We start from the raw sequence: 288,358 nt of genomic DNA on the forward strand, positions 1-288,358 counted from the left end.
TTTTGCGCACGTGGAATATAATAGCATTAAAACCTACTGTGTTTAAAGTAAATTTAACTTGTAAAAAGAAAGTTCTTTATATGTGTGTTCGGCTTTAACCTCTATTTTCTTCAATTTTTCGGTCATAAAAACGATAGTGTCTACTTTTAGCAGTGAACACAGTTCTTTAAATGAAATAGTTAATGGTGAACAAAGTTTTAGTAAAAGAAAAAGAAAATACCGTCAATTCGATATCATTGTTTTATCACATGTCAACAAGTTAGTAGGCGAGTCCGAGAAACTTTGAAAGGCAAACTTTAACGAGCGTTTTTCTTCCTTTTTTTGTCACGAACCTTCTAACCTAGTATTGCAAGCTACTGTACATTTGATTTAATTCCTTTGTTATGCATTTTCGAGGTTAAAATACGCTTTTTGACTAATTCTAATCCAAAACTAAAAGAAGCGCAAGAAATTTACGTTTGTAAACAGAAATGAAGTTTTATAGACAAATTCCGGTTATGATTCATTATCCATAAATTTCTTAAAACCTCTTTTGAAGTAAGAAACAAACAAAAAGGAACAGAGCGCAGTTTTAAGGATTACTTCCCGTAATAGGCCTTAATTTCACCAAAAGCGTACAACAACTTGATAATGTAAGCTTTGAAAATGTCAAACGATAGAAATAAGGTGCATATTGACAAATTATATAGTGACAGAAGTTCTCAAAAAATTTCCTTTTCATTACCTCCCCTGATAATTTTGGTTTTTCATGAGTTATCTCCCTGGAAACTAGAAAATAATAATTTCCTTCTTTTCCCTACGGGGAATTTTAAATTTCTTTTTGATATTTTTATCAGAATCATATAATGCAGCTTTCTACCTCAAAATTTTCTCGAAACTCAAGTTCAGATTCTCATAATCAAAGAAATTATATATTTCCCATAGGCATCAATGTTAACTTCAATAACGATTATCTCCCCCAAAAAATGATAAAATTTGAAAAACCTCTCGGTGAAACGTTTTTAATTTTGAATGTCTTTAAAGTGACCAAATTTCATTTAAATATTACCATCCAGTTACAAGATATGAAATATGGCTATTACACCATGTTATCCTTAAGGGTACAATATCGTTATCCAAGGCGTTCCTGCATTTTTCTCAAATAAGAACTTTATAGCGTTTGGGTGAGCGAATTTCAAATAATATATATTCTTTAACCATTTGTACAAACATTTAGTTTCTAGGTTCCCTAGAAATGAAATTCCTTTCATATCACAGCATACTGATTATGTCACTGCAACTAATGATAAGCTTGTCCGTTATTAATTCATGCGCCATGGACAGAGTTTTAAAGCATTATGCTGGAGGAATATTTGTTAAATTGACTATAGTTCGCTAAATAAGTTTATTATTATTATTATTATTATTATTATTATTATTATTACTATTATGATTAATTTCTTACCGTTTTACATAAAAAAAAACAACAAAAAGAAAAAAAAAAAAAACGCTACGGAAACCTATCAGCCTATGGCAACTTGGACCATGTTTATCAGGCTAGTTTAGGCTAATAGCCTAAAATTGCATTAATAACTGCCATATTCATCTAAAATAAAAATAAAACAAGAGTTATATACATTTGATTACTGCTTAAATATTACGTACAACATTTAAATATGTTTTTGCCCCAGTTTTCAGAGCCGGAAGGACAAGGAAAACATGGAGACAACTAAAATATGCGTGATGTTGATGATATGTGTTTGCGGACTTCTTGCTTTATCTCAGCTTACTCAAGCAGACGGTATGTTCTTTGTTATTGTAAATATGACGGCAAACTTGAAATTTGTTGCGTATTGCGTTTTACAAAAATCTTTCGCGGAATACTGACTTTGCACAAAAGCATAGTATACCCGGACCTTTTTTCCTATATTTGACAAGACAGCAACGTCATTTTGGTTTTGTATGTTTATCACATCCTTACAGCGAAAAAAGCTCGTTTATAGATTCAAAATACCTATGCAATCTTAAGAATGGTATGGAAGCGTTAAGAAATAAACATTACATGACGGCATAATTTTGTTGAAATTTTGGTATTTATTACCGACAAAAGACAGTCTTAAAAGTGTCATATGTAAAGAGTATTTTTAAAAGAAATGACTAAGATAATATCCTTCTGGTATGTCATTGACAACAAAGTTATTGTTTAAAATGTGAGAAAATGTAAAAATTTAGTAAAATCAAGTGTTGCACTAAAAATGACATAGTATATTGTTTTTCCAAATAACAAATACCTTTACCAAAGATCAGCAGAAAATTGATCTAATGAAAATCCAATGCTAAATAAAGTCAAAACGTCAATTACCTTTTTTTTGAAATTGTGAAACAAATCATTGAACAAGGACTGCTTAAAAAGGCTTTTTAAAGCGATAATATGGCTATATTTTACTCCCCTACACACGTACCAATATTTTTTGTATACACGTCTATATTCCGTACAGATAGTCCTGCCTAAGACATGACTGGCATTTATTTTATTTGATCTGTGTCCGTTGCGCACCGTAGTTGCGCAATGTATGAATGTATTTATACAATGAAATATTTCCATCAAATTTCGTGAATAGGTGAATGTGAGTATAATGGAAAAACTTACAAAAATGGAAAAAGTTTCAAAGAAGGTGGCAAGTGCAGAAAGTGTAAATGTAAGGACGGAGCTATCAAATGCAAAACTGATAAGAAATGTAAGTACCTGTTATGACTATTTGAGCCGTGCCATAAGAAAACCAACATAGTGGCTTTGCGACCAGCATGGTTCCAGACCAGCCTGCGCATCCGCGCAGTCTGGTCAGGATCCATGCTGTTCGCTAACGGTTTCTCTAATTGCAGTAGGCTTTAAAAGCGAACAGCATGGATCCTGACCAGACTGCGCGGATGCGCAGGCTGGACTGGATCCATGCTGGTCGCAAACCCACTATGTTGGTTTTCTTATGGCACGGCTCGTTTCTATTTATGTGAGACGTTATACAATAAGGTTCTATCTAAAGTTGTACCAGTTGTGTACCTGATGTATATTGGGGAAGCTTCTTTAGTATCTTGACGACTGTTACCAACTTCTACTGTTTAAAATTTGGAAATGTCACCGGTCCGGTCTGTAATTGAAATGTTTTAACAGCGTCTCTCATCTTACTTAACGTTTATATAGTGAACACGAGGTCGTCTTAACGGAACACCGTAATCTCCCTTATTTCGCCCAAATATCAAAATTTTAAGAAAAGCCATTTTAACCTTTACCTTGTTAAATTTCTAAAATGGACTGGTCCGTCATTCAGTTTGGGCAGTACCACTCTTTATTCAAAGGGGTGTTTCTGAAACCTTTTCAGGTGAATAGCGAACAGTGCAGACCATGATCATCCTGCACGGTGCAGGCTGATGGTGGTCTGCACTGGTTGTAAAGGCAAAATCACTTGTCGCCAGCAGGCTAAAGGTTAATTAATGTCACATTAGACACATATATCATGTATATTTAGACGTGTTTTCCCCAGCATACACATATCTGTTCATAACGGTCTGTACTGCAGGATAAGAATAAGGTGTTGTAAAAGACTGTACATAGCATACTCTACTCCGTCTCATTTTTTACACTTGGCCATTATAGCTGCAAAACAGCCAAACCATTTACAGTTCTGTAGTCGTGCATGATGTCTTTAATTACTTTAGGCTGCCCCCAAAAAGGTGTGTATTTTGAGGACATACTTCCAGATGTATGTCATAAAAATATTAAAAAAAAAAAATTAGTGCCAATAAAATATTAAAAAGTTTTATTGATATTTGTGGAGTTTGACATCTCGTACATGTTGATTTGAATCATGCTTGTTTCATTCGTGCACATGTTTTCTGCGTGATTAACGCTAAAGCTAATTTTTCTATAATATTTTACGCACATCACGAGTTTAAAACCACTGTCTAGGATTCCCAGAATCACTTTAGTTTTTCTTTTACTTACAGTGATTTTGCAAATTAAAGGGTTTTTATTTTTAAATTTCATTAAAATGAACACAAATTTGGAGGCGTGTCCCATTTTTGTACCTGTTTGAAAATGTTCTTTTTAGTTGTTAGTTACATTTTAGTAAGTTTCCACCAAACCTTGTCCATTTACTTAATTTGCCTCTATGTTGACAATTGAATTAGAAAGTTAGTTATGATATGTTGTTAAGTGATTTATTATCTTTTTTGTTTTTAGGTAAAGATTTATGCGACAGTGTAACATGTAAGAAACCAAAATGTACAAAAACGGTAACCCAGAAGGATCTATGTTGCCCTTTGTGCACGCCAGGTAATTTCTCTGACCATTCTTTATTTGGACAACATATACCGACAGGCTTTTCAATATTATGCACGGTGTTTTCTTGAATTTATACAACTCATACCATGTATAGAGGTAGAGGTCTCACTGGATCTGAACGCCTAAAAAGTACATTTTGTTTGGTTGGGTTTAACTTCACGCCGACACAATTACACGTCATTATGGTGACTTTCCAGCTTTTGGTGTTGGTGGAAGACACAAGGTGCCAACCTCCTGGTATTATTTCAGACATGAACTGGGGCAGAACCAATGACCTTCATGGCTTCCTCACATAAAATTATTGTACAGCCCAAGCGTAGTTTCGAACCTGCAACGGTGAGAGGCAAGTGGTTGGAACATAATATTAACCCTTAGCCTACTAAATTTCTGAAATGGACTGGTCCATCATTCAGTTTGGGCAATACCAATTGTTATTCCAAGGGGTGTTCACTGAAAATTACTGACTGAATAGCGAACAGTATAGACCATGATCAGACTGCACGGATGTGCAGGCTGATCTTGGTCTGCACTGGTCGCAAAGGCAGAATCACTTGCCGCCAGCAGGCTAAAGGTTAAGAATTCGTTGTCAGCGCTTACGTAATGCACAAAAATAACTATTTGTACTTCTTTAATCGAAGAAATAAGTATTTCCTTATAATCACGGAAAATTATTGTTCTTCTCTTGAGAAGGAACACTTAGAATTGTTAAGTCACACTTGACTGAGCAACTGACCTCGAAAACTGTTGTCATTACAAGCTGGCCAATCAAACTCCGTGACCTTAGAAATAACTTCTGACGTTAAAATTATTCTTTCCTAATTGAGGCGACTCTCTGGGTGAACGCGCTCCGCGGATTATATATTATTTCCCGAGGATGGAAAAGTGGCGTTGTTGAAACATGTCAAACATCTTATTTGTCACAAAGGTTAACATACGTCGTTACCTTCGAATGCATGGTCAATATGTGAAAACAAACCCCATAGCTACCCTCTCATTATGCGCAACAAATTCACGCATCCATTAATTACTTGGTCAATGACCACTAAGTTTGTTGTGTACGGGGACGTAGACTGTTAGCGCATCAAATCACAATATTAGGATGATAAATACATTAGGATGTTAAATACATTAGGATGTTAAAGCGAATATATGTCAATATGGTAGTGGCAAGGGTTCCAGTAACCTAATATCTAGACAACCGCCTCAGTAACTCAAGAGGTAGAGTATCCGTTTTGAATGCGAAATTTTAACTTTTCAAACTGGTAGTTAAGTGTAGGTCCATTGCACAACTAGGTCACAGGAGCTAAAAATAGATTTTTTAACTGAAAACTTTAAAAATCTTCTTGTCTGAAACCACAAGGCCTAGGCCTTTGATATTTGGTATGTGGCATCACCTAGATGTCCTCTACCGAGTTTGTTCAAATTATGCCCCTGGGAAGAAAAGAGGCCCTGCCCGGGGGTCCCAAGTTTTACATAGACTTATATAGGAAAATACTTTAAAAGCACTCAGCAATGCTTGGGCATAGGACTCTCCAACTAATAGGGAGGTTGGACCTGAAGAGTAGATGACCTTTAAGTCAAAGTCACTGTAACCTTTAGTACCAAAAAAGCTTATAATTCTGCAATGCTGATGACTACGACCCTCAAACTTAGTAGGGATGTTGGTCCTGACCAGAAGATGACCCTGAAGGCAAAGGTCATGGTAAAGGGCACCATGACCTTTAGTACCAAAATGCTTGATAACTCGGCAATACTTGGGGCTAAGACCTTCAAACTTAGTAGAGAGGTTGGTCCTGACCAGTACATGACCCTGCGGGCAAAGGTCAAGGTCACCGTGGTGGCCTTTAGTACCAAAACCCCTATAACTCTGCATAGCTTGGGTCTAGGACCAGTACATGACCCTGCGGGCAAAGGTCAAGGTCACCGTGGTGACCTTTAGTACCAAAATCCCTATAACTCTGCATAGCTTGGGTCTAGGACTCTCAAACTTAGTAGGAAGGTTCTTCAAGTGAGTCTGATATTCATTGAGCTTTGCCATGACCTACTGACCTATTTCTGTATTTGAAGCTACAGCAATGGAATTTGAACCACTTACACTCTTTTTGCATGATAAGAAACAAATTCTAAAAATCTCCTTGGCCAGACCTGGATTTGAACCCTGGACCTTGAGTTCTCTAACGGACCACGTCACCATAAAAGCTAGCTGATAGGCAAGAGAGTAGAAGTGCCGTATTATACCTCTACTTCACATGGCCCTCTTGTTATCTACAGTACCTTGAAATCAGAGCAAAACTTATTTTGCCTTACAGACATATCTATTGCAGTCATTAAAATGTTTTCATAGTTTGTGTCCTGCATATTCTGGACATTACTTTTTGTTCCCCAACCACTCGGTATCAAATTTGGTCTTGTCCTTGCGTCCAATCCTTGGGGTTCACACACTGATGACCAATATTTTAAACAAGGCATTGCAACCAAAATTTTACAAGATGATCATTATATATTTATACAGCTGTGCCCTAGAAGGAACTTTTGCTGTGCTTTAACTTGTTTCATTATCAATTTAATTTAGAGTCTGGCGGGGAGTCATGTGATTACAATGGACTGACTTACTCTAATGGAGACACGTTCAAGAGTGACGACTTATGTAACATGTGTCGGTGTAGAGAAGGAAAAATTGACTGTACAGAGAAGGAATGTAAAGGTAAGACGATTAGACAATTTTGTAGACTGGAGGGATGAAAGATGTAACAAGTACCGCTGTAGCCAAGGAAAACTTGACTGTACCAAAGCAGCATGTTAAAAGAACGACAGTCAAAGGCATTTTTATACACTTTCGCAGACTGGTATGATGACGGATGTAAAAGGTGTCGGTGTGGTAAAGAACATGCTGATTATATACCAAAATAGCATGTCAAAGTTAGCCAGTCAAAGGCATTAATTGTTCACTATCGTAAACCGAAGTGACGACAAATTAAGGGTCGGTGTAACCAAGGAAGTGTTGACTGTGCCAAAATAGAATGTAAAGATAAGCCAGTCTAAAGGCATTAACTGGACAATATCTTTGACTAGTTGTAAAATTGTGACTTAACTTTGTTACAGATTCCTTCAAGATGTAAAAAAGTATACTTGATACATTATTGATAAATGCAACGTGTTTCCTGTAATATGGTTTGAAGCATGTGACATTCCTATTTAAACATTCAGCGGGAAGTTAACATATCATTGAGATAACATTAAAAGAGATGCATAAATTGAAGATGAAGACCCTGTTATACACAATAACAAGCTAAAAGAAACAAGACCATGCTAACTTAGTATAAATCCTTTTCTATAAAAATTATGTCTGTCTAAAAAAAATGAATTATATTGTTACGTTTCGGAATTGTCATACGCCGGAATATTATCAAATAATTTGGTCATTTCTAGGAGGTAGCACACGATACCGAGAAACTATTAATCCTAAACTTGAAATATTTACACTGTGGTAGCACGATGCAGATATATACGTATTACATTTGAAACTCGGTATCTCGAATTGCAAGTGATCGAGCATTTTACTTGGAGATAACCGAAATTCGAATTGAAAATAGCCGCGCCATGAGAAAATCAACATAGTGGGTTTGCGACCAGCATGGATCCAGACCAGCCTGCGCATCCGCACAGTCTGGTCAGGATCCATGCTGTTCGCTAACGGTTTCTCTAATTGCAGTAGGCTTTAAAAGCGAACAGCATGGATCCTGACTAGACTGCGCGGATGCGCAGGCTGGTCTTGATCCATGCTGGTCGCAAACCCATTATGTTGATTTTCTCATGGCACGGCTCAAATGATATTTTGTACGGAAAGGGGACTTGAAATTGACTTCGAGATAGCCAGAATTTTGAGATAAGCGAGTTTAAGATATCGAGTTTCAACTATATATTGTCATAATTAAATGTATCTGGATAGAGCTGTCCTGTAAGTTTACGTCCGGTCATTGTAGCCATATAACCGGAACGTTTTCGAGGAAGAAATGATTCAAATTGAAAATAATTGAAAAAAAAAGAAAAACCGCATTTTATTTCATTGCAGATTGTGTAAACAATGGCGTGAGGTATAAGAGTGGACAGTCTTCTCCTTTGGGGGATGGATGTAACAGATGTACATGCATGAACGGTCAATACAGGTGTTCATATAACAAGTGCAAATGTATGTTGATTCCGGACTTCTAACGAATTTATTTACTGAAAAGTGTAACATATGTTTAGAGATCACGATATCAAACAACACTATACTTTATCAGATAGACCAGTGTCCCGAGTAAATCTTCTTTGCAAGAACAAACGTCTGTACATATAAAACTGTTCTCCCAGCAACGTTGCTGTACACAGAGAAGTTGCATTGCACATTTTGCTATTTTTTCAAGTGTTTATTCGAAAGGTACAAGCGACTTTAAGTGCAGTAACATACTGTGCGGGTAGGGAATACAAGCGGCGTTAAGTGCAATACCATACTGTGCTTGAAGGGAAGTGTGCGGGTAGGTAATACAAGCGACGTTAGGTGCAATACCATACTGTGCTTGAAGGGAATTGTGCGGGTAGGTAATACAAGCGACGTTAGGTGCAATACCATACTGTGCGGGTAGGGAATACAAGCGACGTAGGTGCAATACCATACTGTACGTGAAGGGAAGTGTGTGGGTAGGGAATACAAGCGATGTTAGGTGCAATACCATACTGTGCGGGTAGGGAATACAAGCGACGTTAGGTGCAATACAATACTGTGCGGGTGGGGCACTGTGTGGGTAGGAAATACAAGCGACGTTAAGTGCAATAACGTACTGTGCGGGTAGGGCACTGTGCGGGTAGGGAATACAAGCGACGTTAGGTGCAATAACATACTGTGCGGATAGGGAATTGTGCAGGTAGGGAATACAATCGACGTTAGGTGTAATACCATACTGTGCAGTTAGGGAATACAAGCGACATTAGGTGCAATACCATACTGTGCGGTTAGGGAATACAAGGACATTGGGTGCAATACCATACTGTGCGGGTAGGGAATTGGCGGGTAGGGAATACAAGCGAGATTAGGTGCAAAACCACACTGTGCAGGTAGGGAATACAAGCGACGTAAGGTGCAATACCATACTGTGCGGGTAGGGAATATAAGCGACGTTAGGTGCAATACCATACTGTGCGGGTAGGGAATACAAGCGACGTTAGGTGCAATACCATACTGTGCGGTTAGGGAATACAAGGACGTTGGGTGCAATACCATACTGTGCGGGTAGGGAATTGGCGGGTAGGGAATACAAGTGAGATTAGGTGCAAAACCACACTGTGCAGGTAGGGAATACAAGCGACATTAGGTGCAATACCATACTGTGTGGTTAGGGAATACAAGGACGTTGGGTGCAATACCATACTGTGCGGGTAGGGAATACAAGCGAGATTAGGTGCAAAACCACACTGTGCAGGTAGGGAATACAAGCGACGTTAGGTGCAATACCATACTGTGCGGGTAGGGAATATAAGAGACGTTAGGTGCAATACCATACTGTGCGGGTAGGGAATACAAGCGACGTTAGGTGCAATACCATACTGTGCGGTTAGGGAATACAAGGACGTTGGGTGCAATATCATACTGTGCGGGTAGGGAATTGGCGGGTAGGGAATACAAGTGAGATTAGGTGCAAAACCACACTGTGCAGGTAGGGAATACAAGCGACGTTTGGTGCAATACCATACTGTGTGGTTAGAGAATACAAGGACGTTGGGTGCAATACCATACTGTGCGGGTAGGGAATTGGCGGGTAGGGAATACAAGCGAGCTTAGGTGCAAAACCATACTGTGCAGGTAGGGAATATAAGCGACGTTAGGTGCAATACCATACTGTGCGGGTAGGGAATATAAGCGACGTTAGGTGCAATACCATAATGTGCGGGTAGGGAATACAAGCGACATTAGGTGCAATACCATACTGTGCGGTTAGGGAATACAAGGACGTTGGGTGCAATACCATACTGTGCGGGTAGGGAATTGGCGGGTAGGGAATGCAAGCGAGATTAGGTTCAAAACCATACTGTGCAGGTAGGGAATACAAGCGACGTTAGGTACAATACCATACTGTGCGGGTAGGGAATATAAGCGACGTTAGGTGCAATACCATACTGTGCGGGTAGGGAATACAAGCGACATTAGGTGCAATACCATACTGTGCGGTTAGGGAATACAAGGACGTTGGGTGCAATACCATACTGTGCGGGTAGGGAATACAATTGACGTTAGGTGCAATACCATACTGTGCGGTTAGGGAATACAAGGACGTTGGGTGCAATACCATACTGTGCGGGTAGGGAATTGGCGGGTAGGGAATACAAGCGAGATTAGGTGCTAAACCATACTGTGCAGGTAGGGAATATAAGCGACGTTAGGTGCAATACCATACTGTGCGGGTAGGGAATATAAGCGACGTTAGGTGCAATACCATACTGTGCGGGTAGGGCACTGTGCAGGTAGGGAATACAAGAGACGTTAGGTACAATACCATACTGTGCGGTTAGGGAATACAAGGACGTTGGGTGCAATACCATACTGTGCGGGTAGGGAATTGGCGGGTAGGGAATACAAGCGAGATTAGGTGCTAAACCATACTGTGCAGGTAGGGAATATAAGCGACGTTAGGTGCAATACCATACTGTGCAGGTAGGGAATATAAGCGACGTTAGGTGCAATACCATACTGTGCGGGTAGGGAATACAAGCGACATTAGGTGCAATACCATACTGTGCGGTTAGGGAATATAAGCGACGTTAGGTGCAATACCATACTGTGCGGGTAGGGAAAACAAGCAACATTAGGTGCAATACCATACTGTGCGGTTAGGGAATACAAGGACGTTGGGTGCAATACCATACTGTGCAGGTAGGGAATTGGCGGGTAGGGAATACAAGCGACATTAGGTGCAAAACCACACTGTGCAGGTAGGGAATACAAGCGACGTTAGGTGCAATATCATACTGTGCAGGTAGGGAATACAAGCGACGTTAGGTGCAATACCATACTGTGTGGGTAGGAAATATAAGCGACATTAGGTGCAATACCATACTGTGCGGGTAAGGGCACTGTGCAGGTAGGGAATACAAGAGACGTTAGGTGCAATACCATACTGTGCGGGTAGGGCACTGTGCAGGTAGGGAATACAAGCGACGTTAGGTGAAATACGATACTGTGCGGGTAGGGAATACAAGCGACGTTAGGTGCAATACCATACTGTGCGGGTAGGGCACTGTGATGGTAGGGAATACAAGTGACGTTAGGTGCAATACCATACTGTGCGGTTAGGGAATACAAGGACGTTGGGTGCAATACCATACTGTGCAGGTAGGGAATTGGCGGGTAGGGAATACAAGCGACATTAGGTGCAAAACCACACTGTGCAGGTAGGGAATACAAGCGACGTTAGGTGCAATATCATACTGTGCATGTAGGGAATACAAGCGACGTTAGGTGCAATACCATACTGTGCGGGTAGGGAATATAAGCGACGTTAGGTGCAGTACCATATTGTGCGTGTAGGGCACTGTGCAGGTAGGGAATACAAGAGACGTTAGGTGCAATACCATACTGTGCGGGTAGGGCACTGTGCAGGTAGGGAATACAAGCGACGTTAGGTGAAATACCATACTGTGCGGGTAGGGAATACAAGCAACGTTAGGTGCAATACCATACTGTGCGGGTAGGGCACTGTGATAGTAGGGAATACAAGTGACGTTAGGTGCAATACCATACTGTGCGGTTAGGGAATACAAGAACGTTGGGTGCAATACCACACTGTGCGGGTAGGGATTTGGCGGGTAGGGTATACAAGCGAGATTAGGTGCAAAACCATACTGTGCAGGTAGGGAATACCAGCGACGTTAGGTGCAATACATACTGTGCGGGTAGGGAATACAAGCAATGTTAGGTGCAATACCATACTGTGCGGGTAGGGAATATAAGCGACGTTAGGTGCAATACCATACTGTGCGGGTAGGGCACTGTACGGGTAGGGAATACAAGCGACGTTAGGTGCAATAACATACTGTGCGGGTAGGGCACTGTGCGGGTAGTGTATACAAGCGACGGTAGGTGCAATACATATTGTGCGGGTAGGGAATACAACCGACGTTAGGTGCAATACCATACTGTGCGGGTAGGGAATACAAGCGACGTTAGGTGCAATACCTTACTGTGTCGGTTTGGCACTGTGCGGATAGGGAATACAAGCGACGTTAGGTGCAATACCATACTGTGCGGGTAGGGAATATAAGCGACATTAGGTGCAATACCATACTGTGCGGGTAGGACACTGTGCAGGTAGGGAAGACAAGCGACGTTAGGTGCAATACCATACTGTGCGGGTAGGGCACTGTGCGGGTAGGGAATACAAGCAACGTTAGGTGCAATACATATTGTGCGGGTAGGGAATACAAGCGACGTTAGGTGCAATACATACTGTGCGGGTAGGGAATACAAGCAACGTTAGGTGCAATACATACTGTGCGGGTAGGGAATACAAGCGACGTTAGGTGCAATACATACTGTGCGGGTAGGGAAGACAAGCGACGTTAGGTGCAATACATACTGGGCGGGTAGGGAAGACAAACAACGTTAGGTGCAATACATATTGTGCGGGTAGGGAAGACAAGCGACGTTAGCTGCAATACCATACTGTGCGGGTAGGGCACTGTATGGGTAGAGAATACAAGCGACGTTAGGTGCAATGACAGACTGTGCGGGTAGGAAAGGTGCAATTCGCCATTCATTCAGTATGTTTTTGGTAAGCACCCCTTTTAACAGTTAATTGAAAGATGAACAAGTTCATTATAGAAATTTAGCTGAGTAAATGTTAACTAATAAGAATTCTTATGTGTTTACAGCATGCCCAGTACGAGGAAGGTCCCCGTACTCGTCCGGATCTTTTTTTCCTGGTGACGAAAACTGCGAAGTCTGTGTTTGTATGGACGGGAGTATCGAATGCGTAGAAAGAAAATGTCGTAAGTTACAGTACAAGATCTTTAAATTATACACGACATAGAATATTATAGCCTAGGGGATAATATAACAGTGCTTTATTCTGCAATGTTGTATTCGACTCGAGTGGATTTTTTGCTTGGCCTAGATCCCACTAGGCGCTAGCGCCAATCGTAATCCGGTCTGGCAAAATCCACGAGAGGCGAATGAAACATTGAAGGTCAAGGTACTGCCTTAATGACTCTTTTTCCATATGTTTATACCTATTTCTAATGCTAAATCAGCCAAAATTGACTGTAATTCTAAACAAATATGGCTGAAAACGTGAACGTTTCAGATTAAACATATGTATTCCAAATAAAAGTACTCAAACTATAGTTATATAAGTATGTATTACATTTTTATGGATAGAATTTAAATGAAAGGTAACGTCTTGTAAAATTGAATTCTTCTCTTACATGTTTGTCTGATATATTTTGTATTATTTCGCTTGTACTTCCCTAAGGTTTCGAATTTTACGAATTATGAAACTTCTAGACGCATAGAACGTCGCAGCTAAAACAAGTAGTTCCACCATTGAATATTTTTCAAACACTCTTACGCTAGAATGAAGTCACGTTAACGTGCGGTGACGTCAAAGTTTTTGTTGCGACCAAGAAAGAGCGCTTGTATATTTTATCTAGTGTTTCAGATTAAGGGCATATTAGAATCGAAATAATTTATAGCACAAGCGTGCTTTAACACTGTTTATACACTCTGGTGGTAATACGTCGTTCAAATAATTTTACTCGGGCTGCGCCCTCGTGAAATTATTACGCCCGACGTAAAACCACCCATCGTGCATAAATAGTGTTAAAGCACTCTTTTGCTTATTTCTTAATTAAATTCATTAGTGAAATACGGGCTGTATTTCATTGAGACCGAAAATTCGTAGGTATAAAATAAAAAGTATATATTTCAGCCTATTACTTTCTATTTCGTTACGGTATAAACTGTATGTAAGTTTGAAATGCTCTGGTTATGCTTAAGATAAAGAAGTATAAGATATAGAAGTCACAGAATAGAATGTCAGAGGACAATGTTACTTTGAGGTTGGCATACGAGATCAAAGATTTACAAAATAAAACTCTTATTTCTTTTATAAGATATGTAAAAATTCTGTACTCGAGAAGCCGAGAGAGAACAAGATTGGTTCAGTCACAGATGATACATAAAAAAACTAAAAAAAAAAAAAAAAAAAAATAGTTTCTGTTATCAGTACGTTATATATAATGTATACATAGGTATTGACGAAAAGAAGTTTCCGGTTACTTAAACATTTTATACGTTACCTGTTTTTTGCAGCGAAGTGTATGGTCGATGGTGAGAAATACAAGCATGGAGAAATGTTTAAACACCGTGACGGCTGTAACAGGTGCGAGTGCTTGTATGGACAAGTGGAGTGTACACAGAACGACTGTCGTAAGTTTTGTTAGCCCAGCAAGCATTATATATTGGGCCGATATGGTTTTCAACCTTTAACCCGCTAAATTTCTAAAATGGACAAGTCCATCATTCATAAAGGTCAATATTGGTCGGACAGATATTGTTTCCAATAGATAGCGGGTTGTATCGGCTGAATGTCTAGCATGTATCATTGACAGCTATCGGTTTGCCGATATTTGCCCGATATATCAATGAATGCTGGGAATTAGCTTCTATCATTAATTAAGTAATTTATTGTTTTTACCTAGCTGTATCGAAATATCAACTCAAATTTAAAGTTAATGTAAACTAAAGTCAACTTAAAAAATATTTATTTAGGTGTGGTATGAAACATCTGTAATTTTAATGTCGTCGCACATTCAGTGAAACACAATAATATAACTTGAATTTATCCCGTTATACTCAAATTTATATTCATATAACAGTGACGGCAAGTTTGTGATAAAATCATTTTATCAATTTTTGTATGTATTGTATAAAGCTATAAAGATAAAATCACTGCGGTCATCTCTTTCACTAGTACAGCCTTTTCTTTATTTTGACGGTATTTTCAATATAACCAAATATCGAGTTTTCGCTCTAGAATACACAACAGGGTATGTACATATGCTTTGGAACTATTCTGTCAACAAGACATTAATATTCTAGAAAAATGTTTTTAGGAGGCGCTTTAACATGAGAGTAGACGTGTGTCAATAGAAAGATCCTCGCACTCATGCACTGTTTACAAAAAAAATACCTTTTACGTACGCACGTTTTATGCTAAAATAGCTCGGTGCATATTCATTTCGTATTGTAACATCTGCAGAATCCCTCGGGATACGTCGGTATCCTCTCCCTGTTGGACTCGGGCACCAACCAATCCACCGGGATTCATGATCAGCATATGTTGTAACACGATAAAAGATGCCTCTTCCTTCAGTAACAAGCGCATAACCGACTTTTCCGTAGCATTTGTTGAGTTTAAAACGCATCGCTAAGAATATTTGTTGAGACTTTTAAGACGTAAGAATTTCATTCCTAAATTAACAAAATGACATGAACTTACTTTCCAGTAGCTTTAGAAATATACCTTGCACTTTTTTAGCTGATGACTGCATGGTCAACGGTACTTTGATTAAGCATGGAGCCTCGTTCCCAAGTACAGATGGCTACAATAAATGCTGGTGCAAGGACGGAAATCTTGACTGCTCAGACTACAACTGCACTCTTCCGGGAAACAGTTCATGCGTCGTCAACGGAACAGTGTATCAGAATGGAGCAATGTTCCTGGATGAAAACAATGACAACTGTGTGTGCAAGTTTGGTGAGGTCAGTTGCATGGACTTAAGATGCGGTACGTTGTTAAATTCCGAATGCATTTATCAAACGATATCAATCATAGAAACTTATAGCGTAGATATTAAGGCAGAATCTTGAGATTACTGAGGTAAACCATTTTCCGATTTAACAAAGAAGACAGAAAACTCTGTGTTAGTATGATACAATTCACTGTTTGTACCTCGCACAAGTATTACATTACAGCCTAAAACGTCATAGCAGTGCGCTGGCAAGGAACCCCCACTCAAAAAGGCAAGTATTTGGTTGTCAAGGATATACATGATAATCCATGATATCATGTTAGTATTGAAATAATATATCTTCGTAATCAATATAAGTATTTCATTTTAAACATTTACAATATAATGCCTAAATACAATACAGTTAAGAGATCCAATGCTACTTTATACTTGTAGATGATAAAGATGGTGAACTAGGCGGAAAAGGAAAAGGTATGTAAACACTGAAATATCGCTGAATAAATAGGAACACGTAAACACACAAAGAACATTTGAGCCGCACCTCGAGAAAACCAACATAGTGCATTTGCGACCAGCATGGATCCAGACCAGCCTGTGCATCCGCGCAGTCTGGTCAGGATCCATGCTATTCGCTTTCAAAGCCTATTGCAATTAGAGAAACCATTAGCGAACAGCATGGATGCGCAGTCTGGTCTGGATCCATGCTGGTCGCAAATGCAGTATGTTGGTTTTCTCGTGGCGCGTCTCATTTATTCTTAATGTAACATGTATCATGATTTTTTTCTAGGAATGAAGTGAACAGAGTGTAAGACAACAGAGAATTTACTTTTATTTCTGCATGGAATAACAAATATGCTAGTGCTTATTGCTGAAATATTTGGATTGAAATATTGATTAATGACTATTACGTAAATATGTGAAGAACGTCTGACAGAAATCACAAATACCTGTCATATGTTTCATTTTCCTGTGGAAAAATGTTGAAAAGTAGTCAAATTGTCGTTTCTTCATTAACTGGGCTTATATATTTTAGGCAAGGTGTTTGCAGTACCTTCTTCCACGGGGACAAAAATCTGTCGGTGTGTGATGGGAAGTCTCGAGTGTCAAAATGTACCGGAGTGAGATTAGAAGTTACACACGGTATGTAGGTATGTATATATGTATGTATGTACGTACGTGCGTGCGTGCGTGTGTGTGTGACGACATATTAAGATATTCTCATTTACAGTTCAGTGAATACAATAAATACAGTGCTTACTTTAACACACACACACACGCACACACGCACGCACGCACACACAGATCGAGAGATCTGATATTGAAAAGTGGCCTCAATGGCATGACTGAGCGTTAAATTCTTCATGTGAGGAAGTCATCCAACTGGCTGACGGAAGGAAGGTGGTTCTACCTGGGTGCCTGCCCTGAAAATAATACACGGAGAGACACATGGGGTTTCTACTTTCATACTGAGTAATTTCAGAGGAAGAGAAATCCCTCAAACCGATATTGGTAGATCTAAATAACATATGCAAGTAAACTTATTTTAACAACCACTTTCACAAAAATCACCTTTAATATATTTTGAGAAAACTTCATACTTACATTAAAAAAGTACAATGCCTCAACTGTTTTTCAGATAAGATTTCTTTTTTAACCATTTAAAGACACTCAAGTACAAGATTGCAATGAAATCTGCAAGTTTATTCAAATGCTGTTGAAAGGTCACTTTGATGCCACATTTAATTAACAAGTGAAAGAATAGAAGTCCTTTATCACCCATGTGTTATAAACAGATATTATATGGAATATTTATATATCGATTTATTTTAGTCCTAACTGCTTTTTTTTCTTCTTCATTTCAGGAAATGAACATCCATCTTGACAGAAAGACCGAAACAACAGTTTGAATATTAATGTAAAGACATATATATTTAATAAAGCATTGAAAGCATTAATGGTTTTATAATCCTATCTACACATATCAAGTATTTCTTTGTCATCATAAACATTTCCAACAAAACCAATAATCAATTGGCATTTTTTCAAGTATGTGGACTCTGAGGATTCAAATATTGTATTTGTTTTGGGTTGACAGTATTTCAATTATGATACGGCGGGCATTACCCTAACCGGTGTTCCATACAAACCTGTTCTCCGCAAGTAACTGCCAACTCACCCACATGAATCAGAGGTGGAGTACGAATGATTTCAGACACATGTCTTTTATCAAATCGTCACGGAGAACATACGCCTGACCCGGGGATCAAAATTCCGACCCCGCGATCCGTAAATCTGTGCTGTCCCTAATATAATATAACACTTTAATGACTTGTGGTATGAAAAAATATGAACAAATTTATATCTGAACACTATCATGACAGATTTTCACCAGCATCATGTACTTTATTAATGGAAACCGTCAGATGGCGGTCCTTTTCTGTTTATTATTACTGTTATATCCTCTTTTTCCGTAGCACGGGTTTTCCTTGATGTGCCTTTAATTCATATTAAACATCACTCAAAGGAACTCTTAAGGTTGGTAATAGGAAATGTTTTCTAAATTTTAAAAATATCTTGATCTGATTTGAATATATTGCTTAAAAGAATTGATACGGTATTTCCATTGAGTAAATTTCTGTCATTTTGGACATGAATAAGTTTAAAATTTCCAAATTTTGGCAACTGTTGCTGGTGGATTGTAATAATACATTTAAGTCATTTTGGACACGAATAAGTTTAAGTTTCAATTTCAGGCAATTTCAGATGGTTGATTGTAATAAAACACTCGGAATACCTTAGAATAAAGCAACATTCCATTTTTCTCGAATTTTTACTGCCCAATCATTGATTAAATATGTTTGAAATTCAAACGTTTCCTTCAACAGTTCCTATGTGTCTTTTAGAATGGTACATAAGTCATACCTGATCTTGCAATTCACAAAAAAAATGAGAATGCAAAAATCAACAAGGAGAGAACATTCTGTTGACAACGACAAAGAGTGTCGATGATCGTCTATAATGAAGGTACAGTCAAACCTGAGCTAACCTCTGAACAAAGACCACTACTGTAAAACCTGCTTAAAACGGCAACAAAAATATGACAGGCTCATAATAACTTTTTTTTTATAATGTGACTGCCATATTTTTTGTTATGAACATAAGATATATTCATTTTTTGTTACATCCTGTTTAAATTTTCGATAATTGGTTTCTCTAATATTTGTCAAAAGTTTGAATATTGATTAACACAATAGGAAGTTTTATTGAACACATTGTTTTTAATTACCTCCCTTTATGATTCTAATGGTATAAGTTCATGTACAGTAATAAATGCAGTGTATTTCTGACCATGTAATTATGGATAACATTTATCTAGACAGCTGTTGCATCTGATTTTTTACATAAACATTAAAGCCTTATGAAACTTTAACTTTTTCTTGAAACAATATCAATAGATAGAAACTATGCTCATTTTGTTTTAACCGTTTTTCTATCTGTTCGTCAGTCAGTGTGTCCGTTTGCAAGTTCATATACAGGTGGAGTCTAACACAAAACATCTTCTTCTTGACAAGTATTCTACTGAAAACAACATCCTAGCAAAAAAAAAAAATGCTAGTTATTGACGTTAAAACAAAATTATGAAATTAAGGTATTAAATACGTTTATGCTAAAATGCTCATGACAAACTCTGCATTCAGCTTTAACATAATAATATGTTTCCTAATCAAATGAAAACTACATAACTACGCAGCATCAGATGCAATGTGCAATTATATTTCCCAAACGATCACATACAGAAAAGTGCAAGGACATGTGACAAACTCTGAGATAATGAAGAGTAGTCTGTGACGCTAAGCACGTGTTGCTGATCAGTTGCTAACGAATCAAGCTGCGCATTGGAACCAGAACCTACGTTGATTACAGTCACGGAGGATAAGAAAGCTTTTTGATGATCATGGTGTAAGTTAGAATCTAAATCAGTGTGGGTATGTTTCGTCGCATAATTGGTGATGATTAGAACAGCGTTCTCGTACGATGGCCTATCCCCACTGTGCCTTCCTGGATGCAGCTCATTATTCAAGAAATGTGTGACGTCATCGACATCTATATTGTTAGTGCGGTGGTTGAATTTGATTCTGTCCAAAGCTTGGAGAAGATCCGATCTAGTTGTATGAGAATCTAGATGGTTCTGTCTGTGAACTCCGGTATCTATCGATGCCAAGCCTACTAGATTGTCGGAAGCACCAATGTCAAGGTGTGAAACTAGGTCTTTTAGGAACTGGATGATGTATTGAGAGGCTGAAGAATCAGTGGAATCTTGAATCAGGATTTCAATGTCTCGTTTGCAGGCTGAATGAAGAGAAAAAAACACATGAACTTGACATTTAAAGACACAATTAATTTGTTAAGAGATTTAACACATTGTCTTGGCCTAATATATGTCACTATCAGTTTGTAACTAGATACTTGTATTTGTCAATATTTTATGCAAACCTTCTATAATTACCATCATGGACACAAAAAAGCATTAAAGTTATTCTATGGTGGGTCTTTAAGGTGAGAAATTTACACTAAATCTTCAAAAGTTTGTAGCTTTTGTGTTTTTAGTATAGGCCCATACAATTTTAGAAAGGTCTTTTAAATTTCTTATCTAATAAAACAAAACTGATGTTAGATTTAATACATAATGTAACTTCAAAAATATTCAAGTCATGCGAATAAAATTTCATAAAGTGTAACTAGTATATGCAACCTCAATGGAAGTTGTACATTCTTTGCTAGACAAAAACACCGAACGTGTGTGGTAAGCTAACGTCCTACATTAATTGACAACAATGGTTTTTGTACAAACTAAAGTCTAGCAAATGGAGTTTTATATTTTTTCTAAAAAGTATAACCTGGTGCTGGCGTTGGTACCGATGGGTGATTGCACATGTCGTCTGCACAACAATGTACGTTGATATCACGTGACTGGAGGCCGCGTCTTCCAAACGGCATCAAACCGGTGCCATCGCACATCTATTAGTATATGTACAAAAGAAATTGTACGAGCAAATATTTAAATATGAAATTATGTAAACTGAGTCGACGCTATTGTAAACGCGTACACAGATTAGTTCCACGTAAACTTATAAAATCAGCACAGAAAAAAAAGAGGAAAGGCGATTATATTTAATTATGTTCTCAGTGCGCCTGTGTTATATTTCCTCGGCAGAGCCTCGTTACCATCTAAACAGATACCCTCGAGTCAGATAATTCCTTCCGAGCCTCTAGCTTGTGATAGATTCTTATATTCTACTATGACGTCGCAGTCTTTTCTGACCTAAAGGCATATAATTGACATGTTCATAAATGAATAAAATTTCAAATTCTCAGTTTACTGACTATCTACGATTCAATTTACTTAAACAAAATGAGGTGTAATGCCTGCATGTCATACGGGTTCTTCTTAGAACAGTAGATTTATGAAATGTTAGGTACCTCTACACTAGCACAGCTCATTCTGTATTCATGGTGCCCATCTCCAGAAGAGGTCAGCTGATGGAGCATACATTGCTGAAGCAGGAAAAGTCACTGGTTTTGAAAACTGTTAATAAATGATAGATAATTAAAAAGAAATCATTTGTTGATATGAAAAACTTAGTGTATTATGAAAGTTTCATAAAAGGCAACCATGTATTCATACCCATGCAGAAGCTTATCAAACCAAAATTCATACCATATATTTACATTATACAGCAATTGTTTTAATAGCAGACGATATTAAGTTGAGGACTACGTCGGGCAGATGCACGTATACATCTCAAATCAGTACACAACTTCGTGACCAGTGAAGCGTTACTACCTCGTTTATGTCTCATCTGCACTAATGCGGGATGAATAAATTTATTAGGTACTCGAATGCAGCAATAGCTACATTTAGTTCGATTAAACGAAACGCACTTTGACTGTAAATATATACATATGTATTTATAAAGTGTCATTTGTTAACAATGATTAACCGCATCAGAAGAGATACACTCGGTAAATTCTATAATTATGAACTGTTCTAGTACTGAGTTTAGAACTCGGTATCTCGGATTCCTATGTATCGAACGTTTTACTTCCAGCTAAATGCGACTGAAAATATTTCGGGACGGGACTTGGAATTATTTTCGAGATAGCCTGAATTTTGTGATAAGCGAGTTCGAAATATTGAGTTTCAACTCTATACTGAGTACTGAATTTATTGTCTGGATGGCTGAAGAAGAACAATTACCTCTCCAATTTGGCAAGTACGTGTTGTGTTACAGTCTGTGAAATTCTGAACAGACGCGTCGCAATGGTGGCAAACTAGAGCTGAAAGAAAAATTCAAAACATATTTGTAGTCACATGATGACACTAGTGTTATGGTATTTTGACCTTAACGTCTTTTCCTGTATAGAAGGCGTTGGTCCATTCTAGTATGCCTATACTGGATTATGAACAGACGAAATTTCGATGTTTCAGCTGAAAAGGGATGCAGAGTCTAGCATTTCGTTCGGTATAAGAGTAAAACCATAAAACATACTATTGAATTTTGATATACCGAGAGAACAAAATATCAATAATGATTATTTTTAATTGTACAAAAGTTATCATTCACTGAATCAATTTAGTAGCATACATATATACCAAGTTTCTATTAGATATTTCAATACGCAGCTGGAATATAGAAAGGTACTCAGTACTGGGAAAATGGTATACGAATAATACTCTATGAATCATCTTCAGTTACTGTTAATAGAATTATGGCAAACAAATACCAGTAATTGAATTTTACGTATTATAAAACTACAGTTGAAACTTGGTATTTCGATTTCAAAGGGATTACTTCGAGATAACCGAAATTCGACTAAAAATGATGTTTTGTGCACGTGTTTTCGGGACGGGACTTGAAGATAAGCGAATTCAAGATATCAAATTTCAACTAAGAATCTAAAAATCGTGTCAATCTCTAATATTTAAAAAAATATCTTAAAGGACAAGGAAAGCTTGGCAATGACATTTCATATGAAAGCCATCCTCAAGACTTTCATAACGCTGAAGGAATTTTTTAAATCGGACCATTTTTGAAAAAGATATGGCAGTTTGAAATTTAAGAAAATTATTGCTGATCATAGAGGCAGCCATTTTGTATGTTTATGACGTCAATTACACACAGCTGAATTTTTTATTTAGCAAGTAACCTTTTAAACAGATTAATTTTATACGTTTCCTTTGTGTAAGATGTAAAACATGGTAATTTATTTCATTATAGCTGGTAAAAAATATTTTACAGAAATAAGTAAATACAATTCAAATATGTGTCTAGAAATTTAATAAATCCGCCATTTTTATCAAATATTTAAATTCTCACACTTACTCATTTTTAAGTCGATTTTGAAAATTATTTCACTTCTTTAAATGATTAAAGAAATCCAAGCAAATAGAATTTACTTCAAAACAACATTGCCTTTTCCTTTTGATGCCAGCTGGTCACCGTTTGCTGTACAAATATCTATTTTCGTGCCTTTTTCTATTCGCATTTTATTTATTGACGAAGTCTAAAATACAACGTTTCAGTCATGAACAGTAAATGTTCAGATCCAAATTTACTTACGGCATTTTTTACAGAATCTTGGACATGCAGTTGAAGACAGAGTAGGGTCATTGCAAAGGCCCTGATTCTGTTGCAACATCAATTCACATGCTTTAGTATCTATGTCTTGACAAAGGCCTGAACAATATGTCACTGATAACAACACTGGAAACAAGAATTAATAAATATGCTTTTTAGTGATGTCACAAAAAGGTCTGGGCAGTATGGCGCCAATAAAGTATTGTAAAAGAGCTATAAATCATATGTTCGTCTAGAATAACATGACGCACATCTGAGCAGTATATGACTGATAGCGTATAAAAATATTCACATGATTTTATCTCTATCTCATAACAAAAAAACAAAAAGAGAACATAACTACATGTATAACAGCACTGGAAAAAGGACGTTTGTATTGAAAGTTCTTATCAAACGTTTGCTAAAATTAACAACGATTTTCAAATTCGCCATTTTGTAACGGCATGCTAGGGGGCGTGGGCAGTGTTGCATTTTCCATTACAGCTCATGAACAGACTCGATCAAACCGAGTCTGCAATTTTCACTGTTTGCCTTGTTCTTGGTGCTTCCGAGGGATCTACTTTTCAGATTATATCTACTTTTCAGATTATATTAGACAAGCAAACGAATAAAAATAATCTTTTCTTTTTCAAATTACAGGAGCAAGCTACAGGAGACGCATATAATGTTTACTAGTATTTTGTTGATAGAACCATTTTATTTCGTTTTGGGAAATCGTCAGAGTATGCTATGAGTAATGTAACCTGCATTCTAATATGAAATCTCAGTGGTGCATATTTTTGTTAAAACATATTTGACGTCACTTGGATGTATTATTTGGCATCATACAGGCGTCGAGAAAAAGTGCTACCACATGTGATTTATTATTTTATATAAAAGACGTCTGAGAATCGAAATGATCATAACATTGCGTTGCACCTAATTCACTCGTACGGTATGTATTATTAGGTATGCAGAATCATGTCTACGCACTTCTACGTTATCCCAAAGGGACGTATCACTACGCGTATGTTAACACTGTTAAGTTTAAATTCAATACCTTGAAAAGTTCTGCTCCCGACACGAAACATGAAGAAAAAGTCAATTTATGACCCACCATCTATTTGCCAAGTTTGAAGTCAATGGACGGATCCAAAACTGACATTTGGGCTCTATTTTTTACCTTGAAACTTTGACCCACCCACCCGGTTTATACACTCTGCACATAATCGAATCACCACCTACATATATGCCAAAGTTTATGGCCATACCTTGAGTGGTTGTTAACATGTGCCCGAGCATGAGCTATGACGGACAGACGGACGGGCGTATGAAAATAAACAGTGTTGCATCTTTCAGTTGTGTTTGACAAACTACAATATATTAAATCCGGCTTAGATTCTATATATTAATTTATAGAATGTGTAAATATAAAAGTATGCTGTCGCTTTTCGTCAACATAAGTTTCGTTAGATTTTGCTGAAAAATAAAGGAAAACGTTTTATACAATGCAAGAATTGTAGGTAGTTGAAGAAATTATACTGTTAATATTGTAAAGAAGTCTCATTTACCTGCTAAAAGTTTCACCAAAAGCATGCTCTGCAAGTAGCTGCTCATAAACATTGTAATGGTATAGAGACATTTAAGAACAGAATAGATAATGATCCAAATAAAGACAATAAAGACATGAGAAAAATATCATAAACTTTATATGAACTGTTGATAACGTTGTCGTTCAGTGGATGTTAAAACTTGATATCACGCTTTGTCTTTTATATTTTGGTACCAAAGTTTAAGCGTACAAATCGTATATTACTGAAATATTCAGTTTGACCTTTCACATGCAAGTCCATTCCTGTCTTTACATTTGTAGTTGAACACGTTTATCTATTGTTTGTATACTTGTGAAGCTTTATGCACACTTTAGTCGACCATGAGTTCCATTCTTTTTTATTTATAACTAAACACTGCACCTTTAATACTCTTTAACTTGGCAGTAAGAGTGAGGAAAATTTTGTCTAAGTCTGAGAGCCCGGTTTGGCTCCATGTAGTGAAATCACGGGTACTGGAATATTAAGAATTACACTGCTTAAACAACTTGTTTATAACTAGGTACGCAGTTTTAAAAAACGGATTTTGAGGTTTTGAAAATTGTGCAAGCTATATATCATGCTCGGCATTTTCCTTAGGTAAGCGAAGTGATTACATTGATTTCATAAAAAATGCTATGTGAGTGTTCAATTCCAATAAGTTAAAACTAATAATTGACTTTATTTCAAAATATAAGTCAAGACGTCATGTTATGATTTTTGACCAAAAATGTTGGCAAATGTTTTATGTAAAAAGTGTTTGAATTTCACACTGTAATTGCTGAAAGACATGTTTTTTGACAAAATGTTTTATTGTCTAGGCACTAAAACAATAACTTTAAGTTACTTGCAAAAATATATTTCCAGCAAACAGAGGGATAAAAAAATAACAAATTTCCAAATATCATTTCTCTAAACTTATATCAGGATTAATTTTATGCATTGTCTAAAAATAGCTGTAGTTACACCATAATAATAAACAGACGTTTTAATATTAAAAGCTCCCCAGTGACCGTTTCCAAGGCGGTGTCCCACTCTGTTCCTTTACTTGTTTGTTTTTTCCTCTCATGTTTGTTTTGTGTATGTGTTGGTCGTGTGCACGTCCACGAGCTGCGTTTCGGTTTGTGGAGGCTGCGTTTTTAAAATCTGGCTTTCCCTGTTGAATATTCATCCTGATTATTTAGCGTTTTGAATTTGATTGTGCTGCAAGAAAATTGTCTTTGACTTCCTTTGAAAGCAATTGACATTGTCTACTAAAATAAACAGCGGCATTCTTAAACTATTCCTTTAATACTAAGAAGCAAGGCTATTTTTGCATATTTATAAACATACAGGATGGTTGAAAATATAGTATTTTGCGACAGTATCTGAAAAAAATGGTATGTTTAATATTTTATTCACGGGACCGTCAGATTCAGTCACCGCCACGGGAGCCTAGTGGTAGAGCGTCCGCTTCGAGTGCGGGAGGTCGTGGGTTCGATCCACGGCCGCGTCATACCAAAGTCGTAAAAAATGGTACTAGTAGCTTCCTCGCTTGGCGCTCCGCATTAAGAGGATAGTGCTAGGACTGGTCAGCCCGGTGTCAGTATAATGTGACTGGGTGGGGGTATCATGCCACGTGTCTACGGCATGATTTTCCAGTGAAGCAGCACTATAAAGTTGGGTATTGTGCTCACTGCTACAAGTAGACACCGTCGTTTATATGACTGAAAATTGTTGAAAAAGACGTTAAACCCGAAAACACTCACACACACACACACACACACGCACGGACGCACGCACGCACACACACATTCAGTCAGCCAGTATTTTGCTGCGTAGTAATTAATGCCAACTTTCTTTAGTTTCACTCGACAGAAAGGTGTTTTAAAGGAGACATGGCTACTAGGCGATGAGCATTTACAAAACTTTTTTTACAAACTGTGTATGAATTAAAGAACAAAACTTTATAGGTACGTATATATGATCTATAATATGGTATCAGTTAAGGACGTATGCTAGAATTTGGTGCGAAAATTTTCCCAATAACAGAATTTCTTCAAACATTGGATATTGAAGGACAATCATCTAAGAAACAAAAAAAAAAAAAAAAAAAAAAAAAAAAAAAAAAATCATAGGTCACCGCTATCGAAAAAGAGTTATCTGCCCTTGAAAACGGCATTTCCACCAAAAATGACGTTTTCAAGGGCAGATAACTCTTTTTCGATACCGGCGACCTATGATTTTTATTGCATATTTTTGTTTCTTAGATGATTGTCCTTCAATATCCAAAGTTTAAAGAAATTCTATTATTGGGAAAATTTTCGCCCATCTGATATACAGGGAATTCTAGCATACGCCTTTAATTGAGTACGTTTCCAATTCTAGCTATGTTTTATGTGATATAAGTCGGCATACAACAAACACTATTTGTTTTAACTGTAATGTTTGGAGATCCTGGATATAATAAGGCATCAAACATACCTGGAGCTTCCTTCAGATATAGATCACAGAGAGCTGGAGCTTCCATCAGATATAGATCACAGAGAGCTGGAGCTTCCTTCAGATATAGATCACAGAGAGCTGGAGCTTCCGTCAGATATAGATCACAGAGAGCTGGAGCTTCCTACAGATATAGATCACAGAGAGCTGGAGCTTCGTTCAGATATAGATCACAGAGAGCTGGAGCTTCCGTCAGATATAGATCACAGAGAGTTATTTTGGGAAAGAGTTCACAATGCTTTGATAAATTGAATATTTTCATTCGCCGTCTTCTAAAACCTCATTGAAACAATGGTAGCCAGATATTTTCTTTTTAAATAATCTGATTCATACTATATAGTGAATCAAATCTATAACTATGCGGTCAAGCAAAATAATAGCAATATCTGTGATGTGTGGGAGTAAGAGGTGTTAAACAGTTTGAAAATGTTTTGAATGGTTGCACCCTATGCTTCTAAACGTTCTTTTTAAAGATTTTGTTCATAGAGGCACTGGCATGTACAACAGTTCTCACGTCTCACAGAACTATATTATACAGAACAGTTAAATAGACTGCATACAAACAGTGAATGTTTTGTCACAAGGAAGGCATTGACTGGAAAAGTGGACTACATGCAATTGCTTATTCACATAATAACAGAGTTATTATAACTTCAGTGCTGCATTCGGCTCTGTTTAATTGATCGCTTGCGCCAGATGTGATCCGGCCTGGCAAAAAGAGAACCGAATGCACCCTTGCACATCAAAATACTGCTTTAATTAGCCTTTTGTTATATGCATATACCTATTTTTAAAAAAGTGTTTTATCAGTCACAATTGACAACACTTTTAGTTAGATAAAACTGAAAACTGGTTTAAAACGGTGAACTGTTTTAGCCATGGAAGGTTGAAACGTCATCATTACGTCATTTCTGACGTCATATTTGACATTGCAACTAAAGCAGTAGTGTCATATTTGAATAATTTCCTTGATTTGCCTTTAAATATAAGACTCATTCATATTAAACATACATTACACGAAGGAATTCTAAGGTTGGTAGTAGGAACTTTTTTTGAATTTTCAAGATATCTTGATCTGATTTGAATCTATCGCTTAGAGAATTGAAACGGTATTTTCCATTAAGTAAATTTCAGACATTTCGGACACGAAGGAATTTAAAAAATAAAAGGTAAGGGTAGATTTCATTTGTTGGCAATTGTTGGTGGTTGACTATAATAAAACATTTCAGTCATTTTGTCAAAGGTTTGAATATTGATTAACAAAATAGGAAGTTTTATTGATCTTATTGTTTTAATTACCTTTCTTTATGGTTCTAATGTAATACGTTCAGATGCAGTAATAAAAGTAGTGTATTTCTGACCATGTAATTATGCATAACATCTATTTGGACAGCTGTTGCATCTGATTTTACATAAAAATTAAAGCCTTAAGGAAGTTTAACTTTTTCATGAAAAAATATCCATAGATAGAAACCATGACCGTTATTTATCCGTTCGTCAGTCAGTATGTCCGTTTGCAAGGCCATATTCAAGTGGAGTCTGACAGAAGACCTCATGACATGTCTTCTATTGAAAACATCATCATGATCATAGCAAAAGTTGCTAGTTATTTACGTTATAACAAACTATGAAAGTAAGGTATTAATACGTTTGTGCTACAAATGCTTATGAAACCCTCTGCCTTCAGCTATAACATACTAATCTGTTTCTTAATCAAATGAAAACTACAAAACTACGCAGCATCAGATGCAATAGGCAGTTATATTTCAAAAACGATCACATACAGAAAAGTGCAAGAACATGTGACAAACTCTGAGATAATGAAGGGTAGTCGGTGACGCTAAGCACATGTTGCGGATCAGTTGCTAACGAGTCAAGCTGTGCGTTGGAACCAGAACCTACGTTGATTACAGTCATGGAGGATAAGATGGCATTTTGATCATCATGGTGTAAGTGAGAATGTGTATTTTTCGTCGCATGATTAGCGATGATTAGAACAGCGTTCGCGTAAGCTGGCCTATCCCCGTTGTGACTTCCTTGATGCAGCTCATTATTCAAGAAATGTGTTACGTCATTGACATCTACAAGGTTAGTGCGGTGGTTGAATTTGATTCTGTCCAAAGCTTGGAGAAGATCCGATTTAGTTGTATGAGAATTTAGATGGAACTGTCTGTTAACTAATACTTCTATCGATGCCAAGCCTACTAGATTGTCAGTGGGACCGATATCAAGGTGTGATACTAGGTCTTTTAGGAACTGGATGATGTGTTGAGAGGCTGAAGAATCAGTGGAATCTTGAATGAGGATTTCAATGTCTCGTTTGCAGGCTGAATAATTAGAAAAATATAAACTTGACATTTAAAGACCTACTTTGTCATAGTAACCTACTTCACCTCACAAATACTTCATAAAATTATTCCAATAATACAAGTATAATACAGCTATACTACAAGATGACAAGATGACAAATAGACAATTCAGACCCTTCCTGTATTGATGCGTGTTCACAACTACGTTTGCACACTTCTCAAGTCAACCTCTTTTCAATACAAATTTAGGCAAATAACTGTCTTACACTGTAGAAATAAAATGTTATCTACACTAAAATTAATACATCATGTACTGTGCATTGTGCTACACTAATTCAATTAATTTGTTAAGAGATTTAACACATTGTCTTGGCCTTACATAAGTCACTATCAGTTTGTAAGTAGATACTTGTATTTCTCATTTTTTTATGAAAAGCATGTATAATTAACTTCATGGACACACAAAAGCATTAAAGTTATTCTATTTTGGGTCTTTGAGGGAAGAATTTACACCAAATCTTCAAAGGTTTGTAACGTTTGTGCTTTTAGTATAAACCCACACATTTTTAGAAAGGTGTTAAAAATTTATAATTTAATAAAACAAAAGTAATGTTAATACATAATGTAACTTCAAAAATATTCAAGTCATGCGAATAAAATTCCATAAAGTGTTACTAGTATATGCAACCCAATGGAAGTTGAACATTCTTTGCCAGACACAAAACACTGAACTTGTGCGGTAAACTTACGTCTTATATTATTTGACAACAATGATTTTTGTACAAACTAAAGTCTATTAAAATGAGTTTTATGTATTTTCAAAAAGTATAACCTGGGTGATTGCACATGTCGTCTGTACAACAATGTACGTTGATATCACGTGACTGGAGACCACGTCTTCCAAACGGCATCAAACCGGTGCCATCGCACATCTATTAAAATATGTACAAAAGAAATTGTACGAGCAAATATTTAAATGTGAAATTTGCAATGAAGAAAATTTAAACTTTATCGACGCTATTGTAAATGCGTACATATATTAGTTCCCCAAAAACTCCTTATGAAATCAGCACTTCATCAAACGAAGTAAAAAGAGGAAAAGCGATTACATTTAATTCTGTTCTCAGTGCTTAGAACTGTGTTATTTTCTCGTTACCGCCTAAACAGATACCCTCGAGCCAGAAGATTCCATCCACGCCTCTAGCTTGAGATAAATTCTTGTATTCTACTATGACGCTGCAGTCTTTTCTGACTTAAAACATATAACTGGCATGTTCGTTTTGAAATGACAGCAATATGAATATACTGTCTCAGTTAACTGACTGTCAATGATTCATTTCACTTAAACAAACATAGATGTAAAGCCTGCATGTCAAATGGGTACTTCTTCGTAGAGTAATGACACGTTAGTTACCTCTACACTAGCACAGCTCATTCTGTATTCATGGTGTCCATCTCCAGAAGAGGTCAGCTGATGAAGCATACATTGCTGAAGCAGAAAAAGTCACTGGTTTTGAAAACTGTTAATATATGATAGGCACGAGGATCCTGCAAAAAAGTTCTGTCATTGGGTTCGGATTTCTTAAGTGCTACGTTTTAGCAAAATTTTTTTTATTAGAAAGCTTCGAAGTATTCCCCCTTTACCAAAACACATTTTTGTAACCTTTTTACCAAATCGCGAAAAGCAGATAAATGGTCTTCTTTTGGTATCTGTATGAGACACTGATAAATGGCGCTACCAAGAGAACTTCTGGACTTATATTTCTTTCCAGAAAACATTTCCTTAACTTTGGAAATAAAAAAAGTCACAGTGACTCAGGTCAGGTGAATAAAGCGGATGGTTTACAGCTTTTTTCCACCTTTTTAGAAGCCAGAAAAGACTTAACAACATCGCACTTGTGAGAGGAGGCGTTGTCGTGTGTAAGATGGACTCCTGACCGTCCTTTGCTTGGACGTTTCTTATTGTTTCATGTTTCACTTTCTTCAGTACATAGTTCTTGTAGAATCGTCCAGTTACTGTATGACCAGATGGACAAGGCTTTTGAAAGACTGGCCCACTAGAATTGAAGAAAATTGCGTACAACATCTTTTTCGAACTTATGGTTCTCTTAGCAATACAGGGGCGTTTTTTTTTCTTTTCGCTTCCATTGCTTACTATCAGCCCTTCTCTATGGCTCAAACATGTGCACCCAGGTTTTGCCACCTGTTACTAAGTTAGATTTAACTCGACTATCACAGTCTTTGTATGTTTTCAGAAGTTCCCGGTTGTTTCTTTTGCTCCTCAGTGAGCAAATGAGGTACACACCTAGCGCAAACCTTTCTCAGGTCCAAACGCTTTTGCACGAAATAAACGGATACCGTAAGCCATTGGATACACCATTCAAGTGCAATGAAGCATTTTAAAAAATACCTGGGATAAACCTACGGAAGTCCATTAGTAAAGTTTTTGCAGTCGTAATTAAAAAGAAATCACTTGCTGATATGAAAAATTTGGTGTGTCAAGGTATGTCGGAGATGGAAGTTTCCGTGCGCAATCAAAGGGCAACCATGTATTCATACCCAAATAGAGTCTCAAACCAAAATTTAATGCCATATATTTACAGTTACAGCAACTCTTTTAATAGCGAATGATATTAAGTTGAGTCGCATTTTTCATCGGCAATGTTCGGCAAGTGCACGTACCTCAGATTAACACACGACTTCGTGTTCAATGAAGCGTTATGAACTAGGATATGTCACATCTGCATTAATGCGGGTTGAACAAATTTCTTAGGTACTTGAATGCAATAGCTGCATTTAGTTCGATTAAACGAAACGCATTTGGACTGTAAGTATATACATTTGTATTTATTAAGTTTGTTGACAATGATTAACTACAAGAGATACATTCGACAAATTCTATTTGAATTGTTCTTTATAATAATTATTTAATTGAAACTCGGTATCTCGGATTACAAGATTACTTCAAGATAACCGAAGTTCGACTTGAAATGATATTATTTCGTGTTTTTCTGGACGGGACTTGAAATTGTCTTCGAGATAGCCGGCATTTTGAGATGAGCGAGTTCGCGATATCGAGTTTCAACTGTATTTTGTGTACTGACTTTATTATCTGGGTGGCTGATGAAAAAGAATCACCTCTCCAATTTGGCAGGTACGTGTTGTGTTACAGTCTGTGAAGTTCTGAACAGTCGCGTCGCAATGGTGGCAAACTAGAGCTGAAAGAAACGTTTAAACATATTTGTAGTACTACACTAATGTTATAATATTTTGACGGTGACTATTATACTTGATTATGAGCAGACGAGTGTTCGATGTTTCAGCAGAACAAAACATGTAGAGTCTAGCATTTTATTAATAAATTCAACTTGTATAATATAAACTCATTATAAAAAACGCATCCATCAATAATCCTCTATTGAATACACTGGAACTTCGTTCGGTATAAGAGTAAAATCGTAATACATACAATTGAATTTTGACAGACAGAGAGAACAAAATATCAATAATAATTACTTTTATTTGTACAAAAGTTGTCATTGACTGAAATCGATTTAGTGGCATACTAAGTTTCTATTAAATATTTAAATATGCAGCTGGAATATAGAAAGGTACTCAGTTCTGGGAAAATGGCATAAGAATAATGCTCCAGCAAATATCTTCAGATACTGTCAATAAAGTTAGGGCATACTTCTACCAGAAATTGCTTTATACCTATAATAGGAATACTGTTGCAACTCGGTATCTCAAATTTAAAGAGATCGAGCGCATTATTTCTAGATAACCGAAATTCGACTTAAAATGATATTTTGTGCACGTGTTTTCCGGATGTCTTCGAGAATTTTGAGATAAGCGAATTCAAGATATTGATTTTCAACTAAGAATCTAAATATCATATTAGTCTCTTGTATAAAAGAAATTATCTTAAATGCAACAACCTGCTGGAGATCGTTTGTTGTACAAATATCTATTTTCGTGCCTTTTTCTGTTCGCATTTTATTTACTGACGAACTTTAAAATACGACGTTCAAGCATGAACAGTAAATATTCAGATTTGAATTTACTTACGGCATTTTTTACAGAATCTTGGACATGCAGTGGAGGACAGACCAGGGTCATTGCAAAGTCCCGGATTCTGGTGCAACATCAATTCACATGCTTTAGTATCTATATCTTGACAAAGTCCTGAGCAATATGTCACTGATAACAGCACTGGAAACGAAAATTAATAAAAATGCTTTCTAGTGATGTCACAAAAAGGTCTGAGCAGTATGTCGCCAGTAAAGCATTGTAAAGGAGTTATAAATCACGTGTTCTTCTAGTATAACATGACACAGATCTGCGCAGTATATGACTGATAGCGTATCAAAAATTCCCACATGATTTTATCTGTATCTCGTGACCAAAGGAACCCGAACATAACTACATGTATAACAGCACTGGAAAGAAGAAGTCAAGCTGTTTGTATTGAAAGTTCTTATCAAACGTTTACTAAAATTAACAATGATTTTCAAATTCGCAATTTATTAACGAATAAAAATAATCTTTTTCTTTTCAAATTACAGGAGCGAGCTTCATGAGATGCATGTAATGTTATTTTTGTTCAACAGATCCATTTTTAGGTAGTTCTGCACGTTCGAAAATTTCTTACAATGTAGAATTTGATTAAACACTGATTTTTCAAAAAATCAGAATATATTTAGAAAATTCAGCAAATAAAGAAGATGCGGTCATGTGCTTGATTTTTTACTAGACTGATTTGAAAATTTGTACCTCACGCATTTTTTCATAGTTGCAGTGTATGGGAAAATCACAACTTTCATAATAGTTTTCGAGAATAGTAATTTGTCTACGATGTAGATTTTAATGAATCTTCACACAGTCGTAAATAAACATATGTTCTATATTGTGGTGAAATAAAATGTATAGGTCAGTGTGCTTATATTTGAGATATTTGATCATGATTAAAGTAAACCGCACATTTCAAGGTAATTTTAAGACATTAATTTGAATTAATTTACGTGTCAGATGTTTCAATATCATATTTAAACTGTAGAAAGATAGTATCAGTACCATTGTAATACATTTACTCACGGGTTGCCATTAATTCATAAAATGATTTTAATTTTCGTACCCCACATCCAGGTTTTATTCTACGTTTTCCGGATAAATGACGTTACGCCATCACAGAACTACCTCAAATCGTCAGTCATGACTAATTTTACTTGCATTCTAATATGAAAAGTCCGTGCATATATCTGTTAAAACACAGAAATTTGACGTGACGTAGATGTATTAATTGGCATCATACAGGCGCCGAGAAAAAGTGCAACCATATATGATTTTCTACTTTATATAAAAAGATATTTGAGAATCAAAATGATCATAATATTCCGGTGTTACACCTAATTCACTCATTCTTTATTAGGTATGTAGAATCACTTACTAGACGTCTACGCACAAGTTAATCAACGGGACGTGTTACTACGCGTATTTCAACATTTACAACACTGTTACGCGTTAACGTAACGTCGACTTACTATATTTTGCGCCATACATGCGCCATGAAATAGTACTTTCCTATTTCATCTACATGTAATTGTTTTCATAAGATACATCAAAGAATAAAAATGGTACATAGCAGAACCATCTTTCAACACAATTCAACAATACGAATCTGTTATAATTCATTCGGGCTGCAAGTCGTGCTTTAGTCAATTTGTGACTTTGATCTACTGACCCGGTTCATGTGTTTTGCACATCGTCTCACACCCGCTATCTATTTGCCAGGTTTGAAGTCAGTACCTAAAATTCTTATCAAATGATGCTATGGACAGGAAATATGACGGACAGACTTGATCTTTGACCTAAAATCTTGACCTTTACCTTTGCCGTATTGATGAGTTGAATTTTGACATTGACCGTTGACCTACTAACCAGGTTTATGTACTTTGCACATTGCCTAATTGCCGTCTACCTATATGCCAAGTTTTAAGTCAACACTTTGAATGGTTATTACGGTTGCTTTCCGTACACGAAATATGGGGGACTAATTTGGCATTTGAGCTCCATTTATGACCTTGAACTTTGACCCACCGACCCGGTTTATATGCTCGCATCACTACCTACCTATATGCCAAGTTTGATGTACATACCTTGAATGGTCGTTAACATATGCCCCCGGACATGATTTATGACGGACGGACGGGCGTATAAAAATAAACATTGTTGCATCTTTCAACAATGCAGTTGTGTGTGAAACTATGGGAAGCTAAAATATATAAAATATAGCTTAGACTGTATGCATTAATTGAAATAATGTGTAAATATAACAGTATGCAGTCGCTTTTTGTCAAAATTTTTGTCTTGCAAGTAAACATAAGTTTTGTTAGATCTTGTTGAAAAATAAAGCAAAACGTTTAATATAATACAAGAATTAAAGGTAGTTTAAGAAATGATATTGTTAGCATTGTTAAGAAGTCTCAAATTTACCTGCTAAAAGTTCCACCAAAAACGACATGCTTTGTAAGTAGCTGTTTATTATATTGTACATGACGGTAGAGAAACATTTTAGGTCAGAATAGATAATGTTCCAAATGTAGACGTACAGACACGAGAAAGATATTATAAACTTGATATGAACTTTCGATAACTTTGTCATTCCGTAGATGATAAAATTAGATATCTCGCCTTGTCTTTAATATTTTAATACCACAGTTCAAGCCTAGAAATGATATTACTATAAGATTCAAATTGACCTTTAACATGGATGTCAATTCCTGTCTTTATTTTATTTAATACTGCACCCTTAAATCTCATTCACTGTAAAATCAGTGCGGAATTCCGGAAAAAACAGGTTTAACTCAGTGATTACTTAGTACACATTTTCTAAAACGAATTTCTAAAATTAATTATGCAAGCTATATATGATGCTCTAATTTTAAATTCTTTGACCCCTGCTTAGTGTTAAATATGATATCCTTATCCAGAACAATATTAAAATGTAAAAACCTAGAATTCGCCATTCCTTATTTCGTAATCCGGTGCTGTTCCTTTGTCAAGGGGATTTGCTCTTATTATGAAGATATATTGGAGCCGCGCCATGAGAAAACCAACATAGTGGGTATGCGACCAGCATGGATCCAGACCAGCCTGCGCATCCGCGCAGTCTGGCCAGGCTCCATGCTGTTCGCTTTTAAAGCCTATTGGAATTGGAGAAACTATTAGCGAACAGCATGGATCCTGACCAGACTGCGCGGATGCGCAGGCTGGTCTGGATCCATGCTGGTCGCTTACCGACTATGTTGGTTTTCCCATGGCATGGCTCATTGGTATTTTCATAAGATTATAATACTACGCAATTACCTTGATTTTATAAGATGCCATGTGATAGTCAATTGTATTAACTAAAATGATAATTAATTGTTATGCAAAATAAATCAAAACACCATCTTATGATGTTTGCACATAAATATTGACATGTTTAAACAGTATGTGAGTTTAACACTGTTGTTACTGGAAGACATGTTTTTGACAAAATGTTTGTCTAGGCACTTAAGCAATATCTTCAAGTTACTTGCAAAAATATATTTTGAACAAACAGTGGGTTAAAAAACAACAAATATTCAAAACTTAACATATAATTATTTTTTCTCTAAACTTTTATCAGGATTTATACATTGTCGCAAAATTGCATTAGTTACCATAATAATAAACATGTTTTAAACATAAAGGATCGTCGAAAATGAAAGTATTTCCCGACAATATCTGGAGAGGTCGGTATACAACAAACATTAATTGTAATGAAAGGAAAAGTGAGTTTCTTGATTTACATGTTATCTGTTTTTCCACTGTTATGTTTTAACTTCCTTCTCGCCCTTCTTGACACAAGTCACTTGAAACAACCTGTTCACACATCTTTTAACGTTGTAAATGAATTAATTCTCATACATACTCTTCCATAAACACGTGTGCCATTTTTCCGCATCATGATTCTAATTTATGATTAATTTCCTTTACGTTTATGGGAAGATATTGAAACGTTTTACTCTGGATATTGTGTATATATTACGAGCTATTTAACTGAATCTTATGTCGACGAGTGATTTACTTGGTATCTCACAGAGAAAATGAGGAATTTATCGACTTTTGCATGCATATGGTTTATGATATGTTACTGTAGAAACGTATCTGTTGCAATGGATAAAATGCAACACTTTACTTCTGAACGAAAAGAAACTGTAAGTGATACAGATAATGCTGCAGATGTGTATGAACAATTTGAAAAATGCAAATGGTTCAAGGCATGCATATGTCGTGATGAGAGCTATTACACAAACTCCACATATATGTTAATGGTTAATTGCACCCAAGCTGGGCTGAAAGACGTACCACAGAATATTCCGAATACCACGACAGTACTGACATTAGACAACAACAACATAACAGACATTAAGCCAGGAGCTTTCAAGGAATTAACAGATCTAAAATATCTTGACATTTCCAATAACAACCTAAAACAGCTGAGACACGGTGTGTTTGAAGGACTTAAAAACCTGCATACCCTTGAATTAAGTGGAAATAAAATTCGTTACAACAGCAAAGCAATACCAGCGCACGTGTTCAAACCTCTAGAGAAACTCGGGCGTTTAAATCTCCACCAGAACTTAGATGGTATTTCTAGCGACGAGAAATACCCTGCCACTTCAATAGCAAACCTTAACCAATTACATCAACTTTTGATCGATGGATTACAAGCTGAAGATTTCGGATATACATTTGCTACTATGACCAATTTAACAACACTGGAACTGAGTAGCAGCTGTGGCAGATGCAATTTTAGCACAGTTAATGTAGACATGTTTAGAAATTTGAAAAGAATTACCAGTTTGAAATTAAGCAATTGCAACATAAAGCATGTTGAATCTGGCAGTTTTTCTGAACTCAAGAATTTGAAAAATCTTGACCTGTCTTACAACGAACAACTGCATTTTAGATATTTGCCTAATATAACAATCGGCTTGCAAACGCAACATCTGAAAGAGCTAAAACTGTCAAAAATACATGAAACATTTGGCGACTGTACACGGCTTGAAAAGGAACATTTGATATATCTGAAACACATGGACATTGATGACCTGTTTCTTGATGCAAACAGGCTTGCATACATCACCGAGGAGGCGGTTGATTTCATTCCTCGGAAAATACAGAAGTTGTCACTGACAAACAACATGCTACTTGCTGGTGAATACGTACATAGAGTATTTGACGGTGCTGTGTTTGAAAATTTAAATCACCTCACATTAGCTGAACAAACTATGAACTATGACCCAATGGCATTTTTCAACAACAAAACAAAAGAAATGTTGCAGTCGGTTTACAATAGAACCGCGGAAAATTACCTAGCTAAACAGCATTATCTAGAGCAAAATACAAGTATGAACATAAATGTTCACATACTACCAAACACGCTATGTGCAAATTGTCAGGGCAAAGGTTTAAACAACGATATCATATTGCATTTCCCACAGTCGCTTAAAGATGTAGATTTCAGCGGATTACGAATCAGAAATACATTAAAAAATATTTGCATATGTGAACCAAACTCACTCCTCAGAATGAATTTAGAAAGAAACATCTTTTGGAGCTGGCAGGGCCCTATTACTGGCCTATCTAAACTGTTAGACCTAAATCTTGCTTGGAATTCATGTGATACATTGTCATTTGATGTATTTGATGGATTCACAAGTTTAATAAAATTAAACTTGAGCAGAAATTTTATTGAACGGTTTTTACGAAAAGACACCGAAGGGCGAATTTTCCGAGAGTTAAAGAGTCTTCGATTTTTGGTATTAGCTGACATTAAACTTCGATATCTTCCACAAAAAATATTCAGTGGTCTGAGATCTATACAGCGAATAGATCTCTCTGACAATTTTCTAACTCAAATTGACTTAACATTTGACCACACAGTTCCGTTACAGGAACTAAATCTAAGCCATAATCTACTGAACAAGATCGGCAAAAATATCATGGATATATTAGATGCTGTTGCAAACCTAAAGCCTATATATTACTATAGTTATATTGACCTGTCGGGCAACAATCTTTCATGTACCTGCAAAGACAGAAATTTTGTTGATTGGGTTTCAGTCACAACGGTACGCTTCATACAGTTGGATGATTATATGTGTAAGTATGAAAATGGTATCTCAACGAAGTTAAAGTTTGCAGAAGAAATAAGCAAGCGGCTGAAGAAGGACTGTGCGGATTATACTGTGCTAACAATATGTGCAAGTTTGGGATTTGTATTATTCCTTGCTATCATTATTCTATGTATAATATACCGATATAGATGGGATCTGCGGTACTTTTACTATTCAATGAAATTACGGATGAACAGAAAAGGACTTCTTCTTCACCCGGATGACGACGACGGCGAATTCACGCATGACGTTTTTATTTCATACGCAAACGAAAATGGAACATTCATTAAAAATGATTTAATTCCCGAGCTCGAAGACAAACGACAATTACGGCTTTTAGTTCACGATCGAGATTTCGAGTTAGGAGAATTTGTAAGTGATAATATTGTTCGAGCAATAAGCACTTCCCGCAAGACGCTTATTACTATGAGTCGGCATTTCCTGGCAAGTGATTGGTGTATTTTTGAGATGAATATGGCGAGGATGGAAGCAATTAAAACTGGACGAAATGTCTTATGTCTAATCATGTTAGAAGAAGTTCCCATGGAAGGTCTTCCTTTGGAAATCCTGGATATAATAAGGCATCAAACGTACCTTGAGCTTCCGTCAGATATAGATCACAGAGAGTTATTTTGGGAAAGAGTTCACAATGCTTTGATGAATTGAATATTTTCATTCGCCGTCTTCTAAAACCTCATTGAAACAATCGTAGTCAGATATTTTCATTTACATAATCTTATTCATACTGTATAGTAAATCAAATCTATAAGAAAGCGGCCAAGCAAAATAGTAGAAACGTCGGTGATGATCGGGAGTGTTAAACATTTCATTACTAAACTGAGTTTTAAAAGGTTACATCATTATGCTTCTAAACGTTCTTTTTATAGATTTTATTCATTGGATATGTTTGTATGAGGCACTGGCTTGTACAATAGTTCTCACGTCTCGTTCACGTGGCACCGGCTGACAGAACTATATTATCCAAACAAATAAATGGACTCCATACAAACAGACAGTAAATGTTTAGTCACATGCCAGACAAAAAGTAGAAAAGTGGACTAATTCACATATAACAGAGGTATTATAACCGACTCTGGTGGAATGATCGCTTGCGCCAGGTGTGATCCGGCCTGGCAAAAGAGAACCGAATGTACCATTGCAGATCAATGTACTGTTTTGATGACGCTTTTATGTATGCATATACCTATTTTAATGTTTATCAGCCGCAATTGACAACAATTTTAGTAAGATAAGACTGAAAACTTGTTACAAACGGTGAACATTTTTACACATGGAACGTTGAAACGCCATCATTTCGTCATTTCTTACGTCATATATTAGACTTCGCAGCTAAAGCAATATCTCATATTTGAATATTTTCCATAACACAGGCTTTTGCGTTTGTTAGCAAGATGTATTCTGTATTTCAGACAGAAAATTCCTAGTTATGTAATAAATATTCAATTTGGTAATTGTGCTATACAGATGTTTGTAATGTAAAGATGTTTGTAGGTACAGATATTTGTGTTTTATAGATAATTATAGTGTTGTACAGATGATTGTGTTGTATTGATCCTTGCGCTATACAGATGTCTGTGCTGTTCAGATGTTTGAAGTCTTGTACAGATATGTGTGCCGTCCAGATGTTTGTGATGTTGTATTATTGAATTTGGAATTGTAGTTGTTTGTGGTATACAAACGTTTGTGGTGTACAGATGTTTGTGCTGTTGAACAAATATTTGTGCTGTTTTATAGATGTTTGTGCTGTTGTACAGACGTTTGTGTTGTATAGATGTTTGTGGTGTACAGATGTTTGTGATATACATATATTTGGGCCTATATAGATGTTTGTGTTTTACGTATGTTTGTGCTATATAGATGCTTGTGCTGTACAGATACATTTTCGAATTTAGCAAAAGCATGACGTTTGAGTCCATTTCCAAAAATTAGAACCCCCAAGATTCTCTGTCTTACGAGTTGGCCCATTCTTGAACAGTAGGTTGCATCATAATAATTATCAAACCTTACATTATGTCCCAATTAAATACCATTTAGAATAGTATAAGTAGTAATTTCCGGGCAAATACTTAAACAAGGTGATTAGAGACAATCGGTTAATTACTGGCTTGGCTTAGTAACAAAGAAGTCCCTCTTAATTCTCAAGTGTTATTATATTTATTAATTAGGAACCTCTTTACTTTGACGTATCATTGATCCTTATTCTACGTTTCGATTAAGAATATTTTAGGCATTATCGGCAACAATATGACATATTTTGCCACATTCCCGTAATAAAAATGAGAACTTAAGCATATAAGCAGCTGTTCAAACAGAAACCAAAGAATCAGTATCATTAATATGTATATAGAAATCTTCAGACAGCGCGAGTAATAGGAATACAAATTCAAACTGTCCTAATAATAAAAATCTTCATACTTTCCTAGTAATAGAAATAAAAACCTTCATCATATCTTAGTAATAGGAATAAAATCTTCAATATATCCTAGTATTAGGTTTTACCTTATATATCCCAGTAATAGGAATAAAAATACTTCAGTATATCCTAGTAATAAAAATAAAAATCTTCAATATGTCCTAGTAATAGGAATAAATATCCTCAATATATCCTAGTGATAGGAATAAAATCTTTTAACTGCGTTAGTTATAGAAATAAGATTCTTCGAACTAAGTATGAACATAACCGGAATAAAAGTCTTCAAACTATGTCGTACCCAGAAATAGGGATATAAATGTTTAAAAGTACGCCGGTATAAGAAATGAAAAGTTAAAATATGCCAATGATAGGTATAAAAAATCTAACTATGCCAATTAAAGGAATATAAATCTTCAAACTATACTGTTATATTAATAAGAATATTCCACCTATGTGCAATAAAATCTTCAACCTATATTATGACAGGGAAGAAAATCTTCAAACTATGCCGGAAAAAGGAATAAAATCTTGAACTATGTCAATATTAGGAAAACAAACTCAAACTACCGGTATGTCAGTAATAGAAATAAAAAACTTCAAACTATGCCAGTAATAGATATAAAAATCTTCAATATATCCTAGTAAGAATAAGAATTTTCAAACTACGCCAATATTAGGAATAAAAATCTTTAGACCACGCCAGTGACAGGAATAAAAATCTTTAGACCACGCCAGTGCAGAAATAAAACATTTCAAGCTATATTAGTAATTGGAATACAAATCTTCAATTTACCATAGTAATAGGAATAAAAAGAACATCAAACTACGCCATTAATAGGACGAAAGTCTTCAAACTATGCCAAGAATAGGAATAAAAATCTTCAAACTATGCCGAGAATTGGAATTAAAATCTTCAAATTACGCCAGTGATAGAAGTAACGCTAGTACTACGAATACAAATCTTCAAACTGTAATAACAATAGGTATGAATGTTCCAACTACACGATTTTAGAAATGAAAATCTTCAAACTTTGCAACTTATAGGAAAACAAATCTTTATTCTATCATAATAATAGGAATGAGAATCTTCACTCTCTCCTAGTAATAGGAATAAAATTCTTCAAACTATGCCAGTAAAACAAATAAAGATTTCAAGCTATGCCATTTATAGGAATAAAAAATCAAACTATGCCAGTAATAGGAATAAAAATTTTAAAACTATGCCAGTAATAGGGGAAAGTCGTACAAATATGTCTTAAACATGATTTGTCTCAAAGAATAATACGGGTTGTACAGAATGTGATGCGAGCGCAATTTAAACTCATAATAAATGCCCTTTATGCCGTGACTATGTAGTAAGGGTGTGTTTATACAACTCATTCGTATATTTGATTAGAAGCAGTTTTGTCGTAAATACTGTTAGTACATTTGATTTGACTGACAACTTAAAACAGGAAAGACTATCGTTTTAACAAAATCGTCACCTGTCCGGAAACTTGTTGTATCTGTATAACTGTATCTATCCCCGTGTACAGTTTCACTAGTTTTGCGCTAAGACGTCAAATTATAAAGAGAATAATGATGCTAAGGGTGTTGATATTCGCAATATTGTGTAACCATTTAAAACAAGGAAAAAATGAAGTGGTAAGACTCTTCATAAGATGCAAGAGCACTTGACTTATTTCAAAGTGTACTTATAAAACATTCTGAGTACTTCAAGTAATTCAAATGATCACTTAAGATGACTAGATAGCGACAAAAAAAAAAAAAAAAAAAAAAACGCGTGTTTCTGTAGGTTTACGAAGTGAGTGGTCATTTTTTGAAAATGTTCACACCTCGATGTTGCAACAAGAACTGGAGAGGCTGTGGTTTACTAAATTGATAAGCACTTATGGTAATTTTAACAGTGCCTCCATAGTACTCTGGGCAACTGATATCAGAAGATTATTGTACATGATTAGTAATGTTTACTCATATATTTGTTCAATATCAAATCGAAAGTTATCAAAACATGTTTGAAAGGAACAACTTCTTATGATTGTTCAGGTCTACGAATATTTTCGGCGGGAGTGTCTGATTGTGATTAATCAAGTACTTGTTGTTGTGTTTGTTCTTAGGATGTTCATCCCGGAAATCTTTACTTAAAATGTTTTAATGAAATTTCTTGAAATATTTAGACACATCAGCTGTGGCATTTCGTGGAACACATTCTTCGACATGTATGTTTTCAGAAAAAATCCACGCTACGTCTAAATTTAGAAGATTGTCCAAACCTTGAATCGGTCAATTTCAGTTCCAAAATATATTTCATTGTAGATTTAGTCTGGTTATACTGTTAGGCGTAAAAAAGCGTATGCACTTTAACTCCAATCTTATTCTCATATCACTTAAATGTATATTCATCAGGATGATTTCTGGGAATTTGAATGGAAACAAACTTCATTTTATATCTCGTTCCGACTCCAACGATGACCTAAGATGACCAAATGTTGTTCTCTATTTTGGATATACATAGCAACAGTATATATATACACACATGGTTCAATTCATCCTCAAGTTCTCCCGAACGCTATGGATAATAGTATTAATAAGGATTCGCGCTCCATTTCAGACACCTAAAATTTCTAAACATTTTAAACAGATTTCACCGTTCTTCCTTAGCATATAATGTATAATGCTAAAGATAATTTCATAATGAAACCTTCATTGCCATCGACATATCTTGAAAATTCATATTTATATGTTCTATTATATGGACATACATACCAGCAATATATCCACATGGTTCAATGCATCCTCAAGCTGACCTGAACGTTGTGAAGCCAAGCAGAAAACAAGGATTCGAGCCCATCACCATCACAGTGCGTACTGTCGCGCTTCGCCATCGTACAATCGTACCTTTACGCTTCGTGTTTGTACGGAGCAGGTGTTGGCACGAATGGAACACCGTAGTGCTGAAATGAAATTATTTGTAATTCAACATATCTATTATAGACATGAAATTGGAATTCTGCGACTCTACGGAAGTTCATATTTTACTTTAATCATCTAGTTATATAATACAGTTGAATCTCAATATCTCGAACTCACTTATCTCAAAATTCCTTCTATTTCGAAGACATATTCAAGTCAACACACAAAACTCGTGCGCAAAATATCATTTTAAGTCGAATTTCGGTTACCTCAAAGTAAAACGCTCTATGCCTTGGAATTCGAGATACCGAGTGTCTATTGTGTTTGATATGTTTACTCTAACATTGATGTGGGTTTCATATTTTGCATTTAATATGAACACAACCTTTATGTATGGCTTTTTGCAACAGATGTTTCTTACATATTGCTTCTAATTAGAAACTGCAATGGTTCTCCTTTGAAAGAAAATAAAACATATACGTAATGCCTTCGACTGTTGAACGGATCCACCAAGCGAAATTTTCAGATCATGGTCTGAATAATCTTCCAAAATGTTATTATATTTAAACAAAGAGCTATACAAATAAATATCATTTATGTGTATTTTATACTTCTTTGATTTAAACCAGTTTACTGTAACTGTTACAATTACTAAATTGATACGTTCTGTATGCTTTTGGTTGATTCTTTCATTCAACAAATAATGTTCATTTTAGTTGTCTATTTGTCTATTGCGACTACGTATACAATACAAGCCCTGACTTTTAACTCACAGTTCATTTTTAAATGCTCCCTTGGTGCATCGATAATTCCATTGTGTACTTCTGATGATGCATTAGTTCTTGTAACGTTGAATAATTACTTAATTATCCATCATGGGCAATTGAGCCTGGCGGCTACAACTAGATAGACATTTCATTTTAAGATCACAAACATTATTAACTTCTTCTCGGGGCTAAACACGTATATCTTCAGTATATTTTGTCTGTAGGAATATCAGTTTGACTCAAATACAGGCACCATAAATTATGTGAATCAAAATAAACAAGAATCAATAGTCTGCAATATTCCAAGGAGATATAAACAAACTTCTATTTTCTTGGTCAAAATATTAATCTCTTGGTAATTACAGTCTACTGTCAAGAATTGCTTTACTGACCTATCATGCGATTTCTGTTGCGGATCCGACCTGGCAAAATCTACTCGAACCGAATACAGCATCCAAGATCGAGCTACTATTGTAATAACCCTATTATATTTAACGACCGGTACGTACGTATTCCTTCGTAGTGTATTGGTCAAGACCGCAGGAAAATGTTTATTGCCGCGGCGACATCGGATAGATTCCCGAATTGGGGATGTTTTTGTTCTTGATTTCGCATTTTTAAGATAGTTTAGAAACAAAAACTCATGGTCTAATGTTCATAATATGACCAAAATTTAATTTTAGAGAAAGATAATTTTTTAGCCAAAATCTGGAGGTCAGTGCCTTTCAGAGAAATGTTTGTAATATTCTTTCAGGCAAAAAACATAAAACATTTCTGCTTATCTTAATTGCAAAATGTGCTGATAACACACTGGCTGAATGTATAATTAATTGTGTAAGTACCCGTTGTATACTAATGCAGATTAGACTACGTAATGGACTAAATGTAGTACATTACGTGTGCGATATCCAGAAGTGTTTAGATGTTGGGATTTTCTTCCTCGTTTGCGGCATCAACCGCGCACATTAATCTGTGCTTAATATTTGTGCTTTACAGGTTATGAGAGACGCGTTAAATGTACAATGTATTACTTCAAGCCCGATTCCATTAACGTATTAAATGTTTAAGGATTCCAACTGATACTTTTGTAACCTTAAACTGGACCATAGACTAATTCATAGTTAATGTTTTGAATAGTGTTTACGTTACAAGGAAGAATTACCCCCATTTTACAAACTTCACAAGATATTTACGTTTTAGGCTGAATGCATCAAAACATATATATTCTAAACGAATTAAAAGCATTAGAGAAATGTCTCATTTTTGTGGTATAATTCTGAAAACACACGGATCTGGATATGATAGACTCATATGATCAGATAATATCTTTTATAAGCAGGGACTATATTCTGATCGACAAGATACAGATAAAGTCCGTCTCAGGGGTATTCTACAAGACAATAATGTCTTGTTTCCTGAAATTTGACTGACAATGAACACAAATGAAATTGACATTATATAAATTATCTGAATTTCAGTTTCTGAATATTCTGCATTGAGACCTCCAATTATGTCTTTTGTTTTTAACTGAGGGCTGTTTGGAGTACCCTGTGTCAGTTACCGAGCGCATACCCAGAGAAACAAATTTTAGTAAAATCCCGAGCGCACTTTCCGACAAATAGAGGTATCAATGCATCTATTAATGGAAATGTACAAAAATAACGCGCTTTCTTTGAGGACTTAAAAGTTTGTACAGAGCAAAGACGTAAATCAACACTGGATTTCACAGGAACTGGAATCTGCTGTTTGTTTCCTGTTAATTTTATACAGAAAATCAGACGGATGCATGTGTCACCATTTGTCTTTAGGTACTTATATGCCAACTATTAGGACGATTAAAGAAATTATTAGTCGCTTTTATGCCATAATTTGTTTGATGAAATATACAGACTGTTTAAGTAGAAGTAGTAGTGCAGTAATACGAATTAATGTAAACATATCACCTCATTCTTTTACTATCTTTGCAACGGTGTTGAATACATGTAGATTATTTAAGAAATTATTTCGACTCGTAGATGTGTTGCTTATCAATACTTAATATTTTTTCTATTTACACTTTTCAAACATTTGATCAAGATTTTATACATTAGCATTTCTGCCATGGTTGAGATTCTTAAAAGCGACCCAGCAAGTTATGATGTCATAAAAAATGCCTATTTCTTTGTATATCTCTATCTCCACCTTACAGTTCTATCATCTATTGTTACTAAATGTCGTCCATACGCAGCCATCTGTAAGAAGTAATCAGCAACTAGTAATAAAGCTACGTACTTTATCAAATGTTCCATATTTAGATGGGACACACAACCATTAATTCTAAGAAACCTAATAGGATGACACATAATATTCTCTACGGTTTCAGAAACAGGCTTAAATGGAAATCATTGAACTGGAAAAAACATTACTTCTAGTTGTAACATCAGTTGAAGTAATCTTTTTTTTGTGGCATTTTCTACAGAAGATGCCTAATTTATTTATCAAAATGTAAATTGATTCAAAATAACTTTTCCTTTCTGTTCGCCACTTATTACATTACGACTCACGTCAAATTTAAAAGAGAAAGAGAAAGAGAAAACGAGATTGGTTGACAATTGGCCAAATTTATACAAAGGAAAAAGGAAAGTGAATCATGTTTCTATCATTAGTGCCTTAATTTATATTCATTTCACAATTTGATTTTAGATGTATAGGAGATATAACAAGCAAAACTGCCAGACATTTTTTTCTATTATGATTTTTATCCAATCGAAGAGAAAACCTATTTGACGGTCTGAAGTTTTTATTTAGTTCACTCTACAGACACCTTAACTGGCTACATGAACTAGAAGTCCGCCCACTTCTGCACTGGTTTACATACGTTATTGTGCTACTAGACAGCAGCCTACAACTGCAATAGATACCTTATTGAACAGGAAGTAGCATGTCTACAACTATTATACTAAAACACATACTTTGATGTATGACTTGAGACCTTTTAATCACTACACTAGGATACAAAAGTTGAGGTACGACTTGAGGCCTTTCATACACTACACTAGAATACGTACGTTATTGTACGTCAACAATGCTTCCAGTCCCTACACTAGTATACAAAAGCTGATGTACGATTAAAGGTTTTTCAAGCACTACACTTGAATACTTATGTTGATGTTCGGAAAGAGGCCATGCAATCACAACACTAGTATTCGACAAAAGGCCGTGCGTTCACTACACTAGAATACATATGATACATTTTACCTTAGTTTGCGATTTAATAAGTATGCCAAGAAGAAGCGTGTTATTGAGAAATGCATTAACAAACAAAATTACATACTTTAGATGATATTACAGGAGTGTCCTTTCATATCTTTTTATTGAAGGAGTTGAATAAAATATCCAAAAACATCTTATCAACTTTATTCAACGGGTTTATAAATTCAATGTGGAAAGACACAAAATTTAATATAACACTCTTTCTATCACATGTAATCTTTTCTTGCTGAAACATTAAACAAATCTTTTTCCACCTATTACAGACCAAGTCAATTCAACCAACGTCTCCTGTACTTAAATCGACGTCAATGTCAAAGCTTTATTGCACTAGTGTAATTTCAAAAATAGTGTAAAATTAAAAAAAATGGGATATTTTATAAAACGTACAATACCCCGCTTATTTTTATAGGGATGCATGTCTTACAGGTTACTATGAATGCAATGCAATGCAATATGAGTATTAGGTATGCTTAAATGTCAGAAACAAATCTTTTTCATTTTAATGTTGACATAATTACCACACCCACATTTTCAATGTCTAAAACGGATTTAAATCTACAAAAATAGTTTTGTTTTAAAAATTTTAAAAAATATTTTGCTGCTTCAATGACATAAAAAATGCTTCAAAACGGAAAGATAAAAGTAGAGTTCACCGTGCATCTAAGAGATATATCAAAAATAAAATTTTAAAAACTGGTGAATTTTGGTACTTTTAGCTATTTTTTTCAGTTTATACTTACTAGAAAATCTAGGGAGAACGTTTTATTTCAGTTGTAGCTTATTATTATATGTATCAGTCAGAAAAATATCAAATCCATTCCTGATCTACGTAAATAGATATTTAATGTTACCGACTCTTACCCCCGATGTGCACTTTATGTCAGATTAAGGCTGATACCGGCCAAAGGTAATTTTGATTTTTTTTCGCAACATGTAGAATCTGTTTGGTTTAATGATGCGTTATTAACCATATTAGGATGTTTTAGTACTTATTTTGGGCATAAAGTTTATTAGGAAGAAATATTCAAAGACATATTTTTCAAAAATTGCGGATATCCTGAAAAAAAAAACGCTCGTACATCTTTAATGACTTTATTTCATCCCCGCGACGTTAAAGATGTAATACATAGTAGTACGTTTAATGTGAATTACCTAGAGACATGACATACATAAGGGCTTTTAGGGCTTTGGTGCGCGGATTACAAATAACATTTATACTTTAACCACTTCTAAACACATTTAGCTTCTGATATTGCCTAGAAAGTAATTCGCTTCATACTACTACATGTTGTTTATGCCACTACACGATATGTTATTTTTATTCATGACTAACGTTACAAACTAAGAATAGAAGTTTCAAATCATTGAAATATGTTAGATGGCCATATATTACACTGTAGGGATTATACACGTTTTTTGTGTATTAACGTCTACAGAAGCCCGCGGGTTTGTTTGTGACCGACACCGAAGGTCGAGGTCACAAACATATCCCAAGGGCTTCTGCAGACGTTAATACACATGACAAACGTGTATTGTCGCTATTCTTGCATAAAAAAACACATTACATGAAGACTTTATTTATTGTTTTCATATGTGATGACTTGACGATTCCGGTACATTTTTTATTTACCATTCTCTGTTGCTCTTGAAAACGGTAAACATGTTTTAAATATCCGTATCCAGGGCCCAGAAATAAACAACACTGTCAAAAGCACATCCTGAAGGTTTTCAAACGATTTTTTTTTATCTCTCGTTATTACAAACATAAAATACCAATAATTGTTCATATCATTTCACAATTTGGTGCACTCGAGCACAATTTCAAGAATAATAACTTTACATTCGAGTTATATTGAGTACGGACACAGTTGGAGGACGGATGAGTACGAACGTAGTGTCAAGCTTCCAAGCTGTTTATATAAATTCTTCGAGAAATTAGATAAAAACATACCGACTGATAATTACCAAAATTATAAATATGATTCCTAAAAACAAAGAATCGCACAGGTTACACGCGATTCTTTAACATTCACGGTTGTCTACAAAATCTGAATCAACGCCGAGTTCTAAACGGGGAGTAAACAAGGGAAGAAACGAGTACGAACATTGTTGGCGTTAGTTACCGATACAGCAAAACATTCTATGATTTAGATTGCATCTTTTATGCCTTAAGAAGAGGTTTTTATGAAAGAATTAAGACGCAAATACCAGATGTCACTCTGCGCAGAAATACATAAATTTTACGTCCCTGGGAAAGCATTTCAAAAATAAAAATCGGTATTAACAGTACGTGAATTGCTTTGTTTACACACGATTTTTCTCCCGTTAATACATGGTCGGATCCAGTGAAAAAGTAGTTTTTATGCAAGAATGTCTGTTGTCATATATTTTTTCCTCGTTAATAAACGTTTTTAAGTTATTATCATTTGTAATTATAACATAATTATCATAAAAGTAAAATTTGAATTAATTTATGCAACCGAAGAACATATATTTCCTAAACCAAACTAGTGTATACTATTTGCTATGTTTAATCTAACGTTGAGATGTTTTTGATACTTTTCATGCAAAATAAATGCAACTTTTAAGCCAATGTATTAGATTTCTTCTTTCTACATCTGTTACATATTACTTTTCAGAAAATTCTGAAATACAATATATACGTAGAGACTTGAATTGTTCAACGGATTCAGGAAAATAGAATTTCAGAATACGATCTGAATTATCCGCCAATATTTTACTTGACTGTATGTAAACTTAATTCCTGGTTTTGTTGCAGTTACGTTGGTATTTCTTTCATTCCACATATATTCTTCAATATAATTCTTTGAATATACATAATGCATGTTAAATACCAAAACTTTAAGCGATAAAAATCCTGACTTGAACATACAGTTCCTTTTGAAATACACCATTGTGATTGTGTCAATATTTTCATTGTGTACTGCCGATGATGCATGAGTTCTTGTAACGTTGTATAATGATTTACTTGTCTACCGCGCGCAGTTTATTCTGAAAGTGCTTTTCAAGATCGCTAAAATTATTTCTTCTTCTTCAGGGTTTATTGTTGAATATATTGAACGTTAAGGAATATCCGTGTAACCAAAGTGCAATAAGCATTCATTATATTATCAAAATAGTCTACATTATTCAAAGAAGATGTAAAAAATGTAGATAGCTCCGGGTTTTTTTTTTGTTGTTATTTTTTTATGAATTGTTTAAACGAAGTTAATCGAACTGCTACAGTCTGTCCTGGTTACAAGTATACTTTATCCTTAAAAGTTTTGACATTTTGTAGTACTTCTATACAATAAGGATTAGATCTAGTCCAATATGATGCGGACATAATCCGTTAATACGGTAAGTGACTTGTTGGAAGTACATTATTTATAATCTGCCATCGTTTGATTCTAGCATTGGCAGATTCTACAACCCAACGTATTTTTGTCACAAGTCTACTTTCGTTAGGGTCTTCTGTTGTGTGTTGTGTTTTTCCTTTCTCTAAAAAAGAAGGCATTTTATCTTCAATTCCGATGACTTTAAGCACTCCTAAAGAATCTCTAAAACCTCTGTCAACGACGAAAACATCGCCACGCCTAACCCATGTTTTCATTTCTTCAACATTTTGCTCTAACATACTGTTCAAAATGTTCGCATCATTATTTTTACCATTCGCCAAATACGGACCAAGTACTGATACTATGTATCCAGATGTTGTTACTACCATCATTGGTTTGACAAGTGGTCTTTACTTGTGTGCACTGTATGTTTTGCGCTGGAATTTGAAATTAGAACTTTTGTGTATATACACGTACGTTCCGTCTAAAACAAGGATCGCCGGCGGGCTACATTCATTTTGACCTAATAAAGAAACTGCTAATGGTCGTGTGTGCTTTTCAATTACATCACTCCTGCTAATGTGTGAAAACCCGATGTACAAAGGGGCAAAGTTTTTAGCCAGTTGCTTCCGGATTGAGGTTACAGACCTACGTATTTGTGATTTTGGCAGGTTGTATAGAGTACTTATTATTCTGTTGGAAAGACCAGTCTTCATTTTGGTGAGAAAGATAGCAAGGGAGGTGCGAATACTTTTTCCCCAGAAACCTTACTTTTATTTACGTACTGGACCATTTCATAGAAATCAGATTTGATAAGACCTGTTAGATTGAGATATTCATCACTCGATAATGAGTCGTCATCAAAGCAGAGTCTTTTTTCTTTATTTTCCGTTGCGATTTTGCGTATATTTTCAATCAAATCAATCAGTTCTGTAAACAATTAAGATTAAATAAAAGCATATCAAATCAAATAAAGAATTGACATTCTTGGAAAGCTGTAGTGAAAAATAAGCTGAAACATATCTAGATTGTAATAATTGCCCAGTACGATTATAATCGTTTCCTAAACGACATCTACTTCTTGCTTATAAAGTTGTATACTAGTCCAGAACAGAATAATCATGTACACCTTCGAACAATTTCTGCACAATACTCACCATCCGCAAACGATAAACTTCAGAACTCCTCTGTCACGTGAAAGGTTACATTCTGTTCTTACTAACCATGTAAAAAATCTAAAGTTTATTACTTGCGGATATCATTTATTTTGAGCGTTTGTTGAAAAAAAAAAACACACGTTTTCGTTACTTTTATGATTTACGACGTCCGTATGACGTCATTTATGACGTCATCAGTGGTTGCGTAGGTGACGTAATGTTCGCGTTTACGTTCCTGGTAAAATTGGCTATAATCTGATATATTTTTTACATAAAATAAAAAACTTTTAATTTTTCATGATATTTTAGGCCATTTTGTATAGTAAAGCGAACCAAGCCCTTTGATTTTGAGTCTTAAGTGAAAAGGAAGAAGTATTCGTTCTTTTTTTTTCATAATATTCACGTTTATATGTTCGAATGTAAGTATAAGCAGAATCGCATCTAGGGACCTATCTATATTTGAAAGGGAAAGTCTCTGCATGAAAAACTTATGAAAATCAAGTATAAAATCGTAATGATATAAAACAAATTCTGATCGAAAAGATACATATAAAGTCTAAACACAGGAGTATTCGATAAGACAGTTATGCCACGTTTCCTAAAATCTGTCTGACAATCAACACAAATAAAAATGACATATCGTTATAAATACCAGTTCTATATTCTGCTTCAATATAACGTTATTTCTTATACTTGGAATTCCTAGGTCGCAAACTGAACGAATACAAGCATTTATTGACTACAAAATAGGCAGGTGCACTTTCAGCAATTTAATGCATCTGAAAACGCAAATGTAATGATCATTTTTTGGAACAGTGGATGTATGACTTCTATGTATTTGCGGGATAACATCGTGCATATAATATATGAGCCGCGCCATGAGAAAACCAACATAGTGGCTTTGCGACCAGAATGGATCCAGACCAGCCTGCGCTTCCACGCAGTCTGGTCAGGATCCATGCTGTTCGCTTTCAAAGCCTATTGCTATTAGAGAAACCGTTAGCGAACAGCATGGATCCTGACCAGACTGCGCGGATGCGTAGGCTGGTCAGGATCTATGCTTGTCGCAAAGCCACTATGTTGATTTTCTCATGGCGCGGTTCATATAATAGTTGGTATGTTTAATTTAAAGCTGGTGTGTCTTTATAGCTTGCATGCAACATAAATGTCACTTTTATTTAAATTTAATAGCTTCCTTGAATTACTTACTATTACAACACCAGTCTTTAAGTGCCGTGTGGCGTCTGTAAAAATATTCCACATATTGTTATTATTTCTGGTCCTTGATAATGGAGACATTCAATATCACTGTAATAGTATTCCGCTAAGGCTGTTGCTCTGGGTGTGAGTGGTGGTGCACATTTCATTACTTCTAATGAACAGACTTGATCAAATCGAGTCTGATGAAATGTAGTTTGGTTACGTTCTGTGCTTCCAAAGGATATTTTTACACATTTTATTTACACATTGCTTCTCAAGAAACTACAAGTTTGTTTTTCTTGAATAAGATGTTGAAATATATGTATATAAAATGACATCAAATATTGGACAATCCGCGGAGAGAAAAGATCACAGTCAAGATAATAAACGAATATTGTACCTTTTGAAACGTAATTTGTTCTTCAAACGTTAGTTCTGGCTTTAATTACTAAATGCAAACGTTAAAAATATTGGATCAGTTTTCCTTTAACAGTACGATGGTAGCGCATATCTTTTCGAAGTAAATTGCATTTCCAGCATTAATGGAAACATTAGTGATCTTGGATAATGCACTTTGATTGCGTCGATAATTGCGTTGTGAACTTCTGCTGATGCAGTATTTCTTATCACATTAAATAATAATCAAATTATCCATCATGAACAATTGAGTCGGGCGTCTACAACTAGATGGAAAGTGCATTTCAAGATGACAGACATTATTAATTTCTTCTAGGCATCAAGCATGTTTATTGTCCGTATATTTTATCTTTAAGAATATTGGATAATCCAAGTGCAGTCAGTTAGTGCAATGAGTTATGTGATCAAATTGATATCAATTCCAACATCCGTAGTATTCAGAAGCGATGTAAACAAACTTGCTGATTTTTTGTGTCGCAATGAAATCGATTGAAAGAAGATTCGAATTCTTTGTCTCACCATGAGGTTTAGGCAACTGTTTTTCTTCATATTCGCGTTCTAATATATATGTTACAGGACGGATTACACATATAAGCATCTAGCAGAAATCTATTGTTTTAAAGCACCACGAATGAGGGGAGCCAAAATGCGAAACAATGTCTCTGTTTTTATCATGTTTTTTTTTATCTCTTCACAGATTTTATTAGTTATTAAACGTTTTTGATGTTCCGTATTTTTAGAAAACAAATACTGCAGTAGGTCTTGTGTTATGCTGTGATTTTTATGTAAATTTCTTATATTTTATTTTTCATGTATTATTAGTAAAATACTTTGTTTTTGTACTTTGGTCTATATTACTTTTTGGCCACAAATAGTTTTTACATTTTTAATATTTCTTAATATTCCCACAGTTAGGAATATAAACTTTTAGATAAGCATTACTTTGTTAAATTCTTTCAATTCCCACTAAGTGGCCTCAAAATCCTGACATCTGTAGCTAGGTACGAAGCCATTTAACACTTTCCTTACTTTCAAAGGAAGTGATCAAATGTTTGCTGTTTTAGCAAATGTTAAGCTGTATTGTTCTAAAAACATAGGTGATAGTTTGTCTGGCTTGGCATGTACAACATGTTAAAGATTTTCACAGTTTTTTCTACAACTTAACTAGAAAATATAGCCTTATGTAAATTATCTGAAATTTTGCATTTGGATTGGTCAAGTTCCGATGACTAATGGCCAACGAGAGGAACCCTCAAAAGGTCCCTTTTCCAGCAGGCACACATCATTCTGCCAACTTTCTTATGAAGGAGAATAATAAAATAAAACTTGCTGGAAAAGAGGATTGATCTTTCTTCTATATATTTTCTTAGGTAAATGAGTTCTTATGTATTTCTTTCAGTTTTTGATATTTGAAATAATTAAGTTTAGAAGTCATCAAATTGTTATCTGACATTGCTCTGACCATATTTGTTAGAAGCAAAATCTTTGTAGGTGTAAACAAATTGTTTGTACATAAACTTAAAGTTCCTGATTGAACTTTAAATATCTTGAATTTGGTAAACATTTCATTTCATGGATAATGAATATATGTTTTTCTGGATATCATTTTGTGATTTCTTGAGATTTATGTTATAATGGTATGTTAACTTTAAAGTTCCTGAAAGAACTTTATATCTTGAATTTTGACAATATTTCAATATCTATAAGGTATGTTAAGTGAATGATTTGGTACAAAATTACAGTTCAAACATTTGTTAACTGAAGTCTTTTTCATTTTACAGAAGAAACTCCGAAAACTGGACCCTTTCTGGACCAAGTCGAGAGTCCGGTTTTCAGAGGATTCCGGTTTTCAGAGGATTTTGCACAAATTTCTGATAGAATTTATATATGTATATTCTTATTTATTTTATCTGACTGTATCATGTTCAATGTCTTTTATGTCTTTTTGGGATTTTATTTTCCCAAATCTGCATTGTATGTCTCTGTTATGTATTAACACTGAATTATTTCTTTACAGAAAAGCATCACTTTAAATGATACTTTATAATGAAGAGAATGTTTGCTTATCGTGGCGATATAAATAGTCTAGCTCCTATAAGTCATGGAACATGCATCATGTGAATATATTTATAGCCAATGATTAATACTAATACCAATAATAATTAGTAAGAATAAGAATCTTTTTCATACTCGCCCCCCCCCCACCCAAACAAAAACATAAATAAATAAATAAAATAAAAAATATATATATAATTTAATGAAAAATCACCTGTTCATCAAAAGATCAATACACTTTTCCCTACTAGATTAAAATGTTTTACACTTTATAAGCTTATCTTTCATAGCTAATATACAAAATACAAACATACAAATAAATGACTTTCAGACCTACTTAGGTAACATATGTTCTTGGTAGTTGGTAAACAAATATTGTCACCTGTTTGAGATTATGTTTTTAAAATCAATTCACATAAGTTTTGACACTTACTGTGAGGTTTACAGAGGATTTTTTTTTTAAATAATATTCCTATGTGACCATAAAAAACCGTCCGGTTTTCAGAATTCAGAGTTTCCGGTATTCAGAGTGCTTTTTATTGAACTTATAGGAGAAAAAGTTGGGACTTTGAAAATCGTCTGATTTTCATAGGATTCCGGTTTTTCGAGGGACCGGTTTTCATAGTTTCTACTGTATATTTTGGATATTTATAATTAGATCATGAAAAACAAATGTGATCTTAGTGACTTTGCTTATGCAAAATATCATGCAAATTTATTTCTAGAAATCCGCATTAATTTCTGTTGGATTATATGTATATTCAAAATATGTTTATGTTTATTATTAACCATACATTCATTTTAATATGTAAGATCATTCTGCCAACTTCATATGAAGGAGAATAATAAAATAAAACTTGCTGGAAAAGAGGATTGATCTTTCTTCTATATATTTTCTTAGATTCTCTATTCTACAAAAGTTCCGGAGGTAAGTTAACGGCGGAACACGCGGTGGGTACCGAAAGATCCTGAACCTTTCACTTAAGCCAAGCGTGATGAAATGGTGTTGACTTCAAGACCATCAAATTATAATCTGCGTAGAGGTGGAGACAGCTCACAAGAGGACCAGCAGCAGGCAGAAGCACCAGTAATGGAGCAAAATCAGCATCCAACACCACCTACCGAGCAAAATCAGCAGCCAACAGCTTCGCTTCTGTGACCACGCCAACAGGTATGTCTATTGGACACTTCAGACTTGAGAGTTTCGTCGGAGACGGCTCCCAAGACATTGTCACGTATTTGAAACGATTTGACCAATATCTTTCATGTTCAGGGATACCTGATGAATATACTCTAGGTACTCTAGCCTTTCACCTTGAAGGAAATGCTCGCATATGGTTTGGGAATTTAGAAACTGTGCCAACCACTCTTAATCAACTAAAGACTTTAGTGACAAACAAATACAAGAGAAGTCAGCCGATAGACTTAAATGTGTATAACACAAAACAAGGGACTTTAGAATCAGTTGATGCATTCTTAAATAGACTTGAAGCTCAGTGTATTCAGGGAAGAGTACCAGCTAATGTGCAGGTTCAAATAGCATCGAACTGGATGGAACGTTCCCTTGGAGTAGCCATTTCAACACATGCTCCGGCCAACCTGGATGAAGTGCGAAAACTTGTGTCGAGAATGGGCCAACTCAGACAGCCAGAAGTGAATGCCATAACCACCAATTCCAAACTTGAAAACTCCCTGGAGACTATTTTAATATGTAAGATAATTCTGCCAACTTTCTTATGAAGGAGAATAGTAAAATAAAACTTGCTGGAAAAGAGGATTGATCTTTCTTCTATAAATTTTCTTAGATTTCCCATTCTACAAAAGTTCCGGAGGTAAATTAATGGCGGAACACTTGGCCACGCATTATATACCGTCCTATATATTGCAATTCATTTATACAGTAAGTTGTGCCATTGAAAACTCTTATTATTAAACGGTTTTTAAATGTTCATAATAGATGGGTTATTATTTCTAACTTAAACATTGTAATTATTGTTAAATCTCTACAGGTATTGACTTCTCTAACGTTAGTTATGTGCAAATAAAACTTATAATTATAATATGAGGTGAGTACTTGATTGCCTTGTGCTATCATTGGATTATTGTCATAAAGAAGTGCAAAATGAGCCGAGGGAATTAGCGTTAATCAGATCCCATACATGCGCAGGGCAATCAATATGTAGCTACGCGTATATTATACACTGATACAAATTATGTAAAATATACAGCTTGTATTTCACAAGTAAATATAAACTGTCAGAAAAAGTACCTTCTGTATCGTATGTTGCTGGACTACTTTCATTTGATATGCATGACCTGACACAGTTCTATGAATAGCGCACACAAAAACTCCACTCATTTCTATTTTAACATCGACAAATATTTAAGATTTTGTTCGATAACAAAACAACAAGCAAAAAGGTGGAGATATATAATAAAAGGGTCATTACAACAGTAACTAAATCCTGGCTTTTATATTCGGCTCTCGTGGATCTTGCAGGGACCGATCACACTCGGCGCTTGCGCGCCTCGTGAGATCCGATCTGGCAACATACACCCGAGTCGAATACAGCATCCTAGATCGAGCTGCTGTTATAATAACTTTATTGTGCTGTTTGTATAGAATAGTTCTCTCTATGAGTTTTACAAATCGTTAAACATTATAAAGACGTTTTGGAAACCAGATGAAAGGTCTTAACTTTTAAGGGGACGCATACTTTGAAATTAGAAAAAAGTGGGTGGGGTATTATAAAATTTACCTGCAAAAAAGTACAAGGTTTTGGTAAATGAAATGAATACTGTTTCAACTGTTATAAGTACACAAAGGATTGCTCACTAAAATAAAAATGAGAAAAACTGAAACAAGAAAGTAATTGTTGAATTACATAAGACTTCTTGTGTACATTCAAAGTCAACAATTATGACTTTTTGGTGCGAAAATAATAGTGCTTCACTTTGTCCAAACATTTATCAATGTCCTACAGATTCTAATTTAAAGAAAGAATGTGAAATAAGTTCACTGTCTTGTTTTTCATTTGGCATATGTGAGCTAAAACACATTATTTAGTTTGTTTACAAAGTAGTGCATAAGAAAAGATACGGTGGTCAAGGAATGCCACATTACAAAACTAAAAGAGTATATTCCCCTTAATACATTAAACATTTATCATTACAGAAGTCTAGTGGCTTACAATAAAGGCCTAGAAATGTTGCCATTATTAATTTTTAACTTGGTATTCATGAACTGCAATGCACTTAAATATCAAAACACATTCAACAAACTTTTGAAAATGTACTGTCTTAAAAATCCCTAAAATAAGTTATGAAATTTGGTTGAGAGGTCCAATCAATGTGTATTTGTGCAAAAGCAACATTCTAATCTTGTTCACAAAAGTTACTAATACACAGCAGGAATGTCAATAATCAAAACTGGACGAATATACAGTTATCCTCACTTTAATGTCATTTATAATTTGGCCTTGAATTCTCCACCATACTTTTCATAACTCTGTTTGCACGAGTTGCACGAGAATGCTGTCATTCACGTAAAAAAATGGGGTCAAATAAGTTGTAAATGCAATATCATGTAAACGTAGTTAATGGATTATGCAGTTCAAGATAAACTTTATCTCATAACGTAACGAACATGTATAATGTTGTAACAACAACTTTACTTACACTGATTTAAGTAGCAGTCGGTTTATAAGTGACTTTATTCAAAGAAGTATAAAATACAATTTTTATAGCTCTTTGCTTTATTGATTCATTTTGTGTTTTGTTATTGTTGTCAAAAGTATAACGGAAGTGCCTCACAACTGAAGCGGAAACCAGTTTGATGCGCAAAGTAGTCCACTGTAAGTAATATTTTTTGACAAATGTCCACAGAAATTAATAATTTTCTAATATTAAAGACGAATATCTGAATAGGATTCATTATTTGATAAGAAATTATAATCATCGACATGTTTTTTTTAAAAATCATACACGTGCTGACACCTAAGTTGTCTCCCGTTGTTTATTAGAGTTACCTTTCGTCCGGCGCAGTAATACATTTGCATTGAATCGCCGAGAAGTCGTGGGAAAATTAAAAACCATGTAAACAAACTAAAATTAACCACCTTTTCAAGATGAATTTCAAGTGATCGACATAATGCATTTAACCTGCCTGACCTGTGTAGCATCTTAGATATCTGTTCTAAGGTTTTCATTGTGTAGAATGTCGTGTTGTTCCCTTGCAATGCTAATCCCACTCTGATTTTTTTGTTTACATTTTTTATCAATGAGAAATATGGCGTCCATCCCGAGATGAACTGACGTGGCGTTAAATTTTTACACGTTTAAGCACACTTGGTGTGTTAGAAAGAAAATCTCATCCCTTCAACATTATTTGGAACACTGTTATTGTAAAAAACCTGTTTTTTCCTTATACAAAAGCTTAATATTTTGTGTTGAATGTACTTTCACAAACACCTCTGTTTTCCTATTACATTCATGGTACCACATCCTTATCCACAAAATACTGAATATTACAGGTGTCCATCAGTATTATATCAGTTTAGGAATATGTTTTTTATTTTCCCACCATCGATTTCTTGAATATGCACCCCTTCCGCATTGCTGTATGAACTGTGAATGTAGCAATATGCGTCCCCTTAAATGGAAGCTGTGAAAATAAGCAGCTTGCGATCTGAACATGTATAAACGGAACACCTATTCAAATGACGGAAAGCTGAAACGCACGATAGAGGGATTTAAGATACAAGATTGTTTCATTGTTAATGAGTGTTATAACACTCAAGAAATGATTTAGAAATATAAATGTATGGCATTTAACATGGCGGCTATTATAAGTTATCCATAACACCTGGTTAAAAACTTTAGTGCGCCGTCATAACTAAACAATACCGGGCGCATGCAGGCAAAAAGTCCGTTGATATAGTTGCATAATTGCTGAACGGTACGTTATGCTGTCAAAATAGCACCAGTTTCGTTATTATATACAGTAACATAGGTATCAAAAAAGAGATATTCATTAAAGTATTTTATATTAAAAGTTTTTGGTAAAAAGCAGCACACGAAATCGAGGTCTAAATGCAAATTTCTAGACTGGACAGTTAGACGTATAATGAAATCGAATAATTCCTATCAATGAAATTGAATACGCAAATGTATAAAATTATGACGAACTAGAAGATACTTGAATGCTTTTGCAAGAAGGAAAGTAAAACAACATTCAGTTTCATCTGATATACTGATTTCGTATTATGCTTCCCTTTACCTCTGAGTAGTTATTGACGCAGTGTTGAAATGATAAATTTAATGCTTTCTACGCAACACATAAATGAGAACAAATTTTTATAGCAGTACACCGTCACCATTTCTGTTTCTTGTTTCTATCTAGGGGTGAAACATTAATAAAAAGACTATTAATGTCGAACATAAGAATCCATTTCTGATTAACCACTTGGCTACACTATTATCAATTATTACCCTAGGTCTTAAATACGGCTATGATCACCAACCATGTGTAAGAAGTAATCAGAAAACTGTATTAAAGCGACTAACCATTATTGCTAAGACTTTTGTAAATAGGATGATGATACGTAGTATCTTTTGAGATAATCCCTATCTGTGATTTTAGTTACGTCCCCTTACCGTCCAAAAAATTACAGGCAACCTGTGTGTATAACAGGCATAACTGAGGAACTTCAGTCTTCCGGACATAATTGTTAATACACTGAGGGCTTAGGGTTGAAATGAAAAACATTTCTAAATAACGTATTTTCTCTTGTTTATAATTATCTATAACATATGTTACGTCATCCTTTGACCATTTCGCAGTAAAAAAAAACGAAAGTCATCCACTGACTCGTACTACCGGTATGTGTGTCGACTTAGGTGACGTGGTGAACTGTTTGCGATTTTTATTCAGGTTTCATGCCAATTTTATGTGCAATAGCGCTATTAAATTTGTATATTTTTAAGGAAGAACCATAAACAAACAATTATTTTTCAGAGAAGTCTATCTCTGTTTTATCTATGTCTCCCGCATGAAGTGGGGTGACATATTGATTTAGTGCTGTCCGTCAGTCTGTCAGGCCCTTCGTCTTTCCGTCTGTCTGTCCTGCACAAAGTTTGTCCACGCAACTTCTCCAACACCACTGGAGGGATTTATAACGAATTTCAAAAGAATATTACTAATTATTGCCAAACCTAGTTTTGCATTTTGTCGGCATTTTCAATTTCGGTGATATCAGCGGAGTTGTGGCCCTTGATTTGTCAAATATTATGATATTTCGTCTTGTTCTATTATATTGTTGGGTGGATTTCCGCCAATATTACAGGAGTGATCATTGCCAAGCCCCATAAAGCATATTACTGGCATTTTCCGGTTCGATAATTTTCAGTGGAGTTATGACCCTTGATTCATCAAAGTTTATTATGTTTAGGCGACTTCTCTTATACTATTGGGCGGCTTTTTTCTAATATGAGTTATCAGTATAAAGCGTAGTTAAAAATATTCTCGGCATGTTCTGGTTCAATGATTTTCTGTGAGTTATGGCCTTTGATATGTCGTATTTAACTGGGAAACTGCTCAGATACCACCATGATGAAATACACCAAACTTCACAAAAGTGCTCATTGCCAAGCCTAATTGTGCATATTGTGGGCATGCTCCAGTTCATATTTCTATAGTAATGTTCATTGATTCATCAAATTCCTTTATGTGTTAGCCTATTGTCTTTTATAATAGGGCAGATTTACACCAAATTTCACAGGACTTACCACTACAAAAGCCTAGTTGTGTACATTGTTGAATGTTATAGTTCTTTGATTTTCCCTGGAGTCATGGCCCTCAATTTGTGGCGTTTTACAATTTCTGCATAGTAAGTAGTGGGAGACATACGTTTTTCGTGAAAAGAATCTCTAGTTTCCATTATCTTGGTCTATAATGAGCAATCGGAACAAGTTTTGTTTGACACTTCGAGCCGTCTTTATACCGTATTCAGTGCCGTACATACAATGATACACGCATTTATTTTTTATAATAGCTGTTTTTCTACATTTTGTACCTATCTTATACAGAACAGGCTTGTTAACATATCTCCATGCAATATAAATATATCAATTGTAACAACTTAATTTCCTCATTTTCTGAAGCTTATGACATCGTTTTGACAGTGAATCACTAAATATTGCGGCTGTTTTCGGATGTGGCTGAGTTTGACGGTATATCAGGCTGGAATTTAAGTAATATTTACGTCTAGAGTTGGATTACTTTTGCGACTGCTTTCAGTAGCAGGCTAATATAGAATTTATTGTATGTGCAGAGACCAATTTATCCGTATCTCATTACCTGATAGTGTATTCCAGTCGTTTTTGGTTGGCATTCTTTTTATAGGATATACCTATTTAAGTTATAAAAATATATGGTAATGTAGGCAAGTACAGCATAACCTCTTTGAAAACGTGGCAATAGAGGCATATAGTTTTTTTCCTTTTGTAAAATAAACAATCAAAGAGCAACTGCATATGTTCAATGAACACAGATCAGTTATCTCAGTGGTTTTGCTTAACATTTCACTTAAATGAGAAAAGATTTGTTTCTATTCCCTACTATATAATCGATTAGTGCTATTATATTCTCTTAATAATTGTTGCCTTGAACTACATTTCCGACTTATAAGTTTTAATTAGGAAACAGAGAATTGCTGTACAGTTGTCAAATTCATAATTGACTGGCCAGTCGCTTGAGTAAATATTTCTGTTAGACTGACTGGTCATCTTGTTCTTTTATTATATCAAATAAGAATTAAGTGCGCATTAGTTTTTCACAATTCAATCGAAGTTTTCTTGAAATTATCATTTGTTAACATCTACTTCACCACCGCAGTTGAACAAAAACATTGGCTGCTTTTCTCCCATAAGAAGAGCACATACTATTTACGTAAGAAAAAAACTTGAAATAAACAACAGCGAAACTCTAATATTCAGCAAAGTTCATAGCGCTAATGGTAATTTTATTCAATTAAGATATACAGTTACAAACAAATTATAGTCTATATTATTCTTGGAAATCACATAGAAACGTGACTTTTTTACATTTCAATCGCTTGAAATTAACTTTTTCTTAGAGATATGTGAAATTAATTCTGATGTAACATGTAAACGTTAAAGAGGAATACAAATTACTTTAAACATGCAACTGCAAAATAGTTGATATGTTTACCTCAAAGAAGAGATGTGACTTCTTATTAGATTAAAATATAAATGTCATTTTTGTGTAAATTTGATAGCTTTCATCAATAGATATTTCCTACACAATGCTTTTGAAGAAACGACAAACATGTTTCTGTTCTAAAAAGAAATAAAAATGTATATGCTGACTAAAAAGCTTAAACTCTAAATAATCGACTAATATAAAGTTACTTTTTTAAGCGTAATTTGTTTTTACATACTTTAGTTCTTGCTTTGATTACAAAATGGAAACTTAAAGAAGAAATGGTGAAGTTTCCTTCTACAAAAACAATGTTGTAAACTATCCTTTTAAAGTAATTACATTTTCGAGTATTTATTGAAACTTTTAATGATAGGAACACTTGAGTGAAACACACATTTCCTTTTAAATTGCACTCTGGTCGCGTCAATAATTGCGTTGTGTACTTCCGTTGATGCATCTCTTCTTGTAATGTTGAATAATAACTTAATTGTCCACCATGGACAATTGAGCATGGGTGCTACAACTTAACAGAGAGTTCATTTCAAGATCAAAGCGCTAGTTTCTTCTCTCTTGAGTGAACCCGTTCATTGTCTATATATATATATATATATATATTTTATCTTCAGGAATATTGGCAAATGGAAAGTGCAGTCGGTAGGAGCTTTGTGATTTAACACCAAAAGTCTGCTGTAATCGGAATAGATCTAAATACACTCACTGACAATTTTCGATTTTTGTCAAACTATTAATTTCATAAGACATGAAGTTCAAAGTCACACAGTGCGGTATATGATTAAGATAGAAGTTAGGCGCCGGTATCTAATGGTGGTTCTGCCACTGTCTGTCCGTCTTGTATTGGTGTAAAATGTGTGCTCAGTCTGTATGTACGCGTTTACCTACTGCCCTTCTAAAGTGTTGTATGTTTGGCAGTATTCTTTGACATTTTCTTTTTGACCCCTGTCTAAATTGTTATGTTACTGTTTGTATCGATGTTTTTAGAAACGTATACGTTTTTAAAGCACATACCTTAAATTGAAAAACCAATACATTCTATGAAAGAGGGAAGCCAAAAGCAAAACAACTCATCTGTTTTATTTCTGATTTTCATTAAACATTTTGATATTTCTTATGACAGAAAAACCCCGAAAATTCTTTCTTTGGTTATACGATTTATAGCAAGTTATTAACTTTACTTTGTTGTATTATCAATAGCGGTATTTGGATACAAACGTTATTTGTCATCACCCAGTTCTGAATAAATGATTAAATTTGAAAACATCAATAAAACCAATGCATTTATCGCAGTTTAAAGACAACAGCAACAATAGCAGACCATGTAGCGGTTCTAAATATCACTGTACTTAACACGGAGTGTCGTTTAAGTAAAAAGCGTGTTGATCATTTCATTACCTCTCACAAACAGACATATGTTACATTTAATTCCACTCTGTGACGTCTAATTAAACATTTGGGAACTTCTCAACAAAAGGATGATAACTTGGTAATCATTTAAGACAGAATTTTTATAAGCTTCTTAGTGTATCTTATTGTCAGACCAATTATATTAATTTACACTGAATTCTCTTCATTGGATTTGGAATTATTGTCTTCAGTGTTTAAAAGTGAAAACTGAAACAGGATTATTTCTATTCATAAGAGAATTAACGTTTTCTTTTTTGTGATCTTCATTTTATTTTATTTATGTCAATCACTATGTAAAGATACATTCAATTCCTTTGAGTGCTCACAACTTTGAAATTTACTCGCATTTACATATAGGAGAAATGGTTATTCTACCAATTGGGTAAATATACAATACTAAACAGTTTATTTTGTATTTCACTGACATTTCAAAACGTTTATTCAAATATAGGCATAACATAAATGAGACATTGTGCAACTGGGTATTTGTGATTTTTTTTTTGTGAAGTGCATCGCCTAGGATTCTCAAAGGTCCCTGTCAACTCAAAACACTTCATTGCTGAATAAATCTGCACGTTTAACAAAGCAATTAACCCACACATCGTGGTGTGAAATTTTATAAAATCAAACGTTTCCTATAAATATCCACCTTTATGTTGCATATTTGATGTTCTAACAATGTATTTTTCACCGAATTCTGTTGAAAATCGTTGTTTTCCTAATACATGTAAATCATTTCTGATAAGGGTTTCCCGGTTTATAAAAAAATGGAATTCCGTTTAGCGAGCACCATGCAAACATCACATGACAGTGAACATGATAATCAATCGAGCGCACACGTATATGTATCGCGTAGTATTATGGCGTTTCAAAATGTATCCAAACAAAACAATAACATAAAACTAAGTAAGTACACTACGTTTACGATGCAGTCAATGGTTCCTCGTTGGCCGAGCGGTTACGGTATTTGTAGTATACTTTTTCGTTGGATACTCGATTCCCAGACCCTTAAAAATTTTGTTTCTAAAACTGAATTTAATTTCATTTTCTTCAATACGATTCAACGAAAACAAAACGAGTTAGTTAATCTAGTTCTAACTTGTTCACTAACTTATATATGTCACTATTGACACGTAATTATGTCTGAATACACTCCGTCTTTAACATCAAGCTTTCCTGTGATATTGTTTTTTAAAAGCTGTACGGGTTAGTTTTATAAATTATATAAGAATCTTACACTTTCCTTTAATAAAAGCATTGCCCGGTCATAATTTCAGTATCGACTGAGTTAAAGATACTACCGATTTTATACGAAAATAAGAAACAAAACAATGAATTAGAAATCAGAGAAAAACAAACTTATACAAAGTATGTAAAGCAAAAAAAAACTGTTGGTCGAATGCAAGGTTCGAACCGTCAAACTATCACTTACAAAATGAATATGTATCCATTACGCAATCAGGCAAACGAAGAATGTTCCCGCAATTCTGGAAACTAGAAACTAATCAACCATTAAAGGTCATGTAAATATATGAAACAGTGGCGGCATTTTGCCTTTCGGTGATAAATTATTTTAAATATCACAAATCACAATATGTGTGTTAGTCACTTTAAGGTTTGAATTTGTACGTTTGAAAATTGTGAATGTACTGCATTTTGACAACTCAGACGCTAAATGAGACCACACATGTACGTTAAATCATCATGCAGGAATGAGCGCACATTGTCACGAATATACATGTATCACTTCCAACAATTTGTGCTATACCCAAAAACGTTTATTCCAAACAAAAATACATCCATTTCAAAGAGTGTTTACAATGTCAGCATATGTCTATAACTCACTGATGAAGTTACCTCCCTTGGTGTAAAATGTTGTTTGGTTTCATTTGTTAAGTCTAAAATCATCAGAATGGACACACACAAATTTCTGGTGTCAAAAGAAAAAAGAACAGGCACAAATAATTGTGTAGCAAAGAATTATTCAACATGAAAGATATTACTGCCCGAATATGTATAATCATGAAACGAGCATTGAATATTAATAAGAATAGTAAATATATATATACTGGATCATCGTTTTGTTTAAAATATATGTTGCCAAATAGAAACAAAGATTTCTATCTGTTATTTGCCTCTTTATTCTACCGCCAGGAACATTAAGAAAACTGAAAAAAGATGACATAAATATAAGAATTAAATCTGGCAATTCAGCATGAATATGTGAAACACCAGTGTACTCAAATTGTACCCTTACTAATTATAAATGTTTTCTCATAATATTACTGGAAATACTGACTGGCATTTGGATAAATACAATTATAAATATTATGGGCCTGCATGGAAATTTTTACATGTAAAATAATCTTATTATTGTGTCAGGTTGCTATATTCTAGCTATTGCAAGAAAACAGTGGTGGCCGTGATACTGCAATTCATATTAAATTTATGCTATTAAAATAGTTTATACACATCACTTAAGTTTCACACTGGTGGTGAAAAAAGTTCTTCAAGTTACAGTTACACACATGGTCATAAAAATGTACATTTAAGGAAGCGTGAATAATTAGGTCACATGTATACATTAAGTGAACAGTCATGACTTTTCAGTTGTTTTACAGGAATACTGAAGCGTGGTTGGAAGAGGTCCTTAAGGTTGTTCTGCACATTCGAAACAATTTTTTTCTACAATGTAGAATTTGTTTTAACCCCGATTTTTCGAACCCTGATTTTTCGAAACATCATAATATACTTAGAAAAATTCGGTAAATAAAAAAGTTAGGGTCGTGTGCTCGACTAATTTGAAAAAATATAACCTAACACAAGTTTTCATAATGGGAGTCTATGGGAACATCACAAATTTGATATCATTTTCGAAAATAGATTTTTTTCTACAATGTAGATTTTAATTAAACTTGTCGCCGTCATATATAAACATATGAGCTTTAATATGGTGAAATAAAATGTATAGGTCCGTGTGCTTGGTTTCGAGATATTTGCCCATAATTAAAGAGATCCGCGCATTTTGAGCTGATTTTAAGACATGTTTATGGAATAATTTATCGTGTCAGATGTTTCAATATCATATTTTAACTGTAGGAAAGCGTTGCTCTTGTAATAAATTTACTGTTGCCATTAATTAATTAAATGATTTCCGTTGCCGTACGCTGAATTCAGGCTTTATCCTACGTTTTCCGCATAAATGACGTTACGCCATTACTTCCGGTTTATCAAACGTGCAGAACTACCTTCGACAAAACATTTGCTATCATGGACTCTTTAAGACTGGATTACCCTACGCAATTCTTATTTCAGTCTGACCGAAATGTATTTGAAAATATGACACACTTGTCCTTGGACTGAAGCAAATACCTAAAAAATATTCGCAGTATTTCGCAGCATATAGTTTCTAATTTTTAGCTGTTATATAAAAAAGCAAACAAGTTCGCACAAAGTTTTGCGGGAAGCATTTATTCGTTAACGGTTCTCTATCATACTATTTATCGACATAAATAAGTTTCTTGACCTTTTTATATCAAAGCAAACTTCAGAATAATGAAATTTACGTTAAAAAATAAGTTAATGATATCACACATTTGCAACAAGAAATGGAAAGACAAATAAATAATGAGGATTAAAGTTGTGCCGACAATCTCCTAATCACTTTGAATATAAACTTCTAACTTGTAAAAGTTCATACAAAATCCATTCTAAATTTGATCATTTGCTATTATAAGACAATATTCCTTGGTTAGATGCTTTCATAATTGCTACAACTGCTTCAAGCAGACGAATCTGTTCTTTCCAGTAGGTTTCATCGAACGTCAATTAAACCGATTTTAACCGCTAACCACAGAAACTTTGCTCTCACATCCTCTTGCATAAGATTAAAACACATTGCCAATATAGACAAGCCAAACATAAGATAAGCGCAGCAAATGATCAATCGTTCTTTATTATCTGCTGAGTCCGCGCCACTAATTGACCCCGGAACATAATCACCAAACCCAATTGTACTTAATGTTATAAAACAAAAATAAGAGCCCTCTAGATAGTTCCAGTCTTCCCACATTGAAAACATTAAAGCCCCACCTAAGACGTATAGAGCAATGATCATCAGGCTAACAAATACTGGTACTCGGATGTCTTCTGTTTTGATCGTTTCTTTGGTCTTTGGTTTGTCAAAATCTTCAACAACAATATTTATCTCACTTCTAGAAGGACTAGTGCTACGGCTTCTCGATTGACTTCGTTTACCGGACTTTTTCTGTTTGCCAATTTTTGCAGGGACAACTTGTAGTGTATGTACTCCTCCCGGATCGTCAATTTTGCCTTGTAACGGATCGGTCTCTTGAGTTATCTTGTTTTTAGAGTTTGATAAAGACATACTTTTACTTTTTGTAAAGCTGTCCTCTGGCGGACAGCACATCCATGTTAATAAGCGACACAAATGCTTATAGAGAAGTCGGAAGCAGTTTCCAAGGAAAGAACCCATGTTGGCTAAACAGAGGAGTGTCAGAGGTATTCCGAAGAGCGCGTAGAATATTGTCACGAGTTGTCCGTTGAAAGTTTTCGGAGCTATGTGTCCGTAACCTGTAAAATAATAATATCAAAATCAGGATCTGGTATCTGACTTGAAAAACGTCAGTATGTAGTCGCAATATATAGCTATATATGAATAGTAATTTTAATGTCTGTAAAAATTATTTTGGTTTTTTAAATTGTTCTGCTTTGCTATATCGAAGAAGGGAAATTGTTAAACTTAAGGAAATTAATTAGAACCTTTTCCAGAAAAAAAAAACATTTGTCAGTTTGACCTGCAGGGACTTTGAAATTATCGTGTTACGAAGGACACCATCTGGTTGGGAAAGTCTACACGATTATCTCGCTGTAAACTTTAGTTAGATTAGAAAATGGTATCAAATAATTATATGACTTTCAATGCACACTTTAAGCTACGAAACGTGCATGCGCTCTGTACATTTACAAACGATGGGTATTTATAAAGCAATACAAGCTGTAGTTTTTAAAGTAAACTTTCCATGTTTTTTTTTATATAAAACATATTTAACAGAACACATAATTTACATCATAATTATATTAATCATAATTTAGGAATCTTTGACCAAAAAAAAAAAAAGACTAAAAAGGAGGGGCCGAAAAGAAGGGGACGAAATGACCATTACTGAAATCGTCAAGGGATACGAAATGACCAGAATGGGGACGAGTTGACTGTAAATCGTTTACGGGAGATCACTCCGTAGTTGGCAGGTTAGTAGTCGAACTCTGCCACTCAATGTTCACAGGAGTCTTGCAACGGATTATGCTGTCTAACAATACAGCCCAGAGCACCTGCACACCCCTTAAGAAAATATTATCTGTTCCATTCAAAAACAGTGGAACTTTTCAGCCATCAATTAAAATGTACAGTTTTAATCAGCTGTTAAATGACCTTCGCCCCAGATATGTACTGGAAGTAAAGGTTAAATCAATACCGGCCTGCGGCCGGAAAAAGAACTATGATTCAACTGAGAATGTAAAGTTAGTAACTATGTCTTTGACCTGGGTACTGTACATGTCTATGATACTGACTAGCAAAGGTTAACAATATTATGTAATGTATTATGTTTTCTTAAAAATGATTATTTTCAATGAATTCTATATTATCAAAAATGCATTTACTGAAAAGTATTTTTCTATTTTGTTTTAGTATTACGTCTTTAGTACATTTTTAATAATAGATATATTTTTATATTTTGTCAAAACAATTTACTTCTTTTATCATAGAAATAGCAATTATAAAAACACAAAATACATTATGTGAATTCTAGGAGAGGTGCCTGCCTATTGTTCTTTTGACGTTCACGGATTAAAATAACTTGACCTTTATTTCTTTACATTTTCTTATCATGCACTAAACCGCTGTAAAAACATGAAACTTTTTAACGTTCTGCCAAAATGTATTGTGTATATTTGGTGCAATATTTTGATAACAAAATGTTTTAACATGAAACTATTATCTATAAATTACAATATTTAGGTATGAAGTGAGTTAAAATGTTTTAGGGCTTATTCACGATTTACGGTCTGCGCTAAATTCAATGCAACATATGAGATCAGTAATTATGAAATACTCTTCTGGAATGACTTTCTGTCCTAAAACATTCGTTTAAAATATAGAAATGGGTTGTGTCGACCTTTTCCAATCTCTAGGCACATGTGTAGATAATTTTACAATACAAAGAGAGATTTTGAAGTCCAATGTTCTAAAGGGTTGATTTGAATTCATCTTGTGAAGAATGTCAGTGAACAATGTGCTTTTTTTTGGTAAAATGTTGTTGGGTTTTTTTAATTGATAACGACACGCCCTATATATGAGCTCTTTGGTTTACATCCGATATACATTGTTAAAAAGCACGACAACAGACTTTTTTGATCTTGAAAATGTTCATTAGGCAAGTAAAAATGAAAATAGTCTTACAGTCACTCTGGTACAAAAATGAAAAGGTAATGTGATCAGCATTTCAGGCGAAATCCGTATTTCAACGAGTTTGCATCATTTTGTAAAGATTGTGAAACACACAGCTGTGCGAATAAGCATTTTTTTTCAAAATCATTTTATTGCCAACTGTAAGTTACATATCACACAATGTTCATCGAAAACCATGCCTAAATTACTAGATTACTTTAGACCTATATCGGCGGCGCGTTTTTAAAGCAGTTCAGTGTCACATAAAGAAAACAAGAATTGAATTAAAGTAACATAAGAATTAAATTGTCTTATGTTTTTGTGTAGTACAAAGAAAATATGTAAAGGATTGTAATAAGGTACAAGACGCTTTTTATAGTAAATGTCTGATATTTGTCTTACCCTAAATTATATATATAATTTACGATATGAATTATATGGAAATTGATAACAACGCATGCTGGCAAAATATTGTTTTACATATTTTGGTACGCAATAAAATTGATATTTACCTATTGTTGTTATCACGGTAACGGCATACAGAAGAGAACCGGCGTAAGACCATTGTGGAGGTGCGTCGTCATCACCCTCGGCACCGTCCCAACCGTTCTTCTTCGCATCTAAAACAACCTTTTGATATTTGATTAAAATCATTTCAGCAGCTTGTGTAAAATTATCTTCAAAAAATACAATTTCGTCATCAACGAGTTCCCAAAGGTCTTTTGCAAAAGATTTTCTTTCACTTGTTACTTGGTGTCTCTTTAGTATTTCGTTAGGAGCTTCTAAGTTTTGAAATATAAAACCACCTAGTATTGAGTATGCTACTACAGCGGAACACAAGCCTATGTTAGAGAATAAAAATGTTGTGAATTTTTTGCAACATTTTACACACTTCTTTGCACATTTCTGTCTTCGGGCCGGAGTATCACTTTTTTCCTTGCCTGTAAGATCCTGCTGGAATGTTTTTATTTTAGGAATATTTTGCTCAGTTTCACTTGACGGCAACGTTTCTGAATACAGTGCCAAACGTATACCGTTTCTGTCTTCGTGCACGTCACGTGGTTCACGCCGGCAACAACAACAGCAAATAGATCTTGTTCGTGACGGACTATTTGTTAACATTTTTGATTCTATCTGCTCGGAAGCACCCATTTGACCGATCTATTTGTCACGGTAAAAATATCTATCCGTCACAAATATCCTGCATAAAATTTTGACATGTCTAACAAATGTTTAAAATCCATTCTGTCATTGTGTTATAAGGTTCAACGCAGCTAAGATACGCGCCTATAACAAAAACATCTTTTTATCGTTTATTTGCTTAAGTATTTCAGAGTTTCTTTTTCTATTGTAGCTTCATGGTGTTTGTTCTTTGTGTCCTTTCATCTTTGACCGCTTCTTGAGTTGTGCTCGTAGATTTCATTTTCATAACTCTGAAAAAGAAATAAATTGTAAGAAATTTATGAAAAAAAAATACGCCTCCATATAAATCAGGTCGCTTACGTGTTTTTATGAATTTTTTCATAATTTGACTGAGATAAGATACTGCACATAGATGAATGATATGTAGACCTACTCAAATATACGGCGATAAGTTGGTCTTCTAACGAATCATACCATAAGTATTTAGTTTTGCATTCAATTATTCCTGCTTTTGTACATTATATTATTTGGAATATACATATTTTTGTCTGAGAGTGCAGCATTTATGCATGCTTGTATCACGTTTATCTAACAATTAACATTTTTAACAATAATAAAATCATTATCGTTTATTATATTTTATCCATTTAAATCCCACTACGAGTTTCTTCTATCAAATTATTTTTTTAATTTTCACCTTCCAACAAATTCATGTTCCCTAGAATAATGTTAATTAAAGTTCTAAAATATTTCTTATTGTAAAGAAAACATACTTTAAATACTAATGTGGTTTAATTTTATCCTACGAGGCTTAATTTTATCCTCCAATAGATAACACACCATGAACTCACCATATTTTCTATCTCCGTAGTGCAAGATTGCAATTCATAACAGTACGAATGTCTCAGCGAGATTTCCAATAACTGTTCTACGTTAGCACAGATCAACAATAAAATGCTGTATTTACTTTATTTTGAGGCAGATGGGTAGCTGGTTAGGTATCTAGTAAATTAATTCATTAAGATGTATACGTGAAGATTCATCAAAATGCAAACGGAAAAGGGGTAACAAATTCATTGAACGTCTGGCAAACTTCAGACCTTATAATACATAGAATGAAGCCTAATCAGACAATGCATACATTTTTGTTGGTTTTATCATCATAGATTTTGATGGTGAAGGAAGAACCCATGTGCCCCTGCGTGAATTATTCTGTCACAGACGTGCAACTGGATAGAAAAATCGGCCTCCCGGAAGCCAGCTGGATGGCTTCCTCACATGAAAAGGTCAACGCCCCGAACGATGCTCGAACCCACATAGGTGAGGGGCAAGTGGTTCGAAGTCTGCAACTTTAACCACTCGGCCATTGAGGCCCCATATATTAATTAGTTCTAGACAATGTTTTTAAAGAAAATAATGCCCTATCTCTAATCATATCCAATGCATTTGATAAGATATTAATAATACTACAGAAATGTTAATATTGTTTGAAACACAACAGGAAAAACACATAATTATATTTTTAAATATAGCTCGAAAACAAATAAATGCAATAAATTAAGGAAGCTTAGTTATCCAATAGGAAAATGAGTTCGTAAATCTATTTAAAGGTAATAATACGATGTACATATATAATCAGACAAAATATAGACGTGTATGCAGAGCGGCAACCACAACATTTGACAAACACTAAGACATGCACAAACATGTTTTTTCATGTTTACTATATATCGATATTGTTAAGTCATATTTTGTACATGAATTTAAGACATTATATATCTTTTAAAGGGACAATGCATTTTACCGCACTCCCCAAAACCCATGACAAACTAACAATATTCTGTTGTACTTTTATTACTGACAGAAAGTCCATTTGATGTAGATTTAAACATTTGTTTCTCATACTTTATGGTAATGATGCTTTACACGAAAGCTTTTACAATAATATTTAGGAGGCTCAGACCTTGATACTAACTATCCTAAGGATTTATTGAATTGAGGAAGCATTAAGCACTTTACATGGTATTAAGCTTAAAAAATCACTAGAAAAACCACAGATGCCTTATTAAAATGCAGTGCATAGGAAATGGCCTTACAATGTTCATATGCAAATATTATCAGAATGATTTTCATGAAGATGAGAGAAAGAAAAGGTATTTCGTTCTTTGTCCTTCGCATTCTATAATATTGGACAAATTATAACAAATGGTATTCATCAACAATGTAACTATTGATTCCCGATGCCTTTTACATTACAGTTTATGACAATGTCAAGTGGCCTTTAATAAACGATTGATGAATTCAGATACAACGATTTCAATTAGCAATTAGCTGTATTTGTTTGCATGCGTTAACAAAAACAACAAAAAACATCAGTTTTAATGCCGTTAAAGATTATATAGCCACATCTTCATACCTCTAAGAAAGTATTTTTAAATTCTTGAAAGATGACCTGGCTTTACATTCAGCAGATACTTTTCTGTGTCAAACTTTGAAATACAATTGTAATAAATAACAGCAAAAATTACCGTTGAAAACGACGCTCATACTTTTTACAACCTTGTAAATATCCAATGTATTTCTTTTTTCATCTCCTTTGTAATTGATATTTGAAAATGAATCTGAAAATAATTCAGCACCCTTTCAGTCGCCAAAATGACGTTTGTTAAAGGGCGTCGAAGTAAGAACGCGCCGACGTTTCGGTTACCGGGGACGTTAAGATTACTTTGTATTATGGGTCCGTCAACGACGTTTAAACGTTTCCTTTTTGTACTACGAAGGTCATTCAAATAAAATAATAAGATTTAAGTTTATCAAGTTGCATCTCTGAATTAATTGTCATCTAGCAACAGAGAAATGTTACAGAAATCAAAATATCTATTTTTAAGCACGACTGCGTTGCTATGCGACAAAAAAGGAACAGTTTTGAATAATATAATATCTAATTTATTTTCAGCAGACATAATGCTATCAGACAAAACATAAAAAAACCCGTCATTTGCAATAACCTTTATCAAAAATTAAAAATGCCGTTCTAGTCTCTGCTAATTTTCCCCTTAAAGTGAGAACATCGAGTACGCGGACATGTAGTATGCGTTATACCAAATAGTCCTGCTGAAAAAGTAATGCATAGCTTTGTTCATGTTTGTTATTAGTAAGTAACATTCTGCAAGAGGACACGTTTCATTTATATCTATTTAATATAATTATTATATATAATATTATTTAGACAGTTGCATGACCTATGTGTGTGTGTGTGTGTGTGTGTGTGTGTGTGTGTGTGTGTTCGGGTTTAACGTCTTTTTCAACTATTTTTCAGTCATATAAACGACGGTGTCTACTTGTAGCAGTGAGCACAATGCCCAACTTTATAGTCCTGCCTCACTGGAATATCACGCCGTAGACACTTGGCATGATACCCCACCCAGTCACATTATACTGACACCGGGCTGACCAGTCCTAGCACTATCCTCTTAATGCTGAGCGCCAAGCAAGGAAGCTACTAGTACCATTTTTACGTCTTTGGTATGACGCGGCCGGGGATCGAACCCACGACCTCCCGCACTCAAAGAGGACACTCTACCACTAGGCTACCGAGGCGGTGACCTATGGTTTGTAGTAAGTAGGCATAATGAGTTTAATATATTAATTCCAAGTTGATATAGGACTTTCAACGTGTCAGAAGTAGTCGATAATAAAGGGTATTCAATAAGATAAGATATTAAACAGTCACATTACACCACTGTTTAGAACAAAGAAGATTTATATCTAAGGTTAAAAGCAACACGTCATTCAGATTTTTACTGAGTCCGAATAACAAATACAAGCAGCACATACTAAGCTCTTCCTGAAGACCAATGTTCTATCAAAGTTGGAAATAAAGCCAAAATAAAAAACAAGCAGTAAAACGCGAGGTAAGGAAACAACAAAAAGAGGAAAGATTGCAAAGACGGACAGACAAATACCTTACAAAATCACCATAAATTCCGTTAATTCAGTTTGATCACGTCTCATTTTTTCTTTGCTTTATAACCATAATACTCAGTCTAGTAGCTTTGAAAAAAACAAAACGGTATTATCATTTTTCTCTCTGTATTAAGTTTGAAATAAAACGAATCAGCATTATTTAGAGAAGCAAAGCGTTTAGAAAATGCCTTTGGTCGATCATTCTCCTTTGTTATCTGGATCCTTACTCAATGACTTGCTATTTGTTCAAATGAATCCAACACAAATAACCTGTCAAGAAGCAAGATGCTTTCATTCGTCATATTTTACATGTTTTGACATGTTAAAATCATTTTTATAATGTTATATTGGTAAATCCAATAGCCTGGAACCTGTTTTCATCGTCCCAATTATAAAAAGTAATGGACATTTGTTGTACACACTTACACTGTATTTACAGAAGGGAATATTATTGTTCTGCCTGAAAAGCGGGGTGAAAAACGCAAATAAACCAATATTTGAATTTAACAGATTCCAATAGATTTAATTGAAAAAGCCTCCCGCGATGAATGACCATATTTGGTTTGAAACGAATACATGCTTTTAGTTCATGATAAAACGTTTTATTAATAATGTTTGTTTTTTTGTCCTAGATTTGTCTTTTTTCTGGTTTAAAAGTATAAACAGAACTTAACTTACAAATGCCTAGTGTAACTGCAATCTAACTTGTACTTTTCTGGCACATGCGGCTACTCGGACCTAAGATCGTTCTAGATAGCGCAAAGCATCCCAATTCGAGGTTTATATGATTATAAAGGCTGTCTTCGCATCCTTTAACCCGTTAAAGAATTAAATATTACGATTTAAAATGTCGCATTTAAATTTCAATTTTCTGATACCGTGTTTCGAACTACTACGATATCATTCAACATTTGTTTTTTTTTCGGCGACGCCGTCTAAATTCGTTTTCGTTACCTATGCCACGTGACTTCAGTTTGCAAATCAAACTACTTGATAAAGCATTATAGATAATTTATCAAAATGGAAGATTTATGCAACACTCTGCCTGATTGGACGAGAGTGTCAATTTCTTTCACTCTGTTGATTGTGCTACGCTGAGTGAAATGTAGACAAAGCGTTTATCCTAAACGACGCTGTTCACAGTTTTAAAGCTAACTTTGGCTCAGTATATTTAGCAAGAATATTGATATATCTCAAAATGATACGTAAGTTTAATAAATATGATAAAAACCTGTTCAAATAACAACATATATCAAACTAAAGAAAGAGCTGAATACGGTCTGCGTATCACATGAATAAGGGTGTGATAAGAGTCTTTTATGTAGAGAGGTGCTTTTTAAAAGATTTTCCTTGTTAAAATGGTCGTCTGTATATGAAAAGGTTTCTTGCTTTTGTGACTTATTCAGATTGCATATTAAAATGACTTCTTGTTTGCTTTGATATATTTGTTATAAAGTATTTAACTGATTTATTATATATGAATATTTTTCTTTAGTATGGTATGCAAATATTGAACTCAGTTGAAATCTGTTTCATTATATATATATGCTATATAATGACTGAATCTCATTACACTGAAATGAAGGTACGCTGCATACAGTTTATCTATGTGATATGACTACGGTCAAACTTTGCTTATGAAACAGAAATATTGAAATAATTACAATTGTATGTTTTGCTTGACCTTCACTTTTTTATAGGTGTGACGTCGTTGTCCAAAGATTCATGAATAGTGAATATGCATTTGTTAAAGCGGGATCAGTTGGCCTATTTTAGAAATAAATAAAAATAATAAATAAAAAAATCCTTTAATTGATTTTTTCTCATGTATTCTAATCAAATATGATTTTTAGCATCTTTATAAGGCCCGCAGCCAACTTTGTTCAGCTGGGACATTTGACCCCTTTTAGGGGCTGCTAGAGCTAAAACTAGAAATGCCTTTATACAGCGTCTCATGAACAGCTTGATGGACCTTTGTCATACTTGGTCTGGAGCATCATTATAAGGTCCTCTTCCAAATTTATTTATATAGGAACTTGGACCATATTAGGGACCACTATAGCTTAAAGTAGATATGCCTTTCTTCGCATTAACCACTAAAATGTAATGGATTTTTATCAAACTAGATGTGTAACAATATCGTAAGGTCTCCTGCTATTTTGTTACAAATGGGGATAGGGACCAATTTAGCTAAAAAATATAAACACGTTTCATGAATCTTCGTCAAACTACTGCTGTAATTATTCGTCTAAGGATAAACGAAAGAAAATTGCAACCCTACGAAACCTTTGCGAAAAATTAAAAGAGAACCATTTAAATTGTTAAAGTGCGGTGTTTAGTTTTGCAATTTGAAAAATGTTAGATGAAAGATGAATGTTAGATGAAAAATTCATAAACTTCTTTCCTTATTACAATTCGCCGACCATCATTTTTAAAGATATTTCTTGTTTATACCTTTACCTTGAATAAACAAACTAGCAAAACTAACTGCAACAAGACTAGCGTATAATTGCATTTTTTCCAACAAAACATATTTAAATTCTAAAGGACAATTTTTCTTGAAAGAATACTAGAAGTTATCAAATATGGTTAATATATTACACCTGAAGTATCTGATCATATTTACCTTAAATGCATTTTTGGACTGTAAAAAATGTCATATCTGCTTTTTTAACAATCCATTTAAATGAAATTTGACACACTACCGTTATTATAAAAATGACTTACATTCTATGGCACCACTAATAAAAATCGACGGTAAAGGAAAAGCTCGATCCTGTGCTGTTAAAATGACAACTTTTGCCATAAAATGATAAAGAAAAGATGATGGTAATGATGGGAATAAAACTTCTGGCCAAGGAGTAATCATATAAATGTTTTCTGAAGGGGTATTAAAGGCAACCATTGCAATTACATTTGTATCATACATAGCATGGTCCGTTTGTTCATCAATCAGCTTTCTTTGCGAGACTGGTTTACTGATGAATAAATCAAATCAATGTAATACAAAAGTATATTGTTGCATTTACTCTCCACGTCAAAGTGTTCTATCAAGCAGAGATTTGGTATCTTACTGAAAAGTGACTACGTCAGCACATAGTTTAGGCTTCGACAAGATATCGTTATTACAACAACATCTAACAACTGCCAGTCCACAACGTCCATGCGTGCAATAGGTCATCTGTGTAATAACTTACTATGAAGGGACAAAATAGCCTCAAAATCATTGCAATAACATTGCAATAACTTGTGTATACTCTAACACCAGGTATTTAACATTTTTACTTTTTTAATGTTGCATTAGTTAAAATAGGACAAATACAAATAAGCTGTTCTAAGAATTTAAGTAGCTATGTAATGTGATTTAAATGTTTGTAAAAACTCATATATGCCTTAACTTTTCGCTAACACAGTTTTACACTTATAGGAAGATTTCTCATTCAAAAACAATACACAAAAATCACTATAGAGTAACCATTTTAGAACAGAATGATCTTCGTATACATAAAGCATCGTTCAATATAATCACCACCTTATATCAGAAGAACCAGCTAAAAACAAACAACTATTTAATTTGCTGTGTCCTTCCTTTTGCCAAAATTTCTCATTTAATTTCACTGTGGTTGCAAAATATGTTTATTTTGAATTACATTATAATGAAGTTTTGATTTGGATTTTTTATAGCATATAAATATACAGAACAATGTCCGTAATCTAAACATTGCTCAATGAACTTGCTTGTGTTGTATCTTCCAATAAGTGCCACATGCCAGATTCGTGCTTACAGAACGATAAATATAATACATACATCTTTCTGTTTGATAAAGCGGTGGATGTAGATCAAAAATTCTGTCCTACTTAAAAGATGCACACCATTTCTACAAAACGTTTCGTCCAGTTCCACTCACAAGGCACAAATATATAAACATGGATGAGAATTGTACATTATAATCATATTGTATCAATACATTAGTATCAATAATATTTGTATAACATGTAAGCAACTAATTAAATGATTGGCAAGATACTAGTCTGAACAGGAAAGTACCAGTGGCACGGCAAAGAAACAACAAAAATATCAGATAAATAGTTTATGAAATAAATAATACTGTTGGCTTATAATTATCATGATAGTATTTTCTTCATAGAATGGTTAGACTGAGAGTGCGAATTCCCTTTGGATCTCTCGCTGTAGCCGTTTGTGGTTTTGCATTTTTTTCTTTTAACTCAATGGTCAGAAAAAAAATTAAGGATAAATTATATTCCTATGTTTACACCCCGTCTCAGAAAATTCATCGGCTCATCGAATACCTGCACACAGAGCTAAAGTTTACCACCGCCATGGTCAGGTTGATATTACTGACAGTTGTTCTGTGCTTACACTCAAAGTATTCTTCTGACGGCAGGCAATAACGTAACTTATTCCTATGAATTTGATAAGAGACAGAAAATCTTTGATCCAGTCAGATTTCGTCAGTATTCAGAGCAAATATACATACTGTGGATGAAAGATTCAAGCAAACATCTCAAGGATTCTAGCCGTTATGTCTGCTTCAACATATCTCTTTACAAAAAAGTGTCCTGCAAAGAATGAACAGTTGAGGTATACTAGAACTAAATTTCATTTCTATATCTTTAAGTACACATTGTTTATGCTATCCAATAACATAAAATGTGCAAGTTTATATGTGTATTAACAGTGCTATGCATTAGGTTTAAAATACTAAAGATTGGGTAATATATGCGAAAGTTTTTTTTTCGTTAATAATCGCAAATTCTAAATATATTTATATTATATTATAAATGTGTACTGCAACTAAAAACTGGAAGTTTTCTTAGGAAACTTTATCACATGTTATCTACATATACAGCTGATTTTATATCATTAATACATTTGATGAGGATAAAACATTTTTAGTGAAGTGTTAGCATTTCGTATCTTTGGAGTATATCAATGGCAAGACAAAGTGCTTTGTACAGGATCGTAATACTTCCTATAATGTCTTCAATAACGAACGGGGCTGAATTTATGTTCTGTTTCTGTATCTTGAAAAAAAAGCTTGTAATTTAGAAAGTTTCTTTCGCTGAGTTTTTCTCTTGTCTTATCGGGATCTTTATAGTTGATACGCTCTGCTAAAGTAAATACAAAAAACAATAACCTGTCAATGAAACAGGACGTTATCATTGATTATATCTGATATGCTTTGATACCTTATATTATTTACATCTGTTTCTAGGAGATATTTGATAGACCGGCATATTTTCATTAAAAATTAATTAATTGACATTTGATATACCCATTCACGTCGTATGTTATGAACAAAATAGTACATAGTTTTACTTAAGTTACTAATGTTTGTTTCCAGTATTCCGACCTAACCTAAATTTTTGGCCCGATCCTAAATGTTTTACGGCTTTGGAGAATTTCTTTTTTCAACTTTTTTTGCAAAACTGCACCTTTGTGCTTTTAACATGGTCAGTGATGTAAGAAATCAACATACTGATGCTCTAAAGGCATAGTCCCCTTATTTGTATTCATTTTTCTGACAGAAAAATAATTTCCGAAAAGTTCCACTTAATAATAATAATAATAATAATAATAATAATAAAAAAAAAAAATCACCGACCTACCTACCCTAAATTTATGAGCATGTTACCGGAAAAAAAAACAATTCTTTTTTAGGCATAAGAAGTTGTAGATCGTTGTACAATACAAAAACCAGTATATAAATAATTAAATCAAGCAAGTCTTCCTTTACAAACAACGATCTTCAGAAATACCATTATTTTACTCAAAATGATAACGTTCTTTAAGTTAAAGAATCCAAAGATTACGACTCGTTCTTTGCGGTTTAATTGTCCAGGCTTTTTTGCTAAACAGAATCTATGAGTGGTTAGTAATCTTTTTACATCTAAAATTATTTTTCTTCGAGGACAGGATATAAAGACATTTTAAACATACGTGAGTTCTGAAGTTTTAACGTTTTGCACCATACTAAATTTTTTGTGTGTAATAGAATAAATATCGTTTCACGTATCAGTTTATTGAAAACGTCAGGTGATTTGCACTGTCTATTAAACATGAGGTTTCGAGCGCTGAAACACAGAACATAAACTTGTAAATAACATTGCTGTATACAAAAAAAATCATTAAACAAACCTTTAAGTACGACAAACCGAACAGTTTATAGAGGGTTATTGCTAAAATGACAAAACAGAGGAGAGAAAAAAGCTAAATGATGGCAAACATATAATAATGGTAATGGTGCATAGGGAATACGCCTTCTAGAGTAACCTTATTAGCACCCTCTAGAGGGATCGCATACACAATCATTGCAATTATATTCTATAGTAATTTTCTATCAATAGCTGAGTTTGTTTTTATAGAAAATTTTATCACCAAGACTATGGTACCAAAACTGGAAAATTGATGCAAGCATTAATCACTGTATGTAAGCGATGCATTTTTGTGGCACAGAAATATGTTCTTTTAAGTCAGACTGGTCCGATTCAAGTCATAAGACAACTTCCAGCTATACTGGAGAGGTATTACAAATTGCAAGAGCTCGTTTCGAAGCACAGAAAGTAACCAAGTTAACGATTAGCAGATTCGATTTGCACAGTTAGTGAAATGTGCGATACACATGTCACCCTCTTGCACTGGCCAAAGCGGAACTATTTGATTGATAAATATTGACTGGAATCCAAAGGAACACCTCCAAAACTTAAAAAATCTAAATCCATGTAAATCGCCCAGGTGCTTTTCGAAACATTATTTCTGTTACTATCGTTTTTAGCATTTAATTTCTGTGCCGTTGCAAGACGAATTCATTAATGGGCAATTTGGGGTGCACATTTTGAAAAAAAACACTACAATTTATGTGAATGTGATTATCAAGGTTAAACTAAAGAAAACGATTATTTCAGATAAGTTTTCCTTTACAAAAGCGATCCACAAATGTGCTTAATCACTGTTAAATGAGCCGCGCATTGAAACAACCAACATAGTGGGTTTGCGACCAGCATGTCTCCAGACCAGCCTGCGCATCCGCGCAGTCTTGTCAGGATCCATGCTGTTCGCTAACAGTTTCTCTAATTCCAATAGGCTTTGAAAGCGAATAGCATGGATCCTGACCAGACTGCGCGGATGCGCAGGCTGGTCTGGATCCATGCTGGTCGCAAACCCACTATGTTGGTTTTCCCATGACTCGGCTCATATCAACTACCAGCATGGAGCCAGACCAGCCTGCGCATCCGCGCACAAAAATCGAAATAAGAAATAAACGAGTTCCAGTTAATCAGAACAAACTTCTTAAATTAGATGAAATGAAATATGATAATTATTTAGCAGATTTTCTCGTAGACAATTAAACCCCGCCACATATTGATATCATCAGCTATAAAATGATATACTGCAAAGGATTGTTGGTCTTTTCCTCTGGAGATAAAAGCCGGTTATTAATTGAATTGTTATTGAAATAATATAGCACTACGACACAAACGCAAGCAATTCTAGTAGGGATAATTATGTATGCTAAATGGGAGATTCCATAAATCCGATATGCTTTATAAAACTATAACACTTGCTCAGGAGTACTCTTTATTTTTTCTGACTTGATGGCCTTTACAGAATCTAGCATTCAATGGATATACAGAAGTAACATGGGAATATATGCATTAGCATGATGCCAATAGTAAAGTGTATATTGTTTTACATGTTTTCTGATACGTACAGAACACTCTATCCGTAGAAAGGAAAATGATCAGAGAAGTCACAAGGTTAATTTAACCCAAGGTTAATTTAAACCCGTGCCCGAACAGTCATTTGATACACAACTGATTTGCAAATTTAAGCAAATTCAAAGTCAATCTGACTACGAAACAGGATTCTATCGCAAACTATATTTGACGTGTTCAGTGCAGCCTAATATTGATATGTGCGTCTACGAAATAAGATAATACTTTGCAAACTTTGTTCACTATAAAATAATAATGGACATTTGCTATACAATATCAATACTGTAATTTTTGAAGAAAGTCTAATTGTTTTAAATAAGTTCAAACGAAAAATGAAAATAATATTTATCGAAGTTTATTTGGAAAATACCAGTAGATTTCAATTTACAAGCGGTGTGCCATGTATGGTCTTCTTTTCGTTGTAAATAAAATCACTCTTTAAATGTCATTACTTTGTTTGAATTGACTGTTATCCCCCTAATTCGGCTTTGTAATGGAGAACATTTATTTTTTCTAAAATAAAATATTATAATAGAATTTCGCTTTAGCAGGTCTGTAGGGGGGAATAGGAGGGTGGGGGCGGAGTCTGCGTGACGATTGTTGCACATATCATTACCTCTCGCCAACATAATCAATCCGAGTGTTCCATTATATTACGTGGTTGCGTTCTGTGCTTCGTAAGGACTTTTTCATAGATTTTATCATTCATGTATATCTAGTTTGTTGCTAACACAGGAACAAACAAATCAAGAAAACCTAGTCTCTGTTTTATATGTAATTGTTTAGTGCTACTGATTCCAGTTACTCCTGTACTGTTTACAGTTGGATATAAATCCAAATTGTGAGTTTGTAAATCTATTATTCCAGTAACAAGAAAAAATATCTCCACAAACTTCTACAGTAAAATAACTTATATTTACCTGTCAATATTACATGGAATATCAAACAGGACTCCAATTCATCGTAAGTATGCTGTATGTGAGTGGTGTCCCACATATTTACTAATACATGTAGCTTACATGCTACAATTAACGTTACATGATTTTGTCTGAGTGTCTATCATACCAGATTTGAAACTGAATTTTAAATTGCTTAGGCAACAACAACATGATATGTTACACAGAAACAACCATAGTTATATAATACCGATATATACCTAATTGTAAAGTCAAAGCGACAACGTAATTCTTCTTATAAGCATCTCAACTATAGTCAAACTGTTTTTGTTTTTTTTGTGGTTGGATTTAACGTCGCACCGACACAATTTTAGGTCATATGGCAACTTTACAGCTTTGATGGTGGAGGAAGACCCCAGGTGTTCCTCCGTGCATTATTTCATCACGAGCGGGACCTGGGTAGAACCACTGACCTTCCGTAAGCCAGCTGGATGGCTTCCTCACATGAAGAATTCAACGCCTCGAGTGAGGCTCGAACCCACATCGATGAGGGGCAAGTGATTTGAGGTCAGCGACCTTAACCACTCGGCCACGGAGGCCCCCAAACTGTTTTTGATCTACCACCTTATCAAATATTGATCAAAATACCTAAATGAAAACATCAGATATAAACTCACGGGGAATGATTTTGATCTCATTATGATATTATCCAGAGCGATAATCCCTTAAATTGTGCATGACAATTCTCATTTTATCATTTTCATCTTTTGGCACAACATCTGCTTGTAGATATATTCCTTGATATATCTTGACTAATTTATAACACATTATCTTTTCGTGTATTTATTTGTTGAACCAACTATTTAATAACATAGAAAGGGGTTTCATGGATTTCTATTTGATAAATTGAGAAAATTACATGTGTCTTTTGCGTACTGAATTTATTAAATAAATTTTATAAAAAAAAACAACAATAAATTAGTCTCTGCAGAACATTTTATCAATTTTTATACAAAGAGTTGAATAAATTCAATGTGGCAACACACAAAATGTAATATTCTCTTTATGATATGTAACTATTATACTAAAAACGACGTCAACGTCAAAGCTTCATTTCACTTAATACGTAATACAAAAATTATGTAATGACTTTATTTCACTCAAACAATAAAGTATGGCAACAGTCATATATACATAATTCTTTTGGGGTGATGATCAAGGTAAATTTTCAAAGTATCTCGATTTGTTTTGGATTTATTATGATCACACGAAGATTTTGATACGGTATTTTCCAGTGTCAGCTATTTGAAAAATACGTAACTATCAGGATATCTTATATAGCATAACCGCAACATTTTACTGGTAAAACTGTGTAAATTTTCGATTTTTGGAAAGGTTTTATAGTAAATACAAGCTCTCCAGATAAGTAAAATCATCATAACTCAAGTCTGGGTCTTCAAAAATGAAGCTGAAATTTACAAACAATCCTGTTATTGATCAATAGCTGAAATGAAAATAAATGTATTGACCTCAAAATTGAAATAAAGTTTATTTTTCGTCTATATCAAATCATGGTACTCTAAAAACAAGTTCAGAACTTGATCTTTCCTTCGGGAAATGACAACTTGTTTATGAAATGATTAAGGAAATAAAATAATGAATTATAGCAAACGTACTATGAAAAAGTATACCTAATGCAAATCGTCAGGCTGATATTGGCTATTCATTAGTAGATGCTGTCATTAGAGCGTTGTATTTATTTAAATGCATTTCGAATTTGTACTTCAACTTCCATTATCTTATCGATGTCCTATACAATATATCATTTCCCGAAAAGTAGCTGCTATTAATTCGAAAAATTGTCATATAAGGAGCATGGAATATAATAATCCTTTAGCTACATTTCCACAGACAAATAATATCAGTCATCTAAAGGCAGACAAATTCGATACTGCAGTTATCAAATTTACAAAAGGTTTTAGAGGTTGATAACTATTTTATTAAATGGTAAATGAAGTATTGTAGCACTGCAACGTCTTAAATGATATTGGGGATCAAAATATAATGTAAAAATTACAGACTACTACGTTTATCTGTTATAGTCTTATACAATAATAACAATGTAAAAACGTGAATAACAAGTTTGACTAAAGCTGTTTTGTTATTTATAATTCAAGTAATAATAGTAAAAGAATTTAAGTTTGACAATACTTTATCTACCATTATAAACTGATTATCGTTGGATGTAAGTGCAGATGGAAATATCTAGCTACAGGGTAAGTGGTAGGTGGTGACAAAACTCTTTCTTGTTACAGCACAAACAACCAGTTGTAGAATCTTTTTCTTGCATTAGCAACAAATAATGCTAAAACTAAATATAAAATCAAATGAACAACTTTTCTTACAATAGCGTATTTAACTCTTACCCTGCTATTTTTCTAAAATGGACTGGTCCATTATTCAATTTAGGCAATACTATTTATTATTCAAAGGGGATTTCACTTAAAATTTACTGACTGAATAGCGAACAGAGCAGACCATGATCAGACTGCACGGATGTGCAGACTGATCATGGTCTGCACTGGTCGCAAAGGCAGAATCACTTGCCGCCAGCAGGCTAAAGGTTAAGCAAGGGATAGGGAACTGTCTTCCGTTCCGAAAATAGGAAATATATCGTGATCCTATAAAGGTAAGCAGCGACGTGAGGATTTCGGGTTTCGGTATTGCTAAATATCATCTGCAAAGTTACTTTATTTTAAATTGAGACATAAATCATAAGGAACAAAGCGTATTTTTCTTTAAGTTTTCTCTTAAATATTGTTACATGAACATGTTTTGTGCTTTACAAAAAGTGTTTTTGGCACTCAGTATGTAATTAACAGATTTAACTAGAGGTGAATACTTCTACCTACACTGTCATACTACTTTGCAACATGGTGGGGATAAAGAATTAGGTTTTGCAAGCAACTTACCGGTTTAAGTTCCCTAGTGGTGTTTTTGCCACTGAAAATTCCAAGGCGAGAATTTATCATTTTCGTTAATATGTTAGTTTTGTTTTTGTTGTCTATTTGTCTTACTTTGTCTAATTGCACATATGTACGTACGTCGTACGCCCCCCCCCCCCCCGTCACACACACACACACACACACACACACACACACACACACATACATGGATGCATACATACATACATTTGGTATTTTAGATATTTTATTTGCTATTTACCTTAAATACATCAATGAACAACATCGAAAATTGCACAACCTATACTTTTAGCACTCCATTCTCATAACTAGGGTATAACAAACGACATACTACGATCTATTACACTAGGTTTTTTCAGTACGAACGGAAAGAAAGAAATCGAACAGTTTATCTTAAGTTTTTGTCACTATGACTGGTATTGCTAGATTACACAAAAGCACAAATTTGATGACGGCGATGGTACGCAGGGAATAAACTTACTAGCGTTTCCATATTAGTGGGATCCATATAGATCAAATAGACAATCATTGCAATTCCTCGAACATGATATTTTTTGTACTATAAATTATATAGCACGCGAGGTTTGTTTTATTAGAATAGTGTTCATTACTCTTTATTGTTTATTAGACTTATTCATTAATCAAAATATCAAATCAATGTTATGTGGTATATTGAGGCATTTAACGTCAATGTAAAAATGATTTATAAAAACAAACTTTTGGAATTTTAAGTAAAGCGAAATTCAATTAGTTAGTACTTATAGATTGTATAAATGAAGGCAATAAGTATCGCTAGCAGATATTGCTCGCCAGAATAAATTATAATCAGACTATCAGGAAAATATGCACATTATACATATCTAAGAACAGCAAATATCACCAGCAGATATCCTTTGAATACGTTATAATCAGGCTCTGTCAGTATCAGAGCTCATTAGAACAGCAAAGTTTACAAGCAAATAACCTTGCTATAGATTAGAACATACACTTACCATAATTTCTTACTGCTTACATTAAAGATTCGATACTTATTCATTTTAAATGATACATTTTTCTCGGCTATAAATTCAGTGTTTATTATTTTTGATTGAGATACATTCGTATAGTTTGTAAGTTAAAATCACATTTGTTGTGCGTGTTATCGCCAGTTAAATTACAAATACGAAATATCATAACTGAAGTAAAATATAATATAAAGTTTCTAGTTTAATATCAGGAAAAGCAGTTATCAAAATGAAAAGCAAATAGTTCACTAAGACAATACAATGGCATTTTTGTGCGGCATTTTGAATTGCTAAATTTTCAGATTACCTCCCTTTGGTATAATAAGATCTATTGTTGTTTCCAACGGGAAATATATCGCTCACTATTTACCGTCTGAAAGCATGAATCATAAACCGGCTATTAACTTACCCTGGTATTTTGAAAGTTAATAGTGGCATATAGTTTAATTAATGACAGTTTACATAACTGCATAAGAATGCAAAATACTTTTTAATCAAATAAGCTTTATTTGAGGCGTTTCCATGTTTTGAGGGTGACTCATTTGTTGATATTTAAGGCTCATAATGCCTTGGTAATACTATGTTATATGGCTACCACAGTTTTATTATGAACATACAATAATTCTGTTTCTTAAAAGAATTCTGTTTTTGCTAATTGCTTCTCTCATGTGTATGCCAAAGGTCCGAATATTGATAAAATCAGTAGAGAATATTATTAAATCCATTGTTAATGACAGCATAAAACACATAATAGGATCTATTTGAGTAACAGCTTTTTCTGTTTTAACATACAATTAAAAGCCGTTGTTAAAGTTTAACATCTGTGCAGAGAGAGTGAACATATATAAATTACAAAGGTACGTATAAATGTGTTTCTTTGACGATTGAAACACCTATTAAATGTATTTGTAAATGTGAGGTCACGATTTAGAAATTACTAGTAATACACTTTTTTTTGTATATGTTTATCATATTTTGTAAACGGTACATCAAATCTCAAATATCAAATCTTAAATCGATGCATGAAACCCACGTATTGCAAGTATATATGCATATTTAAATGCAAGGTTAGGCCAGACATTTTTCATGTTTGATGTGTTTCTAAAAATATGAGCAGCCATGTACGTTATGTGGCGTAACACGTTGGCAGAATCCATTTATGGCTGTTCTGATACCGCATTTTCACTCACATCTTTTTTAATATTCTAAAACAATACCAATGTTTTTAAACGACTGACCTTCTGTATAACATTATTCTATTACTTAGTTCATGAAAGCAACATGCATATATATTTATATATACCTTCAAATGAATGGCAAATATTGTTTTAAATCATACAGAAACATAATATTGCTTTTGTCCTCGCTTTTGCACCTTTATCTAATTTCTTCATTTGCACTTTCGTTGCAAGTAGTAACGTGTTTATTTAGAACTGTACGTAATCGAGTTTAAATTAGAATTTTCTTGCAGCCTATAAATATACACAACAATATCCGTAATCTAAACAGGGCTTAATACACGTTCTTTTCTTTTACCTTCAAATGAGCGCCACATGCCAGATGAGTGTTTACAATATGATAAACAGATTCCATGCATCTCAATTTAATACAGGTTGAAAGAAAAGGTTCTGTTCGTCTCTGCTGGTATATACAAGCATTCCTTTCATAAAAAAGATACATGCATTACCTCCATGATTTTAAAAAATTGAATAAAAACAAACAATATGATTTATAGGAACAACACCAATAGTAACAGAACTGATCATTTAGTTTAAACATGTCTCCAAAAAGAACGGCTAGTTTTAACATGAAATGTCTTAGTTAGCTGGGGAAAAAAGAGGACTATTTTATTTCCATTCTGAAACAATCAATAGCCATGCTATTTCAAGAATAAATACACACTATCAAAATCAGAAATCATGTTCTTACCTAAAATTAAATAATAATGAGAGAAAGTATGATATTTCCAATAACTGACATGATTCTATTTTTAAGAGAAATTATTCACAAAAAATAAAACGAACAAACAGAAAATATAATAAAAACAATCAAATAAATAAATAAATATATAAGAAATAATAAAAAAAATGCGGCTGGATCTTTGACCTTGTTTTTGACATACTTATTGTACCACACAATTTTAGCTGAGATGCTTGCTTTCATTCGAAATTCAAACAATTGAATATTTCGCCTTATGGAAGATAGATCGTTCTTGCGGATAATAGAACAAGTAAATTCGATATTTTATATCTTGAGTATTTCTACAAACAACTAAAAATTGTAATGCATGATGACATCAGATACAATATTATACGATAATTTCCATAATGAAATGTTAGTGATATTTACAGATGTTTTACAGAAAATTGTTTGCTCGATTCAATATCCGTATAACATCAAATGAACAAAAGCTGAGACTATTCCCAACTTCTGCTTAGTATTTTCTATATCATTCCCCTGCTCCACACATAAAACACAATAAACGTGTGAGAAATGCACGTTATAATCATATGGAATCAGTACTATCGCATCAAGAAAGAAAATTTTTCATAATATTTGTATAAGATGTGAGCCATTGATTAACTGATTGGCAAGAAGATGTTCCGAAGCAGATAAATAGCAGATTTTAGGCAAAGCAAAGAGTAAAAGAATCCCACATCTTTACTGAAGTCCAAGAACGAACATGCTGATTCACATTTAACATCCGGAAAATATGTAACAATAACGAAATTAATATTTCTATAAAAGCGTGATCATTACGTGTAATTGTAATTTAAGAGAAAACATAATCATTTGAAGACGTAACACGTATACAAAGTCTAGACAAAATTTCAAAATGATAAGCATGTCTTATAAAATAGTTTATGTCCTTCCATCTTAAACAGTCATAATAATTCTTACCGAAGAATTAAGTGTAAGGCTGTTATAGAAGTTTTTCTTACAGTGAGAATTTCAGGGTTTCTCTCGCCTCATAAAGTCTGTTGAGATTGAAATTTATTTATTTCTTTATAATGACACTAACAATTTCTAAGAAAACCCTTGTCTCTCTATGCTCGTCTCAGCAACTTAAAGTCAGAGATGAGAGGTACTGTGAATTGTTTTCAGAAAGTGCTATTTGAGAGGATTTTATGAGATATTTATTTCAAAGGACTCTAACGACTAATGCAAGTCTAGGGTTTCTCCTGTTCTAGCCCAGTACTATTAAAAGAATTTCTTTGAACGAAAGAAAAAGATTTACTACTGACTATACTTGCTCCTTCAGAAAGTCATGGCTATTCTCTTCAGATAAGATCAATATTGCTGATTAATATTGGCTCTTCAATTAAAGTTTTCTTACAATTATAAATTGTAAAATAACTTGATACACGTGTTCTAATCGGAGGCCTCCATAGTCGAGTGGTTAAGGTCGCTGACTTCGAATCATTTGCCCCTCACCGATGTAGGTTCGAGCCAGCCTCAATCGGGGCGTTAAATTAGTCATGTGAGGAAGCAATTCTGCTGGCTTACGGAAGGTCGGTGGTTCTTCCAATGTACCCGCCCGTGAGAAAATAATGCACGGAGGGGCACCTTGGGTCTTCCTCCACCATCAAAGCTGGAAAGTCGCCATATGACCTAAAATTGTGTCGGTGCGACGTTAAACCCAACAAAAAACAAACAAAAAAAATAACATGTTCTAATAAATTAAATACTGATGTACAGAAATACTGGATCGAAGGTATTTTCAGTACTATCAATTGTTAGTATTATTAATTAATTAATTAATTAATTAATTAATTTATAATATATATTATCAGAATACATTCATTTCACTACTCCTTAAAAGAAAAAAAGTTCAATTTTGAAAATTGAATATCCTGAAATTGTCCTGATGATAAAAACGTATGCACCTAATCGCACAACTCAGTGCAATGCCTTTCAATAACAGAACTATCTTTTTATTTTCTCTCTCTGCAATCAGTTGTTAAGAAATTAACTATCTCTACAAACGCTGGGGAAAAAGTTGAAAATTCTTTGCGTTGAATTGTCCCTCTTGTCTTATCGGAATATTTATTGACTCGCTATTTGTTAAAGCAAATATAAAAAACAATAACCTGTCAATGGAACAGGATGCTATCATTGATTTTATCCGATATAATTTGATATATCCAATTCATGTATTATTTACATTTGATTTAGGAGATATTTTATACTTTGAAATGTTTATCAAGAAAATTTAATTAATTGACATTTGATATATACATTGTATGTATTGAAAGATATTATTACTTTTAGATGAGGTCGAATGAAAATATAGAATGCTTATGACAAGAAACCAATATTTCATTCAGCAAATGCCCTTACCTTATCTGAAATTCTTTGCTTTTAGAAAGCGATTCCATGAATAATGACATCTTTTCACAGCTTAATTGCATTTTTGCTGAAAATCAACTAACACATTAGGAAATGCTGTTTACCATGCCATGTTTTAAACTATTGGTCTTTGGGACACCATATCTAAATTCTAACTTTAGCTTACAAGTATCAACTCTAACAGGTTAATTGTATTTAAATACAGTTTTAAATGATAACTGTCTCCCTATGCATATATGCTTTTGAAAACTAATTTTTCATTAGCCATAATGTCACATGTTTTTGAATATATTCTTACAATGTAATGGAACACATATCATTAAATTGAAAACGTCAAGTGATAAAATTGAATATTTACCGGTATGTGGTTGAACTGTCTAAACAGAAGAGACAAACTTGCTAAATAATGGCAAACATTTAACAAAAGGAATGATGCATAGGGAGTACACTTACTAGACAAACCTTATTAGCGCCCTCTGCAGGGACCACAATTATAGCCTAACTATGCAGTATTATTGTACATTTGTATCAGTCGTAGCATGTTCCGTTTGTTTTCATTTTATTATATGTTATTATTGTTTTAAGTTCTAAGCTTACAGCTGAACGTTGAAACTAATTAAACATTAGAAAACATAATACGAAAATGGTTAGATATTTGCAATTTGTAAACTCGGATTAACAAATAAAACATCACTATTAACAGTATTGTATTTCAAAGGAGTACTCTCTAACGATGATACGTCTGATTCTCTCGAATGAAGATTGCCTTCACCCCAATTTACAATTTAACAGTCCTAAAAGCTATTTTTCCATTTTTATACTGATCTTTAATCTAAAACATAATTTCCCCAAAATAATATCCATTTATCAGTACAAATTTGGTATATGTGATGCTTGATATTACATACAATAAAAGATAATAATCATTTAGCAGATTTTCTCTCAGACAAACAATTTCAGTCTGGTAAAACCTGACACAGATTGATTTCTGCAGATACAAAATGATATACAGCACAAGATTGTCGTTTTTTATCTAGACATTTATAACAGGTTTATCAAATGGTTAAGAAATGATTTAGTACTGCATCGATACTATTGGGGAAAATTGAACACGATAAACGGACGATTCCATGAACTCGTAATATTTCACATCTGACATTAAAATGCAATGCAAATTTTATTTAAAGTCGTTATATATACAATCTATATCTAATTTTGCTACGTATATTTACTTTTATATAATACTCTTACCACGACAACAATAATCTATATTTTCTGACAATGCATAAGCATCACTTCAGAAAAAAATCATTATCTGAAAAGAAGGAAATGTTTTAACAAACTTGTGGACACTCTTCAATGAACACAAACAATTGTATCCACTCCATTCTTGCTTTGATCTGTACCTAGGCCATGCGAATCAACCAACCGTAACGACACTGGTTTACAATAGTTGACTTATAGGCCCACTGGACCGGGTGTTAGAATATGTATCATGATATTAATGTATTTTGATTATGCGAAACACAATTCACTTTAATAAACTATACTCTATTCTATTCTATTCTATTCTATTCTTGTTGGATTTCTTAGTTAAACTATTTGTAAGTTGAACACATTCAAAACCAACTACATTCCACAATCAATTGCAATCAATGACTGTGTCTGTATAATTTGACATGATCAATTATATTTTATAATCACAATGTATTGAGATGTATAATTTTATAATCAAATAACTTAGATATTTTTTTATATTATCTGACAAGTGCGTACATTTGTATTGCAAATTTAAATCTGTATCAACTGAAGGTTTTTTTTTTATTTGAAATGATGACACGATTTCAGTTTACAATAAAGTGTTTTAATGAGAACTTTTTTCAAGCTTTATATTTAGTATGTTACATATGTCTAACTAATTTAATATAAAAAAGTACTCGCTTGTGTATTGTTCTGTGCCACGGCTTCATATGAGCCGTGCCATGAGAAAACCAACATAGTGGGTATGCGACCAGAATGGATCCAGACCAGCCTGCGCATCCGCGCAGTCTGGTCAGGCTCCATGCTGTTCGCTTTTAAAGCCTATTGGAATTGGAGAAACTGTTAGCGAACAGCATGGATCCTGACCAGACTGCGCGGATGCGCAGGCTGGTCTGGATCCATGCTGGTCGCATACCCACTATGTTGGTTTTCCCATGGCACGGCTCATATTGTTCTCAAATAGTCATGTGTAATTAACCTTCGGATAAATAAAACTTCTTGACGTAACTCATTTTTACCGTTTACATGAAAACTTTAACACTTTTCAGTGAATACAACATTTAGAATGACATATTTTTTTTCAGTATTATGTGTTTCAATTAGGCATTATTTTACATCGGTCAACAATACTTACAGCAGCAAACTCGTACAAAATGTAGACTTCTGATTACCTTACTATCCATTTTTTCTTGTTTTTAATTCATTATTATATCTTCCAAACAGAACCTGAAGTTACTTTACATGGTTACATGCATTACTTTAAAAGGATCTTCTGATAGATTTCATTAAATATCTTTTAAGGCTAATTATATCCATAGATATATATATAGTTATTATTTATGATTCTGTTCGAAAAGATTAACTGGTTCATTAAATTGTTAATAAAATGATGTAATGCATTTATTTACTTTTTTTTAGAAAATTAAAACTAATAAAATTAATGAATTTGTGCAACATGTTGATTTTAATGGAATATTTTATGATACCAGAGCAATATTGGGTTGTATTTATCAAAAAACGGGTGTCCTAAATTTTTATTTGCCATTATCTTATCAGATATCCCGTTCAAAACATGATTCTCCACAAATCTTGTGCCATTAATACAATAAGGTTGTACAAGAATCAATGAAAGATAATAATCATATCAGATTAATTTTGATATCAACGGATAACAATTGTAAATTGCAAATGTATTGTGGGTATCAGTTCTTATATAACGTTACGACATACATGATATTGAGAAATGTATAGGAGTAAAATGTCTATAAACTTTAACAAAAAAAAATAATTTTGTAAAATCCTTACTATATTAATGTAACTGATATAACTGATCATATCTCATTACTATGCTTGTTGTTGACTGGGCAATACTTTCCATTCCCTCAAACCGATGATTAATTTAATAAGTTATAGATATTATTATATTATATTAACGTTCTACCATAGATGTTCTACCATAGATCTTCCCGTAACTTGATAATTGAAACCTTTTAACTAAAATTAAAGTTGTCATGATGCAACTTGTTCAGACAACGTCAGTTTAGTAAATGTTGCAAAGAATTATTTAAGCTGCAAATGCATTTAGTGGTAGAGATAGTATTAAAAGTGACCCATTGCTATTTTAACAAAGGTATTGTATTCGATTTGTTATTTATATATGCGTTAAAGTATCCTACTGATCATTCCATAATATAAATGCAAAATGTATTTGTCGTCGGGAAAGGTGGTACTTTTAGATTCTGAAGGACATTTCTATTTGAAAAGTAAAAAGTAAAATGCTAAAAAATATCTAACAACAAACAACAAACGTACTTTACCTGTTTTTATATCAATTAAATACTAGGAATGTCACATTCTGATAAATCCAAATAAATATATGAATAGATCTATTATATAATTGAGTCACGAACTATGGCTCTACCAGCTGGAACGAATGGTATAGGAAGAAAACGGAAAATTATATATTTATTAGGAGTTGTTAATGAAATGATTTATGTTTTCCTACGTGATGACGAAAATGTGATGATGTTAATGATACACACGCAATAAAACTACTATCGTGACCTTATTAACGCCTTCTATAGGGAACATAATATACAGTTATTGCAATTACATGATTAGATCTATTGTTCGTTTATATCACATATATTAGACTATTGTCCATTACTTGCTTTTGTTTCTGAAGTTGCTTCATGAATAAAAAGTTATTGTTTAACTTTCTTTCTGTCAATATAAGAATGTTCTTGCATTTTTGTAAAGTTGCTACATCAGCAAACGTTTATGACGCCAAAAATTTATTCCAAATAAAACAATAATTCAATAAAGACAGAAGGTAAACCTAAGATTAGTAAGTAAACAATGGGCCAATTCGTTTCTCTCAACCCGGGACATGCCGGTCATGTGAACGGCAAGAAAAAATGTGGCTGTTTATTAATAAACGAACGCTTAGGCGTATGCCGGCCACGTGAGCTGTAAATAAACAAGAAGTATCCATAAAAAAGATACACGGCCGCATTAGTCAATGCACACTAAATGCTACGAAACGTACATGCGCTTTGCACTTTTACATACGATCGGGTATTTATAAAGCAAAACAAAATGTAGTTTTTAAAGTAAAATTGTCACGTTGTTTATGTAGAACATATTTTACAGAACACATATTTTACATCATAATTATATTACTCATAAACTAGGAAAATTTGACAAAAAATAAGACTAAAAAGTAGAGACCGAAATGTGTAGGTGGGGGGAAAATTGATTAAGGGATGAGTTGAACTCTGTCGCAGGGGATTCAGGTTTATGACGTTGTACAAGCTATATTGCAACGGATTATACTGTCTAACAATTCAGATCAGAGCATCAGCATACCCCTTAAGAAAATATTATCTATTCCATTCATCAATCAAAATGTATAGTTTTAATCAGCTGTTAAATGACCTTCACCCCAGATATAAAAATTAAGTAAAGATGAAATCCATACCAAAAGTAACAATTTATTATTTTTTCTGTTGTAGCTTGTTCCAAATAAGATAGCTAAATATTTCTTGCAGTATGTTTCTTCCTTTACTGGTATTAACCTAAATTTCCAAATGTCTACCCTATTTCATTTCGCGAAAATGTATGATTTGTCGCTTTGCCTTTCTCGCAAGATCGGCGCATATCGGTGAACGCCAGGTAGACCCGGGTAGTGCCGGGAAGACAAACGAACGCCTAGCCGCAAAAAAGAAACGAATTGGCCCAAATGAACCTGAAGAAAAGTATAGTTTAGCAATTAAGCAATATGTTCATAACGCATACTTAAGACACTATCTATCGCCAGTAGACTACTTTAGAATATTTGATAGTCTTGCTACCGTGTTAAATGCTCATTATGTAGGTAATATGAATATTTGATATGTCTAACAGGTAGAATTCTTAAACACATATCTAAGGGTAATATTTATCGCCAGTAGACAACCGTTAATACGTAATAGCCTGACTACCAGGTAATATGTTCATTATGTACATCTGAGTTTAATATATGTCACAAGCAGATGACTGTAGTGTACATTACGGAACTAGATGTGACATCGGCATATTTCGCCAACTGATTGTGTACATTACGGAATTCCTAAATGTCAAATCAGCATATTTCGCCCAACGGTGTAGTGATGTAATGTACATTAAAGAACTAGATGTGACGTCATTATATTCCGTCAACTTGTGACATCTTCATATTTCGGTCGCTGGTTTGGTTGTTAAGGACCTCATAGGTCCCAAGGCCATTCTCTGCGGTGGTACACTGAATTCATCAGCAAATGTGTCGATTTCTCACCATCGACACATATTGTTTCGTATCAGTCTATTAAAAATAACAACAGCCGCTCATGTTTGTTTGCTGAGACTCTAAAATGTTTTGTAAGGTAATTTAACACAGTTCAATGGTATTAAAAACTGAATGCATGTCGAGTTAAACGAGGACTGTAACAAAGTTTTGGTCAGGAGGCTTTACGGTGTCATTCTGCACGTTCACCAATGGCGTCTCAGATGAGTGAAAACTACGATATCCAGACTGCATCCTCCCATTAAGGTTGTTTTCTTCTAGATGTCGCTCAAGACGGGTGTAAGCTATGCTCTCAAGAGGCTATAAATTAATGGGGCACGTATGTGTAGATCTTAGGAGTATTGGGCTCTTAACAATGTTTGTTCAAAAGGGGTCTTAATTGTGCATTCTTAAACCCCTTTAGTACGTACCCTGAATCAATGCATGTTCATGCATTTAATGATGTTTTGTAAAGACTGGCAATAGTTCGAGACATATCTGTAAAAGCAGTATTAGTATCAAATCAAATTACTGGATTTGTTTCGAAGATTTTTATACAATATTTATTACCTCTTCTTGCGTTAAAGGGTTCAAAGCACGAGTGTTCGTTATATCATGGATGTCTAAGAACAAGGCTCAATGCTATTGTCTTCTGGAAAATGTTTGTTTACCTTTACACAAGTGTTTATGGTTACCGCTACATGCATTTACCTTTATCAGAGTAAAAATCAGTTAAAGGCTTTACAATTCCAATTTTAATAAAACAAAATGATATTTAGTATCACGGTGTTTTTGTTTTTATGAAAAACAACCACAAAACAATCGGCACTTATCAAATTACACAAGAATAGCCGGTTTATTGAATGATATACAACAACTATAATAATAAAGAAACGCTGTTCTTTTCGTCAATCTTGTCTCACGCACTTCCGTTTGAGTTGAGGGCGTTTATTTTTAAAGTACATGCACGAATTTAAATTTGGCCTACAAATATACACAAACAATGCCCGTAATATAAACATTGTTCAATGAATTTTCCTTTCTTTTATCTTCAAATAAGCGCCACATGCCGGATGAGTGTTTACATTATGATAAACAGGTTCCACATAATTCTCAATTACAAGGGGTGGATATAGATCAAGAAAAAATATCTGTTACTGTTATGATATAGACAAGCATACCATTCATGAAAAAAGATAAATGTTATATTTGTTTTCAGTTAATTGAAGAGTACTTCGATTTAACAGAAAAATAGTTCTGAATCAAACCTATAATAAGAGCGTTTTGACGCATAGAATGCAATCAAGCATGTAAACAGCAGACTCAGTTTGACTGAATCAATTTCAATGAAATGTACAGCACTGCTTATGCCCACAGCACTGGCACAGAATACTGAATGGACTCAGTGATGCTACGAAGTAAAATTCTATTTCTAAGTTATTAGAAGAAAAGCAGAAAAAGGGATCTAGCTATAATTGTTGGGGGGGGGGGGGGGGGGGGGGGGGGGGTATATATATATTATCATTACTGGCTCTTTATCTTTTTTAAAGAGAAAATATCATGATAATTGTAAAGTGCCGTCTAAGAAATGTATAAAAATTCAGATACAAGTTAGACCAAAACGCTTCGATGAACTCTTGTTGACCGAGCAAAATCACCACAGTATTGTCGCGCATCAAACTAATTCTTAAATTTAAATGATTATAGTATTAAAATAGGATGATAAACTCTTCCCGTTGATGATGGAAAAGATGCACTCGGCAATATACTATTGCAGCTACGCGTATAAGTATTTTCATAAACAATACATAACACCATCAGATACACGACTGTTGCATAGTTTGACAAATAACTTTAAAAGGCAGAGCTCAATTTCAGACATTTATGGAAGCTGTGTTATGCAATGTTATATATCCTAAACATCAGCTTTACAACGAATGAGACAGGTGTCATCTTCATTCACTTAATAGTGACGAACAGAAAAAAAATATATGTGCTTGTAAATCCTTCTATCCCGTTTTTTGTTTTCTTTTATCTTTGTTGGGTTTAACATCGCACCGACACAATTACAGGTCATATGGCGACTTTTCCAGCTTCTTTTGTGTTTTCATTTTGAGTTATCGTATAAATTCAAAGCGATATATTCACATTCACTACATGTATATATTTTGTATGAAGAAAAAAGCGTTTATTTTCGTATAAACAACACTTATTTATTTCCATGAGATTGTACGCGCAAACGTCATTCCTACATAGAATGTTTCAAGTTTCCACGTACATCAGACTGGAATATAATATTCTAACTTAAATATCTTTGAAAATATTATGTGTAAACATGTTACATCAATTTATTCAATGACACCAAGAGATTCTTGAGTTATGTATGTAATATTGCCGTGTGTGTTTTCTTGTTAATTATACATTTTCTTTTAACTTAAGACAATCTTTGAACTAAATGAAAAGACACATTCCCATTACAATCGGTGATTTTAACTCCTCATAAGATATATTGTATCACTGTATATGCAGCATGCATGTCGAGACTCGGACGTGTGGGTAAACGTTGACATTCTCATGCAAACAATACTTCCACCTCTCGTAATAATTGTCAAAGAGGCTTTCAGAGTGTCCTAACGCCTGTAAAGAACAGACTCATTTGTGTTAAGAAAACAACTATTATCAAGAGCGCATTATTTGCCAAAGCAAATATGAAAACAATAGCTTGTCAATGTTATTGATTATGTCTAACATGATTTGTTATGTCCCAGCCCTATATTACCTACATCTGTTTCTAGTATTTGAAAACCTGAGCAGCTCCATTGTTTATTTCGATCTGTAACTCAACATCAATTATATTAATGAAAGTTTTGTGTACACATTTTACCATCTTTCTTATGCAAATCATTTGGTATAATTTCATTTTTAACTGCCACGAAAATGATGACAACTTAATGAAAAGAAACCAATATTTCAATTAACAATGTCAGTAGTTTTAATTGCACAAGTCCTTCTTTACAAACTAAGATCTGCAAATAAAGTTATTGTATTTGAAATGATAGCATCCGTTTAGTTATTGATTCCGAAATTATTGATTCGTTCACAATATTCAATTTCCATATCAATAAAGCAACGCTATGTGGTAATATTTTCATTTATTATATACTATATAAATTCTGTAAAATTTCGGCTTGTATTTTACAAGTAAATATGAACAGGTAGAAAACATTTCCGTATTGTACCTTTTGTTTTGTATGTTGCTGGACCACTCATTAATATGCATGACCTGACACAGTTCTATAAATAGCGCACATAAAAACATCACTAAGTTCCATTTTCACATCGATAAACATTGAAGATTTCATTCAATAACAAAACAACAAACTAAAAGGTGGAGGTATATAATAAAAGGGTCATCATAACAGTATCTAGATCTGGGATTTTATATTCGGCTCTCGTGGATTTTGCAAGGTCGGATCACACTCGGCGCTTGCGCGCCTCGTCAGATCCATTCTGGCAAAAATCCGCTCGAGCCGAATACAGCATTCCAGATCGAGCTATTGTTAGAATAAACCTATTATATTTCACTTTGGGAGAATATACAACAACAATTCATACATTTGCATTCATCTCATCATCAAATACCCACGACTGACTGCTTCCTTTATATTGCCCCCGTCAGCCGTTGGATATTTGGCTAGCTTTCTGTCAGTTTACAGAATTAAAGTGCTTTGACATTCACAGTTCTTATTAACATTTTTATGTCTTGGAAAAGTCATGAGGCCATCATGGAATGTGTTTCAGCTTGCTTTTTACATCTCGAGTGGTTTTATAGGAGTAACGTAGCATACTGTCTGGCAATGTTTTATACATACAGCAAGTTAGACTTATAACGTAAGCAAAACTCAGATCTTTATCAATAGTTATTGTTAATATGACTAAACAGAAGAGACGACATTGCAAAATGATGGCAAACAGTTAATAATTGTAATGGTGCACGGGGAATACACCTACTAGAGTAACCTTATTAGCGCCCTCTAGAGGGATCACATACACAATCATTGCAATTATATGGTACAGTATTTTTGTACCAATGGGTGCGTTCGTATTTTCTACCAGCGACTTTATGCTAACGAAAGTAGCCTTAAATCAATATATGTATAGTAATTAGCAGCATTTGTAGCATACACAACAGTAATGCACTTAATTTTGGACTAGGTTTTAAATAAGAAAGACACAGTAAATATCATATTATAATAGAGGAGGAAAGTCCATGTGACTTTCAATACATCATATTTCGGTAATTAGCGATTTATAATTTGTATTGTTGCTTTGTTTAATAGCGATCTAATTAATGGACGTTTTGTGCACCCTTTTTCGTAGATATAATGAACGAAGTTTAATAGTTTTACGTTCGTCGAGTAAAGATGAAGCTGGCTGAACTAAAGGATGAGCAAACAGCAATTGAACAAAGCGTTTTTTCATCAATTTACGATCCACAAATGCCCGTATTTATTTGCGATAACAAGCTTTTAGTTTAGATTCTATTAAGTAAACGTTTATTCATATTTTTTATGATTTATTGTATTGTTTGCTGAAAAATAAAACAACAGATGAGCATGTAGTTTGTCGTTATTTGTATTTTGACAATATGTAACTTCTAAGAGCAAACAGTTGAATTTATTACACGTTCGAAGATAATGTTGTTTTTTTTCAGGACGTTATTTGTCGCTGAAAAGTGTTTGCTATTATTTTACTTGACTGTGTGCTGTACTTCCATATGACCTAATTATAGACTTCTTCAATTGTACAACTGATGACGTCAACTAAGAAATGTGTCTCTTGTCTGTCTTACCATGTTTTATCTTTTGTTTTTCTTTTGGACATCACGTATCAACTATTTAGTCATTTGATTATATCTTTGAACATAAAAGTCGTAAAAAATGCATAAATGTTATTTTTAAGTGTCACATTACAATTTATTCCGAATTCATTGTTTTTCTTTTAACTGAACTATTCATTGACAAATATGTCAGATATTAACCGATATTGGAATAAATGTTTTATGCATACAGCAAAGCAAACTGAATACGTTATTTGAGGTGTATTTAAAGTGCCTAAACAAATATAATATAATTACTGAATGATGGCATACATTTAAACTGAAACTGTTTCATTTGATTAAACGCCTATTTTTACGCAAAACATATTCAATGGCGTTTTACAAATACATAAAAATACGACAAAAATTAAGATATTTAATGACATATAACATAAATGAGCATAAATACCATTGTGAATAAACTATTTAGTAAGCATTAAAAAAAAATAAAAAATGATCAGACATCAGATAAGATTAATAAAATATTAGAATATTAAGATACAGTAAGACAGCTGTTTGTTATTAAGTAAAAAAAAGTGGGTTATTGCGACATGTTCAGAAGTTATTACAAACAACTGTATTTTGTATTTGTTATAATATAGTTCATTTTCGAATGTATTTACACAATAAAATCATCCAGTTCACGTTACTTCAGTTTCTTAAAAATTACAGTCACAGCCTCTAAAAGAGTACAAAGTAATCTCCAAAATAATGAGTTTTCAACTTCTTTTTGAAAACATCTATTGAGTCCGAGTTCCTTATTTCGAGAGGCAATTCATTCCAGAGTTTAGGTCCAACAGTACCAAAACTTCTGTCGCTGAACGTTTTGCGCTTGTTGAAAGGAACAACGAAACACCCAGTAACGGAGTTTAAGAATGGTATTCTTGCCTGTAATAAAGGAAAAGGGCGTTAGTGCCCTTTGGATATTTTGCTTTTATTTCATTAGACTAAGTGTACGATTAATGTTTTGAAAATGGTCAATGTTTACAATTTACGCATGGATATATACACCATCTTTACATTTTAAAACAAATTAAGAGAACTACAAAGACGCATCCCCCACACCTCCCGCGATTTCATTACATTAGTTTTAATATAGTTTATGTTTATGTTTACAACTTACGCATGGAACTTTAAACCACCTTTACACTAAATAATATATTAAGAAATTTACAGAGAGTAGATGGTAATAAAAACAACCTCGAATAAGACACGAAGGGTAATATTCATTAAAGTAACTTAAATGGTCTTTTATAATAAGTAGTCTCACAAACAGTCATACAGCAGATTTTCACTTGAGAAAATCATATCATCGTTATTGCGGTCGCTTTTCTATCACAACAACTCGTACATGTATTTTTTCATTATCGTGTCAACGTCCTAACTAATACACAATTGACTCGAAAATGAGTCCCACTAATCAGAAATTCAATAAAACTGGTATATTTGATACTTTATATATTATATAAATTACATACAATGAAATATGATAATAATAATACAGTAGATTTCCTCTCAGACAAACAACAAACAACAATTTTCTCTGAAAGCACACCCAGGCAGGGTTCGATGTCCGCAGCTATAACAGGTATAAACTGATATGATATTGATTATTATTATTTATGTTGGATTCTATGGTAATTGACTAGCTTAACAAAATGTTTAATGTTATGATACAGTACTGTACTTCAACTACTGTTTTACAAGTTTGCATGTACTCATATTCATAATGTTAGCACAATTATTCGCCATAACAAGACGACTGACATGTCGCATTTAAGCTCCAATCCCTTACCTTAAAGGTCAAGGTCAAACTTAAGGGTCAAAGGATAAAGTCATTTTTGTCCACTCTGTAACATATTCATGCAGGCATAGATATTTAAAAAACTACGCATGAACATTAAGCATTACTAGATGACGTGTTATATGAAAGACCTAGACCCTAGCTCAAACCAATGTCACGGTCACACTTAAAGGTTAGAGGTATAACTTATTTCTGCTTGTTCAGTCATAAATTGTGATGTTTTTTTCATACATATAGATGGATATTCATATAACTTGCACAAACATTCACTATAATAATACGATGTGTCAGTACAAGATTAAGTTTCCATAATATCAAAGGTCAAGATCATTCTTAGAGGTCAAAGTTGCTTTGCATTTTTCGTGACCGGGCTAAGGTTTTAATATATTAATACCTTAGTACAAACTTTCACGATTACAAAAAAGATGTAATATTAGATTGTTTAAAGGTGAAGTAAATATGCCATAATTATTTCTTTTTCAGTCCTTAACTTCAGTATATATGTTTTGTAGTCAATGTGCTACGGCATCAATATCCTTAGAATACATTTCTTTTAACCAACTAGGGAAGGTAGCTATATGTCATTTAGATACCGAGGGACACCTGACGTTCTTTTAATTCAAATTGGGCGGTGAACTGCCGTATTTTAAAAAAAATGCCCCAATAATGCTTATAGTGTTTCATACATTCTTAAATGATGAAACTATGAAGATAACAAAAATGTTAAGGAAAGTAATCCAGCTGAAATATAAAGTTCATTTCTGTATATATCAATTGCATGTAATAACAACGTTAAAACATGATCGTACCTGTGTAACAAGTCATTATTCCGCACTGAGTGTTAAATAACTGTGTTCAATGCAAACATCAACATAAGGCCGATTTGATTTATCTGTAGTAATCATTCACGCGACCCAACAGAAAGAACAAAATCGCTTAAATGCTGGCAAACATTTTTATTTGATGATAATCATGTATGAATAGAAACCACCGAATGACTTGACTGACGCTGTCCAGAGGGACCATATAGACAATTATAGAAAATTACTATCCTGTCCTGTGTTTTTATACTGTAGTACGTAAGTAGCAAAAACTATCATTTTTTTGGTTATAAGTCATGCAATCAAAGGACATTTGTTTAAAAAAGAACTCATGCTACTTGACATGACCATATGATTTCAATTGAAATTATTCTCACCATTCAAAAATTTTGTAAGGTGAAGACAATTCTTGAGTAAATAAGTAGAAAATATGACATTTTGAATATTTCATATTTCACGAAGCAATAAATGTCTTGTCTCGATTAAAATTCAGTAAATGACCATAAACATTAAAGTAATTATCAGTGATTGGAACCTGTAATTAACATTTAATTGAGTGGCACGAAATGAGAAAATAAATATTCTTCCAACTGTATTGCTATTTAAATGATATGTAGTGTGCTATCTACTAATCAATTTCAGTCATAGAACATTATTGTAAAGTTTGTTAATAAAGCTGGCTAAACTGAAAAAAAAAATAAAACCTGCAAATAGCTGCAACGAATGCTAATGCAATTTTCTATTGTGTTCATGGAATATCAGCCTGACAGTAAATTAGTTTATATCTAACATACAACAAAACCGTTTACTAATTAGAAATACTTTTAAACCAGAAAAGCAACACGAGAAATCAATTAAGGCTGCATTACTATGAGGATATAATAACAAATGGTGTATATAGCCTGACTGGCTACGACATGAATTTATGAAATTGCTTAGTCTTCTCATACCGAAAGAATTTCTATTCTGCTACAGGCATACATATATTGCCAAATGGATTATGTGTTTCAGCTAGTTTTTAAATATTTATACCGACGAATTACGTATGTCTGTCTATCGCTTGCATCATGACGAGACAAATCTGCCATTCTACATAGCGAACAATTATAAAGTAACTTTAAGCCAAGATTCTATAAATTTCTACTTTTTATTATGGTTGATTATAATGTAGAAAACTTACATCGTTATTGCACGGGTAAATATCCTATAACATACACGAAAAAGGCAGTAATACAGTTAGCTACGATTCAAACCAAATGTTTTCTTTCGTTTATTTGCAAAATCAGAATGTCCATCGACAGAATACAATACTGCAACACCATTTTTTTTTTAAAATTAACTAAGTAAACCAACAATGGTATTTAACCGCATTATATATTACATCGAGTCCCTTCTTATAAACTTCATGTGTTCATACTATTTCTACGAAGCAATGTATGTTTCCGATACTCAGAAATGTTATGCTGTAATAATATCCATGCGTTTTCTAAAATAACAATTGATATTCAAATCAGAAATGTCGACTTTAATCTTTGATTGGTTCTCCTGCATATTGAAAACTATAAGAAAAATAGAACTATATAAAAGAGATTTGGTTCCATTAAATCAACTCTAAAATAGATAATAAATAAATCATACTAATGTGACAGTTATCTAAATAGACCAGGCACAATATATCCCATTATATTGAAGTTAATATTTTGGTTTAAAAATGTTCTATCCTTTTATTCGATAATTTCTATCCTTTTATTCAATTATTGATATTTTAACGTGTTTTTGTACGTTTGATGAACTGGACGTAATGATGTTACAGCATGTATCCAGAAAACGTACAATGAAGCCTAACTGAAGGCAATTTAATTAATTTACTAACACATAAATTAATATTACAACAACACTGACAATTGATGAACTTCCAAAAAGTGTCTAAAAGTCAGCTTTTGCACGGTTAATCGTAAGCATATATCTCAAAATTAAACTACACGGACCTATGTATTTCATTTGACGATATAACAGAAAATACGTTTAGTGACGACTTTGAGAAACTTCATAAATGTAAACACTAAAGAAAAAAAAATGTCATCAAAAATTTAACCTTCCCACCGACTTCAAGTATCAAAATTTGCATGAGGTCAAAATTCCATATCAATTAAGAACAAAATCAAGCAAATGACCTTATCTTTTTTATTTGTCGGTCCTTAAGTATAGAAAATAAGGGATTAATCAAGTTCTACATTAGCACCACCTTAACAATTTATATAAGTCAATTACAAAAGTAATTAAGCTAACAGTCCGTTAGACATAATAATCTAAGATGTCTCCCTATGTGAGTGATTCAGCAGCTAGTCTTGCCGGAAGTCGGCGGTTCTAGTCAGTGCCCATGTATGCTTCAAATAATGCCAAGAGAGGCACATTGGTCTTACAAATCATTTCACAATTCCAACAAAACAAACGAACAAACAAACCTGTTAAGCTGCATTACTCACATGTACACAATCATAAAAAGAACACATTTAAAATATCCTTCAGTTGAATCAGTTGTCCATCCATTCGATAACGTAAAACATATTTGGCAAAAAATAAACTGAATATATTTACATTACTAAAATGACTTTTCTTTAATCAAATGATATTGCTTATATGAAAAGGTAATTCCACATAATATACTATTTACTTGAATAGAAAGTACAATTATACCAACTGGCCACATGTTGCTTACTCCTTTCTAAACCGAGTTAATTGCTTTTTATTTCTTTGGTCCTAATGAAGTGTTATCTGTTTAAAGACATGAAAACAAGTATTGTTCCAACGTTTACTTTTATAATTAGCCTTTTGAAAGGTATTAACGTCATCGATATTTATCGCGCTGAATCGAGATACGAAACATATGGTTTTTTTTATAAACAGTAAGTTGAATGAATACATGTTACAGCATTTGAGCTAGAGAGGCTGAATATCTCCATAATGGCAAATAAGACAATAAGACACATACAAAATGTGAAACGCGTAACAGAAAGGGGCTAAAATGTGTTTGACACCATTCTGAGTGAAACCCGTTCTGCTCATTTTCAACTTGTTTATAGTTGGTACCGGATATCATAATTAATTTGCCATTGTCTTAGTTACCTCTTTAATGAATTTATTCATCAAGGTGTTCTAATATAAAAAGAAATCGGTTTTCCTGACATCAATTTTGTGAGCACTTTTGCAAAAGCTACTAAGCGTAAATGAGAATGATGAATGTTTAATAAAAAAATCTATATACAATCAAACCTGTCTATAAAGACCACCCTTGGGAAAGCAAAAATGTGGTCTTTTTTTGGGAGGTTTAAATACACTGTAAATGTTACAATGGGAAACAAAACATGTGGTCTTTAGAGCCAGGTGGTCTCTGTTCAGATGTTGTCTTTAACACAGGTTTGACTGTAACCCAAAAATGCACATAAAATCATAACGCCTTCGAATATTTGGCACTTTTATATGGCGCATTGCAAAAGGAAACCTGTCTAATCTTGTCCTGCTCGTGATTTCTAGACTCGGAACTTAAGTAAGGTAACCGGGTCTGCAAATACACATATTTGAGCCATTCAAAATATTATATTGTCATAGACAATAGCTGTTTCCTGTGCCATAAATTTGTTATTTCAAGTACGCATGTGTTGAGCAAATTTGCCGGGGAATCGGAAATTAGAGGGGCCCATCCATGTGGTTCATAATTAGGTAGTGCAGTATAAATAAATGACATATGTATAGGTTCGTTTATATGAGGTTTACAGGACTGAGAGTAATGCTTAAACATGATGTAATACTAAAACAATACTACGGAAAACGATAACGGACTAAACACAAAATACAACTACGGAGGTCAATACAGGACATACATAACACTCATTAAACAGCATGAAGAACAGGCATGCATACTTGACCATGCAACATGTATATTTACATTCCTTAAAACCCTGTGATGTTTTTGTAAAAATATATACCTAAAAAAACAGATGACGGAACGCAAATGTTTCATGAAGATGTTGAATTTGTCGACAAGTAAAGCTACAATTAACACGTGAAAATGTTCCGTGTGATAAATTTGAATACTGGTCTTAAGTCTATTTCTTACAGCAATTCTAACAAAATGGAAGCAAACTTTGAAAACCAATCATAACAGGTGTACAAAATAGTGTGTTGTGGAAGGAAATAGATTGTTTTAATCAATTGGCGTTTAAAGGCAAATATGGTGTTTTTTTCATGAATACCGTACATACTAAGTGGAAAAAGATAATGTATGCCTAGGTACAGTTTTTTTTATTTCTTTGGTTTCGTCGCCAGTTTGAATATATTCCACATTTTCCATTTTGTTTGAATTGCGCAAGATTTATTATCAGATACATTTTACTATAAACACTTTTATCATCGTTTTATTTCTCTACTTACATAAATAACATGTTTTTATGACGAGGTTTATTCGGAGCTTGAATGAAACGCAATACATCGCTTGAATACAACATTGTCAGGATTCAAAACGCATCGCTAGATTGAAACACTGTAGGGATAACGCATGTTTTTCCGTGTTATAACATCTGCAGAATCCCGATGGATTCTGCAGATGTTATAACACGAAATAAACTTGCGCTAACGCTATTCTAGCATAAAACGCGTAAAAACTGATAAATGAATACATTGTCACTCAACGTCATTAAATTTCCACGAAATGCGCGGGAATGTCTGAGTTGTTTTTTTACGTTGACGTCATTTCGTTTTGAATTATCCGCTTTGGGGCCGTAATACGTTTACGCTTTGCCACGGAACGCGCATATATAAAAAGGTGTTATAACAGCACGCGAGCGCGAGAATCTCTCTGTTAACACACGTTTTCTCTCCTGTTAAAACACCCCCGAAAAGTGACAAGAACAGCAGTTTTATGCTAGAATACAGTTTTCAAAATGCATCGCTTTCGTGAAACACCGTCTGTAATGATATTATTTGTGGTAAAGTATAATATTTGGAAACTGAGTATTTAAATATTTTCTTAAAATACACAAAAATCAAGATTAATCGTGGATAGCTTCAAAGAAATCAAAACAATTACAAGTTAAATGAAGAATATATGAACTTGTGCACACATATTTTAACCCTTTCGAAATGTGCACATATTTCTATTATACAAATATAACTAGTTTTGATCTCTTAAGTCTCAAATGTCACTACATTGCCTTCATCATGGTATATTTTCACGTATTTGTTATGTTGGAAATGCCTAGTACGTTTTCATCATTTTAATATGATTAGTATCATTTAGGGAGCTGACAAATGAAACCGCATGGCATATAAAATGAAATGATCGACCGTTTGTATCTTTTCACCAAGGGCTATTTACTTTTATCTTTCCCGGTCTTGTTCCTGTTGAAATACTCATCATTTATTTACCACTGTCTTTATTGAATTGGAAGTTTAATTATTGTTCACCTCATCAGGCTATGGCATATATGATTGTGCTTCATAAATAATAAATAGAAAGAGTATTTGCATGCTTTGTGAATATGGAAACGATACTCCATTGAATGAACAACAACGGAAAACAAGTACAATTTATAGGTTTTACCATGAATCTTTTAGCCACTAGACAAAAAACATCATTTCAGCAAGAAAATTTACGCGTGGCCGATAAACCATGTATACGTGCAATATCCGTTACATGCTCTTTCAGTAAATTTTAATAACTTAAAGAATAACTGTTTTCTTTTGTATTTCCATGATAGTAATTATACATGCATGAAAAATACCCATATATACTAGTATTTAGGCGTAAAAAATTGTTTGTTTCCGGTATCCCGACCTACCCTAAATTTTTGGCCCGACCCTAAATGTTTTTTATGGCCTTGGAGAATATGTTTTTCAACATTAAAAAAAAAAGTTGCAAAATAGCACTTTCTATGCTATAAACATGGTCAGTGATGTTAGAAATCAACTTACTGATGCTCTTAAGGCATTTGTATTCATTTTTTGACACAAAAGTCTCACTTAATAAAAAAAAATTCAAAAAAAAAAAAAAAAAAAAAATTCCGACCTACCTACCCTAATTTTTTGAGCTTGTAACCGGAAACAAAGATATTTTTAGGCCTAATATGATAAATTGTAAATAGATAGTATCTAACGACATATTTTAGGCCAAAGCAATGTGTTTAATGTCTTAACATTTTATTGAATGAAGGTAGCAGTATATACAGTATCTGATGTATTGAGTTCAGGCCTAACTTTTCTCCAGAAAAAGGTAGTTATGTCGCTCAGTTTAAAAACTATACTAAAAAGAGCTTGATTAAATAAATGTACAGGTGAAGTTGTGAAAACACGTTAAATCCGCCACGGCCAAAATTGTCTACCTTTTGTCTTGTAGTAAATCTTTATTATACCGGTAATATCAGTATACTTTTCAAGAAGTTCATGTGGGAGGGAAAATTTGGTCATTAGGTTATGGTTGGTCTTTTAGTATTGAAATGTTGCTGCTTAACAACTCTACCAACGTTATTGATTAATAAACGAGAAAATAGGTCGTAAATGCTAACAGCTGACCGGTTATTAAAATGCCAAAGCGCCAGACCACATATACAATATATCTAACAAGAAAATAATAGTCTATAATAGTCTTTAATTTATGCCAAATGTACTCAATATCAATATTTTTTATCTTCATGGAACCAAATTCACATGCCAGTGCAATGTTAATATTGTAAACAATTTACCTTTTTTTTCCCCAAACGCTATAGCGAATTATGTTAAATTTCTGGATTATTTGCCAAAACTCCAAAGACTATCAGATGCTACATATTCCTCTCATATCACGAAAAGATACTTTTTGCTAGGCATTTGAAAGTGTTATGCTTGAAATTATGATAAAAATGGTTTATTTTTATCATCTTTTGTACACCTATTCATAATTCATACTGTATATAAACTTCAAGAAGAGAGAAACGTATTAGTTTGAACAGGATTAAAGAGTGATATTTATTATGTGAAGCATTTTCAAAGGACGACATCATCTAATGGATCAAAATAACTAAATAAAAAGATTCAAACGTGCTCGAAAAACCACGTCTTTTGAGTAACCCCTTGCATTAAGAGATCACTTTTTCAACCTTTTTGTGCTGTTAGAACATATCATGCTGTATTAAGAGACCATTTGTGTTGAAAGACCATTTTCCATAATTGCACTTCCCTTAGATGGTCTCTTAATGCATGTAATTGTAATGAACGAGTGACGAATTATCTCCCCCATAATATGGCCTTGTCACAGAACTAATCCAATGTCAAAGCCGAACTTGCTTGATCTTTAACCTACTGACATCAAAATCAATAGGGGTTATCTGCTGGTCATGACCAACCACCCTACCAGTTTTCACGACCCTAGGCCAAAGCGTTCTCAAGTTATCATCCGGAAAACCGTTTAACTGTTCCGTGTCATTGTGACCTTGACTTCAAAGTCAAACTTGACCTGTATTTTATCATGTTACACCTGTGTACAAATATTTATTATCATAGGCCCAAGCGTTCTCAAGTTATCATCCGGAAACCGTTTTACTGTTCAGTTCAGGGTTACTGTGACCTTGACCTTTGACCTACTGACATCGAACTTGACCTGTATATTCTGATTTAACATCTGTGTACCAAAACATATTTAAATCAATCAAGCCTTTCATGGGTTATTGTCCGGAAACCATGAAAACCAAAGGACCGACAGACCGACCGACCGACAAGCTCACTCCTATCTACCCCCCCCCCCCCCCCCCCCCCCCCCCCCCCAAAAAAAAAACAACAAAAAACAAAACAAAAACTTTGTTTTTTTGGGTGTATAAAAACAGTAGTGATATAACAAGAGGGCCAAGATGGCCCTAGGTCGCTCACCTGAGAAACACACCGTAATACACCGTAACAGTGTAAACATAGACCTAGTGATTGCATGGAAAAAATATTCTGACTTAGTATCTTTAAAATTGGAGCAAACACAAGTATTTATTTTATTTGACCTAATGACCTAGTTTTTAACCCCAGACGACCCATATTCTAACTTGACCTAGATTTTATCAAGGCAATCATTCTGACCAAATTTCATGAAGATCAATTAAAAAATACAGCCTCTATCACACACACAAGGTTTTCCTTTGATTTGACCTAGTGACCTAGGTTTTGATCTCAGATGACCCATATTCAAATTTGACCTAGATATCATCAAGGCAATCATTCTGACCAAATTTCATGAAGATCAATTGAAAAATACAGCCTCTATTGCACACACAAGGTTTTTCTTTGATTTGACCTAGTGACCTAGTTTTTGACCACAGATGATCAATAACCAAACTCAACCTAGATTTTATCAAGGCAATAATTCTGACCAAATTTCATAAAGATCAATTGAAAAATACAGCCTCTATCAAGTACACAATGTTTTTCTTTGATTTGACCTAGTGACCTAATTTTTCACTCAAGATAATCCATATTCAAACTTGATTAAGATTTTATCAAGGCAATTATTCTGACTGAATTTCATGAAGATCAATTGAAAATTATAGCCTCTATCGCATACACAAGGTTTTTCTTTGATTTGACCTAGGGACCTAGTTTTTGATCCCAGATGACCCATTTTCAAACTCGGCCTAGATTTCATCAAGGTTATCATTCTGACCAAAATTCATGAAGATTAATTGAAAAATACAGCCTCTATCGCATACACAATGTTTTTCTTTGATTTGACATAGTGACCTAGTTTTTGATCCCAGATGACCCATTTTCAAAATCGGCCTAGATTTTATCAAGGTAATCATTCTGACAAACTTTCATGAAGATCAGTTGAGAAATACAGCCTCTCTCGCATACACAAGCTAAATGTTGACGGACAGACAGACGACAGACAGACGCCGGACATCGAGTGTTCAGAAAAACTCACCTGAGCATTGCTCAGGTGAGCTAATAAAACACAAAAACTGGCACAAGAAACATAACTCTTTAATGATAATATTAATGTGGTGTTTTGACTGTTATCTTAACTAATGTATGTCTTTTTGATGGCAATAAAACAATTCACATTGCAAATGTGACATTGAGACTCTAATTTATCTTGGTATAAACTCGGGTCACATGATCTCTTTCGACCAATTAAATTTCTCGTAACAAATGAAGTGAGACTTATAATTAAAATTCAAATAAACTTGATCTGCAATAATGTATTTGACTCTAGTGTATTTTCCCCGGCGTGGATACCACAAGGCGCTATTATATTCTGTCTAAATTGATAATTAAAATATGATTCGTGACGAACAACTTATATAAACCGTTTAAGATAAGCTGATGTTTATGTATTTAGTAGTAATATTTACATTTTTTCCATCAGCTGATCTGAAAGCAGTTACAGTATAAAGTGACTGGAGAGAAAACAAACAAAAAGCCAACTGAGAATAGATCAAAATGTTAACTCAGCCGATAACTCAATAAAACTTACCGAAACATTAGGAAATGCTTAGAAAAGCAATGTGTTTAATTAACAATGTATTAAAGATATCACCTTCGTTTTATATTTTTCGTTCGAGTATATTTGTTATTCTTGTTTAATAAATAATTTTGATAATACATACGAAAGGTGCCAAAAAATAGAAAGAAATATTAGTTGACCTATTATTCCACAAAGAAGACAGATTTGAATCGAAATAGTATCAAACAGAAGCGTTCTTTAATCAATTCAACACTCCGAATCGGTTTTACGACACACCGAACATTCACTAGTATTACATTATCGTGCAACTGTGCCACAGGACGTACATCCCGTCTTGAATTCAATCTTGACAAGTTTTCTGAAAGCGTCCAAAATGAGTCATTGAAGACGTCAAACATCATCACAAACCTATGACTCATTGCACACTTCAATCATGAATTATACGCCTTAACGGCGATGTTAACGCTTCTGTTTTATTTGCAGTTCGCTTGGTAAAAGCAAAAGTCACGACCGTAAGGGGTACAAACTTCATTTTACGATTTATGTCAGTCTTGATATTTATCACATACTTTACTTTGAGTAGTAACACATTTACCTTAAGATAAGACAAATACCATTTAACTTGCTCGAGTGATATTGCCACATGTTTGGCATACTTTTTGTCCCTAGTTGAATACAATCGCGTTCTGATGTCGGTGTCACATCGAATTGTATATTAATAGAAAGGTCAAGAAACGGCTAGGGTTTGCCTTTATAGTACATTGGATCTCCGGCCAAAATCCTCGGACCACTATTACACTAGATGTGTCATTATGGCAAGTAGACACGCCGTAAACGCATATTACAATCTAATTATACGATATATTATCTTATATATAAATAATACTATTATAGGAAAACGATGACAAAATTTACTCCTTGTAATAAATATCTCATTACTGCGGAAGAATATTTATTCAATGTATCCAAACATTTGTCTAAATCAAAGTGTTACGAATTTCCGAAAGAGAAATGATCTCTTATTAAAAAGATAAATGTAAAATTACAAGTGAACGCTAATGATATTCTATACTTGGTAATTGTCAGACATTTCATTTAGACCTAATCTATAGTATACGTAAAACCGTTGACTCTATGAAAATATTTTTCGAAACCAACTTTGTTATTTCTTAGCTATGTTGTATTCTATGTTTCCAAAGGATCATATATACATTTTCACTGTACATGTAACATCTTCCACATAAAACACACAGATAGTCAATTTTGTGCGAGGCCGAAAAAATAATATTAAACTATATTAGTTCTACATTATTATAAACATTTCTGTCGTAAATTTCACGTTAATACATAACATGGCTACAGAGTTCTACAATTAAGGTTGAAGAAACGTCTTTGAATTCAATATTACCACAGATTAATAATATAATTGTTCTCAAGACCAACAGAAATTACAAGTCAAGAGAAGCCATTTAAGACTGGTCTCCAAACGCACTTTTAAATCTTTGGGACATGCTGTTCCGATAATTAACAGACAGTTGGTATGATTTCATCCTTACAGTGTAAGAAACCGACTGTCAAATGAACGTTGACAGTTTCAGAAGGATGAAAATGTTGCAAGTCCTGTTCATGGACGGTAGTGAAAATGCATGCAGCCACCCACGCCCGCTAGCCCTGGGTTGAGCATAACTCCACATTTACACATGTTACAAATCCAAGTCACACTGTCCGGTATTAAGGGCCAGATATTTCTACATTCCCGTCCGTGCAGACTGCCAAATTTTCCTCATTATAGGGATATAAGGTATTACTTACGTTTCTAGTTACTCTCCAAAACGTTTTACTACGTGTTGCCCGGTCTGACAGACGGCAAGATGGTCAACAAAGCGATTTCCACGCTTCAAATAAAGACGAACACGTTTTAAAATATCCGCTACCATTCGTTTTATTTTACTTAGAGTCAGTACGTTTTGCTTGGGATTGCTAGGAAGTGTCAAAAACCAAAACCGTCGTCAAACGTAGCTACTCACAATGATACGTACAAATACGAAGCAATACCAATCAGTACCTATCAAACGTAGCAAGGCGTAGTAAAGACGTAGTTAAAATTATTTAATACGTTTTAGTTCGTAGATGACAGCCAGGTATCTGTACATTGTAATACGTTTCTCAAACATTTTGAGCACGTTTAAATACACCTCTCGTTTGTTTTGCTTGATGCAAAAGTGTCTGAAGAAATCATCGTCATGTGTAATAATCGCATTTGATACGTTTTTCTACGTATGTTACCACTTTAATACATTCTAAAAACGTAGTGCGACCAGACCCTTAACACCTGACGGGATCTCTTAATGTTTAAAGTTAACAACAATTACAATATATACACAATTCCATTTTATACCGATTTGTTTGTTAATTCATTCCTATCTTTTTTTTTGTATTTAAGCCTTGCCTGAACAATGAAAGACAACATCAAATATTATAGATATAAACTAAGAGGGACAATAGGTCATAACACTTATAGATGAGCACCGTTTTATCTATGCTCCAAAACAAGTGCACAATACATTTCAGAACAGGGTTATAATCTTGAAGTTATACGCCAAATGTTACCAATATCTTTTTATTATCTACCTCAATTCAAGTTAACATGCCAGTACAATGTTAACAGCACGATAAACAATTTACCAAAGTTCTTCCTCCAAGCACTATGGAAGATTACGTTAAATTTCTGGATTATCTGCCAGACCTTTGAAGACTATCACATGCTACATAGTTTACTTATATCCAGAAAAGATATAAAAATGTTTTGCTAGGCACTGGGAAAGTTTTGTCTGCTTCGCCATTCTGGTAATAAATGCAATAAATGCCATATTGTGTTATTTTTCTGTCAAAAATCTTATGATTAATGTCTGGAAATTTATCAGAGATTCCAAATTTATTTGTTTGAACTATACTTGACACGGGGTATAGTGGATATATACCATGTCGTCATTAAGTCTTCAAAATTCCACGATAGACACCTTCTTAATTATGTTCGTTATCATTATATCAAAGTTGTCTGAAGACACAATTATTTCAGAAATATCTATATGATGTGATACGATATGAACAAATGAATACAGTTCAGAAGTAAAAAAGTAATACTAGTATAAAATGAATCTTTTCCTTATGAATCGTGTTTAAGTTACAAATGTGTAATTTACACATTATTCATCTAGAAGTGACTTTATCTTGATTTCCTTTTCTAGAATGTCATTTACAGTAAATATGACACGGACATAGAATTTGACTTTTGACAAGACCTCAAAAATTCGACTGAGACTACGTGAATTAGTATCATAATATATCTATAGCTTTCATTTCTATACAAAAACTGAGTTTTTAAACTTTGATATTGTTGGCCGTTATCTAAAGAAAACGAAATGAATTTGTCAACAAAGATACAAAAATCGACTTAGCCTATTAAGTGTAAGTGATTAAATGCGCGAAATACAATATACATTCAAAAAGAACAATTTGTACTTTCCGTATTTTACAGAATAATATAACATATCTTTGAGCAACACATATCTTTAAGCACGTCTTTACATTAACATCAAGCTAAGACAATAATATGTTGTTCCAGGAAAACATTAGTAACACTTTTATCTTGTTATATTTGACACTTGTTCGCCAATTTCAGCAGGAGGTTAAATGTTCTAAAAATTATCTTACTTAGAGAATTATAAGCGAATACGCATTCACTATTTTTCTTATTCAATATCATTTATTTCTGCTAAGATTTGTTTCAACATGTTGAAAGTTCCATTCAATTACCTTAAGTTTGTCAACAGTATCCGTCCCTTTTAAAACTAATAAATATTTTTTTTGAAAGAGATATTCTGGTCTACGCATCACCGCTATCTGTTTATTTGAAAATATATGCATGATTTTTTTCCTGACAATTTCTTATATAAGCGCCATTCTGTGTGTATACAAACCTGTCTTATTTTTATATTTATTGTTATTTGTGATATTTCCGTTTCAAAATTAAAAATTGTACTGTCACATGATATACAACTGTGACTGTAGTTGTGCATTTATTGATTTTCTTTAATCTCTAACTTGCAGTAAATGATACCCTGAAAATGTCATAAAGTAGTTAGAGATAATCATGTATCTATCTTATCAAGTACTTTATAATTGCAATGGGTGAAAACAAGCAAAAGAACATCCCAAGCGTCTGAAAACATGTAAATCATATTATCACGATGTGGTAAAACTGTTAAACATCATTATGCCTTCAACGAAAATCTGAAATCTGAAATTATCAAAATTAGCTTCATTAACCTGCCATTAACAGCATGCCATTTTATTTATCAAATATTTTTAAAAAGAATTATGGTTTATAGAAATACATTCAGTGGCTGTTTAGTTTATGTTGGATAAAAAGTTCAAAGCATTTAGTTAATACGTTTGATGAAATGATACTGTTACTATAATTACCACGTTTATATTCATGATACGCTATTTATATGCAAATGTAATGATAAAATATTAAAATAAAACACATAATTATGTTCATCGTACAAGATAATTTTTGCTGTATAATGGTTTAAGCCCAAACGTTGGAAGACAAACATGCGCAGTGGACTGTTTACTGTAAATATTTGTATTCGCATTTTAGAAATGCCACATCTTACTTATTTGAGTTTGGAAGACAAACATGAGCAGCAACATGGAAAGTAGCCATATGACCTATAATTGTGTCAGCGTGATGTTAAACACTACAGAAACGTATTTTTGCTATGTATTAGCCACTGTTTGGAATCATGTCTCGAGCATACTCGACATATGGTATAATTTGAAATTATAATTAAAGTAACAATCCGCTATTCAGTAACTGGATCTATTACCAGCATGCATATTCTCCAGGCGATATAATAAGTTAGAACTACAAAGTCGGATTCATTCTGCTTACGTACTTATTCATTTTTATGAAATAGCTAGTACAATATTTTAACAAATTAGGGTTTCTTCTTTATTAGTTAAAGTTATTTAAAGCTCCCGATGCATCGGTCACGGGGACAAGAATAATCCGGGTTTCTGCAGTCGTTAAACACAACGTGCATTATTCCTACTAGTATTTTTACTGAAATTAGCAGTATGACAACAACTTACATTGTGAACAGTCTAAATGCAATAAAAAAAAATTCGCTTTGATCTTAACATTTTGTAATTGTAACAGGCTATCTAGTTTTCAGTTTGTCAATGACTGACTCCGCGTCACCTGAAAGCTTCGGTAGTTTTCATTGTTTTCAAACAAAACTTCTATCGTACTACCTACTTGCCGGAATAGTCAAATTAATCACTGGTTAATTTAACGTATTCGTATCTTTGACAAAATCACACTTGATTAGCATCAACAACCTGTAACGGCTACAAATAGAATGTATTATATTTGGCTGATCTAAATGTTGAAATATAAGGTGGTGTACATCTTAAAATAGCAAAATTATTGATTTGACGATGTTTCATAAATATTTAAAATGTATGGCATACAATTATAACGTTTTTGGTAAGAATGAACAGATATTAAATGGTCATCCATCGCATAATTAAAAACTATGACAAAAGTAATTATTGTGAACAATTATGATATTAATTAAAGCAGAATGTTCGTCTTGGATATAACATTTTACAAATAATTTTTGCGCATAAAGCAACACTGACACTATTGACATTTCAACCTTTATCAATCTGTGATTATAAAATATTTCCTGTGCAATGTCTAGAAATAGACAGAATCGCATTAGAACCAGTGCAGCCCATTTAAGATAATTGTTATATATTGTAAAACACATTATTTTTTAACATTAACGGAATAGTTATGCAGTGTTTCGCGACAATGGTGTGACATAAATACATTATACTCGATAATTCTGCGAAGCACAATATATGGCACCACGTTTTTTGTCAGTCAGTTTAGCTATTTAATGTACCTTATTCTGCGAAAATCAGTTGAACAACCAGTAAGAAATAATTCGTCATGACAATTTGACGAGAATATTGCGTTAAAACCTAGAGTTATCATTAAATATGATTAAAACACTGGCACTCGTATAATTTTATAGTATAGAAGGTAATGTACAGTTTGGGGGTAATCTGTTTTAAATTAACGGGCGGGAGATTGGAAAAGATAAAGAATAGTTCTTTTCTTTTAAAGTATTTTATCTGAATAAAATTACAGATGCAGACCAAATATGGTCCTTATTGGGACTTCGCAACTTTGATCTATTTCATTTTAGGCCAGGTTTCTGTAATAGAATATTAAAACTCTTCTCCTCTTTGTTTTATCTACCATATCACTAACTTTAAATATTCAACGTTAAATAACACTTTGGGATTGGATAGCCTGTTTGATATCTTTGCTTTTTTACTTCTGTTATAACGTTTAAATATTATTTCTTGTCCTTTCGGAGCATTGGGTCAATTCTGTATTATTGTTCAATACAGTGATGCTTGCTTAAGCCTGCGATACAAAGTATAGGTGATGCACGTTTAAATTTTATTCATAGACGAGTACGCTGTCATTATTTTGCTTGGTTGTGTTCTGTGATTCCATAATTTATTTTTGCGATAATGCAGTTAGACCTTTGTAAAGTTGATATACCGGTATGTATTGAATAATTTCATGATTGTTCTTTACCTGGTGGATTACCTTGAGCTTAACTAATATTCTCCTTACATATGTGTATAATATGAAATTTCAACCTCTTCGTTCAGTAAAATTTAAGTATCATGCGTACCATTCGTGACCGTCAGTAATCATTCGTTTCTCGCATGTCTTGGTTATTTTGAATCATAATCTGTAGAGAGTCGGGAGCAGAAGTCACACTGCCTAGAAATAAATGAAATATTTCACATTGGTAAATGTTAACTAACCAGCACACAAATATAGAAAAATATATGTAAGATGATCCTTGCAACCCAGCAAAATAATAGAAGTTTTACAAAACACCACAAAATGTTGACATCATGAACAAGAACCTTATGTTATAGAATATGCATGGTATATATCCATTTCTTAAGAAGAAAAACAAGGTGCATGATTCTGTATATTCGTATGTACATGTTTACTATTCAGTTAGACAATCAACAAATATTTACGAGTTTAAGTGAAGACTTGCTAGTAAGGCAAAGACCTCACTGACTGCGAAACAAAGCAATAATCTGTAAGTTATATGCCAGCTGTTATCATTGTATTTAGGTATATTTCTGTACCCAAGTGTAGTGCAATGCTATTAACTTTATAAACAAATTCCCAAACATTCTTCTCCCATGCGCAATGACTGATTGCTTTAAATACCTGTATTGTTTGCCAGATAAATGAAAGCTTTCATATGCTACATATATCTCCTATAATTCATAAGGGATAATTAAAATGTTTGCATGGCTTTAAACGTTTTCTGCTTGTAGCTCAGGTAAAGATCGTCGGTTCCAGAGATAGTATTTACTTCGTGAAATCTTTAAGATATTGAAAATAGTTTGATCTCAATTAACTTGACGGAGATATAGCCTTACTTAAATGTATTAACATTGAACTTTCAGAATTTTCTGTGAAAACAGAATTTTCTTTATGGTATATAGGTTTTGCTTTTGTTTCGTATCAAGCACGGATAAGCAATGTGTGGTTTTGATTAGATATTGCAGCACACGATCATCATTGAAATCAAGAATTCAGATATCATTTGATAAATACAAAAAAAAAAAAAAAAAAAAAAAATAGAAAAAAACAACAACACTAACAGATAAGCATCTTGTAAATATTTGTTTTAAATTAAGATAAAAAAAAAAAAAATAGAAAAAAACAACAACACTAACAGATAAGCATCTTGTAAATATTTGTTTTAAATTAAGATAAAACATTTGATTGCGGCTATTTGATCATACAGGAAATGTATATTGCCTTAATAATTCCGCATATATTCCAAAACTATAAATACTATTTGATAAAACATAATAATTTCGAAAATTAACTTACAAAGGCGAAATAATGTTTGAAAATTTCTACTGAAAACTTTTCAGTGTACTCGTGTTCAGCTTTTAATTGTCCAAAATATGTAGGGACACAACACCATGCTATGATTGTATGATGCCTTTCTAGAAAAAATATCAATATTGGCATTACAGATTCATCCACTTTTACGTAGTCACAGCAGAGAGCTAAAGGTGTTTCCGATGATTTATCATATATTTAATATACATCATAAGGTTTTCGTTGCTTTGTTTGAATTATTGTTCTACATCAGCTCAACAATCACTTTCATTTTTGTTTATAGCTTGTACTTATTACCCAAAACGACTGATATTGTTCCTTTGCCATAACTCTGAATTAGAAAACTAAACCTGAATATGGAGTGAGAAAGAAAACAATAACAAAAATGTGCGATATTGATATATATTTGGTAAACATTAGTTTGATACGCACAGCTTGACGCAGCTCGCTTTCAAAATATTTTGAATTACAGTTGCGCTTGTAAATATTGTCACAACGTACGGTATCTTCGAGTAAAATACACGCTTCTCATATGACGTCGTGACGTATGTAATCAAACGTACACAGCCGAGAGAAGTGACATCTTCAATGATCTGTCATAGCGGTTCAAAGATTTCGTGGTAATAAGAATGCAACAGCTGAATCAAAAGAAGAGCGTTCAAGATATAAAATTTTAATACAAAATTTGAAATAAGTAATTGTCGTATATGTGGGTATTACTATATATAATGAATGATGTCACATGCAAGTTAATCAAAATTTATAAGATAAACAAGTGCAACGGATTGCTCATCGCTATGCGAGATTAACTTTATATCTTGTGTATCCAATCCGTTAATCCTTACAAAAGACTATCAAATATGCATATGTATGTTAACAAATAGTGAAACATCTGTTCTGAGATTGGAATCAGCGCAAATTTCCCCAGCGAAAGGTCAAATAAGCCAAACATATATAAGCAAAAGCTTCTTTCATCGTGTCCCTTCAACTTCTGGAAGTAATAAGTACATTGATCAATCATGTTACACGTTATTGGAGTTTTGAACCTTGAATTGCTAGTTTTTTGCATTTATAGACTTAAAACTCTTTTGTCCCAAACACTGATTTTATCTCAAAATACAATACAAATGTATCGAAACGATCGTGTTAAGACCGTGTTATCATTTTGTTTTGTGAGATACATGTAGTTTCTGGTACAATCGCATCAAAAACATTTCAGTGACTAAAAAGATTACTTATAGGTAATAAATATAAATGACCATTTTGACGAGGTAAAATCGACCCTGCTATTTTTTCACGTGTTTGCATTCTATGCTTCTAAAGGATTTTCTTATATTACTATCACGACGGCAACCTGTGTATTGTCGTGTGGCGGCTGTAAAATGGACTCAATGTTGTATTTTTAAGATTTTTTGGGTCATGGTTCAATTTTATCATAAAAGAAATCCGCCTAAGCTGATACTGAGTGAGGGGTGGGGGATGGGCGTAGCGGGTTACCTCTTTATCTCTGATGGACATACGCTTTTAAACCGGGTCTTTTACTATTTTACTTGATTGCATTCTATGCTTCACGAGGATCTTTTTAATAGATTATATTGATATGTATTTATTTTTTTGTCTTTTCCAGGCAAGGTTTACAACAAATGGAACCTCTACCATCATCGAACGCACTTAAATTGAAATACTTTTTCGTTTGATACGTGCTTGTACGAAAAATAAAACTCCACTTGATAAGCAGCGAAGGTTAGAAATTTATTAAATATTTGACGATTTCTGATAAATATGAAAGGATTATAAAATGCATTAGCCATAGCGTATATCATGGCGATAATTTGGTAATGATATAAATATATAACTAGAACTATCATAAAAGGTGATTCATACTCCCAGTGGCAGTCTTATTTGAAGAGGTTTTAACGGTAATAAAGTATACTCATTATACCCTTTAAAGGTAGATCTACACGTCTGATTTACCGAAAGGCATGGCGTAGCGTGATTTATGCATAATGTTTAAACAAATTCAACAGTGTTCAAATGGCCAGAACTGTCTTAGTAACTATTTCTTGTGCCGTTAAGGGTTTTTTGTTTTTCTTTAACGTCACATCGATACAATTATAGGTCATATGGCGACTTTCCAACTTTTCGTGATGGAGTAAAACCCCAGGGGTACCTCCGGGCATCTGGGTAAAAGCAGCGACCTTTTAGATTTAATCTGTGCTATAATAACTATAATAATAACTACTAAAGAAAGTGCTTAACCTTTTATTCTTTTCACCTATCGTTGTATCAAATTGCGTTTAAATTCCAGTAGAGATGCCAGACTTTAGCAATATTGGAGAAAACACCATTGTTAGATACTTTCCATACGCAAAATTTGAAACACTTTTGTTCAAACAGAACTGAGGGTGATGATTGAATCTGCGATATGGACTAGTCGTATGAACATTAGAACAATTTTCAAACGTAATACCATCATTGGTGTCAGAGATATTCAAAGAGATTAACAACAAAACATTTTCTACCTGCAGAAAGAAAAAGGAAAAAATACAAAAATAAAAGACAAAGTAATGAATCATTTTTATCACATTTTGTAAACGTCCATGATGATTCGAAAGGTTTTTGTAAACATTCAGTTAAATGCAGGAATACGTTTCAGAAAAATTAAGGTAACTGTTAGTTTTACCTATCCCAAGTAAATAGGGGAAACATTTGTGTTAAAACAAAAGAAGGAGGTAAAAATCATGGTATATAATCTTGTCTTAAGTTTATGAGTTTTGATTGTGTTTTCAAGGGCACTGGAAACATTTTAGAACAATTTTGCACGGACGGGACAGGAAAGGGATAGAGGATCGGGACAAAACCTAGAAAGTATACGGTGTCTCAATACTTTTGGAAAAACATTGTAGACAATGTTCGTCTTGAGTCATTCTGTTTTCATCATTTCTGCAAGTAAAGTAACACTGATGCTATCAACGTTTCCAACTGTTTCAGGAAACAATATCAACTTAAACGTCAAACGTCAGGATAAAACTGCGCTGATGATCGGTGATTTAAATATATTTCCTGTACAGTGCTGAATTGTATCCATAAATAGACACCGTCACATTAGAACCATTGCAATCCTAAAAGATATATAACTGGAATGCAAATATTATTACAACAATGACGGAATAGAAATCAGTGATTTGCGACTATTGCGTGACAGAACTGCATCATGCTCGATGAATCTGCAAACCGGACATTTAGCATCATGTTGTAGTCAATCAGTTAGCTATTATTTGTAACAAAATCAGTGGTTAAGTCTTTTAATTACTATTCCGTCGTGACAATTTGACGAGAATATTGCGTTCTAAACTAGAGCTGTGTCACTTAATGTGATTTATATCTATGTGATACCGACTTGTTACTTTTATTCATTTATTACATAACCAAGTTTTTCCTTTGGATAACAGATAGACATCTCAATTTTTTTCTCGAAACAAACTGGATGAAACAGATAATTATGAAAACATTATGTGGTCCTTCCTAATGTGACTTTTTCAGATAAGGTCACATAACGTGACAACGGCTTAAGAATACAAATAACGTATTTACACCAACAAATTTAGACTCTTGGGCATGTTTCTGATATAAATTCTGAACAACAATTATTATAGGATTTAACAGCAGACCATTTTAACATGCTACAAGGTCAGAGCAAATTGGACTTATGTTAAGCGTCTCAATCATTTACCTTCAAGTCAAGAAAACAAAACAAAAAATGTTTTGATAAAAAAGAAACATTTAGTACGTAATAAAAGCATAAAAACGGGAAATACAAAATACTAAGTAAAAAACAACATAACTTTGCAAAGCAAATATCTAGATCTATACTAAGCATTTTCTTTATTTCATTTTTTATTTTCAAATTACATCTCTGGCTTGTGGCTTCTATACTTGAGTTAAAACAACATTTATGCAAAAATGAAACAATAATTGTTATAAACATGAAACAATTTAGATGAAAAGTATTATTCTAAATCTCCGGTTTTTCCGAAATGTTTTGTTTTTCATCATACAGTCAATCCCTACCGTCTCAATTATGCTAAACATAAATACTACTTATACATTATTGTGTTACTCCTTCGTTAAAGTTAAACGGATGTTATCAATTTGGTCCCATACTGGTTGTTGAAAACCGATTTCGGGGACTATAATAGCATAGCATTAACAAGCTCACAAAAATTTCGCAAACGAAACTGAATAACAGCAGCAGCGACACAACAACAACACACTATATAAGTATAAGGCATGTCTCAGTTCATCATATTTTGACGTGTATTTGAACAAACATTTCGAGTTTTTCTTTGTTTTATTTGAAATGCTTTCTCTAATTCTTCCATAGCTACTGGGTTGTTGTTCTGTATTTTTTTTTTATAGTTTTAAGGAATAGTTCAAGACTGTATAAGCGTTGCAAGCAATACGTATGATAAAACATAACGCGCTTTTTATTCATCTAACAATTTCTTCCTGTTTTTGGCAGATCCATAAAGATGTTTTAAAGTTATTGCATTTTAACATTTCTGCCTCCTTACTTTTACATTAATTGTTAGAAATTAATTTTGGATCTTAATATCTTCAAAAACTTCTATTAATTCATTTCAAATAATTCATAAATCATTCATTCCTGATGAATTTTGAAACGGGCGTCAAGCTATTTTTCCTCAAATATCAATGACCCTTGGATATAATTTCCTGTTAAGAATAACCCGAAGAAAAATATTTTCGGCATTACTTAAAATATTTGTTTGAAGGCTATCCTTAATCCACCCTTTAAGATATTCCATCGCTACTTTTGTTGGCAGCTGTCATCATGTATTTCCGTTGAAACGGTGCTGTTTAGATACAGGAGAGGCACATATTTCATATCAATATACCTGATATAATGCAACGTTTTCAAAACAACTCTACATTTGCAGTGTCAGAAATATGTATAACGACACCAAAGGGTAATAAAAATGCCTAAAATTAGACTGGCAATATTGGTACTGAAAATAAGACAATGACATTGTTACTTTCACTCATCGTGTACACTTGTAAAAAAATATGTTTCTCTGAGACATTCATTATCTGAAGAAAACACAATGTTCTCCTTTTGCTGCGACCGAACGAAAACACAAATGTATGTGTATGCATTAAAAGCTCAGTTTTCACCCAGAATGCTATACCTGCTATGCACTTTCTTGGTCTTCCTTTTTGCAAGTACCGTAGACATTTAAAGTTACCAACCTGGTGTTACAATACAAAATATCATACTTGATTATAATTCAAGTTATTTATTGGGTTCTTTCATGACAAACACTATATAAAATATCGTCAAGTAGTAGGTTATTACATCATAAACACTACATACAATTAAACACATAAAGTTATCTACAAGGTTAATACAATATAATTCTATACATAGTTAAAGCTTTCTACTAAGTGTTTGCACAATTAACATCATTTATAAATATTTCAAATTCTACGTACACTATAAATTATACAAAAAATAACAATGTTCTGTGCATATCCCTATGCAAGATATCGTAAAATTAATCTTATTTAGAGATATAAACAGTTTTGAAACATAAAGAGCATTTTTGTTTTCGCATTGCCTCAGAACAAAAATCACAATAACCTCATACCATCTAGCCATCAAAAGTGAAAGTGCTATAAAGTTATATAAATGATCTATAGTTATGTAGACAGTAAATGCCATCCTGTGTTTTATTCAATATGTTTGTGTTCATTGACCGTTCCTTTTATTGTGTACATTAATGTTATCTTAAATGACAACTCAAACAAATGGTGTTTGCCCATGAATATGAATGTCCTTGTTAATTCTTCTAATCGGTATTGTTGAGTGTTTACTTAAAATTTCGGTTCAGTTAGTGCATTCACTAAGTGCGTTTGCATCATCAGCTGAGCCAGAATGGAATGTTAACCTTATTTCAATACGTCATTTGGTTAGTTTAACCATTATTGTAATTAAGCCGTTTTTCTGAGATCCAATAGTAAAATTTCAAATGCGTTTTATAGCTACGTATTGTTGCTGTTAATGATGATAAGAAAATCTGTAAAAAGATCCTTTGGAAGCAAAGAATGCAACCAAAAAGAATAATAGCAGACTCGGTTTGATTGAGCCTGTTCATTAGAAGTAATGAAATGTGCAACACCTCTCACGCCCCCTAACACCGACTAAAGCGGAACTCTATTAACTCACATACGTTGGGTTTGATTCAGCCTGTTCATTAGAAGTAATGAAATGTGAAACACCTCTCACGCCCCCTAACACCGATTAAAGCGGAACTCTATTAACTCACATACGTTGGGTTTGATTGAGCCTGTTCATTAGAAGTAATGAAATGTGAAACACCTCTCACGCCCCCTAACACCGACTAAAGCGGAACTCTATTAACTCACATATGTTGGGTTTGATTGAGCCTGTTCATTAGAAGTAATGAAATGCGCAACACCTCTCACGCCCCCTAACATCGACTAAAGCGGAAATCTATTACACATATGTTGAATTAACTTACAGAACTGATGTACAAAGTTTATAATCAACAATTATCAATGAAATATATATGCAAGTAAACTTTTTTTTCTCCAAAAATTTAAATGCATCCGTTGATGAATACTAATTTCTACCAATGAATACCAATAATGAAATTACGACATATATAAATTTTATGATTGAAATAGAATAATGTGTTGTTATTTTAACTTGTCCTTTTTGCCTGAATTTATTAGCCCATATGAAAAAAGTCTTTTGTAACAGTTGAACATATAATATAAACAATGAAATGGTTCATTTTTTTTTATCCCATTTGTTCAACTGTTTCTAAAGAATTACCGTATGGAATGAAACATGAGACTGGATGCTAAAATATCAATCAATGATACATTTGAAAGTGAAGGCTTCATTACAATGAAATGCAGAGAGAGGGAATATCCAGCTGAAAATTGAGACACTACATTGAGACGGTCCGTTAACTTGGAAAAGGCAATTCGAGGAGAGGGTTTAACGGGCGAATGGCTAGACAATGTTTAACTTGCTGGAAAGGACGGTGTAAATGAAATAATTCTCCGCTGGGCAATATTTTTGAAATTGAAGTATGAACGTTAAGGTATTGGACCCCTAATAGTAATGTTTAAAAGTGGCATTTGCTTGGTATATTCTTAAAGTTGACCATGTTTGACACTGTGTTGCGAATTTTAAACAACTTTTACCGTGCCATTTTTTTATAAATTTTGTATAATTTATGGTATTTCCTCACGCTCAAGAAGAGACAAAATTCAGTGTGATGGCCACTATCTAAAACATTTTCAGAGAATTCATTACAGCATTAATTTTGATAAAAGAAACATCAAACTATTTTTAAACAATTATAAAACACAAAATAAAACTGTAAAAATCATTTTTTTCTAGGGTGCCTCAAGTAAACAGATTTAATGAGACAGAATTCTAACTCCAACATTGAAAAATTAAAGTCGAATCCTGTGGGTCTGTTTTGAATTTTGCTCACTTCATTCAAAAATAACCTTGGGGCAATAGTAAAACCTACCTGCATTTCTTCCACAATATGTAATCTAAAGAATGAAGGCAAAATAGAGGACTTTTACCGCACGTAACTCAGTATTTTGAAAAATGTCTAACTCTATCCCTCCCGATTCAGAGGTAAATTCACATTGAACAGCAAAAAATCGCTTATAAAACGAAAATTTTCCACTTTTGTACAATACATTCATAAATAGTCTTGAAAGAAGTAAACACTTACTAGAAAAAAAAGGAAAACATGGAAAACAATTTTTTGTCCCAGTGGGGTTTGAACCTACGCCCCCATCCCCCACCCTGAAAATTGCAGTCTAAGTAGGTTTATAGTAGGAATTGAATACTCTTCAAAAAGGAGATACTCTATTACGGGTCCAATACCTTAAATAAAGCTTTGAGGCTAGTCAATATTACACTTGTCCTAAATTAAACTAGTTGGATGGGGCAGTATAAATAAAATGTTTCTTAAATGAGAGTCAAAGGGGCCTCCGTGGCTGAGTGTTTAAGGTCGCTTGCCCCTCATCGATGTGGGTTGGAGCCTCACTCGTGGCGTTGAATTCTTCATGTGAGAAAGCCATCCAGCTGGCTTAAGGAAGGTCGTTGGTTCTACCCAGGGGCCCCGCTCGTGATGAAATAATGCACGGAGTGGCACCTGGGGTCTTCCTCCACCATCAAAGCTGGAATGTCGCCATATGACCTATAATTGTGTCGGTGCTGACGTTAACCACAACAAAATAAATAAATGAGTCAGGTCTAACCCTGTTGACTAAATGTTCAACATCCAACATATACTAATTAATAGGGTGAATCCAATGCATCAATGTATCCTAATTACTTATCTGAACTTAAAACAACAGACACGACTGTATGAAATGTGATGTTCATTTCATCTCCCTCCAATATCTAAGTGCATAATTTAGGAATATAGCACTGGGAATCTGTACGCTCCATAGAGAACTGTAAAGAATATGCAATGTGCTTAGTAAAAAGTTATCTTTTTATCTATTTTAATACAGTTTGTAAGAGTCTCATAAATATTTGATTTCAATGAATGAACTTTTGAATTTTCGTATTTTCATTTTACATGCACAGACCTTACACAGTTTGTTACAATCGGACAACTGCAGACATTCAACTAAATAGTTCAACATTTACGTATTTTGCTTCCGTTGCAAAATGTACAACTGTTTATAGACATTTGTAAATGATATATGCTTGACAGTGCACATTAGGCTAGCAAACATGAACATTGATCCTTGTGTTTGAAATCTCTACAGGCTCATTTCATAACAATTTAAAACTTTATAGTACTGCTGTTTTACAACACTGCTAATTTACAACGTTACAACCAGAAAAAATAATTAAGTGTGAAAATAAGACTTTTCCTTCGAATTCAGTCAAAATGTTCTTAGAAAACAAACTCGTAAAAAATGTAAATTATTCATTTTTTACATTACATATATTCCACAACTTTGTCATCGCTAGTAAATACAATGCTGGAACGATGAATCTATCGTGGAGCGTAATGTTACAACCTTCGTACTTGGCGTCTTTGTGTAAAATATACTTTCAGAAAAAGTTTACATGCTACTTGGCTAAAGTTTGAAGAATTCTGTCGAGTACAACAGGAATATCTTTTTCTAGTTAAAAAATTTCTAGTTAAGTAATTTTTAATACTTTTTTCAAGTTAACGAAACAATAAACAATAACAATAAAACAACGTTACCATTGTATCATTAGGAGGACGTGTAGATAATCAATAAACAATACTCATGTTTGTTTATATAACGAATGCTATGAAATGAAAGGAAATCAAATGAACACATATCTTTATTATTTCTAAACTTAATTGCAGTTGTCTATTTCAGCCTGTTGTAGGTCGGGTCATAATTATACTAATATCAGACATAATTTAGCTGTATACTTGCTAAGTCTATGGTACAGCCAGGATTTAAGCTATATATTCTACTGACATTAAGATCTTAGATAAAATAAGTTTTATCTTCTAGGAATATAAATTTGCCAGTAACATAATCACGTTTTCAGTTTTGATTTAAAACCGCTAAACATAAACATGGTCGAAGCTTTAAGGAATGTATGTCCGAATTTAAGACTTTAAGTTTAACGTGCCTGTTCATTGTGACTCGGGTGATTATCAAATACATGTACTTCTAAAAATTATAAGTAACACTTACATTTGATAAACATACTGGTCTTATTTCATTTCAGATCTTACCTACCTGGGCGGAATAATTTAATTATATTATTCGTTAATTTAACACATTCGTATCTTTGACAAAATCACACTTGATTAGCATCAACATGTAACGGCTACAAACAGAACTTGTTAATTTGGCTGTTCTTAATGTTGAAATGGTGATATGAATCTTAAAATAGATAATACGATGCTTTATAAATATTTTTAAAAAGTGCATGGCATACAACAGCATTTTGGTAAGAGTGGACATATATTTATGGGTCATCTTTCGCAGACTTCAAACTTATTACAAAAGTAATTATTGAAGACAAATATGACATTATTAAAGCAGAAGGTTCGTTTTGAATATTAAATTTTACATATAATTTCCGCATACGCTACTGACATTTTTAACCGGTTAGTGATCATGATGAAATCGAAGATATGTCCGTGATTAAGATATATTTCTTGTACAATGTCTAGAAATAGGCAAAGTCGCATTAGAAACATTGCTGCAGGTCTTTTAAGACAATTTTGATATATTGTAATACTCATTCCTTTCAACGGAATAGATATGCAGTGTTACGCGATAACTCGATACTTATGTGAAGAATAATATATGGCACCACGTTTTCGTCAGCGATGTTAGCTATTTAATATACCTTATTCTGTGAAAAAGAGTTGTACAAAACTCTTCACTTTCTTTATTCTAAAAATTATAAGTAACACTTTTATTTGATAAACATATTGGTCTTATTTCATTTCAGAAGAATTCTTAAAATACTATGCTTTTACTTTTATAAAATCGTATCTTCTAGGTTCTGACTATGGACATAGTAGATTATCAGTGACGTGTGTAACTGCACTATCACAACAACATAGGTTGTTAACAGTCTTACCTAACAACAGCGACATATAAAAACTAGTACGAAAGACCGGTAGTGATTTCACACTTCAAACTTCACACTTCATACTTCACACTTCAGACTTCACACTTCAAATTTCATACTTCATACTTCAAACTTCAGACTTCACACTTCATACTTCACACTTCAGACTTCACACTTCACACTTAATACTTCTCACTTCAAACTTCATTCTTCAGACTTCAGACTTCACACTTCACTGCACGCTTCGCACTTCGAAGATTAAACATCACGTGGCTTGACGTCATCTGCTTATTGTGTATTGGCATAGATGTGTACAGTTTCAAACCAAAATTTCTCTGCTTAAAAAATGACCTTTCTACTTTTTGATTATGTTTTGTTTTAGCTTGAGCTCACGTTTTCCTTATACAAGACACACTAAAATATGGAACCCTGAATTTAGCTTACAAAACGCAATATTTAATGTTTACAAACATGATGTTTACAAAAACGAACTGTATGCCATTTCTTATTTGAGTTTTAAGTATTATTGATTGTGTGTATTTTGAATGTTCTAGGAAAATAAACGACTTTTCGAATTTAGATTATATCACTTGTTGATATTCGAAAAATAAGGGGAATTCACTGCCTGTCGTCCGTCCGTTCAAAATCATCTGAGAAAAACTATTGGGATAATTTTTTAAACAATCTTACGGGAATGATACATTGGTGACGCACATACAAATTGCTAAAACAATTTATTCAATGCAGAAATGTGGTTGCTATAGTAAACGAAAGGAAAAGTATGTTTAAAAATATTCATGTGTGAAACAGAAAGGCATAGAAATTAGATATATGGTGTGTGGCATTACCTACCGGTCTTCTTGTATTAAAGGTATTCAAATTATGCCAGTGGATTCAAAATTATCCCATGTAGGGACAGTACTTTTAATCGGACTTATACATGAAAATCCTTTTAATATCTTCTTCTCGTACAGTATATTATTCTCTACGATATTCATTAAAATTACACCCCTGGTTTCAGAAGTAACTCAGCCATAATCATTATTCTACTTCATTATGTCCAATGTCGGTAATCCCAGGTTGTTTTAAAAATAGAAAAAAACGCCCGAAAAAGACTTCACACTTCAAACTTCACACTTCACACTTCAAACTTCAGACTTCAGACTTCATACTTCATACTTCACACTTCAAACTTCACACTTCAAATTTCAGACTTCACACTTCAAACTTCAGACTTCACACTTCATACTTCACACTTCAAACTTCAGACTTCACACTTCAAACTTCAGACTTTACACTTCATTCTTCACACTTCAGACTTCACACTTCAAACTTCACACTTCACATTTCACACTTCATACTTTCCTATTATTTGTATGTGTATTAAGAATTATATATATGAAGTGTGAAGTTTGAACTGTGAAGTATGAAGTTCGAAGTCTCCACCGGTGTGTTGTAAACTTCTACAATTGTGATTGATGAAAAGAATGTTGCCGGTACTGCCATTATAAACTTTATAAAGTGCAGAAAGTCACATGCACGTGATTTTTATTTACAATAATGTGTAAGGGTTTTATCTTGTTTCCCGCTCATCCAAACAGTTTTGCAACCAACAGAAAACAACGTCTAATTAAAATAAGTTTCATTCAGTTACTAATACATGTACTATTAAGTTTTACAAGCGTCCTTTTCTGTGTTTTTCATGGGCGGGTAAAAATCAATAGCTTATGTAACATTTTGACGTAAGCGAAGTTAACACTTAGAAATAATTTGAATTTGATCTTGACACGTTGTAATAATTACGATAGGTTAGCTAGTTCTTTGTTTGTCAATTGCTGACTCTATTTCAATTGAATGCTTCGATATTTTTCGTTGTTTTCAAACAAAAGTGCTATCGAATTACCTACCTGGGCGGAATCATCAAATTATATTATTCGTTTATTTAACGCATTCGTATCTTTGACAAAATCACACTTGATTAGCATCAACATGTAACGGCTACAAATAGAACTTGTTAAATTTGGCTGTTTTTAATGTAAAAATGGTGTTGTAAATCTAAAAATAGATAATAATAATATTCATTTGATGATGTTATATAAATGTTTTAAAGTGCATAGCATACAATTGCGTTTTGGTAAGAGTGGACAGATATTTATGGGCCATCTGTCGCAGACTTCAAACCTATGACAAAAGTAATCATTGAAGACAAAAATTACATTAAGGCAGAAGGTTCGTTTTGGTTTAAACATATTCTTATTTCCCAATATGTACATTTCAAATAATTATTTACATACATAAATTCTGGATTGGACTGGAAGCCAGGAGGCTTATTGAAGTCCTCTCCAAGGTTCGTTTTGAATATTACATTTTACATTAATATAAAATACACACATAAAGCAACACTGACACTACTGATATTTTCAATCGTTTAGTGATCATGATGAAACCGAAGATATGTCCTTGATTAAGATATATTTCCTGTACAATGTCTAGAATTAGGCAAAGTCGCATAAGAACCATTGCTGCAGTTCTTTTAAGACAATTGTGATACATTGTAATACATTCTTTTCAATGGAATAGCTATTCAGTGTTCCGCGGCAACTGTGCAACATAAATGCATTATACTCGATACTTATGTGAAGCATAATATATGGCAAAACGTTTTTGTCAGCGATGTTAGCTATTAAATGTACCTTATTCTGTGAAAAAGAGTTGTACAACCAATAAGAAATAATCCGTCGTGACAATTTGAAGAGAATATCGCGTTATAACATAGAGTTATTGCTAAATATGATTAATACTCTGTCGTGATAGTCGTAGAGTAATCTTTTTTCAAATTAACAGGCAAGACATTGGGAAAGATAAAGACTAGTTAATTTCTTTTGAATTCAAAGTATTTTATCTAAATAAATGCAGACCATATATTTTCCTTATTTGGACTTTGTGGCTTTGATCTATTTCAGTTTAGGCCAGGTTTCTGTAATAGCATAATAAAACTCTTCACTTTCTTTATTTTACATACCTAACCAGTAACTTATTTACACATCAATGTTAAGTGACACTTTGCGATTTGATCGCTTGTTTCTTTTTTTTCGCTTTTTCATTTCTGATTTAACAGTTTTCGTCCGAAATAGTTATTTGACTGATTATTTCTGGAACTTTCTGAGCATTGGGTCAGTTCTATATTATTGTTTAATAGAATGATACATGCGATACAAAGTAAAGGTGGTGCACATTTTATCATTCCTTTTAAACGAGTGCGATTTTGTTATTTTGATTAGTTGTGCTCTTCCATTAATTCTTTTCGCGATAATGTACTTAATATGTAAATGTAAAAACAGTTACTGAATTAATATATCTATTGAATAACTTCATGATAATTGCTCTTTGCGCGATTGAATAGTTTTAATTTAACAAATATTTTCATTACGTATGTATGTGTAATTTCAACCTCTTCGTTCAGTAAAATTCAAGTATCATGCGTACCATTCGTGACCTTCGGTAATCATTCGTTTCTCTCAGGGCTTGAATCAGAATTTTTAGTGAGTCGGGAACAGAAGTGACACTGCCCACAAATAAATGAAATATTTCACGTTGGTAAATGTTAACGTTTGCTGACGAATACACATAATTATATAGAACAAAATTTGTAAGAAGATCCTTTGGAAGCATAGAATACAACCTAGGAAAATAATAGAAGTTTTGCAAATTACAAAATGTTGACATCATGAAGACGAACCTTTTGTTATAGAATAATGTATGGTATTTATCCATTTGAACAAGGTGTAGAATTCTGTATGTTCGTATGTACATGTATAAGTGAGTTTAAGTGATATCTTGCCAGTGATTAATGTAACAAACAGCTTAAAGTGCAAATAAGTCGAAGACCTCATTAACTGACTGCAGAAATAGCAATAATCTGTAAATTATATGCCAGCTGTTATCATTGTACTTAGTTATATGTATGTACCCAAGTTTAGTTGCCAGTGTAATGCTATTATCTTAATAAACAAATACCCAAACCGCAATGACTTATTGCTTTAAATGCCTGTACTGTTTGCCAGTTAAATGAAGGCTTTCATATGCTACATATACCTCCTATAATTCATAAGGGGGTAATTAAAAGGTTTGCATGGCTTTGAACGTTTTCTGCGTGTAGCTCAGGTAAGGATCGTGTGTTCCAAAGATATTACTTACTTCGAGAAATCTTTAGGATGTTGAAAATGTTTTGATCTCAATTAACTTGACAGAGATAAAGCCGAACTTGTATTAACATTGAACTTTCAGAGTTTACGGTAAAAGTATGGCATTTCTTCGGGAAAAACTAACACAGGTGAAATAACTTTTGGAAATTTCTATTGAAAACTTTTCAGTGTACCCATGTACAGCTTTTAATTGTCCAAAATATGTAGCAACACAACATCATGCTATGATTGTATGATTCCTTTTCAATATTGACATTACAGCCTATGGAATGATCTTAAAAAGGACTCAAAAAGAGCCAAGTATTGGTCATGTATGTTCAAGGGAGGGATTTTCAATCATATTGGTTTAACTACAGAATAACAACAAAGCTAAAGCGCTTTGGCTTAATATTGCTACCAGTAGTATCATGGAGCTCTGCTTCCTCAAAACCACAATCCTCTCTCTTTGTCTCTTTGTCTCTTTGTTAGCGTTATCGTACATACTTTGCTAAAAATAATCTTCAAAATGACAAAAGCTATCTCTTACATGCATCTTACATACTGCACAAGACATACAACCGCTTTATTCTTTTTTCTGTCAAATCGATGAAAGCTTTCTCTTACATACATCTTACAAACTTCACTAAAACCATAAACTTCTTCAAAATGACGATATGGAAGCTTTCTTTTACATACATCTTATATACTTCACTAAAATAGGAAAAGTGGAAACTCCACAGGGCACTAAACACGACAGAAATTAAAATGTTACAGGCTCGATTTGATTGAGCCTGTTCATGTGCAGTATTTGAAATGCATGCTACCATCCGCGCCCTCTAGCCCCGGCTTAAGCAGAACTCATAACCATTATCTCTTTCAGAACGATGAAAGCTTTCTCTTGCATACATCTTACAAACTACACTAAAACCGATATCTCCTACAATATGACGAAGCTTTCTCTTACATATATCTTACATACTTCACTAAAACCATTATCTTCTTCAGAATGAATAAGCTTTCTCCTACATACATCTTACAAACTACACCAAACCGTTATCTCATACCGCCTCGGTGGTTGAGCGTCCGCTTCGAGTGCAGGAGGTCATGGGTTCGATTCCCGGCCGCGTCATACCAAAGACGTAAAAAAAGATACTAGTAGCTTCCTCGCTTGGCGCTCAGCATTAAGAGGGTAGTGCTAGGACTGGTCAGCCCGGTGTCAGTATAATGTGACTGGGTGGAGTATCATGTCACGTGTCTACGGCGTGATATTCCAGTAAGGCAGCACTATAAAGCTGGGCATTGTGCTCACTGCTACAAATAGACATCGTCGTTTATATGACTGAAAAAAATGTTGGAAAAGACGTTAAACCCGAAAACACACTCACACAAAACCGTTATCTCATTCAAAATGACAAACGCTTTCTCTTACATACATCACTAAAACCATAATCTCCTTCAAACTGAAAAACCTATCTCTTACATGCATCTTACATACTGCAAAAGACTAACAATCGCCTCGCTCTTGTCTGTTGAAATGACTAAAACAGTGTCTTACATACATCTTACATACTTCACTAAAACAATAATCTCCTTCGAAACGATAAAATAATTCTTACCTACTTCACCAAAACCTCAAACTCCTCTCTCTTTTGTCTGTCAAAATGAGGAAAACTGTCTCTTACGTCTATCACTGAGACCATTTCAAGTTAAAAAATATAATAAAAACCATTTAGCTATTATGCGACTGTACTTGCTGGCTCATGTGCTGCTGCCTTTAGTATTTAGTAAGGCTTTAATTATGTATAAAATAATTCCATTTTATTACCTTAAGACAAACATGAATCGAAACATAAATAAGAAGTGTAATTACATCTAACTAAACCTCTGATTATGCGAAATTTGAACCTTAGTTTATTCAGAATGTGCAGTAAACATATTTTCCTCGAATTTCAGTAATTCTGTCTTATTTCTAACAACGATAGGTTTTACGGCAGTAGAAAACCACTAAGTAAAGTAGATCACATTGTGTGACATGGTAAAACGATCGTACAAAATCAATAAAGAACTTATTTCATCAGACAACTAAATATAGAAGAAACATTATACAATAGCATAATACATTTTATGTTTATTTCTTTACAACCTTCAAACAAACTTAGTTGTACATGTGATAGCAGTGCTTTTACATCTTGCAAGAACTTTCCTCTCTTCTGCTGCATTAATTCCATTGCAATTCAAAATTTATACCTAAATCTTACAGGAGTAAGTCATAAGTGGATATTTATTTCCAAATCACTAGCGAAACTGAAGTCAGGGTAGATTGGTAAACATTTGTTGGTTTGCTTTGGGTTTAGCGCCGTTTTTCAACAATACTTCATTTATGTAACTGCGGGCTGTAAACCTAATAAGTTTTCGTAGATTCTGTACCAGTGCAAACTTGTTCTCCGCAAATAACTACCAACTTCCCTACAGGTATCAGAGGCGGAGGACACAATATCCTTATCACTGCGCCTTAACTGGGGATAGAACTAACGACCCCGCGCTCCATTGATTTGAGCTCTCCTTATTTAGCAAAGCGGACGAACGGACATTGCAATAGAATCAAAATATTTTGATCAATCTTGCTGGAGGGTTAACCAAAGAACAAATGTGACAGGACCACTAGTTTCTGATATGAACATTATTCTTAAGTTTCTAGTATTTACAAAAAGTACTTTAAAGTTTCTCATTTTCGTTGACACAACACACCAATTTTGCATGGTATATAATGCTTTGACCAACCGTGAAGGAAGGCCATCCATGGAATAAAGTTGAAGCAAAAACAACTTGAGGCAAAACGTTGGCGACGATAAAAAATAGACACAGGTCGATCTAAATACATCATCTAGTGCATTAGTAAGTAAAACATGGTACTTTTAGAAAAAGCATATACAAGAGAAAGACATGTTCATACATTCGTATGACGCAATATTTAGTTCACTAATGTTTAGACTAAGTGTATCTGCATTTAAATGAATTGTTTCATATATTCTTTTAAATAATTCGGTTAGCAACACGCCATTTGTTTTAACACCATGCTAAGATTTACATTTATCATATCAACAATCGTCATTGTGTACCAGATATCACAAGGAGTAGAAAGTAATGACAGTTATTTCATGTGTATCTAATTACCACATCATTTTTGTATTATCTGAATTACTTTGAAGGTATGTTATGCCATTGTTATGAATGATGAATGTAAAATTTTGCAAACGAAATTGAATAACAACAGCAGCAGCAGCTGCAGCAGCAACAACAACAACAACACACTCTATAAGTATCGGGCAAGTCTCAGTTCATCATATTTTGACGTGCATTTTGACGAATATTTTGAGATTCTCTTGGATTTATTAAAATTGCTTTCTCTAGAATTATTCCTCCATAGCCACTGGGTTGTAGTTCGTATTTTACCCATACTTTATGAGTTATCAGGATTTAATTGATAGTTTAAGGAATAGTTCAAGACTTTATTTGCGCTGCAAGCAATACGTTTGATAAAACATGAATGCACTTTTTATAAACCTAACAATTTCTACCAATTTTGTATTCATTTTTAACAGTTCCATAACAATGTTTTAAAGTTATTGCATTTTAACATCTTCTGCCTCCTTATTTTTAGCTTAATTACTTGAAATTAAATCTTGATCTTAATATCCTCATAGGTTTCTATTATTTCATTTCAAATAATTCATAAATCATTCATTCGTGATGAATTTCTAAACGGGTGTCAAGCTATTTTTCCTCAAATATCAATGGCCCTTGGATATAATTTCCTGTTAAGGATAACCCGAAGAAAAATATTTTCGGCATTAATTAAAATATTTGTTTGAAGGCTTCCCTTAATCCATCCTTTAAGATATTCCATCGCTACTTTTCTTGGCAGCTGTCATCATGTATTTCCGTTGAAACGGTGCTGTTTAAGATATTCCATCGCTACTTTTGTTGGCAGCTGTCATCATGTATTTCCGTTGAAACGGTGCTGTTTAAGATATTCCATCGCTACTTTTGTTGGCAGCTGTCATCATGTATTTCCGTTGAAACGGTGACGTTAAGATATTCCATCGCTACTTTTGTTGGCAGCTGTCATCATGTATTTCCGTTGAAACGGTGCTGTTTAAGATATTCCATCGCTACTTTTGTTGGCAGCTGTCATCATGTATTTCCGTTGAAACGGTGCTGTTTAAGATATTCCATCGCTACTTTTCTTGGTAGCTGTCATCATGTATTTCCGTTGAAACGGTGCTGTTTAAGATATTCCATCGCTACTTTTGTTGGCAGCTGTCATCATGTATTTCCGTTGAAACGGTGCTGTTTAAGATATTCCATCGCTACTTTTGTTGGCAGCTGTCATCATGTATTTCCATTGAAACGGTGCTGTTTAAGATATTCCATCGCTACTTTTGTTGGCAGCTGTTGTCATGTGTTTCCGATGAAACGATGGTGTTTAGATACAGGAGAGGCACATATTTCATATCAATATACCTGATATAATGCAACGTTTTCAAAACAACTCTTCATTTGCAGTATCAGAAATATGTATAAACACACCAAAGGGTAATAAAAATGCCCTAAATAGACTGGCAATAATGGTATTGGAAACAAGACAATGACACGTTACTTTCACTCGTCGTGCACATAAATATTTTTCTCTCAGACTTTGATAATCTGACGGAAACATAAAGATCTCATTTCGCTGCGACCGAAAGAAAAAAATGCTTTGTATGCATCAAAAGCTCAGTTTTCACCCAGAATACTATACTTACTATGTAATTTTTCGCAAGTAACGTAGATACCTAAAGTTATCAACCGGGATGTTACAATACAAAACATTATATCTGATTATAATTCAAGTTAATTATTGTGTTGTTTCATCAGGAACACTATATAAATAAAATCTGTAGAAAGATCGCAAAGTAGTAGGTTATTACACGATATACAATTAAACACATAAAGTTATCTTTAAGGTTATTTCACTATAATTCTATACATAGTTTAAGCATTCTACTTAGTGTTTACACATTTTTCACCATATACAAGTATTTTAAATTCTACTTACACTATGAACTATATGAATAATAGCAATTTCATGTGCATCCTCCTATGCAAGATATCGTAAAAATCATTTATATGATATAAACGGTTGTGATGCATCAAGAGCATTTTTGTTTCCGCATTATCTCAGAATATGATTCACAATAACATCTTACCATCTAGCTATCAAAAGTGAAAGTTTGATTATCATTATCTAAAGGATCTGCAATTATGTAGACAGTAAATGCCATCCTGTGTTTTATACAATATGTTTGCGTTCATTGACCGTTCCTTTTATTGTGTACATTAATGTTATATGAAATGACAACTTAAACAAATGGTGTTTGTCCATTAATTAGAATGCCCTTGATAATGTTACTAATCGGTATTGTTGAGTATTTAATTAAAATTTCGGTTCAGTCAGTGCGTTCACTAAGTGCGTTTGCATCATCAGCTGAGCCGAAATGTCATTTGGTTAGTTTAACCATTAATGTAATTAAGCCGTTTTTCTGAGATCCACTAGTAAAATTTCAAATGCGTTTTATCGTATTGACGCTGTAAATAATGATACATTATACTTGTATGTACTTCCAGAATTGATGTACAATGTTTATAATAAAAGATTACCAATGAAGGTATAATATGCCAGTAAACTTTTCTTTAAAATTTAAGATACATCTGTTGACGAAGAATATGTCAATAAAGAAACTGCGATATACATAATTTTAACAATTGAAATAGAATAATGTGTCGTTATTTCAATTCTTTCTTTTTGTCTGAGTTTATAATCTCATATAGAAAGATTTTTTAGTGAAAGTAGAACTAGTGGGAAGAAATATGAAATGGAATGGAATGAAAGAACAGACTTGGTGCTTACATATCCATCAATGATTAATTTTTTAATGAATGCATTCATTGTAATGTAAAACTCAAGGAGGAAATATATAAACCGATCGACACGATAAATATACAACGGTACAGGCACAAATCAAGCTGAAAATAGAGACACTTCATTGACGGACAGTTAAATTGAATAAAAGGAACTGGAGGACGGGGTTAAACATGCAAATGGCTAGTGAACCTTACACCTATCCTAAAGTTAACTTGTTGGAATGAATGGTGTAAATGGAATACTCATCCTCTGAGCATTATTTTGGAGAATTAATTTGAATTCGCTAAACTGTGTGGCTAGTCAAGATTACACATGTCCTAAATTAAACTGCTTCCCGAATTAGTCAACTTCTATTAAAGTACTAAATGTAAAACTCAAACATACACTTAAAGGGTAAATCTATGTACCCTAATTTCTTACTTGAACTTAGAACAACAACCGGTATTCTAAGGACACGACTGTACATAACTGTGATGTTCAATTCATCTGCCTCAAATAGTTAGGTGCATAATTTAGGAATATAGCAAAGCTGTACATTTATGTAGTAGACGCTGTCTTAAAGAGATGTAAGGTTGAAGGTCACATGTAATACGTAGTATGCTTTACAAGAATTTAGCTTTGTATCATTTTTTATAATATTTTTAAAGGTTTCAAAAATATTTGCTTTTAATGATTTGATTTTCCGTATTTACATTTTACATGCACAGTCCTTCCATAGTTTGTTAATATGGGACAATTGTAGACATTCAAGACGTACTTGAATCAACACTAAATAGTTCGACATTTATCTGCCAGCGCTGCAAAATGTACAACTGTTTATAGACATTTATAAATGATATACGCTTGAAAGTGCACATTAGGCTAGCAAACATGAACATTGATGTTTGTGTTTGAAATCTCTACTGACACATTTCATAACATTTCGAAACTTTATAGTACTGCCATGTTACAATGCTAAGACCAGAGAAAGGAATTAAGTGTTAGAATATGATTGTTGTTTAAATTCTGCCGAAATATTCTGACAAAACTCTTTCCTAGAAAATATAAATTATTCATTTCTCAACATCACATTTTCAACAGGTTTGTCATCGCCAGTAATTAGAATAATAACTACATCATCGAGAGTAATGCTACAACCACAATATAAACCAACCTTTGCAGATTGGGCGACTTCATGTGAAAAAAAACAACAAGTTCCTGATACAGTTTACATGCTGCTTTGTTATAGTTTTATTTATTCTGTTGAATGCAATATAAACTATTTCCATCTTCAATGCAGTTTGAATACGCAAGTAAAACAATATGACAACGGTACCATTGTACTGTAGATAATGCTTTAATTAAACCCATGTTTGTTTATTTAACGAACGCTATAAAACGAAAGGGGACAAAAGCGCACGCATTTTTATTTAATATTTGTAGAGTAAATTACAGGACGTGTCTGTCGATCGCATCTGATTGTAGGTCAGGCCATTATGTCACAAACATTATTCAACTACATGCATCATGCATGTTAAGACTGCTAGAATTTAAGTTACCTACAATATATTTTACTGATTATAAGATCTGAGATATGTAGGTACTCAGTCATATTTTTTCAAGTCTTGATTTCCAGATATCTTAATTTGCCAGTGAGAAAATCAATCACTACTTCTATTTTTAATGGAAAAAACTCTATAGAATTGTTCCAGTCTACTTCAATAATGTTATTATCTTATGACTTTCTCATTTCTGTTGTCTCTTGAACTATTCTTCGAACTTATTTACATAATATCTTTAATAAACGCTTTTATTATTATAAACAGACCACATGGTACTCTTTTTCAAACGTTGCTACTATTTATATCAAAATTCGGATTTCAACATCCGACTTCTTGTTCTTAAGTATTTTACACACGGTCTTTTTAATATGTGTTGATTCAGTTCTGAAATATCACTTTGTGTTGAAGTAGTTATAATATATAAATAGCTACCTGATATTATTAATGTGTTTTTTTCATTATCTGTCATAAAGTCAATATCACTTACCAGTATGATCTTAACAATATGACAAACCATTTTCTTCACCTATTTTCATCCCGTCCAGGAATTAATTATTGCAGATAACGTAAAATGTCTGTATTAGTGGAGACTGTCATATGCTGCATATATCCTGAAACAATAAATATATTTTCTTAGACTTTAAAAAGACAATACATTTTGAAAATTTGAAATCTTCCGGCAAAAATGTACTATTTATATAGGTATCCCCATTGAACCTGCGTCATATTCCCGTTTTAAGATTTCTATGCTATGTGTTGTGCTCTTCTAAATCCCTTGATGACTATCTTCCATTATGATTGAAAAATATATCAACTAATCAAATTTTATACATTACAGTTACGATAATTCAACATTTCCATACAAAATAATCGGAAACAGCAATTTTTTAAAAGGGAACCCTACTTTTGTCCGTACAATCATTCTTCAAGAGAGCCCTTGTACACCAGAGAATATTTACACAAAACGCTGGAGACAAGTAATGTGTCATGTTTTAAAGTAAACATTTTCTTCAACGATATATATATATATATATATATATATATATATATATATATATATATATATATATATATATATATATAAAATCTGTAAAAAGATCCGTTGGAAGCATAGAATGCAACCAAGCAGAATAATAGCACACTCGGTTTGATTGAGTCTGTTCATGAGAGGTGGAAAAGCTTATTAGATCATAAAGGTCAAGATAAGTGTGGCAATTTTCTCACCAGCTTAGTTTGCTTATAAAATTTTGAAAAACATGATTGATATGGCAAGACATGTAGGACTCGAACCCACAACCCGGAGATCGACATTTACTAGTAAACGTTTTGCCCGCACAGATATCTGAACATGCGACATGATGTCAATCAAAAAATATATGTAGATATCTCGAATTAATTTATCTCAAAATTCCGGCTATCTCGAAGAAATTTTCAAGTCCGGTCCCTGCAAGATGTGCACAAAATATCATTTTAAGTCAAATTTCGGCTACCTTGACGTTAAACGCTTGATTCCTCGGAATTCGAGATACCTAGTTTTAGTTGCGTATATATTGGGGTTTTTAATTGTTTTATCGCTAGGTTCGAGCAACGAAAATTAATTTACGGAATACACGGATTATTCATAAGTACCAAATCAATACAAATAACATCTGTAAAATGATGCTTTGGAAGCAAAGAATGCAACCAAGAAGAATAATAGCAGACTGAGTTTGATTGAGTTTGTTCATGAGAGGTAATGAAATGAGCAACACCTGTAAATACCCCTGGCACCGGCTTAAGCGGAACTCTATTACTCATTATGTTGAATGGACTCCATGATCCCAAAAGACTTGAGAATATAACAACATTAAATCTAAGTACGGGAAGACTTTTTACAGCCGCCAAACGGCACTTAAAATAGCTGTTGTGATAGTTAATAAAATCTGTAATAAGATCTTTTGTAAGCAAAGAATGCAATCAAGAACAATAATAGCAGGAAAATACTTTGTGTTACGTAAATTGATCCACCTATGGTTAATCTTTGATTTGTTGTCCTTATTCTGTTCAAAATATAAACATGGGCGAAGCTCTAAGGAATGAATGTCAGAATTTAAGACTGTTAGTTTATTTTGGCCCGAGTAATTATCAAATACTTCTAAAATTATAACTTACACTTACATCTGATAAAAATACTTGTCTTATTTCATTTCAGGAGAATTCTTAAGACATAATGCTTTTACTTTAATAAAACAGTATCTACTAGGGTCTGAGTGCTGATAGTCGATTATCAGTAACGTATGTGATTGCGTTGAAAGTGCATGCAACTCGAAATATCAACAAAATGTGTTGTTTGTTTTACAGACTTTTCGATTCATTAAGTACTCTCTAATTAGCTTTATTGCATGTTAAACAAAATCGTGTTTATGTATGAATTACCACTTTTACGGACATTGTTAATTTTTTATCGGTTCAGCAGGTGCTTTTGTATAGCATCAACATAGCTATATTCGAGTTTCTAATGTAAACTGAATTAAATTATCGAATGAAAGTAAATAATAAAGAACTTCACACAGAGATATGCAGAATAAAATGAATTTCAAATGATCATTTCTCTGTAATGATTTCTGTAGCCATAAAAATTTCTGAAGGCGGGAAGGAGACTGTCATTTTGGAAAAATATCCTTAAATAAAAGCCAAATCTTTGTTTATTATATTTTGCATCAAATAATTAAAAAGGGACCATCCGATTTCTTTGTCGTCTTGTAACCTTATTTGTTTTGTTTTGCGTCTAATTGTCCTAGTCACGATTGAGACAATTGTTATATGCTCGTATTAAAATTGTTTAAATTATCAGTAACTGCAACAGGAGACATTTTTCCTTCGTTTAAGATTATGTAACACGATGCTCATTGTTTAGATGTGTTAAATAAACATAAGGTATTTAATATTTCATAAACCAAGTCTGCTGTCATTTTGTTTCCCAAAGATCTTCTCACATACTTTATTTTTTAATGAAGTTTCGTATATATCGTTAAATCAAAATTATTTCGAATATTCACACGCTTCATTCTTGCTACATTACACGGATACTTTATATTGACAAATACTAATATAATAGTAAAAAAAAGGGTTAATAAATGTTACGTGACAAGCATAAAGAATAAAAAGCGTCAATTGTATAATGATAATGCACAAACGCAGATATTATTATAACATTCTCAGGTCCTGGATGATGTGAACACAGAACTGCAACAGAAAATTAATCTCTGCTAAAAACCGTTGGACGATTAAATTTGTCTGACAAATTCAGATGGTTTTCGCATAAATCAAATAAAGTGGACATTTCTGCAGGCACAAATATTTTAAAGGGTTAATGTTTTTGTTGCTTTACCATTTTGCAAAATAAAATGAATCACCGACAAAACAACTGTCATGAAGAAATAATTGGCGAGATACTATTTCTTTATGATGAAAATAAAATATCTCTCTTATGTACGGGTATATCAAAAAGATTTTTTAAAGATAAAACTGTACATGAAAAAGGGATGAAAACACATGGGTTTCTAGTATATATAAACAAAAACAGTAATTAAGTTTTAAAGCCTTCTTAAGAAATATAGCATTGATTTCAAGATATCTAAAAAAACAATATTTTTTGTTGTTGTCGAATGATCTAGAGGCATGCTGCTTTAACAAATGCGAGTAAGGTTGCCCAATTTACCAATTGTTTCGCTAATCGCAAACTGGTTCTTTGCGCTGCGCGATTAACAAAACGCTCAGATTGGTTATTTGCGCGTAACATTTGCGCAGCCTCTGCCAATGTTATAACGTAAACGGTAATAACTGCAACACACTGAACAAAATATTTGGATTCGCTTATATTTAAAATAATATTGGTAAGCAATGAACATGTGCTTGAGAAATGCACATTCGCATGTTTTAGAGTTTATGGGAAAACACGCCAATCAAAACTATTTCTTTTTGACGCATTCATCAAACTAAATATGTAAAAAAATTTCCATGTGGTGTCCAACAAAATTTGCTTTCTTTTCTGCTCTTTGATTTCTTTCCTGCTCTAAAGAAACTTATTTTTCTCGTTTGTGGCCTTTATTATGGACCAGGTCTGATATTAGAAATAAAAAAATGAAATTTTGCAAGTCGAAAGGACGAACTCGTCATTTACGACATAATTTGCGCTCGCAAATAGCCATTAAAAATACTCCGCACCTGCAGGTATGGCAGTAGATTTGTGTCTATGTTCGATTTTTATATTATGTTCAATAATAAGACACATGTGCGTTTCTGTTCGATTATCGCATACAAATAATCATTTTCATGTTACGTTTGTTCGATGATAAAAAAACAAAGTGTATTTGATTATAGCACAGACTTCGTTTTTAACTATTTATATGTCCAATGATCGAAATAATATTTGATACATTACTGTATATATGCGTTCAATAACCGAAGACATGTTTGGTACAAACTTCTAAATGTGTGTCAAAAATAATCGAAGACTTATTCAATGCATGCTACTATATGTGGTCTGTAATCGAAGACATATTTAATTATTTAATACATACCGCTATATGTGTTCGATAATCGAAGACGTATTTAAAAGACACTGATAAAATATGCGTCCGATAGTTTATGTTCGATTATGATTGGTTGAACCACAACACGTGTTATGCCTACGTCAACAATTAAAATGTCCGACAACGCTTGCTGGGAAGCCTTTCAGTCACTAATGCACGGAGAATAAGTAGGATGGTTGATGATCATGTTCAAAGTGCAAGTCTTAGAGTGCAAGCACGTTTGTTGTGATGATTATGACAGACACAGAGCGTATATCACTTGATCTTTAGATCTCTAATGTAACTGTTTATCAGCCTTTATTTACTGCAGTTCAAGTTATTATTTTCAAACGAAGCATTAGAGTGCATTCTTTTATCTGATGCGTTGTCGCGACATTATATGAATAATGATAAACGACGGTTTCCATTCATAAACAAATTGACTTTCAAATTCAATTTAATGAGAATAATTTTATTTAGTCTTTAGAAAATATTTGATAATAAAACCGTATCTGTTAGAGTCTGGTTGTATATTACCAAAAGAGCAATTATTTCTACAGTGACGTCAGTGATTTTAATGGATATGACTGTTTTCAATTACGTTCTGTTAATTTAACCAAGTGAAACTGAATCAATTTTAATGACAGTGATAATACTCCAGTTAATGATATGAATCTGTAGTGTACTATTTAGGTTTCATTGAATATGCCAAACATGCCGTCAACATTAGGGTTTGCTATAATTTTTGCATACATCTTCGGTTAGTGCATGAATCAAAATACAGTTAACTTTCAAAGGAATGCAACAAGTTCTGTTCTTCAAACAACTAATGTTATATGTTAAACAATTCTGTCAGCATATTACAAATTACTTAAACTATTATTATTCAAGAAAAGATTTGTACTTGCACTCGAAATAGCAACAACATCTGGTCTCAACATGTCCAAACATTCAACCAACAGCCATATTCAGTCTGTCTAAACCACCAAGACATATACCAATGATAATTGTATCGTCACTCCAATGACTGGTTCATATTATATACATCCTGTAATTTATACGTGTGTTTATATGTGAAACTTCAATGTGTCAAAATACTAGTTCCAAAACAATTAAATTATGTACCAAATCAATATACTACACTGTTGGAAACCGTTCCAAATCTGTACGGAAAAATCAGGACAAAAACTGACAGAAACGTCTTTAATGCACAAAGCACGCTTCCATAACAAGATGATTACTAACATTAAAAGCAACGTCCGGTAGTGTAAATTAGTCAGAGTATAGGCCATGTGTATCTTCATTCAGGCGTTTAATTGTTGATCATTGGTTTTCCCGCTCAATCGTATCAAGGTTTGTACCTAGGAACCTTGTCTCGAAGGAGCTGTTCGTGACAAAACAGTCACCAGCCCAACAACTTGTGCAATATTAAATGTGTAAGTAATGGTTTATTTTGTAATAATGGTAATCTATGAATTTAGTAGCTAGTTTCTTTGAGGTTCCGTAGGCGATACATCATAGACAAAAGTACAGCTTTTGATTGTAGAGGAAGACCTCAGGTATCCCTTCATAATTATTTCAGGCACGAGCAGGTACTTCGTTAGAACCACTCCGTAAGTAAGGTGAATGTCTTCCTCACATGAATGAATTTTACTCTCTTAGTGAGAATTGAACCCAGAGTGGATGAGGGGCAAGTGGTTTGAATTCAGCGACCATACCTACGCGGCCACGGAAGCCCCTTGCTACAGGAAAGATGTCTGTGTGTATTTCAGAGACATTAAATCGGCAAGACTACAACCGTACCTTAGGAAAAGGTTAATTTCGCCATCAGGCCTATTTAGTTGATTTCTACATAAATTTGTTATACATAAACAAACCAACAACATAAGTTAAAAGAACATCATTTATTTATGTCTGAGCTTTACATGTACATGTAATGTTTTTTTTTTTTTTTTTTTTTTTTTGGTTTTCATTTTTAGAACTAATCAGTCCTTTGCGCATATCGTTTCATCATTTTTACCATGTTTTGTCCTTATTTAGTTCAAATGATAAACATACTTCAAAACTCTAACGTATAAATTGATTATCAAACTAACTGGAGTCACTTGTTTATCTCGCACTACGTAATTGCATCAATCTGACTAAAGTACATCTCCTATTACGCTACGCATAGGATCTGAAAACGACCTATTCATTGCCTCGTTCTGACGGCCCTTTCACTAGCCAATCAGAGCCTAGCTTACAACATCTTGCAAATATACCTGTAGCATTGACTTTTGATATTTACAATTCTTATGTCGTAATGTATCAAATAGCCGGTTAGCTCAGTCGGTAGGCCACTTGCTTTGTAAGTGAGGGGTCCCGGGTTCGAGTCCTGGAATAACTGCATATTTTTCTTACTCTTTGACAATCGAACAAGTCGTCTGATTGGGTAACATAAAAATAGCAATAATGGAAATCCAAAATATACAGAAGACGAATGTGAATGGGTCGTTCTCAGATCTTCGTTTAGAAGATCAAGCACTTTAGTCAGATTGGTAATTGCATATAACAATATCAGTCAGATTACATCAACATACTTGCTGCCTTATACCATTTTACGAGCGCTCTGTCCTTTGCTTTTATTTGGTCAGAGGTGGTGCGGGATAATAAAACCGTATTTACTACCATAGGAGTATATCGACTATCAGTGACGTATTTGATTGCGTAGAAAATATATAAAACTTGCAACCATCAGATATTATATTTGTTTTTACTGACTTTCGATTAAAAAATACAAACTTGTTAACTTAAATCAGGGTCATAATCAAACTAAATGGATTGCCTCCATGATATGATCGGCCATCATTGATTTTCTTATATATATTTTTTTTAAATCGCTATACCTCTTCCAATAGTAGTCTGGTTTAAAACATTCTTTCAGTACTCAGGCTCACGCATGACTTTTATTTTAATCACTTATTGTCAAACAAACCTTGACATTTACAGCAGGAAAACTACTATCTTGTCAAAACATGTCTACCTGAACTCTCAGAAACACAAAAGAGAGTCTGTTCATGAGAGGTAATAAAATGTGCAAGACATCTCACGCCCCCTAGCACCGGCTTAAGCGGAACTCCATTACACATCTATTGAATGGACTCCATGATCCCAAAGGAACAGAAAATATAACAACAACGAATCAAAGTACGGAGAGACTTTTTACAGCCGCCAAACGGCACTTAAAGATTGCAAGAAATGTTATTGTATTGCGATAATGTAACAGAACTCCTTTAAATAGCCTTTGTTTACTTTGTTTCCAATAATCGCACGTGCAGATTGCATAAATCATTATTTCATAACTATATATAACATATCCTTATACATATGACCTGATCTTATCTAATATTTTACAAATTTCAGCATCATTTTTGATGTCGTCATACACAAGAAAGAACAAAAAAGTGTTCTTTGTATAAATCGCCAAGCAAACTAGGATATTATGATTTCATCTTGTTGCAAATGATAAAGTAGAACTGCAAAAATAAATTAAACTCCAGTAAAACAACATTTAATATTCTTGGTACACGACTGAATTTGTCTGACAAATCAAGATGGTTTTCGCATAAATCAAATGAAGAGAGAGTTTCTGCCGTTAATGCACAAATATTATAAAAGGCCATTGTTAAATGTTGTATTATTGCCCTAGCAATTTGAAAAAAAAAACACGAATCATCGACAAAAACAACTCAAGTGATCTCTGGCAATCGAGATTTCTTTAAGATTAAAATCAAGTATCGTGCTTAGATATGGCAAATTGATCAAGGGTACGAAAGTGATGAAAACGTTTAAGCTGCATACGAAAAGAAATAAACATAACAATGTACTTTATTTTAGAATTATATCTTTTCCTACTTATAATATCGTCAATTATTTTGTTCTTTGTATCAATGTTGATGTATTGCTGCTTTACAACAAACATTTAATCCATTTATAAACACACAAGAATAACACGTTTACTTTTACCATGCTACAACATTAAGGTTAAAATGTCCTTTTTAAATGGAAGAAATTTAGCTAGATTTTTCTTTTTTGGCAATTTATGCAGAAACCAAAACAGCTTTGTCTCTCCCTGCCTACGTATATCTTTCTTTCATATTTGTGAACCATTATGCAAAATAGAATTACGTACAAGCGCCAAGAAACATTGATAGAATTGTAAGGACGTTGAAATATCTGATTTCACGTTCATATCAAGAATGAATGACATTTTGTATATGACATCAGTACTAGTATTTCCGGGAAGCTAAGTCGGGATTGGTTCAAATCAACTTCAAGCTTTCACTAAAATCGAGCTAAAGTAAATAGGAATAAACTAAAGCTTTGACTATCAACGCATTTTGTGGTAAACAAAGAAACCTATATAACATCAATAAAATCTGTAAAAAGATCTTTTGGGAGCAAATAATGCAAACGAAGACGAATAATAGCAGACTCGGTTTGACTGAGTCATGTAATATCTCGTTATAGTTATGAGCTGTCCATGCAATTAAATCAGTTACAATACAGGTGTTTCCCCGCAATTATTTATATAGTTATGGTATTTTGAAAGTTCAAATAAATTAATATTTGAACGACTGTATCTAAACAACAATAATATTTCTAGAAAATATAGTAATACTCATTGTATTAAATGACAACATAGCAGCGGGTATTACCTAATAATTCCTTTCTTTAAATGGCAACGTAGGAGCGGTATTACTTTATTTCTTTAAATGACAAAGTATCAGTGGTATTATCTAATTTCTGTCAATGACAACATAGACCACATAGCAACGATATTACCTAATTTCATGAAATGACAACGTAGCAACAGTATTACAATCAGAAAAACATAAATAGACATATTTTTGGAAAACTACTTTTTCGATTAACTTCATCTATCACATAAATCATATCATATTGGAATTTTGATTTGCAAAAGCATAAATATTTGTTGTTGTCCTCTGACAGACTGATAAATCTTTGCTGAAACTACAGGTCTTTGACATTTATTCCATCGTAAATTCAGTGAAGGAACAATCATTTAAAGGATATCTTATATCAGCCTTTCCGTGATAAATCAATTAAAGGTGTTTTATTGCTTACCTTGCAGAGACTGTGGTGATATGAACGCTGTCTTCATAATTGTTATTCTTGGATCAACATAATATTTGCCTTCAGAATGAAAATAATCTTGCATGCTAAATAATAATGATAATAGTAGATAAAAACTATCGATGGAAACAGCATTGGAAGGGTTATCCGCGATCCTACATTTGAGTCCCTGGCTGACTGCAAGCTTTTTTATCTTTTTACCACACAAAGTTTTTTTTTGTTCATATAGCTTCTATCAGTAGTCGCAAATAGTTATCGTTGTCACATCTTAAACCAGTTATTACTTCGACAGTCTTTTCCTTTAAGCTTACGACTATTTGCCAATATTTGATAAAGTCTATATGATCGTCTTCATGTAACAACCCTTGATTGTTGAAATAAACCATTGACGCACTAGAATTTACAATGTAGTCAATCGTACCTAAAAGTACATATTTATTCAAAGTATGAACAGCAAATAATCAAATGATGAATAAATAATATACGTATTTAGAAAAGAAACCTAATTGCAGAGATATATCCCTCATTATTCAATCGGCAAATTGTCTTTATAGAAGAGAAAATCAACCGTGCTTCACCTGATTAATGCAGATATATGATTCTAGTTTTTGCGTTGTTAGTTGAAAAGTTATTCAGAAATGTTTAAGTACACACAGTAATTTTATCAGGAAATACTTTTCTCTCGAAAAACCAGCTGTATGCATAAAGTCGATACCATGATATTTCGGACAGCAGTGTGTCTCCTGTTCTGCCATAAAATTCCTTTTCATTATAATGATTTAAGATAAGAAGACGACAGGTCTTCCGAAAATATGTATACTTTTATTTTATGCAACATTCAAAATGTCATAGCGTGTATTAGCTTTTGTGTTGAATCCAATGAAAAACTTTAGGAACACGTAACATGCCCCGGTATGTTATCCCTTTAACCTCATAGCGTTTCATCAGGGTATCAAAATGCAGCTATAAAGAGCGAAAACATATGTCATTATCCGATAATAAATTATTCCTTGAAAGGCATAAAAACCGAACAACTGGGATATTGGAGCTCCAAAATGTATGAGAACGCTTCAAGGAAGCAGTTATATTGGAAAATGAACTGTTAAGTACTTTGTTGAAGATGAAACCGTAGTAAAGGAAAGTGCTAAACTTATTCCTAGCTAAAAGAAGTTTTTATCATGACGAAATATTTACTTGGCGTATACTAAAAGCTATAAGCAGAGATCAGGACTACAATATGTTCGTAATTCTGTGCCACTATAGCCCTAATAGTGCAGTTATTGCTACAAGAAAAATGTCGGTGTTGTTTAGTTCAGAGACTGCACATCAGTAAGACTGCAAGGGTACTGGCATCATTTTAATAAGGTGAAGTTTGCAATCATGTCTAATTTCTCCGCTTGTAAAAAGAGTTCGTGTGCCTTTTTGTACAACTATTGAAATTACATTGTATTACAGTCTAATACTTTTTTTCTCCCTTTCGACTTGACCTCTTGTCATTTTAAGTTGACAAACATGTACAGTATTACCAGCCCAGTTAAAAGCAATTGGATACTCTTGCTTACTTCGTACGTTCAATACGAAATATTAGTAGCTAAACATCAAATGCATTTCATAAACATTGTGTTGTATCAAATAGAAAAAGTGGAACACCACAGGTCGCCCAACACGACATAAACGAAAATGTTGCAGGTTTGACTGGCGGTAGTGGAAATGCAAGCTGCTGTCCACGTCCTATAGCCCTAGGCAGAACTCAACATTTACACAAGTAAAGGAATACAATTTAGAGACATCCGCAGATTCATACATACAGCGGTGCACATGGAACCTTCAGACTGAGTGATGTACAGAGTGCAATTCCATAAAAAGCGGCGTATGGTCGCCAGTTAAACTAATGGCTTTGCCCTAAACGAGAAAACAGTGAGTAGAACTAAACAAACTGGAATTTAGAGAGGTAATCTGAGGTTATGGAGCCTGCATAATTATCATTTATTTGGATTGACAATACACACTCCTACCATTTTAGGAGAGCATTCCCCCAGCTTTGTTTATTTGAGGTAATTCTGGGCTATAAAATCGTCTCTGCTAGGTCCTGTTTACCACCACAGAGACATTTTGATGATCGATGACGTAGATATTTGTTTGTAACTGCGTATAAACTATATTTCTCTCGAAATATCAGCTGATATGTTGTTTCTTTTTATTGAACTTTCCATTGCATTAAGTGCATTCTCGTTTAGTTAAATACATGTTTAACAAAACCATGTTTGCCTATGCATTATAATTCATAATAATTACATTTTATCGATATCGATACTGCATTTTTTTTTATTTGAGAATTCGGTCAGTGAGTACGTTTGTAGCACCAACATAGCTACAGCTATAAATTTTCTATCAGTTATAAAGAAACCTAATTGTCAAGTAAAAGGTATTTGGGACATCCATTTGAAATTCGCAAATAAATATATGCCTGTCAAATAGTGTGTAGAAATAATAAAACGTTAACTATGTTATGCTGAGCTGCCAAAAAAAGCCAAATTAATGTATTTTATTCGATACTGATAGGTTTTGTATTACAGGTAAACAATTTTCGGACAAGTTTCTTAATCTTTATGTCATTTTAAGGCTGGCTTCCAACAAGGACATAAATCAAACATCAAAAGCCACATTCAAAATAAGCATGCGTCCATACAGCATTTTACATGAATTTCAAAATAATGGTACGTAAAAATGTATCAAATTGCACCTGGACTGAGCGCACCTCCTTTGTTTCTAAGCCCAGTGTTGTATTCATGCACATAAACTTGGGTTACAAAATATTTATCCATATACCCAAGGGCCATGTTGTATCTGACCTTGAAAACATGACACAACATTAAATGATGACTGGTAAAAAATTAAGATATTTAAAATGTTCATAACCAATATGTGTTCTGGAATCAAGTTTAAGTACCAATCTAATCAATTTATTTTGAGTAATTTGCAACTTATTTTTTCAAACCCCGAGTTAAGCCATTGTACCATACTAAACAAGCATAATGAAAGTGACATAGCAGGCCCAGATCCAGAAATTTTAGACAGGGGGACCAGTCAAGAACGAAGATGTCACCGCCGAGTCGCACAGCGAGTGCTGAGAGCAGGTAGGTATTAGAGGGTTGCCTTTTGCCATGGTAAGGGGGTCAGGATGACTCCCCTTCGATATTTTTTTGAAATATAGGTATGAAATAGTGGCCTATGGTGCATTTACTGGTGGCTGTACTCCCCTCATTTTAGGGTGTCAGGGGGCTCTCCCCCTGGAAATTTTAATGAAACACAGGCATGAAATGGTGGCCTCTTGTGCATTTTAGGTCTAAAATTTGAGGTAATGGAGGGGTTACTCCCCTCTTGATGGGGGTCATGCTCTCACCCTGGAAAAGTTTGAAATACAGGTATGAAATGTTGGTCTCTGATGCGTTTCTGGGTCTAAATTTTGAGAAGAAATTATTCCTTTGCCAAGAGAGTAGGGTGCATCTTTGATAAGTATAGATCATTTCTCAGTCAGTTGCAGGAGGTGGGGTGTGTGTGTGTGGGGGGGGGGGGGGGGGCACGAGTCCCCTCGGCCAGGCACTGGAACCGGGCCTGCATTGGATCATGGACATAACAAGCAACAGTTTAGTATACTGTGTACGAAACTCTTTCTTATGGTAAAGGAAATTTAATCGAGCATTGGCTTTCTTAAGAACAAAATCTGCCATTATGTTAATCTAAGATAACACCAAGATATTTGACTGATTTAGTTGATTCCATTGCAGTGAAATTACAAGATATATCAAGACTGGCTTTGACCTTAATTTGTGTTTCGAACCAAAGACAATGGACAAAGACAGTTTTGCCTAAATGTAATGATAATATGTTGTCAATTATAATTAACCATTGAATTACTGAGAGTAATTCCTCGGTCAAAACCTGTCCAACATTAGAAAAACATTTACGCGATACTAAAATAGCAAAATCATCAGCATAATGTAACAGTTTGCTTTGTACCACTGCTGACATGTCATTAACATATATTAAAAAGAGCAAATGCCTAAGTAGTATAGAACCTTAGGGTACACAACAGGTTACTTCTGCAGTAAAGGAAAATGTACCAGGAACATCCACAAGCTGCTGTCTATCAGACCAGCCGCTTTCATCTTCATCAAGAGGATTGAGTGGTCCACTGTTTGAAATGCCTTCTGCAGATCTAGCAGCAACATACCTAATATATTGCCTTTATCGTTTTCATTCCTGATAAAATCCGTCCGGTGGATTAGACATGTATCAGTGGCAAAGCTACCCCTAAAGCCAGATTGAAATTTATACAGCAAATCTTTGTCATTGAAATAAGTTTCAACTTGGTCATAGACAACCTTTTTAACAATTTGGACACAACATTTAAAATAGAAACCGGTCTGTAGTTGCCAATTGATAATTGATCATTCTTTTTAAAACACTTCTTATTAGAAGAGATGCGCATATTATCTTCGTGTTTCGGTCCAATGATTCACTGCGTCATTTCCCTTTGATCATTCAACAGCAAGAAACTATTGTTACTATTTCCGTCTATTGCCTTATTTAAAATTCGAACTAGTTATAATAAGAGTTATTTTTCATAATTATATTGACAGGATACAGAAGGACCAACGAAGATTTATGTAATCAATGTGGTAGGGGTCATGATTACCCATGTCAGGCCAGTCGACTAGGTACAAGAACCTGTTTTGCGATTCTGTAATCGCAATACTATTTGAAAGTCTACCGAAAATTACATTACATTTTCCTATGAACTTCAGGCCCACAGAACGTAAAAGATAAAGACCTTGCCTTGTGTTCCAACCGCATAATTCATTGATCCGTGTGTCTTTGAAAATTCTTAAGAACTTCACTTTTTTAAAAGTTTAATTTGATGCAGTTATAGATGCAATCATCCTGAATTCATTATTGGTTTTAATACCTTCGTGGGAATATCTTCTGCAGTCCTTTCTAGCCGGTACACGACAATAAACATCGCTTAATCAACCATTTAAATACAAAGAAAACAGATCAGTTTTATAGGATGTTCCTTTCAGATCAAACCAGATGTGTCTTTGAAAATAATTCTCTAGTTATATCAATTGCGTAATTGAAAATGAACAGTTAATTCTAAGTTGAGTTCAAATAATGATTTATGATTATATATGAAATCGACAGAGAGGGTTCTTGACAACTTAACGAGTGACACCTTCTGATATATTTAGTATAATAAACTGCCAGATGCTATCACATACTGTGTGTCGACATTTCTCAACAGGCATGCTTAAAATCATGAATACAAATTTCAGAAACATATTTTATATTTTAGCAACTTATGCTAAGCAAATTCGGAAGAAAAACAAGTCAAAAAAGTACGGCCTACTACTACTTTTACGTTTGCTAAAAAAACGTGGTCCTTACAAAAATTTTAATACAAAAAGTAAACATGTTTGCATATTCTGTACAAAGCGAACCACAAATGTTTCACAGATGTTTTCTTTTTATCCAAGAGGACATAAAATAAAATTCATCAAGGGTAACTGTTGTGGATAGCAGACATGGATAACATGACTTTCCTTATTTGATATCTACACTTGCTTGGTTTTTATCAAAGAGAATATATTTAGAAAAACAACTACATGTGTTAGCATTTGTATAGTTAAATAGACACTAATTAAAAGTTCCCTTTTTGAAATAGTTTGCATGATGGATTCGGTACATTTACGGAAGATATAGAACACTTATGTATGTATAGGCATGTAATGGTCACACACTTTTTAAAAACAAGGCAACACGGAGATTATTATTTTCACAAGGTTCACCATCATAACTGTCAATACACAATAAGAGACGAAAATCAATCAATAGTCGTAAATTATGTATCATTTTGAATTGCTACAGCGAATAGTGTAAAAATACGAAGCTGATTTTCGAATGCATGAACAAACTTCAATTGATGAATACAATCTGTCTGAAATTTAACCATGCATCAATGAAATATTACCGTTTATAAAGTTGTCTCCAGACGCTCTATTGGCATTACATTTAGAGTTTTAGCTTAACATTGTAACAATGAATAAGACATCAATTATCAAAATCGTCTATTGTTTTCTTTTATAATTACATTTTGATTTTCCATGTTTAGGGAAAATGGCGTATTTTGGACGAAAATGCATTAAGGGATATCGTTTGCACATGTAATGAAGCGTAAAATACACATTTGCAGTAAAGCAATTTTCAGAAAATCTATTCAGAGCTACAGTTACCATTAATTACCGTTTCTCCGTCATTGGTGAGGAAATATGATGAATAGTGCATATTTTGTATTGATGTTACTCTAGCGCAGTCATCGATATGTCTAGGTTTGACTCCAGTTGTGGCATCGCAGTCATCGATATGTCTAGGTTTGACTCCAGTTGTGGCATCACAGTCATCGATATGTCTAGGTTTGACTCCTGTTGTGGCATCGCAGTCATTGTTATGTCTAGGTTTGACTCCAGTTGTGGCATCGCAGTCATTGTTATGTCTAGGTTTGACTCCAGTTGTGGCATCGCAGTCAATGTTATGTCTAGGTTTGACTCCAGTTGTGGCATCGCAGTCATTGTTATGTCTAGGTTTGACTCCAGTTGTGGCATCGCAGTCATCGATATTTCGTGGTTGGACTTCTATTGGACTTCTATTATTATAAAGAATTCACTAATACGTCATAGTATGATTACAGTAATTGTTGCGCAATCATTGACATGCCGAGCTTTGACTTCAGATACAAACTGTACATTCTTAATAAATTCACTCAAGTCAGTACATTATGGCGATAATTTAAAAAATAATTGCTGTGGAAATAACATTTCTCATACCTTGTCTTGCATTCACAGACGTATTTGCAGGTTCTTCACATCTTTGGAAAAAAAGTGTACTTGGATACAATTAATCAAATGAGCTGTCCATCATAAATTAACATATAATATTTTTTCTTGATATAGGGAATTACAATGATGACAAAAACTTAAATATCTCAAGACAAATCTACCACCAAAAATTAATTAACACTGAGTTTCAAGTTCAACACAGTTAATTGCTGGTTTATGTCACACCAACATAATTAAGATAATTTGGGGACTACTGCTCTTTCTTGAATAGAGGAATATCACAGGTACTCCTGTTGGCATTATTTCTGTACGCACCTGGACAGAACCATCGACCTTCCGCTACTCAGGTTATTAGCTTTCTAACTTAAAGACCTGAACTGTTTGGAATCCGGCACAAGTAGCAGCATATAATAAGCTCTACCGAAGCAACCCGTGACAGAAGCAAAAGCTCAAGTGACCATGACTACACGATCACAGAGGTCCCTTCAACAAAATTAAAGCTTAACAATATTTCTTAGACAATCTTTAAAAATAAAAGGAGTGCCCAAAGCACAGGTAAACCATAAATATATTACATGCATCTGTGGCTTATCTGTGGTCAAAAAACAACACCTGGCAAAAGATTACGATTTACCTTGGTTGAAAACAGTAACATGAATAGATTCCATGACTTATTCTCAATACAGAGAGCGTAGATACATGATCTCCTGGGCGAGGCGTATGTTCTTCTTGTCGAAATGACAGAAGGCATTGTGTCTAAAGTCCTTGGACCTCCACCTCAGATTTATGTTGACCATTTGCAGGTTAGAATTGGTGCAGAAATCAGAAACACGGATTACCTTAACTATCTACCGTTACTTAAATTAAATACCTTTGAAAAACGCGTGTAAAAGGACAACATTTTATTAGCAAAACGATATAGAAAGTGCTGCTTTGAAAATTGAATTTCAGTATAGTTGTTGTTTATTGCAGAATTTAACCAGCGTTCACTGGGAAGACGATTAAATTTGTCCACCAATCTTGAGTTAACGCCAAATCGATCAAAGAAACTGCGATTTTCTGCACGTAAATTGATGCGCAAAATCCATGAATAGAGCATTGTATCGGATACATTAAAGTTACTGATCCTCGCTTAAATCACTGACACAGAATTCGTTTCCAAACAAATGCAGTGCTATACGATATGTAACATGATAAATATTTTATTAAAATGATTCTTACTAATATTTTCCTGTAACTGCATAAGGTGTATACCTTAGCAATATACTCGCAGAAAGTCAGCAAATAATCATAGGGCGTTTTACTCATAGGAAGGGATGCGCATATTATCTGCGTGTTCCAGTCCGATGAATTTTTAACTGAAATTTCCCTTTGATAACTCAACATTAGTAAACTATTGTACCATTTTTTATCTGTGTTATTGTCCTTTCATTACTATTATTAAACAAGGCCATCCTTGAATGGGGGTATTCTTAAGCAATTCCTGGCTGGTATTTAGCAACATTTCATAGGAAGCTTTACTTCCAAAAGTTGATATTCTTTAGATACTTTTTCGGACGCTAAGAGAAAGTATGTGCCCTGTTGATGAATTCCACGTTTGCGCAGTTTATATATATGAATTGTTTAGTTGAAGGTTTTTCTATGCTCTGGCAGCCACTAAGATCAAATGGTATCATTCGAATTAACTTGAGAGATCCACGCCGGAACACTACATACATGTATTTAAATTGTGATCTCAGTAGTAAGGAAACTTATTTGTACAAAGGGAACAACATATTCTAAAAGTAAGCGTAAATGAAAGTGGGTCATTCGCACTAATTTTTGTGACTTTGAGCCAAAGCTATTGACTTTGAAATTATCTAAGTTTAATTCCTGTATTTTACTGAAATCAGATTTGTATAAGACTCATACTTCGCGCAGGCGTAGGGGTGTAGGGGTTTTCATCAATTATTTTTTTTATAATTTATTTTTCAATCTTCATACATTTACAAAATATGATGACATGGACAAATGTTTTTAACAATAGATATAAACATGTATTTAATGGTCATCTAAATAAACAAACATTTGTAGTATTAGATGTCAAAGAAGATTTTTTTATATATTTTTTTAAGTGAAAAATTAGAAGAAAAAATTTAATGTAAGGAATTTTTTTTTAAAGTAGATGTATGGGATGTTTAAATCGACTCCAAGTTCATACAATTATCTAAAATTGTATTGGTTATTTCTGCTACAATCATGTAAAAAAAAAATAGGCACACTTTCTAGAAAGTGTTATTTTATTATATCGATGAAGAGTAAAATATGTAAGATATTTTCTTCTTTTTTTTTATTATAGCCAGCAGCATCTACATTCATACCTCAAAACCAGACCATTTGGTATTATGTTGGTTTATTTTGTCATTTGATAATGCAATTTCTTTTTCAAGTTTTATCCTGATTTTAAGATATGATATGAAACTGTCAAAACCGAGTGTCTGTTTTCTATTTTTGATTTGAAATATGTAAGATTTCATTAGAACTATTATAAAGTTTATCACATTTTTCGTTTTACGTTCCTTTCAGCGATACCAAACTGACTACCTCTAAACTGAATTGTATTTTGAGATTTTTCTTGTCAAGATAAATATGTAGTTTATTCCATAGCTGTTGTACGCAGTTACACTCCCAAAACATGTGTTCTAATGTTTCAACAGGCATATTGCAGAAATAACATAAATTTGATTCTGTTAATTTGTATTTAAATAATGATTTGTTTGTTTGGAGAATTCTCATCAGATGTTTGTATTGAAAACTTCGTTTTTTTTGTATCTACTGTTGCTTTCTGCGATTGCATGTATATATTTGACCAACAAGAGAGGTTCTCTGATATAATCGCTGACCATTTCATTTCTGACTTAATTATTGATTTTGGTCCGTTTCTTATTTGCGTGTCGTAAAGTAGTTCATCATCAATGATTTTTACCGATAATTCGTTTTTGATTTTGCTGCTATCAGATAATACGACAATCAAACTGCAGACATTATCCAATTTTGATATGGTAGACACAATCAAACACAGGGGAAAATCTGAATAGCAGGTCAACCTCTTTATTTCATGTTGTGATAACGATAAAAATCAAGTATAAGGCGTTATCATGACACATGTTACTGCTCAATCGTTCATCTTGCCTGTCAGAGATAATACATTGCGTTAGTATATAATGATACTGTTAATAAAACAAACACGTTCTCCGCAAGTAACTGAAATTTTCTTCACAGGGATCAAAGTTTTAAAACCGGTCGCTTTAGAAATGATACCAACTTTCAAAAAGCATTCATCGCGCCCCTGGCGCCGCATTCCCGGCCTATTGTTCCATGATAGTTGCTAGTCCTATCTAGTGATCTGTCAATGCGTTGCTCTCCTCGGTACTTGAATTAAAGCAATATTTTATACTCATGTATGTATCAACATACTTTAGTGATGATTGGTTAAAAGATGCCAGCATAATTATTTCAATATTTTCAGAGTAAAATAAATAATGTGATAATTATTTCGTCAAACGAATGTTTTTCGATCAAAAACAATGCCATTAAGAAGGGTTTATTCGCTTTCTCTTGTCAGTATAAAGACAAATTCATTTCATTAAAAGAAAGCTTGACCAATGAAATCTAGTTTGGAAGCAATTTGTCACCCATTAGATGGATTTCAGTGGTTCAATTTAAAAAAGTACTTTACTGAAAAAAGAGAGGACCGGACAAGGACATATAAATGTTCTAGACATCTTCTCACAACTTATATATGATATAAGAATTTGATAATTTGCGATACGTTAGCATAAAGTTAAAAAGAATCAATACGGTATAAGTTTACAAGGGTAAAAAGATGTAAGTAATAAAATAGATAGATAATAGAATTGCGTTGCCTGTCAGATTTTAAGATATTTTGGATTAAAAAGTACGTTTTCTGCTATAACACTTTCACAAAACTTTTGTATATAAAAATCTTTTATCAAAATTAAGAACATATGTACATCGTTTGCGTTAAAACAGATATAAACCATATCTGGACTTCTTCAAAATCTTTGAATTGCGAAAGTCACTGTTTGGTTAATTCCCGTTCAAACGCACGAAAATAGCATGTAATCCTCATTAACATTCTAACAGTTGTAGCAGCTAAATATAAAATAAAGTTAGTTTTTTCCAAAACAATCAGAAAATCAAAATAAATGTTTGGTTACCAATTAACTACAAAAAGACATGTCCACGTTAAAAGTATAATTTGTCCTCGGGTAGAATTCCTGTCTGTTTTATCTAAAATATATTCAGTCCAGTAAAACACCTAGTCTGTTGATTCAGTTTTGACCTTAACAGTCAGAAAAAAACATTTAGCAAAATCAAATGTTGTTTTTGAAATTTTGGTGTCAGATTTTGAAAAGAAAATCATCAAACGATGTTATTTAGTTCAAGTATATTTGCAAATGACGTCAGATTATATAATTATATATGTAATCGAAATAAAAGCCGTTCTTGAAATCTTTGCACCAACTCAATGTTTTTTATACGAATATAAACATTTTTTAAGCAAAACATGCATGTGTTTGCCTTTGCGTTAAGTACAATCTTATAAATATCTCTAAGCAGACATCGCATATTTTTTGTTCTCAGAGCCATTCAATAAAGTACTAGTATTAGAATGCCATGAAAATGCCATGAAAAACAGCGAAATAAATTGCTATTGTATTGAAATCAAGTTGAATGTTTTGTCGAATTCAATTCATTTCAGGTCATACTTGGACAACCATGATATTGATATTCTCAAATATATTACGATGGTGTTAAAACGTGTCAGGAAATCAGTTTAAGATAATTTCTTTACACAACAAAACATTTGGTTATTGCGTATAGGGCCATTAACCAGCCAGCCTTTTCTCTGGTACATGTTAATAACAGTTAGTTAATCAGTCACACTTTATTGTTATCGCGCCTAACAGAGTTCTTGAAATCGATTTGCCAACATACAAGTCCAATCGCACTCTGCTGCTTGCCACAATTTTAGAACTTAGTCAGTGTCATGTTGACACAAAGTTGTCTGTTCCATGCTTGCTTTCCAAATAAAAAAGTACTTTTATTATAACATTCTTGTAAATCCAGGGATAACAAATTATTTAATTAGACATAAAAAGTCTTCGCTACATAAAAGAATTGCATTTTGACCTGAAATACAAAATCCAAATTGGTAGAAAGATATCAATCCATGCCTGGGTGTGATATTACAAACTGTTGAGTTTCAAAGATTGTCTGATATGCTGTAACTATATATTATCAGAATAATTTAAGCTTCAAGACCTCTTTGAATGTAATTATCGCGGGATGTTTCCCGTACACTAAAGACTGATATATAACAACAATAATGCATACAAAAGAATGCAATGCTCCCGACTGAATTCCTTTTAACAATATTAATTGGTCCAAGATTTAATTTCTTAACAGTACAATTATATTGTTTCTTGTACATATTAACAAAACAAGTGTACATTTGGCTAACATTAGCCCTTTTCGAAGGAGGTATGTTCAATGTTTTTTTTCTTTAAAACAGTATTTTGATTTAATAATAAATGCTGAAATAAATACAGTTGTGGGTAACTAGTACTTGTTCTTCAACATGTTGTGTACTTAAATGTAAATGGAGTTTTAGTACAAAAATAAATTTTTAGTAAAAGTAAAATAAACATTCATCACATTCTAAGACGACTCATTATTCCATCTAATTAGTAAATATTTAAACATTATTTATCATGTATTTATTTGAAAGCATAAACCGCTTACAGCAAAACAATAGCTGAGTTGGTTGTATCGAGTCTGAAAACGTTAAGGAAAAATGCAACACGACTCACGTCTTCTAGCATTGGCTTAAGCGGAAATCTATCTAGTATATTAACATTGAATGGACCCCACGAGCAGAAAGGACCTGAAATGTGACAACAACAAGCCCAGGTACGGAGAAAGCCTGCCTTGGGTAACATCTACCTAGTTATAATAGAAGAGTTAAAGTGGCCGCGATTACCCCAGTCAGGCCAGCCGACTAGGTATTAGCACCTAGATGGCGCACTATTTCCAAAACAAATTCCACCGGAAACTGCATAACTTTTTCCTATGAACTTTAGGCCCACAAAACTTAAAGATACTGATACTGCAACCGTATAAATCATTGATCCGTGTGTCTTTGACAATTCTTGAGAACTTCAAACTCTTAAACAGTTTTATTTGATGCAGTAATAGACGCAGTCATCCTGAATCCATTATTGGTTCTAATACTCTCTGGGGAATATCTTCTGCAGTCTTTTCTTTTCTAGCCGGCGCAGCACAATAAACATGGCTTAATCAACCATTTAAATGAAAAGAAAACAGATCCGTTTCATAGGATGTTCCTTTGAGATCAAACCGGTTTTGTCTTTGAAAATAATGAAAAAATTAATATCAATTGCATATTTGAAAATGAACATTAAATTCTTAATTGAGTTCTTTGAGTTCGCACGGGAAATAAAAGCAAGATGTTAGATTTTACTTGAATATCAGAAATATGTACTTGATAGATATGTATCACCTTATGATATTTTTCTTTTAAGAAACTGCCAGATTCTATCGTATACTTTTTGTCGACATTTCTTGACAGGTGTGCTCAAAATCATGAATGGATAGCAGGAAAACAAACTTCATAAACAATATATTCTTATGCTCCCAGACATATAGCAATTGAACTGCCCTTCGTCCCTCTGTACGAACCAGATTGCATACAGCCAACATTCATGCCTTGATTTAGTTCATATTCGATCTCCAAGATTCTTGCGACAATACCTACAAACTGACTTATATATAAATGACCTTGAGCCTCATATGACCTTCATCTTCAAACTTAAAATCTAAATAAACAATATTTTCGGTTCTACAGCCTACATGAAGGCTAAAATTTAGTTCATACTCACTTTTAACAAACCTTGTGGTAAAATCTACAAGACTACAAGACGAAATATCAACAGGTGACTTTTAACCTTCATATGACCTTTATCGTCAAACTTAAAACCTTCATAAACATGTTGTTTGGTCCAACAGCTCACATAAATGACGCAATTGAATTTGTATTAACATTGAACAATCCTTGTGGCACGATGTACAAACTGATCTGAGGTTTTGGTCATAAGGCCGACTTAAATGACCAAATTTAATTCAGATTCACACTGAAAAAACATTGTTGCAAGACCTATAAACTGGCCTATATATAGGTGATATTGTTCTTTATAATTATGCTCTTCTTCTGTAAACTCAAAACCTCAGAAAAGCATCTCTGGTTAAACACCCTTGGGCATAATTGTGCATTTTGAAAACGCAGCTCCTTGTTAATTCTAGGGACTAACGATATGCCAACGATAGGCCAGTTCGGAAGAAAAGGAAATAACATAGAACAAGCAATTTAACAAACAGACCATACCTTGTTAAAATAATGTTGTCCGTATAGAAGGTTCAAGACAAATAGTAAACATGCTTGCATATTCTATACAAGCTGAACCATAAATATTTCACTGTTGGCATTTCAATACATTTTGTCAAATATAATTATGTTTCTGTCCATTAGGATATAAAATAAAATTCATCAATGGTAACTGTTGTGGATATCAGATTGAGGAGACTGCGTTCTTAGAACATGACTTTTTTCCTGTTTGATACCTTTCCGTGGGTTTTATTTAAAAGGATATACTGGGAAAAACGACTACATTTATCACTGGATCAAATTAATTGTCTACTATTAGCATTGTATAGTTAAATAGACACTAAAAGTTCATTGTCTGAAATAGTTTTCATATAGGATCCGACATAATTTAGATATAGAAGGCCTTTGTGGGTATAAGCATAAAATTGTCATATACTATCTTAAAAGCGAGGGACTAGATGATGTGTAAAATATTCACAATTCTCACCATAATTTTACTTTTTGTCGTAAAGATTGCTTAAACTTAAACATGTTCATTTTAACACAAACACAAAGCCTAAATAACCAACTGTCAACATTTGTGATTTGCAACAAATAATTCTTTACCTAATAAGTCTTAGAGCACTTTAGAGATAAAAATCAATCAATAGTCGTAAATTATGCATTATTTTGAAATGCTACAGCGTATAATGTAAAAATATGAAGCTGATTTTCCAGTGCATGAACAAATTTCAATTGATGAATAGAATCTGTCTGAAATTTAACCATGTATCTGTGAAATATTATCTTTTATTATGTTGTTTTCAGACGCTCTATTAGCATTACATTTAGAGTTTTAGCTTAACATTATTATAACAATGAATAAGACATTCAATTATTAAAATCATCTATTGTATTCTTTTATAATTTCATTTTGATTTTTCGTGTCAAGTGAAAATGGTGTATTTCGGATGAAATTACATTAAGTGATATCGTCTGTACATGCAAAGAAGCGTAAATTACATGCTTGCAATAAAGTAAGTGAGGTTTCAGTCAGTCTATCATAATACTGAACTACAGTTCCCATCAGTTACCGTTTCACCGTCATTGGTGAGGGAATATGATAAAAAGTGCATATTCTGTGAGTGTAGTTACTCTAGCGCAATCACTGACAGGCCGTTGCTAGACTTATTGCAATGCAGTCATCGATATGTCGTGGTTAGACTTATTTTATTTCAAAGTATTCACTAATATTTCATAGTTGTCTGTTCCATGCAAGCTTTCCAAATAACAAAAGTAGGAAAAAGTGCCTTTATTATAACATTCTTAAGAATTGTAAGTCCAGGGATAACAAATGATTTAATAAGACATCAAGAATTTTCCTACATAAAATAATTGCAAATTGGTAAAAAGATATTAAAACACAGTGTTTAATGATACTTAAGGAGGTAGATTACCAGAGTAAATTCAAATTAGGCGAACCGCAGCAATTGTATTTCGTGTAATATGATGTTTTAACTGCTACAATCTCAATTTCGTTTATCTCTGTCCCTTCAAGTTAAATGTTTATCCAGGTTTGAAGAACACGACCCTCGAAAGGCATTTCATATTGAAAGAAGAAGGAAAATACGGACATTTAACACTTTTCAGTGTATTTTAGTTTCATTGTTATCCGTAGAAGTCTGCGTAATTGATAATTTTACTAGTATGCGCGTTAGCTTTCTAATATAAGCTTAAAATGTATCTGTCGCGGGGCTCGTGTTTCTATGGTAACGCATTTTCTCTCATTTTTAAACAACTATGTATAAAAACGGGGTTTTTCGACGGCTTCAGTGCCATTCTGTTAATGACCAACATGATATATCTTTGTAATATTATTAGCAAAATACCAAGCACTTTACATGGTACCCTATTTTTCTTAAAGTTAAAAGTAACCATGGCAACAGAGATGATTAAAATAGCTTATATCTTGCTTTTTGTAGTAATTTCTTACATAAAATATTGAATAAAATTATATTTCGTGTTAATGTAGCTTTAAAACATATAAGTTCTAACGTAAGTTATATTTTCGTGTTATTTCCATTTATTCAAACAAAGTTCACAGCTTAAAATACTTACAGCAGTATCCTTCGTCTGGCATTTTTCATGAAAAAATCGTTCAGCATGCTGCTATTATTCTCATAGATTTTGTTGAAATGAAAATGAAAAGCCGAAGCTGTGTTCATTAAAAGACCAGTGTCAACGTTTTAGAATTTTACATTCAGATATATAGGTCACGGGCTTCGTTTCCATGGTAACATCAATTCAATTCAAGAAAACACAATTTTCTACTGAAATTTGAACAATTTTAGATATTAGTTTTAGTCTATAAGTTACAAATTATCAACGGAAACTGAAAAATAGGTATTACAAATCAAACTTATAGTGTTTTTATTTGAAAAAGGCCGTAACAAGTAACCGTTCACCCAACTATATTCCAAATAACATTTCAATATAACTACATAAAGGAAGCAACATACTGATTTTAATTCAGAGCAAAAGACTCATAAAAAATATTTCAGCAAATAATGGTTATTTGAAAGGAGTTCAAATAAAGAAAATGCACAGAATTACGTACTTTCAGAATAAAAGATTAATTTTGCGCGGTAACTAACACGTAACGTCATGACGTCAATTACGTCATTTTAAGGCAACATTGTTTTGAAGCGTTTCTGCGGCAATTTATTCATTATTTCTGCATTATTAAACCATAAAGAATCAGATCGGAGACAGGTTCGTGATTTATTTTCAGAAGAATGGATATACAAACACATTTAGTTTGTCGTAAACATTGTCGTAAATCGTCACGTTAGCTTCCGATTGGACATGCGCACATGCAAATTTTAAGGTAACCTACCTCCTTAAAAGGAATATATCATGTGAGTTGAATTTTGTTGAACAATGCCATAGCTTTTTTAGTCAATCCATGTCTGAAAGTGATAAAACAAACTGCTGAGTTTCCACAATTGTCTGATATGCTGTAATTATATTATTTTCAGAATAATTTAAGCTTCCAGACCTCTTTGAATGTAATTATCGCGGGACCAAAGACGGATATATAATAACAATAATGAATAAAAAGAGTGTAATGTTCCCGACTGAAATCCTTTTAACAAAATTAATTGGTCCATGATTAAATTTTAAACAGCACATTTATATTGTTTCTTGTACAGATTAACAACACAAATATACATTTGGCTAACATTAGCCCTTTTCAAAGGAGGCATGTTCAATAATTTTTAAAACAGTATTTTGATTTAATAATAAATGCTGAAATAAATGCAGTTGCGGATAACTATTACTTCTTCTTCAACATGTTGTATACTTAAATGTAAATGGAGTTTTAGTACAAAAATAAATTTTTAGTCTAAGTACATGTAACATAAACATTCATCACATTCTAACACGACTCATTATTCCAGCTAATTGGTAAATTCATATAGTTCTTATTCATGAATAAAGGTCTGACACTGATATTTAAACATTATTTATAATGTATTTATTTGGAAGCATAAACCGCTACCAGCAAAACAATAGCTGAGTTGGTTTTATCGAGTCTGAAAATGTTAAGGAAAAGTGCAACACGACTCACGTCTTCTAGCATTGGCTTAAGCGGAAGTCCATCTAGTATATTAACATTGAATGGACCCCATGAGCAGAAAGGACCTGAAATATGACAACAACAAGCCCAGGTACGGAGAAAGCCTGCCTTGGGTAACATCTACCTAGTTATAATAGAAGAGTTAAATTGGTCGCGATTACTCCAGTCAGGCCAGCCGACTAGGTATTAGCACCTAGATGGCGCTCTATTTCCAAAACAAAATCCATCGGAAAATGCATGACTTTTTACGTAAAATTCATTGATCCGTGTGACTGTGAAAATTTTTGATAACTTCAAACTCTTAAAAAGTTTTATTTGATGCAGTAATAGACGCAGTCATCCTGAATCCATTATTGGTTTCAATACCCTCTTGGGAATATTTTCTTTCTTTTATAGCCGGCGCAGCAATATAAACATGATAAACATCGCTTAATCAACCATTTAAATGAAAAGAAAACAGATCCATTTGATAGGATGTTCATTTGAGATCAAACCAGTAATGAAAGAATTAATATCAGTTGCATAATTGAAAATGAACATTAAATTCTGAGTTGAGTTATTTGAGTTCGCACAGAAAATAAAAACAGGATGTTAGATTTTAAGTGAATATCAGAAATATGTACTTGATAGTGACTTAAACGAGTGTCACCTTATGATGTGTTCTTTTAATAAACTGCCAGATACTATCGTATACCTTTTGTCGACACTTCTTGACACGTGTGCTCAAAATCATTAATGGATACCAAGAAAAACAGAATTCATAAACATTATATATTTTTATGCTCCCATGCGACAATACCTACAAACTGACTTGCATATAAATGACCTTTAACCTCATATGACCTTCACCTTCAAATTTAAAATCTTAATAAACATCATTTTCGGTTCTACAGTCTACATAAAGAATCCGATTTAGTTCATATTTACTTTCAACAAACCTTGTGGCAAAATCTACAACCCGAAATATAAGCAGGTGACTTTAAAACTTCATATGACTTTTAACTCCAAACTTAAAACCTTCATAAACATGATTTTTGGTCCAACAGCCCACATAAATGACCCAGTTGCATTTGTATATTCACTGAAAAATCCTGGTGGCACGATCTACAAACTGACCTTAGTTTCTGGTCCTTAGGTCGACATAAATGACCAAAATTTAATTCAGATTCACTGAACAAACCTTGTCGCTAGATCTACAAACTGACCTACAAAATTGATTTTTATATGCACTTCATCTTTAAACTCAAACCCTCATAAAAAGCATCTTTGGTTATACACCCTTGGGCATAATTATGTGTTTTGAAAACGCAGCTCCTTGTTAATTCTAGGAAGTAACTATATATAAATTCGGAAAAAAAAGAAAATAACATAGAACAAGAGCGGCCAGCAACTTAACAAAGAGACCTTACAATGTTAAAATGATGTTGTCCGTATAGAAGGTTTAAGACAAATATTAAACATGCTTGCATATTCTATACAAACTAAACCATAAATATTTCACAGAGGGCATTTCAATACATGTTGTCAAATATAATTATGTTTCTGTCCAATGGGATATAAAATGAAATTCATCAAGGGTAACTGTTGCAGATAGCAGTTTGAGGTCCTGTTTGATATTTTTCCGTATGTTTTATTTAAAAGGATATACTGAGAAAAACGACTACATTTATCACGGGATCAAAATAAGTGTCTACTATTAGCATTGTATAGTTAAACAGACCCTTAAAGTACTTTGTTTGAAATAGTTTTCATAAAACATCCGACATATTTTAGATATAGGAGGCCTATGTCGGTATAAACATATAATAGTCATATACTATTTTAAAAGCAATGAACTAGCTGAGGTGTAAGATATTCACAATTTTCTCCATTATTTTACTTTTTGTCGTAAAGATTGCATAAACTTAAACATGTTCATTTTAACACTAAGACAAAGCCTAAATAACCAACTATCCACATTTGTGATTTGCAATAAATAACTTTATACGCAATAACAGCACTTTAGAGATGAAAATCAATCAATAGTCGTAAATTATGCATCATTCTGAATTGCTACAACGAATAGTGTAAAAAATATGAAGCTGATTTTCCAGTGCATGAACAAACTTCAGTTGATGAATACAATCTGCCTGAAATTTAACGACTTATCTGTGAAATATTACCTTTTATTATGTTGTTTTCAGACGCTCTATTGGCATTACATTTAGAGTTTTAGCTTAACATTCATGATAACAATGAATAAGACATCAATTATTAAAATCATCTATTGTATTCTTTTATATTTGGATTTTGATTTTTCGTGTCTAGTGAAAGTGTTGTATTTCGGATTAAAAATGCATTAAGGGATATTTTCTGTACATGCAATGAAGCGTAAATTACACGTTTGCAGTAAAGTAAATGAGGTTTAAGTCAGTCTATCATAATACTGAACTACAGTTCCCGTCAGTTACGGTTTCTCCATCATTGGTGAGGAAATATGATGAAAAATGCATATTTTGTGAATGTTTTTACTCTAGTGCAGTTCCCATCAATTACCGTTTCTCCGTCATTGGTGAGAGAATATGATGAAAAGTGCATATTTTGTAAATGTAGTTACTCCACCGCAGTCACTGACAGGGCGTTGTTAGACTTATTGCAATGCAGTATTCGATATGTCGTGGTTCGACTTCTATTATTTCAAAGTAGTCACTAGTATGTCAAAGTTGTCTGTTCCATGCAAGCTTTCCAAATAATAAAAGTAGAAAAAGTGGTCGCAATTACTCCAGTCATGCCAGCCGACTAGGTATTAGCACCTAGATGGCGCACTATTTCCAAAACAAAATCCACCGGAAACTGCATAAATTTTTCCTATGAACTTAAGGCCCACAGAGCGTAAAAGATACTCACCTTGTCTGGTGCTCCAACCGTATAATTTATTGATCCGTGTGTCTTTGAAAATTCTTGAGAACTTCAAACTCTTAAAAAGTTTTATTTGATGCAGTAATAGACGCAGTCATCCTGAATCCATTATTGGTTTTAATACCCTCTTGGGAATATCTTCTGCAGTCTTTCTTTTATAGCCGGCGCAGCACAATAAACATGGCTTAATCAACCATTTAAATGAAAAGAAAACAGATCCGTTTTATAGGATGTTCATTTGAGATCAAACCAGTTTTGTCTTTGAAAATAATGAAAAAATTAATATCAATTGCATAATTGAAAATGAACATTAAATTTTGAGTCGAGTTCTTTGAGTTCGCACAGGAAATAAAAACAAGATGTTAGATTTTAAGTGAATATCAAAAATATGTACTTGATAGCGACGTATCTTTAGAATTGAACGAGTGTCACCTTATATTTTTCTTTTAAGGGGACGCATATTGCTACATTCACAGTTCATACAGAAATGCGGAAGGGGTGCATATTCAAGAAATCGATGGTGGGAAAATAAAAAACATATTCCTAAACTGATATAATACTGATGGACACCTGTAATATTCAGTATTTTGTGGATAAGGATGTGGTACTATGAATGTAACAGGAAAACAGAGGTCTTTGTGAAAGTACATTCAACACAAAATATTAAGCTTTTGTATAAGGAAAAAACAGGTTTTTTACAATAACAGTGTTCCAAATAATGTTGAAGGGATGAGATTTTCTTTCTAACACACCAGGTTTGCTTAAACATGTAAAAATTTAACGCCACGTCATTTCAGCTCGGGATGGACGCCATATTTCTCATTGATAAAAATGTAAACAAAAAAAATCAGAGTGGGATTAGCATTGCAAGGGCATAACATGACATTCTACACAATGAATACCTTAGAACAGATATCTAAGATGCTACACAGGTCAGGCGGGTTAAATGCATAATGGCGATCACTTGAAATTCATCTTGAAAAGGTGGTTAATTTTAGTTTATTTACATGGTTTTTAATTTTCCCACGACTTCTCGGCGATTCACTGCAAATGTATTACTGCGCCGGACGAAAGGTAACTCTAATAAACAACGGGAAACAACTTAGGTGTCAGCACGTGTACGATTTTTAAAAAAAACATGTCGACGATTATAATTTCTTATCAAATAATGAATCCTATTCAGATATTCGTCTTTAATATTAGAAAATTATTAATTTCTGTGGACATTTGTCAAAAAATATTACTTACATTGGACTACTTTGCGCATCAAACTGGTTTCCGCTTCAGCTGTGAGGCACTTCCGTTATACTTTTTGACAACAATAACAAAACACAAAATGAATCAATAAAGTCACTTATAAACCGACTGCTACTTAAATCAGTGTAAGTAAAGTTGTTGTTACAACATTATACATGTTCGTTACGTTATGAGATAAAGTTTATCTTGAACAGCATAATCCATTAATTACGTTTAGATGATATTGCATTTACAACTTATTTGACCCCATTTTTTTACGTGAATGACAGCATTCTCGTGCAACTCGTGCAAACAGATCTTATGAAAAGTATGGTGGAGAATTCAAGGACAAATTATAAATGACATTAAAGTGAGGATAACTGTATATTCGTCCAGTTTTGATCATTGACATGCCTGCTGTGTATTAGTAACTTTTGTGAACAAGATTAGAATGTTACTTTTCCACATATACACATTGATTCGACCTCTCAACCAAATTTCATACCTTATTTTAGGGATTTTTAAGACAATACATTTTCAAAAGTTTGTTGAATGTGTTTTGATATTTAAGTGCATTGTAGTTCATGAATACCAAGTTAAAAATTAATAATGGCAACATTTCTAGGCCCTTATTGTAAGCCACTAGACTTCTGTAACGATAAATGTTTAATGTATTAAGGGGAATATACTCTTTTAGTTTTGGAATGTGGCATTCCTTGACCACCGTATCTTTTCTTATGCACTACTTTGTAAACAAACTAAATAATGTGTTTTAGCTTACATATGCGAAATGAAAAGCAAGACAGTGACCATATTTCACATTCTTTCTCTAAATTAGAATCTGTAGGACATTGATAAATGTTTGGACAAGGTGAAGCACTATTATTTTCGCACCAAAAAGTCTTAATTGTTGACTTTGAATGTACACAATAAGTCTTACGTAATTCAACAATAACTTTCTTCTTTCAGTTTTCTCATTTTTATTTTAGTGAGCAATCATTTGTGTACTTATAATAGTTGAAACAGTATCCATTTCATGTACCAAAACCTTGTACTTTTTTGCAGGAAAATTTTATCATACCCCACCCACTTTTTTCTAATTTCAAAGTATGCGTCCCCTTAATAAACTGTCAGATACTATCGTATACTTTGTGTCGACATTTCCTGACAAGTGTGCTCAAATTTATGAATGGATAGCAAGAAAAAACAAAATTGATAAACATTATATATTTTTATGCTCCCATGCATACAGCTATTGGACTGCCCCATCGTCCGTCCGACGAACCAGACTGCATACAGCCCACATTAATCCCCCGATTTAGTTCATACTCACTATCAAAAATCCTTGCGACAATACCTACAAACTGACTGATATATAAATGACCTTGAACCTCATATGACCTTCACTTCAAACTTAAAACCTTAATAAACAACATTTTTGGTTCTACAAACTACATAAAGAATCAAATTTAGTTAATGCTCACTTTCAACAAATCTTGTGGCAAAATATAAATAGGTGACTTTTAACCTTCATATGACCTTTACCTTCAAACTTAAAACCTTCTTAAACAAGACTTCTGGTCCAACAGCCGATTGAATTTGTATTCACACTGAACTATCCTTGTGGCACGATCTACAAACTGACATTAGTTTTTGGTCCTAAAGCCATCATAAATGACCAAAATTAATTTCAGATTCACACTTAAAAAACCTTGTTGCAAGATCTACAAACTGGCATATATATAGGTGACATTGACCGTTATATGCTTTTCATCTTCAAGTTCAAAACCCAAACAAAAGGGCCAAGATGGCCCTAGGTCGCTCACCTGAGAAACACACCATAACAGTGTAAACATGTTTGACCTAGGAATTTCATAGAAACAAATATTCTGGCCAATTTTCATTAGAATTGGACCAAAAAATGTGGTCTCTTGAGTTTAAACAAGTATTTTATTTGATATGACCTAGTGGCCTAGTTTTTGAAGCCAGATGACCCATATTCAAATTTGACTTAGATTTCATCAATGCAATCATTCTGACCAAATTTTATGAAGATCAATTGAAAAATACAGCTTCTATCACATACACAGGGTTTTTCTTTGAGTTGACCTAGTGACCTACTTTTGATCAGAGATGACCTATATTCAAACTTGACCTAGATTTCATCAAAGCAATCACACTGACGAAATTTCATGAAGATCAATTGAAAAATACAGCCTCTATCGCATACACAAGGGTTTTCTTTGATTTGACCTAGACCTAGTTTTAACCCCAGATAATCTATTATCTAACCTGACCTAGATTTCATCAATGCAATCATTCTGACCAAATTTCATGAAGATCAATTGAAAAATACAGCCTCTATCGCATATACAAAGTTTTTCTTTGATTTGATCTAGTGACCTAGTTTTTAATTCCAGATGACCCATTTTCAAACTTGGTCTAGATTTTATCAAAGTAATCATTCTGACTAAATTTCATGAAGATCAACTGAAAAATACAGCCTCTATTGCATACACAATTTTTTTCTTTGATTTGACCTAGTGACCTAGATTTTGATCCCAGATGACCCATTTTCAAATTCCTTCTAGATTTTATCAAGGAAATCATTCTGACCAAAATTCATGAAGATCAATTGAAAAATACAAGGGTTTTCTTTGATTTGACCTTGTGACCTAGTTCCAGATAACCCATTTTCAAATTCAGCCTGGAATTTATCATGGTAATCATTCTTTCCAAATTTCATGAAGATCAGTTGAAAAATTCAGCCTCTTTCGCATACATAAGGTTTTTTCTTTGATTTGACATAGTGACCTAGTGTTTGACCCTAGATGATCCATTTTCGAACTCGGCCTAGATTTCATCAAGGTTATCATTCTGATTATAATTCATGAAGATCAGTTGAAAAATACAGCCTCTATTGCATACACAAGGTTTTTCGTTGATTTGACCTTGTGATCTAGTTTTTGGCCCCAGATAACCCATTTTCGAATTCTAGAATTTATCATGGTAATCATTCTGTCCAAATTTCATGTAGATCAATTGAAAAATACAGCCTCTATCACATACACAATGTTTTTTCTTGTTTGACCTTGTGACCTAGTTTTTGACCCCAGATGACCCATTTTCGAATGTTGACGGACGACAGACAGACGACAGACGATGGACGCCGGACATCGAGCGATCAGAAAAACTCACCTGAGGTGAGCTAAAAAAAAGCATCTTTGGTTATACACCCTTTGGCATAATTATGTGTTTTGGAAAAGCAGCTCCTTGTTAATTCTAGGAAGTAACGATATGCACATTCTGAAGAAAATAAAATAACATAAAACAAGTACGGCCAGCAATTTAACAGACCTTACCTTGTTAAAATAATGTTGTTCGTATAGAAGGTTTAAGACAAATATTAAACATGCTTGCATATTTTATACAAACGGAACCATAAATATTTCACAGATGGCATTTCAATACGTTTTGTCAAATTTAATTACGTTTCTGTCCATGAGGATATAAAATAAAATTCATCAAGGGTTACAGTTGTGGATAGCAATTTGAAGAGGCTGCGTTCTTAGAACATGATTCTGTCTGTTTGATATCTTTCCACGGGTTTTATCTAAAAGGATATACTGAGAAAAACGACTACATTTATCACGGGATCAGAATAAATGTCTAGCATTGTATAGTTAAACAGACACTAAAAGTTCATTGTTTGAAATAGTTTTCATAAAGCATCCGACATATTTCAGATATAGAAGGCCTTTGTGGGTATAAGCATTAAATTGTCATATACCATTTTAAAAGCAGGGGACTAGATAATGTGTAAGATATTCACAATTTTCACCATAATTTTACTTTTGTCGTAAAGATTGATTAAACTTAAACATGTTCAGTTTAACACAAACACAAAGCCTAAATAACCAACTGTCCACATTTGTGATTTGCAACAAATATTTTTTTCTTAATAAGAGCACTTTGGAGACGAAAATCAATCAATAGTCGTAAATTATGCATTATTTTGAATTGCTACAGCGAAAAGTGTAAAAATATCAAACTGATTTTCCAGTGCATGAACAAACTTCAATTGATGAATACAATCTGTCTGAAATTTAACCATGTATCTGTGATATATTACCTTTTATTATGTTGTTTTCAGACGCTCTACTGGCATTACATTTAGTGTTTTAGCTTAACATTATTATAACAATGAATAAGACATCAGTTATTAAATCATCTATTGTATTCTTTTATTATTGCATTTTGATTTTTCGTGTTTAGTGAAAATGGAGCATTTCGGAGGAAAAATGCATTAAGTGATATCGTCTGAACATGCAATGAAGCGTAAATTACACGTTTGAAGTAAAGCAAATGATGTTTCAGACAATCTGTCCAAATACAAAGCTACAGTATACATTAATTACCATTTCTGCATCATTTAGGGAATATTATGAAAAGTGCATATTTTGTGAATGCTGTTATTGTAGCGTAGTCATTGATATGCTGAGGTTTGACTACATGTTTGGAAAAAAGGTGTACGTGGATACAATTAATGAAATGAAATGTCCGTAAATTAACATTATAAAGTTTTTTCTTGATATGGGGCATTGTGTTGGAGACAAAAACCTTACAAAACTGAAAAAAAATCTACCATCAAAAATTAATAAGTACTCAGTGTCAAGTTCAATACAGTAAATTGCTGGTTTATGTTATATCGACATAATTAAGATAACATGGCAACAACCACGTTTTCTTGAATAGAGTAGTACCACAGATGCTCCTATTAGCATTATTTCAGTAGGACCCTGGACGTAACCCTCTGCCTTCCGCTACTCAGTTTATTAGCTTTCTTACTTAAAGACCGAAACTGTTTTGAATCCGTAGAAGCAAAAGCACAAGCGACCATAACTACATGATGACAGAGGTCCTTCCACAAAGTTGAAGCTTAACAATATTTCGTAGACAATCTTTAAAAACAAAAGGTAAAGGTAGATCTCCCGGAAGCAAAGAGCACCCCAAACACAGCTACACACTAGATATATTAGATGCATCTGTAGTTGTATATTTGGTCAAAAACAACACCTGGCAAAATACTACGATTAACCTTGCTGATCGTCACTTGAAAACAAGGGAATTGTCTATCATGAATAGAATTAATAAGTTATTCTCATCATAGAGAGCGTAGATCTTTGTATAACGGCGTGCTGTGTTCGATTTCCGGGCAAGGCGTATGTTCTCCTTGCCGATCTGACAGAAGGCATCGTGTCTAAAAATCATTCGACCTCCACCTAAGATTCATGTTGAGCATTTGCAGCTTGCAATTGGTGCAGAATGCAGGAACACGGGTTAGTTTAACTGTTTACTTTTACTTAAATGAAATACCTTTTTAAAACGCGTGTAAAAGCACAACATTATATTGGCAAAATGATATATATGTAAATAGAACTTTAGTATAGTCGTTGTTTATTGCCGCATATAAGCAGCATTACCTGGGAAGACGATTAAATTTGTCCACCAATCTTGAGTTCACTCCACATCGATCAAAGAAACTGTGATGCGCAAAATTCATGAGAAGAGCATTGTATTGGATACATTAAAGTTGCACATCCTCTCTTAAATTACCCACAAAGCAATCGCTTCTAAAGAAATGCAGTGCTACACGATATTAATGCTTTCCTGTAACTGCAAAGGATAATCTTTACAGTTACTAATCATACACTTTCTGGTGATGAGATTGTATTTCTGTATAAATTGCTAAATAAACGTAAAATTGACTTTTTAAATTCAAGATATAGCGCACTTGTCAGACTTAACGTCCTCATTTGATCTTAATAGGTAAAAATACCTATAAGTGTGTGCTTTCCCCTACTTTTATGAAAATTGCAAAGACTGTTTTCAAATTAATTTAGTACATTGTTAGTGAGTAATATACCAGAGAGACTGTACAGTTTCATTCAAATAGACACAACAGTGTTAAAATTTGCATCAACCTTTATTGTGTTGAATTAATGCTCTGCCATCTGAGATCCAAATTACATTACAAAACACTGACCTCATAACAACCAAATTAAAAATGCTATGTTTATACAGTTTACAACTGAAAACAATTAGATTCCCATCGGCACAGTTCTAATCATACGGCGACTTTCCAGCGTTCTGTTGGTAGAGAAAATCCCACGGTGTTCCTATAGGGATAATTTCAGGCAAGCACGGGATGGACCTGGGTAGGATCTTGGACATTGCATGATCCAGTTGATTAGCTTCGAAGCCAGTTACCTTAACTACATGGCAACGGAGACACCTTTGACACAATAAAAGTTAAAAACTATTCTTAGACAACATTTAAAAAATGCTGCCACAATTTTCTGTATCTATGGACAAAATGTACAAATTACAAAATGAAAGAGTGTTCTGTGAATACGTTTGCAATATAGAATGCATCTAAACCTTTTTGTGCAGGACTTGATCTATAAAATATCGAAATCTTTGTATTTCAGTGACATTGCATGCAAGTACTGGCTAAATGTCTTATGTTTTGATTCAGCGCCCCGAATAAGGCTCGAACCCTAATCGGTGAGAGGCAAGTGATTTAAAGTCAGCGATCTCGGCCACGTAGGCCACATACAGCTTACATATAATATCATAATGCGTAGTTTTTTGTTATCCGGCTTTCTCCTCTAAACGAAATCGGCAAAAGTCTCATAAATCATCTACCTACATGTAATACTAACTGAAGGGGTTATAACATATCTTTATAATATATACAGAATTAAAGAATCCAAATGAGCTGTACCTTTTCCCTATGTTACAGGACATAATAATTTACGTCAGACTAGAATAGACGTGACAAACGTACACATCAATTATACAATCGCCCACTGTAGGAAGAAGAGACAATTTTGTCAATGATGTTATTGAAAACAAACTCAGAATCTTAATTAAATACTGACACATTTTACTGATCTTGTCTTTTAAAACAAACGGGTATCATGCAATTTACTTAACTTCCAATTTATTTTCATATAAATCTATTTGTTAAAGAAATTACTAGACATGAATGAAAGAAGCGCATAGCTTGGCGGCAAAAATGACTAACTAAAAATGGTTGATATAAACTTATTGCATTCTGTCAACTACTTTAACGCAAATTTATAAGAATTAACATACACACGTGAGGCCTTCGATTTGATAGACTTAGAATTCCACATACAATTAATTCGATTTTACCAGCAGATTACAAATAATGCAGTCTGACAAACTTCGTACATTCACTTTGTCACAGACAGATAAGTCAATGGATAATATGAGCCGCACCATGAGAAATGGTGCGTTTGCGACCAGCATCCGCGCAGTCTGGTCAGGATCTCTGCTGTTCGCTTTCAAACCCTATTGGAATTAGAGAAACTGTTAGCGAACAGTATGGATCCTGACCAGACTGCACGGATGCATGCGCAGGCTGGTCTGGATCCATGCTGGTCGAAAACGCACTTTGTTGGTTTTCTCATGGCACGGCTCATATGTATTTTCTACCATAAAAATTTTTTCGAGGAGAATGGTTATTACATGTATCATGGCGTTAGTTAATTAACTGATTGTATTTTTTGACATATGATATTTTGTAGTTGTGAAAAGTAAAGAACATTCTTTGTATGTTTTCGAATTCAATGTTTCAGCGTTTTATTTCTGTAAAAGATGAGGTAGGCATAGGAAGGTAAAGGCGTGTAAACGTCACACATTGCTATTGAAAAGTGTGAAAATACTGGAGGTGAAGATATATATTCAATGTGTCAGCTATTTACGAAACGTAAAGTGAAACAGTCATGTCGTACATTGTAGCACCAAAAGACTTTGCAAAAGGAAACCACTTCAATGTTCTTTTGTCAATATTGTCAAGTAGCGGTTGCTAAAATTACATTTGAATAATTTAGACACAAAAAAAGATTAATATTATCGTAAATAATGCAGAAGTCTGAATTTAATATTTCTACAACATAATTAAATATGCATTTGCTTTTACAGTGCTTAAACAAATTGCAAATGATTAATTCATTTTATCTAAAATCTAACCATGCATATGCGAAATGATACTCTTTTGTTCTTTGTTTTCTATCTCTCTCTTGGTTTTACAGTCAGACTTTCAGCTTTACATTATGGTGATGAATAAGAAATGAAATATTAAAATATTGTTTAATAGATCAAGGAGTTCGCATTTTCCTTTGCTATGTTGCTTTCTCATTATCTTTCGTCAATGCATTATGCATCTTCCTGTTTCGTGCCAGTGGTATTTAGGAAATGCATTGCGGGATATTGTTGTTAAAACAATGACGCTTAAATTACACGTTTACTGCGGTAAAGTCTATGAAGCTGCGGACAACATATTTGTCATAAACAGTTTACAAATATGTTGACATATAGTTAGATGAAAGAACGAGAATGTTGTCTCACATCAGGATATTAGTAAATGATATATTTCATTTATCAACTTACCCTGCTAATATATGAACCAGACAAGGGAACCAGAACAGGTATTTAGCAACATTTAGGAGCATGGACACCACTTCTTTTGAGTGCGTGGATTTGTTGTGGCGTCGGCAGGCTTGTTTTTATTCCGTTATTGGTCTGATGTAACTACAGTTGTGACTAAAATAGTATAAAACGTCAAGGTGGGATATAAATCATAATCTAAAGTAAATTGTATTAATCAAAATTGATTTGCAAATAGTACCTTTAACTTAATAAAAGATCGTTCGGTTGTTAAAACAATAAAAACACCATTGATCTAATATGTTTTCAATCTTCAATAACAACCACAAATATTGCAAAACATATACATATGCCAAATAATGAACTCAATACCTGAATGATTTCCGAACCTTAATACTCTGAGCCTTTCGATTGAACAATTTTTTTTATAATAATCACACTATCAAAAGGTATGAACTTTGAAAATTTACCATTCAGATATACATATACGTCAGATATGCATATAATGTATGTGATACTTGTATCCGATAAGCGTTTTTCATTTGTTGAAATATACAGTTTGCAATTCAGGTACATTTTTGTTCTCTGTGTTACGTGCGAAATAACTATCCATCGACAGTTTAACGCTTTTAAATTACATCGTTAACTTATCTTCAAAGAATTTAAAAGGGATTAAGAAATTGTAATAGTTGGGTTAACTTTAATCTTTTAAACTTCGGCATTTTTCTCCGTGACAGCGTAGTAATCTAAGTATGAGGCATTATAAACTACGTGATACCTAGCATTGAAAACATATCACCAGTGTTCCAAAAGGAATGCAGTTTGAATGGTTTTTATATGATCATGTTTAAAGGTGCATTAGATTGGTAAGATTAAAAGAGATGAACTAAAGACTATAAAACCGCCAAGTGTTGAGTTTTTGCAAAGTTCGAGGGGAATTTAGGAAATTTTGAGACTGTCCATACAAAATGTATATAAAAAGATCCGAGACGGACTCGATTTAGGCCTTCCAAGAAGGAAATGATCTTCCAGCCTACAATTCTGAACAATCTATTAAGTAAGAAGGCCTACTCAGAAGGTCTACCGAGCATTCTGCTCGGTATTCGGAAGCCACAGAAGATAAAGCGCATCAACATGGCGTCGGTATGAGTTTTGTGTTAAGATTTGTGAATGTTGTCCGTCTTAGAAGCAAAAACAATAAAAATGACATAAGAGAGTAATATTTTTAGTAAAAGAATAACCACTGGCCTCGCCCTAAATGCTAAAGTCAGACCGTACAATTGTAATCTAATACGAGTATAGGAGAAAACAGTTACGTTCCGAAATTAACCTTTTATCCTTTACTGAATAGGGATTATCTTTTGGCTTTTGTAGTCATTCGCAATTTGACACCTCTTGGTCACGGTGATATCTCAATACTGTTCAACTGCATTGAATTGACTGTGGCTTCATATGATTAAAATTAAAATAGGGGATCTCAATATCTCATGTCCAATAACACTATCTATGTTTCAAAATGTAGTCAATGGTAATGTCATTCCACACAAATCATGTTTTTATTATGAACGCTCCTGTGTACCTGTGCAGCTATTTAAAGACTGACCCCAAAATCAATAGGGGTCAGCTACTCTGCATGTTCAATCATCCTATGAAGTTTCAACATTCTGGGTCAAGTGGTTCTCAAGTTATTGATCGGAACTGGTTATCAATGTTCAGGCCCCTGTAACCTTGACCTTTAACGGAGTGACCCCAAAAACAATAGGGGTCATTTACTCTGCAAGAACAATCATCCTATGAAGTTTCAACATTCTGGGTCGAGAGGTTCTCAAGTTACTGACTGGAAATGGTTTTCCATGTTCAGGCCTCGGTGGCCTTGACCTTTAACAGAGTGACCCTAACCTGTATATCTGCAGTCTTCTGCTACAATGACTGCTTCAGCAGCAATGTTGTGAGAGGATGCTGACGTTTTAGGGCTCCCTACAACTAGGTAAGTCTTTGACTCTAGCTTCGATCTTATTAAATATCCTTACCCTTTTACTAACAGTGGCTTTGGATAGGGAAGATTCACCGTAAACAACTTTAAATTCTTGCAGAATCTGCTTGGCTGGTTTAATCAAAGAAGTACGCCTCTTTATGTAAGACTCCTACTTGAGGCCTCCATGCGTACAATAAAATAACATATGTGTAAACGAGAGTGATGTATTAAAACGATTGTAACTCAGCTATGACAAAACCAATTATGTTGAATTATTTCAATTTACATGGTTATTGAAACTCCCTAGAAGTAAATGAAAACATCGCATTTGTGCCTGTAATTGTTTCTACGGAAGCACGTAAGTTTCAAACTTTTCTGAATTCACCGTATTACTAAAACCGATACTAATAGCTGGCGTTTCGGATAATAACATAGCAGATTTTACGAAAAACAAAATATATATGTATTAGAATTATATGTATTTACAAGAAAACAAAATGTCTCTAAGTCCTTTTAAAATCAGTTGTTAAGATTTTCCACAACTATTTGTTTTCACATAGTTTTTTTCACATATTTTATGCTTTTGAAACTTGTTAGCAAATTAAAAGAGGCCCTTTTCCATCGTTTTTAGACATTCCCTTCTGACAGAAAACAATAATGTTTTGCAATAACATAAAATAAAATTTCAAAAAAAATAAATCTTTTTTAACAATGACTGTAATTACGGTAATTTATTTTAGGCAGAATGAGATACTTCATTAATTACGCTGAAAAGTGAACATAGAGATATGTCATTAGATCTACCTAATCTAACTTCAGAGTTCAGTGCAATCTTACTACCAAGTGGAAATGTGCTGAGAAAATGATACTTGTTTTCTTGGCATTCAACTATCTGACCAGACCACAACAAATCTATAAAATTTATCTAATATCTGATATTTGTTTTTTCATGTGGCTAGCAATCCTTTACTTTTATAGTGCTGCATCAATGGTTACTTATTTAACGTTACCTATTGCTTTGGATACGATGTTAAAATATCATCATTAATATAAGATTGAGAACCTATCTCTGCTTCTTGATTGTATTGATTATTGAGATATATATTGACTTTATGTAATATCGTCTAATATGTTGGTTTGACATTTAAGCCGTTACATTATACGTGCTTTTGCTCTTGAATAACGTGAACAATGGTGATTTTCCTCCTGTGCAATGCAAGCTGCAGTTTCAGGAAATTCGCAAAATAGTATCTGCTCGGATGTTCACATTAGGCTGACGAGTAATTCATGTGCTGATTGGATTAAAATCCCAGCAGACAAACTTTAATCTAATTATTTTTAATGATTGAATGATGTAGTATTGTATTGTTTTGAATATCTCTACTTTTAATCATTATTTTATTTGACGTAAACATAATTTATAAAACTCATGCTTTTATTTCTCTGAAGAAACGAATTTTGATAATCAATTGTTAGTTTGCGTATGTTCACTTGAAGTATTTATGGGTAGTTCGTATATAGCGGTTCTCTTCCCTTTGGGATATGGTCGACTTACGTTGATTTCAACTCATTTAAATTTGAAGATTGAATACTGCTTAAGCCGGTGCTAGGGGTCGTGGGCAGTGTTGCATTTTCCATTACTGCTCATGAACAAACTCAATCAAACCGAGTCTGCAATTTTCACTGTTTGTCTTGTTCTCGGTGCTTCCAAGGGATCTACTTTCCAGATTTTATTTACTTCACAACAGCGGGTGTTAAGTGCTGTGTGGCGGCCGTGAAAAGTCGCACCGACTTCATCTCAGTGTTGTTATATTTTCTGGTCCTTCGGGATCATTGATTTCAACTCATTTAGATTTGAAGATTGAATACTGCTTAAGCCGGTGCTAGGGGGCGTGGGCAGTGTTGCATTTTCCATTACTGCCCATGAACAGACTCAATCAAACCGAGTCTGCAATTTTCACTGTTTGTCTTGTTCTCGGTGCTTCCGAGGGATCTACTTTCCAGATTTTATTTACATCTTCTTGCTAATTACGGTACGAAAAAAAAACTACTTTATTTCATAGAAACTTTCATGGCTTATACTGTCGCATATACAGGTAGGATGTAAATAATTATCCCATCCTTTGCCCTTGCATTTGCGCTCCCTTGCATTTGCAACCCCTCTCCTTTTACTAGGAGTAAGTAATCGTGCCCACTATATTTTTTGCCGCCGGCCGTCCGTAGGCGGTGCCCGACTGTTGATTTTTCCTGCTTGTTTGTGTGAACGTGTTTGCGTGTATGTGAGTTTCTTAAGCGTTGTCCTACAGTGTTGTTTCTCCTTACATTTGTGTATGTTAGTTGGGGTGTGTGGGTGTGTGCGTGTTTGTCTTTTGTACGTGGATGTCTGCGCTGCTGTGGTTTTCGTTGTAGAGTTACTGAGTTTAAGAAATGTGACTTTCCCTTTTGTTTATTCATCCTTGCTCCACTTTCCCCAAACATGCGTCCCTTTTATCTACCCCTTACCCCGATCTGCCGCCCCCTTCCCTTTTCCTGTTGTTTGCATATAATCTAAATGTATTTGTAACCCGTCTACAATATTTTTCCATTACAGCATCTTTTTATTGTGGGCCTACTTTGCGGTGCGTGGCTCTATGGTTGTGTTTGGGGTGCTCTGTGCTTTCGGGAAATCTACCCTTACCTTTTACTTTTTAAGGCGACTACATGCAATTGGTGTGGTATAAATTTGCATATTACCAGTTTTGAAAATGGCATATTGTTACAATGCAAAGATATTCTTTACTCGGAGGAAATTAGAATGAATTGTTACTGAGAAAGGCAATAACAAAGAAATTGAGCTGTATTGGGATGAAAAAAAACAACAGTTTCATCAAAGCAAGAAAAGCACACAATAACAAATTTAAACTGTCCAGTAATCAAGTATATGTTACTACGGGTTACGAGGAACCCTGTACACCAGTGAAAAAGGTCAACTGCGAAAAATCCAAAATGGCGGTCAACATGGCGGCGGATTAAAATTAAAATCTACTTCTTTCAGCTGTAGTCTTTTAACAAAACTATAATTCATTTAGTTCTCCTTGTCACCAATCACGATACCGTAAAGGAATGCTGACCGACCATTTCTCTGCCGGTCCGTCCGTCTTTTAACAATAGGCTTATTTGTATTTCCAAATCTTGTTTCTTTAATCTAAATGGTGTTGATATAATTTGTTCATCCCATTCATTGTTTTGTCTCTTTTAGTGAGTTACAATTTATTATTCTGTTATTAAGGTCATATGGTCACATTCCAGTTTTTTTTATCCCAGAAAAAGACCCGAGGCGTCTCTCTGATTATCATTTATGGTATGGGCAGTTGTCTTGATAGAACAATTGACCTTTGATAGGGCTGCTAAATGACTATCTCTTATAAATTTATTCTACAAAGAGATTTTGATCCAACAACGGCGAGGGACAAGTATTTCAAAGTCAACGAACAAAGTCAGCAACTCTAACCATTAAACCTATGATTTCATTGTTGAGGGACAATGGGAGTGTGACAGAGGAGGACGGGGTTCAGTCAAACGTACCAAGTATTCAGACAACCTATACATTCGTTTCCGGTGGACAATTTAAGTTCAATCTATTATATAAAATAAAGATATTTCTGTCCGGTATTTACTGTTTCTGTTTTTCATGCAAAATGCAGGGGATTTAATAATCTAAACATAAATAAATGCCTAAAATCAATATCATTCACCAGTTCGCGAACTGAAAGTTCCTTCACTGTTTGTAAATTACACTAAAAAGATGCAGATAAATTGATTTTAAATAAAACCTATCATGTTTATATTGCACTTATGATATCGTACCATTAAATAATACCACTACAAGGATAATTTCATTCGCTAACCAAATAGTTATAGCGACTTGAAGAATTGATTCCTTTATGAAAATTTGCCCCAAATAAATAATATACTGCTTAATAAATATATTACATGCCTGATCTCTCCGTGTACAAGACGCATATAGGCGTTCAGAAAGGGTTTTCAGTTTAAAATAACTAAGCAATTGATTCACACAAGAAATAATAACAAAATGTCTATGTTAAACTAATCCAGTGGCAATATATGCGAATGATGCTTTGTTCATTGAGTGTACCGAAGAAATATTAGGTTATTTTAAGCGATTACACAAAAGGTAATATTTAATGTTTTAAACATTCTTAAACAGTTTTAGTTTTTTATTCATACAAACGTACATACCTGCATATTAGAGATATAAATCCGAAATAAAAATAAAGATATTGCACTTTAATTCCTCTTAGTGTCAGTACACATAAACTAATGGAGCTGTATACTAGTATTTCTACCTCAATATTGACGAAAACAAATATCTCATAACCACAGATATACAATGTTAGCAATCTTACACCAACTTTGCATATAAGTTAACCAAACGTTTGTATTTAGTTTAGAAGTCAATTAAATTCTATGAATCCACCGAATGTAAAACATAAACAGACAGATATCCTTTGTAATCATATTATGTTGAAATGCAGTCGTTCACAAACGAGGTGACGACTGTAATATTCATATGGAATTGTCGTTCACAAACGAGGTGACGACTGTAATATTCATGTGGAATTGAAAGTTGAATATCTTCTTTATATCTAGTGCCTTTCATAAATAGATTTACGAACAATGTAATTTCCAAGAATATAAATAATGCGGACTCAGAAGTTCGGGCGTCTTGTAAAACATGATTAATGAGCCGTGCCACGAGAAAACCAACATAGTGGGTTTGCGACCAGCATGGATCCAGACCAGCCTGCTGTTCGCTTTTAAATCCTATTGGAATTGGAGAAACTGTTAGCGAACAGCATGGATCCTGACCAGACTGCGCGGATGCGCAGGCTGGTCTGGATCCATGCTGGTCGCAAAGCCACTATGTTGGTTTTCTCATGGCACGGCTCATTTAAATTGGCATTCCATGGTTATTTTACACCCGCCTTTGTGTCTTATCCAGTAACTATTTCACATCAAACAAAACAATCAATGACTCATGAACACTATATCTTACATTTTCACTCTTGAAAATGTCACTCGTGAAAATATTGCATCCGTTGTTCACTAGTGAAGACATTCCAATCTGAAACTGAAACAAATTCTTTATAAATTACCCTACCTTTATTTGCTGACAATACCAAATACGGAAGTAAGAAATAACCGTGAGCACCTTATGTGTCAATAACAAGTCTCCGCTTATGTACCATTGAAAGAAATATCGCCATCCTTGATTTTCTAAGTCATTTTGTCACAGTTTTGCACTTAGTCTAGCTATTTACAAGGAAATATTCGATGCAGTTTCTGATATATATATTGGTAGTCAATGCCTTTAAGTTTCAGCGGAAATTTTTTTGTTTATCAATTTTATATTTATGTCAATAATACAATGTACAGTTCAAAAACAAACATTGAGTCATTTTAACTTTACGGAAGCGCGAACGTGTCAAACTAGGTACATTACAATAAAAATGATACTAACTTAAAACTGCAATGTACATAAATCGTCAACAATGAGAAAAATGGATCCAGACGATTAACATATTTAAAGGTAAGGGTAGATGTCCCGGAAGTACAGAGCACAGCAAACACGGCAAGACTTTGTCTGTAGGACAAGTACTAGTTAAGACCACATATTTATCAAATTCTCTCAAATAGACATGCTGCCAACACGTCCTTTTATTCTAGTATCATGGTATGAAATACGCCAGGGTTCATGTTTTTATAAACAGTTTACAAGTTCCCTGACATATGGTTAGATAATATGACTAGAATTTTTTAGTCTAATATATAAATTTCTCTAGCAACTTTTCTTGCAGCTTGTAACTAACGGATGAAGATGGACATAAATCTGCAGATGTGCTGGATATTTGAATAACAAGATGATAACGTCATGCCAAGCTCAGCAAAAAGGGTGTCAACTACTAATCCGGAGGATGTAGTAGGTGTATTAAAATTAAGCCGGTAATTTAATGAGAAAAAAAATCCCGAAGCTTGCATCCGCACATGCAAAATATTTCACATAATGATGAATTTCGCGCCTTGTGTGGCTACGTTTGCTATATGTAAATCGCATTTTCACGGGTTTATCATAACAGGGCGCTATATAAATCTGGTATAAGAATAATAAAAATAAAAAGAAAAGTTCACGTTGTTAGACTAAGTGGTTGTCACTTTTTACAGCAACGTCATACAAGTTGCAACAATGCTAATATGCCCTATTTCCCCAAATAAAGTTAAAATGAATTTTATTAGAATGCAAAATAAATGAAAATTAAATATCGTCATTATTTGTGGATATACCTAAGAATTTTATTTCTGTATTATTAGAACTGTCAAGTTATTTCTTCGGTCGAGCAGTGTTTTATTTGGCAGTGAAATTATGAACACATTGAGTTAGGCAACTTCTATGAAATATATGCTTGCAAGGTTCGTGGATATTGACATATATGAATACCTTTAACAGAACAATATTCACATAAAGAAGTATATAACTTGAAGAAAAAATATATATGAAAGCACACCTAGCGTCATAGAAAATATTTAACTATAGTGTTAGAAATGTATATCTTATGGGTCATTTGTTTAGTCCATTGACTTTGTTATGTGTTTATGTTTCATCTTATCATTCCCGTCTTATCTTAACGGACACAACCTCTCAAAACACATTAATTATCTTAATGATAAGTGTTGTTACGTATAGCAACAAGCGGGCCTTGTTGGCCCTAGATCGCTCACCTGAGTTCCACCTTGTTTGAACAGTCACGCAAGAAAAATATTTATTATTTTGTAATAGGACCAGTGTTTTAGGACAGAAATATTCTGAGGTTTCTTCTAACTAAATACGATTTGGTAATGATACTGTTTGTTTGTGGGGGTTGGGTATGGGTGGGAAACGGGGTGAATAACGACACAGAAATCTAAGACACAAACACACAGCACCAAGACAATTAATAGAAAATATAAATATTTACATTTCTGAAGGGGGTGGGGGGAGAGAGAGAGGGGGTTATGTGTGGGTAGGCGGAAAAGTAGGATAATTAGGGGAATGCGACTAAACCAAACATTTTTAAGAGACTAAAAGTAAAATAATATCAAAATTCCCGCTTTACCTAAAAATATGTACAAAGGGCCACATAGGATCTTTCTCCGCCATTGAAACTTGATAGTTACCTTATGATTTGAAATGCAAACCTCTAAACAAAGAAATAGAATCCATGGCTGATTAATAGAAAATATTCGTTTCCTACAGGTGGTACAAAACACAGTTACAGTCTTCGTGTCGCGTAGTTAAACATCCTCTTGTGTAACAGGCCCGGATCGCGGCCCGAGCTGATCCCCCACCCCCAACCCCATCCTTGTTGGCTTAGTAGTGACTTATACTCATCTAAGTTGCACCCGACTACTTTGGAAATAATATTTTCTCAAAATGTAGACCCAAACCGCCCCAAAGGCGAACAGTTTATACTTATATTTCAAAATTCCCCAGGGGGAAGAACCCTTGACCCCTTAAAATGAGGGGAGTACCCCTCCAGTACCTTAAAATTAAGACAAAAAATGCACCAGAGGCAACCATTTTATACCTGCTTTTCAAACGTTCCCGGGGAGAGCCGCTGAGCCCTCGAAAATGGCAGGGATAACCCCTCCCATACACCGAAATTTTGAACAAAAAATGCAGTAAAAGTCCAGCATTCCATACCTGTATTTCAAAATTGTGAATGGGAAAAGACCCTAACCACCTAAAATAAGGGGAGTGCCCCTCTAGTACGTACCTCAAAAAAATAGACAAAAGTGCACCACAGGCCAGCATTTCATACCTGTACATAAAAAAAACTTTCCCACAAATACGAATAGAGGAACCCCGTACCTACCGCACGTCGCCGATGACGCTTTTGTTTTAAACTGGTCCCCCACCCCCTACCCCCACCCTCTCCTCCATCAACAATTTCTGGCCCCCGGGCTGTTGTGTAACGCAATTAAGGTCGACTAAAGACATGCGATACAACGCGCGACAATACGGAGCGCGAGCTTAATATCTCATGAGCTAAACAGGACTCTATAGAATAACATAGTTCAGACCTGAAATAAATTTTGTACTGTGGCGAGTACTACGTTAGTGCTCAAACCTTTAGATATAGAATATATAACGTATGTATGGTGCGGGACCACTGAAAAGCAAACGTGCAGATTAGAGTAAAAAGGTCATTTCAGCCCTTCCAAATCAACACATTGCATACTGATGCATGCAAGCATGCATTACCTCTTATCTTATCTCTAAGTTGTAAAGACTGTTTAACTCTTATTTTGCTGTGCGACATTTAGCGTTGGAGTTGCGACATATAACGATGGGCAAATTTTTGCGACATTTAACGTTAAAGGTGCGACATTTAGCGGCAGGCGATTTTGCGACATTTAGCGGTGGTTGCGACATTTAACGTCAACCTTGCGACATATAACGGTGGTTGCGACATTTAGCGGCGTTGCGACATTTAACGTTGCCACACATGCAACATATTCCAATAGAAAAGCGACATAAAGTGCAGTTGTAAATGTAATAAAGTGGCATGTTTTCTCAGAATTAATTCTCATGAATGCATGGCATACAAACAAATTATTGATTCTCATGTAAAGTGAAAATGTCAGGTCCATAAACTATGTTAATAACACTTTTTCTTGTTCACAGAGCTTTGCCATTCGTCTAACCGTTTTCTAAAGTTAATCCAATTTTTTTTCTGTTGAATTGATATGGATATAATTATGTGTAAGTGTGTTTATTTGGTTGACGCAGCTATAATTATTTTAACTTCACCATGTGGTACATGTAAATGTACTTAGTTTTAGGGTCAGTTATGTTATTGTCAGTAGGATTATCCCATAAACACATACTTAGTACACTAGTCACAGGTGACGTACCCAATGTAAGTTTCTTATGACAATATATTTGTATAATGAAGGCAGTTGAACAAAACATACAAACTCCCAGTAGGCACAACCTATTTAAGATATATTTGTAGCTAACTGCATCGAGTACACCATATGAAATTTTTTTATCAAAATGTCATTTTCTGAAAAAGAATTATTTGAGCTGAAACAAATGTTCCTGGGTAAATTATGTGGAAAAAACGGGAACAACTCCACTAAGACTTCATTGCAGGCTTATGTGACTACTGACCCAGTACCTCATGCACACCTTGTACTTTTTACCTCTAGCCATGAAAAAGCATGCTTAATTAGTACAAGGATTAGCAGTTTGAAAAGAAAACTATGCGAAGATCAAATCAGTAAATGCCCTGGGAAAAGTGTGACATTTTTGTGGTAAAAATTGTCGACACCAATAGAATTTCACAACGTATAGTATGTTGGAAAAGCTACTGCTGGAAAGAGAACAATCTCTACTATATATTATATGCGTCAAAGGGTTGGGAAAATTTCTAGAAATATAAGAAAATCAATGAAAATAATTTCAGGACTGTTAGATGCATGGCTGCGTTATCCTGCATAGCATTTAACACAGATACGAGTTGCTTACCTTTCCATTGAACTGATATAACATAGACAGGATTAGGATTGACAAACGGTGTTCATTCAACAATTTCACTCTGTAATCAGATTGTTTCCTTTGTGTAAAGAGGGCTTAGGGTAAGTCTCTATATAATGAACTAGTTTTACCAAATACAGCCAGAGAGTCATGCATCGCAAAGACAGAAACTGTAGAGGAAAGTTATAACAGAGGGGTTGCTTCAAAAATCCAACATCAAATCATATTTTATTATATATCTAACAAACAAAGAGCTTGCATACCACTGGAATTTAATTTGATATTTAAGGTAAACAAGTGTGTGCGTTTCGACTGATATGAACCATATTGGGAATCTATGAAGCTGCTAATGTGTAACAAAAATATGTTCTTTTCATGAGTATCAGGAAATCAAAATGAAATATAGTCTATCAAGTTTTACAACATCTAGGTAGAAAAGTCAAAATGACCCGCCCAAGTTTAATTGTAATTCTACTTTTGAGAAAGATGACAGTCTTGATATTAATTTGAAATGTCTTTAAAACAAGTGATTAATCGCACAGTAGTTTTGCTTGAATTTTCATCTTTACCCTTTGAAAATTTAATATCCGCTATGATTTTATTTTCTTGAAAATATTCAGGTTGCCCTTTCGACAGAAATAATTTTGAAATATATGTTATTGGTGAATGTCATCAGATCGAGAGACTTAGTGCAGAAAGGGTTGCCCTTAACATTATTGCTTCATACAATGTATTTTCTGTATATACAAAACACACGATAAATTCAAATTATAAAGAAATAAAAGCTTTTCAGAGCTATACCCTTGTGTTTTGTGTTTTTAATATAAAAAAACCCATCAAACCATTAGGGTTGCAGCATATAGATTTGTACCCGCCAAATAAAAACAAATTCAAAATTTTGATTATTACAACTTTAAGATATTTGCGTGTTATCTCTCGAATGCGACATTGCAACATATATATTGTATTGCTTAATAATTGCAAAGCTTGTCAGACTTTTAGGTGAGGCATGTGTGAAAATTTAAGATAAAATATCAATACAAACTAAAATGAACTTCGTTCAGCAATTGATCTTCGAAATTTCGGCTTTTTATCGTTTTTATTGTGACTGATTTAGATTATAACATGTTCGTAACAATTTTAAGGATAATTAAGTAATATTGTTAAAGCGAAAAAAATGTATATTTACTGGTACCTTGTCTAGATCTGTATCTATTTATGAATGCGCATGTTGCTTCTTGTACCACGAATACCCTTATGGTTAAAGGTTACATACACGAAATTTGATATGCTCTGATAAATTCAGTAAAGTTATTAACCAAGGAAACATGCTGAGGTAAACAAAGAAAATGTTTGAACTGGAGACATGTATATGTAAGCAGAAATGTAGAAAGCAATGCAGTGGTAAATTGCTGTCTCATCAGTGTAGTAGTTGTATCCGTCAAAACCACAGCAGTTGCAATTTCAGATATCAAATGAAACACAGTTTATGCTTAATTTCCATATAAAGTTATGAAACGCTTATATTTTGTACGGACGCCAAATAGATACGTTATGTATTCACCGTTTATTAAACAGACAGATATTCTTTGTAATCATTTTAGGCTGAAATGAAACTGTTCACAAACGAATTTATGCAATACGTCTACAAATGCACGAATGTTATCTTGCCAAAACTATATATGTGCGGAATTACATGTGAAATATATTGTTAACGTCCAATGTCTTTCATAGAAAGAATTACGATCAAGAATATCTCATGCAGAATTGCAAGTCCATGCTTCTTGTTTAAAAAAGATTGGTGTATTTGTATTTAACTGGTTCCCGGTGACTAATATAAATCACTCATGGCCAAGGTTTTATTTGAAGTTGAAGAAATTAGGGGCTCACATTTGTTAACGTTTGGCCATTGACAAAATGTGGTTTTAAACATTTTCTACTTACTTCACGTTCAACTTTATTCATATTACAAGGTTTCGTTTGGCTTAGTATTTTATCCAATACCTAAACTTTGTATTTCAAATGGAAATCTACCGGTTCCGCCATACAACAAAAGTGTGTAGACTTCTTAACGCCACGATTTTGCATGTATTAATTCTACATCTTTTGCAATTTAAAAACCCCATATTTTATTTCCAAAATTTAAGGTCGATACAACTAAGGTATCAAAAATGTTAGAGATTTCATTTGACTATACCTTGCTTAGACTAGGGATAATTGAAGTATGTATGGTAAAGCTGTTAGCTGGTTATTCCTTGCTTAGAATTGTATGTCATTTTTTTAAAATTGAATTTACTGTATAAGGTCTATAAACACACAATGCCTATGGTAAGTACAAGTATAGAGCGCAAAACATACATGATTATTTATAGATGGTTAAAGTGAGTGATGTTATACGATGATATTTTACAATGTTGTTATAAGTTGGTAAGACATATTTACAAAGCTGATATAACAATTTCATTCTAAGGATAATCTTTCCATGTGTATCTATACTGTAAAACCATTTCCAAGGGAGAGACACAAAAGAAAACAACGACACCAAATGTTTTATGCATTTGAGATTTCCATTGCAATATAAATAAATGTTTGGCGTCTTATATAGCCAAGTGTATTCAACAGTCTATGATTGTCGTTCAGTTTCTGGACATATGGGAAAACAGAATGCTTAACCTGCTACGTTCCTATAATGAGCTTGTCCATCTTTCAATTTGGCCAGTGCCATTAACTGTTGATAGGGGTGCATACCAGAAGTTACTGACTGCACTGGTCGCAAAGGCAAAATCAATCGTATTCAGCATTATACGGGTTAATATGGAATATACATCAAAATCAGACCAAGAAAAAAATTGTAATCGAATTGAATAATGGGATATTGAGATATACAAACCTTTAAAGCATTCTTTAGTTTTCGCCACGTACAAACTTGTTTTGTTCTTGCAACAAAGAATTATCAAAAATACTCGCATACTGCTTTAAAATCAAACTGTTTTTTTTTTTTGTAGACAAAGACTTTTCTCACCTAGTCTTTCTCCATGGCCTTAGGTATAGTTAGAGAATATCAACTCGGCTTTACTAGCGACCGTTATTATTATATTATTTCATCTAGCCAGGAGACGTCACGTATCGACCCGGTTTATTCCAAGCCGGGTTGGTAAACGACCCAACAATGAAGAAAGTATCACGTGCGTAATTGGGCAGAATCGGGTCATAACTGAAAACTGAAGTAAATGGTAACTGGCAGATACATAAAATACATAAAATAGTTCAAACATTGATGCCTGGTAAGCTCATATAGTTTTAGTATTATTTGAATGTGTATTGTCTACTGAAAAAAAATTACATGACAAAAATATGAAATAAGAATTTTCATGTTTTAATTTATAGTCTTTAGTGATACTTCAACAGAAATCCAGTTATTACAGTGTAAGATTTATCATTTTGCAGTCAGAAAAAAACATGACTGCAGTGATTCGTGCATATTCATATGGTCATCTTATTTACTAATTCTTGTTAAGCAGACAAAACTTTTTCAAATGATGCCAAAAATAAAAGACATGGGGTCACCAGGTATCGACATGTTACCTATTTGTGGATCTGATACCTTAACACAAAACAACTTGGAAGTTTCAAATATAAACATATTGTTATATTAAATATGAGCCGTGCCATGAGAAAACCAACATAGTGGGTTTGCGACTAGCATGGATCCAGACCAACCTGCGCATCCGCGCAGTCTGGTCAGGATCCATGCTGTTCGCTAACAGTTTCTCCAATTCCAATAGGCTTTAAAAGCGAACAGCAAGGATCCTGACCAGACTGCGCGGATGCGCAGGCTGGTCTGGATCCATGCTGGTCGCAAACCCATTATGTTGGTTTTCTCATGGCACGGCTCATATGTTTTCTAAGCTCACGCCTACTTACTTTACGACATTTATACTTATATATTTTACGGGAAGACTCTTGAATAATTAATTGTTTATTTGCTAATGCGCATAGTCATTATTTATTGACGCATGCATGCGTAATTTTGCGCATCCTTTTAAATTATAATCAATTTATTAACTATATTCACGTTTTATCTGCGGTTATTCAAAACTTGATGTGGAAATGCATTTTTTTTTCATATTAATTTATTTGTTCTTGTCCTTGTAGCTAGTCAATTTATACTTTGCCAATTATGCAATATCTTTTACGAACGTTAGCGAATGATTTTTTGCGACGCAATTACCTGCAGATCTCAAATATTAATCAAATTATTTGTATGATTGAATTGTGATTTGATGCATGTGGTAAATTCTTGGAAATATCTGTCGTTTTGGACAGTGATTGGAAATACCCAGTGTATAGACACTCTTTTTCTTACCTACCTAGCGTGGAAAGACAAGATTATCAGGAAACAGATAAAGCTACAGTTGCGCATATTGACGTCATTATATGACGTTATTTTATGACGTCATAGTGCATGACCGATCTTTAATTGACAATATCTTCGAAAATATTGCAGTGATATTAACGGCAGGCAAGCTAAATGATCTAACGTGTCTGGCTGAGTAAGTCAGATGTATCCCTAGACTAGCCACCAGAATGATTATAAATATATTTCTACATTTTCCCTTTTTTGTCTACTTCATTTTCATAGAGACAAAAACCAGCCTTTTTTAAAGATTTCCCAGAGGAATGATGTAAAAATTAGCATGATATTGGATATAGGATATAGACTGGCTCAGTTCACTACATTCAATTATAAAAATGTGAAAAGATATATCATAGTCTAGGAGCTAGTCTAATGTTTCCCTAACTCTCGGGTACAATTGGATAAAAAAAATCGCTAGCGCTCGGTTTTACATTCCACGCTGTTCCTTGGGGTCGAGAAAACCCTGTCTTACACAGGCAGATTTGTAAGACCCTTAGGGTCCTATGAGCGAAACAGATTGAAATTAAATTTTAAAAACCCGAACATTTGTAAGAGTTTAGAACTGAGGCTCAAGTCGTCAAGGAACAGGAACAAAAATATTTTTATGGAATTATATCACATGTGAGCTTTTAGAAAAAATAAAAATTGTCAATCCTAACAATATTGGGAACAATTCTTAGAAATGTCGTCAAATGAAGTGTAGTCGTAAGCATAATAGAGAACAAGCATGTTTCCATTGAGAGCAAGACATACTAATTAAATATTGATTCTCGCTAATGGTACATTATTGAAGAGTAAATGTGTGATCTTGTCAGCATTCTATTTCGTGTTATATCTACATGTAATTAATAAATTAAAATAATAAAATCAATATGAGTGTATACGTAAAATATGATGTCCATTGATAATATAATCGCTGAAGCGCCCTCACGGGTCCTGACCTCGTGACGCGCCCCGCTTCAGAAGATTTTGCTGCCTAAATGTTTCATCAACGTTGTGATACAAAAGTAGAAGAATTTAAGCGGTTTTATTTTATGTTTTCCAGTGAATTATAGAGTTTTCTCAGTGAAATAAAAGTGATAATCCACAGTTTTGAAACAGTAGATTATCATTTTTATTTTCACTGTTTTTGTCTAACTTGTTCCGGTCCTCCGTCGCAATTGAAGTCAAATTGTATACCGGGCGATATGAATACCGGGGACCATAAAGACGATGACGTCGATAAAATGACGTCATTTGTGTTATGCTTTCTGTTGATCTTTCCCGCGATTTTCGACATTTTTATAAATTACGCAACAAAAATAGAGTTTTACACATGAAATAAAAAGAAAATTTGTTTGTTTCAGTGAAATATCAATATTATTTCACTCGTGAGCACCAAAAAGACAAGTCATTTTCACTCGTGGCTACGCCACTCGTGAAAATATCAGTTTTTGATGCTCACTTGTGAAATAAAACTGATATTTCACTGAAACAAACAAATATCCTCTATGAACTGGAAATATAGTTTGATTAACCCGCAGCCACCGTGCAATGTACGTTAATTATAGGTTTTAACAACCATCTTAGGAATTATTTATATGCAGTTCTCTCTTGCATGCGATAATAAACATCATTTCATAATTTATTTACATTATATAGAAACAGAATACATCCTCTGGATAGCATATAAATTTCAGATCAAACAAATATTGTCTTTCAACCTTATTTCTTTATTGGTGGAATGGGATAAGAAAACGAATAAAATAAACTTAGTAATGACTGTATGTGTCAGTGTTTTATCCGCTTTAACATCAAATATGTATAATTTATATAAGTTATATAATTATTAGACCTCTATAATTTTGTGCAATGTCAGCTAGATAGATTGAGCAAGAACCTATACCGTAATTGTGTACAAGTGTTCTACGACGACGATTTGAAAAGAAGATAAAACATGTTACATTTTATCCAGCAATCTTACACAAAGGTACTGTATATAATAAGTTAGTGTTGCCTAAGAGCTTAAATCATTTAACCTTTTTTCTCGTGTGGACAGTAATATACCTCAGATGTTTGATTCCCTATGGTTTTCAATGATGAATTTATTTATTCGCTGCATAACAAAACATTCACCTTTATTTCCAACTCAGTTATATACTAGACCTTACATAAAGCGGAAGATATTTTAATGCATTTATATTAATATGACATGGAAGTTGTATTCAAACACAAAAAAGACACAGTAACCCATTTATATAATATAACCACAACTCATCATTAAGTCACATGTGTTCATTTTGGCAGCCTTTTCAACTCCGTTGTCCAAAGATTTCATTCATGACGTCTTAAAAATGTCAAAATATGAAAAACTGTAGTGGATATAATTATGCTTTCTGCTTAACCCTGGGCTAGAGGGCATGGACGGTAGCTTGCATTTCCACTACGTCCATGAACAGGCTCAGTCAAGCCGAGCTTAAACATTTTCATTAATGTCGTGTTTTGCGACTTTTTCTATTTAATTAACAATAGGCGTTATGATATACCTGTTGGTCATTGATCTTAAGGCCAAATCCGAAAATTTTCTGTTTTCTGATCGTTTAATCATTCATTCCTAGTATACGGGTATTAATGTCAGATCAAACAAATGTTGTCTTTCAACCTTATTTCCCTTATATGATTAGAAAATGTATTTTAAACAAATTTTAACTGCCCGCTTGAGTTTTTGTTTTCTTTTATTCTAGGTATTGACTACTTATGCCGTATTTACTTTAAGACTGTTGGAAACAGAGCTCGGCGTATTTCAGTCTATATTTTACACATTTTTTCCTTTGTAATTTAAGGTTATCAATGCATAATGCTTACCACCCATTTGATCGAAATTCATTTTAGACTAAGCTCGTATAAACGAGTCTATTCCAAAACAGAATATACAAGTATTATTATCTCAATGGTGATTTATTAAAGATTAAAATATGTCCATAACATATGCTTTTAATGTTCTTGCTTATTACAACACTTAAGCTGTTTTTTATCAAAATTTAGTATGCACTTGTCATAAACAGGATGAAAGGTAAGGGTCAGTTTCCCGGAAGCCCAGAGCACCCCCAAAACAGCCATAGAGCCATGCATCGCAAAGCAGGCCGTACAGTTACATATCATTCTGATATGATTAGCATTATTATGAAACCAATTATTATGCTAATCATGAAAATAGAGCAGGAAATATTATTCATATGTTAGGTTCACACGTGACTAAATTGCCTACATAGACAGATATGCTTAATTACTGATAAGTTTTATCTCCGTGGAAACACACAAATTTACAATTTACGCATTACCAAAGAAACAACTCTGTAGTAGAGCAAACGTCGATTTCAAGTAGTGTTGTGAAAAATAAGAATAACTGCATACATGTATTTTTATGTTTAGGCTATAACTCAAATTATCAGATATGTAGACTCATGTTATTTGTTTTCGCCTTTGATAAAAACATAGATGGAAAGAAGAAGTAATTTTATTATTAAACAGATTTATTTCTAAACTTAGGACTGGCTATTTGTTTTTCACAAACCATTAACGCTTGTAGGAAAACATAGTTGACCGTATACCGTACCTGTTATTTTACATAAACCAGACTTCTATTCATAAGAAAATAAAAAAGTGGAAACTCCATAGGTTGACAACCACATCAGAAACGAAAACGTTGTAGGCTCGGTTTGATTGAGCCTGTTCATTGACTGTAGTGGAAATGGATGCTACCGTCCACAATCTAGCCCCGGTTTGAGCAGAACTCAACATTTACACATGCTACAAGTATAAAAACAATTTAGAGACATCCGCAGATGTGTTTATACGGCGGTGCCAAATTTCTCTGAGTATGATTCCTAACGATAACATACTTTGTTTAATTGCATGAATTTCATAAAATCTGAAAAGTGATATAACTTATCTCACATAAGACGGAAGATGTAAACAAATTTAGAGCACTTTTATTATAAAATTAATTCGTGGAATATAATTTCAGTTGAATATTCGAATTAATATAGACTTCATAAGATCGGCCTTATTTGCCTCCAGATTTTCATTTAAATCTTGCTATTTAATTTACATGTACCAAAATAACTGTTTTATATCTTCGTTCTGAATAGACCACAAACACGCCGACCTGTTAATCTGACATAAATAAGTATTCGGAAGGCAATGAATCTGTCTCTGCTTAAGCTATAACGTTGCTTCTGTTGCTCGATTATACATTTTGTGTAATTAATAATATTTTTTCACAGAATAACTATGAATACCTTTGACATGAAATATATCCGATATATTGGTTGAATAACATTAAAAAAAATGAGTATTCCTTATTTGCAATAAATATTGCAGTTCCTTAAATCTATTAAAAAACTATCTGTTTGAATGTTCACATTGGGCTTGCAAAACATAAAAGTGTTGACAAGACAAAGATCCAAACACTGATATAATTTCATTCAAATTTTCTAAGTTTCAAATGAAATCAGTATTATTGTATTTATGGTTAAGATAAGTTCACTAAATCATTATTTTAGTTTTGATGTCGCCTAAATTCTCCATTATGATGCTTTCATAGTGCTATAGGAAGCCACCTTATATAATACCGAATAGTCAATTTGTCTACGCGAAGAATTATAGTTGGTTGACGTATTTATTTGTTAAGCTTGTCTCTTTCTTTTGAATTATATTTAATTATGAATTCATCTACGGTTAATTGTAAAGTGAATGAGGGTAGAGGAAATAATTAACTGCTAATAATTTCCTTTTGCTTGTACAATGGTCAAATTACCTATAAAGTACTTCTTTCAAGAGACATACTAGTATGCTGAGAACTGCTCATTTTCCTACAGAGACTGTATGTCATCGAGCAATAATGCTCTATATCCTGCAAGAAATATAGATTGAAATGTAATAAAGAAATGCAATTGAAAGAAGAAATAGTTGCATGTTGTGTTACTTAAATTAGGGCTTAGGGACATTATTTCATCAACGGACAGAGACGTAATGTTCTATTAGAATGCAACCAAATATCACCAAGAGCTGAAACGGAAAATGAAACTTATGTATGCATAGGAATATGGAAACGAGACACTTTAGGTAATATCTTCACATAGCAATATTTATAATAATGTGAATTCGTTTCATTTTATCATTGTAACATTATCTTAATCCATTTTTGAAATTTGTAAATGGACATGAATTTTAAAGACTTTGTAAAATCAAGTTTACTTTTCGTCAGATCTATTATAGCAATCGTTTGCTTTCATTTGAATGTGAACCTACACTGATCATCCTATTTTCTTGGAATGCAGATATCCGACCAGACCACCGAACTATTTGTAAATCACTTACATTTAAACAATATTTCGATGTTCCTTTCACCATGTGTTTTAACGTAACGTGATTTTCTGGGTAAGATTAGTAAGAGAGAAGAAGACCACTACCTGATCTGGTTAAAGTATAACTGATTTCTAAATAGTATCGTTAAATGATTTCGCTTAACTAAATTCCTGATCATATGTTGGTTCATTACATAAATTTTTACTTGCCAAACACAATGATATTGTAGTCTTGCAACCGCTTCTAGAAATATGTAAAATATATCTTCTCGAATAATTACATTTAGCTGGCAAAAAAAAATTAAAAATGTTTAAAAGATTTTAACCCAAATAGTGACAACTTTATTCAAAGGCTTTCTAATCGTAAACACAGAAAGAATAAAAATATACACAAAGCGTAGTGTAAAAGGTTTTGATCGGCAAGCCAGAATATATGGTATTTTGTTATAATTTATGTGCATGAAATGCCTTAACAAGATTTTTGAATCTTTTCAATAAATCGTTCATCAAATAAGATTATCAAGGCAACATAAATTGCTATTTAGTTCGAATGTATCGCATTTCTTTCTGGATCTGTAATAATGGTTGAGCATGAAGGATTTATTCATCAAGTAATATTACTTGTCGGATTTATCAGAATAACTATTTTTAGGAGTGCAATGTAGTTTGTGATTGTCAAACGAGAACGTTAAATGCAAAAATAACCGTGATTAACACATACCATTCATGGTTAGATTCTACTAAAGAGATTACTCGATACAGTGCAAATTTTCCTGTTTGATCTTTGTTTGATCCGCCGATTCGATAACTGGATTTTCGTGGATTTCTGCTTTTTAGCAAGATCTACATATAGGTTTTACATAAGTTCTCTTCATATTCTTATGTATGGTAGTTGGAACTCTTGTCTAGATTACTTCTGAACTGATTTGCAAAGATGATTTTTTATAGTTACATCCAAGTGTACATTATTGACCCATGAAAATTTCGAAACCGAAACATTCTACTTTTATCCTTGGTAAATGTAATGATGTATATATAATTTTTTTATATATCTTGAACTGATCTGGTAAATATCAAACACGAACAGTTGAAGTGTGAGAACTTTGTCACAATTCTGACTCAAGCTGCTATGTACAATGATTGGAATCACATGCGCCTTTGCTAGATGCTGACGGCAAACATTTATGCAATATTTTGTGTTCAATTTAATTTTGTTCTGAATTTATGTGTGAAGTATTCTGGTTTCTTCTAAAACTCTTAAAGATTTATCCAACTATTAGTGCAAGAAGCCAAAATATTAATCATACTTGATCTCCCAGCTTCATAAATAACGCATATTTATCTTTCAAAACTGAAGCAGTTATCTACTTCTCGTAGTATGTTCATATCAGTAACGGTTCTGGTCTGATACATAACTATTAACTCTGACTAAAATATCAACAAACTTGTAACCAGAATTAAGAAGATGAAGAATAATATCTATTCAAAAAATATCAGACTACAGTTACTTGGTTATAGCTGAAAACAATTTCAAAAAATATATCGATGAATAATTATGTCTTAATAAAATATCTTCCATTATTGATTTGATACATTATGGTATTATTTTATACAGAAAATTATGTTTGAAATACATTGGTAATGGTAGTTCTTCCTGGATTGCAATAAATGTTGCAGTTTAAGAAATTTAGTAAAAATGACACTGTCTCGAAAGTCTCCATTTGACTGGTGTAATATAAGATTAAAGTCCCATATAAATTCTAAACGTCTCTATGTTGCAAGTAAAAGCAGTATTCAGTGTTGTTATATTTCTGGTCCTTTGGGGTCAAGGAGTCCGTTCAACATATGTGTAATAGAGTTCCGCTTAAGCCGGTGCTAGGGTGACTGAGAGGTTTTGCACATTTCATTACCTCAAAGAACAGACTCAATCAAACCCAGTCTGCTATTATTCTTCTTGGTTGCATTCTATGCTTCCAAAGGATCTTTTACAGATTTTATTTATTACTGTATTTGAATAAGTTCACGGATACATTCTCCTAGTTTACGTCATTTAAACTTACGATTATGATGCTTATATATTGCTATAGGCAGACACTGTATTAATATCTTAATTGTCAAGTTACCAATTTGAAAAAATAATTGTTTGTTGGTGTAGAGTAGAGGAAATAATTCACTGATATTTGTTTATATTTAATGTACAATGGTTTTCATAATGATATACTTTATTACACACTGTTAACTAGAAATGTTGACAGATGATAGTTTCGTTATTACCTGTAGCGCTTACATAGTAGTCATGCAAGTGCCATATGTCTTAGACTATGACTGAATGCACAAAGGTGATTTATATCCAATGAGAAAAATCGATTGAAATATAATAAAGAAATGCATTTGCAAGAGGAAGTTGCTGCATGCTGAATGAGTTAAGTTATGGCTTAGGGACCTTTTATCATCAACGGACAGAGACACAAAGTTATATTAGAATGCAAAAATGTCAACAAGAGCTGAAATGGAAAATTAAATTTGACAGTTCTAAGAATATCGTGATGAAATACTCTAGAAATACCGACAAATGGCAATATAAATTCTAACGTAAATTCTTTTAATTTCATGGCCATAACATTCATTGCTTTCAGTCAAGTGCGTTTATTTGTACGGACTTTATTTGTACCTCTTTTTTTAATTTTATGTATGTTTATTAGCTCATTTCACGAACGATATTCCCCTGAAAAGTATTACCTTTTTATGTAAACTTAATCTATTTAAAAGATTATTTCCTAAAATAAAAGAATTCGGCAGTGTGTAAATTACGTCATAAACACACAAAATGGCTGCCTCCGTGATCGGCAATTTTCTTAAATTTCAAACTGCCATATCTTTTTCAATATTTGTCCGATTTTAAAAATTCTTTAAGCGTTATGAAAGGCTTTCATATGAAATTAACTTATTGTCAGGCTTTCCTGTGTTTTAAAATGCTGTTAAGGTCAACTAGTATACAGATATCCATATATATTTAATAAATGAAGTAATAAGTAGTGAACATTTGGAGAACATTTAAATTATTTCTAACAGGATTTTAATTAAACACGCAGTACTTTAATTGACAACATTTTACCAATGATTAAGAATTGGTACAAAAACTTTGACAAAAAGACGTAATTGTTGCTATTTTGCTGAATGAATGTCATTATTTTAACTATGCCGTATTCTGACTTTAGAACTACATGTAATAAATATTTGTAAATTTATCAACGAGTCATACTTGTAAATGAAGGGCAGAAACGTTATAGTTATCACCACTGATATGAATTTACTATCATACATACAATTGTAAGGTTTACTCATGTGCATGTAGTTATTTATTATAGTTTTATTAGTTCATTAGCCAAAGACATGTTACGTCAATATTGCTAATAAAGTTTGTTGTTGTTGTTGTAATAACTTTGGGTTGAACTAATATGTTAAACGTTTCCCTTGCAGAAATAAATATTTATCTAATATATGCTTTAAGATTCTTTTATTTGTTCATTTAGCAGTATTTATGAAAAATTAATTTCGTTACAAATCGGACTATGGCAACTAAATGCAGAGGAATAATACTTTTAGTGGAGAAACGCAAAGGTTGCGCTAAGCTAACATTACTATATTATCAGCCGGTTATCCATGAATAATGCTACATTTATTTTTTATCTTTTTTATGCCAAGTGTAGAGGGTTACCTATTTTGATGTCGTACACTAAAATGAACTTAAAGCTGAGTAAAGAAGTACCATGAGTACTAACAAAATGAACTAGAGCTATCACTAAAGGTGATGAATGTACACCCCGCATGCACTGAGACAGTACATTGCAAGTTGACACACACAAGATTGCATAATTATGTGGACTGTATGTATATAGACTGTATGTATACAGTATAGTAACAAAACACAAAGTCCCATAAATATGCAGACTATTTATCTAAAAGAACGTAACATGCACCATGCACAACTAGGGTTGGTACTGATCACTTGTGTGAAGTTTCATTAAATTGTGTGCAAGGGTTCGGAAGATTAGTCGCGCACAAACTTGCATATGCAGAATGTATGTACATAGTATGTTAACAAGAAACAAAGTCCCAAAACTCTGCAATTTTTGTTGATGAAAGAACCTAACATGCCCCATGCACAACTACTGTTGTTATTGATCACTTGTGTGAAGTTTCATTAAATTGTGTCAAGGGGATGAGGAGAGATGGTGCGCACAAGATTAGGTCTACGGACAGACGGACGGACGGACAGACAGACAGACAGAAAACCTGAAACCAGTATACCGCCCCCCCCCCCCTTACAACTTTGTTGTCGGGGGTACAATTAGTGGAATGTAAACCAAACAATAAGAGTTCGTCCATCAATTTATCCATAGAACAAATCCCACGATATTTTTACAAAATAAGAAAAATCAACAAAGACCATGCAAATCTACAGATGTAAGGTATATGAGCCGCGCCATGAGAAAACCAACATAGTGGCTTTGCGACCAGCATGGATCCAGACCAGCCTGCACTTCCGCGCAGTCTGGTCAGGATCCATACTGTTCGCGTTCAAAATCTATTGCAATTAGAGAAACTGTTAGCGAACAGCATGAATCCTGACCAGACTGCGCGGATGCGCAGGCTGGTCTGGATCCATGCTGGTCGCAAAGCCACATGTTGGTTTTCTCATGGCACGGCTCATATAAGCCTTATCTTAATGCGACTATATTTAAAAATATAACACAGGGCATACACAATTATGCTTCAAATTGAGGATAAATGGATGTTCAAATCCATATGCTTGTAAATCTTTTTCAACCTGCGAAAGGAAATCATCAGATGAAAGATATACCAGTCTTATGTTAATGAACACAGCCTCTCAAAACGCAATCTCTGTTCTGTTTGAATAATGAATGTTGTTTTCTATTTATGAGAATGACCTTCATTTTATTTTAGGGTCGATCATTCAGCAATGTATCAAGTATATACAATAAATAACTACAAATTAGAATTATCTAGCAGTGTTTTGCATAATAAGAAAGACCTGTTTTCTCATAATTTATTCGCTTGAATGCATGTGTACTATCAATTCCATGCACAACTGAATTATAATACGTATAGTTTACAAACAGAATAAAGCCTCCTGCAGTTATCAGGTTACGTCATGGTTGAGGTATTTTAGCATTATTGTAATACACAACTGAACAAATTAATTTGCTAATAATAAATCCCCAAAATCTGTTTGAGACACTATGAACGGCCCAAATTAGTAACAGGTGGTTGAAACAATAGGAATTCTTACGAAATTTGCATAGGCAAAACGACATTAGGTTAACAGTCATTTCTTTTATTGTTTTAACTTATGAGTAATATGCTAAAACATAGAGGAGGCTTTTACAGAAAATCTAATTGAAAAGTAGAAATAACAGCAATCTTTTAATTAGGTCATGAGTCTTCTTACATCTGTTATATTTTGTCATTAGTTTTCACGATCTGTCGATTGTTTTTTTTTTTATATTTTTCCAATCTGCGTATATATTGTTTATGTAAGTATCTTGGTACATGTACGACATTGAAGTGTGTAACTTACTATACATTTCATTTCAACACTTGTACTTGAAATCGTTTTGTTGAGCGCACTAAAATCACGACTAAGCATTATTATATCATTTTATTGTTGGTGAAACAATATGGGTAAAAATCCCGATCTTAACTCTTATCATGCTGAACACGATTGATTCTTTGCGACCAGTCTGGTCCGTGCAGTCTGATTATGAACTGTACTGTTCGCAATTCAGTCAGTATGTTTTTTGTATGCACCCCTTTTAACAGTTTATGGTACTGTCCAAATAGGAAAGATGGACAAGTTCAGTTTATAGAACTTTAGCAGGGTAAGGGTTAAGACATAAGAACGGTTCCTTTCTGATGGTTAAAGAAAAACTGAAAGATATCCAATGGTCATCTTTCACTAAAATGTTGTATCTTTTGATATTTACTTTAAATGAATAAACTCCTCAACAAATGTTTTTAACTTTACTAAATATATAAATAAGTGTGCATATAGAGCTACAGTCATACTTAAATGTCATGTAGTAACAGATGATTGTGGAAATTCAGCCAGTTTTTTAATGGTAGTTTTTTCGCTATTCACTGGAAATCCAACACATGGTACTACCTTAAAGTTTGTCATTTGATTGGGATCGCTGAAATATCCAGATATCAATCAAATGATTTTAAACTGGAAATTCCACTGAAATCAATAAAAAGTCACAGCTTTTCAGATACATTCGAATAAAAGAGAAATGCACATTTGTAAGTATCAGATAATAAAATATATCATATTTTTATGATTGAAATTAAACTCTACGTGATAAGTTTTTTTTGTTCCTTAAAATCTCTCCAAAGAAATCCCAAAAAGAACATATGAAAACGAGAAATGTTGCTTTAACTTTTAAGGTAATACTTATTATATATAATAATTACATATTGAACTAATAAAGGTCTAGGTTTATTTAATATGACAAAAACGGAAAGCCTATCATATCTATGCATTGCATTTCAAACGGTCCCATCATAAGCGTAATTACATTATATGAAAATGCACCCGGAAAGAACTTTTAATGTGATGTTTAGTTAATTTCAGGTATTGATAGTCCGTCCTGAAACTAATGTTGCTGCTTAAATACCGTATACTGATTAATAACTATTTACTTGCTTCGCATGTCAGTGCATAAAATGTAAGCTTTGAGAGGAAGCATTTTAAATGCTTTCAGGTGAAAACTACATAATTGTACTATTTTAGATATCGATTCTAAAAATGACGTCATTATCCTTACTTTGCAATAGTGAAAATACATATTGTTGTGAAATATAATAAATAAAAGCGAATTAATGCATACATCTTACTTCCCACGGAAAACAAGCTAATGTTAGATTTCGGTTAAGATAGCGTATTACATTTACTTGCTGTAGTTCGGTGAGCATTAATTTAATATAATTAAACACGAAATATAGAAAACAAATGATCTGTACAAAGCTGCCTCAGCTGTGCAGTAGTTATGAAACGATAATATTTGATGCCCTTTTATGAATATAAAATAGACAGTTATCCTTTGCTGGAATGCAACTAATCATAAATAAATATTGCCTTGTGCCTTAGTTATTTTGCCAATACAGTATTTATTTGGAACTGGAAGAATATCTGGTTTTCATCTAATGCCTTTCATAAATGTAATTACGAAATAAAAGACTTCCGACTAATTTGGCAAGAATATAATGATCTACTCTGGCTATCTGCAAAGAAGAGATTTCAATGAGCGTTTGATAGCTTCAATACAACATGTCTTATTGCCTGATATCTTTTTTGTCTACCAAACTTTTCAAACTTTCATATTTTCATTTTTCAAGATATCAGTAAAGAAGAAGGGTAAAGGGTATTACCTAATATCCAGACCTAAAGGTTGCCAAACCTAATACAATCCTGCGTCGGGGCGTGTGGTTGGGCGCGGTAGGGATGTTACATATTTTGTTACCTCTCATGAACTGACTCAATTAACCCTTACCCTGCTAAATTTCTAAAATGGACTGGTCTATAATTCAATTTTGACAGTACCACTTATTATTCAAAGGGGTGTTCGCTGAAATTTACTGACTGAATAGCGAACAGTGCAGACCATTATCAGCCTGCATGAATGTGCAGGCTGATCTTGGTCTGCACTGATCGCAAAGGCAAAATCAATTGCGCCATCGGGCTGAGGGTTAAATTGAGGTAAGCTCAATAAGGTGAGCGCAGAGTCGGTATTTCGATCTCCGAGCGAGGCGTATGTTCTCCTTGACGATTTGTTAAAAGACATTGTGTCTGAAATCATTTAATTTAGTCCTCAACAGCTAATTCAAGTTGGGAAGTAGGCAGTTATTTGCGGAGGCTTGTACTGGTACAGAATCCAGGAACCCTGATTAGATTAACTCCCCACCATTACCTAACTGGAATTCTGTTAAAAACGGCGCTAACCTCGAGACAAACAAACAAACAAAAACTTTATGCGGCCAAATGAGAATTATGATACTTAAATGGGCGAATAAGATATTCTTTTGTATAACATTGCTAAGTATCCATTAAACCATGCGCATAGCAGCGGTGGGTATATTATCGATAGAAGTGTTCAAATGTAAAGATACTATGGTCTTCAGCCTTTAGAAACAGTTCCTACATATCAATAGAAGCTTAAAAGAATTTAAATGCTTCTGCGCGAGGTCAATGATATATCATTCTATAAACGCAAAATGTGATTTATAAGCGTTATTAAAGGCTTTGGTTCCCAAATAAGTTCTAGTGTTCCTTCTCGCGTTACCACAGACATAATTACTATTAGGAAATTTCTTTGAAAAAGCTTGCGTTATGCTAACTTCAGTTTAAACAACTTCTTAATTTTTACAATGAAACGCGTTACAAATGTACATGAAATCCTATTAATTTATTTACTAGGTACCTGCTGCAGAGTTTTAACATATTGTCTCTGACATCTAGGTTATGAATTACAATCTTTGAATTCCTCCGAAAAAAAGCAATTTTATGTATTTCGGACGTAAATTATGTTGAAGTGATAAATGATATAAGACTGTGCACTGGGACTGCATCTGCTGAATCATACTACATGTATATAGATTATTTGAGATGACGATGAATGGGAATAGATGTGCACATTTCCAATCTGTTTTTCGTTCTGTGAGTGAAAATACACATTGTCATCTTCAATGTGTTAAAGTATTATGGTGCCGGTCGCTCATCCCGGAGATATCGGGTTCAAGCCTCATTGTATTCATATGACATAAGAACTGGCTTTTCAAGAAAATTGATTCGAGGTTATCGAATAGGTTCCAAGCTGTCATCACTATTTAGGGCAGCTAAAAATACGTTTTGAAAATAATTAAAAACCTACATTTCATGTGTAAAATTTTACAAACAATCTGAAGGGCAAGCCTACAGTCTCACTAAATAAGTAATAATGTTTAGGTTAGTGTTCAACATAGCTTCGCTGCGATATTACTTCAATGTTTCAGGACTGGTATTCAAACCGAGCCTGCAACATTTTTGATTATGTCCTGTTGGGCGACTTTAGTTTTCCACTTTTTCTATTCTGATAATTTTTTGAAATATATAACAAGTAATAAACATTTCTTTGAAAAGCAAAGAAAAACACACAAATAAACAGAAAGAAATGTGATTGATGAGTCCACGATGAGATTTGTAAGTTCGCACTAACCTATATAAAGCAAATTATATTTCACACGAGAAAATGTGAGGAATTATGCACCATCTGTTTAAGTTATGACATAGATACCATTAACACATCATTCAGCAGTCTCTCCCAATGAAGACCTTAAACAAGAAATAGAAAAGCGCCAGGAGTTTATGAGATAAAATAAAAAGAGAAGGTTGATAGCATTTAATATGTAGCTTGTGCCTATTAGTTTCAGAACATATGCATGTTACAAAGCCCTGGACCGATTGCAAATGTCCATATATCTCTCAAAAAAGACATTTTTATAATATCTTAACTATAAATGCATAGCTATGATCATTTAATATTTTCGTCTTAAAGAAATGTTTGTGATCAAGGAAATATAACTCTTCTTTGACATGTAGAGAAGAAAAAACATAGGGACATAATATACCGGTATTGGATATTTTCTATTTGGGTATATTTCATTTTACATTCAACAGTGTTCTGGATTAATATGTTTCATTTTACTGTGCGCTAAATATAGAACTTCTGGAACAGTCCGATAACCTTCAAATATATGCTGTGACAGAATAGAAATATTTACGCTTTTACCGAGACTCAAACCCAGGACATCTCACACCTAGGGCAGGCACTTTACTACCCCGCTTTAAAGACGCGCCACAGGATAACAGTATTCTTTTGTATTTTCATGGTAGTGATTGTACATGATTTGCATGAAAAAAAAAATGAGAAACACGTGTATCTAGTTACAAATATTAGGCCAAGACAATAGGTTTAATGTCTAAGTATTTTTTTTAAAATCAATACAGCATTATGCACAGTATTTGATGTATAAAGTTTAAAATACACTGCTTCTACAGGGTATCCCTGAATGAATTTGCAGATGAAGTTGTGAAACATATTTATTCAAGGAGAGCTTACATTGTCCACCTTTCATCTTGGAATAGAGCTATTATCCGAATGGTTTTCACGTAAGTCGTGTGCTTTGAAAAAGTAGGTCACTAGGTTGTGGTGGGTCTTTAACGGCAGAGTCTTAGCAAGCGGTGTAAGTGTACCCTTATTCCCTACTCAACTAGATTGCGTAAACTAGAACAGTATTATGACAATGCCATTTTCAGAGTACTCCGGATTATTGGGTTTATTGATTGTGTGTTAGCTAACGGAAAGTTTCTTTTGAAGAAAAAATATAACCTAATTTTTCAAACATTTTTAAACGATCAAAACTGCCCAAACTGTTAGAATTTACAAAAAAAAAATACAACCAATTGTTTTATAACAAACTGACAATTAATATATCTGCAAGTCACCTGTTTATAGTTCGCCCGTGTTAATCAAACAGAGAAGCAGACTTGACAAAAGTTTAGAGTTTCTATTAATAAAAATTCTTATTCCACAAATAATGTTCGTAAGCGGCTACATTATATATATTTGGAATCGTTTAGGAACAAGGTCTTTTTTTCAAGGACGGAATATAGAATTATCAAATATAAAACACACAGATGCTGCAATGTTATTTGATTTTTCATTGATCGTTCGATGTTTTTAAAGAATAAAAGATTGAAAAACATTTAAAACTGTTTTCTTAATTTTTACTTTGTTTTACAGTATATTGTATTCAAGCAGAACTTGTTTTAAAGCCTATTGGAATTTAAACCAATTTTTGCAGGGCTTTCGTTTTTTATTTTACCCTGGCAGAATGCTGTAGAAAAATATCATCAATTTACATTGCAGTTTCTTTGTAACATTTTTAGATTAATAAAGATTTAAAGATTTTTAAAAGCTGGAAAAAGTTGTCATATGTTCTAACAGGTGTTAGTTTGGCACTTAACCAATCAAAACAATGTTTGAATGAGAAAGAAAACAAAAACATATAATACTAGACTAAGTACTTTCTTATCCTTATTTAACTAATCCGGTGACAAGAAAATGAATACCAATGTTTTCTTCTATTATCGAGAATGCAGTTGACTGGTCACATAAAATTTTATGCAAACTTTGATATGCGTGGATTAGTTATTATTTTGTTCGAAAGAAAAGATACTGAGGTAAAACTAAAATTAACTTCTACATATTCTACATACCTTTACTCTGCACTGTAGAGATGTGTGCCCAAAGTTAAACGTATTATGCTTTTATATCCTCATAGAATCAGTATGCCTAAACAAGAAATATAGAAAGTAATTGAATCGTATTTCGCTGTCTCAAATGTGGAGAAAGCTTATCTTTCATAAACCACAGACATTGCAATATTAGATATCAAATGAAATAAATTTTACGCCAACTTTGCTTATAAACTTACGAAATACCAAGCCTTACATTTAGTGCAGACGTTAATTAAATTCGTTATGGATTCACTAAGTACAAAACAGACAAATAACCTTTATGATCATTTTAGGCAGAAATGCATCTGATCACAAACGAGTTATTGCATTAAGTCATCGTTTGTTGTTTTTGCCAATACAAGATTTATATGGAATTGGAAGTGGAATATCTGGTTTACATCTAATGCCATTCGTTAATATAAATATGAAATAAATCAGATCTTTGCCAGGAATATAACCCCTCCACGCTTGAAAGTAGGAAAATTTTATGGTATATTTGTTTTTAGATTCGCCTTTGTGTTTAACTGTTTCATATTCCTTCCTCATTACTTTCCCATATATTCGTACATATTTATATTAATTTGTTCGGGTTCTAGATAAAAATATCACGCAGACATCCATATACAAAACCTGAAAAGTTGTTAACAAATTTAACAATCATGGTATATGTGTTTATGAATAATATAGCAAGTTTCATCACATTGGAGTACGTCTGTTTCTATTGATATAAAGAAGTGTTTTTTTTTTTTGTTAAGCTGTTTCTCGTTATAGTTTCTTCAGATCCATAGAATAAATTAAACTTAGCTTCAATAATAGCAACCACAGGGCTAGCTATTTTCTAATTTTATCTCGCCTCCAACACTATTTCGGCATTTTATACGTCAAAGGACGTCACATGTTTATCCATATGATCTATGTAGGTTTAGGGAACATTCACATCGGCGGAAAGTTGTGAACGTCAGAAGTGAAGAGAGTTATCGGAAAGAAAAAAAATCATGTCATTTACCGGATTTATAAGAAACGCTCCCTCGAACGTGCATATCTAGCTAGAGTTTCCCTCTCATCCTCCTTTGAAGATGGTGAGTATTTAATCAATCCGAAAGTGTAGCAAATTTATGTTCTTTTTCAAGATATGGACCAAAACGTTAATACGTGTTATTAAACAATTTGGTTCCTACTACCAGAACAGTATTAGTTAATAATAATTCACAAGTTCTAACTGTCATAACAACTTTTGATACACAGACATTTCTTAGACAAATCGTACGCCATGCTTACTTTTAAACGATGTTTTCCTTCAAACACAATTATTCATTTTCTAAAAGACAAATGCTAAAAATAATCATAATATTATCAGGTAAAATATATGAGGGTGTAATGCCACAACAGTAACAGTTGAGAAAATTTGAAATTTGTTCTTAAATACCTGTTTATTACATTTTTTTAAGTTAGGTTTGCAAGAAAAGAAACTTACACGAATAGCGTGCTGAATATTCATATCATCAATTTCTTATTACAGTTTGTTTATCAATTGCCGTCTGCCTAAACAGTGATCACAGTAAAAAGTTACATTTTGCAGACGATATTTATTACTATATGTCCCAATGTGTATTGATGTTAAGCGATACGTGAATTTTCGCTGCCCGTCTGAAGATAACGACAGATGCGTATTTGTTTAAGAAAGTACCGCGATTTGAATTGCCAATCATTTATATTCATTAACAGGCATTCTGTAAATGAGTAAACAAAACCACAGAGATACTTACTTCCTTCAGGAAAACGTACTTAGGTATATCATCTTGGATGTTTCAAATTTCTGCAAACTAAAATAGATCTAACTGTAATCGTGATAAATTAATGTAAAACAACTACTATCTGAAAAAATTTATAAGAACATTAACTGCATAATTCAAATCAAATTTCGTCACTTGAAAACGGACTTGATCTCAAGAATTGACTATTATGAAAGGCAGCAATAATATTGCAGTAGAGTTCCGGTGGTCTTGACTGTCAACACAATGCTCTGGAGTATTGCTTATGCAGTCAAAAGAACAAATTTTAACACCATCTTATCTTAAACAAGAGCACCGCAGTGCTGTGAAAATACGCCCGAAGGTATGATCTTTGACCCCTAAGTGTGACCTTGACCTTGACCTTGACCTTGATGCTCTGCACGTCGTCCCGATGTGGTGAACATTTGTGTCAAGTTTCTTTGAAATCCTTCAAAGGGTTCAAGAGTTACAGAGCGGACACGAAATTGTTAACGGACAGACGAACACCGGGGTATAACATAATACGTCTCTTCGGACGTATAATAATGTAAACGACGTTGCACCGTTATAGGAAAGATGCAACAAGATACTTACAACAAACGAGTAACATTATGAAAAATTCCAAGGAATGTATTCGTATTGAAGAAATTTTGTATTATGGATACATATTATATAGCTTGATAAGGGCATTATTTATACTCTGAAACCGTTGTAGTTTATTTTGGAAACATGTAAATAAGATGCCAAAACGATTTGATTTTGCGTACTGTGTAAGAACAATCCGTCATTTATATATATGAAAAGGAAGCAATGTTATCGATGAAGACATTTACGTTAACAATGATGACTCCTTTCATAATATAATGCATGATTCACGCAAGCACAATTTGAGGAATTATGAACCATATGTTCAATGTATGACATAAACACCCTAAACATATCATTCAGCAGTCTCTCCCAATGAATATTTTCCTGATCAAACTTCATTGAATAAATTTAAACAAGCAACTGATAGGCGCCAGAAGTAAATTTGGTAAAATGAAAACGGAAAGCCGGCTATATTTAGTATATCCGCTGACATCCTGTAAATCTTATATAAACCATGACAGGGTAAGGCTTTCAATCATAATCAACAAATATAATTATATTTGAAAACAAACTATTATAAATAAATTCAGTAAAGGTGATTACAGTTCTTCTATTTATAGTCCACGTGATAAGCAGGATATGAAACAGGTTAAGAACACCAAACAATACAGGGATAAAAACATACTGTTCCCAAAAGAATAATTTCTCTGGAGGATTTCATATCGTTAAAAAGCAGAAATATTGAAAAAAAACAACATATTTTCCAAGTACTTACACAAATGTTAGTGTAAAACGAATGAATACATTTTACGATATAAAGTTCTGCACATTCGGATCAAAATGTTTTCTACAATATAGAATTTGATCAAACCCTGATTTTTTCAAAACTTCAGAACATACATAGAAAATTCAGAAATTTTAATTAAAAATGATAGGCCATATTTACGTCCATGTGCTTGGTTTTGAGGTTTTAGTCCAAGATTAAAGAGATCGGCACATTTAAAACTGATTTTAAGACATTATTTGGAATTATTTAAAGTGGAATTATGCGCATTGTTCAAGTAAATATCCAGCTGAAATAGATGTTAGTGTAGAAAGGGTGGAGGAGATTATAGCTTTTAACCCCATATACGAAACTCTTCCTGTTACCAATACGAAATAATAACTTTCCAAATATGACTTTTCTTATTTTGACTGGGGCAGTCTTTTTAAGAAAGGTCAAACTATACGCAGGAGTTGCTTCCCTTCATCTTCAGAAATCTCTACCTAACTATTATTTTATTATTCCGAATTCTTTATTTCTAAAGCATCAACTTCAAATACTTATGCGGCATTATCGTTAATTTAACACATTTAAATGCACAGCAACTGAAAATTGCTTTTATAAAACATTCACCAAAAACACACTATGTACAGTAAGATGCGCATAATGCCACTTTAACGTTGTTAAATTATTTTTATATCATATTTTAAATTTAGATAGATAGAAAGATGCCGTTTCAATAAATTTACTCACGGGTTGTCATTGATTCATAAAATGATTTTTGTTTCCGTACGCCGAATCTATTCTACGTTATCTAGATAAATAACGTTACGCCATTACTTCCGGTTTACCAAATGTGCAGAATTAACCTAAGTGTTCAACTGTTGCATTTAGACTTTATAAATTGTAGTGTTTAAGAATAAAACATTAATTATATTATATGAAATTTATCTAAACATTTTTTTCATTCAACGAACATGTTTAAAGGACCAGACGTGACAATTCTGAAATTTCAATAAAATTTACTATAGGAAACAATATTTTTGTTTTCAACACTATTATAAATAACAACATCGATAATAAAACACCCTGTCGAAAAATTGCGATTCTTTGTTGTACACTCGCGCAGCCCAAAATGAAAGAATGTCATATTTGCATCTTAAAAATATTTCAAATGTTATTAAAATGCCAGGCGCTAGTGCAAACTACCCGATTTATATACAAGTACTACGATTGTACTTCACTAAGATTATAATAATTTCTGTGTAAATCAATTTCATTTAATAGACTTAAGCAGGTCAACGAGTAATTATAAAAACGATATCAGTTACAACTGTTGTTTCATACAGCACAACATGTACAATACAAACACTTTAGCGACTTAGTGCTTCTGGTGCGAATGGAAAATGGAATTTCATTCATTTTCCTTGGATTTGAAAATCCTTTCTATTTTCCTGAGCACATTCTCTTTGCTGCAGCAGTGAACACCAAGTTACAATTCGTTTAAATATTCCAGATAACAGGAGATTCAAATCTGAACATAACACAAAGATCCGCTTCAAATTCATAGGTTTTATCGATAAATTAGAATTTTAGTTTTTAATTTTTGTTACATATTATAACAAATTATCTATTTATAATAATCATATAGTGCGGTATTAGGTCTCTTACTTTCCATTTTCTGCTAATATAGTCAAGACCTAGTGCTAAGTTTCGTTCAATTGTCAATTTGATGTACATATCAAGGACAAAAAGAAAATTTACTAATAGCATTTTAAAGTCTCTGTTTCAGGCCTGAAACATTAATGAAAACGAGTCTTTCTTGTTTTCAAACAAACTTGAGAGACTAACAGTAGAAAATGGTATATTAAGCATTCAAAATACTAGAATCGAATTTCATATGATGTTGTTTAAAGAAACCCGGCCTTTCAGCGAGGGGATAGTTGTCAAAAAGATTGTGGAAAGCAAAATCTGATGGAAATAATATGCTAATCATATAGTGTTCAGTTGCAGTAAGTGTTGTTTAAGTATCTATTGTTTCTCTTATTTTTCTTACTACTTTTGTGTCAAATTTAAGTATACATATATCGGTTAGGTTTTGATAAATTAGCTAGAAATATAAAACGTAGCTTTTCATTTTCATCCTTTTTATTGGGATTGAAGACTTCTTTGTTTAGGATATACTACATAGGTTTCTACATAATATATGAATTATACATAGAAAGGCAAATTATGCTATAACAGAGATGGTAAAGAACTATTCAAGTTTTGAACATTTTGAGAACTCTGTAATTGTTTGATCAAACGATATACATGACTTAAAATATCTTAATTATGCTTTTAGATTGTATCATTTTATAAAAATAATTATAATGTATGTTTGTTTCTCTTTTTTCATTCTGATTGCTTGATATAATATTGACACGATTTATTTCACAGAAAGGAAATCTATATACTAGTATTGAATATGGTATCGACTCCAACAAAACCTCGTGCAGCGTTTCAGCAATATGTTGTTATTATAAAGTAAGTCAGGGCAATGTGAGTTTTTTGTAGTTTCAAAGTCTAAGTCTAAATCTTTGACTTAAAATGTTGATGAAATCGGGACCATATTTTTTATAGTTGTTCAAGCGTAGCATCGTCTGGTAGGGCCCGCTCCCGTAACATTTTCGAGCTTCTTTATAAGTTTTCAGTTTTCATTTCCATTTAAAAATGCACATTGTGAAAGATCTTTAAGGTCCCTTTGAACTTCGAGAATTAATTTTATTTTTGGAAAACGCATTCATCTCATTTTTTTTTATGATACTACCAGAAATGTGTTATATGTTATAAAAAATGTTCTTTTTTTTTCGAGTATCTAATAGTCCATCCCTTTGTAAAATATTTGATTTCAAATATCGTCTTATTATAAAGCTTAATCATCAAAACATTGTTAAAAGAGAATCATTAAAACAGAAAGTTGAATAATACATAAAAAATGTAAGCTTTGGACAAATTCTGAGAATCGTTTTACATATAGAATGACGCGAAATCTTGCCAACAAAAGCAGAAAGTTACATTACTGGATGCAAGTACCATTAAACATGGTTTAAAGCCCTGTAAAATATCCATTAAAATAGGAAAACCCGTTGATTAACCCCATTAATTATTGCATCACTTTATTTAACAGGTTTCAAAATATTAATGGGTTACATATTAAAATACCATTAAAACACCCATTTTTGACCATGATTCATGCCATTAAAAATTTACAATATGTCTGTAAATCTTCCGAAGGGAAGTATAGTACAAATCTGTGTTGAAATTTTACTCTTTATTTCGAATTTTCGGACACTTGTCCTTTTTCAAGAATATGGAAATATTTTTCTGACTAAGTAATATCCATGTAACATTTATATCACAGGAAATGAATAATGTTGACGTCCTGTCACTAAGACAACGTCACGTCATATCCTGTGTAAGACGTTACGTCGTTTCCCGCAAAAAGGGCAAGGTGTCAACATCATACATAACCAGAGAGCAAAACACAATACTAAGTGCAGCAAGATATACAAAATAATAATAATAATAAATAAATAAATAATAATAATAATAAAAATATATATATATATATAATAAATAAAAACAGCAAGATAACTGTCCAATTCATTTTAAACCCCTAAAAGTTAAAATATACAGGATGTCTATACGCAGTCAGTTTGACATCCTGTATATTTTAACTTTTAGGGGTTTAAAATGAATTGGACAGTTATCTTGCTGTTTTTATTTATTATATATATATATATTTTTATTATTATTATTATTTATTTATTTATTATTATTATTATTTTGTATATCTTGCTGCACTTAGTATTGTGTTTTGCTCTCTGGTTATGTATGATGTTGACACCTTGCCCTTTTTGCGGGAAACGACGTAACGTCTTACACAGGATATGTCGTGACGTTGTCTTAGTGACAGGACGTCAACATTATTCATTTCCTGTGATATAAATGTTACATGGATATTACTTAGTCAGAAAAATATTTCCATATTCTTGAAAAAGGACAAGTGTCCGAAAATTCGAAATAAAGAGTAAAATTTCAACACAGATTAAAAATTTAGTTTGGTAGCTAAAAAAGTTAATGACTTTGAAAAAATAGTGAAATTCTGTATATTTTTAATCTAACAGGATTATTCATGGCCCTTAAATTTGATTTAATGCCCATTAAATGTTCAGGTTCTGTACGATTTCATTTAAGAGTTAACTTAATGGCCCTTAACAGCAATTTGATGCCCATTAAATCCTACATTCTGTAAAATGTGATTCGTATATTTTCTTTTTTTGGTTTTTGGCTTGCACTCCATTGAATGCTTATAATTCCAGTCCCATATTGTAATAAAATGGACTTTAATCACAATAAATACATACTACGCACACATCGTCTATAATATATCATGATGTTATATTTAGTTGCATTAAAGTTATTTCCCCTTGATGCAGTAACGCCATTTTTTTCAAATGTTTGCCAAATTGTGTTCCTACAAAAAATTGGATTCATTTCAATGAAAGTTGGATGAAAACATATTACTTTATTTGATAACATCAATCTACATTATTTTGGTAAGTGTAAATACGTATTGATGCATGCCACTTTTTCTGTTTTTTGTTTTTCCTGTCCAAATAATCAGCATTTGTATAGGAAAATGGGCCGGGTAAGGAATTAACATTATAAAATGTGTTCAGACCAATTTAGATTTTCAAATTTTCCAATCCTTGAGAAGAAACTAAGGTTTATAGAGAAGTGAACAGTACACATGATTGTGAAGATTTACAGTCTGATTAAAATTCATTTGGGGCATGGGCAGATCAATCGCTTCTTCGTTTCAATGAATCAAAGAGTGTGGTACGCTTGATTGGGGAGGGGGGAAGCTACTTGTGATGCAATCCCTCAAACATTTACTCTTAGCTGTTTAAGTGCATGCACCTTAGCACAAAATACTGAAGTAGAGCAAAATTGTGATTGCCCATTGTGCGCTGACATTGTCATCAACAGTTACTTTTTGAATATACCTGATGCCTAATGTCTGTACCAATAAAAACTTGGTCAGAATGTTTGTCAATATCATAATGTTGAATAGTTAAAACTACCCGCATGGTCACTTGATCTATTGAACCGGTACCTGTAAACCCTTCTCAGTACAACACAATACAATACAATATCCATCTATTTTCTCATTTCATATGAACATATGACAGAATAAGGATACAATATGACAAATGTTTGTACGTGGCTGTTACATGTGTTTACATTACAAAATAATGAGAACAAAAAAGAAGAAACAAATATTCTTCTAGCATTTTACAAAACAGTTCATATGTATAGATACTATTACATGTTTAATAATACATAGTTTAAATCAATACGGCAAATATCAATATGAAGTTTATTATCTTAAGATGTCTAATTCTGATGGCAATTTTCATGACCCTTAATTTGATATACCATTAAAATATTACGAACCCATTAAAATTGAATCTGACATATTTAATGAGGCCATTAATCACTTTCTAATAATTAACGGCCATAAACAGAGTATTAAAATAATTAATGGCCCCATTAGTTCTTACTAATTAATGTGGAGTTAAGGGGTACATTTTAATGGCACATTAATTTCATGCCATTTAAAAATTTTCATGGAGTTATAAGGAGCCTGTTAATTTATTTTAATGGTTTATTCTAAGCAGCTTTTCATGGCCATCAAAGTCATTTTAACAAGGTATATTTTACCAGGGTTTTAATATACTTATTTCATGGCTTTTTAATGTATGGCATTAAAACTATGGTCATGAAAATCACATTAAATAGTAAGAAGTAATGGGTGAATTTTAATGGTGACCTGTTAAAACTATGTTAAAAACTTTTGAAAAAATTAAGGCCAATTTCATGACACTTTTAATGGCATGTGCATCCAGTAGTGTTATCTAGCATCTGATTATAAATAAACCATCACTTTTAATCTATCACTTCTCCTGCTAATAACATTGCAGCCGTCGTTAGTTATTCTTTATTGCTCAAGAATATAATGCTATATTTCGAGAAAGTCATTACATTTCCTCAGGTGCAAACCTGTACATAAATATATTATTATTATTGTATGTTGTCCGACACTTGTCCTAATATGCTATTTCAATAATAATAAATATATCAATCTGAAAGAAGAATTCATTATGATTTAAGATATGACTAAGGCACCGGACAGAAAGAAGAAATATGTTTGTCTGTCTAGCTCATCAGAAAACTGTATAGACTACACATCAAACGGAAAGTGATTAACAATGCGCGAATGAGTATTGTTTTCAAATAAAGAAATCTAATTCGCAAAAGACTACTGTACTGTAGGATACTGGGTGAGGGTCCACTTAAACATATTGGAATTCTTTTAAATGATGTTTAATCAATTTTTAACAAAATATACACGTACAATACACATGAAGTCGATTTCCATTTGTTGCAAGATTTCATGTAAAATATGGGCAAACTGTTCTCGTAAATAAATTCTCACGGATTTCAAATTATCATTTACGAAATTGAACTAAACAAAGCAAGTTATAATATTAATAATATCATTTGAATATATAATACCGGTAATTGTATCATTTCTCAAAGAAAGACAATGATGATACTCATTGAATCGATGCATAACTACTGAAAAGACAAATACTCTGATTTATAGTTAAAACACCATAATTCTCTTCTTTCATATTTCAGTAAGATAAATTACATTAATCGAGATAACATTGCGAGATATGTATCAATCCAAGGCAAACAAGAAACGGAAAAGTTTTCGTCTTCATTAATAAAAAAACAACTGCTTTTCGCTCAACCTGTATGTCTTTATAAATATGTACTAAGCTTGCTAGCAAAATACTGTACGATTTTGTGACTTTTCAATGTAAAACTGTAGTGACATTTAAGAATAGTTCAACGAGCGAAAGCGCAATTGTTTTATTAGATTTCCTTAACTATTTATTTGTAAATTATGAAGACCATGAACAGTGGTAGGACTTTGTTATGAAAACGAAAAGTGCTTTTTGACAATATTAAAAAGTCATACAGCAGTGGTGGCAAAACAAGAAATTTAAATCCCTGTACATATCTCAAAGAAGGACAAGGTTTCCTTAAGCATTTCATTCAGCATAGACGCTATTGCTAAAACTCAAAACGAGATATGGATTCTAGCTAACAGCAGTGGCAATACATAAGATTAGCATTTACTTCCAGTAAGAGCATGAACGTCATAAAGGTTACTCTCTAAAGCAGGAAAAATGGCTACATTAGCTTCGATGCATACAACCGTAAAATATGTCTGACACTAAGTAATTTCCAGTAAAACATTATTCGGCGAACGCCGTCTAAGAAAGAATTCGTGACCTAGACTAACCCATGCCACGTGACTTTAGTTTGCAAATCAGATTACTTAATATCGCATTATAGATAATTTATCAAAATGAAAGATTTATGCAACACTCTGCCTGACTGGACGAGAGTGAATATTTTTTTCACTCTGCTGATTGTGCAACGCTGAGTGAAATGTCAGACAAAGCGTTTATCCTTCATGGCACTGTTTACAGTTTTAAAGCTACGTTTTGCTCAGTATATTTAGCAAGAATATTGATATATCTAAAAATAATAAGTAAGTGTAATAAGTGTTATAAAAACCTGCTGAAATACCAACAAGTATCGATTTACAGAGAGAGCTGAATACGGTCTGCGTATCACATGAATAAAGGTGGTTAGCCGATCGATTAAAGTCTTCTAGGTAGAAAAGTGTCTTCCAGACCACTGCTGTAATTATTCGTTGTAGTAAAAACGAAACAAAATTGCACCCCTACGAAACCTTTGTGAAAAAAAATAAAGAGAGCCATTTAAATTGTTAAAGTGTCGTGTTTAGTTTTAGTTTTTGCAAAATGTTAGATAGATCATAGAATAACACAAATGATATGACACATAAAATTCTTGTCTTATTACAATTCGCCGACCATCTTTTTTAAAGACATTTCTTGTTTTTTATTTCCTTCTGCCTGTTATACAATATTCTATTTAACAAAGTATGATACATTGCTTTTGCTATTTTTCTAAAGTAACACTTCTCCCAATCAATATGGTTTCACGGAAAAATATCTTTCTCTATAAGTATCCTTTCGAAATGCTTTTTGAATCTTCGATAATCTTCTTGAAAAGTATTAAACATATTTACCTTTCCTGAAAAATTATGACTCACTTCATTTGATGCATGCGTCTTTGATATAAATATATACTATATTTTTTGTCAAATATACAACAAGATCTTTTGGAAGCATAGAATTAAAGCAAGCAATAAGTATAGCAGACTTAGTTTAACTCAATCGATGGAGTGAGCAACAATATTCAAGCTTCGGCTAAGTAACAGTCTATACGCTGATACTGAATGGACTGGTAAAGCATGCAGTTTCGGTTTAAATTTAACATTTATCAAGATCCATGGGAATAATACAAACATTAAACTTGAACAACATGAAATATCATATAAATTCAGCCGGAATGAACAGACACAATAACTATTCATAAAATGTTGAGTAAATCCATCTCCCACCTGATGCTACATTGTCCTACGTTGGTAGTGTAACAAAGTTTCAAATAATAAACGTCTGTTGAATTACAATAACTTTACTTTGACATGTTTTCGTTTTTCTTTTATTATTTCATAAATTTTGGTCAAAGTGGAATTTGACCGCCATCTCCGAATTCCCCGAACAAGGCATGAGTGCCGGTCAGAAACCCATGAAGGAACAGCCATTCCTTAATATCTTTTCATATTTACTTGTTTTGTTATTTTTAATAGTAGACTTACGTCTTCCCAGTAGATATGGCGTTTTTAATAAATCTTGAAACTTTCTTGAATTAGATGTTGTTTTATCTATGAAATTTGTATTTGAAATTTTGAGTTTAAGGCAATAAGATAACTTGTCGTTAGAAAGTTTTCCAAATTAAATTATTAGCTCCTAATTTGGGATAATTCTTGTTAAATTATAAAGCATGCTGAGAACAAAAAATTCTAAATGATAAACACTGTGTTCCAGAAGGTGATAAGATGCATCAGGCAATGTTAATATCTATCGAAGAGATTTTTATGAAAATTCACTGGGTGAATAAGTGTTATCTGCTTGGCACGAAAAGAATACAATGTAAGGATAACGACATTTGGAACGTGTTTAAAAATAATTAGAATCATTTTCAAACAAACACGTAGAAATATTTGAGTCAGCAGATAAGATGCTTTTGAAGTTTTGATCTATTATTATTCGTAACGTCTTACTAGTGTTTGATTTACCTTTTCACTATAATGTTTCTGCTGGAGTTGTCTTTAAATATGAGTTCAAAGCGTTCACATTTTTCATCATTCAAAGAACAAAAAAAAAATGAAAACAGGAAAAGTGTTTAAAATTGAAAATATTTTGAAAAGCTAACTGTCCGTATAAAATTTAAAAGAGGAGCCTTTGTCCAGTAAATATCCCAAATTTGTCCGTACTATGACATTTAAGTCAAACTAAGCAAAGTTGGTCGACTTTATTACACCTGACAACAAACATTGCAATTTTGTTCTATTCCCTCTTTTTTTTTTGAATTTGCACCTAATGGTGGTAAAACGAAATTTGTAAGATCACTTGGAAGCATAGTACGCAGACAAACAAAGTAGTAGCAGATTCGGTTTGACTTAGACTAGCTCCTAGGATATATTATACTTTTTTATTTTAATTTTTAAAATTGTGAATGTATCCACTCTATAACCTATGTCCAATATCATGATAATGTTTCAATCAGTTCTCTGCGAAAATCTCTAAAGTAGACTTGCATTTGTTACTTTCACATAAAATAAGAGACAAATTACAAAAAAAATCAGTCTAGTGGCTAGTCTAGGTTTTACTGAATCTGTTCATGAGAGGTAATGAAATGTGCGACACCTGTCACGTTCCCTAGCATAAGCTTCAGCGAAATTTTTCTATAGAAAAATATAATGTTCTCAATGATCCCAAATGACCAGAAACTATAACAACACCGCCACAGTCACACTAACTCCTGTTTTGAAGATTAATAAATTATCATACAAAAATATCTAATGGAAAGTATAGGATCATTCTCTCGCCGACAGAAATATATTATAAATAAAGTGTTAAACAAAGAACAATTGTTTAGTAACGAAGTATATAAATAACATTTCTAAACAGGAAATTTTCAAAGCAGCCGATCCAACAGATAATTCCAAGGGTTATGAATTTTCAAAACAACAGCCCGCATCCACATGATTGTTTGTTATCTTAATTGTTCAAATGTGGCACTATTTTTAATAGCTTTTCAACATTCGTTAACGTATAAAACATATTATTCTGTAATCAACATAACGATAACACAATAGCCGAGTAAAGATAAATAAAACACACGGAATGTTTATTTTTTCAAAGAGATAAGTAACAAAAGTAATTCTCATATTATTCCATTAATTTAGATCTAACGATGTAATTGCTAGATTGTAATTTTATTCCCATTGGTAACATCTGATCAAATACAATGTTCTACAAAAGTTTCTTTCTACAGTTTGCCGAGGTTAGATATAGGCATGTTTACAAAGTCTGTTACTTGTTCGAATATCTCATTATGAGTATTGAATTTTTGATGATTTAAATGTCGTTATTTTTAACCCTTACCCTGCTAAATTTCTAGGATGAACTTGTCCATCCTCCAATTTGGACAGTACAACTAACTGTTAAAAGGGGTGTTTACCAAAAAGATACTGACTGAATGGCGAACAGTGCACATCATGATCAGACTGCACGGATGGGCAGGCTGATCATGATCAACACTGGTCGCAAAGGCAGAACCAATCGTGTCCAGCATGATAAGTGTTAAATAAATACCTACCTCAATTTTTATTATTTTCAAAATGGTCCACTAAACAAAATTAAATAATGCAAAAAAGAATCATAAGCGTAAATAGTGATTTTATTTTCACAAACGGTTAAAATGTGAAATTTTAAATGAATACAGAAAGAAATGTATTCAAACATTTTGTTGTTGACTTATACCGTGAAGATTCTCTTTGATAGTTTGAACTCTGTTCAGACATACAGTAAAATTATGAATCACTTCAACAAAATTTGAGGAATTATGAACCATCTGTTTGAGTTACGACGTAGACATTCTAAACATATCATACAACAGTTTCTCCTGATGAATATTTTCCTCTCATACTTCGTCTAATAAACTTAAACAAGAAATTGATAAGAGCCAGAAGTTAATTTGATAAAATAAAAAACAGACGGCCGGCTGTATTTGTTGCATCCGCTGACACAAATATACACAAAAACAATAAATCTCATATATACCATGACAAGGTACGGTAAACCCTCATAGTCTCTAAAATTCTTGTCTGACAACAAACTGTAAATAAATTCAGTAGAGACAGTTAAAGTTTTCTGTTAAAAGTTCATACGTGTTGAGCAGTCAGCAGATACAGAGATGAATAAGTGGCAGTTCTCAAACGAATTACTTCACTGGCGGAATTTGTATTGTTTTGAAGCAGAAATATTGGCAATATGCACTGTACATTTTCAGAGCTCATTTTTGAGTGCTAATGTAAAATAAATATGCTGACATAAGTTTCTATTAAAATGATACAGAAATTAGATACATTAGATATTTTAAGCATAATGATGATTGTTTCTGTTAAAATTTTACCCACGGTGCTGTTTAAAGAAATTCGATATTTCAAAAAACGTCTGTCTCATTTCCGTATGGAAAACGATTTCCTGCTCTGAACACTATTATAACTTTTAATCTTGACCTTTTCACAATAAAAGTATACAACTGTTACTTCACACAAAATGTACACGGAATGTGCAAATGCATTTCGAAGCAGTAGTAAAGTCATAACTGATAACGAATACTTCTGGTACAAATACAGTTCCATACACAATTGTTCTTTCGATTTACTACAGCATAGTTCTGTTTGCTTCACTGCAGGAGAGAAAGTTATATCAAAACTAATTAAGAAGTTATAATCTGAACAAAACACAATGATCAGGGCCAAGTCCATCAGTTGTATCAAATAGAATATATTTCTTTACACTATGTTTCTAATTATCCATCGATTGTTATATCATAATCTGTTTATCACGCCAGCATTAGAAACAGTGTAGTAGTTTAAATGGTGATCTTTTTAAAAATCATTTAAGAGATTCAGCTCAGTGTGAATGTGGCTATGGCACTGAAGATGCTGAGCATTTCTTTTTTAAATGCAATCGTTTCCGAGATCAACGACACCAATTATTTACATCCACACGCCCCTATCATCCCCTAAGTACTAACGCAATATTATTTTGTAAAGAAGATTTAACAATGGAGGAAAATTCACAGATATTCAACGAAGTGCAAAAGTTTATAAAACATACAGAAAGGTTTAAATAATACATAATATTAACAACAGACCAAACAACATCTTACTAATATCTGACTAGATTAATCCACCATTGTTCAATTATATAAACGTTTAACATTTCGTGACAGTCGCAGACAGACAGAGAGACTCATGCCATCACATCGAAAGTGTTTGTTTTTTTTTCTTTGTATTATTCTTCTGTGTTCTTTTTTTTTTTTTCATCAGGATTAAGTGCTCTTATCTTCATTAATTTTTTCTCTGATAAACACTTGTACATCCGCCATCTGTAGTATATTATTGCTCGAGTGTATATGTTGTTATTTTTTGTGTTCGTTTTTTTCTAACTAAAGCTTAAGGGAAGGACAGTCTCTAATGTTGTCAGAACTTGTTGTCCGACCCTTTTGCCCTTTGATTATGTATGTTTGAATTGTAATTGTAATAATATATCAAAGAGCAATAAAATATGATTAAATCAAATCAATATCATAGTGAAGTAGCAGGTATCTAATTTTCCACTTTCCGTTTTCTGCCATCCAAAAACTATAACTTCATAGTAGTATGACTGATTTCTGTTTCAATGTCAGTGTTCCATCAATAGCAATTAAATGTAATTGATCGGGGAAAACAAGAAATAAACACACAAAAAACAAAGAAAAATATCAACCAGGGAATGCCACGCACCAAAAACGTAGCCTCCTCAAAACGAAACCCCCAGCACGTAGACGCGTGCACCACACACACATACACACACACACACACAAACACACACACACACTCAAAGCCAACACATAAGGACAAAACGAACAACACACACGCACACAAAGCCAACACATAAGACGAAACGAACAAACAAAGGAACACAGTCGGGCACCGCCTTGGAACGGTCAGTGGCAAAAACACCACTGGGGAGCTTAAACCGGTTTATGGTGCACCTAACCTCGCTCTTACCCCCACCATGTTCCAAAGACATGGGACAGTGTTAATAAAAGTAATCCCCTCCAGGTGAATCTCTTACACACGTAATGGAAACAAAAAAGGCATGACATGTAAAACACAAAAATGCTCGTGTATAAATATATAAAAAACAAAGTTAACCTTAAGAACCAAAAACGTATGTACTCAATGCCTTTTCAGAAGACAGAGCAACAAGAGAAACACCTTAAAGGGCCCGACGAAACAGGCCAGAAGACAAATATCAAAACAGTTCAGTCCTGGTAGGATTTAAAAACTGCTTATCATAGAGTCTTCCCCCTCTTCCGTCAGACGCAATCAAAGAAGGAAGCGTAGTGTCCAACTGTAAACGGGTTGAACACTAAACATGCGGTATGTTTCAAAACAGTTGGGTCGTAACCTCTTTTAATAAAACGTTTGATAATCTTTCCAAATACATTTGGAAAATTACCGTGACCCAAGATCTTACGAAGTTTGTAAACCACATCCCCATAAAAAACGGGTTTAGAAATATCTTCTCGCAGAAGTGTCTTTAAATTACTATTGAATTTTAAAACTAAAACAGTTATTTGATGATAAAAAATGAAATGAATGATAACTGATTATTACAATATGCTACATTTTGTCCGTATATTGCGCGAAACGTTTTACGCTTCCGAATCCATATGAATACTAACTTGTATCATCCAAAATAAATACATTATTACATTTTTCACGTGACAGCGTTAGTTGAAACTTTTCTTCTCATAGCAAAAAGTATTATATGCAGTTGTAATTATTTCATGCCATAATATGTCCTATTTTGTTTCTATTAATGTGTCAGTCACACTACACCGTAAAGCGTTAATGGACGCAAAACGTATAGAAAACATGCGGCAGAAAGTTATCTGGTGACGAAAGGCATCCCCAGCTGCTGCTCGGTGCTCTCGCGATCGGTGTATGAGGCGCATAAAACGCACAATGACCGCAAGATTAACGCACATATATAGGACAAACAACGTTCAATTAACGGATATTCTAACACGATCTGCAGCAATTGCTATATAAACATACATGAATCTACGATAAAATATGGTTGGCTGTTACATTTCACCCCCTATGATTGTGGCATAAGAGATTCTACTTCAGTTTCATTATATACCAATTATTTCAGGGCCAAACGGTTGAAAACAGCATTTCAAAAACAAAAATATGATAAAAAGTCATACTGACTTATGTGTAGGACCGTAAAACACGTTTCGATCTCTACAGTCTACGAGCGAATTCAATTAGCTTAATTAAGATTCAACAGTGACGTCATAAATGTATGACATAAAGTATGACGTCATAATGATGTGACGTCATATAAAGTTAAGCTCGTAACTTGTAACACAGGGCCAACTCGCCTAATTTGATGATTCTCTTCATAATTAGTTTGCGTGCTGTTTAGATTAGTAAATTATAAATACTTCTAAAAATTCTGATAAAAAGAAACAAATATCTATACGTTCCATCTGCTATGCAACTCTTTCTAACCATTGGGGGTAAATTGTAACAGCATATGATCCGAATGACGTATTACGCTGAAAATGTAGTACTGTAAAATGCGAAATATTTGCGTTGTTAGAATCGAAATAATAAATATGCTCCAATAATTTTATCAATTAATAAAACATGGGCAGTCGTTTGGATGCGAATGATTAAATCACTCGTGCTACGCACTTGTGATTTAATTATTTCGGATCCAAACTCCTGCCCATATTTTATTAACTGATAAAATATAGGAACAGATTTATTATTTCTTAATTACTGTACTAGTAACGGATTTGTACCGCGTAAAACGTAAGCGTAACGCACGAGAAACTGTCAAAATGTTCTTGCCAGTTATCGTCCGTTGAACATACGTTACATCCGTTGCATGTCCGGTAGTAGTCCGGTCGTGAATCAGGTCCACCAGACAAGAAAGGATGCGAACCGGACAAGTACAGAATAGGGAACGCATGAGTAACGAACAAACCGCATATCAGCGCATTGCTACCGTACATCTAATGTTTTCTAGTAACCCATCTGAAGATGTAATCGCGCCAAGGAACAAGATAGTAATATAATTTCACCTACACTATTTCATTTTATGTACACATTTAAAATAACGTTTGAAATAATAACAAAGGGAGTATAATATCTCACATGAGATCACGCAGATGTGTAAGGTGCAATCATTATTCAATCATTTTAACGAATAATGAAGAAACACATTATCGCAATCAGACGTAGAGTGCAGCCTGCCATAAATTTGTGCAACATCAAACATGTGTGGTGCTTATAAACATTAATTTGCTTTTAATAGAAGAAATATTCTCTAAAGCTTGATTACTCCTTTCTAAGATACAGTTTAACATTTGCGTGCAAATATAATTAAACCCATTTATGGTTTAAATGCAAGATGGAAATAACTATAAAATAAGACAAGCGCTGATTAACACCATGCAAATTAATGTAAGAAGATTAATGTTAACAACAAAACGATGTACTAAATACAAGATATTAACAGGATTATCCCAACATTTATTCGAAGATTGTGGAAGAAAAATAGCAATACATTCACTCAAGGCTTGTATTTATTGTCTTGTTATTTGAATTAATCTGTCAAATTGATCCTATAATTGCACGAGTGAGTTTGCTTTATTGTTTTTTTCTCTAGCTGTAGTTACACATGCCAATATCTATAATTATCAATCTTTTTTTCTCATCTTAAGCCTGAATGTAATAACATTATTGTTCAGACTATATTTTATTTGATAGGAAAGACAGCTTAACAAATATTCAGATAGTCAATCCTTTATTCCTAGAATGCACACAATTTAAATGGATTTGTATCCTTATTACTGAATTTAAACAGCTTAAATTCTCATTTCTTGTGGAATTAGTACTTTCTGTAAGTTTGTCGTTTTAGTTTTACATAATAAAACATTGTTCCCGTTGCAAGTTTAACAGAAGCGGTCGGTTTAAACGTTCGTATTTATTTTTTTTCGTAAGAATAACAATTTCAGGAACATTTCCTTAATAATGGAAATAAATACATATGCACAATTTTTGAAATAATAAATAATTTTGTTTAACGTCCAAACGACGTAGACTAGGTCCTAGATTTTGACATATCATCTATTTTTTTATATTTTTTTTGGATTTAAAGTTGTGAATATAGACTATATCCTATGGCCAATATCCTACTGCAATCAGTTCCCTGAGAAAATCTATTAGATAGACTGGCATTTGTCATTATTACATATAATAAAAGAAAAATTACAAAACTAATATTTGCTGCCTCAATTATAGACGTATATCTTAAGGAAAAAACTGTGAATGTATAAGACTATTATTGGACCTTTGTCTTTCAGCATCAACCATATATCACTATATTCTATTGGATTTCCGGCATAAGATGATTATATTCAATCATCGATTTCATTGATTGGAACCGAATTTTCTTCTTGAAATATCAGGAACGGTATCCAAATATCAGGAATAATATCCAGTACGTCAATGTGTTTCAAAGTAAGACAGTAGCAGCTATCACCGAGTGAACACCATATGCAATAATCATAAATGATGTACTGCACGATATCTTAATGTAACATATAAACACATTACTTATACACATTGCCCGCCCGCTTAGCTCAGTAGGTAAGAGCGTTGGTCTACGGATCGCGGGGTCGCGATTTCGATCCTCGGGCGGGGCGTATGTTCTCCGTGACTATTTGATAAACGACACTGTGTCTGAAATCATTAGTCCTCCACCTCTGATTCATATGGGGAAGTTGGCAGTTACATGCGGAGAACAGGTTTGTACTGGTACAGAATCCAGGAACACTGGTTAGGTTAACTGCCCGCCGTTACATGACTGAAATACTGTTGAAAAAACGGCGTTAAACCAAAAACAAACAAACAAACATTATTTTCATTCCATGCCTTTTCAATATTTCGATGGTTTTATTAAAATCTTGCTTATTTTATTGCACATTGATGCGCACAATGTCCTGAGGTGCCAATGTTATAATGGAAAAACTTTAAACGTTCTATGAGATTTATATGTTTCTTTAATATACTGGTTGGCACGTATTTCATGTGTTTCATACCCTCATATAACGTATCCGATTTTCGGCATTATTGTGGTATTCTTTTGCATTATATTTGAAGCGATGCGCACTAATTCTTCCATTAAATGCTAATACAAGTTGTATAAATGTAGCATATTTCAAATACACAAATCATGTTGCAAATATACTGCAGATGCGCTGCAAATGCCGCATATTAGCATGTACTGAAAACCTGCAGTTTCCAGCATTCAGGCAGTAAGTTTCAAATATTTAAATTATGATGAAGATATACTACAGAGATAAAGAATTAAATCAAACAAAATTAAAAATGGAGTTGATTTTGGTTTGCTCTTATGGTTCTCCTTTGACAGAGATATTAACAATTTTATCAGTTATTACATTACAGACAGATAATTACTTAAATAGAAACTATAAACATAAATCTAGAATTTTGACTAGGGGAATTTCGGAGAATTGATATACAGCCTAAACATGCTAAACAGAAGGTTATCTGTCTGTCGAATATAAATAAACCATTACATTCGTTCATTCGGTTATCAACATCTCCTGTTAATAACATAATGTCCGCTATTTTTGAATTTACTGTTGCTCATAAATATGTTGTTAATATATTTGTATTCCATTATATTGAATAAGTCAAATTAATATTAGTTGTAAAACACGTTTGTCCTTTTATTAATTGGAGTTTCGTTACAACAATATGTATCAAAATATAGTAAAATCTCATTTTACTTAACAACACGCACAGCAAATTCCCTGATAAACATGTCTGATAGGCCAGCAAATTTAAAAATCTCTGGTTTTTACAATGTAAGGCAAAGTGTAGACTAGCCACTAGACTGATAATAAAATAATTTTCCCAAAATTTCAATTTTTGTATTTTATCTCTTATTTTATGTGATAGTGACAAATGCAAGCCTATTTTAGAGATTTTCGTAACGAACAGGTTGTAATATCATATGATATTGGACATAGGATATAGACGGACTACATTCACAATTTTAAAAGTAAAAAATAATATAAATCATAGTCTAGGAGCTAGTCTAGGCAAATGATATCCAATGCACCTATAGGAATCTTTAATGTGAGGAAATAAGTTCTTTGTGAAATGAATAGAATAAAAGAAATTTTTAACACGACGATAATCTAAACCCAAAAAAATAAAACCTTGAATCTAATGACAGTATTTCATTTTGTTTTAAGTACGTTGTTATACATGGTTATTATGTTTTCCTCACAGGGAGATTATTACAGCATTATTATGGTTTGTTCAAATGTAGAATCGCATTAAATGAAAATTGGTTAAGCTGAACACATGATCAAAAGTTATTATCATGGCTATCTTTTGTCAAATTAAACAGTAATGGGATATCATAAATATTGATGACATCATTTGCATGTATAATTATGACGGTATCTGTATCATTTTTAAAACAAAACAAAATATGATACTCAATGAAATCTTGCACAGTTATCGCATGGGCAAATTGGCCTATATCCGGCTTTGTAGTTGAAATGCCATGATTATTCTATTTCATAAAACAAAGATATTTCTTTGACTTAAAAGACATTTAACGCATGTTTGACGTCGCGAGAGTGAAACAGTCTTTAAAATTGATAATTCAGTAGTGTAATAAAGCTTTGACGTCGACGTCGTTTAAAGTATAGGAGATGTTGGTCAAATTGTTTTAATAGTTAAGGAAAGTTTTAATGTTTCGGCAGGAAACGCTTACATGTGATAAAACGAATATTACATTTGTGACTTTCCACATTAAATCTATCAAACTCGTTTATAATAGTATTCAACTCGTTTAATAAATTGAATATGAAAAGGCACTCATGTAATATCCTCTATAAAAGCATAAATATACAATGCAAGGGCAGTTGTTGTATGACACTCCAAACAAAAATGTCTTCAAATTCTTTTTGTTCAGAGGTGTTTCTCTACCACGTTTGCTGACAAAATTATTTTGCAGTTGCTCAACTTTCCAAGCGGAAGGCAGATTCTGTATGTTCTAAATATAGATACACTGTCAGTATATATATGTATATATAACACTGCAAACTGAACTGTTTCCATCATCATTAGAAATGAATTCTAGCATTGTTTAACAACAAATAAATGAAATAATAAAGTTTGAAAACAATTCTAAAGTTGCTTTTTATAACGAATAGTAAATGGAAGTTTTACAAGATTACGTTGTTTAATGATTTGAAACTTTTATATAATGAATTAATTTACATGCCATATAAAGCATGAACTTGTTATGAAAACCAAAATGCCAAAAAAGTGTCTTCTTTCTTTTTAAACACTTCATCATAACGCAAATATTGTAAAATATACGATGTAAAGACTTGTAATGAATCTTCATTTTCTTTGAAACGTTTGTCAACATTTGTCTGGTTCTATACATATTTACCCTTACGAAAGAAGGATGACCTACGTCATTTCGATATTTGCTTTTATTACATCATGACAGAACTTATAAACATAAAATAACAAGAGGTCATCTTAAGAGTTCCTTGAAAATGAATTGCCGCTGAATTTCCCAAACAAGAAGGGTTTTTTTTTGTGTTTTGGGAGAATTATCTATTAAGATCCTGCATAACAATACAAACAATCCTTTATTCGTTTCTTGGTACATTGAAAACGTTAGAACATGTTATTTTATAAACTAGAAGATAAATACTAGCTCTCTGCACTGATTCAACGATATGAAAATCACCTTTTTTCAGTTTCCGTGTCATGCTGAGCAGATTTAGAAAATACAAAAAATATTATATTTATACCTTTATCTTCCCAAACACTCTGTCTTCTGATCTTTCACTTAGTGTTCATTTGCATGATTTCGATATTTGAAATAGAAAACTAATGTTCGCTGTGTTCAAATTACTCAACTCTTTACCACAAATCGTGTTATTTATTTCAATTATTTTGTTTCAATTAGTAAATAAGATAAAATTAATAGGGATGGTAACAGTGGAAGCAATGTGCATAGCTAACGCACCCAGACATACACACTGCAAACCACTTACTAATTCATAACTTTATCATGACATCACAGTACATTAGGTGTTTTACTGACCAATCAGAGAGCTGCATTTTAGAGTACCTATTTGTTTTTTGTTTTTTTGTTTTTTTTTGAGGATGGGGGTGGGGGGTGGCTTTAACGTCGCACCGACACAATTATAGGTCATATGACGACTTTCTAGCTTTGATGGTGGAGGAAGACCCCAGATGCCCCTCTATGCATATTATTTTATTATGAGCGGGCACCTGGGTAGAACCACCGACCTTCCGTAAGCCAGCTGGATGGCCTCCACACATGAAGAATCCAATGCCCCGAATGAGGCTTGAACGCACATCGATGAGGGGCAAGTGATTTGAAGTCCGCGACCTTAACCACATAGACCCCTTGTACATTATACAGAAACGATATATAAGATATACACTACAGAAGGACGATAGCACTGATATACACTATTACACTATAATACAGGAGTAGCATAGCCGATATTACACTACAGCGGTAAGATTAAACAGATGTAACACTAGCCACTGCAAAATCGCCCTACCTTATCCAATATTTCACATAAAGTACATTCTAGAATAGAATAGAAATGATATATATCAGAACCATGTTTAAATATCTTTAAACACTTCAAATCAGTTACTGGAATAATACCAGTGTTGAAATTATAACTGAAAAAAAAAAACACACTTAAATAACTTGTCTGATAGTAACCCATGTGTTATGTTTATCTCACAAAAATGTCATAAATACCACTAAATCTAAATATACGTTCGTAGAAAAATTGTTATCCCTCCTAAGATTAGCTGCTTCTTCCGTGAAAACTTTATTTTTCATACCATAACTCTTCCCAAATGTAATAAAAGATGTAATGATTTATCTTAAATGTGCCTTTTTGTCAATTTGCATGTATGATTTTGATGAATGTAATACGAATATTTTTTTATTTGGAATGGGTGAAATCAGTTTTAAACCTGGAATACAAAAGAATCATTTATCAAGAGTAATTATTTCTGCTGAGGACACTAAGAGAGAATCAAAAGAGAGCATTCATTTTACATGACAAAGAACTAATAACTGTATCTGTTTATATACATGTAATGTTTATCGCCTGAAACTAATTTGAGTCGTGCCATGAGAAAACCAACATAGTGGGTGTGCGACCAGCATGGATCCAGACCAGCCTGCGCATTCGCGCAGTCTGGTCAGGATCCATGCTGTTCGCTTACAGTTTCTCCAATTCCAATAGGCTTTAAAAGCGAACAGCATGGATCCTGACCAGACTGCGCGGATGCGCAGGCTGGTCTGGATCCTTGCTGGTCGCAAACCCACTATGTTGGTTTTCTCATGACACGGCTCATTTTTATTTCAGAATTGAATACTTCATATACATTGTTCCTCATTATATATATAATATAATAAATAATTGTATAACACAGAAGTCTGCTGCTGTTTATTTCTTACAAATTGAACTTTTATATATAATAAATATATATATACATGAGCGTTTCAATACTTGTGTGCATATGCCTTTATTTCAGAAGTCTTGCCTACGTCCTGATGTATTGAGCTGATACATAAGTAACATTAAGATTATGGCTGAAAACAATTTATTAGCGCCAAGAACGACATAAACTATTATCTATAACAAAATGATATTTCAGTTTTTATGATATTCATTATGTATGTATCATTTCTCTCAACCCATCTGCTGTTTATTTTCAAAATTGTAAAACATGCAAAAATTAAAGATTTTCAGTGGAACATTTCTACACAACCCAAAGTACTCTTCATTACATAGCATGCATTTCATGAGTCATAGCGAAATTCATACTTATCTCATAGATAACAAACATTTGTTTGTGCCAAAGTCACTGTGATAGCAGGTAAAATAGGACCAGAAGTGTAATTACTTCAACATTCTGTGGTATTTTCAGAATTGTTGTATATTTGCAGTAGTCAGTAAAATGTGCCAATGTTGTGATAGCTTCTGGTCCTTTGTGATGATGGAGAACATTCAATTGTACTGTAATAGGATTCCGCTGAAACCGATGATGCCGGGGCGTGAAGTATCTTGCACATTTCATTTTCCCTCATGAACAGACTCAGTCAAACCGCTTTTATGTTGCTTGGTTTCGTTCTATGCAACCAAAGGATGTTTTCATAGATTTTATTAACTATCACAATTATTACAGCAGGCTTTAAGTGTTATTTTGGCAGCTGTGAAAAGCCTCCCCGTACTTGGATTCAGTGTTGTTACAATACTTCTTTCTGATCCTTTGGGATCATGGAGAACATTCAACTATACTTTTAAATTAATAGACTTCCAAAGAAGCCGGTGCTATGGACAGGAGGGGTTTTGCATATTTCATTACCCCACATGATTGGACTCAGGTAAACCGAGTCTACAATTACGTTGCTTTGTTGCATTCTATGCTTTCAAAGGGTATTTTCCAGATTTTAGTAGATCACTTCAATTTCAAATAAAGATATTAGTAATGAAAAAAAGATTTTTTTTAATTAGAAACACTGAGAGCACGGCTTAGGGATCAATGATGAAATCACGATAAAGTATTTACTATGAAATATGCATAAATGTTTTAATAATTGATAACCATAGGATGTGTGTTGATTGTTCAAAACGTAGTAATTTGTATGCGTTTCTCTGTCGTTATAAGGTTTTATTTTTTCTGTTTTCAATGAATATCAGTTTTCTTCAAATCTTAAGATAGATTATGTATATGGTTGTCATATGCTTAACCATTTTTGATTTTCATTAGTGAATAAGTATGATTATTTGAGTCTTTGTATCAGTTTTGTTTTGTGTTGTATGCATAATTGTGTATAAAATGTTTGAAACTCAGTTAAGATCAAGAAAGAGATATTTTCTTGAGAGATTTCTTTTGGAAAGATAAATTGTATATAAAATATATAGAGAAATATCAATAATAATAATAATAATAATAAAATCTTTATTTAATGAAGGTAACATACAAAGTGTACATAACATGAAAATGAAACATAAACTTATTTTCAGTATGGCCTTCAGTTAACAACAACAACAATAATTTTATTACTCAAGAATATTTAGTCAACTTCTTAAAACTGTAAGTCTAAGATATATACCGAGGTAGTACACATTGTAATTATCTTAAGGGAGCAATCGAGGTGAACATTATCAAATCGTAGTAATTTGTAAAAACAAAAGAGAGGAGGTAGATTGGAAACACGATATTGATATTGTTTTAAGTAAAAAAAAATGATAAAGAAAGAACTACATATTTAATATGCTGGTTAATTTTGTTGTAAACTAACGCTTTCTTTACAAGCTCTGGTGAATTGTAGAGGTTTAACTTTTATAGCGGGAAATGTATCTTACCATAGATGATAACCTCAGTTTGTAAAATTTCTCGCCTTCTTCTAGTGGAAAACTTGGTATAAATATTGACGGGAGCAAATGAATATGACGTGATTAATTGTATATGAACATTTTCTTGAAGATAGGCAACAACGCGCACTACGTGAAAAGTAATCCACAAAATTCTTACAATTCAATTTTCTCGTTCCTACGTCATTTATAATTGATGTAAATGCTTCAAACATCTCGGACATATGTTCGACCCAGGTCATCTATGTACGAACAGCGTTTATTTAATGATATATCAGCTATATTTCATTTGTCTTAATTATTGCTGACTATTTGTGTTATATCTAGTATCTAGCTATAGGCAACATTCCAAAAGAACGAGTTCTGCATTTATTTATTTAGGTCATTTTAGTCTAAATTTAGCATCAATTCCATGCTGTGCTGTGTATATTGATATTGGAGTCTGCATTATATATAGTGTTTATTCCTAAAGAATGTTAATTAAAAGGTCAAAATGTTTCATCTTCGACCTTCCGACAATATGCTGACGACTAACAATAGAAATCTATTGTAATCACTTTCGGGTTTACCATTTGTCATTTGATGCCTTCTTACTGATCCTTTTTCCGTAACAATGTGTTCCTCTGATTTGTTTATAAATTTAAGGCAATAACTAACATTAAAACAATTCTTAAGAACTCAAAGGTAGGTTGTAGTATTTTATTTAAATGTTTCTAATATATTGAAGAGTTTCGATGCTTTTGTCTAAAACGAATTTTTGGGGCTATTTTCCGTTGTAAATAATAGTCATTTCGGATATCATATTCTTTTAAAATTCAATTTTGACTTTATCTTGATTGCTTTCAAGATATCTCAATTAACATAAAAGCAAAAATTTCATTCACATTTTAGTAAAATTTCTGAGTTGTTTTTTAACTTATAATGGGCAGAATATTAAACAGAGAAAACATGATTTTTTCTTGTGTTCTAATCTTCACGTACAAGAAACCCATACATCCTGTATTACCAATTTATTTATTTATTTATTTATTGTATTTCCTATTACAGATTTTCTTTTTTTTGCATAACATGCATAAACAATAACAAATAATGATGGTTATTACCTTAGATGGAAGCATTTGTACTATAAAGAATTTTCATCTTCCAAGGTTGCTACTTTACCCAATGGCTCCTTAACAATCACCTGTATAATTCTTAAACCATAGCTTATAGAGAGTCTTCCAGCCAATGTTGATTTAATGCCAATCCAGTTACTCAGATATAGTTTAAAGCAAAATGCCGTAATACCACGTGTTGTTTCCCTGGGGTGTATGAGACCATAATTTGTACAATTTCAAATTCCTACTATCTGAGAAAGCATCCAGTTAAATTTAGATGAATTTCTTCAATTGACCTTCGTCAGGAATAAAAAGACCCGTTACATTGGAGCAGAGCCGATAAAACATTAATTTTATTGTCTGCTATAACATTGCTTTAACACTGGAAAGTTCATATGAATAATATGATTAATGAAAAATAAGCTATTGTCTTTTGATTAGACAGATAAACCTACAGTGATGGATAATATTCAAAAGATGTCCACACAGTTTCCAATATAGAGTTGTATTTTGGTACGCATTGAACAAAATTTAATGTGATACGTTAACAAACGCATTTAAGTAATGGATCTGTTGAGACTAATATTCTGCCAGAGCATCTGAAAGAAAATATGTAGCTTATATCTAATACTTCCTTAGGAATAAGAAAGGAAAGGATATTATATAATATAACGTTTGCCAAGGCTCTGATTGATTCACGATGTATATTGCGAAACTGTCACAGTGTCCTGGGATATAAATGGTTAATCCGAGCATAGTTGTCATCACTAGCAGTACAAACGAAGAGAGTCGGCATACATTTTGTTCTATTCTCTCCGAATTCCAATAGAAAGTGTTAAGCAAATGAGAACTTGGTTTGCCTGTTTGTCATGCATTTTTCAGACAAGAGTGCAAAATCAGTCGTGATTATGCAGCATATCAAGGCCATACGTTACTGTAGGAAGAAGACTTCTGATTGGGTATTTTCTGCTGTTTTTGATTGTAGTTTAACTACAATTCTTAAAAAGAATGAGTTCACGTTAATCGAGCAGAAAAAAAATCCAAAAGAGTTTGACACTATTTGATACACAGAAATGGAATTTAAACAATAAGAATACTGCATCTAATATGAACTATGAGTTGTGAAGCAGTAAAAGAAAATCAATGAACGTTTTTAAACGAAACAAATAAGTTAAAACGACGTTTACTTGGGCTATGTTTAAAATGTGTATTTTCTGTATGATGTATCATCAACGGTCTTATCTATATATTCCTGACCAGTGTCAGAAATCGTAACAGTAACCGATCAAATGCTACAACAGTATATTATCAGTGAATATAGTTGTAACGCCTAAGTATCGTGCTTTTATAGTTATCGTGAAATTTTCATTATTAAGCGGAAAAAAACGCAGGCGGCTTAAAGGAACATATTTTGTGTGCAAATTTCATTTTTCATTTTAATATTTAATTGATCGAATACAATTAACACCTGACTTATAGGAAACTTGGATTTAATGGAATGCTGCTTAACCGACACCTTCCCCGCCCCCACTTGATCACGGCAGATTTGCTATAAATTCTCTACACGCATAGCATGTTTTAACTTTTAACAGAAACTGCTTTAATGTTATGCGGTATAGCATCTTTAATTACCTACTCAACCGGTACAGACCGCCTCGGTAGCCTAATGACTGAGCGCCCGCTTCGAGTGCGGAAGTTCGTGGGTTCGATCACTGGCCACGTCATACCAAAGACGTAAAAATTATACTATATTCTATAGTCTATATTCCAGTGAGGCAGCACTATAAAATTGGGCATTGTGCGGACTGCTATAAGTAGACAAGGTCATTTATGACTGAAAAATTGTTGAAAAGGACGTGAAATCCGAACACACACAAAATACTCAATCGGCACGCACAGATCGTCAAGAATCGCATTCAGCGGCTCTCGCTATTTAAAGGGTTTCAAATTCAAAGTACAAATATTATCATGAACAATTATCGCTATTTCTACTTTCAATGCACAATTCACGAGGAGGATGCATCTAAGATTCTATTCAAACATGGCTATATACGACTGTTAAAATAATATAGAACAAAAACAGTGCCACTTTGGCCAATACTTTATAACAAAAGGTATATATATATCCATATCCTTAATTTTTCAAAATCATCTGCACACCACCACTGCTATTCATAAGAGCAATTACTTTACAACGAGAAAAAGTAAATGTCTAAAGAATGCCATACAAGGCAGGTTTTTCTGTACATTTCCAACCGGGTTACTAAATAAACTCCTTTATCGCTTTTGCTATGCTGAAAGCTTTGTCAACATATGCTTTACCCTAAATATATTTACTTTTCCTATTAGTTCGCGTCTTATGTCATCTGACATCAGTCGTATGTTTTATAATGTATACTGATAATGACAAGATAAATACACTTTTATGTATATGGTAATATTCCCAGTTTATCAAACGTCTGTTGTGGGTCAGCTTGCGATTAACGTCTTAAGGGAGACGCAATACTATGTAGAAAGAAATTTGCTACAATGTATCAATGTTTTAAGAGGAAACCAAAATAAGAAGCGAACATCAATATAAGGTACATTTCAAATAATCTTTCCTTCCGCAATAAGGATCAACACTAGACCTGGCACTTGAACCTCAAATATTCTCACCAATATTGGCAGAATACAGCCTTTTATATTCTCTTGAAATCTCGTTTCCTGCTATTATCTGAACCATTATGAAACAGAAAATGTATTCATTTCTATACTGCTTATTTCACTGCACATCAGATTATCTCGAAAGTCATACATGGGGGCCTCCGTGGCCGAATGGTTAATGTCACCAATATGGGTTCAAGCCTCATTCGGGGCGTTGAATTCTTCATGGGAAGCCATCAAGCTGGCTTACAGAAGGTCGGTGATTCTATCTCGTTTATCCTATCACATTTTTAGCCTTGATATATAAACTATATCAAACTGAATAGTTAAATGGAGCAAATGTATTATTCTTGTCTTTATATGGCATCGACATATATTTCCTGAAAATATGTGCTTTGATTCAGTAATGGGTTTTCTTTATATTTCATATCATTAATAAAATCGGGTTGATTAATAACGCTTTGAAATTTCTGATAAAACATGATAGTTTATTGCAGCTGCATACTTGCCTTTAGAATATGACTGATATTAAGGCTATATTTGAATTACTTTCTTATGTAGAGAATGAAGGAATGGAGATATATCACAAAACCACTCTTTTTACACAACGTATATATGAGATTGATAGGTACAATGTAATTAGAAAATATCGTATAAAATTCGATATTGCTAATGGTATACTGTATCAGTTGCAGTTATCGACTTATCCCATGTCGTCATTTTTTGTTGAACATATCAACGGGAATATTGTTTAATTATCTCATGAATACTAAAAAATCTTATTGAATAATCATACAATGAGCCTGGGAAGCAGTTGATAATATTCGTGCTTTGCCAGAAGCAACCATACGTAATATCTATGCATTAAAGATCCCACTTAATTTGCGATAATAAGTGTTAATTGCCATTCATCGAGTTTCTTATATTACCAATAATTTGCAGGTAGATAAAAAAAGTTAGAAATTGCCAGACTGGATTGACTGGCTATCATACAATATGTGAGGGTATCCCTGTTTTGCGTTACAAAAAATTGCATCAGTGTTATACTTTTGTCTTGTTTATGTTCTAAAGAAAACCTTTCTTTATTTTTACACAACTGTGTAACATGTTTAAACGAATGAACTCTGACATATCATATTTGAGAACTGCGTCCTGGAAAATCTTGTGCTTTTAGCTGTAAGTAGGTAAGGTCTTGAATTGCAAAATGACTCAAAACTTTCATAGTTTGGGAATTTATATATGCTACAGTCTAATATCAGCAAAGTGTTATCTGCCAAAAAGTACATAAAGATTCAAACAATTTCGTTTATACTTAACGAAATATCTTGATTAATTATGTTTAAATGTTGTTTTACAGTTTTCGAAGTATTTTAAAAGCCCTTTGTAAAAAGTGTTATTATAATTAACGTAATCGCATATTTAATTGCATTTTAATGTTATATTTTGCAGTTAAATCTGAGCAGTATTAAGATAGAAACATAGAATACAAATTTTATGTAGACAATTTTTTTCAAAGCATGCACATTTCTTTTAAAGATTTGCTTTTATCGTTACCGTCAGATAAAGATTTCCTATCTTCTATATGTTTTCACTTCATCATACAACTATTTCTAATAGAAATGATACATAGACAACAAACAAGAGCTATCACTAAATGAGTTTCATATTCGTACTAAAAGACCTGTTAAAAAGTTATAATGGTAACTATGATTATAATCGCTGCATCTTCTTTAATAGATGCACAATGGGGTAGGAGTGGGTTATTTCAAATATATATTTAAGTAGAACCGGTTTGGCTCTGATACTTTTCTGACTGATACAAGTCATGTAACAATAAGCTACAATTTAAATAAAAGTTGCACTTTATATTATCTAGGAAGAATCAATTAAAACAAAAAGAACTACAAATATCAAAGTCCCCATTTTTTCAGTTTTTACTAAATATATCTCATAGATGCACGCTCACTTTAACTTCAGCATATTTGTGTGCCATTAAAGCAGCAAAATCTTTTTAAAATCTTAACATCAGGATCTTTTTAGATTTAAATACGTTTTTCAATTGAAAAATGTGGGAGGGGTAATTATGTCAATATGTAAAAATGAAAGAGATTTGTTGGTGACATTTACAATGTATGTTTATATAGTATTGATATCACCACGTATTTATAGTAATCTTTAACAACTGAAATTTCTGTAACGTACCTTCAAGTAAAAAATCTAACTCGCGGAGCAGAAATCGACAATTACTAAATAGAATATATAACCTTTATCACAAGGCTTTGGTTCAATGGTGAGTGGCAGGAAAGAAACAATGAACACAATCATTTAATTTCTGTAACATTGAGACAATATCATATATTGATTGTTTTATGATTTGTATGCACTTCCCTTTTTAGTACATGTACGCTCCAAATAGTCCATGACACAATCCAAAAATGTTAAGTTTTAAACTCCACACATTACACATTGGGCAAATATGTTTCTGAAACTAGGAACAAATTGACATATTATTAAATGATCTTTGTCTAATCACAAATTTCTATGTTATGATTAGTTAAACCATTTAAGATTTCGGAGGCTTAACTTTCTTTAAAAACATAATGTATAATAGAACTATTTTGTCCGGGAAGTGTATTTACGGATCAAGCTGTGCGCATGCAACATAATCGAATATATGCCAATTAAATACAGTCTGCTTATCGTAAATACTATTCTATCTGTTTCGATACATGTATAGATTGCTCGGAAAATAAATGATAAATTGGCATAATTATAACAAAAGTAAAGTATACAAATGGAAATTATTACTTACAGATGAACCCTTACCGTGCTATATTTCTAAAATGTACAGGTCCATCATTCAATTTGAGCAACACCATTTAGTATTCAAACGGGTGTTTACTGAAAATTTACTGACTGAATAGCGAACATTGCAGACCATGATCAGCCTGCGCGGACGCTGCACTAGTCGCAAGGCAGAATCACTTGCCGAAAACAGGCTAAAGTTTAAACATACTAGTCTTGGTTTTTGTCCTTTAGTTGAATCATTTATTTATTTCAAATTGTTTTCGTTAAATGGGAGTAAAACTTAGAATATATAGCCAGGTAGATATAAATTTTTCAAATTACACAGAAAACATATTAAGATTTTAAAAACGAATTACTTGTATCACTTACGGTATAACAGTTTTAACCAATCTGCCGATGTCCTGTTGCGTTTTAAAAGATTTTTTTGTCAATTCATATTCAATCAAAATATCTTTTAACACTTAAAATGCCACAAGTATAGTTTAAATCATGCGCGACAGCTTTACATACTTCCTAGTTAAGGATAACCCAAAATATCCCGCAGTACATCATTTGATGCACGGCAAGCATCTTGGTGGAACCACGGGCCGTTTGCAAGTCAAGGCGCACGTCAAGGCTAAGACCAAATATTAATATATAGAAAAAAATGGAAACTCCACAGGTCGCTCAACACGACAAAAACGAAAATGTTGCAGGCCCGGTTTGATTGAGCCTGTTCATGGACGGTAGTGGAAATGCATGCTACCGTCCACGCCCTCTAGCCCCGGGTTGAGCAGAACTCAACTTTTACGTATACACATGCTACAAGTACAAAAATAATTTAAGAGACAATTATTAGCTGCATACAAATGTTTGCCTAAAATAAATGGACATACTTTTAAACTATTTACAAATTCATTCACCCGACATTTTATGAAATAAATATTTCAATGAAAAACATTATTTTGATTTTATTTGTTGTAAGTCTTTGTAGAAATTTATAGGCAAGATAAGCTACAGTTAATTATCGCGATATTGCTAGATTAAAAGAATAATATCGAGTTTTCACAATAGTCCTATTGTGCTTTTGCTGTATAACGCGGACTAATACTGTGAAATTCATATATATTCGGCTTTTTCTTTTGCATTGATAATCAAAATATAGAACGACTACTAGGAATTTGATTGAAGGCTGATCATTTGTTTTTAGATGGATATGAATGAAGGACATAGTTACAATGATGCACCATTTTATGGAGCTCGTTGTATGTTTAGTGAACAGACAGTTAAACTATTTTGAAAAAAAAACACCATAAAACTTTCTTTCTTACATGATATAATAAGTTAGTGCAATGAATTTTTAGTTCATATCATGTAGAGAAAACTTATTATTGTAGGAACATCTGCTTGGACTTTATAACTAATGTGAAAATGAATGAGTTTAATGTTAACAAAGATAAAAATTATCTTAAGTAGACACGTACGGACTAACGAAAGCAATAAATCACATGACCTATAGGTAGTTGGATTGTCGATATTACACGCAATCGTTAAGAATTGTTCCAACGAGGCCTGTCTTGAGTAAAATTTATATGAGCCGTGCCATGAGAAAATCAACATAGTGGGTTTGCGACCAGCATGGATCCAGACCATGGATCGCTTTTAAAGCCTATTGGAATTGAAGAAACTGTTAGCGAACAGCATGGATCCTGACCAGACTGCGCGGATGCGCAGGCTGGTCTGGATCCATGCTGGTCGCACACCCACTATGTTGGTTTTCTCATGGCACGGCTCATATGTGTAGAAAGAACTGTGATTTGAGAAAAGACGGATATAAAACGTACGATGCAAAAAAAAAAAATCTTAGCATTGTAGCAGTGTAATAAATACTTATTTAAGATGTCACGTATTAAACATGCATATCAATTAGCCATCTAGCTACAGTTCTTAAAAAGATTTGCGTCTAAATGTCTTACATTTGTTGGAAATGTTCATTTTACATCGCCAGGCATAAATCAACATTTTATTCACGATTATTTGGCTGCTTTAGTCGTAGCCTAAGCAATGCTCGAGACTTATTGGAATCTAACCCAATTTAGTTAATGTACGTTTCATGTTAATATAAGGAATGGAATCAAATTAGTTGTGCCATTTATCGCCTAAAATATCGTTTTATGCATACACGTCCGACTTATTGTCTGTTTTCTTTCATATTTGTTACGATTTCAACAATGTAACACTGAGAGACACGGAAAAAGGTTAAGAAGTGTTGGTTATTTTGTTTATTGTGTCTATGGATTCGACAAACGTTCAGAGAGAAAAAAGGTCAGGTTTTTATAAAATTATGCAGGTGAAAATTGTATCTATTTTAACCCTCATCATGCTGGACATGACAGATTCTGCCTTTGCGACCAGTGTAGATCATGATCAGCCTGCATATCCGTGCTGTCTGATCATGATCTGCACTATTTGCCATCCAGTCAGTATCTTTTTGGTATGCACCCCTTTTAACAGTTAATGGTTCTGTCTACAGATGGACAAGTTCATTATAGAAATTTAGAAGGGTAAGGGTTAAAGCGCATTTTGTATCGTCATTAAAGTACAAAATGGTAGCGAGCAGTCAGAGATAATTATCAAACATCTGAAAATAGTCTTTAGTTCTGAATAGTGTTTTATTACATGACAGCAGAAAGTTTCAGTTTTTGGACCGGAGCTTTGTAGAAAGAACTTATGCTGTTGCTAAACACCCGTTCGTGTATGCGAACAATAATTAGATATTTACAAACATGTAAAACACAAACACATGTGTTTTATTCTGTTATTAAAGCCGACAAATGATACATTTTACAAGAAAAACACAGGGAAAAGAAAGCGTATTATCAAACTTGACTAATTTCAAAATCATCTCTAAGTTATGGTTATTTGCCTAATATTTATAATTCATTTAGCATGCCATATAAAGACATTTCTAATTCATTGAGTATGCCATATCAAGATATCTATAATTCGTTCAGAATGTTACTATTTATATCAAGGAATTATGATTCATTCAGTATGCTACAATACCTCTTGTCTGGTCATTCGTTGGACTTTTGCTTGATAGCGTAACATCAAGCGTTTTCGAAATCTGCTTGTTCTCAGAGTTATTTCATTTAAAATGTTTTGTGAAAGGAAATCTTTCAGAAATCTGGATATAAACTTGTTGTTAAGTCTTTTCTTTCATAACAGTGATACTTCAACACTTTTAAGACCTGTACTTATTTATAAAGCAGTTGATTAATAATACCAATATTTTTTACGTTATACGCTTACATATTTACATTTTTCGGGGTAACAATGTCTACGTAAGTTCACAGGTTCTAAGTGTTTAAATGGTTATGCTATAAACAATGGACTACTTCCAAAACAACATCACCTTTAACAATGCCAACATCTTTGACATCTGGACCCTTGTTCACAAACATTTTCAGTCTGAGATTGATAATGAAACTTTATTTGTCATTTATATCTAAATAGCATGTGTAAAACTAAATCTTAAGTAAATAACTATTTTCAAGTGGCTATTCCGTATTGATGGTCAGTCTCATTTGGAATTTAACCTTGAAGTTTGAGTAAAATTGATACTAAAATTTCAAACTCAAACTCAGCTGAGACCAAAAGATGTTTCGTGAACACGGAACCAGTTCGACCTAGGACATCAAACGATTATTGATTCATCTGTGCTTATTACATTTGATCTTAAGCGTTGACTGAAAGACGACCGTCTCGAAAAGTGTAGTCAAAAAATATACTGTGCTTATTTTTCTGTGTTGGTGCTTTCTTGATCCATCTTTGTGTAGCTAAGAATATTCAGTGCACAAGAAAGATAAGAGTATATCTAACATAGTTCATGTTCAGGCACGTAATATGCTGTCAGTATTTGTCAAATACAGTTCAAAGGATCTGACTTATCAGACCTATGTCTGCATGCTTATCATAGACATAAAAGTCTGTAGAATATTACATCGCTCTTTTAACTACAAGAGCATTTCGGCATATATTGTTTTTCAAAATCTTACGTGAGAATGTACTTTAACTACATGTAGTTGATAAATATAAATTATTATATCTAAAATGTGAAAATAATGTGATATAATGAGATCTTAACAGATTAGCAGATTTTGTAACAGCCTTTGCTACACATAAAATATGTACAAAATTCATTGAAATTTGATGTAACAAGACAGTTTTTATGAACATATAAATCTTAAACAAAGTGTAAACACAGCAAAACATGATGAAAAACAAAACATTATGTAAAATATGTAATAATTTAATAAGACCAAATCAATAAGACTGCCTGTGTCATGCTATGATTTAATAGTGTCCGTTACAAACAAATTTTATACCCTACGTTGCATGGTTTACTGCTGTTATTTGAGCCTTTTTGTATTGTCCGAAAGTTTGCTAACTGGCGAACAATTTAACTAGCGTCAGTAAATGACCATACTGATAAGCTTTTAACAAACGGTATTGATTAATTAAGAGGAAAATACACGTCAAAGCTATTGAAAACAACACACAATATCTTATAGTTTTACCTAACACACAATGAAGAATACGTTATAAATGAAGAGAGAACTCACCTCCATCAAACGAGTTTGTAAATATCAAGTCCAAATTTGGCAAGAATACAATGTACACATTCATTTAATTATATTGATACAAGATTTAATATTGACTGCATCACGAATAATATGCAATGCTGCATACAGTTGCCGTCAAATGTACCGTGCCAAAATACAAAGATTAAATTCAAAATACTGCACAAATAAAACTTTCTGATAGTAATAACAAATTAAAATATTCACATTTCACTATTCAAATGGTCAGTCTGCTTTCGCTGTTATAACATATGTCCTTTTAAAATCTTGTCTAATATTGTTTTAAAACATATTACGTAAAATCACTTTTCTGGGAAGTGTATTAACGGATCAAGCTGTGCGAATGCAAAGTAATCCAATATCCGGTAATAAACAACTATCTGCGTTCTATTTTCCGATGCATGCATGGGTTGCTCGGACATTTTATTAAATGATAAATTAGCACAGTTGTAACAAAAGTACACAAAGGGACATAATTGCTGACAAATGCAAAGATAATTACTGTTTTTCATTCTGCAGTTGAATCATTTGAATTTTGCAATTATTGTTTAAAATGTCAGTCTGAGTGAAATTTATTATTTAGAAAATATAGTCCGGCGGTCATGAAATATTTCAAATTGCACTGAGCACAGAAAAAATGTAATAGACAGTCCTTCAATATATTATTGAACGTTTCTTAGATTTTTCTAGATCAATTTAGATAAATTAGAATGTCCATTTTTATGTTTGTCACTCAAACGCACTTTTAACTAGCTTTTATATATTGTATAGACAACGAATGAGCATGTTTATTCAATATATTCCCGAGCACGGCAGTGGTGTATATCGAATAGACGCAGTCTCGTGTCTGTCCATATGACTTAGAACACGTGACACAAAAAATTATACTCGCCCAAGACGTACGTTCTTTAGAAATTGGAATTTTACTATATGGAAATATGCATGTTAAATTGTATGGTTTTTGAATTCGACAAGTACCGGATGATGAGCAGTTAAAATATTGAATTCCCAAAAATACCTGAAAACAAAACTGCTATAAGGGTTGGGCACACATGATAAAATACCACAGCAGAAACCTCAAGAAAATTGAGGCGATAGAACGGTTCTGGTTCTGAAACCATCGCTCATATCAGTTGGAGCATTTTGTTTGATTATAAGGGAGAATTCACTGTTATATAAGGTTAACACTGATATTTAAAGAATGTAATATGTTAACTGTAAATTGAAAAACATGATTAATTGCAAATTATCAAAACTTCTTTTCGAAATCATTTTATCATATTGTCTGTTAATCTATGCATACTTCCAGTTACCGCCAAAAGTTTTGTTTGCATACAGATAGTTATCGCAAAGCAATCTTAATGTTTTAAATCATTACACAAGGAGTTTCAATTGCCTTTAATGAAATATATCTTGCACAATGCTGTGTCGTTATGTACAACGCAGACTAATACAGCCTTACTGAGAAATGAAGGCTTTGAATTTTATTATTTATGATCAAAGCACATTGTGACTGCAGAGGATTTGATGGCAAGTTTAAGATTGATTTGACATGAGGAGACAGTTATACTGACGCATTAATTATTTGTGATCAGTTTGAGCTTTCAAGCTTGTGGTCCTGAAATAATACATATAGCTTAATGTCTCTTGATGTCATATACTGTATTTATGTGTATTTTAATTCTAGGTAATCTGTTAAATTAAATATGTTTTAAATTGAATGAATGGTTTTATGTATGTACTGTCTTTTCCGTGTGTGTGTGCGTGTTTGTTCGGGTTTAACGTCAACAATTTTTCAGTCATATAACGACGGTTTCTACTTGTAGCAGTGAGCACAATGCCCAATTTTATAGCGCTGCTTCACTGGAATATCACGCCATAGACACGTGACATGATACCCCACCCAGTCACATTATACTGACATCAGGCTGACCAGTCCTAGCACTATCCTCTTAATGCTGAGCGCCAAGCGAGATAGCTACTACTACCATTTCTTACGTCTTTGGTATAACGCGATCAGGGATCGAACCCACGAGCTCGCGAACTCGAAGCGGGCGCTCTACCACTAGGCTTGTAGCTCTGTATAGAGCGGCTGTATACTGTTTATTGTTTGTTTTGTATGTATATGGTGTATACAGATGTGACACTAATAAAATAATAAAAAAACAAGGACATATATCAAACAGGGAATGTCATGTTCCAAAACCAAAGCCTCCGCAAAACGAAACCCACAGCACGCAGACATGCACACTACAAAAACACACACACGCCCCCCCCCAGCCCCCCCCCCCCCCCCCCCCCCACACACACTCACATACAAAGCAAACACGCGAGGGCAAAACGAACAAATAAAATAACACAGTGGGGCACCGCCTTGGAGCGGTCAGTGGCAAAAACACCACTGGGGAGCTTAAACCGGTTTATGGTGCGCACCCAACCTCACTCTTACCTCCACCATGTTCCAAAGACACGGGACAGTGTAATTAAAAATAATCCACGCCATAACCAAACTAAACTTGATTTGTTGACAGCAAATTTTATGAATGAAAAATTATTATAAAAAGAAAGCGGTGGGTTAGATCGATTTCCCTTTTTTATTATTCAGAAGTGTTAAAAGATCATATAGGAATAGAAAGAAGACTTATTAACTAAATTGACCTTGTTTAAAAACAATGCTGAAGATTATCCAAGAAGAGTTATTATTAAATGAATCTTATAAGATTAACATCAAAATACCAGACATGCATGTAGTAAATCAAAATCAAAGACATAAATCAAAATAATTGATAACATAATCTGAGTTGATGTTACATGAACATGTGTTTGACAAAAGCAAAATCAAATCCCTTTCAAAAGAAAACTAAAAGACTGTCATTAACTCTTGTGGATACATATTGCCAGTTTCTTAAGTTTCAGAAATTATTATATCGTTTTACTTTCTGTTCTCTGCAGCGAATCTTCTTGTATTTTCTACAAAATGCTGGAGTGAATAAAGGAAAGAGTATTGTTCCCATAAAACAAGCGAAATGGCCACAATATTGATGCTTAAGGAGGTAGGTTACCTTCATATTTGTATGTGCGCATGTCCAACCGGAAGCTAACGTGACGATTTACGACGGCGTTTACGACAAACTAAATGTGTCTGTATATTCATTCTTCTGAAAATTAATCATGAACCTGTCTTCGATCTGATGCTTTATGGTTTAATAATGCAGAAATAATGAATAAATTGCCGCAGGAACGCTTCAAAACAATGTTGCCTTAAAATGACGTCATTGACGTCATGACGTTACGTGTCAGTTACCGCGCAAAATTAATAGCTTTTATCTTGAAAGTACGTAATTCTGTGCATTTTCTTTATTTTAACTATTTTCAAATAACCATTATTTGCTGAAATATTCTTTATGAGTCTTTTGCTCTGAATAATAATCAATATTTTGCTTCTTTTATGTAGATATATTGAAATGTTATGCGGAATGTAAGAAAATGGATGATGATAAGCAATGTTATTTGGAATATAGTTGGGTGAAAGGTTACTTGTTACGGCCATTTTCAAATAAAAAATCTAGCAGTTTGATTTCTAATACCTATTTTTCAGGTTCCGTTGATAATTTGTTACTTCTGTACTAAAACTAAGATCTAAAATTGTTGCAATTTCAGTAGGAAATTGTGGGTTCTTGAATTTAATTGATGTTACCATGGAAACGAAGCCCGTGACCTGTGTATCTAAATGTAAAATTTAAAAGCGTTGACACTGGTCTATTTAAGAAATACAGCTTCGGCTTTTTATTTTCCTTTCAACAATATCCACGTGAATAAAAACAGCATGCTGAACGATTTTTCTATGAAAAATTCCAGACGAGGGGTACTGTTGTAAGTATTCTCAGCTGTGAAATTTGTTTGAATAAATGCAAATAACACGAAAATATAACTTACGTTAGAAATAATATGTTTTAAAGCTACATCAACTAGAAAGATAATCTTATTCAATACTTTTTATAAAAAGTTAGGACAAACAGCAAGATATAAGCTATTTTAAACATCTCTGTTGCCATGGTTACTTAAAACTTTAAGAAAAATAGGGTACCATGTAAAGTGCTTAGTATTTTGCTAATAATATTACCCAAATATTCCATGTTGGTCATTAACAGAATGGCACTGAGGCCGTCGAAAACCCCTATTTTTATACGTAGTTGTTTAAAAATGAGAGAAAATGCGTTACCATGGAAACACGAGCCCCGCGACATATACATATACATTTTAAGCTTATATTAGAAAGCTAACGTGCATATTAGTAAAATTATCAATTATGCAGACTTCTACGGATATCGATGAAACTAAAATACACTGAAAAGTGTTAAATATCCGTATTTTCCTTCTTCTTTCAATATGAAATACCTTTGGAGGGTCATGTTCTTCAAACCTGGATAAAAATTTAACTTGAAGGGACAGAGACAAACGAAATTGAGATTGTAGCAGTTAAAACTTCATATTACACGAAATACAAAAGAATGTTGCGGTTCAACTAATTTGAATTTACCCTTGTAACAAGGTAACCTACCTCCTTAAATCAATAATAATCGCCTAATATTTCGTTTGAATTATTCACTTAAAATATAGAAGAAAAATATTTTTTTCTAATACAGTTTATTATAACGTCAATGATGTGATGTGCAGTAACTATTGATCTGACTTAACACCAATTCTACGAGAATACATATTTTAAATATTACTTCTTGAACATTGTATAGCCCTCTTGCCTCTAGATGTATGCAAAACACAAGCGGCAAATACTTTCATTATTAGTGGACGGATAGCTCAGTGGTTTGCACACTGGCCTTCCAATCCTGAGGTCGGGGGTTCGATCCCCGGCAGCTACTCGGGAATTTTCAGAAACGCTTTTCAGTGTTTCCCACCCAACAAGAGATGTACTGGTCATGAACCCAGGCAATCCTTGCGTGTATCAGTGCTATACGCTGGGCACGTTAAAGAACCAGGCTGTCTATTCGCAACGAGCTAGGCTAAGTTAGCCAGACAAGCCTGTATCTGATTTCTGATCCATCTGTCGTGGGGGCTTTGTCTCACTCTGTCCCTCTGGTCAGATCGCTCTGTGTCTGTACTAGTAGAGGATGAATTATGCGCCCTGTGTGGCTGCACTTGAACTATGTAAAGCGCCTTTGAACGTGAAATTGATCATGAAAAGGGCGCTATATAAATCTGGTATAATAATAATGATAATATTAATAATAATAATTACCACGTTTACGCGGAACACCGAATACAGGAGTAGACCTGACATTTTTCTATTCATCACAAGTACTTAGCATTATGATATTATATATTTCTATACGTTCAATGGATAAAGTTTACTTCAAATAAATGATTAATCATCATATCAAAAGAACTCGTTATTTCAATATCCCAGTGAGATGGTTTTAGACAAAAACATAAACAACTATTAATCAATAATATAACTGTGTGTTTGATACAGTGTGTTATCAAAGGCTTGTTATCGTCGCTTGTCATGATTAACAAGCCTACATTAAAGAAAACTCAAAGTAGAAAAATTGTTGTAGAAGTTTATCTGTAAAAGACATTTTTGAAAACCGCATTTAAACTTGGGGTAATATCTTAATTAATCATGTCTAAAATTATTTATTTTCGGTTTAATCTGAACTAAAAGAGCTGATAATCAATGTATATAAAAATGAGGAGATATTTTATGATTTTGTTTTTGTCAAGTCAAGACGCCATGATAACCATATTATGTTATTTATATCTACTTAATCAACTGTTTCAAAACGAAATGATACACTGAGCAAGATTTATCAATCATTTCTGATACTCCCTAAACATCAGTTTGAAATCCGTAAAAGAGTTATGGAAGAAATTAACAAAATCAGTAAGAAGACAAATAACAAGTATATAACAGCAAAACTGCAATATGAAGCGTTTTCCTGAAGAAATCTATTGAATGTTTGACCTGACTACCATTGTTCAATAACCATTTAGTAAACTGACAATATACATATTCACCAAAGCTCAACATACAATATGTACGTTGCATGACATTTTTGCGGATCATATTTCTGCGCAACATTTTGCGCAGTTGCCATCTGTTCCTTACCCTTTGGTTAAATATGAAGTTAAATAATTGCAGATGGTGTCTGACAATTCAAACGGGTGAGAAGACGTAAAAGTAATGAAATTGCAGTTCATTGTTTTACTGTTTACGTTTTGCAAGATCACTGCATGTTATCGTGACAATTTATACCTATAGTGTACGCATATGTAAAGGAAATCATATTTAACAAATAATATAGACTTTTAGAAATAAGCGAAAGAGAATATATTTATTAAACTATTCTATCTAAATATTTATGGAAAAAAGGCATGCATATCCATGTTTTTTTTTGTTGTTGTTTAGTTTCTATGTAGTCATGTCAGTTTGTTCAAACATAATTTCTGAATAGTATTTTAGAATGTCCGCACCAGTAAGTCAAATGTGATTATTGTTCTCCGCGACCTTTTCATTTATCTTGTGACCATATTTATATACATTTGTACATCATGTATTACAATCATTTAGCGCTGAAAAAGCATACAATGAAATATGAGGTAGTATCTCTACGTTACAATTGTGATAATTACAGTTTATCATAGAATAGTATTCCGGTTATTTTGCTACATGTTTAATTACGAAATGTTGTGGATCAAATCAAAATGCCGTATCTTATCTCTTAATAGAAAGTTTGATTTATAGCTGACATAAACATGTATAAGATAAAATTAAATCAGGCTTTTTCTATATTCCATTTAAAACTTAATTATAAAATAATGTACATTTCACGACAATATCTTTCTACAAAAGTTAAACAAACTCTGTGCTTCTTTCAACCCACTTTTCAGAACTATTCATACAATGACACAATATAATACTCCTATATTTTAAAAGGACTCTTCTACTGTAAAAGTTAGTGTTGTAACATTATTATCTTATGCATATTCTACGTAGTATACAACCAATATGAAAGCTGTGGAAAGCTAGCTGACTATCCCATTACAAAGGGATGCCTAAGGGTATGCATTTTGTTTGTTGTACTGCAACAAAAGCATTAACAATACCAATCGGGAACAGTTAAGTGAAATTTTCTTGAATTTCCGATCCGTAATTTTATTAAAGATAATAAATTTATTTACGTATGCAGTTGCTGACTTTCTTTATCTCTGATTTATGGCACATGCATATAGGATTGTTCAAGTTTTCTGATCATCCCAATTGCCCCACAGGCAAAACAAACAATGGAATACACGTAAATAAGGGAGAGTTTGATATAGAGCAAAACATTAATAGCTAAAAACAACTGTTAGAGTAAAAAATACAAGATCATACTCATAATTCGAGGAGTGATATAACAGCAATTGACAGTGCACTTTCTCCACGACGGGCTAACTGTCGTTTGTGTGCGTTTTTCCATGGGCTATAATACTGGATATACTGTAGTAATAAAAGAAATTTAATCTAGATTGTACCTAACGTGCATTTCTTTATCTTTGTCATTTACATTTATTTCTCCAAGCAAAATCTAATGAACATTTAATCATGATAAAAAAGGGTTACAATCTAAGTTTCAAAAGTTAACATGTAAGGGTAGATTTCTCGGAAGCACAGAGCACCAAAAACACACTCAGCCTCAGAGCCATACATTGGCAAAGTAGGCCCACAACAAAAAGAAGCTCTAATGGAAAAATATTACAGACGGGTTGCTTCAAAAATCTAACAAGTACATATAAATTTATGACAAAAATAGATAGAGAGGGAGGAAGTGGTAAGGGGTAAAATACGGGGTGGGAATGGAGTTGAAGGGGTAAGTAGAACAAGGATAAATATACAAAGGGAATGCCACGTTCCTTAATCAAACTTACACTACAACGTAAACCACAATAGCGCAGACATTCATGTACCAAAGATAAACACACAACCACACTTAACTAAATAACATAGAAAAACAGACAAGTAACATACAAGAACACAGTAGGGCACCGCTTTAGACTCACAAGCACACACATGCACCCCTATAAGCAGGAGAAAAAACAATAGTGTAACGCCTTAGGATTCCGGCAGCCAAAATAAAGGGGAGCCACGAAAACTAACTCAAAGTAAAGGGGGAGGGGATGCAAAAAGAAGCGTAAATGCAAAGGGAAAGGAGGGGGGCAAAAAGGAGAGTGAGGAGGAGGAAAAACGCTTACAACAAACAAGTCAACATACGCAACAGACAATACAAGACAGACAGAAAACCAGTTGAAAATAGGGGCCCCCCCCCCCCCCCCCCCCTGGAACGGTCAGTAACCTATATAAAGGAAACTGGTGGTTTAAACGCGTTTAGGGCATGCCAACCTCGCACTTACCCTATTTTCAACAAGTTAGACAACACAAGCCTCATGTGCAACTGTAAGCAATGCGTAACCGCCAAGAATATTTTATCGCAGAATCATAGATAGGTGGTTGTTTGCTGTATGTTAAATACAGCACTTGCTGCGGATCGTTTTGGAATTTTCTAGTAGTCACACAAACTCAGTTTATTTGTTTTGGGACTTTCCAAATTTCATTTTTAAGGATGAACTAGAGTGCCATGCAAAGATTATTACATGGTTTTAAGTAACTTACAAAGGTTATTCACACAAAATATCAAATCGGGAAGTTTCAACGAGTTTATTGAAAATAATATCTAGCTTAATGTGGGGTAGTCCTGCTGTGTTTTTGATGTACAGCGCGGACCAATACTAACACATCGACATCTATTTGGCTTTACATTTTTGTCAATAAATGATCAAAGCATATTATTACTGCATTCGCTTTTATTGTAGACTGATAATTGGTTTTAGATAGATACGTTTCAGTGACGCAATATGTATCAACGTTCGTTGCGTGTTTTGTTACTATTTACCAGATTTTTATAGCGCTCTTTTCATCCATAAAATAAACGTTCAAAAGCGCTGTACAAACTAAATATCACAGAATGATATGAACACACAATACAACACAAAAATATATGAACAATAAAGGGTATTTAGCCTAAATCAGATTTTAATCTACATTTAAATTGTATAATATATTATAAAGAATAATAAACAACAGTAAATAATTTCTGTTGCAAAGTCATATACAGCTTGTTTACCAGTGCAAAGTTAGTTTCAGTAGACCTTAAAAAAAGGTGTGTTCAAATAAAACAAATACACACTGCTTATTTGAGAACATAAATGAGCACAGTAGATTCTTCTTTCATTATGCAAACTCACATCTGTTTAAATATTTTCAACTTCTTAACTTACTTCTCGATGCTCCGCATATTAATGCCATTCGAATAAAATCAATAAATATTTTTTTTTTTTTTGCGCTGGCAATGTCGTTCATCCCCTTTTCTATCTAAGATACTGTAACTCGTGTTCTGATTAATAAGCTCTCGAACTTCTTCTTTAATTCGTATATGCATGTAGTGCAATATAGTTTACATCAATTACCTTCTCTAACAATTAATTGGTTACCTTTAAACATTGTATAACACTGGAATCTAAACAGTCCAAGTAATACGTTTGATAAGCCTTGTGACACCAGGTGCATATATTCTGTAACTTATCTTAATGTTGTTTATAACTTTCAAGCCTACAGTTTCCCAAATCAGTAGGCACGAACTTGGGGGTAAGGTTTAACGCATACTTGTTTAACGTATGCCTGTGAAACAGCAAAATTCTTTTTGCCATGCAATTATAAAGGAAAAAATGACGAACGTTTCATCAAAACTGATAAAAGTTTACGTTCACAGTTGTTAGCTTTAAGCTCTGGATAAACCAGTACTGATGTCATATGAGAAGACGTGGTCGTACCCCTAGTGGGACTCCCGGGTTGAGCGGGAATCAACTTAACCACTACATCGCCGCCCCATCTATCTCAAAGTGGTGTCCCTTCTATCCGTATTCTGTTCATTGGTAGGTTCGAAACTTGAAAGGAACACATTGTACACAAACATTTTATTGTCTTTACACAAGTATATTGACTTTATCATTTATGATATGCAATGCCCTATACAGTGTCCTTCACATGTTCTGTAACTGAATTAAAAGTTGCCCAAAGTCTACTCGATAAATATTTGACAAATGAAATTTTCTGAACTTGACAACAAATTATTGAAGCACTAAATACTTTCTATGCTTTAAATGTTTGCTTAAGAAATAATATATCTCATCCAGTGATTTGTCGTTGAATAAATCATTGTTTGGAGTTCAGATGCGAAGGAATTATATCACGAGGGCGCCGCCCGAGTGATATAATAATACGCATCTGAACGACAAATAATGATTTATTCAAGAGCAAATCACTAAATGAGATATATTATTTCGATTCTAACACGTTACCAAGGATTTTTATGTACATCCTTAATGACATTCATTAAATACTTACCCGTTTTCAATCGGTTTCTTTTGCAGCGCGCCGCTATGCCGTTTGACGCCATGACGTAATAACTGTGACGTCAGAACAGTGATTTGTTGTATGATAATTCACTGTTTTCTGCCTTCTTTGTTTAATAGAAAAATGAATCGGATCGTGTTAGAATACTCTTTTAAATTATTGTCACTTTTTTTCCAGAAGGCGTATAAACGGACCATGTTGCGTTCATATTACATGATTCAATATTTGATTTTCCTATGCATGCATGAGTTTCTTGGTGATAAATCCGTTAAAGTGTATAAAATGCATGAAGAAAATATTCGCAACAATTATTTTGAAAGCTTCCCCTTACATTTTACACTAAAATTTAATGCTGGAATTATTTGAATAAAGGTAATAATAGGCTTCCTGGAAACATTTGGGCCTCACTTCGCAAAATAGGCTAGACGCAAATACAAATTGAAGTGGGAAGAAGTAGCAGACGGATTGCTTCAAATATGCATCAAAAAGTACAATTTTTAATTATATAAAATATTTAAAATGGTTGTTGGGTAAAAAAGTGAAGGTGAATGGTAAGATTGTGAGCATGAAAAGGGGTGTATGAAGGGAACCAACATGCAAGACAATATACATACATATACGAAACTGACAAAACAAAAATTGAAAATATGGCCATCGTCTTTGAATTGTCAAAGGCCTATATAAAGACAACTGGCAGGGAAAGTGGATTAATCGCATTGACTGGATACTAACCTAAAACATTCCCTATTTACTACTGATTAGACTACATAGTGTAAATAAAGTGATTAAACACTGAACATAAGCTCTAACATTTATGACAAATTATCCGACTGCAGAAATTAAAATATATTAATTGGGTCAACATCCTGTATCAGATCATTAATGTACTCAATTATATGTCTGGAGTTAAGATTACCAAGAGAATAAATTCAAAGGGCACGACTCGGCAAGTTTCAAGACAAACTCAACTCGAACTATTCAATTTTGCAGGATTTAGAAGAAAAGCATCACTTAGTGTTATACTCGAGTAGTTACCGTACCAGCAAATATGAAAACTAACTATAGAGAAGTCATGCACTGTGCCGAACGGCCTTTTGGCACTGTATCTTCTTAAAACATAAAACACAAATATTTCATTTACTTAGCATTTTGTTAATATCTAACTTTCCAAAGGTTACATGAAACAGCCCCATAGTAAACGGGGTATGTAGGCTCAAGTTATATTTGTTTAAATGTTCGGTAAATTAACTTATAAACGTTTATCTACATATGAATCTTTACTGTAACATCTGACAGAGTTCTAGTTTATTACTAATGTAACCCAACTAACAATGAAAACATTAAAAAAAGAGAAAATACATCATCTTGCCCAATTTTATCTAAACACTCTTGCTCTTAGTAATTTTGATGATAATAATATCAATTTGAGTTACTGGATAAGCGATGTTGAAGTCATTCGCCGAATACTGGCAATTGTCTTGAGTTTCGTCCGACTTGCTTAGTTACTTATAATACCATATGTTTGTATTTAAAAGATTATAACAGAAATCTCTTAAAAGACTGAGATATTTTTTCACACGACAGATTAAACCAGGAAGTTTTCCCGCCTCTGATTAAATCGGATACTTATGCTCTGTTTATATTGTATAACTCGGATTGAGAACTATTTAGATTTAATTTTCTATCAGTTTACGACCGGGCACATTGTGGTTGTATAGGCGGTTCATTGATTTTAGATGAAAAGGCAATGACTGACGAAGGCTCTTTCTGTGATGCAGTATTCTTTATAGCTCAGTGTATGTTGAAAGAGTTAATCGCAATTAACCATAAACATACATACAATCATTATTTAAAATAATTGTAGTTAGCCGTATTCAACTTCTCTTTCAATATATAGAGTGTTAAAAAAACGAAGTGCCGAAGTACTGAATGGCGTGCGAGCTTTGCATTAGGCTGAATACACCACTAAAACAACAAAACAATTGAAATGATAACTTTGTGAAAATACATCTGTTGCATTTAAAAAAATAAAAAGTTTCCTATATCAAAGAGGAAATGTTCATTTTACATAACCAGGCATAAATCAACATTTTATTCACGATTATTTGGCTGCTTTAGTTGTAACCTAAGCAATGTTTGAGACTTATTGGAATCTAACCCAATTTAGTTAATGTACGTTTCATGTTAATATCAGGAACGGAATCAAATTAGTTGTACCATTTATTGCCTAACAGATCGTTTTATGCATACGAGTCTTACTTATTGTCTGTTTTCTTTCACATGGAAAAAGGTTTAGAACTGTTGGTTATTTTGTTTATTGTGCTTATGGGTTCGAAGTACTTTTGAAGAGGAAAAGGGTCAGGTTTATATAATACTATGCAGGTGAAAATTGTATTGTATCTATTTTAAATCGTATTTTTTTTTATCTTTATTGAAGAACAAAGTGGTACAGAGCAGTCAGAGATAATTATTAACCCTTACCCTACTAAATGTCTAAAGTGGACTGGTCCATCGTTCAATTTTGGCGATACCATCTATTATTCAAATTTACTGACTAACAGTGCAGACCATGGTTAGCCTGCCCGGATGTGCAGAATCCAGGAAAGGCAGAATCACTTGCCTCCAGCAGGATAAAGGTTAAACATCTGAAAATTTTCCAAACATGTTTAAACTTCTTTATGGTATACACATATTGAATGTATTGTTGGTCAGACGTCAAAACTTTTGCCTGATATCCGTAGGACGGAGGATCCTTAGTTCTGACTAGTGTTGTATTACATGACAGCAGAAATTTTCATTTTTGGACCCGCGCTTTGTAGAAAAGAACTTATGCTGTTACTAGACACTCGTACTTTTATGCGAACAGTAATTAAATATTTACAAACATGTAAAACACAAACAAATGTGTTTAATTCTCTTATTAAAACATTTTACAAGAAAAACATAGGGAAAAGAAAGCGTGTTCTCTTATTACAGATTTGTGTTTATTCTCTTATTAAAGATTTAACAGTTTGACGACAAATGAAACATTGTACAAGATAGAAAAACATAGGGAAAAGAAAGCGTATTATCAAATTTGATCAGATCACGCGTTGATGCCTTTAAGAAATAATAAAGTATTGATGTAATTCTATCAATTTATGTTTTTGCATCAAAGAATTATGACAAATGCGAGAAATGATTTCGTAGGTTAGCACTTGATAATAATTCATGCATCTTTCGAAATCAATATGAATGAGAAGTGTATTTCTTGATTTTCTGTATGTTGAAGTGGCATTATGCGCATCTTACTGTACATAGTGTGTTTTCGGTGAATGTTTTATAAAAGCAATTTTCATTTGCTGCATAATATAAGTTGATGCTTTAGAAATAAAGAATTCGGAATGATAAAATAATGGTTCTTTTCTTCAATATTCTACGCAGTGATTTCCTTTACCTATAGGTAGAGATTTCTGAAGTTGAAGGGAAGCAACTCCTGCGTATAGTTTAACTTTTCTTAAAAAGACTGCCCCTGTCAAAATAAGAAAAGTCATATTTGGAAAGTTATTATTTCGTATTGGTACCAGGAAGAGTTTCGTATATGGGGTAAAAAGCTATAATTTCCTCCACCCTTTCTACACTCACATCTATTTCAGCTGGATATTTACTTGAACAATGCGCATAATTTCACTTTAAAATGCATTTCTAATTCATTGAGTATGCTGTATCAAGATAACATTAATTCTTGAAGAATGTTACATCAAGGAATTTATTATTCTTTCGGTATGCTACACTGGTTATAGTCTGGTCATTCAGTGGTGTTTTGCTTGACAGCATAACATGACGTGTACTTATTAATCAAGCAGTTAATTGATACCAATATCGTAAGTTCACAGATTCTTAGAGTTTATATGGTTATGCTAAATACATATCCACAACAACAATGGGCTATTTCCAAAACATCGTCACCTTTAAGAATGCCAACATCTTGGACATCTGTCCGATCTAGGTCATCAAAATAAGAACAAAAACATGAGTGTTGATTCATTTGTCCTAATGCGATCTGATCTTAAGCGTTGACTGACAGACAACCTTCTCGTAAAATATACTCGTAAAATATATTGTGCTTATATTTCTGTGTTGGTGATTTTCAGATCCATCTTTATGCAACTAAGAATATTCAGTGCACAAGAAAGATATGGAGTGTATCTAAGATTGTTTATGGTCAGGCACGTTATTTGCTGTCAGCATTTGTCAAAAAACAGTTCAAAGGATCTGATCTATCAGACCTATGTCTGTATGCTTATTATAGCATACAACTGTGTAGAATATTACATCGCTCTTTTAACCCTTAACCTGCTAAACTTTCTAAAATGGATGGTCCATCACTCAATATGAGCAATACTATTTATTATTCGAAAGGGTTTTCACTGAAAACTTACTGAATGAATAGCGAATAGTGCAGGCACGGATATGCAGGCTGATCTTGGTCTGCACTGGTCGTAAAGGCAGAATTGTTTGCCGGCAACAGGCTAAAGGTTAACTATAACAGCATTTCGGCATATATTTTTGCCAAAGTTATAACTGTGAAAGTACTTTAACTAGTTAACTAAAGTGAAAATAATGTGATATAATGAGATCTAGGCAGTTTTTATAACAGCGTTAGCACTACGCATAAAATATGTACAAAATTCATTAAAAGTTGATGTAACAAGAAAGAATGTAGCATGTATTTATGAACATATAAATCCCAAACAAAGTGAAAACACAGCAAAACCATAATAAAAAAAAGCATTATGTAAGATATGCAATAATTTATTAAGACCAAATCAGTAAGACTGCCTGTGTCATGCTATGATTTAATAGTGCCAGTTTTTCTCCTTATCCAATACATGCATTTACCATTGGTAATAAAGTCTCAATGACCTAGTATGTATTGTAAAATCATTAATATTTGTGTGCTACAATTATCACTGACTTCAGGATCGTGCTAATCCTTTTTTTCTTTTGACTAGTTCTTTCTAAAGCCAGTCTATTCCAAGAGTATTTTACAGGAAAGATGATAAAATTTGCTGTAATATATAAGAATTTAATGCAATTCTTTGAAGGGTCCTGAAACAAAGCTGAACATAGAGGACCTGATATTTTTAACATTTGGTAAGGAAGCAGACGAAACAACTTATTATGATACGTAAAGGGTTAGTCAATATGAAGAAACTGAACTTAAATACTTATATCTTTGTTTTAGATCTCTAATATACCTAAATGTTAGATAAACCTAAACAGTTTAAAAGTAGGTAAACCTTGCAAAAATAACTTCACTAACAGAAGCAGTTTCCCTAAACGAACACTGCTTAAGATTTATAGGGGCAATACAATATACATATAAAACATTCTTGATTCTGCGAAAGTTATTGTCATGGTTTTCATAACAGTTTTATTGGTTACATGACATGTTTTATTATAAATGAATTGAATAATGTATCTTTTGTTTAAAAAAACCTACAAAATCAAATTGAATTGTAGACCGATTGTAGTAAATTATATTCTATGCACATTATTAGTCAGATGTTCTACAGCGTTACAGTACCATGAATAAATCACGGATTTAGAGGTTATATATATCATATAAATGTACAAACATGCGCTTATGATACGATCTGGTTTTATTGTTTTCCGTTATCAGACAACAAAATCAGATGTGCTTTTCATTACGAGATAAACAAATGTTACAAACAATTTTGTATCATCTACTTTGCATGTTATCTGATCCCTTTAATATTGTCCAAAAGTTTGCTTAAGTGAGAATATAAGGACCTTACATGTCTGCCTGTGTAAGACAGGATTTTTCCTACTCGAGGTACAATGTGGAACAAAAAACCGAGCGTTAGCGAGGTTTTTATGTAAGCTGTCCCGAGGGTTGAGAAAACACCTGTCTTACAAAGGCATACATGTAGGTGATTTTTCTTGCCTATCCCGTTCAAAATAGACCGTGGAGACAACTATATTTGGGTATTTCCTGGCCTTATTTATACAGTTTATGACGTCATAATATTGCCAATACTATATGACGTCACATAAGAGCACGCAATTTTAGACATTGTTTTTCCCTAGGGAAAGATAGGAATATTTATACCTGGCTCGTTCTCGGACAAATATATACTTTCCCCTCTAGGTAGGCAAGAACAACCTAACTAGCATCATTACCAAACAACTACCATATAAATCAGCTCTTGAAATGACCATACTGATAAGGCTTTTAACAAACGGTATTGATCGATTGAAAGAAAAATACACGTCAGAGTATTAAAAATTCCAGTTTTACCTCACACACAATGAAAAATACGTAATAAATTAAGAAGGAACTCACCTTATCAAACAATTTCGTAAATATCAAGTCCACATTTGGCAAGAATACAATGTACATTATCCATTTAATTATATTGATACAAGATCTAATATTGACTGCATCACGAATAATATGCAATGTTGTAAACAGTTGCCGTCAAATGTACCGCGCCAAATTTCAAAGATGAAATTCAAAATACTGCACAAATAAAACTTTCTGACAGTAATAACAAATTAAGATATTCACATTTTACTACTCAAATGGTCAATCTACTTTCGATGTTATAAAACGTGTCTTTTTTAATATCCTGTCTTATATTGTTGAAAACATATTACGTGAAATTACTTTTCTGGGAAGTGTATTAACGGATCAAGCTGTGCGCATGCAACATAATCCAATATCCGGTAATTAAAGACTATCTGCGTTCTATTTTCCGATGCATGCATGGGTTGCTCGGACTTTATTAAATGATAAATCAGCACAGTTGTAACAAAAGTACACAAAGGGAGATAATTGCTGACAATTGCAAAGATAATTATTGTTTTTCATTCTGCAATTGAATCACTTGCTTTTTGCAGTTGTTATTCGAAAATTTCAGTTTAGGTGAAATTTATTATTTAGAAAATATAGTCAAGTGGTCATGAAATATTTATAGGTTATTAGCTTTGTATCGGAAAATATGCACGAGTTTTTCAGCGAAAATATTGCGCGACTTTAGGAGCGCAATATTCATCCGCTGAAGAATGAGTGCATATTTCCCGATGCAAAGATAATAACCTTTTTATTACATACTCATCTACACGTATAAATATAATGTAAGTACCATAAATTTGTTCAATAGCCTGAATAGAATTGACAATACTGAACTAAATAGAAGACAATAGTGCAACAGCACACACTGAATTACGTCACGCACCCGATATGAAATTCAGGCGTCAGTATATGGAAAAATATTGACGTTTCCGGTACCATTGAAACTTAACGGGGAATAGAAACGAATATGTAATAATTCAAACTGCACTGAGCATAGAAAATTAAAACAAGTATTAAATGCATTACATCTAATAGGCAATCCTTCAATACATTACTGAACGTTTCCTAGACTTTTTTCAGGTCATTTTAGATTTTTAAACCATTTCTATGTTTGTCACACAAACGCACTTTTGATCAGCTATTATATATAGGACAGAAACCTCAAGAAAACTCAAGGCGATAGAACAGTTCTGGTTCCGAAACCACCTCTCATATCAGGTGGAGCATTGTCTTTGATTTGAAGACAGAATTTACAGTTATAAAAGGTTAACACTGGTATTTAAAATATTGAATGTTTACTGTAAATTAGAATACATAATCAGACGCAAATTATCAAAACTTCTTTTCGAAATCATATTATCATATTGTCTGTCAATACATGCATACTTCGAGGTAACTGTAAAAATTTTGTTTGCATACAGACGGTTTTCCCAAAGCAGTCTCAATATTTTAAATCATTGCACAAGGATTTTTCATCGCTTTTAATGAAATATATCTTGCATAATGCTGTGTTGTTATGTACAACGCAGACTAATACAACCTTACTGAGAAGTTAAGGCTTTGAACTGTATTATTTATGATCAGAGCATATTGTGACTGCAGTGGATTTGACGGTAAGTTTAAGATTGATGTGAAATGAGGAGACAGTTATACTGACGCAATATTTATTTGTGATTATCGTATGTTGATTTGTTGACAGCGAATAATATGACTGAATAATCATTATAAAAAGATACCGGTGGATTATATTGATTTTCCTTTTGAATTTCAAATTTTATTATTTAGAAGTGTTAAAGAAAGTTCATTTAGAAATAGAAAAAAAGATATTAACTAAACTGAATTTCTTTAAAAACAATGCTGAAGATTGTCAAAAAAAAAGAGTTATTATTAAAGGAACATGTTATACAATTAACATCAAAATACCAGACATACATGTAGTATCTCAAATATAAAAATCATAGATCAAAATAATTGAATATATTTTGCTAATTTTCAGAAATTTTTAGTTATCGTTTCACTCTGTTTTCTCTGCAGCCAATCTTCTTGTATTTTCTACAAAATGCAGGAGTGAATTAAGGAAAGAATATTATTATATATATTGCCTAATATTTCGTTTTAATTATTCACTTAAAATATAGAAGAAAAATGCCTCTAATACAGTTTATTATAAAGTCAAAAAGGAGCAGTAACTATTGACCGGACTTAACACCAATTCTACGAGAATACATGTTTCCAGTGTTGTTATATTTTCTGGTCCTTTGGGATCATGGAGTCCATTCAACATATGTGTAATAGAGTTCCGCTTTAGCCGGTGCAAGGGGGCGTGCGAGGTGTTGCACATTTAATTACCTCTCATGAACAGACTCAATCAAACCGAGTCTGCTTTTTCTTTAGGTTGCATTCTTTGTTTCCAAAGGATCTTTTTACAGATTTTATTAAATATTACTTCTTGAACATTGTATAGCCCCCATGCTTATCTAACATATGCAAAACACAAGCGGCAAATGCTTTCATTACCACGTTTACGCGGAACACCGAATACAGGAGTAGACTAGACATTTTGCTATTCATCACAAGTACCTAGCATTATATTATATTTTTTTCTATTTGTTCAATGGATAAAGTTTACTTCAAATAAATAAATGATTAATCATTATATCAAAAGAACTCGTTATTTCAATATCCCATTGAGATGGTTTTAGATGAAAACATAAGCAACTATTAATCAATAATATAACTGTGTTTTGATACAGTGTGTTATCAAAGGCTTGTTATCATCGCTTATCATGATTAACAAGCCTACATTAAAGAAAACTCAAAATAGAGAAAATGTTCTAGAAGCTAACCTGTAAAAGACATTTTTGAAAACCGCATTTGAACTAAGGGTAATATCTTAATTAATCATGTCTAAAATTAATTATTTTTGGTTCAATCTGAACTTAAAGAGCTGGAAATCAATTTATTTCTATAACAAATGAGGACATACATTATGAGTTTGGTTTCCGTCATATCAAGACTCCGTGATATTCATATTATGTAATTTTGTATCTACTTAATCAACTGTTTCAAAACGTAATGATACATTGAGCAAGATTTATTAATCATTTTTGATACTCCATAAACACACGTTTGAAAACTGTATAAAAGTTATGGAAGAAATTAACAAAATCAGTAAGAAGACAAATAACAAGTACATGACTGCAAAACTGCAATATGAAGGGTTTTTCTGGAGGAATCTACTGAATGTTTGACCTGACTACCATTGATTAAATTGACAAAACACATATTTACACAAGCTTAACGTACAAATATGTACGTTGCATATGTGAATCATAAATTGAGGGGTCCGACATTTCTTGGACTTGTTACTGTGCAACATTTAGCGCAGTTGCCATCTGTTTCTTACCTTTTGGTTAAATATGATGTTGAATAATTGCGGACGGTGTCGAACAATTATAGTTATTTCAATGAAAATGTTTCAGCAGGTAAAAAAAAGAAATATATACACGGTTTATCTTTGATGGAAAAGCAAACGTTATGACAAACAGATATGTCTGTTTGCTAGTGAGAAGACGGAAAAGTAATGAAATTGCTGTAAATTGTTTTATTGTTTACGTTTTGCAAGAAGTTTGCAGGTTATCGTGACAATTTATACCTATATTGTACAAATATGTAAAGGAAATCATATTTAACAATATAGACTATTGGATTATTTATCCAGATGCGAGGGTTTTCTTTGTAAAAAAAATCAGTCAAAATCTTCTATCTAAATATTTCAGAACAAAGCATGATTTTTTTTCTTTTTCACGTAATCATGCCAGTTTGTTAAAATATCATTTCTGAATTCTGAATTCTGACTCGTACCTTGGCATGTTCGTACCAATAGGTCAAACGTGATAACTGTTCTTCACACGATTCACTGCAGCCTTTTTCGTTTATCTTGTGATCATTTTTATATACATATTGTATTACTAACATTTACCGCTGAAAACGCATACAATGAAATAAGAGGTTCTATCTCTACGTTGCAATTGTGATAATTATATTTTATCATAGAATGGCATTCCTGTTGTTTTACAACATGTTTAATTATAAAGTGGTGTGGATCACGTCAAAGTGCCGTATGTTATCTCTTAGAAAGTTTGATTTTTAGCTGACATAAACATGTATAATTTGAAAATAAATCAGACTTTTCTATATTCCACTTAAAACTTATTTATGAAATTTTGTGAATTCCACGACAATATCGTTCTACAAAACTCTGTTCTTTTTTTTTCAACCCACTTATCAGAACTATTCTTTTGAAACAATATAATACTCCTATATTTTAAAAGGACTCTTCTTCTGTAAAAGTTAATATTATAAAAGTAATTTGGTTATATTATTATCTGATGCATATTCTACGTAGTATACAACCAACGTGAAAGCTGTGGAAAGCCAGCTGACTATCCCAGTACAAATAGATAGGTGCCAAAGGGTATGCATTTTGTTTGTTGTACTGCAATAAAAGCATTAACAATATCAATCGGAAACAGATAAATCAAGTTGTCTTGAATTTCCGATCAGTAATTTTATTAAAACATAATAAATTTATTTACGTATGCAGTGGCTGACTTTCCTTGGCTCTGACTTATATCACATATATATAGGATTGTTCCAAGTTTCTGATCATCCCAATTGCCCCACAGGCAAACAAACGATGGAAGACACGTAATTGTAGGGGAGTTTGATTTAAAGCAAAACAATACTAGCTGAAAACAACAAAGCGGGGTTACTACCTACTTCTGTTTTCCCTATATATTTTGAAAATTTGAATAAATATTAGAGAGAATAAAGTTTAGGATCATACATAGTGTCCTAAAATAATGTCATTCGTATTTGGAAGAGTAACATTAACCGCAAATGACGACGCACTTTCTCCACGACGGGCCAACTGTCGTTTGTGTGCGTTTTTCCATAGGCTAACTCTGGATATATTTGCTTTTGTCTTCTGTAGTAATAAAAGAATTGTAATCTAGATTGTACCTAACGTTATGCTCTTTATCTTTGTCATTTTCATTTATAGTTTTCAAGCAAAATCTGATGCATATTTAATCATGACATAAAAAGGGTTACAATCTAAGTTTCAAGCCTCATGTGCAACTGTAAACAACGAGTAACCGCCAAGAATATTTTATTGCAGAATCATAGATAGGTTGTTTGCTGTATGTTTATACAAATGCTGTAGCATTTGCTACGGATCGTTTTGGAATTTTCTGTTAGTCACACAAACTCAGTTTATATCATATTGGGACTTTCCAAATGCCATGTTTAAGGATGAACTAAAGTACCATTCAGAGCATTTCATTTACATTCATGCAAACAGGTCAAAGAAAATTACATGCTTTTATGTAACTTACAAAGGTCATTCACATAACATATCAAATCAGGAAGTTTCAACGAGTTTAATGAAAATTATATCTAGCTTAATGTGGGGTAGTCCTGCTGTGTTTTTGATGTACAACGCGGACCAATACTAACTGATAGACAATTATTCCGCTTTAAATTTTTTATCAATAAATGATCAAAGCATATTGTTATTTCATTCGCTTTTATTGTTGGCTGATAATTGGTTTCAGATGGATACGTTTCAGTGATGCAATATGTATTAAATTTCGTTGCGTGTTCAAATGAAACAAAAACATCCTGCTTATTTGAGAAAATAGGTAAGTTCAGTAGATTCTTCTTTTGAATTTCATTTTTCTTTATGCAAACTCCCATCTGTTTAAATACCTGGAGCTTCTTTTCTTCTTTTCTTTCTTCCCAATGCTCCGCATATTAATACTATTCGACTTCCATCAAGATATAACTTCTTGCGCTGGCCATGTCGTTCATCTCCTTTTTTATCTTAATTACTGTAACCCGTCTTCTGATTTTTAGGCTCTCGAACGTCTTCTTTGCCTTGATGTGTTGTTTATACAGGCGTGTTCTGATTGTAGATATTAATAGAGGATGTTTCTGAATGGCCTTAATTCGTATATGCATGTAGTGTTATAAAGTTTTCATCAATTACCTTCTCTAAAGGTTGATTGCTTCCCTTTAATCATTGTTTACGGTGGAATGAGTGACACTAGAATCTATACAGTTGATAAGCCTTGTGACACCAGGTGCATATACAACATGTATTCTGTAACTTATCTTAATGTTCTTTACAACTTTCAAGCCCCCAACCAATAAGCACGAAGTTTAACGCATACTTGTTTCACGTATGCCTGTGAAACTTCAAAATTCTTTTTGCCATGCACTTATCAAGGAAAAGGTGACGATCGTTTCATCAAAACGTAAAAACGTTTACGTTTACAATTGTTAGCTTCAAGCTTATTAGAACCACTTTCGAGTCCGCTTCCTGGATAAACCAGTACTGGTGTCATATGAGAAGACGTGGTCGTGACCCTAGTGGGACTCGAACCAAAGACTCCCAGGTTGAGTGGCAAACAACTTTACCACTACCCCACGGCTCCCATCTATCTAAAGGCAGTCTCCTCTCTATCAGTATTCTGTTCATTGGTAAGTTCAAACTTGGCAGGAACACATTGTACACAACATTATATTGTCTTTATAAAAATCAGTATGTTTGTTTTGTTTATTTGGGTTTTACGGCGCACCAACACAGTACAGGTTATATGGCGCCAAACAGGACTACAAAATTTGGTTTCACATCTCATTTACATCGAAATAAAAACATGAGGTATGGAATCAAAATTTGCATACCTGCTGGAATCACAGAGTTGCAGCAAAACCAAGTGTTAAGACCCTAATAGTCGCCTCGTACGGTCATGCAAGGGTAAGGCAGTGGTTTCAATTCTTTTCATACACAGATTGTCCCAGAACCACATGGGGCAAACAAAATCAGTAAGAACTGACTTTATCATTTATGATATGCAATGGCATATGCAGTGCCCTTCAAATGTTCCGTAACTGAATTCAAAATTGCTAAAAGTCAACTCGATAAATGTTTGACAAATGAAATTTTCTGAACTTGACAAAAAATTATTGACGCACTACTTTCTATGCTTTAAAAATTTGCTACTCTAGATTTCGAGTATATTTTTTGTATCAACAATATTAAATATTGTCACATATTTTTTCGAGGAAGTGTATAAATGGATCATGTTGCGTTCATAATACATGATTCAATATTTATTTTCCGATGCATGCATGAATTTCTTGGTGATAAATCCGTTAAAGTGTGTAAAATGCATGCAGAAAATATTCACAACAATTATTTTGAAAGCTTCCCCTTAGAAGTAGCAGATGGGTTGCTTCAAATATCCATCAACAAGTACATTTTAATTATATAAAATATTAATAATGGGGGTTGGGTAAAAAGGTGAAAGGTCATGGTAACATGGTGAAAATGAAAACAGGTGTATGAAGGGAACCAACATTCAAAGACAGTACTACATACAAAGACAGTATTACATACATAAAAAACGAAACTGAAAAAATGAAAATTGAAAATATGGACATGATTTTGGAATGGTCAAAGGCCTATGTAAAGAAAATTGGCAGGGAAAGGCGTTGAGGGGATACTGCGAGGGGATATGAGGGGACAGTGTGAATAAAGTTATTAACCTCTGAGAATATTCACTTGAAACATGCCGAGTCTTGCCCTTTAAATTCATTCTCTTGGTAATCTTAACTCAAAACATATAATTGAGTAATCTTAATGAACTGATACCGGGGGTTAACCCAATTAATATATTTTATTTTCTACATTCGGATAATTTGTCACAAATGTTAGAGCTTAATAAACTCGCTCTATTCACTCTTGCAGGATTTAGAAGAAAAGCATCACCGAGTGCTATACTTGAGTAGTTACCGTACCAGCAAATAGGAAAGTTTAACTATTAAATATAGCGGTCATGCACTGTGCTTAACGACCTTTTGATATTGTACCCTCTTTTAAAACTTTTTCTAGTAAATTTTACAAATATTTGACTAAAATTAGCATTTTGTTAATGTTACATGTATAAACTACACCCAAACAGGTGTGTAGGCTCAAGTCATATTTCTTTAAATGTTCGGTATATAAACTTATACACGTTTATATACTGTGACATATGAATCTTTATTGTAACAACTCACAGAGTTATAGTTTATTACTTATGTAACTCAACTTACAATGAAAACATTAAAAAAGAAAAAAAAAATCCTGTCCAATTTTATCTAAACACGGTTGCTTTAGTAATTTTGATGAAAAACCAATTTGGAATTACTGGATAAGCGATGTTGAAGTCATTCGCCGAATATTAGCACTTCTCTTGAGTTTCGCAGGACATGCTTAGTTACTGTATTTAAAAGTTTATAATAGAAATCTCTTAAAAGACTGATGCAAATGCAAGGCCATTCACACGACAGATTAAACCAGGAAGTTTTCCCACCTCTGATTAAATCGGATACTCATGCTGTGTTCATATTGTATAACTCGGATCATTACAAACTAATTGAGAACCATTCAGATTTATTTTCTATCAGTTTATGATCGGGCACGTTGTGGATGTGTAGGCGTTTCATTGATTTTAGACGGTAAGGCAATGACTGACGAAGGCGCTTCCTGTGATGCAGTATTGTTTATAACTCATTGTAGGTTGAAAGAGTTAAGCGCAATTTACCATAAAATACATACAGTCATTATAGCTTTCGAAATGATGGTAGTTAACGCGTGTTCAATTTCTCTTACAATATATAGATTGTTAAGAAAACAAAGTACCGAAGTACTGAAAGGCGAAGGCTGAATACACAACTTAAACAACAAAACAACTGAAATAATAACTGTATGTGAAAATACATCTATTGCATATAAAATAATAATAAGTTTCCTATATCAAAGTTTGTTGAAAATATGGGCAATTCGATTTGACTGAGCCCACGCAAGGTTTTATACATACATCATGCGATATGTGCCTTCATATCCATTTGTGCATCGCAGGCACATATCATTGTTTCACGTAATATAAATTACGCTATTGTATGGCAAATATAATACCCTTTTCTATTAATAGTAAGCCATATTGATGATAAGATACTGTATAATAAAGCAAGTCCGTTCAATTTACATTTCTATGTAGAAACTATAGTTTATTGTTCAACCAGGTAACAAAACACGGACAAATAGATACATAGATTCATACAATTTCATTAATACAAAAGATACAATAACTGTATACAGTTACCCAGAGTGATACGTCATTAATACAATGCATGTAAATAACGTATGTATTGAACAGCAAACAATGTCAACAATACATGGGTAATTGCATTTTGCTCTGTGCTATAACTTCTAACTGTCCAATGATCCGACTGTTTGCGTTTTGATCATTCTCAGCACGTGAGAACAGAAGAATGGATGTTAATATGAGCCGTGCCATCAGAAAACCAACATAGTGGGTTTGCGACCAGCACAGATCCAGACCAGCCTGCGCATCCGCGCAGTCTGGCCAGGATCCATGCTGTTCGCTAACAGTTTCTCCAATTCCAATAGGCTTTAAAAGCGAACAGCATGGAGCCTGACCAGACTGCGCCGATGCGCAGGCTGGTCTGGATCCATGCTGGTCGCACACCCACTATGTTGGTTTTCTCATGGCACGGCTCATATCATCATTACAATATGATGTTATGTATCCATCCTGCGCAAGATGGTTAAAATGCCTTTAAAAGGTTTCCATTTTGCAACTAAAATATTGGCTTTCGTTATATATGTATAAATCTAAACGTATAAACATACGAAAGACGTTGCCAAATGTCAAGGTGAAGCCTTTGCGGCATCATGGTTCTTCTTATTTATTATCAAAACAAGATTTCTTTAGCAGTGACTTAAACAGAAATCAATTAATACAAATCTTTAATTTAATTCGTTTGATTTTATCAAATTGAATGCTTTTACCTCTGTAATTTTTGTAGCAAATGAATAGTTTTGGAGGCAACTGACAAGCAGAACGGAAAGGCAATGAGAACCTCATCAGAAAGGACCGATCACATGTGCATATTTAATGGACTGCTTGTAATAAACGCATCACATTTCTTATATATGAAGAATACAGATCAATTTAACCCAATCTAATATTTATTTAATTCATTTGTTCCCTGTGGAGTCTTCCTATTTAAGAGAAAACGCATTTGAGGTTTTGGTGGTTGACTGGGGCCGGTTGCTGGAACTTTTTTTGGAACAGTGCTGCACATAATATTTTTCTTTTCCTTTTCATCTATAACTCAATTTTTGTTGTTGTTTCTTTTCATCTATCTTTCACTTGAAGATATATGCCATCATCGGTTTAATCTACGTAATAATGACGAAGTGGGGGAGGACTGTTTATAATGTTGGCATAACTTTAAGTCCAACCCATTTGCTGTTCCTTTCATTTCAATATATGATTATTTATTATGTATGTTATGTATATATGTAGAAATGAAAATTATATGCAATAAAATATGAATAAACTAAAAAATCACATTTCTTATACCCTAAAGTAAAACATCTATACAAACACTCATCTTTCTAATTGTCAAGCAGTCATTCCTAATGTAACAATCTGGTATGGTATATAACTGAACTGACTTTATTCTGTTCGTATTATGTTCAAACAGGAGTTCCGTAGATAAGCTCAGTTGTTTCCAGTAAATTGGAAAACCACAGGTCGCCAAATACGACATAAATGAAAATGTTGCAAGCTCGGTTTGATCGAGCCTGTTCATGGACGGTAGTGGAAATGCAAGCTACCGTCCACGCCCTCTAGCCCCGGGTTGAGCAGAACTCAACATTTACCCCTGTTATTATATTAGTACCAGAGTACAGTTTAGAGACATCCGCAGATATATTCAATATATTAAAAGAACAATGTATTGTGTAACAAATACTTCACCTCTGTTAAGAATTCAAGTAATCTCACATGCGATGAAGAATGGCAATAATTATAAGACAAAACTCACCTCTATTCAAAAGCTTCTGCTCAATGGCAAATCCATATTCTGACAGAATACAAATTATAACGTCCATTTCGATATATTGATACAATATTCTATATTGACTGTATCATGCATGATACAAAATGTCTTATATAGTGCTATCCAAATGTTCTGCGACATAATTTAAAGTTGCAATTGACTATATACTAAAAACAAAATTGCTGAAATTAGCCAGAAACTGAAGGCAAATTATACATATTTTTTTTCATATACAATTCATCTATTTATTAATAAATTTGCAAAATTAGATTTAGAGTCCATTGTTGTTTACAATAGTATTTATGATCACAGTTTTTCTCGGGAAGTGTTTTAACGGATCAAGTTGTGCGATTGCATCGTAATCCAATATCCGGTAATTAAAGAATATCTGCGTCCTATTTT

The 288,358-nt window shown here is 33.4% G+C and overlaps 5 protein-coding genes across 11 annotated transcripts; 2 read left to right on the forward strand and 3 right to left on the reverse strand.

The window, feature by feature from the left end:
* The first annotated feature begins 1,674 nt into the window (after positions 1–1,674).
* LOC123533099 (kielin/chordin-like protein) lies at positions 1,675–18,034 on the forward strand. The gene is made up of 11 exons (XM_045314736.2): positions 1,675–1,780; positions 2,601–2,717; positions 4,217–4,309; positions 6,891–7,022; positions 8,391–8,507; positions 13,223–13,339; positions 14,661–14,777; positions 15,889–16,137; positions 16,538–16,573; positions 17,136–17,250; positions 17,965–18,034. The coding sequence occupies exons 1-10, from the start codon at positions 1,699–1,701 to the stop codon at positions 17,222–17,224; spliced, it is 1,149 nt and encodes a 382-aa protein (XP_045170671.2). The 5' UTR covers positions 1,675–1,698; the 3' UTR covers positions 17,225–17,250; positions 17,965–18,034.
* A 1,821-nt stretch (positions 18,035–19,855) lies between these two features.
* On the reverse strand, positions 19,856–25,414 carry LOC128547223 (uncharacterized). Its single transcript, XM_053519204.1, has 6 exons — positions 25,293–25,414; positions 23,725–23,868; positions 22,362–22,441; positions 21,584–21,658; positions 21,001–21,121; positions 19,856–20,452 (listed from the first exon to the last, which is right to left on the reverse strand). Exons 1-6 carry the CDS (start codon positions 25,342–25,344, stop codon positions 19,890–19,892), a joined length of 1,035 nt encoding a protein of 344 aa, XP_053375179.1. The 5' UTR covers positions 25,345–25,414; the 3' UTR covers positions 19,856–19,889.
* Positions 25,415–29,533: 4,119 nt separating this feature from the next.
* On the reverse strand, positions 29,534–45,653 carry LOC123534425 (collagen alpha-3(VI) chain-like). 2 transcript variants are annotated; one of them, XM_045316669.2, is made up of 6 exons: positions 45,506–45,653; positions 34,169–34,312; positions 33,239–33,318; positions 31,515–31,589; positions 30,933–31,032; positions 29,534–30,118 (listed from the first exon to the last, which is right to left on the reverse strand). In XM_045316669.2, the coding sequence occupies exons 2-6, from the start codon at positions 34,245–34,247 to the stop codon at positions 29,568–29,570; spliced, it is 885 nt and encodes a 294-aa protein (XP_045172604.2). In that variant the 5' UTR covers positions 34,248–34,312; positions 45,506–45,653; the 3' UTR covers positions 29,534–29,567. The 2 variants fall into 2 exon arrangements, with proteins under 2 accessions (XP_045172604.2, XP_045172601.2); XM_045316666.2 differs by lacking the exon at positions 45,506–45,653 and adding an exon at positions 36,593–36,680.
* LOC123534424 (toll-like receptor 4) lies at positions 38,019–41,862 on the forward strand. The gene has a single exon (XM_045316665.2). It carries the CDS (start codon positions 38,230–38,232, stop codon positions 40,969–40,971), a length of 2,742 nt encoding a protein of 913 aa, XP_045172600.2. The 5' UTR covers positions 38,019–38,229; the 3' UTR covers positions 40,972–41,862.
* A 25,276-nt stretch (positions 45,654–70,929) lies between the features above and the next one.
* LOC123534136 (potassium channel subfamily K member 18-like) lies at positions 70,930–222,051 on the reverse strand. 6 transcript variants are annotated; one of them, XM_053519206.1, is made up of 4 exons: positions 221,906–222,051; positions 149,454–149,577; positions 74,463–75,383; positions 70,930–72,074 (listed from the first exon to the last, which is right to left on the reverse strand). In XM_053519206.1, the coding sequence occupies exons 3-4, from the start codon at positions 75,100–75,102 to the stop codon at positions 71,296–71,298; spliced, it is 1,419 nt and encodes a 472-aa protein (XP_053375181.1). In that variant the 5' UTR covers positions 75,103–75,383; positions 149,454–149,577; positions 221,906–222,051; the 3' UTR covers positions 70,930–71,295. The 6 variants fall into 6 exon arrangements, with proteins under 6 accessions (XP_053375181.1, XP_053375182.1, XP_053375184.1 ...); XM_053519207.1 differs by lacking the exon at positions 221,906–222,051 and adding an exon at positions 195,465–195,597; XM_053519209.1 differs by lacking the exons at positions 149,454–149,577; positions 221,906–222,051 and adding an exon at positions 111,799–111,823.
* Positions 222,052–288,358: the final 66,307 nt, after the last annotated feature.

The sequence above is a fragment of the Mercenaria mercenaria genome, chromosome 12, assembly GCF_021730395.1.
Source record: "Mercenaria mercenaria strain notata chromosome 12, MADL_Memer_1, whole genome shotgun sequence".
NCBI lineage: Eukaryota > Metazoa > Mollusca > Bivalvia > Venerida > Veneridae > Mercenaria > Mercenaria mercenaria.

Coding starts and splice junctions, on each gene's coding strand:
- LOC123533099 (XM_045314736.2), top strand. CDS start 1,699: ATGGAGACAACTAAAATATGCGTGATGTTGATGATATGTGTTTGCGGA. Junction 2,718..4,216: donor ATGCAAAACTGATAAGAAAT/GTAAGTACCTGT, acceptor TTTTGTTTTTAG/GTAAAGATTTATGCGACAGT. Junction 14,778..15,888: donor GTGTACACAGAACGACTGTC/GTAAGTTTTGTT, acceptor GCACTTTTTTAG/CTGATGACTGCATGGTCAAC.
- LOC128547223 (XM_053519204.1), bottom strand. CDS start 25,344: ATGTTTATGAGCAGCTACTTGCAGAGCATGCTTTTGGTGAAACTTTTA. Junction 23,869..25,292: donor TTTGGTGAAACTTTTAGCAG/GTAAATGAGACT, acceptor TCTTGTTTCCAG/TGTTGTTATCAGTGACATAT. Junction 20,453..21,000: donor GGTACCAACGCCAGCACCAG/GTTATACTTTTT, acceptor CTCTTCATTCAG/CCTGCAAACGAGACATTGAA.
- LOC123534425 (XM_045316666.2), bottom strand. CDS start 36,653: ATGTACAATATAATAAACAGCTACTTACAAAGCATGTCGTTTTTGGTG. Junction 34,313..36,592: donor TTTGGTGGAACTTTTAGCAG/GTAAATTTGAGA, acceptor TTTCGTTTCCAG/TGCTGTTATCAGTGACATAT. Junction 31,033..31,514: donor TGAGCTGTGCTAGTGTAGAG/GTAACTAACGTG, acceptor ATATTTTAATAG/ATGTGCGATGGCACCGGTTT.
- LOC123534424 (XM_045316665.2), top strand. CDS start 38,230: ATGAGGAATTTATCGACTTTTGCATGCATATGGTTTATGATATGTTAC.
- LOC123534136 (XM_053519206.1), bottom strand. CDS start 75,102: ATGGGTGCTTCCGAGCAGATAGAATCAAAAATGTTAACAAATAGTCCG. Junction 72,075..74,462: donor TACCGTGATAACAACAATAG/GTAAATATCAAT, acceptor ATTATTTTACAG/GTTACGGACACATAGCTCCG.